Raw genomic sequence first — 288,358 nt, 5'->3', positions numbered from 1 at the left:
AGTGGAGCGTGGAATTGACATTTCCTTGTTATTACCCCACAAATCATCACATTTGTGAGCGTGTGTGTGTGTAGATGATTTACAGGGGCTAAAAGGGTGTCAGAAGTCATTGTTTTGTGGGCAGAAAACACACACGGACATCCAAACATGCACAGAAGCATACACAAAAGTACACAAATAAATTATGTTGCTCTTTGTTGTTTGCTTTCTCTTCTGTTTTTTTTCTCCATACAGGTGATCCAGGTGTTTTGTTTGTTTTTGTTTTTCTTTCTTCCCCCCCTTCTCACCGTCTCTTCTCCCCTTTGGTTTTCTTTCTCTCCCTCTCTTTCTTTCATTATTTCTCCCTGTCCTATCCCCCAGTCATGTCTGTCCCGTTTGTAGCAACCGAAAATAAAATAAATTCATAATTATAATAAAGGTCAATCAAATGGACCAATATGGCAAGGCCATGATGATCCACTTGGTAAAATAAATCTGCTTGGCATCTTTCTTGGCCGGCTAAAGATCCAAACGGGACACAAAAAAACAAAACAAAACAAAAAAAAAGTACACAGATAAGAGGAGCTAAAATGACGCAGGGACAAAACCTCAGTGTCATTCAGACATTTGTTGTTCTTCCTCATGTATGTATATATATATATATATATATATATATATATATATATATATATATATATATATATATATATATGGGCGTGCTGGGTGTTTTTTTTATATATATATATATGTATGTATATGTATGTAGTATCATATATGCAAGGATGGAAGTGTTTCACCTGTATGCATGCATGTGTGGATTTCAGCATTGTATGCGTGTGTGTATGCGTGGGTGTGTGTTGTGTGTCTTGTGTACATAATGGGCATGTGCAAATAAATGATGCTGACAGTTTTATTCCTTTACCGTTACTGTGTAATCTGCAATTACAGTGTAATGGCCAATCATTTGGAATAGGATCTTAAAATGTGCGACTGTGTGCATCTGTGTGTGTGTGTGTATGCATGTGTGTTGGGGGGGGGGGGGGGGGGGGGTGGGTGCTATGTGATAAGGAGCTAAATGCTAATGAAGACTGTGAATTGCTTTTGCAGTTAGAGCTCAGTTAGGCTGGTTATGATTATTATACTAGTGGCTGTTTCTCATAAAATAGTCTCCACAGTAAATCTGCTGTATTTATCTGCTTCTTTGAATGTGTTTGCTAATGACATACAGAGAGTAACTGCTTGTTAAAAAGTTATTGCAGACCTGAATGTTCTCCATACTGAGATACTCTCCCTTATGATTACAGTGTCTATGCTTGGCCTTGTTAATGTGGCTGTGATTATTTTCTCAAAATAAAATATATCTCCATCCATCCATCCATCTCTATACAGATCATTGCTCCAATGATCTACAAAGTTAGCACGATACACAGTCTAACATCTGCAGCTTGTCTATGTTTTACCTGTAGTATCTTTTGTAAGACTTACATATCTTCTAACATGTGAAAGCTACGATATGGTCCAAATTTGGATCTTGTTAAACCTTTTTACTAAACTTTTACTTTTACTAAAATAAAACAAAAGAACAAAACAGATTTTGTGTCTCTCTTTGTTTACTTTCTATGGATTTTTAACTTGAAGATGCTGAATTATGTCTGTTCTTTGGATGATTGTGTTTTAATAATGATGCAAATGGATAAATACTCCCTTGTAGTACATTCATAAATGATTACACTTGTGATAACAACAACTTTTGATCGATCACAGTCACCGCAGTGTTACAGCCACAGACCAGAGACGGAAATGTCACAGCATCAAGAGGGCAAATTTTGCTGTGTGTATGGTTGCACCACTATGCCTGTGTGACTGCGCTGAGCTGAAATCTCCCCCTTACAGCCAAGAGACATCAAGTCAATGAACTACATTTTTCAGACATAATTTTGAGAGCTATTTGCAGCCAGTCACATGACAATAATAATAAAAGCCTAGTTGTTCTTGATTGCATCATTACTCTCCTGGGCTGGGTGTTCAGGTGTTGTTGTTGTTTACTAATAATAGTTCCACCTATTTTTCTTTCAGAAAATAGGAAACAGTTTGAAAGTTTACAAGATTGGGAAGCAGACCATTCAGTTTTCAGATCCCTCTTCTGTAGAACCAGCTCCTAGCTTGGATTCAGCACATAGACACCATGTGTCACGGTTGGACGGCCCTTTCCGGACGACCCTGCTTGTGTTTATGTTTTCTGTATATGTGTTTGCTTCTCCCTCCCTGGCCCTCGGGGTTGTTTACGGAAGTGCGCGCCGTGGGAGAGGCATGTCCTGGCGACTGTCGTCATTGGGAGTCCCTCTTCGCTGTTGCCGGCCCACCTGCAGCTGATTACCTGACCAGTGGTTGGTAATCATTCCTCCAGGCTAGAAAGGGGTATTTAACCTGGACTCACGGCGACAGTCGACGTGGGATTATTACTCCGAACTGGTATAGTCTGTGCGAGCAGTGTGAGTGTGTTATTCGGCTAGCGTGTGGCTAACGCTGGATTTTCCTTCTTCCTCCAGGAGGGGCGAGCGGAGAAGCGAGTTGGGGAGCACACACACTAAGGGAGTTACTACACGGAACGCACTGGGAGCAAGGGACGAGCACGATTGGAAAATTGCACTTTTGAATGGATTGTTGGACTTGTCTGTTTCACTGTAAATAAACGCACTGTGTTTCTGTGAGCAAGAACCGCGCCTGGGTCCCTCTTCTCCGTGACAGAATAATCCCACCACCATGGACCCAGCGGATTCTGCTTCACGCCAGCTGTCTATCCAAGCGGAGGTTTTGGAGCGACACGAGGAAATGCTGAAGCACGTTTCAAAGGAACAAACCGCGCTTCTGCAAGCCATGACAGAGCTTAAAGGTATGTTGATTTCCTCACCTAATACGGCTCCAACGCAGCCCGCCCCTTCGCTGGAAGCCGCGGCAGCCTGTCCGCTTCCTCCTTCACCTCCACCGCGGCAGCGGGAGTACTCACTCCCCGCACCCGAAAAATTTGACGGCGAGTTGGGGAGGAGCCGGGGTTTTTTGACGCAATGCTCTCTTGTGTTTAGACAGCAACCTTGTGCCTTTGCCTCTGATTCTGCTAAAATCGCTTATTTGGTGCAACTTATGACTGGGCGGGAGCTTCAATGGGCTCAGGCAGTTTTAAATACCCAGCCCTCTGTGTCATATGACGTCTTTCTCAGCAAGTTTCGCTGTGTGTTTGATAAAGGCGCTAGCTCGGATGCTGCAGGTCATCGCATGTTTTCTCTGAAGCAAGGTAGGAGGAGTGTTGCTGACTTTTCCGTGGAGTTCTGGATCCTGGCGGAGGAGTCGGGCTGGGAGGAGAAAGCACTGCGTGGAGCCTTCCTCAACAGCCTTAATGAGAATATTAAGCGTGAGTTAGCAACCAAGGAACTGCCTAAAGCTTTGTCTGCTCTAATCAATATGTGTATTAACTTAGACGACCACATGCGGGAGTTCGGCAGAAGAGCCGGGGATGGTCGGCGGCCTGCTGGGGGCACGGGTACATCTAGGGACCTTCCTACTCTGATGTGGAGAAGTGAGGAGGAGCAACACGGGGATGAAGAGCAACCCATGCAGCTCGGCGGAGCCAAGCTTTCCTCCTCTAGACTGGGGCGCAAACAACGGACTGGTGAGTGCTTTCTTTGTGGAAAAAGAGGACATTTTGTTGACTCCTGCCCAGACCGAGTAAAAGAGTCGGCCCGTCAGTAATTGTGGGGATACTGGCGGGCGCCACAACAAAAGTGTTCCCTCACCTCAGCTGCCCTGCTAAATTAATGTCTCACTCCCTCACTCACTCCTGCTGCGCACTCATTGACTCTGGTTCTGAACAAAATTTCCTAGACGAGGAGTTAGCCAACATCTTAGGCCTGCCCCTACTTCCCCTTCCAGAGGTCCTGAAGGTCTCAGCCTTAAATGGTGGCCATCTAGCCTCCGTCACACATCGCACTCAGGAGGTTACACTCATTATTTCGGGAAATCACTCTGAGAAAATCAGTTTGTTGGTATTCAAAGCCCCCCACACCCCACTGGTACTGGGATTTCCTTGGCTCCAACATCACAACCCCCAAATCGACTGGGCCAAAGGGTGTGTAACTGGCTGGAGCACGCGGTGTCATGAACAATGTTTACTTGCCGCTGTCCCGGACAATCCTGGGACCGCCTCTGCGAAAAGCTCCTCACCCCCCGACCTTTCCTTGGTGCCCGCCGACTACCACGACCTCGGCCAGGTATTCAGCAAAAGTAAGGCGTTGTCTTTGCCTCCACATCGGCCTTACGACTGTGGAATCGACCTACTCCCAGGCGCTCCCCTGCCAGCAAGTCGGCTCTACAGTCTGTCTAAACCGGAACGCGAGGCCATGGAATGCTACATAACGGAGTCTCTGGTCGCAGGTATTATTCGCCCATCTACTTCGCCTTTAGCAGCAGGATTCTTCTTTACAAAGAAGAAAGATAAGAGCCTGCGTCCCTGCATTGACTTTCGAGGGCTGAACAAGATCACTGTTAGGAATAAATATCCACTCCCCCTGCTGGCCTCGGCATTCGAACTATTACAGGGGGCAGTCCTGTTCACCAAACTGGATCTTCGGAGTGTCTATCATCTGGTTCGCATCCGCAAGGGTGACGAGTGGAAGACGGCTTTGAACACCCACCTGGGGCACTTCGAATACTTAGTGATGCCCTTCGGTCTCACTAACGCCCCTGCGGTCTTCCAGGCCCTGATTAATGATGTGCTCAGGGACTTTATTAACCATTTTGTCTTCGTGTATCTGGATGACATTCTGATTTTTTCCAGGTCGCAGACTGAGCACATCAACCATGTACGTCTGGTTCTACGGCGCCTATTGGAGAACCGCCTTTTTGTGAAAGCGGAGAAATGTGAGTTCCATGTGGAAACTGTTTCTTTTCTGGGTTTCATTGTGGAACAGGGGCGTTTGCGAGCTGACCCGGCCAAAGTCAAAGCCGTAGTGGAATGGCCTATTCCCAAGACCCGCAAGGAGGTGCAGAGGTTCCTGGGCTTCGCCAATTTCTACCGCCGCTTTATCAGGGATTTCAGCAAGGTAGCCCTTCCTCTAACCAACCTAACTTCTCCTAAGTTGTCTTTCCAGTGGTCCTCCGCAGCCCAGCAAGCGTTTGATCGGCTCAAGCACCTGTTTTCCTCGGCTCCGGTCCTCGTCCAGGCGGACCTCGGCCGGCCTTTCGTCGTCGAGGTGGACGCGTCCGATTCGGGCGTGGGGGCGGTTCTCTCCCAACGGATCGACGGCAAGTTGCATCCCTGTGCGTTCTTCTCCCGCAGGTTGTCTCAGGCCGAGAGAAATTACGACGTGGGCGACCGGGAGTTGCTCGCCATCAAGTGGGCCCTTGAGGAATGGCGACATTGGCTGGAGGGCACTGAGCAGCCTTTCGTGGTGTGGACGGACCACAAAAATCTGGCGTATCTCCAGGCAGCCAAGCGCCTCAACGCCCGACAAGCCAGGTGGGCCTTATTTTTTACTCGTTTTCACTTCTCCATTACTTACAGGCCCGGTTCTAGGAACACTAAGCCAGACGCGTTGTCGCGCCAGTTCGCACCCGTGACCGATGAGGACGAGAAGGAAAAACCCATCCTGCCCCCCACCTGCATTGTGGGTGCACTAACATGGGAGATTGAAAAGGTGGTCAGGGACGCCCAGCGACAGGAGCCCGACCCTGGCACGGGCCCGAAAGGGAGACTATATGTTCCGGCCACAGCGCGTAGTCAGGTCATTCACTGGGCACATACTGCCAAGTTTTCGTGCCACCCAGGTAAAAATCGCACTGTCTCCTTTCTACGATGTTCGTTTTGGTGGCCCTCTCTTGTTCTCGATGTCCAGAACTATGTTGCGGCATGCCCGGTGTGCGCACGGAACAAAACCACCAACTCGCCTGCTTCTGGCCTCCTGCGACCGTTACCCACTCCAAAACGCCCATGGTCGCACATCGCCCTGGACTTCGTCACCGGCTTGCCTCCCTCTGCAGGTAACACCTCCATTCTAACCATTATTGACCGTTTTTCCAAGGCTGCCCACTTCATTGCTCTGCCCAAGCTCCCTTCTGCCTTGGAGACGGCCCAGTTACTGACGCACCATGTGTTTCGGCTCCACGGCATACCCCAGGACATCGTTTCCGACCGTGGCCCTCAGTTCACCTCGCGGGTTTGGAAGGAGTTCTGTGCAGAATTGGGAGCTCAGGTCAGTTTGTCCTCCGGGTTCCACCCCCAAACTAATGGTCAGACCGAAAGGGCCAATCAGGAGCTGGAGGCCATGTTGCGTTGCGTCGCATCATCGAACCAAGCGACCTGAGAACGGCCGAGCGGAACAAGGCATTGGCGGATCGCCGCCGCACTCCTGCTCCGGATTATCAGGTCGGCCAGCGGGTGTGGCTCTCCAGCAAGCACATCCCTCTTCGGACTGAGTCCAAGAAACTGGCCCCTCGGTCTCTTGGCCCCTTTGCCATCCAGGAGGTCCTGAACCCGGTGACGGTCCGGCTGGCCCTTCCGCCTGCTATGAAGGTACATAACGTCTTCCATGTTTCTCAGGTTAGGCCCGTCCGGACCAGCCCTTTGTGCCCGCCCCCTGGGCCCCCGCCACCCGCCCGGATTATCGACGGCGCCCCGGCGTATTCCATTACTCGCATAATGGATGCCCGGCGCCGCGGTAGGGGCTTTCAGTTTTTGGTGGGTGGGAGGGGTACGGTCCGGAAGAACGTTCTTGGGTGCCGCAGTCTGCCATTCTCGATCATCGCATGGTGAGAGAATTCCGCCGCCGGCATCCGGACAAGTTTGCCAGGTCCCATTAGAGGGGGGGTACTGTCACGGTTGGACGGCCCTTTCCGGACGACCCTGCTTGTGTTTATGTTTTCTGTATATGTGTTTGCTTCTCCCTCCCTGGCCCTCGGGGTTGTTTACGGAAGTGCGCGCCGTGGGAGAGGCGTGTCCTGGCGACTGTCGTCATTGGGAGTCCCTCTTCGCTGTTGCCGGCCCACCTGCAGCTGATTACCTGACCAGTGGTTGGTAATCATTCCTCCAGGCTAGAAAGGGGTATTTAACCTGGACTCACGGCGACAGTCGACGTGGGATTATTACTCCGAACTGGTATAGTCTGTGCGAGCAGTGTGAGTGTGTTATTCGGCTAGCGTGTGGCTAACGCTGGATTTTCCTTCTTCCTCCAGGAGGGGCGAGCGGAGAAGCGAGTTGGGGAGCACACACACTAAGGGAGTTACTACACGGAACGCACTGGGAGCAAGGGACGAGCACGATTGGAAAATTGCACTTTTGAATGGATTGTTGGACTTGTCTGTTTCACTGTAAATAAACGCACTGTGTTTCTGTGAGGAAGAACCGCGCCTGGGTCCCTCTTTTCCGTGACACCATGTCTACTTTTAAGGTTAGGCTTAAAACATTCCCTTTTGATAAAGCTTATAGTTATGGCTGGATCAATTAACCCCGGCCCCTAAGTTAGTTACGCTCCAATAGGCCTAGGATGCTGGGGCTTCCTAGGATGCACTGTGTGTTTCTTCTTCACTCTTTTATCACTCTCTATGTAGTTATACACCACTTTGCATTTAAACATCAGTTATTATTAAACTCTGGCTCTCTTGTGTTTTCTGTTCCCTCGCCCCCAACTGGTCACAGCAGATGGCTGCCCCTCCCTGAGCCTGGTTCTGCTGGAGGTGTCTTCCTGTTAAAAGGGAGTTTTTTCTTCCCTCTGTCACCAAGTACTTGCTCAAGGTGGTTATTGTTGAGGTTTTCTCTTTAAAGTTAAAGATAATATAAATAATATAATGTAATTATCCATTGTATATTATATAAATGTAAAGGGCCTGAGGTGACTGTTGTTGTGATTTACACTGCATTGAATTGAATTAAATTTAATTAGGTACTAATTAAGAAAACGTTGCTTTGTATTTAAAACATTTCTAAATTATAGGTTGAGATCTATATGACATATTCAGCAATCTATATTTTGTCCCAGAAACAAAAACCTACTGGACCTCTTAAGAAAACCTGCACAACTATACGAAGAAAAAGCATATAAAATTCCTCACAGATGGGCCCTGCTTGGGTTTTAACCCAAATGTACAGAGCAAACATTTACTATTGGAAGATTTTTATTTTCTATATGGGTTTAAACCCCAAAATGAGCCTTGCATTAGTTCAGCCAGGCCATCAAGTCAAGCTCTGCCAGAATCCCAGCAGATCTCAATATCAAAGCCAGCCCTGATGGTACAGCTCACAAACTTCTATGTATCCAATTGTTCTTTTCATCAAGAGAATACTTTTCAAGATGCTTTTGTCTGCTGCTTTGCAATTGACTTTCATCCCAGTTCTTCCCTCCGAGCTGTGCTTGACTTGATCATTGCCTGTCGTCTCTAATACTCTTTTCTGTGCTAGCGTGGTTGCTGCTGGTTTCTCCAGAACCAAATATATCACCAAATATAGAGAAATAATATTCTTTTATAGCTATAATGGTTGTAGCTGACTCCCTGTAGCATTTAAATCAGGCTAAAAAGCTTAAATTGACCAGTGTTTTATATGCACAGTTATGATTTTTCACCAGTATGATGCAGCAGTGGGAAATACGTGGTTTGTACTGGGATTCACTCAATGCAATTCTGATATGGTTGTAGGAGATTGAGCACAGAAGATTACCCACTAGGTTGGTTATTGTTAATCCCCAGTGTTTGTAAAGGCACTGCTGAATAATGACACACTTGTCCATAAATCATGAATTGTTTCTCTTAACTTGATCCTGTGCAGAATTGAAAGCATATCCCATACGGAAAAGAAATAGTAAAAACTTATATGTGATTACTCATGAAAGTGGCCACTTTCATGAGTAAATCATATAAGACTTACATGATTTACTCATGAAAGTGGCCACTTTCGCATTACTTTCATACATTGTTTTAGTAAGTATCCAAAACATACAAGTTTCATTATATAATTTTTCAAGGCATCTTATATCTGTTTTCACTCTTATATGCTTTTCATACAAGTTTCACACAAGACAGATACAAACTTTATAAGATTTATATATATCTTTTCCATATGGGATTTGCCATGCTGCATGCAGGCTTTGGTCAAAAGAATGAAATAGAAAAGAGTTTATTGATTGATTATTGTGATCGCAGGTCTTTTTCTGTAATTTAAATTTTAAGATTTAAAGTAGGAGTTGTACATAACTGTCACACTGTTCAGTTACTGTGGAGTTAACATCACTCATTTTCCTCAACTAAAGATCACCTCTCCGCTTGCCTCAGGTCCTCGCAAAACCCAGTCAGGCTCTTTGCTGCCTCTACCGAAGCGAAGACACCATTTAGTAAACTTTAACATTAAACTGATTTAAAGAAGAATTTCCAAGCTTTTCCTGTTTCAGCAAAAGCCAGAATGAAAGAAAGAAAGGAGAAGAGAAGCAACACTGTACAGCATTTGCTCCTTCCTTATCCCCCCTCCTCTTTGGGATGCTCCAGAAGATAACAGGGTCAGGGAGAAAGGGATGCACAGTTGGAGGAAAAGAGAAAGGAAGAGAATGTCAAAGGAAATGAAGCAAAGGTTGACACTCGCACAAGGAAAGAGTTACATTTTCCTGCATGTGAATGCCCAATATTTTGTGTTTGTGTGTGTCTCTTTTGTATATGAATGCATTGCTTTGTGCATGTTTGCCTGCATCCCTGTGTTCTGTGTAACAATATGGCTTTCCTTGGACCATCCTTGTGAGTGTGCAGTTTGACAATATGTGTATGAGTGTGTATGATGAGTATGAGGCTGCTTAGGGAATCACTGTGGTCAGCAGTCTGGAATTTTGTGCGAAATATGTGTGTTTGTAAGAATTTACAGTTGGATTTGATTGTTCAGGGTTCCTCTCTCTTTCTCTCTCTGAGTGTGTACGTCTGTGTGTGCGTGTGTTTTTTTTTCTCTCTCAGGGTTATTTTTAACCTCACATCACATAAAGAACCACAGTTTCACTCCAAGTAGGTCACAAGTGATGATCCCAAATAAGGATAAATAAAAGGCACACAACAATTGGCTAGCAAGTTTGTGTTTGGATATATTTAGTGTTATTATAATCAAATAATAGGAAGAAAGGTTGCAGAGTTCAGGTACACAGAAATGCAGAAATGCACTGAATTCCAACAAATCCAAACCAAAAAAAAAGGAAGTAAAAACCAAGTACGGACAAGTAAAGACAGGCAATGCAAAAACATGAGATGACACTCAGGAAAAGAAGGCTGGGTACACAACTAAATAAGTCTTGGAAGTAAGTAGTCAAAGAGCAAATACAGCAAAACATAGACATAGAGAGATGAAAAAGTTCCAAGAAACAAGTAACACTAAGAAGCAACCTGAATATTGCACTCAGGCTTATTTTTAAAAATCGTAGCCTCTTTGAGTTTTAGCTGAGTGCGGTAAGGTTAACGTGTGCACACAGACATGGACAGAGTTCCAAACTATGGCTGACATTAACATCAGCACCAAACCTTTGCTCTGGGAACTTCATTGCATGACCAGCTCCTGTAATAATGCGACATCTTTAAGAGTTCTAAACAAATGTCTGCCCTCCTCCAGAAAATCTTATGTACACAAACGTGCGTTGCAACTTCTTATCTGGTGCGCGTCTTTTATTTTGACAGCGAATGTGCACCTGCGGAACACTTATGCGCACCCCTGATTATTGGCACATGGACGCTTTAGCTACAATATTTTCTTTTTTTGTGCATCTTCCAGCTGCCTTGTCCCCCACAGCACATGGTGCTCCCATCAGGTCCTGGCAGTCTCCTGATAGGAAGGCATGGCCAGGTGTTGCAGAACAGCTGTGTGGGGCAGCCTCCTCTGACACCACACCCTGAACCCACTGCTCCAGACCTCCCCTGCAGCTGAGCTACAAACCACGCCCCACCACGGAGATGTTTTAACACCACATTTGTCGTATCTTTAAAGGTTGTGGGACTCATCATCTTGTAAGAGGTATTGAGGAAAGGCTGTTGCTCCTTTTCTGGTCTTTGTTGGTGTTTGTCACCAGATGGAAAGTCCTTTGTTTGCATCCTCAGCACTGTGCCAAACTTGTTTCTTGTAACCGGTGTTTGATCCTCTGTTTTTCTGATGTTGTGAGCAGAGCTTTTCCTACTCCACTGGTTTTAATATTGTTGTGTTTGGAACATGTCTGCTACCTTTGGCATTTTGTAGTTTATTATTATTTTTGTTTTGTTTTTATTCTGCAAGTGGTTTTCATTATGTAATTCGAGCTCTGGTTTCTGAGTGTTATTGGATTTTATATATTGTGATTGTGCTTCACTCTAAACTGCAGTGATAACAGATTATTGCTGAAGCACATCTATCTTTTTGCCATTTAAAACAAATAATAAAGTATTTTCTCTGGGAATGCTGGTGTTATCTATCTTTTTTAAACTTAGCAGAAAAAGTAAAGACATTTGTGTTTGGTTGATTATTTCTCTGTTGTAACAATGCCCCCATCTACTCTGCCAATGCCAACCAGGTCATTCTGCTGCTGACTCTTGTTTGGTGTTGTTTATCGGATTGGATAATTGAATAAAGTCTGAAAAAACAGAACGCCCATATTGGCAATTTAACATTTTATTTATTTAACAAATAGTGGCCTACTGAGGCCACATGCTACTAAGCACGTGGAAGGATCATACCAGATAAGTTCAGTTTGGAGACTTCATTAGTTTGGAGAAGCAGACCATCAGAACACTTAGAGATACCTGGGCAGATACCTAGTTTCTGTCATTAGTCTGTAAGAGTCTCTAATTTCTAATAAATTATGTAATTTGTGCCATTCGAAACATCTATTATCTTTTCATGTTTTTTTTCTTTGCTCAGCTTTCTACAGGAAGTGTTTTTGCAGTTTCACAAATCTTATTTATAACATCATCAGCAAAGTGAAGAAACGTTTATATCCTAATGCAATAAATCCAGCGGACACTGATGACTAAAGAAGCAGTTCTAAAGAAATGTTATTGTAATGCTTCCTGCCACAACCTTATGGACTGCTTTGTTATAATCTCAAGGTACACAGCGGGTCCTGAGAAACAAATTTTACTGTACAGCAACGCTTCTATTGCCTTATGAGATTTAGCACAGATGCTGTTTTTACACTAATTTTATATGCCAAGTGCTTTTAAAGCTACTCTATTAGTTTCAACACAGTAAACTGTGTTTCACACTTTGTGACATTTTAGCAGTCACAAAATTAACTTACCAGCTACATGAACTATACCTTATGCATGTTAAATACTTATTCATGTGTCTTACCACTCATTGTTAAGTTGCTACATGTGATATACCGAAAAAATGCTTCTGCGGTTCCCCCATTGGTTACAGCAGTGGCAACAGATGATGGACTTTCCTCCCTTTGTATATTTGTCTGCTGTCACTCTACAGCTACCAGAAAACAGCTTATGCAGTGCACTTCAATGAGGCTTCAAGATAGATAATCTATATTTCAACCTAGGCACACAAAGCCAACAGTGAGGCGTGAGATGTGAACAGGCAGAACACACTGATGCAACATTTAGGCTATGTTGCAATGTTATTTTCTAAAGAAAGCATGCTTTTGAAAGCATTACCATGACAGTCTGCTTGGGAGACTTTTCTGCAAGTGCGGTGCATTATATTCCAGACAGAGTAGCAATCCTGCCTGCTCAACTGAGATCTTGACCCTTTTTTTTATTAAATGCTGTAAAATCACCCACATTTAGGCTGAGTAAGAACTCAACTACACCTACCACAAAGCAGAGGTTATTGCTTTCTCATATATATATATTTGGGTTTTTCCAAGTTTTCATAAAAAGTAAAACCATTTTTAGAAAATCTGTTATGTGAAGGGGATACAAAAAGCATGGTCAAAGTATCACGGTGCTGATGCACTCCTCAGAAAGCAGGATCAGCACCTTTATGCAATTTAAACACTGACAGTACGCACCCAGGCTTTAAAGGCCATCAAGACAAAATAGTTTCCATTCTGGAAAAGACAGGGAATGGAAGTGGAAGAAGGGAAACAAATTATATTTATTCAAATAGTAAACCGGAGGGTAAATAAAATACCTCCTCTTCATGGAGGTAAATTCTGAAACACCTGGCCTTCCTTGTCCCCAGAGACACTTGTTGATGCTTAAGACACAACATTTATAATTTTCTTTTTTCCCTTTCACCTTTGGATGTAGAGAGAATGCCAACAGTGATTTAGTTCCTTTTCCTTATTGTCGCCTGTTTCCTCACCATTCAAAACATAATTTATCACACTTAAACTTTTCTTCTGTATGTGTGTGCGTGTGTGTATGCGTGTGCGTGCGCGTGTGTGTGTGTGTGTTTGAGTGTAAGGAAAATTGCAGAACTGAATAAAACATGAATGTGGTTTGGCCTAAATTAATCTTGCATAGCCAAGTTCACAGAGGTCTAAAGAATTCAAGAAAAATAGTTTGAGAAGAGTGGAGACAGTGATCTGTGGTTACATATTAAACCCCCCAAATTACACCTGAGAGTACTTGTTTGTGCTCAAGCAGAAAGGTGACCTGAGGTGGCATCTCCAGAGGCTAGACTTTTGGCACTCACCTGTCATCTAGATTTAAGAACTAAAGACATAACTGAATTAAAGGGAAGGAAGTTTTTCCTCTCAGTTTTCTCTGCTCAGGAGAGACCAAATTGCATAAACAAGTATAAAGAGACAAAATAACCAGAAAAGATATTTGTGTTGCTTTTTTAATTTTAAATTTGTCGCACACCTGGAAAACACTAACTAACCTTACTTAGGGTGACCGTGGCTCAGGGGGTTGGGAATCGCATCTGTAACCGGAAGGTCGCCGGTTCGATCCCTGGGCTCTCTGTCCTGGTCATTGTGTCCTTGGGCAAGACACTTTACCCTACTTGCCTACTGGTGTTGGCCAGAGGGGCCGATGGCGCGATATGGCAGCCTCGCTTCTGTCAGTCTGCCCCAGGGCAGCTGTGGCTACAACCGTAGCTTGCCTCCACCAGTGTGTGAATGCGAGAGTGAATGAATAGTGGTATTGTAATGCGCTTTGGGTGCCTTGAAAAGCGCTATATAAATCCAATCCATTATTATTATTATTATTTGATAATAAGCACTAGCAATAACTGTTACAAGTATATGAAGTGATTGGCATATACAGATAGATTATCCATCCATCCATTCGCATCCACTTATCCTTTTTCAGGGGGGCGCTGGAGCCTATCCCAGCTGGAGCCTATAGGGCGAGAGGCGGGGTACACCCTGGACAGGTCACCAGTCTGTCGCAGGGCTAATTAGCTAAGCCCCAGCTTACGGCCATACCACCCTGAGCACACCTGATCTTGTCTGATACAGATCAATTACAGAAATAAAATAAATATGGCCATTTCATGTTTGTTTTAAAATACAAATGTTATGTTTACTTCATTAATGAAGGAGATGAATGCTCATATATAGGTATAGATCTTGCGTCTGCTTACCCTTGATAATATCGTGGCAGTCTTGCTCTAGCTCTGTTCTCTCGCTCTTACATCCACCTTCCTCTAGCTCTCAGCTGTCTGTCTTCCAGGTCTGACTCTGTTAAGAAGTCTGTCACAGCTGATTGGTTGTACCTGGGAAGGTCTGTAGCAGTATGTCTCTTTCTTTGTTGCTAAGTCACAGGATGCCTTCCTTGTGGTGATCACCTCAAATAACTTTAAATAAGCGTGGTTTTTTTTTTTTTTTTTGTTATTTCTCTTCATTTTTGTATTTTGTTGGCTTTATACCACTGATTTCTAACATTCCAATATTTCATTATAATGGTGGATTTTCAAATATCTTGAGGTCTGTTGCCTGGTAATACAGAAGTCAAAACAAACAAACAATATTATAGGATATTGAGAGCTGCTCATCCATGGAAACCCATGCCACGAAGCTCCTGATACACAGTCTCTGTGCTGATGTTAATGCCAGGAGAAGTTTGGAACTGGGCAGTTATTGATCAAGCAGAGCGTTGCTGACGTTTATGCACATTTAGCGACCCTGTGCTGTTAACATCTGCTACTTTTGTCATGCTTTTGCAACTCTTTGGACACACACTGCTACTGCTGTATTTGCAGGAAGTTGCTACAGTGGAGGGCTCTGCATATTCAATTTGGCACAGATTTTCACACTGGATGCACTTCTTGACACAGCATTCCCAGGGATTTATGTCTATTCCTGGTACTGAACTGAGGATGTGTCTTCTTGAAGAGGGAGACTACATGTATATGTGCTTCAATTTGTACTCCTGAAGTAACAGGACTGGAAGCACCTGAATTCATAAATCAAGAGGTGTAATATATATAAGAGGTGTAATTTATATATATATATATATATATATATATATATATATATATATATATATATATATATATATATATATATATATACAGTGGGGCAAAAAAGTATTTAGTCAGCCACCGATTGTGCAAGTTCCCCCACTTAAAATGATGAGAGAGGTCAGTAATTTGCACCAGAGGTACACTTCAACTGTCAGAGACAGAATGTGAAAAAAAAATCCATGAATTCACATGGTAGGATTTGTAAAGAATTTATTCGTAAATTAGGGTGGAAAATAAGTATTTGGTCACCTCAAACAAGGAAAATCTCTGGCTCTCACAGACCTGTAACGTCTTCTGTAAGAAGCTTTTCTGTCCCCCACTCGTTACCTGTATGAATGGCACCTGTTTGAACTCATCATCTGTATAAAAGACACCTGTCCACAGCCTCAAACAGTCAGACTCCAAACTCCGCCATGGCCAAGACCAAAGAGCTTTCGAAGGACACCAGGAAAAGTATTGTAGACCTGCACCAGACTGGGAAGAGTGAATCTACAATAGGCAAGCAGCTTGGTGTGAAAAAAATCAACTGTAGGAGCAATCATCAGAAAATGGAAGACATACAAGACCACTGATAATCTCCCTCGATCTGGGGCTCCACGCAAGATCTCATCCCGTGGGGTCAAAATGATCATGAGAACGGTGAGCAAAGATCCCAGAACCACACGGGGGGACCTGGTGAATGACCTGCAGAGAGCTGGGACCAAAGTAACAAAGGTCACCATCAGTAACACACTACAACGGCAGGGAATCAAATCCCGCAGTGCCAGACGTGTCCCGCTGCTGAAGCCAGCGCATGTCCAGGCCTGTCTGAAGTTTGCCAGAGAGCACATGGATGATACAGCAGAGGATTGGGAGAATGTCATGTGGTCAGATGAAACCAAAGTAGAACTTTTTGGTATAAACTCAACTCGTCGTGTTTGGAGGAAGAAGAATACTGAGTCGCATCCCAAGAACACCATACCTACTGTGAAGCATGGGGGTGGAAACATCATGCTATGGGGCTGTTTTTCTGCCAAGGGGACAGGACGACTGATCCGTGTTAAGGACAGAATGAATGGGGCCATGTATCGTGAGATTTTGAGCCAAAACCTCCTTCCATCAGTGAGAACTTTGAAGATGAAACGAGGCTGGGTCTTCCAACATGACAATGATCCAAAACACACCGCCCGGGCAACAAAGGAGTGGCTCCGTAAGAAACATTTGAAAGTCCTGGAGTGGCCTAGCCAGTCTCCAGACCTCAACCCCATAGAAAATCTGTGGCGGGAGTTGAAAGTCCGTGTTGCTCGGCGACAGCCCCAAAACATCACTGCTCTCGAGAAGATCTGCATGGAGGAATGGGCCAAAATACCAGCTACTGTGTGTGCAAACCTGGAAAAGACCTATAGTAAACGTTTGACCTCTGTTATTGCCAACAAAGGTTATGTTACAAAGTATTGAGTTGTATTTTTGTTATTGACCAAATACTTATTTTCCACCCTGATTTACGAATAAATTCTTTACAAATCCTACCATGTGGATTCATGGATTTTTTTTCACATTCTGTCTCTCACAGTTGAAGTGTACCTCTGGTGCAAATTACTGACCTCTGTCATCATTTTAGGTGGGGGAACTTGCACAATCGGTGGCTGACTGAATACTTTTTTGCCCCACTGTATATATATATATATATATATTTTTTTTTTTTATTATTATTATTTTTTATATATATATATATTTTGGGGGGGGGGGGGGGGGTTGTATAAGACACCCTCCTGTTTAGCCTCCAATTTTGATAGGATATTGCACTTATATTTGCTCTGGCACCTGTGTATGTGCATGCATTTGAATTTCAATTTTCAGTTCTTTGAAACTAAAGACAAAGTTATTTTCGACCAGGAATTGAATGTGCTTTTTTGTTTCTTTGTTTCTTTCTTTAAATTTCATTAACCGGTTACGCTATGGGAGTATATGCGAAAAATTTGTTAATTAACAGTATTTTTTAAGCATTTTTTAAATGAAAAAGCTGTTAGGATAGTTGGTGATTGGAGCCCCTAAAAGACATTTATGGTCATTTAGGGACCCTACAGTCTTCATTGCACATAGACATGAGGTGTGCAGTTGAGTCCTTCTCACTGTTAAAGCTCCTATTTTCACTATTGTTTTCTGTTCGTACGATATAAAGTAGGTAAAATAACAGATGGAGCAGAACATATTTTTTCTACCTTTTCCTTGGTGGATGTCACTAAATCTATTTACACATTCTGGGTATGTGTCCTTCCAAAAAGAAGAAAGAATAGTTACATGTATGTTTAAAGTATTGATCAGGCAATTAATGTAAAGCTTGTAATAAAATACAAGTAATGGACTGCCTCATGTGTGTGGTGCAGCGTATGTGTAAGAAGTAAGTTAAACTGTTGGAGACAAAGAGTGACAGGTGTTAAAGCTGGCCATTTTATCACCTTCTTCTGTCTTTCTGTGACAGTGCAACTTTAGCATATTTACCTCCTGGGAATTTGCATAAGTGTATAGTTTAAAATGATGCGTTTTGGTTTATTTTTCCACACAGGTGCATTTGGCTGTTTATGTGAAGTGCTCCTGATCAGGGCTTTGTACATGTTTCTTTTGGTAGAAGGACATACATTCCCTCAGGGTGTGAATTCAAACTGTGACGTTCTCAAATGTAGCCTATTTTGATCTGAACTCACACAAACACACGCACACACATACACATACACAAAGACACACGTAGTATGTCAGAAGTTCACTGCCCTGACAGCGGGACTGACAGAAGAAGAAAACAAGGATGACATAGTGGAAGAGAAAGATGGGAAAGACAAGGAGCTAGAGAGAGAAAACTGAATGAGACGGCTTAAATACAAACACTGAGAACAAAGTCATATTATATAAAATTTTTAAACGCACTTGAAGTCCTATTCATCACAGTCTGAGTGTGAGCTGTTTCCTAGCCACATGGCTCTGAGGTGTATTGACGTTCATTCTTTGCCATTAAACCCATTTAGATGCAAATCTAGCAGCCACTGGCATTCTAAAGAAGAAAAACACAGCAGATGAAAAAAGAGGAAAACTAATGATAACTGAAGTTCAAAGACAGGTTTGCCTGGGATTTATTGCTGAAAAAGAAACAGTAATGTCAGAAAAAGTCATTTAGATTTAAGTATCTCATGAATAACATTCAAGTACTCATTCAGTAACATTCAAAACACTTGCCCTCTTCCTGATTTCTTACTATCTGCATATTCATCACACTTAAATTTTTAGACCAAGCAAATTTTAATATTAGACAAAGATGACCTGTGTAGGCTGCTAGTTTAACTCGCTGTTTGAGCTGATGCCCACATGCCTTACAGCTGAAATGCAGATGTCTATTGTCTCCTGTCTACTCACTGCTGAACTGTCAAATAAAGCCATAAAGCCCATAAAATCAAATCACAGGGGGAAAAGAATAACCTGAGTGAATACAAAATGCAGTTTTAAAATGCTAAGTTCATTTACAGTATAAAAAAAGCTATCCAAACCTACCTGGCCCTGTGTAAGAGTAATTGTCCTCTTGTTAAACTCATGCAAAACTAGGAAATAGGAAAGATGGAAACACTGGGGGGTGAGAATGCACACAGCATGAAGGATGATCGACAAAGGATGAAGGGACAAAGGATAAATGAATGTTAAGGCATCATATGCACACTACGGTAACAAGGGAAGGGGAAACAGGTGGGTGCACAACAAAAGATGACAAGGGAAGTTGAACTGAACATAACATATACGCAACAAGGGACTATCAAAATAGCACAGGAAACACACACTGAGACTGAGACAAATTTAACACAGACAGAAAGGTAAACAAACAGAGACATGACTTTCTTGGAAAACAGAAGAGGGAACAAAACATAAACAGGGAGACATGACTGAACGAGAAACCATGGGTAACAAAGGAGAACAGGAGGACAAGACAAGGGACACAGAGAGACGAAAAACACACATGGATACACTGAGACACTACGGAACACAGGAGAAAACAAAAGGTTACCAAAGTAAAACAGGAAATCAAGACTGAAACGAAGACTTAAAACGAGACCAAAGTTGTAAACAAACATGACTGAACCTGGAAGACACTAGGATAAACACAGAAGACTAGAGTAGAGAAAGGGGATGCTACAGGGAACAAATAAACCACTTCCAAAAACAAAAATCAATTAGGAATTCACAAGTTCAAACATAAACTGTCATGGTCCTGGGTCAGTGAACCGGTGTTTTGTGTTTTCTAGTATTTTTTAGTCTTCTATTCAATAATTATTTATCATTTCTAGTCTTTTGGTTTCTGTTTTCGTGCTATTTCTGTGTCCTGCGTTCTCTGTGTCTCCTCAGTCAGTGTAGTCTCAACGTCAAGTCTGTCTATGTGATTGTCCCTTGTTTCCTGTTTTACTTGCATAGTCTCCTGTGCTATGTTAGTGTTTTCACTTTTGCTTCTTCCTGTGCTTTCCTCCTATGTCTCATTCCCTCATTATCCCTCTGTGTATTTAAGCCCTTTGTCTTCCTCCCTTTGTTGCTGGATCGCCTGCATATCATCCACTGCTAACCTCCCATGTCTCAGGTATTCATGTATTTCCTAGTGTTCCTGGTTTTTGTGCATTTAGTTTTCCCAGTTTAGGTTTTTGTGATTAGTTTCTCATTTATCTGGTTTGCCGTGTTTGGTTCATGTTCTGTTTTTCAGCCTCAATAAAAGGCACGCCTTTTATTATGATACAGTTCAGTTTCCACGTTTTGTTCATCTGCATTTGGGTCCAGTACTTTCCACTCTGCACGGTCTGCCTGCGTGACCATGACACAAACACTGGGTGTGACAGTCTGACAAAGTCAAGTAGGCTGAAAAAAAAGCAACACATCGTGCCACAATCTAAAGAAACAGCTGAGAAACAAAGTCATTGACATCTATTAGTGTGGAAAGTGTTACAAAAACATTTGTAAAGCTTTGGGACTCCAGTGAAGCATGAACCATTATCCACAAACTGAGAAAACCACAGCAACATCTAAAGAACAGCAGGCCTCACTCGACTCGGTTAAGGTCAGAGTTCATGATTACTCAATAAGAAAGAGTCTGGGCAACAAAGGCGTCCATATTAGAGTTCCAAGGAGAATACCACTGCTGACCAAACAGAACACAGAGACTCATCTCACATTTGCCAGAAATGATTGATGATCCCTCAGACATCTGGGAAAATATTCTGTGCACCGGCAAGAAAAAAGTAAAACTTTTCAGGAGGTTTGCATCCTGTTATATCAGAAGTAAAACTATTCATAAAAACAACATGGTGGTGGTGGTGTGATAGTCCGAGGCTGCTTTGCTGCATTAGGACATGGACGACTTGCTGTAATTGATGGAACCATGAATGAACAGTGGGCCAAAATGAAAGACTCATTGCCAGTTATTAAAAACATGTAATGGCATTTATTGCTCCCAAGGGTGCCACGCTAATCAGACTGCCTAATAATAAATAACTTTTTATATAGGACCAGGTCCATTTTGGAATGCTTTTTAAAAAGTGCATTTTATATTTCCTCTGGTTATCTTTTTATTATTAACATTTGTGTGATGATCAGAAGCAGTTAAGTGTGACAAATAGGCTAAAATCTAAAATACTTTTTCACAGCACTATAACTTGTAACTAGTCATCTGAGAGTTTTGCTCGGTTACTGTAATAAACTGTGGTTAAACTCTTTAATCCACTCGTTAATTTAGGGATGTGAACTAAACAGCAAAGGCACTGGACTTAACCGATTAGTAATAAACTGGATATAACACAGACAAAGACACAGACACTGTAAGGTATGAGCACAGTAACTGGGGAGCCATGAAAAATGAACACAATATTACGGTGTAGCACTGGAGTGTAATATTGTGTTCAGGCTCTTTCACAAAGGACTTGATATTTTGCTGTGCTTGCTGCTGGGTTCAGTGCCCTGTTCGAGGGCAGAGCAGATTTTCAAACCAGAGATAGAGAATCCATCAATAAAATATTCAGAATGAAAAACAACGACCTCTTTTCTCCATTACCTAAACTGAGAAACTTTTAAAGCTTTAGAACTTTAGAGCTATTGGCAGGTATACAAAACTTATATTTTGGATTTATGTTCACACATATTTAGATGAAATAAAAAAAAAAACCCAAAAAAAACCTCCACTCCAGAAAATTAAATGTAGGGTAAACATAAACTGAAACTAAACTGGCACTTTTCATGCATTAATATTTGTGATGAAGCTTACTGATCATTACTCACTAGCTTTAATAGGGACAGACTCCAAGACACACCTTAAATTGGAAAAGTGTTTAAAATCATGGATTGATGGATGGATTTGCTATTTTTTTTCTAAAACAGTTGTGAGTAAGTGAAAATGATCAGTGTAGAGGTTACCTTAAAGGGGGTAATAGTAACATAGTTTTTGAGGGCACTGAAAAAAAATACATTGTTTCAACTGTATGTCCTCTTTGGCGATGTCATATTCATGTTTGTTCGGTGGGGATGGATCAAACATTAGAAACACCTCTGAGGTGTATTCAAAAACAATGTTAGGTTCTTAGAATATCTTTATTGGACTGGGGATAGTGGGGGCAGTTTGTGTGTGTGTGTGTGTGTGTGTGTGTGTGTGTCCTTTTATTTTAACTACAATAAAATAAAAGGCACTTTATTAAACCTTAGTGAAGAATATGACAATGGAGAGAGCTGTGGGTCAGAGCAGAGAACCAGCTAAATCCAGTCCCGAGTGAGATAATAATAAAAGACAACAAAAACTTTCTAAAGGAAAATGCAGAGATCACACAAAACACCTCAAAATTTAAAAAAAAGGTAAAAGATATGGTGTTTTAGTTTCCATATAAACTATATAGATATAAACTGATAAAAGCAGTTGTTCTAGCTTCATTTTTGTACTACTCATACGTGTATCTGGGCAAGAACAGTTGTTGCCTGGATGACACGGGAATGTTTCCCCAAGCTCTACATTTTCGGTCCGTACATGTGGGGAAGATGTTTTTTTGCTGGATGGTGGGTGCACCCAGCACCACGTATCGTGCGTCCCCGGGGGAAGGTTGGCTTATGCAACATAAACACTGTGGTTAAAGCAAGGGAAACTTGTCGTCTGGCTTCATGGTGATAAAGAATGCATTCGGTGTCACGCTTCAAGTCACTTTTCAATAATTAAACGAAGACACCATATTTTGTCAGTAACCATTTTCATAATGCCAGTTGTCCGTGTTTTCTCGGAAGATGACAGAACATGTCCTCATTACTTTCATCACACTGGAGATAACATCCTCGCAGTCGAGATCCTTTGCTAATTATTGGAGTACTAGCTGCAAAGAAAAATGTATTAAATACAAACAACATTTAATGAACATCTCAAAAACAACCACCTCCAAAATTTAATTCATAATAGAATAACACAAAGAGGACAGACACAGATAACTATAATAATCACAATAAAATAGATACTAGAAAGACTAACATGATCAAAAATGGGTAGATGAGAAGAAAATCATGGATACGACTGATGGTAAATTACAACTAAGAGATAAATAAACTTATTGTCTTTTTCCTGCCATTTTCTGCTCTTTAAGCTTTTTCCACCTTCAGTTCACATCTACTCCTTGACCCCACGTTACTCTCCGATTTATTTCCCATGCCCTGATCTTGCTTTTCTTTGCTTTATCATCTTTGCTCTCCCTCTGGCTCCACTCCTTTGCCTCTCTCTACCTTCAAGCATTGTTTCCACTGTTGGTCTCTCTTGCTTCGTTCCCCAGTTTTCACGTCTCATCCATTCATTTCTGTTGTTCTTCCAACTTCTAACATCCTCCCCTCCCTCCCTTCCTCCCAGTGGCCAACCATGACATAAACATAAAGTTTTGCCGCAAGTTGAAAAGTTGAGCTGATTGGTCAGACCATCACATGGCCTGATGTGCGCACAGCGTACACACACACACACACACACACACACACACACACACACACACACACACACACACACACACACACACACACCGTGCGTTCTGCTTCAGTTCCCAAAAACAAAAATTGTAGCCAGGGGCTTGAAGCTGAGCCTGATGTTACTTTGATGAAGAACAAACATAATTTTCTTCCTTTTTTTAAAAAAACAAACATTTTTTTGTTCACTCACATCAAGTGTAGTATGATTTATGTAACTTGTTTACAGTTATGTCGAGAAATCCAAGAATTTCAACTGGAAAAAGAAAGAGGATAACATTTTTATATCTATAAACTTTCAGTATTAATGTATCCCTTTATCTGTTTTTGCTACAGAGCACAGGGTCTATACAGGGTCACATTTTGTAAGCATGGAAAATCAATGCAAAGACATGATGACAGCATGAAAAGGATGCCCTGAACTCTGCACTCATCTCCACATGTGTGTTTTTCTTCTTCCTTTTCTCCTTCTCTTTTTCTACCCTAACCCTGATTAGATGCTTTGTGACACTGCCACTGGCTGCTGGTTCCCCAAGCCATCTGCAACACACACGCAAACACACATGTCCATACAGTAGCAACACAAACACTCATATTCACACACTCAGCACAATCAAGAAAAACAACATGAGCAAAACGCCGTCGTTAGCATGCTTTAACAATGCTCAATACCTCGTTTTGCTCCACATGGATCACAGTGTCAGATACTGTAACAGGAAACAGATACATTAACTTCAAGATTTAAAATTTTACCAAAGAAAGCAACAATAAGTCATAAAAACAAGCACAAACTTAACACATCCTACCTGATTCTTTTATTGTTTTACATTTTTGTTGACTTCTGTCAGATGCTGCTGGCATAGCAGAGGTGCACACCAGGTGCTATTGTCTTTCATGCCTTGAAGCACGGGCCAGAACAATACTGAGTTACATAGAGAGAATACTCCTATCTCAAAAGGCATAGAAAGTCCTAAATTGAAGGGTGGTGTGATGGTGATGCAGTAAACAAGTTTATTAGCCAGGAGACAGTGATTTGTGTCCCACTGGGGATTTTGTTTGTCTCTGTTTTGACTTGCTGACATGTTTCATTTTCACATGCTTTTTACTAACAGTTTCACTCGCTGGTGAGGTTTGAGCACTAAAAGCTACTTGATTAGTTAAAAGGAAAGACTTTGGTTTGCATTAAAATGTTCCCCGTCATAATATTACCGCTGCATTTTGAGAAATGCTGGTCGCCTTGTGGATTTAAAAGCTACGCTAATTGTTACCTTTTTGGTCACTGACAAAAAGGACAACAAAGACATGGATCTAAATCATGTAATATAATTGCTTTAGGTCATTTTTTACATCTCTACAAACTACAAAGGACAATATCTGTTCAAGATAGTGGTTGATTGATCAAAAATTGATAAGAAATCCTTAATTTTGTTACAGAATGTTTTCTAATCTTTTCCCACATGTTGCTACCAAAAAGACACTGCCAGAAGCACCGAACCTGCAATTATCATGATATTAGCTCTTTGTTTAAAATACATATAATCACAGACACAAGAAACTCTAAAATCCCAAATAAAATAAAACATCAGACTTCTGTGAGGTTTGTCGGGGAGGTGTTAAACTTTGTTTCCTATGTGCTGTAACGCCATGTTAAATGTTGCTTCTTTTTGTTTATGTGAAAAAAAATAATCTTGCATTGTCTCGACAGCTCCTTTTTCTGGTCATTGTACAGCTCACTAAATGGGATTATACCAGTTCAAAGCTGGTGCTGTGGGTGTCTCATAAGTGGTTCTGCATAAATTATGGCATCTACTGTTTGCAGTTACTTTTTAAATGCAGTTGTGTAGTTGGTTGTCAGTCATTTGTCATGGGTGTAACAAGTTGGGAGCTGGTGAAAACTTGCTAGTGGTGAGCTTTTTATAGAGATGAGCTGCTAACTTTTATCATACATACTGTATTTTTTTTTGCCACTGATTAGTCAAGAGCTGTCAAGGATCAGAGATGATATGTTATTAGTCAAGGCAGCAATCAGCCCGGTGACATCTTAAACACAGCTGTGCCAGTCTTTACAAAATTATAACTGTCAAGTGCTGACAGTGCTGAAAACCCAATTTAGGATAAATCTACCCTCATGAGGCTCATTTTACGCTAAAAGGGTGAAATTTTCACATTTATACCAATTACCCTTTAACATTCTTCTTCTTGTACTATTACTGCACCTACTGGAAGAAAACATTGCATCGTGCTGCCAAAAATTAAAGATAAGGGATCAACTACAACAGAGACATGCATATGTGTCTGTATACGTGTTGTGGTGTATCATGTGAGGCAATGGAGTAACACAAGTGCAGAAGTTGGATGTAAGATACCCTGAAGAACATGTTGTCAGAATGGTAGAATACATTGCTGAAAAACCCATGGATAATTTAACATTTCTGGTGGCTTCAAATGCAGGGTACCTACAGTGGGGCAAAAAAGTATTTAGTCAGCCACCGATTGTGCAAGTTCCCCCACCTAAAATGATGACAGAGGTCAGTAATTTGCACCAGATGTACACTTCAACTGTGAGAGACAGAATGTGAAAAAAAAAAATCCATGAATCCACATGGTAGGATTTGTAAAGAATTTATTCGTAAATCAGGGTGGAAAATAAGTATTTGGTCAATAACAAAAATACAACTCAATACTTTGTAACATAACCTTTGTTGGCAATAACAGAGGTCAAACGTTTACTATAGGTCTTTACCAGGTTTGCACACACAGTAGCTGGTATTTTGGCCCATTCCTCCATGCAGATCTTCTCGAGAGCAGTGATGTTTTGGGGCTGTCGCCGAGCAACACGGACTTTCAACTCCCGCCACAGATTTTCTATGGGGTTGAGGTCTGGAGACTGGCTAGGCCACTCCAGGACTTTCAAATGCTTCTTACGGAGCCACTCCTTTGTTGCCCGGGCGGTGTGTTTTGGATCATTGTCATGTTGGAAGACCCAGCCTCGTTTCATCTTCAAAGTTCTCACTGATGGAAGGAGGTTCTGGCTCAAAATCTCACGATACATGGCCCCATTCATTCTGTCCTTAACACGGATCAGTCGTCCGGTCCCCTTGGCAGAAAAACAGCCCCATAGCATGATGTTTCCACCCCCATGCTTCACAGTAGGTATGGTGTTCTTGGGATGCAATTCAGTATTCTTCTTCCTCCAAACACGACGAGTTGAGTTTATACCAAAAAGTTCTACTTTGGTTTCATCTGACCACATGACATTCTCCCAATCCTCTGCTGTATCATCCATGTGCTTTCTGGCAAACTTCAGACGGGCCTGGACATGCACTGGTTTCAGCAGCGGAACACGTCTGGCACTGCGGGATTTGATTCCCTGCCGTTGTAGTGTGTTACTGATGGTGACCTTTGTTACTTTGGTCCCAGCTCTCTGCAGGTCATTCACCAGGTCCCCCCGTGTGGTTCTGGGATCTTTGCTCACCGTTCTCATGATCATTTTGACCCCACGGGATGAGATCTTGCGTGGAGCCCCAGATCGAGGGAGATTATCAGTGGTCTTGTATGTCTTCCATTTTCTGATGATTGCTCCCACAGTTGATTTTTTTCACACCAAGCTGCTTGCCTATTGTAGATTCACTCTTCCCAGTCTGGTGCAGGTCTACAATACTTTTCCTGGTGTCCTTCGAAAGCTCTTTGGTCTTGGCCATGGCGGAGTTTGGAGTCTGACTGTTTGAGACTGTGGACAGGTGTCTTTTATACAGATGATGAGTTCAAACAGGTGCCATTCATACAGGTAACGAGTGGGGGACAGAAAAGCTTCTTACAGAAGACGTTACAGGTCTGTGAGAGCCAGAGATTTTCCTTGTTTGAGGTGACCAAATACTTATTTTCCACCCTAATTTACGAATAAATTCTTTACAAATCCTACCATGTGAATTCATGGATTTTTTTTCCACATTCTGTCTCTCACAGTTGCAGTGTACCTCTGGTGCAAATTACTGACCTCTGTCATCATTTTAAGTGGGTTAACTTGCACAATCGGTGGCTGACTAAATACTTTTTTGCCCCACTGTATGTCATGTGCTCCAAGGTATCCCCATATTATCACAAATGGTGGCTAATGAACTTAAGATAAGAATAGTCCCTACCATCATTATTCACCTGGAAACAGGTTTGTAGATGCCCAGGTGCTGTGGCTGCAAAACAAGCCCAAATTATCGCCCCTCCATCCCAATGCTTGACAGTCATTTTGAGGTATTTGTGCTGATATTTGTGTTTCAAACGTGGTCCTGTGCATTATTATAGCCAAACATCTGCACTCCGGTCTTGTTTGCCCTTGGGACATGCTCCACAAGTCCCGTGGTTTTTTTCACATGAAACTTTGCAATCCTAACCTAAGTAAATATTTCTCTAGCTACGAAATTTCAGAAAGAAGAAACATAAAAATTTTGAAAACACATAATTTTTCCCTTACCATAATTAAACCTCTTGGCTAAACTACGCTAATAATTCACTTTTGAGAGAGAATGGTTATTTTTAAGGGGGCACATTCATTCAAGTCATTTTTTTATGGAATCGGGACTGCATCTTTTTATAACACATGTACTAAGCAATGGAATTACACAGATAAGTATGCCGATTTCTTCTAAGGGCAGCCATGCACACACAAGTAAAAAGCACACACATTTGGTTAGTAGGCTGAGCTGATTATGCATGACCTCTTGAAATACCAGCAAAATGCCAGCGAGGAGCACAAAGAGACCTGTCTGAATGCACTATGCACAATTAAGGGTTGCATATACAAATATGCTATGGTATACAACTGCATACATGTTACATTTTACGCTTTGCTTCTACTGATTAATCTTTAGGTCTATCTTTGTTATGTTGTGCAATATCTTGTAATCATTATCATAACTTCACTTTAGGCCACGCCACAATGATTTTTGAAACAAACCATAAGAACAAGGGGAATCTTTAAGTATCCTAAATCACATTTCATAATCACTTCGCATTTTCCTAAGTTTTACTTCAGGGGCTCCTGTCTTTTCTCTTTTTCTTTTCTTTCTTTTTTTTCGTGACTCAACTTCCCCCTTAATATACGTGTGAGTGCATATGTGGTATTTGGCTTACTGAGTCACCCCTCTTGTGTCCAAAGAGTGATTCTGCTGACTCCAGTGTTATGTCTTTAATCACGAAGCGGGTGTGGGTGAGAGTGTGTCTACTGAAGGCTTGTGTCTCTCTGTGCACGGTATCCTTGTTTGTATGTCTTTGAGTGCATATTAGTTTGTGTAGATCCAGAATCTGAGTGCGTTTGTGTGGCTGTTCATGTGTTGGCTAATGGGTTTTGTCAGTGTGACTGAACTGAGGTCAACACAGTTGATTAAAGAAGCGAATTCTGCCGCTTCTGCCTACACATTTACACACACAGGGTACCTCTCCATTCTAAGCCTCCACTTTACTGGTGCTCAGATTATAAATTTACTGCTTGCAGTGACAGACACTAAATCCACTGCTTCACATTATTAAAAGTTTGAATGACTGCAGGCAAAATGAACATCTGAACTGGTATTAGTGGATGGAGATGGATGGGTAAAGAGAAAACTCTCAGACTGAGGCTGGGATCAGCTTCCAATTCAGCACAACAGTTAAAACTGAACAGTTCTCTTTCAGCTTCCTTTTGACACGGCGTTTTATTGTGGATGTACTCACAGCTGATTTTCCTTTAAAATCACAACAGATAACTCATAATTCAATAATTCAAATCCAATATCAGTAGTTTTCTCTTTGTTCTTAGCTATTAAACAAAAATATATTTGGGATTTGTGGTGTTGGGCAAATAAGTGAAGGATTTAAAATCATAGCTATGCATTAGGAAATTGTGATGCTACACTAGTTTGCAGCTATGCATCCACCACACTTTCATCTCTTTGAGCAGAACATGAAACCCATGGGCTACATCAGCTTCATGTTTAGAATTTTAAGAAGTCAGCTCCTTTTCTCAGCTTTCAAATTGTCTGATGTAGACTTCGGCTCAAGCTCATATGCTATGTAAATCCTAATATATATATTAAAAAAAATAGCACTGCAACTTTATGTTGGTTCTTCAGCTTAGCATAACCAGGGTTGGCTTTTGTTGTTCTTGTTGCTTTATCCCCTTAACATTTTTCTCCACTAAACTATAGGATTAGAAGAAATTCAACAGTTACATATATTTTGCCCAGCTTGTTCAAATGAAATATTTTACATTTTAGTATCTATTTTTCAGTTTCATTGTTTCTGAATAACATTTAGTTATAAACCTGTACTGAATAATAAACCAGTAGATACACAGAAAAGCTCAATTCTAATAGCTAAATAATAATATTCTGAAACTTACAAGTTGTGGTGCAGTATCACAGACAAACAGGATACTGAGAAGTTGCAGAAGGCTATATCCTTTCTGAAGCCAGCTACTGATTTAACCAATGAGAAGCTGGCACTGGTGGCTGACAGGCCAGCGGTGGGAAATGAGAAGCTGATTACCCTGTGGATGAGCTTGGCTGACTTGGCGGGATGCTAGCATTCAGGGGATGGTGACTAGCATGCTGAAGCTGGCAACCTATTTACTTGGCTCGTCATTAGCACCATGAGGCTGACATTAGCTAAAAACTGACTTGTACTCTTCTTCTTTTGTATTCTTTTTGGCAAATTAGAGCAAAATGTGGTGATTACTGCCACCAGGTGTCCCTTGCATGTCCATGCATTCCCATAGCAATATCAAAAAGTGTTTATGTGCACCCTCCCAATCTATGCAGCCATGCCAATGAGTGAAGGAAAGGAAAAGGAATACGCTGGCTGAAATAGAGGAGAAAGAAAAAAATAGAAGAATTTAGCTTTCAAGTGTACATTTCTCGCTATGTGCATTTTACATACAATGAAATTATTGTACTCTTGGACACAAGGGACACCTGGCTCAGACGAGACAATTTAGACAAGACTCTAAAGCTGACAAAGGTTTAACACACAAACACCAGGTAGTAGGAGGAAGCAAGAACATTATCATCAGTGTTTTATATGTAGAAATTAAATTAGTGCAGGATACTTCAACACCACACTAAGAAAAATATGATTAAAAAGATATAAATTTATCTTACAGTAAGAAAACAGGGTTTTAAAAATAGTGCAAAAAATAGTTCACATAAATACTCCATGTACTACCAAACTCTCAGAGCTTTTAGGCCTCCTTGCTTGTCTGAGCTTCCTACTCTCATCAGGGTGAGTAGAGTTGGCACCTGACCGCTCACACTACACTACATACATTAATCACAGAACCCTATGTGTGTGACACATACACACACATATACAGTACATAACTATGAGTTTATGCCTGAGAGCACTTACTGACATCTTAATCATGCATTCCATTTCCTGTTTCATGCCTTTAATGTACTTCCTCTATTCATGCGTGTGTATGATTTTAATCTATTGCCGTACTGGGTTGTTTGTGCTTTCATAAACAGCCCAGTTTTCATTGTGTCGTACAGTGAGCAAGTTGACATTTCATAATTTGTTCACTGTCTGCTTTGCAGTCCCCCCTGTTGGTATTGCTGGTGTTTACATGTTTGTTAATGGATTTGGGTTCTTTCAATCCACATTTTCAAAGTACAAATTTAAAGTTCAGTGACAGAAATCTACCACACTCGTGTTTTTCTCTAAAGGCTTAGAAAGGATGTTTTTATTCATTTCAGGGTGATTGAAAATTAGTTTATACTGGAAAGCTCTCCAGCTACTACTTGAATATGAGCTTTTAATTTTAGTGGTTCACAATTTTTTCTTTTACAATATTATATCCAAACTACGAAAAAATTAAGATCCTGCAACCCTTAAATACATGGAATGAGTCTGACTATACTGAAGAAAATATAGAAAATAGTGCTGTCAGCATTAGTCTCGTTAAAATGACGTTAACGTCATAACTGCACGGCATCAATGCGTTAATGAGCTAACTGCGCTAACGCGTTGACACCATGCAGCCCCATGCACGAGGCGATCTGCAGTAACTCGTTAATAGAGATTTGCCGCGTTAGTGCAGTTATGACGTTCACGTCATTTTAACAAGATTAACGCTGACAGCACTAATAAAAAATGTTGAATTTGTAGCAAATAAATTATGCAATTATAATATGAGATTAATGAATCTGCTACGAGTTACTTTACAAGCAAATTTAAACTGAAAATTGTGCATGAGCGTGAATAAAAGTGCCCAATGAGGCTTTCACACAACTGTGGTAACTCATTTTTATTCTTGAGTAAAATGCAGCAGAGCCCTCATCAAACCAGAAGTGCCCTGCCTCATGTCACTGCCTCTGCATATGTCACAGGGTTTTCATGGTTTTATCATAGCTCACAGAGCACACATCAAAACAGCTGGAAAATCAGAGTGGTCAAACCGTTTAAAGTTTTTCTTTAGTTTTTAAGAGGTTGTATTTTTTCTGCCCTAGCAGTCCCCAACGTTACCCTCTGTTTAACTTTTTAAAGATTTTTTTTTCTTCATTGCGTCATTGAGGGAGATAACAACTGACAGTTCACACAAAACCATGAGTTGTCAGCAAAAGTAAAATGTCAACACACACAGAGAAAAAAGAAAATAAAAGAACACCCAAAACACAACAGTCACCTACACACACAGCTGTGTGACAGTAACAGAGAGTGTGGAATTCAAGGCAGTTAGTTAAGCAGTGTGGTTGATGTAGTTGCTCGGTCATGCCTACTCTATGAACTCAAATACATTGCATTTATTCTGCATAACTAATTTCACTCTTACACAAACACACAGGCGGAATCGCACACTTAATTTCACACAGTGCGCAAAACTTTTCCTTTGTTTTCTATTCCACTCTCACTGTTTTAGAAGCATTCACTGATGACTGAACTAAAAACTTCGACATACCATCTGATACAGACCAACACATTCTCGAAAGCACACACACGCACACATACACCTACACAGAGAGAGAGAGAGAGAGAGGCTGTATTGAAGTTGTCCTGCACGCAATGGAGGACATAAATCAGTGTGATTTGTTGGGGGCAGACTGAGTACAGCAGCCAAGCTTTTTGTCCTGCTGGGATGCCACTACAAGTAGACCAACTCTAATGGCATACTAATACTTTTTGACAAAGGAAACTGCATGAGATTCGCTAGGTTTAAGTAGCTAAAGAAAGGTGATTTGAATTTTGATGTGATTTGAAGAGACAAAGACAGATGGATTCACATGTCCCCAAGACTTGTAATTTTTAAAGTGGTCTTGAGCAGTAGCAATGAGTATTTTTTATTTTTTATTTGGGGGGTGTCAGAGGATGTCGTCAGGAGAGAGGTATAATATTGGGTGTCCACAGCATCTTTAAAATGCAATAAGAACATACCCTAAGCACAAGATCCAACAAGCTAGCACAGCCGAGAGGACAAGCGCCCTAGAGACTATCTACCACAGCAGGACGTAAGATGCAAGTTGGGACTACATACACTGAAAGGGACAACCAAGTGGCTATAGTAGTATGCAGGAAAATCTGTGCCACATGGGGATTAGAACGTCCCAATTCCTGATGGGAGACACCACTGAAGGTAGTTCAGAACAACAGGCCAAAGGTCCTGTGGGATTTCGAGTTCCAGAAAGATGGGCACCTGCTTGCCAACCTACCAAATACAGTAGTGGTTGACAAAGAGCAGAAGCCCACAATTATGACAGATGTGGCGGTTACAGCAAACAGCAACATCAGGAAGAAGAACAAGAAAACAGAGAAGGACCAGAGACTGAGGGAACAGCTGATGCATATGTGTATGGTAAATTCCAAGTGGTCTCAGTGGTAATAGGAGCTTTAGGAGCCGTAACTCTGACACTGGAAGAGTGGCTCCAAGTAGATTTCAGCCACAACCTCAGAAGTCCAAGCCCAGCTTGATGTTGACCATGGAGACAGCCACTCGCCTGGTATGGTACTCCATCATGGGTCAGAGGATCAGTTAAGGCCTGTTACACAAATGGCTAACAAGCTTGTCATATACTTTTGTACTCTTTTTCTAATTCCTCAAGTTCTACAGAGGATCAGAGAGGGTGATTGCACAGTTCTGCTGCTCACTTCACACTAGTTAGCAAGACTGTGGTTTGGAGACTTAATTCAGCTCATTCAGGGTCACCCATGGCAACTACCATCCCAGGTGGTTCTTTCGACACATTTAGATGGGAAGACTTGGCATCCAAACCCACTTCCTCGTGCCTGTGGCAGACCCACAGGCACAAGGAAGCGGGTTTGGATGCCAAGTTGGTTGGTACCTTTAGTTATGCTTATGCTAAATTGAGAGTCCCAGTTCTTTCCAGGAGTATGGGTTCACATAACCAGATTAGCTGGACTGTAAAGTCTCAAGAAGGCAGAATAAATTCTTTCAGCCTATTTAGGCTGTAAAGATAAGTATTTGGTGTCACAGATCCATAGTTACATTCATAACCTATTTTATGCACTGCACCATGCTCCCACATTTACAAACCTAAACCTGACAAACACTTGCATGACAAGACTTGAGGGGCTATTTTGAGTGTCCTACTTAGGCTGTGAGGCAGCTAAATTCCATACATCCTCATGTGGCTGTGAGGCATACATACATATGCACAAATGCATCATATACATACAGCTTTCTGAAACGATTCCCTGTTTTGAGTGTGCATTTCTGAGCAATTTCAGTATATTCTTTTCTTTTTCTTTTTTTTGTAGTTAAATCATGTTTTAATGATGACATTACTGATATCGTTGACCCTCCTTTGCATGAAAGATTTGCACAATGCTGTATTGTTGTGGTACCTGTCTTCTTTTAGTCTTCATGGTGAGAGAGGAGACATTTATCACCAAGAAGAAAGGTTTGGAAAAGTCCTTTTTAAAAGATTCATGAAGATCAAAGGGGAAATAAACACATGTGCGCGCACGCACGCACGCACGCACACGCACACACACACACACACACACACACACACACACACACACACACACACACACACACACTTTTATAAACACAAGTTAGAGCTATGATGGTTGAGAACATGAATGCTAAGTTACAAATAGGACTGAACAAATGCTAGACATTATGAAGCTAAAATTATTAATGTAGACTGTAGTCCATCAAAAAACAAAAAAACAAACATGCCCTCACAAAATTTAACACCACGCGCACACTTACTGCTGCAGGGTCTGAACTTAATTTGAACTTAAAACACTATGGTGACCTTTACATAAGAGAAAAGAGCGAGTGAGAGACAGGCAGAGAGAGAAAGCAGAGAGGGAGCAGACAAACAGAACAGAAAAAGAATGGCAAATAGAAACAGGCAGAGATTTCTCACTTCATCCCTCAGAATAATACAGAGAGGCAGGCAGTTAGGTAAACTTACTTGGAAAACCACTGGACAAGAAAAGGAGGAGGAAGATAAGGGGGTTGGGTGACTGGGGTTTGGAAAGGGGATGAGAAGAAATAGAAAAAGGATGGATGGAGAGGGTATATGTTGCTCCCGGATGAAAACAAGCAAATGACAAGAGATTGGAGGAGGCAGTTTCTGCAGGAAAATGACAAAAAGAAAACAAAGAGGTGCACAGGAGTGAATCTCTGGATTAGGGAGAGGGGGTAGAGGTTGAGATGAAATGGAGAAAATAAGCAGATAAAAACATGGAGAAAAAGTTAAAATAAGAGGGTTGCAGAGAGGTAACAAACATGATTAATGAAAATGTATGAATCGATTCGTGCAACCATAAAAAATAAATGAAAACTATGTTTCAGGTCAGTTTTCAGTGCATTCCTGTATGCAAAATTCCATAACCTTTTGTGCTCGGACATCACTGTTGGATCTCTCTGTATGTCTGTGTCCCATAGTGTGTGCATGTGTGTGTTTGTGTGTGTGTTTCTGATGGCCTAGAACAGTAATGTATGCCTTCTCCTCAGCCGGGTTGATCTCATTGTGTCAAACTCAGGGCTTTGACTAATCACTCTCAAATAAGAGGACTCAGCGAACAGTCGCAACCACACTTACATGAACACACACGCACATTTACACAGAGTAACGCAAACCATCTCTGTATTTTTCCGCTGTCCACACCCCCATCTCCGCTGCTGTCTGTCATACATTCAACACATCCATCTTCGCTGCTGTGCCTCCGCATTTGCCATCTGTCTCTGAACAATATATTCTTTTAGCCTTTATTGTACTCTCTGTAGGTTAGTCGCATGTCTCCCCCTTTGCAGTTTGCTCTCTCTTTAGTTAAAATAGGTTTTGTTGCATTTTACTTTTAGATGGTTGACGGTGTTGAACACAGGAAAGCTGGAAAGGTTTTTGGACTAGATTTAAAGATATAATTTTACCTGTTTTGTCTTCACTGTTTGCTTTTTTTAGTTGTAGATTCAGTAGGATGAAATCTGGAAAGTGGAATGTGTTGTCTGCTACTGCAGTGAGGACAGGTGGGTGTTTGTCGTGTGGCAGTTGGGTAGATCTACAAATCAAAAAGGTTAATCTTAAAAAAGAGCTATAATTAAAAATGTGTTCCTGTGCTCAGTGATAACATACCACTCTTATATTGTAAAGTTTACAGAGCTATAGAAAGCTTAGTTAGCTGTTAGCTTAGTTTAACTTTAACCCACTTAAGTTTGCACAAAAGATAGACTGCTTCACTGTGCGATATAAAGTACTATATATTCACTATATAGCACTTTGAATTCACCAGAAGTGCATCAAGTGTAGAGAAATGGTCAAATTTTTCATTATTATTCTATATAAATGTATTTTGTCCCGCATGCTAGTATTCATAGTTATGTTTCTAATATATTCTGTGGAGCAGGTGCATGTCTGTGTGATTGTGTGTGAGTGTGCATTTGTTTCTTATGAGTGATTGCAGTTCGACCTTTCCTTCTGGCAACCTCTCCTGGATTGCGTTCAGATCAAGATGGCAAGTACTCCAAATCTGTGAGAGCGTGTGCGTTAACATGCATGCATGTGTGTGTGCGTGGTTTGATGGATGCCACAGATCATGGCTGTTGGATTGCATTGTGGAGAGCCAGCTCAGCCAAGTCATATCACATTAACAGACACGCATGTGTGCGTGCGCACACACACACAAACACACACACACAAACACAAAAAAACACACCTCCTCTCATGAATGGATGAACGAATGAAGGCCAAGATGATGAAAGATGATTGGAAAGCAGTCTGTGGAGGGTAATTTCATTCCTCCATCACAGTTTGTGTGCAAGTATGTGTGTAGGCACGTGTGCCAATCTTGCTACGTAGATGCAGACAAAGTTTCTATCCATCCATCCTTCCTTCCTTACCATCTCTTATACGTATTTCTGTTTCTGTCTTTTATACATCATTATTGTGAGGAGTTCTCATGCATGCCATACATTGCGTCATCTCACAGCGGAGAAGTCACGAGTGCTGCTCCTGCTGTTGCTGCAGCAGCTGGCCTTGTCAGACTTAGATGCATTACTCACTGCAGCCTATTGGAGGCACTGTGAGCTATACATTATGTGCTGATCTTAAAGTAGAACAGCAGAAAGAGCAGCAGTGTAACAGCTGGCTTTTTTCAGGACTGTGTGTGTGTGTTTGTGTGTGTTTCTAGGTTGGGTGTGTTCAGCGTGGCATGGCTGAGAAAAGAAAAGAAAAAACCCAAAGAGATACAGTGTGATCAGGGTATCCTTTACTTGTATCCTATTGCTGCTAACTATTCGCTTTTCAGATGTTAAGAATCCACACTGCAGTTTCATGTGTATGCTTTTATCATGTATTATTAAAATCCCATTGTTTATATTAATAAGCAGTAATTCCCCACTGTGCTAATTTGTTAATGTAAAACAGTACGCACCATACCTTTAAGACAATATTTGAGGTAGTGTGCATGATAGTGCACGGCTTTTATTTGGATCTCTTTGTTCTAAACATATCAGAGAACTGTGCGTGTATTCTTTATTAGGGGCCACAAACATGCTCAAATAATTGGCATGAAACACTCCTTTAATTTCAAATGAGGCAAAACTCATGAACATACATTTAATTAATCATTATTTGTTTTGGCGAATATGCTGTCATCTCTCTTTAATGAATCTGATAGGAAAGTGATTACATACATGTGGTGGACGGTCAAAGAAGCAGTCATATAATTGTGAACACTACACAACATAAATCTCTGTATTCATTTAGAAAATCAGACCAAACTAAGAGGATCTTTGGGGTCCAAGCTTGACAGCTTGCTTGATTTAGAAGTAATAAATCTCCATGGATCCATGTCACGGGGTCCCCTTCCAGACCTCTCCCGGACAAACACAGGCGTAGTCGGTAAGGTATTAGTGTGGATACTTTATTTGAAACGGCCTCCCCAGTGCATAAAAAGATGGTTGCAAAGACATAAAACTGAGAGCCACGCTACACAGCCTGTATGTTACAACACACACCCCCCTTCATATCCGGCTCGCCGTCTCTTATATCCCGTAACCCCTCCCCCTTGGCGTCACCACCAATTCTTTATTCTAACTTTAATCCCCGTCTCCCTCCCCCAGAATTTCTTTTTCATTATACACTCACAAAACATATACATTGATACAGGCTCTCAACTATTTCCCGGAAGTCTACCCGACTTCATATACACATTAACGGCCCACGTAATGAGGCCATTCTCATGACGGTCCAGACACACGTGAACTCATTATTTAAACCCCACACCCCCATACCATCGGCTTGCGTCACCCTGCACGATTGGCGATCCCCCGCACGTCCCCCCGACCGACGCCCTTAACAAGTAAGTGGGAACCAAAATCTAGCCTCCCCCGATGCGGCTCACAACTTGCTCCTCACCCCTTTTATTCCTCTACTCGGTCGTCAGAAAGATACGCCGCCCCGGGTGCCAAATCGAACTAATGGTGGTGATCTAATGGTGGCGGTGCCATACTCAGCGGACTCTGCCTTGAGACGGGTCACTCCGTCACATCATCCCCTTCCCCCCGGAGGTTGGCGATGTGCGGCAACCTAGAGAGGTAATCCGCCACCACATTGAGTGTACCTGGTCTGTGCCGGATGGCGAACCTGAAAGGTTGCAGTGAGAGGTACCAGCGTGTAAGTCGGCTATTATGATCCTTCATGGACTGGATCCAGGTAAGCGCCCGATGATCAGTCTCCAACACAAACTCTCTTCCCAGTAAGTAATACCGGAGTTTCTCCAGCGCCCACTTAATCGCCAGAGCCTCCTTCTCCACCGTCGAGTAATTGGTCTCCCGCGGCAGCAGCTTGCGGCTCAGATATAGGATCGGGTGCTCCTCGCCCGGGTCCCCTTGAACCAACACGGCTCCCAGGCCGCTCTTGGAGGCATCCACCTGGACCAAAAACTGCTTCTTAAAGTCCGGACTCCAGAGCACGGGGGTCGAACACAGGCAAGTTTTCAGTCCCTGGAACGCCTGTTCACATGCTGCGGTCCATATGACCGGATTTCGTTGGTTCTTCCCCAGTAATGTCGTCAGCGGCGCCGCCATTGTTGCAAACTGGGGCACAAACCTTCGGTACCAACCCACCAGTCCCAGGAAAGCCCGCACCTCCTTCTTGGTGCGAGGCCGAGGACAATTCTGGATAGCTTCCACCTTATCCAGCTGCGGTCGCACCTCTCCTCGTCCCACCTGGTAGCCCAAGTAGCGAGTCTCCTGCCGCGCCCATTCACACTTCGAGGGGTTCAGAGTCAGCCCGGCCTTATGAATTCTTCCCAAGACCTCCGACAAATGCTGCATATGCTCCTCCCACGTGTGGCTGAAGATGACGACATCATCCAGGTAGGCGGCGCTATAACCGTCACAGCCCTGTAACAACTTGTCCATCAGCCTTTGGAAGGTAGCCGGTGCCCCATGTAGGCCAAAGGGCATCACGGTAAACTGGAAGAGCCCGGCAGGGGTCCTGAAAGCAGTGTACGGCCTCGACGTCTCCTCCAGTGGCACCTGCCAGTAGCCTTTGCACAAGTCCAAAGTGGTGATATACTGGGCAGCCCCAATCTTCTCCAGTAAATCCTCAATTCGCGGCATGGGGTACGCATCAAACTCGGAGATGGCATTTAGCTTTCGAAAGTCGATGCAGATGCGTAAAGAGCCATCCTTTTTGAAGATAATGACCACCGGGCTGCACCATTCGGAGCAGGACGGCTCGATCACTCCAAGCTCCAGCATCTTCTCCACCTCCTGTCGCAGCTTCTCCACCAAGTGTTGCGGAACCCGATAGGGCCGTTGCCGGATGGGCTGTCCCTCTTTTAGCCGGATCACGTGTTCAACCAAGGTAGTCCGACCTGGGTTAACGGAACACAGCGAAGGCGTCTCCTGCAGAATTTTCAGTAGCTCCGCAGCCTGCTGTGAGGTCAGATGAGTCAATACCGGAGACCTTGGATTCGTAGCCTGCTCAGGTTCACTCTGTCCTCCTCCTTGCACCACCCTGGCCATCAGTGCCTCCCTCGGAGCCGGACGGGGCTGCTCCACCCATTCCTTCAGGAGGTTCACATGGTAGGTTTGTTTCGGTTTCTTTTTTCCCGGATGATGGATCTCATACGTCACTGGTCCCATTCGGCGAAGCACGATATAGGGCCCTTGCCATTTCGCCAGCAGTTTACTGTTGGAAGAAGGGAGAAGTAACAGCACCTTTTGTCCGGGCTGAAACTCACGTTGCCGGGCCTGTTGGTCATACCAGATCTTCTGGCTTCGTTGAGCATCCCGCAGATTGGCTTCGGCCTCGGCCTGGTACCGCTCCAACCGCTCTCTCATCTCCAGCACAAACTGCACCACCCCTTTCTCATTTGGAGCCACGGTCGAAGACTCCCACCCCTTTCGAACGAGATCAAGCGGCCCCTGTACCTCCCACCCATACAGTAACTCAAAGGGGGAGAACCCCGTGGACGCCTGTGGAACCTCTCTATACGCGAACAAAAGAAAAGGTAACCACTGGTCCCAATCTTTTCCCGTGTCTGACACAAACTTCTGTAACATCCGTTTGAGAGTCTGATTAAACCTCTCCACCAACCCATCTGTCTGTGGATGGTACGGTGACGTCTTGATGGCCGAAACGCCTAACTGAGTGTGGAAGAGCTGCATTAACTTCGACGTAAAGTTAGTCCCTTGGTCGGTCAAAATCTCATCAGGTATCCCCACCCGAGAAAACAACTGTATCAGTGCGCGCAGAACATTAGGGGCTGTGATCGCTCGCAACGGAAACGCCTCTGGGAAACGGGTCGCGTAATCACACACCACCAATATGTACTGATAACCCCGACCACTTTTTACTAACGGACCCACAATGTCCATAGCTACCCTACGGAAGGGGATAGAGATGACCGGCAAGGGTTGTAGCAGAGCCCGATCCGATTTGCGCGCTGGGCAAGTTTTCTGACACACAGGGCATGCACGACAGTACTTCTGTACATCCGTATACATTGACGGCCAAAAGAAACGCGTACTAACCCGTACATAGGTTTTTTGGCGACCCAAATGGCCTGCCCAGGGGAGGGTATGAGCTAAATGCAGAATGAGAGGTCTACAACTAGCAGGGATCACAAGCCGCTGGTGGTCCCCATCAACTGCATACAACACATTTTTCTCAACCACAAACTTCTCTTTTCCTCCCCATTTCCCTGTTCCCCCTTCAGGCACATTAGCAAACAACACTTCCAACGTCTCATCCTCCCTTTGCAACACAGAAATATTTTCAGGTACATCCCATTTCATGTTCTTATTGCCCGGTCCCTGGGACCATAGCTGCTTCTCAAAGCGGCGTTGGCGACGAGATTTTCTCGGCCCTTTCGTGCCACCCTCGCACAGACTACTGTCCAAGTCTGGCAGGGGTTGGCATCCCGCCTTCGCCTGGGCCCTAGTGACCACTGGGCCTAACACCTTCATTTGAACATTCCCCGATTCCCTCCCTTTTGTCTCTGTGTCCCGCTCTTCTTTTTCTTGCAACAAATCCATAAGCACAGGCACATCCATCCCCAGAATAACCTCTACCGGCAAATTCTGTACCACCCCAACAGACAATAAATATGGCTGGTCATTAATAGTCACTGTTATTTCCACCTTTGGGTAGGGATGTTTGTCACCATGCACACATAACACTTCTTCTTGTCGACTATAGTCCACACAGTTCACTGGTACCAAGCTTTGCTTAATTAATGACATAAAACTACCAGTGTCCAGCAAAGCAGTAACCTGCTGCCCATTTACCCTTACAGTTTTATAGCGTTGCCCCTCAGCTGGCTGGACCTTTGTTGGTTCCGCCTCCAGCCGAGGTGCATAGCAGGCCCCAGTGACTTTGGCCTTCCGGATGGGGCACACCGAGGCTTTATGGCCTGGCTGCTGGCAGTAATAACAAAGAAAGTCCTTACCCGCTCCTCGTAGAGTGGATACCTTGGGGGCCCCGGATGGCTCGGGGTTACTCTCCCGCTTCGGCAGACCCGCGGATTGCGGGGACGATCGCTGTGGCGTCCCAGCTGAGCGGACCGGGGCCGCTCCTCTCCGCGCATTGAAATACTGCGTCACCAACTTGGCTGCGGCCAGTCCGTCCGCGGGCTCATGCTCCCTCACCCAGGTCCTCACCTCCCCTGGAAGAACTCGAATTAGCTGCTCCAAAATAATCGCTTCTCCCATCTCGTCCTTCGTATGCTGCTCTGGTCGAAGCCAGCGCCGGTACAGTCCTTTCAGCCGGTAGTACGTCTCGGTGGGGCTCTCCCCAGGTGGAATAATATTAGAGCGAAACCGCTGCCGATACGTCTCCGGGGAAATGTCAAATTTAACTAACAAGGCAGCTTTTAAATCCTCATAACAGTGGGCTCTTTCTTCATCCATTGCGGTATAGGCCTCCAACGCCTTCCCCGCTAGCAACGGAACTAGCCGACAGGCCCATTCATTCTCCGGCCATCTCCAGGTTCTGGCCACTCGCTCAAAGCGCAACAAATAGTTCTCAATATCTTCCCCCATCTGGTACGGTGGAATCTTTGGCCCCTCCGATCGCCTCCACTCTCCGCCCGTCTGGTCGAGGCTGCTTGTCGTTGCCAGGGACTGGCGAGCCGGTTCCTCCAGTAACGACGGCCGGGATTCTCGCTGCCGGGCCGGGGTAGGCAGCACCATCCTGGGGCTACTCGCTGTTACCGTGCTCGGTGTAGCCGTAGCGGCCGTAGTGCTAGCTCCCGCTAACACTTGCCCTGAGCTCTGCTGACTAGCAGCATCCGCCGGCAACAGCGCATTAGGAGAGGGAACGGTCCTCAGCCCCCTGAGTTCTGCCAATAACACCGTCTCTCTCCTTTGCTGTCCCGCCAGGAAGTCCCTCATCATCGCAATCAGTTCTCCATCACGTGCTGCGGTCGAGGTTGTAGGCAACTCCGGACCAATCCTGCCGGAAATCTCCTCCTCCTCTGCTGAAGAAGATGACGCCGGCACTGTGTCCCACGCCAGCTCCTCTGCTGTCTTCTCCCCCGGAAGCTCATGCTGCTGGGACCGCAGCCCTGTGCGCTTCGCTGGGAGGCGCGTTTTCCTCTTCCGACTAGCCATCCCACTGCTGCCACCATATGTCACGGGGTCCCCTTCCAGACCTCTCCCGGACAAACACAGGCGTAGTCGGTAAGGTATTAGTGTGGATACTTTATTTGGAACGGCCTCCCCAGTGCATAAAAAGATGGTTGCAAAGACATAAAACTGAGAGCCACGCTACACAGCCTGTATGTTACAACACACACCCCCCTTCATATCCGGCTCGCCGTCTCTTATATCCCGTAACCCCTCCCCCTTGGCGTCACCACCAATTCTTTATTCTAACTTTAATCCCCGTCTCCCTCCCCCAGAATTTCTTTTTCATTATACACTCACAAAACATATACATTGATACAGGCTCTCAACTATTTCCCGGAAGTCTACCCGACTTCATATACACATTAACGGCCCACGTAATGAGGCCATTCTCATGACGGTCCAGACACACGTGAACTCATTATTTAAACCCCACACCCCCATACCATCGGCTTGCGTCACCCTGCACGATTGGCGATCCCCCGCACGTCCCCCCGACCGACGCCCTTAACAAGTAAGTGGGAACCAAAATCTAGCCTCCCCCGATGCGGCTCACAACTTGCTCCTCACCCCTTTTATTCCTCTACTCGGTCGTCAGAAAGATACGCCGCCCCGGGTGCCAAATCGAACTAATGGTGGTGATCTAATGGTGGCGGTGCCATACTCAGCGGACTCTGCCTTGAGACGGGTCACTCCGTCACAATCCACCTTATGAAGTAGGAATCAGAGTAAAAGATGATAAATAAGTGTTAATGGACCACAGTGTAGATAGCAGTGTGTGTTTGTGTAGATAACTGAAGGAATTTGCACCAAACAGAGTAGAATAGGTCTCTACTGAGACTAAGCAGGCCATGGTAATTCAATAGGCTTGATAAAAGTGTTCCAGTTCTTGTACATGTGTATAATTACGGGCCAGTGTGTATGGCTGAAAGTGCCTCACTCTTTATCTTCATTTACATGAATGTCTGTGTGTCTCTGAGTGTGTTGTGTGTTATTTGAACACAGGGCTTGGATTCAGCATCAAAGGACCATTCACTGTGAAGTGGCAGAGGCAGCCTCTCTGCCTGCCACCAGCTCTAATTAGTCATTCACCCTGGTTATCGCCAATCAGCATCATCTTTTAGCTCTCGAGAGCTAACGCCACACAAACACACACGCGCAGACACACTCCCACAAATATACACATACAAACAAACATGCACAAACTCTCAGAAGAACGCCTGCATCCTCCCTTCATAAAAAGCAAAGATCGCTACAGACGTAGAGTGTATATCACAACAAACAAAGCTAGCATAATAGGGTCTGAAGCATGTCCCAACATGAAGGCATTCAAGAATAGAGCATAACAGACAGTGTATACGTGGAAATGAAATTGACAGGAAGACGAGAAGCAGAAAATGATGGCTGAAGCTCATGATGTGTTTTTCCTACATGACTGAGACAGAAGAGATGGATGCACATTGTTTAGGCACAAATTCGATTTCTATTTTATTTCCCCAATCCAAAAATGGCAAAGCTCTTAAGGACTCGTATTTAATTTGTCCAATAGGATGACACATCAACAAATGAACTGTCTTTATTAAATGTTACCAATAGTGTTTGAAGGGTTTCTCAAATATAAATGGATTACTGGCCTTTTACAAATCTTGCATTGTTTAGTTGTTTTTTCCATTTCTTAATTTAGCTAGTGTTTTGATCTACTCCTGCTTTCAAGTTTTTCCTTCTGCATATTCCTTCTTTATCAGACATAACTTCTACAGGCCACAATCACCATTGTTTAGGACTAGTTCAATGTACAGGCTAAATGTTGCAAATGGGTAAATTTTATTACATGTTTACCAAACCCTAATCAAACAGAACCAACCAGCAGGTGAAAGCAATCCTTGTGTAAAAGAAATCTTAAAAAAGATGTGAAAATACCTTTTTACTTCCAAACTGCCTTAATTCTTCATGGCTTAGTCTCAATAGGGTGCTGAAAACATTCCTAAGAGATTGTGGTTCGTGTTGACATGACAGCATCAGATGGTTGATGTGGAATTGCTGGCTCCACAGCCAAGATATGAATGTCCCATTCCATCATATCCCAAAGCTACTCTCATACCTCATTGTCATATTTAAAAAAACAGTTTGATATGACCTTTGTGCATGACATGTTATTCTGCTGGAAGCAGCCAGAAGAGGGGTACACTGTGGCTATAAAGGGATAGGCATGGTCAGCAAAAACAATCAAGTAAGCTGTGGTGATCACGCAATGCTCTGTAAGGCCCAAAGCCGGCTAACAAAATAGACCCCACACCATAACACCACCATCAGCGGTGGTGGTGTGAACTGTTAATATAATGCAGGATGGATCTATGCTTTCAGGTTATTTACAGCAAACTGTGACCCTCCCATCTGAGTGTCACAACAAAAGACTCATCACACCAATTTATTTTTGCAATTTTCTGTTGTCCTTCAGTCTAGAATTGAAGCCTCGGTTTTCTGTTGGGAATGCTATTATGCATAACTTATTTCAGTGACTGTCACCTTCCTGGTTGTGCTGGAAAATCCCAGTGGATCTGCATTTTCTGAAATACTCAAAGTCACTTAAATCACCTTTCTTCTTCTTTCTTATGCTCAGTTTGAACTTTGGCAGGTTTTCTTGATCATCACTGCGTTGCTGCAACATTATTTGTATTAATGAGCAGTTTAACAGGTGTACTTAATATAGTACCTCCTTATATTGATTGCTTGCTCTTAACAGTACTATTTCATCTCAGGATCTAAAAAATCTAATTTACTGATGCCTACTATCTCAGCAAGGCCTTAAACATCGAGTGATCGATCTATATCATATGAGAGTTAACAGTTCAAAAGTAAAAGATTTATCAAAGTTTTTGACAAGCCTCTGTTTCTAAGCAGTGTCCCCATCCTCATTTCTCGAATGTTCGTCAACTGTCTCATAGTCCTGATCATACAGTATAATGTTCAGTCCCCCTTTCCTGGGAGACTGTTTCCTCCAATCCATCTTCACTGACAGTTCCATCTGTGTATATTCATGTGTGGACAAGAATCTGATTGTGGAATCTCTCAATTTAATGAATGGAACTTATTTCAAAGGTCTTTAGTTGTAAAATGTTCCTTTTAACTTCAATTTGATTCCGATGGCTTTTTTTTTTAAATCATGAATATAAAGTGTCAAAACTTTAATTAAGTCTTGTGGAAAAGGTGGACTTTCTAATTTTTTTCAGTCTCCATTATTTCTGTGTGGAGAATATAAAAACTCTTGTAACAACCAGACAAAATAATTCACATTTTTCAAGTCATAAGAAAAAACTGTCCATCCATCCATCTTCATCCGCCTTATCCGGGGCCGGGTCGCGGGGGCAGCAGCCTAAGCAGAGAAGCCCAGACCTCCCTCTCCCCAGCCACCTCCTCCAAGCTGGAGAAAAAAAACGTTTGAGACAAAGAAAACACTTTAGTTTAGTGCTTCCACCAAATATTAGGTAAATATTGCTAATTATTTCATTGTAAGGAGAAAAGAAGAAGTAAAAATAAACTTCAGGTGTTAAAATGTGAGGTATATTCATTATATTTTTGAGTAAACTTCCTTAGTAATGGCATCTTCATCACCATTTTGTGATGAATGCTCGAGGTACTCAGCTTCCACGACCAAAACAGAACAAACAGGCATAAAAAACATACCAAAATGGAGGGAAAAAAGCAGCATGAGTGCAGCCACTGGCAAACAAGCAATCACTAGAGGCAAACCACAGTCCCGCTCTTTCATACTAATGATTTTTTTTCTACTCACCAATCCCTTTCTTCCTTCTCCACATTTCTAACCTATTCTTTCTGTGATAATCAGCCATCTGTGCGAGGCCATTGCTAGAGAGGTATGGACAGAGTTTGTGTGTGATACAAACTCACATGAAACTTGCAACAGCCTGGAGAGAGAACCGGGGGGGGGGGGGGGGGGGGGGGGAGAGAAAGACACGAGAAAGACAGAAACATATGTTTTATGTTTACTGTCAGGTGCTCATTGTGGTCCATCACGGGGCTACAAAGAATCACATTCATACTTAATGGAAAGACGGAGTGTTGGATTTTTATCTGGAAAAACAAGCCTTGCAGTAGAACTATATATATTTTTAAAAAAAAGAAAAGAAAAGAAAGAAAACACAGAAAACATGCGTGCATACACTTGCATCATTCAGAGTACTCAGCTGGGAGTTAAAGCCTGGTCAGACTGATCATGTTTTCCAGGTCAGTGTTCCCACTAGCAGCCAATGATGGGACATCATCTGTGAACATATATCCCTGCATCCATGATGTGAAAAGACTGCACTGAACACCAAGCTTTAGACATTATCTCTCTCTCTCTCTCTGTCTCTCTCTTTTTGTCCTTCTTTAGCGATTTGCAATCTTCCGCTCTCCTAAGTTGTGACCTTGATTTTTTTTCCCCCTTTATTTCACTTTTCACCTCCATTCACCGTCACTGGCCTTGATTCATTCCTAACACCTACAATCCTAGTTTTTTTTATATCACCAAACACTGAGAACAGTCATATTAGTTAGCTAAGAGAGAGATGGGAGAGGCAGAGAGTGCTGACCTTCCTAAAGACAAAGGCTTTCTGCATCTTAAGCAGCAAATGTTTCGAAAAAGCTGAAGCTTGCAGATGGTTACTCCCCTGCTTATACAGAAAGCTATTATCGTGTTAGGGCCCACTGTCATTGCTGTCAGTACTCATCACACACACACACCCACACTCACACAAATGAATTTCAAAATGGTGATGAGGAGAAGCATTTTAATAGAGAGGGGCATTTGAAAAACATCACACCTTGTAAAAGGAACACTCAGTAAATAGTTTGGGGAGAAGAATACAGAATAATGGTTCACTTCTGCACATCATTGTGTTTTAATATGCTCGTGTTTGTGCTTAACATTATTGTAACTGTCTCACTGCGTCTCTCGGTAATGCCCACCACCACTGAGTCTACTGCTGTCTCGCTCATCACTGTTCCCTTGTGTCTTGTCTAGCAACCTCTCTGCTTCTTTGTGACTATAATGAGTAATACTTCAATGATGCCATGTCTCAGCAACATCTCCACTGCTGCAGGTCAGCCGGTTACCAGTGGGAGTCCTCTGGTTCCCACAGCCCATCTTGTCAGCTTTGAACACAAATTAGATTCTGACACCACTGTCAGCAGAGAGTTCACCAGGTAATCAAAATCTTTATTAACCATTTTATTAACCACCATATGCACTTTTACAACACCATTACATTCCTTTTGAAAATTATATTTGTGATGGGACAGCCATGATTGATGGGCCTAAAGCTGCGGTCCCCAACCTTTTTTGCACCACCGACCGGTTGTAGACATGGAGTGGTGGATAAATACAACAAAATAAAACCAGTACCGTTACAAAAAAAAAAAAAAAAAAGATTTATTCATAACACATGGGAAAAGACCCAGGGAAACTGAATTAAAGATAAAAATGATTTAAAAAAAATAACGCTAAAAAGCAATAAAAACCATAAAAACCAAAAATTTCACACCCGAGCCTCGACTCTCGTGTCCCAGTACTAAACGACTCACTGACCGGTACCGGTCCCTGGCCCGCGTGTTGGGGGCCGCTGGCCTAAAGTATATATATTGTTTATTACCCCAGCTAAGTAAACAAACTAAAAATAAACAAATAAATAATAAAGACATTCATAAATCCAAATTTACATTGAGGTGTTTACACTGTTTTAATAATAACACCAAACAAACCAAATTATTCAGTGCACTTTTATGTTTTGAGGTCAAGCATAAATGCAGCATTTCCAATATTCTTGTGCGTATTCCCCATTGTTATAGCTGAAGCTGTTCTGTTTCTGCACAGATTAAAAACATTTACTGCAGATTGTGAAGGTTAAATTTCTTGGTCTTCGTCCTCCAAATTGCAAAAAGCCTTATGGTGTGTTTATAGCGGCAGGATCACAGCAGTGGAAACAACTTCATAAAATACCTCCATAAAGTCCCCCCTTCCCTAAAAATCCCTACTTTTATGTACAGCTGATGTTTGGAGTGTAAACCAAGTAAATCAAGAGAAACATCATCCTACTATTTGGAATTATACCCACAGGCTGATAAACTAACAGGATAACAAGTAGTTTTACTTTTACTGTCTGACTCTGTTATAAGAACAAATATGACGAGACCTGAAGCTCCCAGGCTGCCTATGGAATATTCGTTTGCATACAGGCTGTGTTGTGGCGTGTACAAGAAGTCTCAAGGGCAGTGAGTGTACACAAGAGCTGCTGTCAGCACCAGCTGAGTCGAATCAGGCCTGCATTTGTATGGGTTTTCTTAATTGACCTGGAGATGTCTCAGCAGGAGAGCAGCGGGCGCATATAGCCATGGAAAGCCCAGCCTTCTGTTGGTGCTTCTCCAAAGTTTGCTTTTAATTAGGCCTCTAACCTTAGAATGAAATTAGAATAGAATAGAATTCAACTTTATTGTCATTGCACATGCACAGGTACAGGGCAACGAAATGCAGTTTGCATCCATTGCAGCGACAAATAACACAAGTATTCCAGTCAGTATTTGAATGTCTCAATACATGACCACGGCTTCAGATTCTTGTCAGCTGTTTCACAGCAAAGATAAAATTTTAGCCAGCTCTACTTGGCATTCTGTTTTAGGTAACATCAGTTTATGTATCAGCACAAGTGTTAGAGGAATATCACAAACTGTGACTGTGGGGATGCTGTTCTTTGGGTCATGCTCAGCATTTCTCTTCCTCCAAACGCAGAGAGTCTAGTTGATGCCAAAGACCTTGATTTTGGTTTTATCTGACCACAGCACTTTCTCCCAAACCTTCTCTGAATCATTTAGATGTTCACTAGCAAACTTATGACAGACCTGTACATGTCCTTTGCTGAGCAGTAGACCCTCCAGTATAGTTTGGTCTAATCTATCACCTTGCTCATCATCCTCACCCCATTAAGCAGATCCAACGGGAAGCATAGACTGAGTGTGATCATTTATTATATCTTCTATTTCTAAATAATCAGACCAACAGTTGTTACCTTCTCACCAAGCTTCTTGGTTATGGTCTTGTAGCTCATTCCAGCTTTGTACAGGGCTACAATCCTGCCCCTCGTGTCCTTTGGCAGCTCTTTAGTTTTCCATGTGCGTGCAGAAAGGTTGGAAAGGAACAAATTGAGTCTGAAACTGCTACATGTTTAAATTTATTGAGACAAACACCCATCGATGCTTTGCTTACCATTGTGAAATATGGTTTATATGTTTATATCTCTAGAGAGAGTGCAGCTGATGAACCCCAGCCAACATTGGTGTCCTCTTTCGGCATTCCTGATACCTTGGAGCTTTGATGTCGGAACTCAAGAATGATATCACTCCTGAATTAGCGCATTCCAGAAAAAGAGATTTTGTTCTGAGTCAGGTAAAGTTACTTGAGTATCACTTACTAACTGGGTTGCTGGTGCTGCTCTGACTATCCAACTGGGTAATTCAAGTTAAGGGAGTGGCCGAGATTCAGTTTCTTACTCGGAACTGGGAAATTCGAACTTCTGACTTATTCAAGAATGTATCATAGATCAGCAGTGTTTGTGTAAATGGCTACTGATTACTCCCCCCCCCCCCCCCCCCCCCCAAGTAATCCCGTTACTTTACTGATGACTTATTTTCAAAAGTAATTAGTTAGGTACCTGAATAGGTAATAAAGGAATAGATCTTTCAGCCCAATTCTACTTTTCTGTATAATCCATCATACAAAATGTAATCAAATGAAAAAGTCTCTTTTTAAAACTTGTTTTATTAGTTTTAATCTTTTAACTTTATGCATCAAGCAAAAATTTTATTATATGCAACATTCTCTAACTGGAAGAAATTTGTTTAACATTTAAACCTATTTTCTGGACATTCCAGCACATAAATTAAAATAGTTTTTTGTGTTAACACTCACTCTTTCAAATAGATGCAAGTAAAACACAGCAGAAAATAACTAAAATCAAAGACTCAGCGGTCCTGTTGCTCTATTTTCACCTGTATAGCAGGAGTTGGGCAGGCGGAGGTTTGCCCTGGTGCAGGTGTGCCGCAGCGGTCAGTGGAAGAATTCGTGAGTTTCTCTGTGAATTTCACATTCCAGTGGTAGCGTACTTGGTGCTGGCTCGGAAGTTTAGGGGTTTTTTTTCGCTGTAAAAAGAAGTTTTCTTCCCACGCAGTGAACAGTGAACGCTAATTTTTTTGTCACTTTTTACGGAATCAAACTCAAAGTAAGGTCAGTACTTCCACGCTTTAAACGCTGCACGCTCGTACTCTCCCCTGCACTCGATATATTATCCATTGTTGATCTGCACACAGCTGTTGCCACGAACGTCGCACTCGCTTACGTCACTGTCATGAGACACAAAAAATCCCGGTTTTAGTAATGCAGCGTCCTTACGGGAAAGTAACAGTAATCTAATGACCTTTTTTTGCAATAGTAATCCCTTACTTTAGTCGTTACTTGAAAAAAGTAATCGGATAACAGTAACGCCACGTTAGTGTAACTGTTACTTGTAACACGTTATTGCCCATCTCTGGTCCTAGGAGGTTAAAATGAAGCTACCATATGAAATAGTGACTGTTCATTTCTTTGGAAGTGAGCAAACTTACAAATTCAGCAAAGAATCAAATAATTATTCCAGTAACTCTAAAATAAAAACGATGTGCCCATGAGAAGTAAATCCTCTCTAAATAGTATGTTTAGAAAGTAACTTTTTGTTTGCTTTGGCAATGCTGTACTTGACCAACATAAAAGGAGATATCTTTGGATTTTATTCTTTTCCTTTAATTCCTCTTTGGAGGTGGAATCACTCCAGTTTTGCTCTGCAACAGATAGTAACAACAACTTATAAATCCCCGTCCAATAAAACATACTTTACATAATAAATTTGCCACATACTTAAGAGTATAATCATTTTTAGTTCCTGCTACACTTTCAAGAAATTTCTTTTTTATTAGTTTATTTACTTTTAATAAATTTCTAAATAAAATTAAATGAATTTCTCAAATCAAGGATAAATAAAGTATGTGTTACTTCCCTTGTAAACTTTCCATAAAGGATTTCCGCAAAGCTCTGTTTTCTACTTTCAGAAGTAAGAGAAATCAATTTAAAAGTACTGATAGTTAAAAGCTGCAGCAGCATTATACTATTTAGAAATTACATTAAAAGCAAGAGAAGTAAATTGCATTATTCTTCTTTTTACAATGTAATGCTGTGCTGGGAAAATCTGTATCCTGGCATTAATGTAGATGTAACATTGAAATGCAGCACCCAGACAAGCAGACCGAGAACCCCAGCTGCCCTCCCTACCCCTCTGCCACCCACTCACTGCTGATGGGAAGAGCACTCACTGATGACAGTGACTTCACATGTGCCAGACAAGCCCGGTCAACAAATGCTCCACCCTACAATTTGCAAAAACCCAAAGGGTCCCCTGTCAAAGTACTGGTGCCAGACAGGATAAGGGACCTACTCAAGATAAGGTTTAAATATTTAGCCTCAATTAATATCTTTGCTAACTACAAAATCACTAATTCCACGAGGCCACAAAATCTCATGAATGCAGTGTATTCTGAATGTGGGATACATTCATATTTTGGATTAACAATTCATATGAATCAGAAACACTATTTTTCCTCATGTATATATTTGAATTTCCTGGTTAAATCGAAGGTATTGAAGTGAAATTCAATCAAAAGAGGATTCGACAGTAAACAAGATAAAATCTCTCTCTTTTTGTCTCAAACAATTAAAAAAAAAAGTTTAAAAAAAAGTAGCAGTGTTTATCGACCCCATTTCCACATGTACACAAATAACAGCACAGAGTATAAAGAGCTTGGGATGTGATGTTTGCAAACACCAACTAACTTCACCGCTAAATGTGAAATTTCTCTTTAAACATTGTGAAAATCCAGGATGCAGGGAGCTATATAGAGAGCTCCCTCTCTGTCACCATAGTTTTTTTCTCTGTCTCACATTTTGAATCTTTAATGCTTTTTTTCCTCTTCTCTTAACATCTCCCTCTCTCAGTCTACTCTCCGTTTCTGTCCATCCCACCATGTCTCCCCGTGTCTCTCCTTTTATTCCAGCCTTTGTCTGAACAATTGTGTTTCCGGTGCTGTCAGAACCAATTTCAAACTAAAACACAACATAAATGCAAAATGTTGTGGATGGATTGGGGGTGGGTGGTGGTGGGTGGGGGAGTGAAACATATCACAAGGAGGTAGGAGACAAACAGTAGGGGTTAGAGGGAAGCAGCGGTGGGTCAGGCTGCCTTGAGCAGAGCTTACTCTAGTTGTTTTTCTGCTTTGATTGGTCTTGTTTTGGTTTCCCCTCTTTATTATTTCAGTGCGCCAAGTATTTTCGCTGCAGTTTGAAGAAACAGACTCATCATTTTGCCCTGCAGGGGAGAATTGCAGATGGCAAGATGCTCCACTCCTCTCTCTCATCCCTCACTCTCCCACTCATTTTTTCTCTCCTCTTCCCCATTCCTAATGAATCAAGAGAATTAATTAGAAAAATGTAAAATTAGATGACTGGGGGATAGAGAAAGAGAGAAGGGGGACAGGAAGAAGGACACAAATAAATCCTATACTGTTCTTTTTTGGGAATGTAATTACTTATTTGAACATGTGGACATTCTGCCCGGGCATATGAAACAGTGGAGCTGTGATTGTGTGCGTTGGGTAGATATGAGGAATTTGGCAAATGGGATATTTTTCCTCTACATAATATAGTTCATGTTAAGCTAGCAAATTTTATAAAAAGCTGCTTGTGTTTGTATAAAGCTCACCATCCACAGAGAAATACTGTATGTCCAAAAGTGCAATAAATCTATGTTTCTTCCTTTTTATGTTTGACATAATTCAAACATAATAGAAGGGATGTCAAGGGATGAATGAGTGTTGTGTATATACCTAAAAACAATTTAGCTATTTTAAATTTGACCTTTTGGCACTTTGTTGATAGCACCTATCACCAAAAAATAAAACACATAGCTTCCATTTCTTAAGCTGAATTTATGAAAAATACCAAAGATGTATATTTTTCAGCAATGAGGTGATTCCTAAAGAGCTATTAGCTATTAACTAAATAGCTATTAGCTATTAGCTAAAAACTTGGCATATCTTGGAGTGGTTTACAGTGTGTGCTTAAAAGAAATTAAGGAAACTGAACAAATGGAAGAAATGACTTGAAGACCTGAACTACAGAAGATGAACAGTATCTGAAAGTCATGCACTTAAGAAATAGGAAAATGTCCAGCAAAGACCTGGCACAGGACCTGAGACATGCATCTGGCCAAAACCATATTACAAATGGTCTCAGTGGAAGGTGGCTGTCAAGAAGCCATTAGTAAAGAAAGGAAACAGGAAGAAAGGATGAGATATGCCAGTTAACACAAGAAATGGATTGCAAATCCGTGGCACAGATTGGATATGCAGCGCTAAATTCAAATTTGAAATTTTTCATTCAAACTGTCGTCACTTGGTATAGAGGAGGAGGTCTGGAGAGAGGTATAACAACGAATGTCTAACATTGTCTGTAGCATGGGGGATTCTCTGTCATGGTATTACCTATTGATGCTGGGATCTTGTCACAATTGATGATGCAGAAAAGTTCCAGATTTCAGATTTTGGTCCATCGTCCAGTACCATCTGGAAAAGCGTCTGATTGCCAACAGCTTAATTTTTTAGCATGACAGTGATCCCAAACACAATGTAGTAAAATATTACCTGAATTTAAAAATACACACACACACACGCACACACACACACAATGGAAGATCTTAATAGAGAGCAAAACAAAAGGCAGACAGAGCTTTGAATCTCCTTCAAGAAGAGTTCAGGCTGTGTTGAAGAATGAAGGTGGTCATACCAAATATCTGTATTTAATGTATTTCGTTACCCTGTATTTATACATGTGTAATGACAATTAAGTTGAATCCTAATCCTAATATCGACATTCAAGCTCAGTAGAATTGTACAAATTACGGGTGGTTCAAGACCTCTCCATAATAAAAATGTAGTTTTTGATTACATTAAACATCAGGAGAATCACATCAGCATTGGAAAACTGAAATTCATTCAAATCTGACTTAATCTTTTGTCTGGAAAGCACACATCCATCTGTTTAAACACACAATCATGCATCTTTTATCATACACACACATACATACACAAATGATACATTGGTGTATATGTTAATGGTGTTGCCAGGACTCGGACTACCTGGTTGTTTGTTGGTAGTCGCCGATGTCTTTTGAGCTACAGCAACTGCTGTCACACACCATCTTATCTGCCTAACTACTTTCATTTTAAAGATTAACTAAATACATTTCTCTTTTAAAAAGTTGGACTGACATTTTTGCTTCAGATGCCATCTTTTGATGTCAAACACACCAGTTTGCCTGACCAAGTGTGGACAAAATTCAAAAAGCAAAGAAAGACAAAGCTCACAGTGGACACACATGCATAGTCAAATCCATTTGACCAACAATGTGAGGGTATGAGAGGAAGCAGCACAGTGGGGATGTTGTACAAAGCCAACATGACTAAGCCTCACCTCTTAGGTTGAGTCTCTCTTTCTCTGTTTTTGGTGACATTTACTTTGCTTCTGCTTTGAATCTCCCATTTTCTCTTTTTTCCTCTACCTATTCTACTGAATTTTTTATCTTTTCTCCTTTTTTCACTATCTCTCATCCTTTCTTTAAAACATCTGTGTTATTTTATTTTCTTTCTTTCCCTCAACTCCTTTTACAAGCATCTTGCTTTCATTTTGTGTTTTCATCTCTGCATCTGTTCTTCCTTCTTCTTTTCAGCTCTCATTTTGTTGTTCCTTTCTTCCTTTCTTTGTGTGTCTGCTGCTGCCAGTCTACTGCTGTCTGCCTCGGTCCCTGGGGGGATACAGTACAAGTGTTTTTGATTTTGAGCCAGGGTAAAGATGCATCAGACAGTGACTGGTGTGTTATACCAGCACAGACACACACACACCTAGATGTGCAACATGCAAAGGCATGCATGCATGCATTCAGTAGACAGGTACAGTGAAAATGTTCACAGTGGGAGTGAATGGCATGCAGGAAATGAAACCAGAGAAAAGAGATCATTTTATCAGGGACAATTTAGAAGGGTAGTGAGTTACTTTACGCTCTGCTTAAATAAAGTGCAGAGATGGCTAGAAGTGGGTCTCGGAAGTAATATAGAAGTTGCTTTGTAAAAGGGAAAGGGAGTGTCCATCAACTGTGGTGTAATACTGTGTATGTGGTGTTTAGTCACTTATAGCAACATCTTGCAAAGTGATGCTGAAAAACTAGTCCATGCATTTATTCCTGCTAGGCTTGAAATCTATATTTATTTTTGTTTTAAATTGTTGTAATAGATCCCTCAAAAGCAGAAACACTATCAACAACTTTTTTTCTGATAATATCTCTCACCATTATGTGTGAAAGAAAAGTCAAATAAAGTTTTAAATACCCCTTTTTATGTGAGCATAAACAGAAGCATACGGTTTGTTAAGTGATCTCTTCGCTCCGTTAAATATTTCATATGTATCGGCATGATCCCCTGCTAGTCAGGGTGTGTGGATACTTTCACTTGCTTGGCCATGCCACACGACTTACCTATAAAGCAGATGTGCTGGTATTAATTTAATCAGAACATATCTCTAGGTGTTTTTAATCTTGAAACATCATTTTTCACTCAGAGAACCAAAGTTACCAAGTAACCATACGTTCGCTATTATGTCAGGAGGGGGTAACTCTTTAGCATACCCCAAGAGGAGACAGTACGCCCTAATATCCCAGTACACCACAGTGCAAACAAACAACCCAGACAGCTGCTTTTGCTGAAGTAGAAGCTCACACGGTTTTCCATTGAAGAGCTGGTGATCCTTGGGATTGGCTCACAGAAGAGAGGAGAAGCTAGCCCAACCCTGCTTGATTGTAAACTGCTGTAACTGTGTTGTCTGTCCTCTTTCTGAGAGTGAGGAGAACACTTCTCCTCTCAAGCACATTTATGTGCTGAGCTGTCCAGCGGGCAACCCAATAGCCACTGCGTTCTCTCTCATATTGCGAGGTTTTTTACTGTATAACCTAAAGTGCCTTTTCCAAAACTGAATCGAAGTGAACTTTTATTGACTAGTAAAGACATCACATTGACAGAGATGCCATTTTACTGATACCCTGCTGAAAGGCAAATAAATACAGCTTCAAGGACTTTATAAAATAAAGTCCATTACATATATCTGTCTCGGCTATCTCTTAGAGCTTTGTTACCTTACAGCTGCCTAGCAACATCTTTTCACCTGGCGTGTGTCCTTTATTAGGATTCAGAGTTTATATTTCCTGTCCAAAGAAGATTTATTAGTTGTTTGAATGACTAGAATATTTTCTCTGTTAAATACACTAAAAGATTGATCATGGTAATATTTATTAGTGGGATGTTCTGTTGGCTAGTGAAGTGTGCAGATATATGTAAGATCATGTAGAATTTGCATTTACTGTTAGAATGCAATATTTACAAGCTATTTTTTTTCATTGGGGGGAATCTTTATGTCTTAAGAATACTGATTAACACATCTTTTGAAAAGCTGTATTAAAACTAAAGCTGTAGGTTAAAAAAAGCAATCATGGCCTTGAGGTAGAGAAACACAGAGGATGTGATTCAGTAAAGCTTATTGAACACTCTGTTCCTGAGAAGCCATTATGAGTTGCAAGGATTTAGGTGCCGTCATGCACACTGGCTGTTGAATCTCCACTGACAGATGATTTTTCTCTCCGACCCTGTTCAGCCCCTAGTCTTTATTCTAACATTAAAGTTGCAAATTGGTTTAAAGATTTTTTTGTTTTGTTTTTTTAACAAAGAGGAGTTGTTGGTCATTATGGATTTTCCTTAAACAACTAAAAAGGCAATCCTTCGTGAGGATTTTGGACATTCAAAAAGCATCACATGGCTAATATACATAAAACTCAGTGTATCCCATGCTTATTGTCTCTAGTATCGGTAGCTTTACCACCAAAAACTATTTTTGTGACTATCTTGTTCCACCTAAACAGTGCATACTGGGGGATTATTCTTGAGGTTCAAGGAACTGAAAGTTTTCAAAGCACTTTGTATACTCACTGAGCAAGAGGAACAAGAGACACTGCTGCACAGAACAGAAAAAACTAGTGAGGGGGAGGATTTGATGAAGAGTTAAATGCCCAGTGGGATCAGTGAGGGGACTGAAAAGATTAATGAATGGGAATCCAAATGCAGTTACAGACACTGTCAGTCAACAATGATAATCTGCAACATTTAAACAGAATTCTATTACACTATGTGGTTTGGATATCAGAACACTAAAAACTGAAAAAATTAATAAATATATTTTTAAAAAACCTGGGGAATCGATTAAAAAAACAGAACTAGCAACGAGCACAAGCAAAATAAAATACAACTTACCTGCTTCCTAACTCTCCACCACCCCAGATCTCTGGATTTACCTTGGTTCCCTTCCTCACTTGCAAATTAAGGAAAGACTCAAAATTATAAGGAAATAATTCTTTAAATAAGAATAATTCCAGTATTTTCACCATCAGCACCACCGCTTTGCTTTAAACACCTTTTAAATCCAGGTTGGCTCGGGCAGGTGTGAACCCGCCTCAGGCTGGAGTCTTCCACTCTTTGTCCAGACGATCAGTTTCTCATTAGTCTCATCAGCTGCCTGTACTTTGCCAACCAGTGTCCACCAGATTGTCTGCAGTATTTGAACGATAATCAGGGGCTCTTATCGCTCTTCTACATTCCTTTAGAACTTTGATGTTAATGTCCTTGTCTCCCTGTTTACAGTGTTGTCCTATGTGGCAAAAGAGTGGATCCATTACCAGCCCCTAACTACTGTCGAGCAGGTAGGTTTCTGTCTTGATATTCAACTTGCAACCACTTCTGCTTGTCAACCCTCCTTCAATCTCAGCCAGTAAAGCAAATTAGTGACTCCTCTCAGAAAGTTCTACACAGCGCTTTAAAAAAACTAGCTAGCTCATATAAACCTGGTTCTGCTAGCGTTTTCTTAATGTTTAAAGGGAGTTTTTCCTCCCCACTGTCACCAAGCGCTTCCTCAAAGGGCCATGGGTGGTTGTTAGGGCTTCCTTTGAATAGCGCAGGGTCTTTACCTTACAATATAAAGTGCCTTTAAATGACTATTTTTGTAAACTGGAATCACCAATTAACCTATCTCCACTAACTGCAAGTATTTGGACTGTGGGAGGAAGCCGGAGTACCCAGAGAGTAATAATGCTTCCTGTAATTCAAAATGCCAAAACTGGCAAAACAAAGAATAGAGTGGAGGAAAAAGGATGAAGCAAAAGAAAAAGAGGAAAATGTGAATTAAGTAATAATAAGTAGAAAGAAGTAATAATATTAACACAGATTAACATACTTCAATTCAGAATTTAAGAGGTCTATTACCAGTTAATTTCACTAAACACATTTAAATTCAGACAGAATAGCAGAGTTGATAACTTAATTAAAGACTCCAGGGTGGGGGTGAAAAAAAAGAGGAAACCAATTGAGTCAATGAAAAGAGAAAGGAAGGAAAGTAAGCAAGAGGGGTATATTCTACTGACAGAGAAATCATGTTTTCAGTGCAGGTCTATGGAGCTTGTTCATTCAAACTTGCATGAAGTCTCTGATGTTCTTTAGAGACTTGAGGTTCTTTTCCTGTATTCACAAAGGCAGGAGTGAGCAATTTCAGTTTTCCCCATGCACAAATCTGTCTTTATGTGTCTGCTCGTGTTTGGTAATGTCCCGGCACCAAACCAGCATATTTGTGCCAAGATTTGAGGGAAGTTATATCTGAGTCGCTGTTTATTCTGAGTGGTTCTTAATTAAGTGTTTGGACTTAATCCTGCCCAGACCACCCTTTGTAAGGATTGCTCAAGAGGAACTTTATGAATTTTTTTAAATCAGCTGACATGGCAACAAGACATGTTGGAAACTAACAAGAAACAATGCTCTGTTTTTTCTTAATTCTACACTAGAAAGCTATTTCCATCCATCCATTTTCTTCTGCTCAACTTGTTTTCGCTTGAATAGAAGGCAATCTCAAATCACAAAATAATAAAATCATTTGGGCGTATTAACTGTCATCAAGATTATGCCTGAGGTCAGGCATCTTTCTAATATTTATTCTAAATACAAAAAGGCCCAAATTAGACTTTAAATACGGTGTTATATTTTGATGGATCATATCTGAAACTTTCATCAGCTCAGGCTCCTGATTTTAACATTTTATTACTTATCTCATCCAGCAGCACCGTAGTCCAGTGTACCAAACAGGTATTCTTGGGCACTGTGGTGTCCAAGAATACCTGAAGTCTACATGTGCTTGTGGAGCTTTTGGAGGCTTGAGAAGAAAGCAAGTTGCGGGAGTGATGGTTTCAAAGACAAAACGATAGAACAGCAATGAGCTTCAAAGAATGTGAAACATACACTGATTGGTTCAGATAAAGCAGGCAAGAAGATTCTTGGATCACAATGATGACAAAACTGAGTTTGACGGGGTGGAAAAGCAGATATGACAAACAGGATAAAAGTGGAGGACTCAGCCAAATTTCATAAATGAAAGCAGATGTGAGAGGACAGATTTTCCTTACATAAAGACTTAAACAACTGAAAGATTAAAGTATACAAATGCAGGGCAGGGACCTCTAAAATCTATAGAATGACACATTTGCATGAATACTGCATTTGTTTTCAACTTTTCTTTACTGCTTGTGCAAGTCACTTCTTTAAAAATGAAATTACTGTGATGGAGGACCTTAGTTGGTGCTGATGTAGCTGCACAAGATGTAACAATGTGAACGGTCTGGACTGCAGACAGACCATTTCCCCACCTGGACTCTTCTACTGTGAGGCTATGTTGTTGTAATAGCTGTAATATAGGATTACAAGGCCGTCCTTGAAAATTATATCTGGATGGGAACATATGTTGCTCTACAAAGTGTACATTCTGTTCAGCACTGGTGGTGGTTTTCCAGATGTGCAGCGCCAATTCTATACGCACTAATGAACCCCACACTATGAGAGCAGGATTGCTCTCCCCCCGCTTCAGGACACCTACACCAGGAGATGCCGGACTAGAGCAGCGCAGATACTGAAGGACCATGTCACGGTGCGGCATGGCACACCGTGGAAGGAGTGGGGAAGGAGGACCCAGGCGCGGTGCTCTATGTATAGGCAGTGTTTATTTACAAGGTGAAAAACAACGTAACAATAACTCCCCGTATTCTCCCAGACTCCCGTGTCGTGTCTCCCGTGAATAGTCCGTGTGCTCTCTGCTCCCGTGTCAGCACCCCCCGGTGCTCGCTGCTCTCCGTGCCCTCCACGCTCTTCCTGCGGGAAACAATAACGGCAGCTGTCAGGACACTCAGAATGGCAGGCATACACTTTCAGACTTAGCTTAGACAGGGTGACTAACGTGGAGTCTCATGCAATGATCCCGCGTCGGTGGGAGCTCCAAGACTCTCCTAAGTAGCTCCCCCGACGAGCCCTGATCAGCGGCAGGTGTGTGGCTTCGGGTGTGGCCAGTCCTTCCGCAGGGCCACACCCCTCAGGCCTGCAGGTGGCTGAGCTCCATCCTCCAAGCATCCCCGCAGACATAAACACACACACTCACATCTACAATCATGGAGGAGAGCAGCAGCAATACCAAAATACATATAATAATAATAATAATAATAATATAATACATGACTGCTCAGGGATCCTGGGTCGCCCAGTCCCAGGACCCTGACAGTACCCCCCCTCTAAGGGTCGGCTCCCGACGACCCCAAAACCAAAACAAAAAACAGCACAACCAACCCAGGGCGGGCGGCGGGGGGAACCAGGACGGAGGGCCAGAACCAAAACAAGCAAAAACAACAAAACAACAAACCGACCCAGTCCACAGTCTCAGAGTCAGACCGCGCATCCCGCAGCGGTGCAAAAAGAAAACGAAAAGACGCCACAAACAGTCACAGGCGGCCCATCAACACAACAAGAGAGTTCAGGGGGCCTACCTCGAGTCCAACGGCGGCGACGTAGCAGCTCCGGCGGGCGGCCACGGGTCCGGCAGCCGTGGAGGAACGGTTCTGGTGGCCTGCCACGGGTCCGGTGGCGGCGGCGCTGCTCCTCTGGCGGCCTGCCACGGGTCCGGCGTCGGCAGAACGGTTCTGGTGGCCTGCCACGGGTCCGGTGGCGGCGGCGCTGCTCCACCGGCGGCCTGCCACGGGTCCGGTGGCGGCGGAACGGTTCTGGTGGCCTGCCACGGGTCCGATGGCAACGTCGCTGCTCCGTTGAGCAACAGCGAGGCGTGGCACCAGGTCCATGACGCGCCGATCTCTGACGTGGACGCACCGGACGTGGACGGCGTGGAGGCCGCGCTAGACGTGGAGGTCCCTCGGGTCCGCTGACCTCCGGCTGAGCGGGACCCTCCTCGGCCGGCAGCGAGAGCTCCTCCTCGGCCGGCAGCGAGAGCCCCTCCTCCGGCTCGCTGAGCTCCTCAGCTGGCGGTGCGGGCTCCTCCGGCTCGCTGAGCTCCTGCTCGGGCATGCTGAGCTCCTCCGGCTCGCTGAGCTCCTCAGCTGGCGGTGCGGGCTCCTCCGGCTCGCTGAGCTCCTGCTCGGGCATGCTGAGCTCCTCCGGCTCGCTGAGCTCCTCAGCTGGCGGTGCGGGCTCCTCCGGCTCGCTGAGCTCCCGCTCGGGCTCGCTGAGCTCCTCCTGCTGCTGGACGAAGTCTGTGGCTTCCCGAGCTTGCACTACCCCCCGGGCTTTACGCAGGGTGCAAAGGAAGGCGGAAACTCCCTTAAGCTGGCCGAGGTAAGGATTTCCCTCCAGGATTGCCTCGATGGCATTTAACCCCTCCACTCTTGCCCTTGCGTCGGTGGTGTGAGTTACCCAGTCCATCAGACGTTGGACGCGTGTGAGGTCGCTCTCTCCGGACAAGGCGGCTGGAGTGGGTAGTGAAACGGAGGCTGCTGCCGGTGGAGAAGATGGCTGAGCATGTGATGTGGATGGTGAACAGGATGAAACGGTAAGCGGTGAGGTAGATGTCGCGGGGGATGATTCAGCAGGTGACGGCTGGATCACTAGCCGGGCGATTGGCTGAGGTACAGCGACCAGCTGGGCCGCGGGCTGCGCTTTGGCGACCGGCTGGGCAGCTGACCGTATAAACATAGCCCCAGAGTAAACAGTTGAGGTGAGTGACGATGAATTGTCCATATGACTCACCACAGCCGGCTGTTGAGATGTCTGTGGATTTAGCTGCGGTGAGGAACGCTGGCGGCGCGAACGTCGTTTCCGTGTTGGCGTCGGGGCCGGCATCTCAGGCAGTGAATCCACCAGCTGTCCGAGCTGGTGGGCAGCCTGAGGAGGAGAGTGGAGGTGGAGGGTGGAAAGTAGGAAGTCCAGGACCACCGCATTAAGGGAGTCCACCAGCCAGGGGAATCTAAAAAGCATCTCCTGCAGCCGCCTCTCCACGGCGTGACGCAAACCTTCCGCAGGCTTCTCCCACCATAATTCACACATGCGGTACACTTTGTCCATAATTTCCCTCCTGAGCCTCTCCTCGGAGACCGCTGGGTCCATAAGTGGCGGGATCATTCTGTCACGGTGCGGCATGGCACACGAGCTTCTCGTGTTCCTTCTTCCTGATGTTGCTGTCATTCGGAACCGCTACATCGATCACTACGGCCGTCTTCTTCTGTTTGTCTACCACCACTATGTCCGGTTGGTTAGCCACCACCATTTTGTCCGTCTGTATCTGGAAGTCCCACAGGATCTTAGCTCGGTCATTCTCCACCACCCTTGGGGGCATCTCCCATTTTGACCTCGGGACTTCCAGGTTATACTCGGCACAGATGTTCCTGTACACTACGCCGGCCACTTGGTTATGGCGTTCCATGTATGCCTTGCCTGCTAGCATCTTGCACCCTGCTGTTATGTGCTGGATTGTCTCTGGGGCATCTTTACACACCCTGCACCTGGGGTCTTGCCTGGTGTGATAGACCCCAGCCTCTATGGATCTTGTACTCAGAGCTTGTTCTTGTGCTGCCATGATTAGTGCCTCTGTGCTGTCTTTCAGTCCAGCTTTGTCCAGCCACTGGTAGGATTTCTGGATATCAGCCACCTCCTCTATCTGCCGGTGGTACATACCGTGCAGGGGCCTGTCCTTCCATGATGGTTCCTCGTCTCCCTCCTCTTTCTTGGGTTTCTGCTGCCTGAGGTATTCACTGAGCACTCGGTCAGTTGGGGCCATCTTCCCAATGTATTCTTGGATGTTCGTTGTCTCATCCTGGACTGTGGTGCTGACACTCACCAGTCCCCGGCCCCCTTCCTTCCGCTTAGCGTACAGCCTCAGGGTGCAGGACTTGGGGTGAAACCCTCCATGCATGGTAAGGAGCTTTCTTGTCTTTATGTCAGTGGCTTCTATCTCCTCCTTTGGCCAGCCTATTACCCCAGCAGGGTACCTGATCACGGGCAGGGCGTACGTGTTGATGGCCCGGATCTTGTTCTTACCATTCAGCTGACTCCTCAGGACTTGCCTGACCCTCTGCAGGTACTTGGTGGTTGCAGCCTTTCTAGCGGCCTCTTCATGGTTCCCATTTGCCTGCGGGATCCCCAGGTACTTGTAACTGTCCTCTATGTCTGCAATGTTGCCTTCTGGTAGTTCAATCCCCTCAGTTCTGACTACCTTCCCTCTCTTTGTTACCATCCGACTACACTTCTCCAGTCCGAACAACATTCCAATCTCATTGCTGTATAGCCTGGTAGTGTGGATCAGTGAATCGATGTCTCGTTCACTCTTGGTGGCTGACAACTGCTCCGTTCCGTAGTCGGTATCCGTATCCAGTCTTGTTAATGATCTCACTGAGGGGGTTCAGGCCTATGCAGAACAGCAGTGGTGACAGAGCATCTCCTTGGTAGATCCCGCACTTGATGGTGACTTGTGCTATATATATATATATATATATATATATATATATATAGCACATATATAGTGTCAGGCTACATTTCACTGTGTGTTATACTTGTATAACTATGCATGTGACAAATAAAGAACCTTGAACCTTGAACCTATCAGAGATGTAGCCTTTTAAACTTAGCTCTAATAGAAAGCCAGATAGTCCTTATTTTTAGCACAAGGAATGCGGTGTCCATGTTTTCCAAAAATAACTTAATATTGAAATTTTTTAACTTTGCCGCTGCCCATTTTAACCCTTCCACGCATAGTGGTCACTACAGTGGACAGCTATTCAAAGGCTGTTTTCTTGTATTTGTGTCAGTGTTGATAGTATACTTGCACATAAACCACTACATTGGACACTGATGTGTCACCCCATACACTGCCACCCAGTCAAAACATTGTCCACCTAAGTGGACATGTAAAAAAACTCTTGAAGTTCTTTTTTTTTTTCATACCTAAAGATGTTAAGAAAAAAAAATGCAGATTGAGGTTGTCATAATTCATGCATGAAAGGGTTAAATGCTTAGGATCAGAGGCAACAGCAGAGTTTCTGGATCATCTTCTTCTTCTTGGCATGATAGAACAATCTGTATTTGTGTATGAGGTATCCCATATTGATTTTCAACCTTGTCACTTGTGCACAGAGATTTCTCCAGATGTTCTGAATCTTCTGATGGTATCATGTCCTGTAGATGATGATACATTCACAAATGTACATTGACAAATGTACATTGAGGAACATTAATCTGAAATTGTTCCACAATTTGTTGACAGTGTTTTCCAGATTGGTGAACCTTTTGAGAAAATCTGCCTTTCTAGGATGTTTTTTTTGTATCATGCTAGTGAACTGTTACCAAATGTTCCTCTCGCTGTTTCATTTTAGTACCACTTACTTCTCCTGTTGTTGCCACCGTCAACATTCAAAATAAGCAAACATTTTTCAAGAAAGACTAAAATGTCTCAGTTTAAACATTTAATATGTTTACTTCATTCTATTCTGAATACAATTGGTGTTTATAAATCTATATAAATTCGTGTTTATGCTAATCATTTCATTCTGTTTTTAGTTTACATTTTACACAGCTTCACATCTTGTTTGGAGTTGGGGTTGCACTAACATGGGTAATTCATTTCTCTCACTCTCTATTATGTTTTTTCTTCCTCCGTTGAAGAGATTAGGAAGTATTCTAAATGTCAAAAGAAAAATCTACCAGACATGTCGGTGTGCACAAGAAAGACACGTACACACCTTAACAATTCAGAAATTGCTTGAAAAACAATAAAGAACAGTGAGCTCTTGCCACCAAATTGCTACACTAAATGTAGAAGAAGCACATTAAACGGTGCAGATCTTTTATAAATTGCTTTTTTACTCGACTGAGATACAGGAGACCACTGCCCAATATGAATGAGAAGATCCTTTTACTGCTGAAATGACTGTGATGTGTTACCTGCATTTTCCTCTAGCTATGCATGGGTAGGAAAGAAAATGTGTCACCATGTGCCTATTGCTAGCTAGCTGTGAAATTTGTTATATCAGAACTAAAGAGAACTCCACTGCCTTTCCTTTTTTTATTTTAACCATACACATTCATGCATATTCTTATTCTTTCTCTAAGGTTCTGTTTATAGCAAGCTCCACATTGTTTTTTTTTTTATATATCTCCCTGATTTTCTCCTTCTAGTTGCTGATTCCTGATTTCTGCTCCTTTTTTGTGGAAGCATGCTTTCAAGTTGCTATTTAGGGTACACTTCATAGACAGAAACTGAGAGCTGAGAGAGAGAGAGGGGGGGGGGGGGGATAGTTCATTGCCTCTGATTTAGGACAGTGAGGAGAATGAATTGCTACTATCTATCCTTCAAAGATGCAGTCTGACTGGGCATTATGCCGACCCGTACCGCCCATGTAGACACACACACACACACACACACTAGCTAGATAGATTTAGAGGGTAGTAAAATGGCCAGTGCTACTCTGCAATCTGGTAAATGACCTGGCTGTTAAAGTTTCCCTCGTTCACCACCACTGAGCTCCGGGAGGGAGCAGATGAAGACAAAACTATAACTTTAAAATCCTGCCATCGTGGATTTAAGATAGAGTTTTATAAACTAGAAATGTGTTATGTGCGCACTCTTCAATTCTATGTTCAAACCGTAAATACTGGAAACAAAGTTCTGTTTCAGTGCCTTCAACATATGTATGTTACTGGAGCAGGTGCTGAAATGGATCTCCAGATGTATAAAATTATGTTAAAAATAAAATCAAAGTCACAAATTGTGATGTAACAAAATCGTGTTCATACCGTTGAAAATGGCTTTTTTCTTTACATTTTGTATATAATGTATATAATACGATACAAGAGCCATAACAGAACCATATTTTGACAGACAGCAAATTATCCATCCAAACTACACTCACTGGCCACTTCATTAGATTCAAATGATCTCATATAGTACCAGGCTGGACCTCCTTTTGCCTTCAGAACTGCTTTATCAAATCAAAATCAAATCACTTTTATTGTCACATCACATGTGCAGGTACATTGGTACAGCACATGTGAGTGAAATTATTGTGTGCGAGCTTCACAAGCAACAGAGTTGTGCAAAATACAATAATGTAAACAAGCAAAATACAAGAATGGCTACATCTGAAACTAATAAATATATGTACAATATATAATAGTATATGCATTTCTGGATGTGTATACTAAATATTTTTCTACGTGTGTGTGTGTGTGTGTGTGTACACATATTTTACAAATTAAATAGAGTAAACAATAAATAAAATATATAAAATAAAATATACAGAGTGAGACATGTGCAAAACAGTGGCATTACTGTACAGTATGGAGTGCATAATGTTAAAGTTCCAGTAGTGAAGCTGAGGTGTCTATGAAGTGTTCAGCAGTCTGATGGCCTGATGGAAAAAGCTGTCTCTCAGTCTGCTGGTACGGGACCGGATGCTGCAGAACCTCCTTCCTGATGGAAGCAGTCTGAACAGTTTATGGCTGGGGTGACTGGAGTCCTTGATGATCCTCCCCGCTTTCCTCAGGCACCGCTTCCTGTAGATGTCTTGGAGGGAGGGAAGCTCACCTCCAATTATCCGTTCAGAGCACCGCACTACTCGCTGGAGAGCTTTGCAGTTGTAGGCGGTGCTGTTGCCATACCAGGTGGTGATGCATCCAGTGAGGATGCTCTCAATGGCACAGTGATAGAAGGTCCTGAGGATGCGGGGGCTCATGCCGAATCTTTTCAGTCTCCTGAGAAAGAAGAGGCACTGCTGCGCCTTCTTCACTGTTTTGTTTGTGTGTACTGACCACGTAAGATCCTCAGCCAGATGTACACCAAGGAACCGGAAGCTGCTCACTCTCTCCACAGCAGCGCCGTTGATGGTGATGGGGGTGTGTACTTCTCTGCACCTCCGGAAGTCCACTATCAACTCCTTTGTCTTTGCGACGTTGAGGGTGAGATGGTTGTCTTGACACCAGTGGGTCAGGGCGCTGACCTCCTCCCTGTAGGCCGTCTCATCACTGTTGGTGATAAGACCCACCACTGTAGTGTCGTCCGCAAACTTCACAATGATGTTGCAGTTGTTAGTGGCCGTGCAGTCGTAGGTGTAGAGTGAGTATAGGAGAGGGCTCAGTACACACCCCTGTGGAGCACCAGTGTTCAGTGTGACGGGGGATGAGGTGATGCTGCCCAGTCTGACCACTTGGCGTCTGTCAGACAGGAAGCTAAGGATCCAGCTGCAGAGGGAGCTGCTCAGTCCTAGATCCTGCAGTTTCCTGTCCAGCTTCGAGGGAACTATGGTATTGAATGCTGAGCTGTAATCTACAAACAGCATTCTCACATACGTGTCTCTCTTCTCCAGGTGTGACAGGGCAGTGTGTAGTGTCAGGGCTATGGCATCATCAGTGGACCTGTTGTGGCGGTATGCGAACTGTAGAGGGTCCAGTGAGTCGGGTAGTGCAGAGCAGATGAAGTCCCTGACCAGCTTCTCGAAGCATTTGCTTACGATGGGGGTCAGGGCTACAGGTCGCCAGTCGTTCAATGAGGAGGTGGTGGAGGATTTGGGTACAGGGACGATGGTAGCCATTTTGAAGCAGGCTGGGACTACAGACAGAGAGAGGGAAAGGTTGAAGATGTGTGTGAACACTCCAGCCAGCTGAGCCGCGCATGACTTGAGGACGCGGCCGGGAATCCCGTCCGGACCAGTAGCTTTGCGTGCGTTCACCTTCCTGAAGCACCTCCGCACATCCTCCACAGACACAGTGTGCGCACTGACGTCATCCGCGGTGCGCACACTGTCCGGTCTCATGGTGTTCGCTGTGTCGAATCTAGCGTAGAATACGTTTAGATCCTCACACAGAGAGGCCGTGGTCTGCGGTGTGCTGGTTTTCCCTCTAAAGTCTGTGATCGTGTTTAGTCCCTGCCACATACTCCGCGGGTTGTCAAACTGTTGCTCCACCCTGTCCCTGTACTCACGTTTGGCTGCTTTGATTGTCTTCCGGAGTTGGTAATGTGCGTGTTTGTAGTCCGATGTGTTCGCGGAGGCAAAGGCGGTGCTCCGTGCCGCGCGAACATCTCCGTTAATCCAGGGTTTTTGATTTGGGAAGGATTTAACTTTAGTTCTTTGTGGCAGGTGCTGGAAACATTCAGAAGCTATTTTGGTCCATATTGTCATGTTCAATAAAGACACTTTAGCACATCTGCACATTTGCACATCCAGAATGTGATTATCTTGAAATCTGTGACTGTATAGACCTTTTAAATACAGGGAGCTCATTGTCATGCCAAGATGTTCAGGTTTGGGACACGATGCATTTTCCTGCCGTCAGAAAATGGTTACACTGTTGTTATAATGGGATTCTTACTCAAATAAGAAGTAGTAAGAAGTACCTCTGCACTAAGAGTCTTGTGATTACACTGCATATCCCAACAAACTGTAAAACTGCTGCTTAGTTCAAAATGTTGGACCAGCATATGTGACAAAACTCACTCATGTCAGAAAGCATTAATATGATCGTGTTTTACTGTTGTATGAGAATATTTAAGCGTGTGCATGTCTCCACAGTTGCAGTAGAGCGCAGCATGTGAGAGTGTTCTGCACTGTCTGTGCCTTTAGACGCATCAATAAAACATTCAAATTCTCTTCATATAAAACACAGGTCAATGCACTGCCAAAATAAAGCACTTTAAAAAAAATGTTTCTCAGTTCATACACGGGCTGCACAGTGGTTGCCTCACAGCAAGAAGACACTCGGTTTATATCCACCAGTCGGCCAGGGTCTTCCTGTTCCTTTCTGTGGAGGTTGCATGTTCTCCCTGTGCCTGTATAAGTTCTCTCTGGGTGCTCCTGTTTACTCCCACAGTCCAAAAACATGTATGTTAGGTTAACCTGTGATTCTAAACTGGCTGCCGGTGTGAATGTGAGTGAAAATGCTTGCCTGTCGCTCTGTACAGTTGAAGGAGGACCTCGAAGCGGCTCATCCCTCTTAAAAGACATGTTTAGGAGTGATGACCTTTATTTCATTTGAGATCTTGAGTTGTTCCCTTAATTCATAAAAAAAATAACCGAGTCATGCAAAATTAACTGTATGTGTGTATCTGTGCGATTTTTAATTTATGCTTTAAATGTGCGTGAACATCTATACCCTTCTCTGTTTTTATTATATGCAGAGTGTGTGATGTAATTGCCAGTGACACATTAGGCTGTGGGGAACTGGCAGAGTCATGATGTGCAACCTCATTTAATATGGAGGTGATGTGACAGATCTCAGTGCATAAACACCATGCCACACACACACACACACACACACACACACACACAAAAGACACACACATATAGATGCCCACACTACAATGTGTCAGAAGATTGTCATAATATCCTGCTTAGATGTGCATCTCCAGCACTGCTTCGCCATTGAGTGAATCTCTATATTTAGATCCTGTTGATTGTTTTCCACAAAGTCTTTAGACTGTGGAGGATGTGAGAGGTGACGTCTGCAGGTAGACTCAGTTAGGTAATTCTACAAAAATTGATAAATTCCTTTGTTTTGCATATAATTAAATGCTGTATGTAAATAATGTTAACAAATAATAACCAAGATGCTCTTGGTTGAACTGAGATTATAGTTCAACCAAGAGCATCTTGTATGTGCTTGCATGTGTTACCCAACTATCAAGGTTACATTCTGCATCATTATTGCTTTCAAGTCCTTTCGTCTTTCCTCCATGAACGCTTACACTAACACTTTAAACTTGCTTGTCCGTGAGCTGGACTCCAATCAGTCTGCTGGATGCCGTTACAGTCTTTTTAATCTGTGCAAGTGAAGAAGAAAGATAATTGGAAACAATTGAGAAGAAAGTAAAAGGCACTGAGGCGAATACAGTTAGGCGACATCGGTGTAGGAAAATGTTGGCTTTTTATCGCTGGGAGACAAAAGAGTGATATCAAACATAATGATGTGCACAACTGCTGTCACACACCTTCGCAAGCAGATACACACTAAGACACATACCAATACCGGTGATGATTATGCAGCTTATCAGTTTGCTGTTTTTTTTTTTTTTTTCTTTTCTTTTTTTTCAGAGAAGGCAATAACAAAGCCCGAGCAATAATTAAGCCATTAGAAATCAAACTGTCAGATTCTGGCACACTCACTTTATCCCACCTTCTTTTTTTTCTATCCCTAACACTCTATCAATTATACACACCCTTTTTTTCTTTGTTAGCTGCTTCTGTGATGTAATGCAATTCACCTTCACCAACTTATCTAAATGCCAAACCCAGTTAAAATTAAGTTTTAACTCTTAAACAACCTTTCAAATAGTCTGCGTCAGGGAATTCCCCAGATTGTTTAATTGTTCAGAAATGTCCTTATGGCTGTGACTCAGGAGGTAGACTGCCAAATTTGAGCATTGGAGGGGTTTGATCCCTGCAAGTGACTCTGGGCAATAAACTGAGCTGCGTATCACACAGAACAGGATGAGCCTAGAGTGCATAGAATAAGGTCAGTAACATTAGAAAAATGCACTGCATTATTCATCTGCAAAACTAACACCAGAATATGAAAGATCCAAAAATTACTTTTTAAGCTCTCCTGCTGTCTTATCATTGATTGTTCTGTTCTCAGTTCACTTGCTAATGTATGCAATGCCATGTTTTTAGTGACACTTTTGGGTCTTTTGTTGTGTTTATGTGCTGCATTTCTAATAGATCACTTGTCAATAAGCTTTTTAAAAATGGCAAACCAAAAGCTGGCATAGCAGGGGCAATAGAACAATTCATTTCCAGAGTGGGAGAGCACATGATATAATAAATGTTTTGGGTATTAGAAGTCATTTAGCTGAGACTAGGAAAAAAATATGAATTTCAGTGATCATGTAATTGATTAAAAGTATTGTGTGTTAAAATTACCTTGTCATTCTGCTTATGTGATAGTAAAACTCATCTCACTGCTTGTTTGAGCATAGATAACCTTGTGCATACCTGCCTGTCTTCTCCTTCAAAAGAAACCTGTTGGAAGGCTTCACTCATACAATCCTGCATCTGCCTGATCATCCCCCTCCCTTGGTGAAGCAGCTTACCTGCTTGGGTACTGGAACCCAAGCTCTACAGAAAGAGAGGGGACTGTTTATTTATGTGTGGTTACTTACTGAGGTAGTCGTTTCCCACCTGAAAGACTTCCTCCAGACGCTGACCTGATCAGAATCCCAGCTTGAATTACTTACCTGTGAACATTGTTTGACATTCATCCTGACTGTGTCCTGTGTTTGAGCCATTTCACCCAATGAAATCTTGTTACTCACAACCTATTTTAATTAACTTTTTCTAATTTTGTGGAGACAAAATCTGGATAACACATATGTGCACTAAATGCATCCTTTTTTTCAACAGCATGAGTGAATGTTGATCCTAATACCTACCATTTACCTCTGAAATGATAATGACTCTAAAAGCCTTCAGTTTATCCAGACTGCTGCTGTGAAAGTGCTCGCGGGGACTAGAAAGAGAGAATACATTTGGCTTCTCTTCATTGGCTCTCTTTAAATCCAGAATTGAATTTAAAATCCTTGTCATCACACACACAGTCTTGAATAATTGGGTCCCATCTTACCATATAGACCTCATAGTACCCTATCACCAATAAGGCACTTCACTCTCAGTCTGCAGGCTTACTTTTGGTTCTTATGTATGTGAAGTACAGCCTTCAGTTTTCAGGCCCCTCTTCTGTGGAACCAGCTCCCAGTTTGGATTCAGGAAACAGACACCCTCTCTACTTTCAATATTAGGCTTAAAACTTTCCTTTTTGATAAAGCTCAGAGTTAGGGCTGCATTAGGTGATCCTAAATCTTCCCTTAGTTACACTCCACCAACTGCTGGGCCTCCTCACAACACACTGAGTATCACCTCTTTGCACTTACTGTGTTTATACACCACTCTGCATTTTTTTATTGCTTATTATTCATGTCTGGCTTTCTTCCACAGTGTGTTTTTGGACCTGTATCCCTCTCTTCACGCCCTTGAACCTGGTTCTGCTGGTGGTTCCTCCTGTTAAAAGGGAGTTTTCCTTTCCCACTTTTCTCAAGTGCTTGCTCATAAGGAGTGATCTAATTATCAGTGTTTTTCCTCTATTATGTCTCCACCTCATATTAAAAAACACCTTCAGGTGACTGTTGTTGTGATTTGGCATTATATAAATAAAACTGAAGTGAATAAAAAAAAAATACAGTTAAAAAAACATTAATTCTTACACCAGCTGGTAGCAAATCTTATTCAGACTGATGTAAATGGTTTATTTGTTTTAAATTATTTTCCTCTGCTGATTAATGCTCTTTCTGCACACTGGTGAGCTTCTACAGCAGAGGCACAGTGTGTGTGGAATTGACTTAGAATAAACAAAAGGACCCATGCTCATTGTAATTAAGGAACATGTCTCCCACTGCAACACTGCAGCACGCTAATGTTTTTTTAGACAGCAATTGAACACCATCAGAAAATATCCGTTGTTTTCATTCTTGGTTTTGGCTTTGGCAGCTTTTACAGTTAAAAAATAAAATAAACACAGCATCATTAGCTTCATCGTTTAAACCTTACAGGATTTTGTGGAGTTCAAAATCTCAGTGAAAGAATAAAAAGTACATCATTAGTCACATTTCAAATAGGCAAAACCTTTAGGGCATGGCTGACCTCTTGTCAATGTTCTCTGTCACTTTCTCAATTTCTCCACTTCTTTGCTCTCTTACTTCCCTCCTTTCCCCCACCTCTCATTTCCACTCTATATATCCCTTGTGTAGTCCAGTAATTGCACTGATTATTGCTGCTGTTACAAGTAAAGGATCTTAGTGTCTGTGGATTAAAAAGCGAGGGCTCTGCTCCGTTCCTCTGCCTTCCCACAGAGGATTTACTATATATGTGTGTTTGCAGATTTATTCATGAACACACCACAAAGGCATCTCATGCAAAAGGGCGTGTTGTTTTTTGTTTGTTTGTTTTAAACATCTGACTTTTAACCTGTCTGTAACTTACATTAATTTGTTTTCACAGGATAAAACATGGACAAAATGTTTGATCTTGTGGCAGCAGAGGATTACTCAGGCTGTGCATGAGCGTCCTTGCCAAGGTCTCAGCGGACTTGGTATTGAAAGGGAGCTAAGCACAGCTTGAAAGGAAACAAGAGACAATAAGTAAGTGATAGAAAAGAAAAGAGATGTAGAAGGAGAGGACTGTGAAAGAGTCTGAAAGCTGTTTGATGCATTTGCAAAGGTCACTCAGGTCTAACCAATTATTATTCAGTATGGTTTGCCTGCAGAAGAGATGTAAATGATGTCAAAAGCATAGGGGAAGAAGGGAATGTACATCCATCCATCTGTCCATGCATCTATTTTCTTCCAATTATCCAGGTCATGGGGCAGCAGCCTAAACAGAGAAACCTCCTCCAACTTGTCCGGGGAACACCAATGCGTTCCCAGGCCAGCCGAGAGATATAATCTTCTCCAGCATGTCTTGGGTCTGCCCCGGGGCCTCCTCCCAGTGTGACATGCCCAGAACACCTCACCCAGAAGTTGCCCAGGAGGCATCCATTTGTAGATGCCCAAACCACCTCAGTAGGCTCCTTTTGATGTGGAGGAGTAGCCCCTTCCAGATGGCCCAACTCCTCACCCTATCTCTGCGAGGCCAGCCACCCTTTAGAGAAAGCTCATTTTCAGCGCTTGTATCTGCAATCTTTCTTTCAGTCACTACCCACAGCTAATGACCATAGGTGAGGGTAGGGACGTAGACTGACCAGTAAATCGAGAGCTTCGCTTTTATGCTCAGCTCTATCTTCACCATCACAGGCCTGTACAGCGTCTGCATCACTGCAACCCCCTGCAGTGATCGACCTGCACCCTAAGCTGTCCTCGTGCCATGTGCACTTATGGACATGGTGTTTGTTATGGACAATCTGTGGTTTGCACACAAGTAACAGAACACTGCTCGGGTTCAGATTTGGCAGGCCATCCTCCCAATCACACCCCTCCAGGGATCACTGTCGCTGCCTACATGAGCGTTGAAGTCTCTCAGTAAGATGACAGAGTCCCCAGGTGGAGCACCCTCATGCACCCCACCCAGGGACTCCAAGAAGACTGGACACTCGAAACTGTCATTGGACGCCTAGGCACAGATGACAGTCAGGACCCATTCCCTGACCAGAAGGTGCAGGGTCCAAACCCTGTAGTCCACTGGGATAAACTCCAACGTACAGACAGCAAGCAGGGGGGATACTAAGATACTCACCAAAGACAACTCCAGCCTCTTCCCAGGAGACAAGAGGCTTGGTACCTCGCAAGCTTGCGCACTGGCTCAGGCTCCTTCCCCGCCAGAGAGGTGACTTTCCATGTCCCAATCACTAGTCTCGGAAGGTGGGGTTAGGTCCAAAAGGTCTCTGCCTCTGGCCGCCGCCCAGCATATGGTACAACTGACCCCTACGGCGCCTCCTGGAGGAGATGGGCAACCAACAGGACGGCAGAGGATGTAACCCGATTAATATTTCGAAAACACACTGGTATTATTGAAGTTGTGTGTGTGTGTTTATGTGTTTGTATGTAAGGTTTAATTTAGTAGTAATGGCATTTTAAGTTATGTTGTGATTGTTTAAAATAAAAATAATGAACTGACACTTGTGAGTAGTGGTGCAACAGATCAAAAATCTCACGGTTCGGATCGGATCACGGTTTTAAGTCACGGATTGGATCAATTTTCGGATCAGCAAAAAAAGAAAAAAGACAAAAACATTTACATATTCACTTATTGAAGTATTTTTTTGCCTGTTAAAAACATTCAACTCAAGACTTATTCCACACAATTATTAAAAAAAAGAAATTATGGTTCAATATAGGGCAGTATAGGGCTTTGTACCACTCAATTCAATTCAATTTTATTTATAAAGCGCCAAATCACAACAACAGTCGCCTCAATGCGCTTTATATTGTAAGGTAGACCCTACAATAATACACACAGCTCATTATATCGCTCTTCGCTGTGATATAATGAGCTGTCACGTAGCTTTCCGTTGCCCTGGAGGTCCACACATTTGTAGTAGTTAGGGCAACAGAAGATGCCTGGGACAGTTCAGCCATAACTTTAAACTTTTCCTGCTCATACATGCTTGGAACGATCTTGCCACTAAAGTGGACGCGCAATGGGATATCATAGCGTGGCTCAAGCATGTTCATCATAGTTTAAACCCCTTGTTTTGCACAACGGAATACGGCCTCCCGTCTGCAGCTAAACACCCCAATAGCTTTTGTAATAGCTTTAGCCCAGTCGGACTGGCCAGCAAAAGGCTGCTTAAATACCACAAACCCCTCTGCTCCTCCACTCTGCTCCTCCACTAGCCATAACTATCGCTTGACAGACCCACCACGCGCACCATACACATACTTTTTTTTCTTCTTTTTCGAATCTTCGGATCATGTGCGTGCCAAACCGTGGAGTGGGATCGGTTCGGATTACGGCTCAACTGTGATCCGTTGCACCACTACTTGTGAGCCCAAAATTTAAAACATGGGTCAAAATAGACAAAAAAGTGTTCAAACATAAAAATTGCAGGGTAACAAACTAGGACATTGTTGCAAATGTTGACTGCAGAGAGTAAAAGGAATGGATTATTGGTTACAAGTGAGGCAGAGAAATGTGAGAGAAACATAATAAAAGTGAACTACAATAAAACTAAATTAGTGTAATAATTCAAATTCAAGTAGTTTCACAGATTGCACATTCATGATGATGGTACTAGCCTGTTGCCAGTACCACCCAACTTATGAATAAGTGTAAGTGTAGCACGTCTGGAGTCGTTACAGTACACTAGGGCCAGTTAGGTTCAACTACTAGAGTAGTAATGCGTGTAGCGTGTAATAAAGACCACAGACCAGAAAATAAGTTTAAATTGCCAGCTTGTTATTTTGTAAAAACAGAGAATAGACAGTTGACACACATTACATAGAACATTCCACACACATTTAAGGAAAACAAGATATTTTCTTTCCCTTTTTAGTTCAGTAATTTCTGTTAATTTATCCTATTTATTTCAAAACCTTTTATTTGGCTTTAAAAGGATGTTATTTTCAACCTAGGTTATTGTTTTATTGATTTCAAGTTCTAAGTTCGAGTTCATCCTGTAATCTATTTGAGTAACACTGTGTTATTGTAAATCAAGTTTAGTTCTTTTAGGCCAAAGATTTAATTTAATCTTGGTCTAGGTTCACCTTTAAATTTCAACCAGTTCTTATTTTGTTTTAACCCAACAAAATTATTTACATTTCCACTAACACCATTACAGCATTAAAATGTAAGGCTGACCAAAATAAATTACAAAAAACAAAAAAATGTAAAAACTGAAAACAATTCAGCTAAAGGCTGAATAATCCCTTAAACAAACAAACAAACAAAAGAAAAGTTGTCTCTGTGTCCTTTAACTTTTAACCCTGGAATTGCTCTGAAAGCCTATCCAGTGCTTTGAGAGTCCACTGTTCTTTTGTAGAGGTGTATGGATTAGAGCAGGGCGATGTGGCCAAAAATATTTATCACGATATATATTTGAAAATTTGCGATAACGATATAACTGATGATATAATTGATGCGAGACAAAATACAACTCCACAACTTTACTAGCGCAAAATAAAACCCATTCATGTATTTTCACTTAAACAAGCAGCTGTTTTTATGTGCATTAAAGCTGTATAAAAATTTAACAGTGCAAATGCAAATTCCTTGCTGAAAGTTTAACCAAAAGGTATTTCCAGTAGAAATGGGCTGACATATCCTGAGCATAACCATGTATAATATCCACTGAAATTAAAAAGAGGTGCTTTGCAACATGAAACCACAGTGTGCCAAATAAAAAAGTCAAATACGTATTTTTCAGACCATAAGGTGCATGGGATTATAAGGCACATTAAGCGAAACAAAGCAGTCAGATAAATCAAACTTTATTCAACTCATACTTCTTGCTTCTTCCACTTCTGTACCTTTGATTCATTAATGCTGTATTCTATCACAGCTGCTCTATTCCCTTGTTGTTGCAGTATATTATTGACTAACCTTGTATTGTGGATGGATTGTCTCAGTTGTTCTTCTGACTGAAGTTTGGTTCGTTTACACCATCCTGCCATGCGATTGCATAGCTGTGTCGCTAGCGATCACGTAGCACATCATTATAAACCAGCTAGCCCAACTTCAGTAACCTTACAAATATCACTGCTGTTTAGTTTCCTGTCTTCATTTATGTTGGAAGTGATAGCAGAGCTGTATGTTTGAACTTTTTCAGAAATCTCTCAGTCAGAACATGCAATATCATACTTAGGTAACTAGCGAAACTAGCGAGCTAACTTCCGCTTCTAACTCCGTTAAGTGTAATAAATTCTGTTATGGGTGCCTGGATGTTAAACTTCATAGTTACAGCGGGTAAAGCAGCAATGCTGATCGTTTTATTAAAGATGAAAGAATTTAGACAGTTTTTTAACTCTCAGTGATGCTGCAGTGTTTGTTTGACTTTGGGACCTGGAGCGGACGGAGTTTAGGACCCAGATTACTCCCAGATTTATGAGCGCCTTAGTCTGACAAATACGGCAATAACAACGGCCGCTTGCATGTTCTAGAAAAAAATGTGCTTTGTGGTGTATCTGACGGACAAACACCAAACCAGTTCCACATCACTGAAGTGGCACCATTTTTACAAACTAATTCTGGTTCATCCCCTTCACTCAACGATCCGCTTTCTCCCTTCTCATTCTCCGTTGCCGCCATGCTTTTTGGCCATGTGCGTATGAAAACAAAGGCGCGTTTTACCCATATTCTATCGCGATATTTCATTTTCTTATCGTTGCCTAACATTGTACCGGTATTTACCGTGAACGGTATAATATGGCCCAGCCCTAGTATGGATTATTCCTACCATTTTTTTCAGCGAAACAGCTCAACATCCAGCAGGGGGCGTTTTTCCCCTTTTCCTGCTCAGTACAGTTCAATGGGTCCGTGGGTGGCTCGCCTTCTTGTTTCTCGCTCAGCTAATCAAACTCTGATTCTAGCTCAGCATTTTCTGAACCAAACCTTAATGGCCTACCATAACAACAAAATAATATGCATAAACATTTGAAAATAACACACGGGTAGCCCTTAAATAACAGTAAAAGTCTGTTTTTTCCAGCTTATTTAGTCCTAAATGAGGTGATGCCAATATGGCGCGCTGAACACAACGTCAAAGGCCTTTGAACTACAGCCTGTGTGCCGGTTAAGCACCAATCCACCGTTTTTAACATAAAACAACATTAATCTGTTACCTAGACTTTCCATTTGCATGAAATTAACAATATAATACAACAAAACATTTCTTGCATGAAATAAAATACAATTTCTGAACTCACCAAGTCCCGTTCAGTTATGTTCACAACGTCACCAAGGCAAGGACAGTTCGGAAAAAGAAAAATATATTCTCCAGAGTACAAAAATGGCTTTATGTAGACTTCTGGCTTGTTCTTTAATGTATTTTTTTTCACTTGTTTAGGCAGCAGCTCTGCAAGGACTGTCTGCATTTCTCCCCCTCCAGCATCAAAAAGAAGGAACGATTAGTGATGTGCGGATCGATCCTGAAATATCAATTCCTCCGATACCAATCATTTATGTTCTAGAATCGATTCTCACATTAAAATATCGATATTTTAGTAATTTAGGGTAAATTTGTAGTTTATCATTAACCCTTTAAGACCTACCATAGAACCAAGTCCGCCAGAGCTTATATTATATTTTTACATGCTGTGGAGCCATTTTTGGGAGCATTTCAAGTTGCTATACATCAATACAACCATTATAGCCCAAACTTTAATAATATGTCTGCATTAGGTGCATAGTAATTACATAAATTGCAAAAAAGTGCAATAAACTACAAAAAAATTGAAAATCGTTTTTGTTTTTTTAACATATATTTCTAGTTAGAGAAATTTAAGAGGCTCATCCCTCAAAACTGTAAATACAAAAAAGTTGCACAAACTAGTTTCCCACCACAGGAAATTTATTTTGAGTGTCTTCATAGTTTTATTTTTGAAATACACCAATTTTTATACACTGCAGGAAAAACGAAAATAAATATTATAGTACAAATTTGCAAAATAACAGCATATGCATCAAAATAAACTATTTCCAGCAGTGCAATATGAGTCCTAAGCATCCCAGAAACGACACAGAAAGTCATAAACTCAAACATAACTTTTTAAAACACAAGTATAGGCTCATAAGGCCCCGATCGTAAAAAAACTACATTTCCGCAAAATGACGTCACTTCCGGTTTCGGGCAGGTCATGCGGTCATGTGATAGTTCGCGCTGATGGACGTAGGAAGTGTTACAAACAGCTGATCGGATCGGCGAAGCGTGTTTCTGGAATATCATGTTTTTGTTGCTGCAAGTGATTTTTATGCAGTTTTTGCAAAGCTATATGTGGAAGGAAACTGTGACCTAGGACAAGCTGATGGCATAAGATGTAAGTACAACTCCTCCGGTTTCATATGCAAAAAAAATTATTGCGCTAGCTTACGTGGTTGCAGAGCTACCGGGATTTAAAAATAGTTACGCAAAATGGAGCGTGCCCGCTCCGATCGGCTGTAAAGGGTTAACAGGAACACAGTGGAAAGAAACTATAACCTTTGGATTGTCTACATTCAAAGGAACTACTTCCTCTTCCGCCTTTCATAGTCATGTGCGAAATACGGCTGTATAAAAGTCTCGCAGCCCCTTGGCGTGCGCACTCACAACAATGGCTGAGCGTAATTGGAGTCACGTGCGGACGTATTCTACCTCCACAAACACCCGAGACGTGGTTTGCGATACATGTGGCAAAAAAGTGAGGTGTTGTGGCCATACTTGCCAACCTTGAGACCTCAGAATTAGGGAGACATTCAAAATACATTTTACAGTGTTTATTTATCGGGTAAAATACGTTAAATGTCACCGTTATTATTGGCCGGCCTGGAAACAGCGGGGGTGTCCAAATTCAGAGGCTGCTTCCACCGGGTAGTACGTCATGAGCTCCCTTGGTGGAGTGAAACTCTGCCGTCTGCTCTTTGCTAACTAAAATATAACCGGGCGCTGGCGTAAACTCTCGACCGTCTCACACTTTGTTTAATTAGTTTTCTGTTTGACGTTTATTCAGCTGTGTGAAAACCCCGGAGGAACCCTCCCGAGGGATTAATAAAGTTAAATTTAATTTAATCTTTTTTTTTTTTTTTTTTAAATGACATCAGAAACAGCAGTATGCGACATTACGTGATGGCAGAGCTTCAGTTCATCCTTTGTCATTTTTTTTTTTTTTTTTTTTTTTTTTTAATAAATAGGACAGGGGGAATGAATGAGAGAAAGAGGGGGAGAGAAAGAAAGAAAACCAAAGGGGAGAAGAGACGGTGAGAAGGGGGGGGAAGAGAGAGAAAAAAAAAAAGAACTCCTGGGTCACCTGTATGGAGAAAAAAAAAACAAACAAAAAAAAACAAACAGAGGAGACAGCAAACAACAAAGAGCAACATAATAATAGAGAAAACAAAGCACCATCACAATAAACTAGCTAGTCATAGATATCAATATTTACTAAATAATAAACGATATTGTGCAGCACGCAAGATAGACAGCGCACAGTGTGCTTTGAGGCAGCAGCCAAGAAAGCTTTAGTCCGCGTCTGTGAATACCCATGTGTGCATACCTGTGTGGATCAGCATGCTTGCATTCCAAAGGTTTCTCCATGTAATGATCTGCTAGGGAGTGTGGGGGGGCCACAGCCCCGTCCTCCAGGGTGTGAAGCGGGTATGGAGGAGATCAAAACTCCAGACATCCAGAGGCCCCCAGAACACAAGAGACCATGGAAGACCAACAGAGGGGCAGCCGCGCCACTGTTCCAGTAAGAGCTGAGGAGAGTCCCAGATGAGGGCTCACTCAGCAGCCGCGGAGCAGAAGTCAGGGGGAGTTGCAGTGACGCGCCCGTGAGCTCCGCCGGCCCCCAGCTGTGCCTGAGTGACCGAGCCCCAGGCCGAGAGGCCGGGGGCACCCCACCTCCAAATTTAATTTAATCTAATCTAATAACTTTAATCTCAGCCAAACCGATTTACTCACGAACAAATAAAACACTGAAAAAGCCAAACAATAACATTTTTAAGTTATCAAAGTGACTAATATATCATGTTTAACCCGAGTAGTGAAAGACCGGGGGGGATTGAAAACGATGTGTGGATCGGCTCAGATATTTGAAGTTCACACAGCTACATTCTCACCTGAAAATATGTTAAAAGTTTTTTTGCAACCCAGAAAGAGAAATAAGAGTGATATTAAAACTAAGTAGCTGCCGCCATTGTTGGAAACTGGAATTGGCTGGGCCGCGCTATGAATTCTGCAACATGGTTTTTCAATTTTGTTGTCCGGGTGGAAAATCGGGAGAAATTCGAGAGAATGGTGGCTCCGGGAGATTTTCGGGAGGGGCAATGAAATTTGGGATTCTCCCGGAAAAATCAGCAGGGTTGGCATGTATGGTTGTGGCAACATCACTAACCTTGTCAAACACCTCAGAGTAAATCATATCACAGAATATGACGAGCGTATGTTGAGGCGAACTGAGGAGGAGGAGAGGGACAGGTGCTGCTAGGGCGAGACAGACGTCTCTCACGGAGTCCTTTAGTGCTGCAGGCAGGCAAGGTGTTCAAAAAGCGCACAACTTCAGTTTTTTTATTTCTATATGATGAACTCTGCATTATGAAGTGATAAGAACAAGTAATCTGATGTCCGCGCGATATGGCAGCCTCGCTTCTGTCAGTCTGCCTCAGGTTGCAGCTGTTGCTACAACCGTAGCTTGCCTCCGCCACTGTGTGAATGCGAGAGTGAATGAATAGTGGCATTGTAAAGCGCTTTGGGTGCCCTGAAAAATGCTATATAAATCCAATCCATTATTATTATTATAATTTGAGATACAATAACTAAAATAAGTTCTTGTACAAAGTATTGTATCGGATCAGTATCGTCGATACCACCCTGAATATTGGTATCGGATCGGAAAGGAAATCAGTGGTATCGCACATCACTAGGAACAATCCGATTGGGTGTGGCTGGTCACAGGAGTCACGCTGCAGTGTGCCCTTTCACAGTAAGAGTCTGAACACATATTTTAGCCATTTTACCTGAATTAATATAAAAACACCATGAAGCAAGTTTTTTAACCTTTTAACATGTTTTTAAACAAATGAAATCCTATACCGGGCACGGTGGTTAGCACTGTTGCCGCACAGCAAGAAGGTCCTGAGTTCAATTCCACCATCAGGCCGGGGTCTTTCTGTGTGGAGTTTGCATGTTCTCCCCGTGTTTGTGTGGGTTCCCTCCGGGTACTCCGGCTTCCTCCCACCGTCCAAAGACATGCAGCTTGTGGGGATAGGTTAATTGGATAATCCAAATTGCCACTAGGTGTGAATGTGCGAGTGAATGTGAGTGCGAATGGTTGTCTGTCCCTGTGTGTTGGCCCTGCGACAGACTGGCGACCTGTCCAGGGTGTACCCCGCCTCTCGCCCTATGACAGCTGGGATAGGCTCCAGCGCCCCCCGTGACCCTGAAAAGGATAAGCAGAAGCAAATGGATGGATGGATGGAAATCCTATACCATGAATTATATCATTGCTGATGTTTTTTAATGAATGTTTTAACCATTATGATTTATTTATTGACTGTTTGTCACTTGTAATATATTTCTTATGACTGTTTTTACTAACAGGCTTTTATTTATTGACAGCTATGTTAACCGGGGTTTCATAAGCAAATGCATTGATGGGGTTAGTGAGTTTTTCTAATGAACTGTCTTTTAAACTGGCTGTATTATATCACCCATAGCATTTGCTAGGGAATTTGAAAGAGCCAATCCCCAAGGAATCTTGCAGGCAGGGAACTGAAGGAGAGAAGGAAGAGAAATGGATGCTCTTGTGACAAATGCACCCATCAAGAGGAAAATGGAGAAGTGAAAGCCCTAGAAGTACCAGCAGTGCTTGGAGGAGAGCTACACCATGCTCAAGGTTCAGGTGAGGACCTGGTGTCAGTTATGGCTTTCTTTTCCCTTCCACTCAGCATGTACCATAAGATGAGAATTACACTACCATTTCCATTTTCAGCTCTGTCTTCTTGCAAGAGCAAATCTGTCTCTCAGAACAATTTTTTCTCTCGTTGCCACTCTAGTGCAGATACAGGAAAAAACTCTATCATGAAAACATTAAACAACTGCCAGTGATGTGTACACATCTGTAGTTCCTAACTTTAATTAGCATAAAGAAAAATCACTACCACCAGTAAAAGCACGGTGATACAGGATATCATGAATACAAATAAATTCACAGTGACAACCTTATGGTGACAAAATAGTTTGACTGGTTTCGTTCCAGTCTGTTTTCTTATAATGTTTAAAATGTTTCAAAGCCAGAAGTTTATTTGCTGTTGGTTCTTCAAGGTGTTGTTTCACACAAGTGCTTTGGGAACACTTTAGGTGATGAGAGCTTATTGCTTTGTTATCACAGTCTGGTACTCACCTAAAACACTGACTAGACGAAGCTCTGTGAGACAGAGATAGTTAAAAAGTTGTGGCCCAAAGCCTAATTTTACCAGTGGCGGTGGTCTCAGCATGCATATTAAACTACTTTAATACATTATAAGCATAAAAGAAATAGATGCTCCACATTGATTTTACTGTTTTTCAAAATCAGGTCAGTATTCCACAAGATTGTTTAGATTCTGTGAAGTCGTATATAGCACTGGCTGAGGGAAGATGCAAAATCATTAGTTCTAACACCAATACAACAGTGACTAATAGGACTGCAACTGTATTAGCAGGTAGAGTTAACTGGCCAGGTGTTAAATAAAAGTAGTTAAAACATGAATGTCTGTGCTATTTTTTTTTTATCTCGATCGATACTGTAGTCTCGAAGATATTCAATGTTTCGGCTCCTCATGCAGAGCAAGCATGACGAGCGTTTACCACATGATCTTACATTTAGTAGGGGTGGCTGTAGCTCAGGTGGCAGAGCAGGTTAGCCACTAATCAGAAGGTCGGTGGTTCGATCCCAGGCTGCCTCCTAGCTGCATGCCAAATATCCTTGGGCAAGATACTAACTCCATGTTTGCCTACTGGTGGTGGTCAGGGGGCCCGGTGGCGCCAGTGTCCGGCAGCCTCGCCTCTGTCAGTGCGCCCCAGGGCAGCTGTGGCTACAATGTAGCTTGCCATTGCCAGTGTGTGAATGGATGAATGACTGAATGTAGTGTGAAGCGCTTTGGGGTCCTTAAGGACTAGAAAACTACACCTCCAGGACAGCAAGTAAGACATAAGGACAATTATTCTGACTTGACCCAAAAACAGAAAGCAACACATTCAAATGCATGTGTACATGTATGCAAACATGGGGACGATTTACATCTATTTCTGCACACATGCTTACAATATACACACACACTAGCTGGCTTTTGTTCTCTGAAAGACGCCTTCCTTAATTTAAGCAGCCTTATCATGCCATCACTGACTTTGATATGGTAAGCAGGCCACCACTACAAAAGCCCAGCTTTGTCAGATGAAACGCACACCACCATTACAGGCAAAACACAGGAGACAGCCAAGCAGGGAAGGGCAGGAAGTATGGTGAAGAGGAAAATAAAACTTGACAGGGTAAGAGAGAGTAGCAAAGAGAGCAGGGAAGTACAGAAGGCAGGGAGGCCTGGAGGTATGCAAGGAAGGAAGGTGATGATAGAGAGACATAAGAGTGAGGGCGGGAAAAATGGAAAGCAAGACAGGGGAGCAGAAGTATCTCTTAAAATACCTGGTTAGGGTTAGAGAGGAAGAAGGCAAAAGAGAGAGTCTATGGTACCAAGACTGAAGCCTGATTTGTATTCAATAAAATTATTGCATTAATTTAAAAAATAGCTAAGTTGCTAAATTGATTTGACATTATACATAATATTTAAAAGGTGATATAAAAAAGTACAGAAAACTCTTTTGAATAATCACTTTAAGTAATACTGAACCCCTGATTAAGCCTATTGTTTGCTTGTCTGTAAAATTGGTTGTTATATGAATCATATTATCTATGTGTGTATGTATTGTAATTAAAATATTGTTTTAAAGCTGTTTAACGTGATATTTAGAAAAATGTAAAACTTTGTTTCAGTTCACTTCATTTTTTAGTGGTTACATCTAAAAAAAAGATGTCTGTGAGAAAAGGTCCCTTGTTTGTTATGGAAAAAAACTTTCACATGCTACTTTGTCTACGATTTTGAAAATTAACAAGGTGATGCGGCAAAATTTTCTGCAATGTTGTTTCAACCAGTTGGAGGGACCCTTGCACTGTTTCCAAAAGTGAGGTACACCATGATAATGCAATTTCCCAGGTGGGAAATATGGAAAGATAAAGAATAATGAAAAGAGGGAACAAGCAAGCGGAGCAGGCGGAAGTGGCAATATCTGTAGCCAAAGAGATTAACAGAGGAGCAGTATGGAGAGAGCAATGAAGGGATGAAAGAGAGAGGGTTCAGTAGGTATGTGACCATGAGATACAACATGGCCTGGCTATCTTCTAAACCACCTGGTAAAGAGGCATAAATATTGTAAAGCTGACAGCACGGAATATAAATTGGACTTTTTTGGACAAGTATGTGTGTGTGAGGGGGTGTGGGTCTCAGAAGATTTTTAAAAAGTTTGGAACCAAATCACTATTGATTCAGTAGTTACATTAAATTGCCCCATTTCAGTTCTGTTTAAAGACAACCTGGCATTTACACAGCTGATGTGAGAATCTTATACGCTGCTCGTCTTTTGAGTCATATCCTCACAATTCACAGAAGCCATATGAAAAACAATTCTTTATTTACCTTTTTGGTACAGGTGTGTTTTGCAGAATCCCTTCTTAATTGGCCTCTCAAGAGCGCTATAAAGATAATTTAGATCATTTTTAGACTGCATACATTATATAAGCATCAAGGTAATAAAAACAATTTAAAAACATTAAAAGGAAGGAAAATCCAGCATTGTTTGTGTGTATGTGTGTGTAACAATGATAATTTAATTTCAATAAACATAAACGCCCTTATATTTACAAATCAAAAATGGAAAATCTGCATTTTAGTCATCTCTCTGCCTAGCACACAAAAAATAAATAAATAAATAAAAATATTTTAGAAAAAAGGTAAATCTCTTAAGAAGGGTCATTATCCAAAACATAGTACTCTTTGAAAAATGTAATGTTCACTAGTTGTCAGCCACTGGGAAGACAGAACTTCATTGGAAAATAACTGCCGGAGTGAAGTGGACATCACAAATTTATGCTGCTAAAACATTAACTAGGTAGTTAGTTTTGCACTTCTGTGAAGTTAAGGGACCCGACAAGACACAGATTTACAAAAATAAATGACGGTGATGCAGAGCAAAACCATCCATCTGTCAAAGTTTAGTCCCATTTGACTACTTAATTGCATGAGTTCATAAAAAATACAGTCCTGTGACTCCTAAAATAAAACTTGCTAGCACCATTATTTTCTCATTGTGCGTCTTTGACTTTCAAATGCATGACGACGATTTGTCTTTGTTTCTTTGTTTTTTAATCTCAATGAAAAGATTAAGTTTTGAGCTGAGCTTGTGTCTGTTCTCCATAAGTTGATCAAAGATCAGCTCGTTGACTCAGGATCAGTTGGTCCCAATTACGCTCATGTGGTTTGGTTTATTCTTGATGAGGCAATCTAGATACAGGCATCCAAGATGACAAATGGCACATTCTCATAGAAATACACTCACCATCCAATTTATTATTTATAGTTTCCCAGCACTGTCTTGGACTGTCTTGATCCGTATTCACATGATAGTATCACACAGTTGCTGCAGATTCATCGGCTGCACATTCATGATTTGAATCTCCTGTTCTACCACATCCCAAAGGTGCTCTATCTGGAGACCGTGGAGGCCGTTTGACTACAGTGTGTAGTAGAGTACTCACTGTCATGTTCAAGAAACCAGTTAGAGATGATTTGAGCTTTGTGAAACTGAGCATTATTCCAGATGGGCACACTGTGGTCATAAAGGGATGGACAGAGTCAGCAAATCTACTTAGGTAGGCTGTGGTATATAATAATAAGGGACCAGAAAGATGCCAAGAAAACATACCCCACATCACCACAATGCTTTGGAATGTAAGTGTTACAGCATAAATTGAAGATCTTCAAACAAGGGATCATGAACTGTGAATTGTAGCCTCAGTTTCCCGTTCTTAGCTGATAGTAGGAGTACCTGATGCGGTCTTATGCTGCTCTATCCCATCTTTTTCAGACGAGATAGAGCAATATCTCTGACAGAGCAACATCTCTGTCAGAGATATTATATGTTCAAAGATGCTCTTCTGCATACTGTGGTTGTTATGATCAGTTATTTGAGTTATCGTTGGCTTCCTATCTGCTCAAAGCAATTTGGAAATGTTTCTCTGATATCTGCTTTTCAACAAGACATTTTTGTTCCCACTGCTCCTGAGTGGATATTTTTTCTTCTCATATGCTGTAAAGTTATGAAGTCTGAGTAGATCCACAGTTTGTAAAATACGCAGACAAGTGCCTCTCACACCAACAACCAGGCCAAGTTCAAAGTCATTTACAGTAAGTTATCTCAGTTTGAACTTTAGTAAGCTGTCTTAATCATGTCTCCATGCCTAAATGCTTTGGGCCGTGGCCATATGATTGGCTCATTAGATATTTGTTTTAACAAGTGGTAAAGTTAACAAGCAGCAGAACCAAGAAAGGAGAGGTGCCAAACAGTGGACACCAAGGACATGAGAACAAGAACAGAAAGCTGTTTTCAGTCCATTATGGAGGATTTACTTCAATCCTATTATAAACCAGACCTTAATGTTCTCTTTCTGTTCTTTTAAACCAAAGAGAAAAAGGGCAGAATACAAAACAGACAAAAGAAACACCCTGACACCCAAATCCATTGAAAATATTAATCATGACATTTTAGAGAGTGATAAAGGGGGGATCTCCTGGGGGGAGGACAGGCAAGGTGCAACCTTTGTGACTTTATTTTAGGTAAAGTAAATTTGTTGGACATTCCAGTTGTGTGCGTTCTGTCACAGACCCTAATGTCATTCCATTATTTATGTGGGTATGTGTGACGCAAATGCATTATGTGAATTAGGATTTTAGCTAAAGAGGTGCCTGTTTAAGTAATAGACTATAGTAATTATTTCCATTTGAAAGGATCTTATCAATCAAACAGTTAAAACTCACACGACCTCAAGTCAAGAGCAGCTGAGGCTGGACTTATGTCCTGGAACTATGTTGTTAAAGCCAGTCATCTAACCTTGTTTGCGTTACAAAAACATGCACACAAGTAAATTTAAGGATATGTTGCCTAGACAACCATGGCCATGAAGAAACAATAAATATGTGCACATTAATCCAAGTAAGGTGAATGTGTGACTGAACCAAAGAGGATGTAATAAAAACACAGGCTGCTTTAACTTCTAGGCCTGAGCAAGCACACCCTGAGCGACGCTGTCATCTTTGTTACATTATACGTAATTCTAATATTGTTTTCAGATATTATTGCCCTTTCATTCTGAACCCAAACAGTAGTTTAACACTGCAAAATGTGATTCAGCATTCTGTGTGATGGAGGGTGAAATATGTGAAACACTAAGTGCACAGAAATCTATAATGAATCATCAGAGAGCGAACCATCAGAGAGGAAAGAGGCTGCAAGAGAGAAGGCAGCGCAGGGCGAAGCGGAGAGGGAGGCGGCAGGGGGCACGTGCGAAGATGGGGCAGTGACACAGAGTTAGAAACTAAAGAAGAGTGTGGAAGTGTAAATTAAAGAAGGGGAAAAGAAGACTAAAAGAGAACATATGGGTAGAAAGAAAGGGGGATATGCATAAAACAGGTGGCGCAGAGCAGGGCTGCAGCTAGCACAATCGCAGATACCAGTAGTCAGGTCATCTGTCTGTTCTTGTTCTTGTTACAGACACAAACAAACAGAGAACATGTTCTAGTTTTAACCCCCCCCCCCCACACACACACACACACACACACACACACCCAACCCACCCCCAGCTCACATAATTCTTTACAGGTTAAAGAGAGACAGTTTAAAATGATGATATAAATCTGTAACACCTAATATTTGCTAATTTACACCCATCCTTTCCTCAGGTTTCTCTCTTGCTGAGCAGACAGATAGAGGCTGTGGTGGTTCAGTTGTTCCCAGGCAGACATGGCTAATTGAATTCAGAATCAACACTTCTCCGCACTGCTTACACGCTACACATGCTAAGTACCTCCATTAGAGAGAGCAAGCGAATTGAAGGCATAGACACAGTAAAAGGAGAGGGAAACAAAAAAGGTCGTCACTGCATTTCGCCGTGCACACTTTTGAACGCGTGTGCGAGTTCATTATTTCCTCCAAAAACAAGAAAAAAAAGAGAAGAAAAATAAAACATCAAACCTTTTAGGCTGTCACTTTTAGGGAACCTTTCTCAGCTACTCAAATAATACTTAATCAGTTGGTTGTGACTCAGTACTCGCAGTGCTCGCAATATCATCGCACTAATTTAATCATTACGCACTGATGTACTGAGTGTTGACGTACATCATTTTTTATTACATTTTCTCTGTAGATTTGCACTTCCAGGCTACCTTAACAGCTTGCTGTTTCTGAATTTGACACACAGCCTATGTTTCGCTTATAAAATGATACATGCTAAATAAAATGATTAAATTTGAGATACTTCGCAGATACATACACTGAAGGGATTGGTCATCTCTTGGATTTATGTAAGGATCTTGTTTAAAGTTAAGTGTAACTATATAGTGTAGAACCTACATGATATGCAGAGAGGGTATATTAAATTGTTCATGTTCGAGTGAAGTAAGTCAATAATATAGCAATGTTAAATCTCGCTATATGTACACTGAAAAAAAGGCCATGTTGGATTTATTCGATTCAATAGTGGACACTGATTGCACACAAATGTTTTGCTTTGGCAGAAACTTAAACAACTGAGTTAAATCAACACAACTTTTTCATATTCAGTAAACCTGTGCATTTTGTGTTCATAAAACGTGATTGAAACATGTTCAGATGAAGTAAGTTGAGCTCTTGGAATATTTTAATCCTTCACAATTTTGTCATTTTATTTAAACACTATTCAATAACTTTTATCCCAATACTACTTGGTCACTTAAATACTACATGCTGTCTTCATATTACATAATGTTCAACAAAGTCTAGATCCTGGTTACCATAAAAATTGAATAGGTCTTCAACAACTACCATCCTTCTTTATCCTGGTTGCAGGAGGGCTGTGAAATAACCCTGAAGTGATAGGTTACGAGACAGGGTACACCCTGGACAGCTAACCAGTCTATCACATAGAAACAAATAACCATTTACACTTACATTCACAGGTAATTTAGAATCACCAGTTAACCCTAACTCTAATAACTGCATGACTTTTAACTGCGGGAGGAAACCAGAATACCCAGAGAGAAACCTGTAAACTAGCCAGAATGTGGATTTGAACACAGGACCTTCTTATTGTGAAGCAACAGCGCTAACCACCATGCCTACAATCCAGGAAATGAAGGAAAGCTATGATTTCCTGTATTTGATGCAGAATTTTTTTGTTTTTGTAATAATCCACAATAAATAGGAATAGCATGCACGTGGTGTGTGTGTAGTTCTCTGCCTCTTATAACTCCACTGATTTTCCTGCAGTTTGAAATCTTGTGCGATCTTGTGAATTTCATGAGTTCAGCAACTAACCACTCTTACTAGATTGTATCAGGTCGTCTCAACAAGAACAAATTAAGTTTTTGAATTCCATGCAAATCCTACATGATTTAATTACGTTCATAGAAACATGAAATTATTGTGTTCAAATTACAAGTTAGACTTTTTTAATGTAACAACCACCCAATTTACTTTTTTTGGTATACCAAAAAAAGTAGAGGTGGCTGCTCGACTTGACTGAGATGGATGCCTTCCTGAAACCACGATCTAAAGAGCGTGAGTCTGAAACCCGTGCAGTGTCGCGGGATTTAACATTGATATATTATTGACTTACTTCACTTGAACATGATATGAACAATTTAATCTACCCTCTCTGCATATCATGTAGTTTCTACACTATATAGTTACACTTAACTTTAAAGCATAAGGCAATTGTGTTAAATACATGCAAGATGCTTATGTAAATCCAAGAGCTGGCCAATCCCTTTTTTTTCAGTGAATACTTTTGCGACCATGTATGGAGTCACTGCAGCACTGCTGATGTGGCTGCAGAGCGGGCACATGAAACTCCGCTCTTTCTAACACTACATGTTTTAAACATTACCTGTGAATGGCTGTGGAATTAAAGCACTTTGAAATCAGATGATTCCTTTTGTTACAGCCTGTATATCAAATGCTAAAAAAGCTGAGTATTTACTAGTGGTAAGTTCTGTGTGCCAGCTCGTAAGAAAAACAGCTTGGCCTATTTGGATGGCAAGATGCACGGTTCTCCTCTCCAGCCTCTTTGTTCATTTTCCTTCTCTGCCACTCTGTACTGTGCAGGTGTGTAGTCGAGTTCTGCTAGGCCTTTTTGAGCTGCTGTAATTTAAAATGAGCTGGCACTGTCATGGTTTGTTTGGCAAAACAATAAGCTAAAAACTTTATCGAGCTGTGGGGCATGGTGTTGATTTTCAGCGGGACTGTCAGTTCTCACATTTCTTTGTTTTGTTTTTGTTTTTTTTTCATATTTCACATTACCATAAGTCTTTGATCCAGTAATTTATCGCCTTATTATAGAGTAGCAATTCAGGACGCATCATGCGTGGGATTGTGGACTCCTGAAATAGCAATAAAGTTAATGCCTTGCGATGCCATTTTTAAAAGAGTTAACAATGTTTAGGATCTTAAGGCTGAACCATAGAGGCAGAGATCTCTGCCTCTATGGTTTATTGTAATTTAGTGAGCACTCTTTCAGGGACTTAAATGCAGAATTAAAAACACACGCTGAAGTGTGCATATTATTTGCTGGATCTTCTGACTCTATTAGTGTATGCATGGTCATTTGTCTTTGAGCATGATGACACATTTATACAGGATGAGTCATGAATATGCACATTATGTAATTATGTATCATGTAATCAATAACATGTTTATTGATCTCACGAACATAAATAAAGTCTCTTTTTTGGCCTCAATTTTCTTATTAAACGTACTATACAGTGTGTCCTGCAATTTTCATGGCTGTTTTTTTAATGTGGTTTCTTCTCCTTTATCTTTTCTGCAATTTTCTGATTTTAACCTATTCAGTTGTTGCTTTGTTCTCTCTGTCTTGCTACAATTTCAGCCCACTACTTTATTTTTCCTTTTCATCTTAGCGAATAATTTCAGCAATTTGAGGATATGCTATTAGAGGGCAACTTAAACAGCTTTCTTTCATATTTCTCTTAGAAACTCAGTGTTCTCCAGCTCTTCTCTATGACTATTCAAAAAAAGTGAAAATGTCATACATTTGCACAATGCTTTCGAATTGCTTCCATTTTGCAAACATCAACAAAAACAAAAAGACAGTTACTGCAGAACATAAAGACTTTTCCAAAACTTATGTTGTTTTTTACTGTCAGTTACACCCTAAAATAATCCCTGAATTCATGTGCCCCGACTCACTGAATATTCACAATCCTCTGTACGCATATAAAAACCATTTAGGATGTGTTCAATTATCATCACAGGAAGAAGAGAAAGTGAAATGCAGGTAATCCCTCTCCTTCCCTCTTGAAAACTGTTTTTTTTCCCTGCCAAACAGAGCCATAGACCACCCCTGTAGGATTAGAGGAATGTAGGCAAGGGCAAAATGAGAAAATTATGTGTGAAAATCTGGCAGTCACACCATTTCAACCATCTTGTGAAGCTTGAATGTCATTGAGGAAAAAAAAACACAAGAAAATGTGAATGCTAACACACACGCATGAAGATGACTGCGTCCCTCTGTCGCCGCTGCTTTCCCATACAGACGGCACACAAGGAGGTGAACTGGTTCAAAGCACGCTCAAGCTACGGCAACTGGAGCATGCTGATAAGAGCGTGCAGCTCAATGAGAGAGAGGCTGAAGAATGCATACTTCTGCAAAGGTGAACCGAGTCAGTTCTGAGATGGGTCACTTGACTATGTCTGAGATCATCAATGACATGGGGTTACAAAGAGCTGTCGAGATGTCGGGAAGAAAAGAATAGCGCTTAAAGACATTACTTTTGCTTTTAATTTGTTTTTAACAACTTATCTGCACTAACATGATTAAATAAAACAACAACATGAATAGAATAGAATTCAACTTTATTGTCATTGCACATGTCACAAGTACAAGGCAACGAAATGCAGTTTGCATCCATCCAGAAGTGCTTTAGCCATGATATAGATATATTACAAAATATATATTAGCAATAATATAGGTATATTGATATATTACAAAAATGGGTCTATTCTGGGTATGTCACAATGTACACGGTATGCAGGTATGTTATGAATATGCTATATGTATGTACAGGCTGTAGTGGGTATACAAGCTATGTACAGGCTATGAACAGGATATAAATATAAAGCTATACAGAAATTTGCAAGTTATAAACAGTTATAAACAGTTGTAAACAGTTGTATAATTATAATTATCATATTGTACAGAATGATTGTTTATACAGAATCATACAGTAGTGCAGTTAAGATAAGTGAAATACGTGGCTACTTTCTACAGAGGCTGTATAAAGTGCTAGTGGTTGTGGGTGTGTGTATGTTCAGTCCATTATTTTAACGTGGGTCAGATGTCAGGAGGCAGAGTTCAGGAGCCTGACAGCTGTAGGGAAGAAGCTGTTCCGGTACCTGGTGGTCTTAGTCCGGAGGCTCCTGTAGCGCCTCCCAGAGGGCAGGAGGGTGAAGAGTCCATGTGAGGGGTGACTGGGGTCTTTGATGATTTTCCCAGCCCTTTTCAGACACCGCTTCCTGTAGATGTCATTTATACCAGGAAGTGGTGCTCCGGCGATGCGTTGGGCAGTTTTCACGACAATGCCTTCTGGTCCGAGGCAGAACAGTTCCCGTACCAGACTGTTATACAGTTGGTCAGGATGCTCTCGATGGTGCAGCGATAGAAGTTCACCAGGATGTCTGAGGACAGGTGGTTCTTCCTCAGAGTCCTCAAGAAGAAGAGGCGCTGGTGAGCCTTCTTGACCAGCTTGGAGCAGTTGGTTGTCCAGATGAGATCCTCGGAGATGTGGACTCCCAGGAACTTGAAGCTGCTCACACGCTCCACAGCCGTCCCCTTAATGTGGATGGGTGGATGTGGGTCAGCATTCCTCCTGTAGTCCACGATGAGCTCCTTGGTCTTCTTCAGCAGGTTGTTTGTGTCGCACCACTCAGCCAGACGATCCACCTCCTCCCTGTAGGCGGCCTCATCGTTGTCATTGATGAGGCCAATCACCGTGGTGTCATCGGCAAACTTAATGCTGGTGTTGGAACCATCAGCAGGTCTGCAGTCGTGGGTGAAGAGGGAGTAGAGGAAAGGGCTCATCACACAGCCTTGTGGTACACCGGTGTTCATTGTGATGGTAGATGAGCAGTGGTTATCCAGCCGGACATGTTGGGGGCGGTTGGTCAGGAAGTCCAGTAACCATTTGCAGATGCGGGAACTGATGCCCAGGTCTGTCAGTTTCCTGATGAGTTGAGAGGGGAGGATTGTATTGAACGCTGAACTGAAGTCTATAAACAGCATTCTGGCGTAGGTGTTGTTATTGTCCAGGTGTGAGAGGACAGAGTGCAGTGCGATGGAGACTGCATCCTCTGTGCTCCTGTTCTGACGGTATGCGAATTGGTGGGGGTCCGGGGGGGGGGGGGGGGGGGAGACAGGATTTGAAGTGTGCTAGGACCAGCTGCTCTAAGCATTTTGTGATGATGGGGGTGAGTGCTACTGGGCGGTAGTCGCTGAGGCTTGATGGGTTGGAAATTTTGGGTATCGGGACGATGGAGGTGGATTTGAAGCAGGCTAGTACCACAGCGTGGGCCAAGGACAGGTTGAATATGTCTGTCAGCACTCCTGCAATGAACACATGATCTGTACTGCCAGCAGTAAAACTAGAGTGATTCTCTACATGATACACACAGATGTCACTGAGCTGGGGCTCTGGGAGAGATGTCACCACATTCAGGGATTTAAATAAAGCTGCCGGAGCAGAATATGGATCACAAGCAACCAAAATTCATAGTTTCTCTGAGACAGGTGAAAAAACACACACAAAACCAACAACAACTTTATACATGCTGCCCTTAAATAACCATACCAACTTTTATTTTTGCTACTGCCTCTCTTACTGGCACTGCAACGTGAACACGAAACAGCCTGTGAAATAGAATTGCTGCAACTGGTTTAAAAAAAAAAGCCCCTCTTTCAAATGATAATGCCTATCGTCCAGAGCATTTGGGCACTTTCTGTAAGCAAAAAAAAAAAAAAAAAATGTAGCAAGCGTAAGAAAGCAGCTGAGTGCAGATGTGAGATTTGATGAGAGAGAGAGAGGCAATGACAATCAGGCTACAAGGAGTCTAGAGTGAAAACTGGAGAGAGGATGGAGAGCTTAAGGGGAAAAAACAAAGAAGAAAAAAGGGTGAAGGGTTAAGAAGAGGGAAGGATGAAGGTTAGAGAACAGAATGGGAAAACAGAGAGAAGAGGAAAAGGGAATCTGGGAGAACGGGATTACCAAACCCTGCTTGCAATTTACAAGCTCACGAGAGAGCTCAACTAAAGAAACATAAGCACACAAACAGAAAACATGCTGACATTCACTCTTACTAAACATACACTCACCCACAACAAATGGTAGAAAAAATATTAATAAATAACTAAATATCATCTCTGGACAATATACTTCATATTTATCTGTACCAAACCAAGTTGCTCTCAAGTAAGTCTTTTTTCCTAAAAAAAAGACTTACTATAATGTTATTTTTTCTTCTCTTCTCTGAGGGTAATTAACATGCTATACTATAATATCCAATAAGGCAATCTAATATGCAGCGTTTGGAGAGGAAGAACCCAAGTTGCAGACAACGGCAGTGATGCGAGTGATGTTTATTGATGACGGGTGACAGTGACACAGAGCGGTGATGAAAATTACAAAGTAAACTGCACTGGGAAAGCTAGTAAGCTGACCTGAAACATAACACAAAGGGGGGATACGAGGCGAGGAGCAGAGAGACATGGAAAAACACAAAATAACATAGACAACCCCACAAGGAACACAGGCAGGCACACACTATAAATACACACAAGATAATGAGGGAATGACACACCAGAGGGGAACACAGCTGAAACTAATGGGCATAACGACACACAGACCTTCAAAGTAAAACAGGAAATTCACAGACTGTTTTACAAACACAAACTCAGAGACACGAACAGAACACCGGGAGAGGACACAGGTAGGGTTAACAGAAACAGTAAACTCAAAACACAAACCTTAAGAACCAATACAAAAACAGACCCAGCGACCCAGGACCATGATAAATTATCACCAACTGGTTAACATATCATTATGTGTGTGAATGTGTGTGTGAATGGGTGGATGACTGGATATGTAAAGCGCTTTGGGGTCCTTAGGGACTAGTAAAGCGCTATATAAATACAGGCCATTTACCATTTACCATTATCATTTCATTGCTTGGCAACTATTCATTTTGTTTTGGTAAAAAAAAAAATGAATAGTCAAATAACCATTTATTATGAATGGCTGCTTTAGTGCCACAGTGTTACTGGGTGTCAGTAAATTGCTGATTGCATTCAACAGAGTTCTGTTTTCCTCCCAATGCACAGAAGTGCATAATTCTAGTTACAGTGGCCACTCTGGGACAAAGAACTCTGGCCGTCAAACATCTCTAATGAGTGTAGACTTCCACAAACATGCATATTTTTTGCAGATTACTTCTGTTTTTAGAATGTGTCATTTTGTAGGAAGATGTAAGTACACACCAATTAATATTTATAATAATACAATATCACATTTTTTATAATAAATTACCTGAAAAAAATTGAAATTACTGACAGAAACACAAAATATGTTGGTTTTGCTACAGAAAAGGAAAAGAAAACTTACTTTACTATAACATTTAAACACCAGAAATTTAAAAAGAAGCATAACATTTTGGCGAAGATACAGGTGACATCATATTAATAAAACGGGCACACGCCCAAAACCTGCTCATACACATGCACCCTCAGGCCTCACTCTGTGATGTTTTACATGCTCAATAAAAGGATTGGACTTGATTTGATTATTAAGTCAATAACGCGTGTGCTTATGAGAGCGAGTGTGTGAGCTGTCAGTGCCTAAAGCAGTCAGTCATCAGGCATGCTAAGCTTGATAAAAGCTGTATGTGTGGTTGTGTCAGTGATTATTTACATCACTGAAAATGTAGTGGGCATGAGTCGTGCTGTTTGTAGATGTTCGTGTACCTGCACATGCTGTAATGATTTATTAATGACTTTGTTTGTCTTTTATGAGTGCATTAGGTTGTGGAGGTTGATAAGGCGGACTAATGGCCAGGCATTTTATTCTTATAGGTGCGCAACCACAGTCATTTTCCCAGAATGTTTAAAACCTTGTCTTTTAAATTTTAGGATGCTTTGTAAAATAAGAGTAGAATGAAAATATTTACTTGTTACCGGTGGAGTTTTTGTGCTGATGTTAATGCCAGAGGAGAATTGGAATTGTGTAGTTACAGATTCAGCAGAGCGTTGGCGACTTTCACTCACTCAGTGACTCAATGAGCAAGCACTTTGGCCACAGTGGGAAGGAAAAACTCCCTTTTATTAACAGGAAAAAACCTCAGGCAGAATCAGGCTCAGGGAGGGGCGGCCATGTGGGCATACTTTTGTCCACTTAGTGTTTCACAAACTCATCTTATCAAATGTTGAAATGACAAACAAATGCTCTATTTTTAAAAAAATCTATAAAAATACAATTTAAGTCAGTAAAAAAAAGACCTAAGACTTGTTGTTGTTAGGGGTTTTTTTTAAGTTATTTTCAGAATTCACATCGTCTTAACCTGGGCTAACGAATATTTTTAGATGAGAAGGGCACAGAAATCAAACCCCAGCATCATTGATGGTATTGAGCAGTTAGTCCACACGGGTTGGTGCCCACCTGTGCAGGGACAGTTAATACTGAGGGATGCATACAGGTTTTGGAGCAACATAAGCTGCCATTCAGACATCTATTTTCATGCCAACCCACAATCTGCACATATTACAGTAGTTCCAAATTGACCTACCTGCAGTCTGGACTGAAAGCATCTGGCACATTATGAAACTAAAAAATACAACTGCAGCCCTTAATTGTTTATAAAGAAAGAACGGGGAAAATATTTAGGTTTCAAAATGAAAAATAATCTCAATTTTAAGGTTCTTCTTAAGAACTGTGTTCTCAATTTTGCATGTTTCTGCATAACTGATATCATTATTAGTACAGCAGTATTTTTTTAATGCTAGATGAATTTTATGCAAACATCTCGATGTGACTGATAAAGTCCAGATCTACTGATGACTGATAAGGATCAAGATGGACAACTCATTCATTGACAGTGCGATACTTACATGGTCTCCTATCAATTCAAAGCAGCCTGTACACACACAAACGCACACACATAATATAATGCTCAGATGTGTATATGATGTGTATGTGACTACATACCCTTTAAATAGAAGGGTGGGGATAGGTCCACTAAATAAATTTTCTGTAAAAGGTATTCATTTATTTTTACTCCAACTGTATACGAGTGTGTGGCCAGCCATGGAGCCATAACTAATGCCAGTCATGGAGACTTATAATCCAGGCCCACATCCTATATGAGCCTTAACACACATCAGTTTCAGTCTTTAAATCTGACCCTTTGTCCCACAGCACAGCAAATAACCCATGGAGAGAACCAATAAAAATAGAGGAGAAGCAGGCTTGTTCTCGTCTCACTGAAATCACAGTGAAGAAAGAAAAAAATCAGGGTCAGTTAAAAAAGATAAACAACACAAAAGAAAAGAAAAAATAAACTGTGGCACTGTGTATGCATGAGAGTGTGTCTCCTGTAGGCACGGTTTATCCAATCACTTGTCATCAGGGTTTCTGTCAGTCTGCCAAGAAGAGCTCTCAGTGGTGTAATTGTCTTTATAGCCATCCAAATACAGACAGACAGACAGACAGGCAGAGATACACACATAAAACTTCAGCCAATTTATGAAAAGAAAGGACAGTCGCTGCAAATGCATGATCAAACACAGAGATGTTAACACACAATCACAGCTTATGTGACAATGTAGAGGTTGTTGTGATTGTGCATTTACACCCTGTGCTCAAGTGTCCTACATTTCAGGGACAGCGTCGGAGAAGTGTTTTCATACAAAACGTGTATAAAACAGAGCTGGAAGCAGCCATGAGGGTGCCAAACAGCACACAGTTGCCATGCCAACTTAATTTCATCTTTTTTTTAAACCTGGCTATAAGAAGTGATTGGACAAAGTATTTTTGTTTATTGTGTCCCCCAATTTCCAGCTTTTCTACCACCACAGAGGGCCGCGTGCTGCCGTCACTGATTTTGATTCCCAGTCCTGGACAAAAAGCTTTAAAAGACTAAAATGTTTCTGATAACTTTCAGGAGGATTGGCATAAGCATCATCTGTGCCAGTTTTGGTGAGTGTAGAATGGCAGAAGTGTACATCACAGGGTAATCTTATCACAAGCTCTATTGATGGATGTAAGCCGTAGGTTTCTTTGTACTTGTCATGTGTAAAACATGCTCATGGAGGGAAGAAATTGGCTTCTTTCTCTCGATTTGCCAGTGCATGTCTCTCTCTCCTCACTGTAATAGTCTCCTAGATGCATGTTGTTCTGTATGTGGGAAACATGTAGTGAAAATTTTGTCTCAGTCCTTCTATTTGCATACTTAGAGGCTGAACATACTGAAGCCATCTTGCCACATGCAGACAACAATGTATTACAAGAAATAACACAGAAATGGGGTAAATCACAGGACCAGATCCACATAAAGTCCACAAAATGTTACACCAGATGCCAGAAAAATAGAGCATTGTGCCAAGTGCTAGCTGGCACAGCTTATGTCAATCCAAACAAATTAGAAACTAGGAAGTAGGAGGGACTACTGCACCTCCAGACCTGTTAGTGACATTTAATTACAGCCCACACTTGTACAACAGCACCTGTATATTGACTTTATGAGCACAAATTCCCTCCTTTGTTTAATTAGCTGTCCATGTGCATTAGACAGGATAAACATTATAACACAGTAAAAAAAAATTCCTTACACTCACTGTAGGGTAGTTTATTGTTAGACCTTCCTTTGAAGGTCTAACAATATCACTTCCTCTTTATAAAAGGAATTACACTTAACTCACCACAGCTAATCTAAAAACTGTATGAAGTAGTTTAAGAGCTCTTGGAATAACCTGGAGTTCTGTTGTGATTATTCATAAAATGTGGTCTTGTCTTTATTTAATGCAAGACATAGGGCCACCTAAATATTGCACATGTAGAAGCCATGCCATTAATCTCTCAGTGCAGTTTTTGTGCTGATGTTGATGCAACAAGATGTTTGGATCTCTGAAGGTACTGAGCATGCACCAGCCTTTCTTTTTCTGTGACTTTCTGATGTCTGTTGGATTGTATCTCAGTTTTTGTTTTCCTAAATGCTTCCACTTTGCAATAATACAAAGATGTTTCACAGACTGGTTAGTTGCAACAGTGGCATGCTGTTACAGTACCACAGTTGAATTCAGTGAGCCCTTTCACAAACGTTTGTAAAGGGAGAATGCATGGCTAGGTGCTTGATTTTATACACTCGGGGCAATGGTACGGTAGCCCTGAGTGGTCAAACACAATGCATCTTACAAAAACACCTGCACATAGAAAAATGCTGCAAAAAGGATACAAAACAGTGGAATAAAACACAATGGAAAAAGGAAAAACAGCACAAACTCAGAATTTTAAAAAAAACTTCTGAGGAGATAATAATATCACAGGACAGCTGCCAAAGTCACAAGCTAACAGTAAACTGCTAATACCAGTTATATGTATCTACAATTCAATTCAGATCAATTCAGTGAATTCAGTACGATTCAGCACCAAATAATAGTTGTTTTAAAGCACTTTATATTTTAAGTTAAGACGATAATATACAATAATACAGATATGAATATAAATACATGAGTCAAAATACATATTAGCTTGCATCTTTTTTGACCTCTAATATCTTTCTCTTCTTTATGTGCAGTCCTTTGCATGTTTTGGTTTTCTGGTGCTTCTGCAGCTCTTCCATCACATTAACGTCTCCCCACAAACACTTCCATGGACTCACTGTATTTTTTGCTGCATCTGTTTCAGCACATCAAATGTAGAGAAATATTATACTTTTTCAATATAATTTTTAAAACAAAGCCAAAAATATTAACGATTGAGAGGTGTGGCTGAATACTTCTTTAGTGTAATGTATATATAAACACAACCTGACTAAAATGATGAAGTTTGGTGAAGATGAATGAAGTTTCGTGTCTTTATAATATACAGAAATTGTCACCGACAGTAAAGACTGAAAAAACAAAATGAGCTCTTCAATTTACTAACTTGTGGGACTTCTGTCTGCAGCAGTAACATCCTCCACAAGGAAGAATCTGGGATCATTTGTTGCTGTAAGAGTGTGTCAGTGAATCAGCATTTCAAGGGTGTCCCTCAGATCTTTGTTTAAAGTTAGGACACTCAGTCATTAGAGACTTTAAATTTCCATCTACCCTGTGCTTGATTTGGCTCTTGTCTTTGGGTGATGTCATGTCTGTTATTGTCTTTATCGTTTCAAGGTCTGGCTGCAGACAATTTGTCACCCAGATAAGTAATCTCTTTGACCCTGAATCAATACTTCAGTTTGTTCAGCCTCAGCTTAGATTTTTCTGCTTTTGTCACCCTCGGTCTTTCATCATGCTCTGTCTATCACTCAGACGAAGATCTTTTCATACTTTAGAACAGTTACTGTACTGCCCTATGAAAAAGTGAAGGCATTGCAAAGGGGATATATAGAATGGCTCAGTTCTGAGCTTTTCTCATCCAGCTCAATTTGGTGAAGCCCTAAGTATGCATCCAGTTTGAAAAAAAAAAGGATCTGGCTGCCATTGAGCTTGTAATGTCTGAGTTTGTTTGCAGTTTGAAGTTCTCTCTTTTGATCTGTTTGTTTGAATGTGTCAGATTGATGCGCAGTCTCAGCTCTCCATTCTTTTTCTGCATTTATGACTCTGCTCCTGAATTCATAGACACTTATGCTTCATTTTTCCTTGTTATAGTCATCAAGTTTGCCTAGTACTACACGAAACATGTCATTTTCATCCTGCAAAAAAATTAAGACGCAGCCAGCCATAGTTAGAGGCTCAGCCATCTTCTGAAAATGATCTCTTTCATCTTGTCCCTCTAGCCGACTGCTCTTCACTTCTTGTAGACATCGGCTGCTAACTTTGATGAATATTATTCAACATGAAATCATTTTTCCTGGATATCCTTCTTGTAGTGTGTATTATCACCATTCTGTAGAGAGACATGTTTATTGTGTCACATCCACATACACTGCGGTGTGTTGAATAAAAATGTATCATCTGTTTATACATTTTTAAATTTGGGTGAGGATCTGTGTTTGTTTAACTTCCCTGTTATTTAGTCACAGGTGGGGAGAGGAGGTTAGCATCAGGTGTCTGATCAGCGTGTGGGCGGAGTCCCCGGGCTGGTTCACCTTTTCCACACCTGTACAAGATCACCTCATAGTGTGGAGGGTATTTAAAGTCCTTGACGTTTCCTCAGTTCTAGATCAAGTTGTCCTGTTCACAGTGGTGATGTTAGGGGTAACCCTGATGCCTGTGTAGGGATGGGTATTGATAAGATTTTCACGATTCCGAATCCATTTTTGATTCTGTTTAACGATTCGATTCTTTATCGATTCTCTTATCGATTCTTTTTAAAAAAAGGAGAACACTAAGGTCGATTAGCTTAGAACTTTGTTTTATATCTTCTCTTTGAACAAGATAGAAATTTAGGAGTAACATGGCCTTACAAACCCAGCAGTGAGATCTTAAGAGATCCAGCCTACGGCTCTTCAATGGGGTGTCACAGGGTCCCCAGGAAAAAAAATTGTAAATGTAAAATAATAAAATAAATATTCTTCTGTAGCAATAACAAAGTATAACATAAATTATTCTGTAGCAATTACACAAGAATATCCAGTAAACACATTCATTTACCGAAAATCGGGGCATCTGCTGTGGAAAATGGGTTCAAGCCTTTTACCACAAACTTAGTCACTGTGACGTCATTTTCGCGGAAATGTAGTCTTTTTTACCATCAGGGCCTCAGGGCCTATACTGGTCTTTTTAAAAGTTATGTTTGACTTTATGACTTTCTGTGTCGTTTCTGGGATGCTTAGGGCTCATATTGCACTGCTGGAAATAGTTTATTTTGATGCAGATGCTGCTTTTTTGCACATTTGCAGTATAATATTTATTTTTCGTTTTTCCTGCAGTGTATAAAAATTGGTGTATTTCAAAAATAAAACTATGAAGACACTCAAAATAAATTTCCTGTGGTAGGAAACTATTTTGTGCAACTTTTTTGTATTTACAGTTTTGAGGGATAAGCCTCTTGAATTTCTCTAACTAGAAATATATGTTAAAAAAGCAAAAACGATTTTCAATTTTTTTGTAGTTTATTGCACTTTTTTGCAATTTATGTAATTACTATGCACTTAATGAACACATATTATTAAAATCTGGGCGATAATTGTTGTATTGATGTATAGCAACTTGAAATGCTCCCAAAAATGGCACCACACCATGTAAAAATATAATATAAGCTCTGGTGGACTTGGTTCTATGGTAGGTCTTAAAGGGTTAACTGACCGCGGCACACCTGCACCAGGGTAAACCTCCGCCTACCCTGCTCCTGCTTTACAGGTGAAAATAGAGCAACAGGATCACTGAGTCTTTGACTTTATTTATTTTCTGCTGTGTTTTACTTGCATCTATTTGAAAGAGTGAGTGTAAACACAAAAAATATTTTATTTTATGTGCTGGAATGTGTAGAAAATAGGTTTAAATGTTAAACTAATTTATTCAAGTCAGAGAATGGTGCATATAATTAAATTTTTGCTTGATGCAGCTTGATGCATAAAGTTAAAAGATCAAAACTGATAAAACAAGTTAAAAAAAGAGACTTTTCCATTTGATTACATTTTGTATGATGGATTATGTAGAAAAAGTAGAATTGGGCTGAAAGATCTATCGCTTTATCACCTATTCAGGTTGCAAATCGTGCTTTTAAAAAGTAACTAAGTAACTAAGTAATTAATTACTTTTGAAAATAAGTAATCAGTAAAGTAACGGGATTACTTTTTTGGGGAAGTAATCAGTAATTATTTACTGATTACTTTTTTCAAGTAACTTGACCAACACTGCCGGTAGACTGCAGTGAGAACTGCCAGCATCTGAGCCAGCCAGACTGTCTCTCTCATCATGGTCACCTAAATGCACAGTAAAGGCAGATTTTGTAATAAGGCAGATCGCGCTAACATAATATGTAATGTTAGTTGATGATTTACCTGCCGCATTAACGGGAGAGGACGTGCAAACGTTACCGCTGCTGCTGGGTTGAGATTCACGAGTCCGGAGCGGAATTAAAAACACGACATTCATTTAAGGTCATCGCGTGTTTTGTGAGCAAATGCTTTTGCATATTCGTAGTGTTTCCTCCCTTAAATAAAATATCTACTTTGCTAGTATTGCAAGTTATCATCCGTTCTCGTAAAGTATAACCAAACTTTTGAGCGTTTGAGCCTGCCAGGTTTACCTGCCAGGTAAATGACGCTCCGCAACGTGGTGACGTCATTCGGGGCGACTGGAATCGATAAGGGAATCGTTTGCAAAAATGGCAGACAATTCCAAGGAATTGAAACAGTGGGAACCGGTTCTCAACAAGAACCGGGTTTCGATACCCATCCTTATGCCTGTGATTAGGACTTCTGCTCACCAGCTCAAGAAATTAGCTAGACAACTGTTGCCATTGTGTAAGCGTTTTAAAATCACATGATTAATTAGTGCCTAATGAACTGAAGTTTTACTATAATGTTTACCATATGTACTGCATTTAACTCCTTCTAAATATTTTGACTTTACACTGTAAATATTTGCAATAAATACTCCACAAAGTGTTTGATTTTAGCAGATATCAGGTATTTGCCAACCTTTCTGTATCGGCATTTATAACAGCAGATAATTAAAATGTATTCAAATGTAAAAAGTAAACAAGAGGGAGGAGAAACACACTTCAACCATGTTGTTAATGCTGATATTGATAATGTGACTGCCAGAGGACCCTGTGATAATTACCTGTTGGCAACACATGTTCAGAACACCACAAACAACGTCCAGCTGCTCTGAGCAGATCATAAACAAGTGAATAAATGACAACATACAATAAATATAAGAGAAAATCTGTTTATTTTTCATGGGTGTGGAAGGAAAAGAAATTGGCAAATATATTGCAGTATTGGATTTTCTAATGCACAGTATCAGAATGGGTGAACTGTACTCCAATGGATTTGGATGGACGACTTCTCAAACTACTGCAAAACTGTAGCAAGAGCTTGGCTCCCATCCGTCGTGCCTGGTTGGCGCTGGTCTTCACCAAGCATGCCCTCTGCTACTAATTCTGTTCAGATTTATGAAATATAGGTATCTCACACACACACGTGTGTGTGTGTGTGTATGTGTGTGTGTATATATATATATATATATATATATATATATATATATATATATATATATATATATATATATATATATATATATATTTATTTATTTATTTTTTTTTAAATTTATTTATTTATTTATTTATTTTTTTAGTGTTCTTTACATTTGACAGTCATTTAGATTGTGCACACATTGCAAGTTCTTAGTTGATGCTGCTCTCATTCACTCCTTTTCTTCCTTTGTTTCCTTATTATGATTTATCGGCTCCATTTTTCTTTCTTCTCTCTTTCTTCTTCCTTTATGAATTATTACTCTGATTCTCTTCTCCTTCTGTCTCTGCTGATGGATCATTATTTACTTTTTCAAATCTTTCTTCCCTTTCTCTCAGTCTTTATTAATGACTCAGTCAGTTCCTCGTATGTACATTTCAGTGTCTCCTTCTCTTTTGTGATGTCTTAATCCCTCGTTTTGCCTTTTTGCAGCGCTTTTCACCTTAAATGTAATTTGTAAATGATGAAATACCAGTTGTGCAACCTACAATTTACCCCCCGTCTTTTCCTCCATGTCAGGGCTCTGTGTGCGGGCAGGCAGAGATGAGGATCCAAATGCAGGACTCGAACACAGAATTGAAACTCAATAAAACCTCAGCTTTATTGCTGGCAGAAAAACAAACATGGAGTGAGGATGGAACACTGAGACCAAGGACACACAGGCATAATTCTGAGGGTACGACGCGACACTGAGCATGGGAAAACACAGGGCTTAATTACACAGGGTAGTAACGGGGAATCGGCAACAGGAGGGAGACACAGCTGGGAGAGATCAGGGCTAACGAGACGGGGGAGCTAAGCTGCACACACTAACATAAGACAAAGACTTTCACAATAAAACAGTAAACATGAATTACTAAACAAGCATGCAGACTTTACACTGAGAGACAGACAGAATGACACATGGAATCTGAACTAAACTAAACGTGAGATATAACTGAGAACAAATCCTTAAGCACGGATAAACAGAAACAAGAAATAATAATCATCATCATCATCACTACGAGAAGAAAACAATCCATGAAGCAGAAATAAACCAAAACATAATAAACTCAAAATACTGGGTCCAACGGACCCAGAACCGTGACACTCCAGATACGAACATTTTATGATTAATTCACCTTTTTTATCTTACCCTTTCTTGTGAAGTGTATTTTATCAGCAGATAGCGTAGATTGATGGATCTGTGTCAAAGATTGTGATTTTGCAATGCTGGGTTTGTACGCAAACATTGCAAGCATAACAAGTGAAAACAGATGAGAACATGATGAAAGAGGGTAGATTAAAAAGAGGTGAAAAGAGAGGTTGGAGGGAAGAAAATAGAGGAAAAATAATAAGGTGGGGGAACAGATAAAGGAAATGGGAAGGGTGTGTAAAGCATGGATGAATGCTTGAGAAGAGTAATAAAGAATAGGAAAATAGACAGATAGCATGATTGATAGAGGAGGAAGGAAGAAGCTAAGGAGAAACAAAAACAGTGACTGGCAACTTGTAACTATATTGTTGCCGACTATGGTGACTATTCTGCTGCTGCATTAATTGTAAGTCACTCTGGATTAGCTAAAAGGCTGTGAATGTAAATTATGAAGCGTGAAACAGGAAGACAGAGAAGCATGGCAGTGACTGCGAAGAAACTGCGAAGCATGGCAGTAAATGAAAATAGCCATGCGAGATGGGGAGAAAGCTGAAGGGAGACTTAATGCAGCACAAACCAGTTGAGAAACCAGTTGAGTGTTAATATGTATTAAAAAACACATTTTACATCATTTGAATGATCATTGTAAATCAAGTTTCTAACTACACTTCTATGTGCATCTGTCCCTGATGTACCTGATTTCTATTATTTTGCATGCTAAATGATCACCCTATGCCTTAAAACACAATCTGAGAGCAAGAGATTTAATCATTTACTTACTACTACTTGTCTTGTTTCTAAATTCCAAACCTCCTCTGGCACTAACATCACTACAAAAGAAATGTGCGAGGAGCTTCATGGCATGGGCTTCCATGGCTGAGCAGCTCCTGTAGGTGCAATGTCATTCTTCATTCTGAGCTGACTGCAGGTTCACCAACCTGATAAATAGTTCATTTTCATAATGACTGAAACTAGCACCACTGACTAACAATGGGAAGTGAGCTCAGTTTCAAGATCAATATGCATTCGAGCAGGGGGCTTAGGGGTACATCTTTCACCATCTCACAATGCTGTGATTGCAGCCATTCTCTAACTCTCAGTGGTTCGTACTCATGGCCAATGATCAATGGTCATGACAATAACTATATAATAAATAAGCTGTTAATATTCCATCTGCACTAAACAACCTGCAGCATTATTGGATAACCACATTGTTGCAGATGAGCTGAGGAAAATAAGAAAAGAATTTGCCTGCATCACCCCGCAAACACAAACCATGTGTTTGATAGCCATGATGTCAAAGTAGAAAAATAAGACCACCTAGCATGCACCTGTGTGTATTTGTGGGTTTATCTGCATGTAAAAATTGGAAAACATTGTTGATCTGAAGTAGCTCTTCAGCGCAGCTCTGAATAATGCCTAAGGATGCATTTAGACGTCCTTGGTGAGAAAACCCTGTTGGCTGTTTAAATGTGTGCAGTGCAGATTTCTTTCTTTGTATACGAGCATGTGAAGCATGTGACTTATTGTCAGTCAACAGCATTGTACATTGTTGTGAAAGTGCAGGTTAACTACTTTTCACAGGAATTTGGAGGCACCACAGTGAACCCTCACTTCATTGTGCCACACTATTTGTTTTAATGTTTACAACTGTGAGGCAGATTGTAGCAGAAGATGAAATGGTCTTGGTCATTGTGACTGATGTTTGATGATTGTGATGCCCCATCTTTGAGTGTGAGAAGTAGGTGCCAGGAGGCAACAAATTTGTTAGTTGTTTTTTAAAAGGGCTCGGTGCTAACCCTTTTCTCTCTTCTCTGAGCTGATATGTGCTTGAGTTTGGTTTAGTTTGCTTTTTGTTTGTTTCTTGCACAGACCACCAACTAACTGTATACCCACATTTACCACCCTACTGATATCAATGTTCCACTTTTGGGGAAATCTAATTAAATTAAATAACCTTTAGTGTGGTATCCCTGTTCTTGCAGACTCCAGAGGTGCATTGTTGTAATTTCTCATGTTTTTTGTTTGATTTAAAAAAAGAGAGAAAAGAAAAGCCTCATTGTTTTCGCTTTCTACTTTGACCATTTCTATTTAAAAATACAAATCTCCTCTAAGGAGTTTTGTTAAGTAGAACTATTTATTCAGTCAGTGTTTTTCATGGTTCCTGAATTTTCGTATCACATTATACTAAGTTTGGTAGGAACGCCAATACTGTTGCTGCATTAATCATCTGGAGGACAACTTCCCAAACTACATGTTATCAGAATGTTGGCTATGTTGTCAGATGTACCTCAGACAGCTTAGGGCATTAGCATTTTTATGGAGTGAATTTGTGGGTGCAGGTTTAGCAGGTATCTGGTTTGAAGGTCTCAGGGTCACCTCTCTGGATTTTACACATGATGTAGTTTTTTCAGTTTCATTAGTGACCTCCAGCTTGCACTAGGTTGGTTTTCAACTAAAATTAACACCTCCAATTACCACCTCAGCTGGAAAAGGGTGGAGTGCCCACTCTGGGTTGGGAATGAGTTGGAGCTTGTAATGGAAGAGTTTAAATTATGGGGGTTGATTTACGGAAGATCTACATTCCCATCCTCACCTATGGTCAAGAGCTCTAGGTAGTGACCACTGAAAGACTAAAAGGCTAAGACAGCAACCAGAAGAAATGAGACTCTCTAGAAGAGTGAGGAGTTCAGTCATTCGGGATGGTCTGAAAGTAGAGCCATAACTCCTTCACAGAGAGAATGGCCAGTCGAGGTGATATGAACAGCTGACCAGGATGTCTCCTTGACACCTCATAGCTGAGGTGTGTGTGTGTATTGGGGTCAAAAGCCACTTTTCCATTAGTACCTACTCAGATTGACATGCCACAGTCAATCCTGGTACCAGGTACTAAAATAGTACCTGCTTGGGGTTCCAACACATTCTGAGCAGGTACTAAAATATAACGTCATCAGGCTGTATGCCACCAATTGTCTGGTCATTCATGAAAATCAACACAACCCTTTTTGATGCCCAGCAAGGAGGGAAATGGCTACAAAAAACCTGGTGCTGGTCCTGGTGTCTTAAGAAAAGCCACAGACCGAGCAGCAGGTATATCGTCACCTCGTCACCTTTGTCGTAGCATTCATGTTTCATACAAATTATATCCCAGGATGTTCAGCCACGTTGCTATAATGACAAGCATGCACATTAGGTGGTACTCGATTGTAAAGGAAAAGCAGTCAATTTGAGTCAAGTCGTGGTGAGCCATGGTGAGTGGAACTGAAAAGGTACTAATGGGAAAGGGGCTAAAATGACCACTGGCAGTGTGTTTAGGATCACGTCATTCTTAAACAATAAAAAAATTACCAATCAAATAGTATTTTATGTTGCTTGAGAGAGTCACGGGTCAGTACTAAGTAAAGAAAAAAAAACATTCATCTGAAAATGATACAGGGACTGAAACGAAGCAAAACTCCAAAGAAAAACTTCAGAAAGCCTGGAGAACTGTTGTTCAAGGCAACTGTAAAAATAACAAGAAACACAGTACAGTACTGTGTTTCTTGTCATTTTTACAGTATCAAAGCCTGTTTTTCTTGGTGGTTTCTTCCAGTGTCTCCATTTCAACTGTATTAGCTATGCGCACCTCTGCCAGACCGCTGTTGTAGCAGTCACTGGAGATTTGTTTCCTACAAATTCTGTTAACTGCCAAAGATCAGTGAGCTTTGGGGTCATTCGCTAAGCTAAAAATCCATTCCATTTATTCAGTCATGTGTGCGCAGACGCCTGTGTGCTTGTAAATGTATAACGCAGTCAATACTCACAGTCTTCTGGGGCTAATATCAGAGTGAAGTCTGATTCATGTGAGGACAAACATAATTGCTGATTTAGCAATGGGAGCTCAGAACAGAAGCTTTCACAATAGTGCAAAGATTAAATTATAAAATAAGTTTAAAATAAAGATTAGAATTTGCTGGGCCACTGAACTTTGAACCGGACTTAACACTGAAAGGATTAAAAAGCACCGATCATCTCATTCTGCCTTGAATTCAGGCAGATCCAACTTTAACACGTATCACTCACCTAAACATTGCTATATATGCTGTTTAGACTGTGCTGTTTCTGTATGTAAACTATACACATACTGTATTTATGGACACTTTAGCTAAGAAAAACAGCTGTCTTATGATTTTAGCATCTCCATCGGTCACTCTCAACATTTCTTTTCTTAGTAACGATGGAATCGTCTCCTGCGTCCCTCTACTTACCATCTGCTCCACCTCTTGAGTGCTTTCAATCGTTTCTTCCATTTTCCTCTTACACCTCTCCTTTCCTATCCTTTTTACCCTATGCAAGTTTTTCCTGTCTCTTTCCTTTTAGTGCCCTTCCCCCTTGCCTCCTACTCTCTCTCTCTTTTTCTCTCTCCGTCTCAATTTGACCTAATTTCTATAGCCGCAGCCAGTACAGACATCTGGGCTTTGGCTCACATGCCAGAGAAGGCATGACACCCCTTCTGGGGGGGAGGGAGAATAAGATGGGAGCAATGCAGAGAAAATGAAAAGAGAGAGATGTAAATAAGGGGTAAAGCGAGATATGATTATAGGAGGGGGGGAAATTAGGGAAACAAGATAGGAGGGATGAGAGAGGGATGAAAGAAAACATGTGGTGGGAAGATTTAGGGTGGCAAGAAGTGCTTTCTAGGGAGTGAAGACACATAAATTCAGACTTGCACAGTTTGAGGCAGGCAGGAAGCTACTGTGTATTAGCTATTAGAGTTAGCATGGCTTAGCAGGGTCACAGTGGCAAAGCAGGCTAAGTCGCTGTGTAATCTCTGTGTTAACCAGAGATCATGTCATGTGCATGCAGATCATCCATCCGCACACTGCATCCTAGACAGTGAAGCACACCGCCGCACAGACAGACACGCACACATACACGCCTCACACTTTCATCTGTCCCTTTGTCCATTTGTTTTATAGTTGCTGCTGTCACTGAGACATAATCTGAACCAGTTTATGTAAAAGTGTTTCTCTTGCAGTAAATTTGTGGATGAGATTTTTCTTTAAATCTCATCTGTCAATTGTCTTGTGGGGACTTATCTGCGATGAGCCAGTGCTAGAAACTGCAAATGTAAACACGTACTGGCAGACTGTTTATTATTTGGTTGGAGATAGATTAGAGGTGGTGCAATGGAATCCTTTGACATAATTCATTTGACACGAAAACAAATTATCACTGCTGCTGGAAGACCTTGATTCAATGTTCAACATTGCTGCCTTGATGGGATTTCTTTCTCTTCATCTCTCTGCTTATCCTCCACTTGAGAATGACCCTTAAGTTCCTTCTATCCCTCTTTGCAGTTGGTCAGTCTCAAACAGGCAGGCTTGATGAAAAAAAAAAGCAAACATACAAGTGTATGTTCAAATATACACACAGCCACATGCAGGTTTCTCAGAAGTATTCTTTTATTTGGTTCAGGTTTGAGCTCTCGATGGACCATTCCAGGACTTCGGGGAATCATATCTTATCTTTTAAGAACTGCTGGAGTGTTTTTTGCCTTTCTCTCCCCCCCATCAGTAAATAGAAGACAATTCCCACTATACCAATGCTGTCTACAATCTATGGCAATCTCTGGTGTTACTCAGCCATGCCTGTGTGTTAATGAGTAGTTAATTGTAAGATGGTTTGATAATCAGCGCCTTCTGGTGACAGGGGCCTGTTGCTCCCTGAGCATAAATCTAGGCTCTGTTGCTCATTCTCTCTGGCTTTCTCCCTGCATGTACCTCCTTAGCCCCCGATCTCTCAGGCAATGTGTCTAGTGTTTCCTCGTGATGTCAATAATTTAAAAAAGTTTAATTTAAAAAAGATATTAACCCTCTCAAGGCAGGCGTTGCCGATTTGCAACAGTTAAAAACTAACAACCTGATTACCCCACATCCATATTTTATGAGTTTTTTTTACTCAGAAGTACCACTGAAGGACTTGGTTGTGCATTAGCAACAAAAGGTTAAATTTGAGCCTGAGAGGGTTGAAAAAAATTTGAAATGATAATTATTTTTATACAATATAAACGTAATTTCTAAGAGGGTAAAAGAAGGGGGGAGGAAAGGTGTTAGCTAAATATTGATTGAAATAAAAAATTAACTTGTTGGACCGATTCGAAAACCTTATTGTAATGGAGGTAATGAAGCAAACACATGACCCCAGGAACTGTGTGTTTGGGGCTATGCTGCCCTTGGTAGGGTTTCCCAAGGGATATTGGTCCTGACTGAGGGGCCAGATTTATAGTAAATTAGAAAAAAAATACCCTGTGATGATGGAGAAATCAAGGCACATGGTTACCTGGAGCAGCGGTCCCCAACCTTTTTTGCGCCACGGACCGGTTTATGCCCGACAATATTTTCACGGACCGGCCTTTAAGGTGTCGAGGATAAATACAACAACATAAAACTAGTACCGGTACCGAAAAAAAGAAGATTTATTCATAACACACGTGAAAATACCCAGGAAAACCGAGTTAACGATAAAAACGATAAAAACGATAACAAAATAACGCTGAAAACCGATAAAAACCCTGAAAACCATACATTTGACACCTGAGCCTCAACTCTCGTGGCCCGGTACCAAACGACTCACGGACTGGTACCTGTCCAAGGCCCGGGGGTTGGGGACCGCTGACCTGGAGCACATAAACAGGAACCAGTGAACCAGGAACCTTGAGAGGCTGGGCCTTAGCCCATGAGGCAAAGAACAACCCAAAAACAATACATGTGGGCCACAGAGGGGAGTACGAGAGAGATTGTGCTTATGTGTCAAATGATAGCTCAGTGTACCCAACCTTCTTGGAGTCCCCAGCTAGCGTGGTTGAAGGTGCCCATGTTAGAGAATCCAGCGTTCCACTCATGTGGGCAAAAACACTGACCGAAAGGATTCAGAACCTCCCCGATCTGAGTGATTTTTTTGTCATTGGACTTCTGTGATAACCACAGTTTGTACAGAACAAACACCCTGTTCGAGGACAAGGGTGCACTTATGGACACTTTGGATGATTTGGATCATGTGGTGCTGAGGATGCTGAACATAAAAATATAAGAAATGAAATGGCTTAAGACCTTTGCGCAGTCGTGTATGTGCTTCTTACACTGAGGTCAGACAGCGTTACGGAAAATATGGACGGACACATGACGAGGGCTTGTTAATGCATTCATATCTGTGTTTGTTCGTGGTAGTCAGAGAGCATGAGGTAGAGCGTATAATTGGAAGAGAAAAATACAGGCGGGCAGATTCCCATCTGGTCCTGTTGAAATTGGTTAAAACTAAATGCAGATGGTTGTTTGTTAAAGGAGCGTAATCTGCTCATGTGAATTTGTATGTGGAATTTACGGACTCTGCTGATGCAAGTCAGTTCTTTAAGCTGTAATCAGTGGCTGCTGTTTAAACCTTTTTCCTTTGACGCCAAGTTGCTCAGTTACATTTAAAAGGTGTAATACTGAACATTCATAAGTACTGGATGCTGCACTGTAACATCAACCTCTCCTACCAAAACAAACAGGACTGTCAGCCAAATCTCCTCTCTTATCCACTCCTCATGTTCAGATTTGTTATATAACCAAAAACACTATCTCCTGAAGTGCCAAAAAATAATAAAAGCCACAACTATTCACCTGCACTTGTACAATATAAATTTATAGAGAATTATTGTTTGCGACATTGAAACCTCCTTGAAAATGAAGATTACTCTGGATACGATACATTTCTCAGGCTGCTTTTCCTTTGCTCACAGTGAATCAGAGAGCAGGTAACATAACAGAGTGATGCTGAAGAACTATTCACCGTCTCTTTCTGGCTTCCTGCTGAGTGATCACTTCTTCTCTGCTCCCCCTTGTTTTCCTTTTCCCGTCAGCTACCCATATATGTTGCAGCAGGTGGCGGCCTCACCTGAGTCTAGCTCTACCTGAGGTTTCTTCCTGTTTCTTCCTACTGTCATCGTGGGAATTTCTGACAGTTGGGCTTTCCCTCTAATATTGCAGGATCTTTATGTTACAATATAAAGCACCAGGAGCTGACTGTTGTTGTGAATCAGTGCATATGAAAAAATGGAACTAAATTGATGCCGATAAATATAATTAGCTGAGATGTTTTACAAGGTGTTGTATTTATTTTTGTTATTATTGATTTTCAGATTGCATCAGTCTTTTTTTTTATCACATTTTACACGGCATCATTTTTTAATGTTTTATAATATGTCTTTGCTACCTCTAAAACTTTTAACCCAGCCTATTTATTACTGCTCTTATTTCCACAGGACACTATTGTAAGAGTAAGAGAAGAAGATGAAATGACACCACAGGTGGGCAAAGAAGAACAGCAGTCTCTACAATGAAGTCTGAAGCACTGCACCAAAACACACCAGTACCTAAATTTAAAAAAAAAAAATGTAATATGAATCACAATTGTGATGACAGGAAGACGGCAGAATATGAAGAGAATGCACTGCAGAGGCCAGACAAGTAAAAAGATTTGTAGAACAGACACAAGTTATGAGATTTATCCTTCACACGCCGACAAACATTGGTTTATAGCCTAAGGGTGTTTTCACTCCTGCGGTGTTCAGTCCATTGAAATAAAATTCTGGTTCGTTTTCCCACTTGGTGCGGTTCATTTGTACAGTTGTGAACAGAGTAATCACACTTGGGTCTGGACCGAAACAACCCCACCGAGACCCTTTGTAGGAGGTGGTCTCTAAACAAACTCCAGAACAGTTCATTTATGGTGTGAACAGGATCTGACCTGATTCAAACCAACTACCAGGTGTATGTTACAAGTTTGAGCTAAAAAAATAAATAAAAAAAACCTCCTCTAGCCACACATGCTTTGTAATCTCAGTGGAAGAAGGTACTATACTATAGATGTGCAAAGGTCTGTACAGATTAGCAACTAGCTGTGAAATAATAGTAAATTCTCCATGTCCTCCTATAGTCTAGATCACACCACCATCTTCATGTATTTACTTTTGTTGCTCCCGCCCCAGACGTATCTGGCCAATGAGTGAGCTGAATATGCCACATGTGGATCGGATTTTGCTGTTAGCTTTTTTGTTAAGTTTGCCTGTGGGCCTGCAATTTGGGTCCACATTTTCCACTAACTATGACACAAAATTAGTTACAGCACATAGAAATTTTGTCACCTGCTTGACTAACAATTCCTGAGTCAACATCAGGTGTGTGTGTGCGTGTATGCACACACATTTTCATATTTTTCAGTTACACAAGGTGCCCTTGATAGAGTGATCATTTTGTATCATCGTTGTGTGTGTGTGTGTGTGTGTGTGTGTGTGTGTGTGTGTGTGTGTACTTTTCCCCTGCTATTACCATCTGTCTCTACTGGCTGATGATCATCTATTCCCTATTAACTGCCAGTCATTCTGTTCCCTGTTGACATCTCACTATCTGAGCTGCAAAGCTACATCACTGCACCGTCTGGGTGAGTGTAGATGTGGGTGGTTAAAATATTGAATACCTGTAGCATGTATAATGTCTGCATGTGTGTGTGTTTTATTATACAAAAGTATAATAAAACACACATTTCGCAAATGCCAAAAAATTAGAAGATTTCATGACTTGAGGAGCAGCATGCAAACCGTTGTACGTGCAACAAGGAAACGCGTCACACCTTGAGCATTTTAAATGACTGCAGAGGCATTTATAAGAGCGCCATGTCAGTCAGCAATAAAGCTCCCTTGCGGCATCTTTGCTTAAAAGCTGTTCTCTTACTGTTCACTCTGAACCCTGAAGAAAATCAGCTTTACGGGAAATACAAACAACACACTGATGTTTCCAAGAGACTGGCGGCACAGTTATTTTAGATTGTCACTTTTGAGTGCAATTTTGGACAAAACAATAACAGCCTACAGTTGTTCATAACTGTATTATTCATAACTTATTGTCCATCTTCACAGCTCTGTAAATCTGTTAGATTTACAAGCTAAGCTATGTGGCAGCACATACGATTCTGCAATAACAAGATGTGATTGTGTTTAATTATCACTCAGTTTTACTCTCACGCTTTTATTTTGAATACTCATATCCCTGTTTTATTTGCTGCCTTGGTTTATTTCCCCACCGTTTTTTTTTCTTCAGAAAAATTACATTTGGGTCTTCTGAAAAATTTATGTCTCTGTTATAACGCTACAACCATGAATCATACACCTGAAAGGAAAAAAACCAACACTGGGAGAAAGAAATAAGGCAAAGGGGAGTGTAAACAAGGGAAAGGAAAGGAACGAAATGGATCTAAATACAACAATGCAATGTGGAGCAAGGGTATGTCAGGGGTTCAGGAGGAGGAGGTGGTGTACGCAGGAACCACAGAGTCTTTGTGAGGAGCCCGAGGTCCAAAGAGCAGAGTGAGAACAAGAGAAAAGAAAGTGGTGGAGGGATATGAAGATAAAAACAAAAGCAGATGAAGCAGGAGAAGTGAGGAAAATGTCATACAAAGCTTTGAGTGTACAGTTTAAGAGTAAAGGTTACTTTATCAAAAAGCCAATTTATCAAGAGGTGAAATTAGTGCATATTGTAACAATGCACTCAAACTTGTATTCTTTTGAACCACCACTGTTAAAAATCTCATTCATGTGACATGCTACTCCCATCTGATTTCATGCTGCAACAGCACACTAAAGCTGATTATCCTGCTGCGAAGTGAGAGGTGTGCAGCCTGTCGCTCTTCATCTAACAGCTCACTGTGGCTGCTCCCTTGTGGTCTCTTTACACCCCACACACACTGCCATCTAAATGCCACGAAGCAGCAGCAGCAGGAAATTTTCTGTTCTCAACCTAAAATGTCCTGCAGCTCAGAAGTCCACTTCTGCTGCTGCATGACATGCTTCCCTCACTGTAACAAATATGAAGTATACCCTTTTAATCATGCCGGTGTACTTAAGCTGTCAGCTTTCCTCATTCTTTTGCAGCGTTACCCACTTACCCACTCGATGGTTATGATGCTGCTGGCTGCCACTGCCGCTGACAGAATTTCATGGGGTGAGGGGTTTTTCTTGGGCATTTCCTTGATTTTTCCACCATACTCCTCATTCCAGTTACCCTACCTAACCCACCAGTGTGGAAGCGTAAACCCCACTTAACTTTGAGGCTAGGGTTCATTTTTATGTGAAAAAGTCTAATGTTAAGTGGTAGCTTCAAGTAAAACTACATACATACAGAATATATTTGGAGCACATAAAATCACGTTTCTTTCATGTGAATAAGCAGCTCATGTAGTCAAGTATGGTGTTAGCAATAGCTTTAAGCTCTGGGTGCTGGTTTAGCTTGCAAGCCACGAGGCTAATGCAGAGGCCCTGGGGTCGAATCTACCCTGAAGTCCCCGCTTTCTTGTGTTCTCCCCACTGTCCAACTAAAATGAAGACTTAACAAATTTCAGAAAGGCATGGCAGTGCCCCATATCATCCTCTAAGTTCGGTTTTGACTTTGCTAAGTAAGAAGTGCTACTGTTGTTTTTAGCATACAATAATAAAGCAATCCCTTTAGCGCTGACATCATGAGATTTTCTTATACAGACACAGAATGTCAAGAATTAAAGATAATACACACTCATACTTGACAAGCATGCGTGTGAGCACATATTGCTTTGGCTTATGTTAAGTGTATATCCAGCATGCCAAACATTAGCAGAAAGTGTGAGCCAGCATTTTCTGTTTCCAGAGAAAATTTGTTGCTGATAAAGAATTCAGCACAGGAGCAGAGTGTTGGCTAAGTGACAGGGAAACAAGATTCAGTTGGCGCAAGTATCCCTCAAGTGTTACAAAAGACCTTCGTAAGCTCTTCCGAGACAGAGAGAGGAGGGAGGAAGCGCAGCAGAGAAGAGAGAAGGCCAGGTAAAATAGGGTCAGTGCTCATCTTCCACTGAACCTTATGAGAGATGATTATCTGCAGCCCTCACCCACACACATGGGTCGTGCCTGCAGAGTCTTCCTCCGTGTATGTATGTATGTTTCCCTCTCTGTCTTCCCGTATGGTGTTATTAATGCTGACATGCTGTAGCTCCTGGCTATGTGCTTACCCTGTCCTCTTTCCAACTCTTAAGGCAGATCACAGACACTACTAACAAACACACGCACACACACACATGCATAACCAATATTAAACATATCTGTCCCAAGAGCAAGGTTAACGGCAAAATATCTTTGAATAGAGATTGTTTCACATGCAAATGGTATTTACTGTGAATGCACTGGAGCAAGTCTGCTTCAGCTAAGCTTTTGGTTTCTGGAGCATGAGCATGTGCAGCTTGCTTGTTCTTTAGGGTAAATAACAGGGTTTGTAACAAAGTCTGTCTGCATCAACTTAGTATTTTGAGCTGTATGCTATAAAAGAAAAAGGATAAAATTAAAGAAGATTTATAAGGTTTACTTGTTTAGCATCTAACAAGTTATAGGTGTTTTTCCCAGATTACATCTCAAGCTTTCTTTTACAGCAATTTATTTAAAAACACTCAAATGAGAGTGCACATATTAAAAAAGTAGCTCTACATTTTAGAGAACGCCTTTCACTGAAGTAAGTCCTGCACACGGCTCCAGTCAAATGCAATGACTGTGCTTGATTAATGCATTTTCCTTCTCTCATCTTCTTTCTTTCTTTCTTTATTTATTTATTTTTTACATCTCCTGCCTTTTTTACTGGACTCCATTTCTGAATACAATATGATCAACTGCATCTAATATATAAAATATTGCCAAGTGCATGGTAACAGTTTGAGTGCATTACAGTCTTATAAAAAAGTAATATCACTGAAGGTTTTATTGATGGTCTCCATGCTGCTTACGCTGCTCAAAACTTTTGTTACTCGGTTGCGATGACAGAAGTAAAAGTTGGTAGGACTGTCCCAGCAGAGAGCCCAATCCACTTCTAATTACCCTGTTTCTTCTTTCAACAAATTGCTCTCACGTGGAGGAGCAGAGGGGCCTTTTTTCTGTATGTCTGAAAGTCACTTATGAGAAGAGAGGGACAGAGAGAAGGATGTGCTAAAGTGGAACAGATTCTAGCTGAGAAAGCTAAGACTTCATGAAAGATAGTCCCATGTGGTTCCAGTTATTCAGTCAGTTGAAAAGTCTTTCAGCAGACCCTGAAAATCACACTTTTTTAGCACTAAAATGAGACAAACCATCCTTCCATTTTATATATTTTTACCAAGGACTATTTTGGGAGTTTTGAGGTGATTTCTTTTACTTTTTTCCCACCAGATTTTAAATACTCACTTGAAAAGTATTTGTAAGTTTATCTGACCATACTTGACAGTAGTGAGATACACACTGTTCAACATTAGCAAGTGGTTAATTCATCATTTATATATTAATACTCCTCCTTAGCATTCCATTTATAAATACAGATACATTACTGTGACTATGATTATGATTATTATTAGCAGTGATGTAGTAGCAGTAATAGCTGTACGTGGTGTAACAGTAATAATTCAATTCAATTTTATTTATATAGCACCAAATCACAACAAAAGTCGCCTCAAGGCGCTTCATAGGTACAGAAAAAAACCCAACAATCATATGATTCCTATGAGCAAGCACTTTGGCGACAGTGGGAAGGAAAAACTCCCTTTTAACAGGAAGAAACCTCGGCAGAACCAGGCTCAGGGAGGGGCGGGGCCATCTGCTGCGACCGGTTGGGGTGAGAGAAGGAAGACAGGATAAAAGACATGCTGTGGAAGAGAGACAGAGGTTAATAACAGATATGATTCAATGCAGAGAGGTCTATTAACACATAGTGAGGGAGAAAGGTGACTGGAAAGGAAAAACTTAATGCATCATGGGAATCCCAGGAAGCCTACGTCTATTGCAGCATAACTAAGGGAGGATTCAGGGTCACCTGGTCCAGTTCTAACTATATGCTTTAGCAAAAAGGAAAGTTTTAAGCCTAATCTTGAAAGTAGAGATAGTGTCTGTCTCCTGAATCCAAACTGGAAGCTGGTTCCACAGAAGAGGGGCCTGAAAACGGAAGGCTCTGCCTCCCATTCTACTTTTAAATACTCTAGGAACAACAAGTAGGCCTGCAGAGCGAGAGCGAAGTGCTCTAATAGGGTGATATGGTACTACAAGGTCATTAAGATAAGATGGGGCCTGGTTATTTAAGACCTTATATGTGAGGAGCAGGATTTTGAATTCAATTCTGGATTTAACAGGAAGCCAATGAAGGGAAGCCAAAACAGGAGAAATATGCTCTCTCTTTCTAGTCCCTGTCAGGACTCTTGCTGCAGCATTTTGGATTAGCTGAAGGCTTTTCAGTGAGTTTTTAGGACATCCTGATAATAATGAATTACAGTAGTCCAGCCTGGAAGTAATAAATGCATGAACTAGTTTTTCAGCGTCACTCTGAGACAGGATATTTCTAATTTTAGAGATGTTGCGCAAATGGAAGAACGCAGTCTTACATATTTGTTTAATATGCTGTCCAAGATAAAGACAATGTTGGATAACACCTCCCACCCACTCCATGACATGTTGGTCAGTCACAGGAGCTCGTTCAGTGAGAGACTGAGATTACCGAAAAGCACCACTGAACGACACAGGAAATCATTCCTGCCTGTGGCCATCTCCCTGTACAATGCATCCACTTAACACACTGTTTGCTGCTACAACTACACATGTTTCTTTTCCAAATATTTATTTATAAGTGACTTATGTATGTATGTATGTATATATATGTATATATTGTACTATTCTTAGTTAGCGTATTGTCTGTCTTGTCTTAATGTTGGTTTAAAATGGAGCACTGTAACAAAAAATAATTTCCCCCAGGGATCAATAAAGTATTCTGATTCTGATTCTGATTCTGATTCTGAATATGTGCGTTGAAGGACATGTCCTGGTCAAAAATGACTCACAGCGTTACTGGAGGCCAAGGTAATGCCATCCAGAGTAAGAATCTGGTTAGATACCATATTTCTAAACTTTTCAGGGCCGAGTACAATAACCTCTGTTTTATCTGAATTAAGAAGCAGAAAATTAGCGGCCATCCAGGTCTTTATGTCTTTAACACATTCCTGCAGTTTAACTAATTGGTGTGTGTTATCTGGCTTCATGGACAGATAGAGCTGGGTTTCATCTGCATAGCAGTGAAAATTTATGTTATGTCTTATACATGCCTAAGGGAAGCATGTATAATGTAAACAGAATTGGTCCTGCACCGAACCCTGTGGAAGTCCATAATTGACCTTAGTATGAAGAGGACTCTCCATTTACATGTACAAATTGGAGTCTATTAGATAGATATGATACAAACCACTGCAGTGCAGTACCTGTAATACCTACAGCATGTTCTAATCGCTCTAATAGGATATTATGGTCGACAGTATCAAATGCTGCACTAAGGTCTAGCAGGACAAGCACAGAGATGAGTCCACTGTCAGAGGCCATAAGAAGATCATTTGTGACCTTCACTAAAGCTGTTTCTGTGCTGTGATGAGCTCTGAAACCTGACTGAAATGCCCCAAATAAGCCATTCCTCTGAATTGATGAATTACTGTATTATCTGTATTAATAAATGACATACTAAGGAGCAATGATACAATGTCAGCAATGTCACACTATTAAGCATCAATAAAGGGGTATATTCACTGAATTCCTGAATAAAAAATATAAAACGTGCATAGTCTGTAAAAGTCGCCAATTCTCTGCTGATTCAATGGCTCCAAACCTCCTGTCATTAACATCAGAACAAAAGCTGTATGCAACTTCTGGGCATGGGTTTCCATGGTGGGTCTAAGAGGACCTCTCCTAGCCCCTTGGAACAATTTATTGCACTGAAACCAAGACTGTTCCCTCTCTTTTACATCGCTGAGACCAGACCTGGAGTCTGTGTGTTACCTCTTTTTTAGTGGAAGCATCTGCTACACTTGTTTCATGTATTCTTTAGATGGTTTATTGTTTTAAAAAAATGCGGATGAACACACATTTTGCTCAATTTACGTAATGTAATGAAGGAACAGTCTGTCAGTATGAATGACCCATGTGACATTTGGAAGGATATCAATGATAACTTCGGTTCAAGGGTTTTATTATGTTATATTTATTATGATGCTGTTGCCTGGATTTTGCATGGAAGATGCTGACTTGCTGACTACTCACCAAGGGATTGTGAAACTTGAAAAAGTGTGACACAAGTTAGAAACTTTGTCACAGCTTCACTACTATTTGACCCGCTGTTAGATTGTGTTTGCAGAGAAGTCACAGACTTCCATTCAAACTACAGGTGAGCGATGGAGTCTGCAAGCAACCAAACCAAAAGGATTTTCAGTGCAGCATGGTATACCTCTTTGTGACCTCTAGAAACCACCTGCCACACAGCTGGGGAGGACATATTGCATGAGTTCACTGACCAGTCTCTAGGCCTGACTGGGGCTGTAGCAATCGAATGCAGTCATGGCAGTTTCTAGGAATCAATCACCAACTGGTTGGATGCCAGGGATTCATCAACTGGTCAGACTAGGTCTGTGTGATGGGGGGCCTGAAATTTGGCATCTCCTCAAACATTCCTACTGGCCAATGAATATGTCCCAATACATCCATCCATCCATCCATCTGTCCGTCCATCCGTCCGTCCGTCCGTCCGTCCATCCATCCATCCAGCCAGCCAGCCATCCATCCATTCATCCATCAGGGTCATTGGCTATGAATTTCATTCAAAACTTTTGAGTTTTGAATGAAGACACCTGTAAATGTCATAAAGTGAACAGTCTGACACTCTAAAATGCCAACAACACATAGTTTTTACTAGTATGTCAAGGAAATCAGTGTCATGAGATATTATATTATATGTTTTTTGGACAGTTTTTCCAAAAGAAATCTTGTAGCAGAGCCCAGGAAATCTTCTTCCAGGCAGATAATGTCTTTGTGTATCTTGTCATTGCATCATTGCCCCATCTTTGTAAGATGATAAAAATTAAGCGCCCATGAACGCCATTAGCTAGAAGAATTTAGAAATGTATTACTAATGACATTCTTAAAAACTGCTTTTTAAATCATTCCAGATCAGAGGCTGACAAACACTGTAAACAGAAACAGTGAAAAAAGGTTGGAAGATGTGTGATGATACATATGTAACATCAATCTGTGGAGACACAATGAGAGAAAGTGATTATTAAGATCCACCACTCACACAATGACATAAACAACTTTACTGAGCACACAAAAGGCTTCTTGAAAAGCAAACACATGGAGAGCAAAATTAAGGGTGCACACAACATAATAGATGATTCGATTTCTCCCCGCCAGAGTCCCGTTCTTTCCCTCGTGCTTCTGCATTTAAAAAAAATAGAGGCGGAAGTATGGGACGGTCAAAAAACAGATGTGTCATCCATGGTAAAAACGCCGAAGGGAATCTGTAATGAAACTCATCTCACTGGCAGGATTTGCAGTGACTGCTCAAATCAGATTTTTCCACTTGCATGACACAGACCTTATCTCTTCATTGCTATTTAAACAGTGAGAAATCAGATTGGGTTCCTTTTAAATCCCCCTGTAAAGACGATGAGGCAACAAATTAGATTTTTAACAGGTAGTGAAGATTCATTCCTGCCTACCTTCGTAGTCATTACAGAGGATTCCCATTTATTCTGTATTAACTCCTTATATACTTATAACAGCTGCCGATGTCCCTCCATCACTCTTGTAGTGCTCTTTAATGATTTTCCAAAGCTCCACTGAGACGAAGAAGACATAAAAGAAGACAAAGGTGGCTACATGAAACTCATTTCACTTTCACAACTTGTTTTGCTCTCTCATTCTCTCCCTCTGTGTCCCTTTCTTACTGTGTGTCAGATGGAATTCCTGTACCTGATCTATTTATGCACTTAGACACATCCTGCAGGCGGGGACCCTGTTTAAAAAACAGATAGACCTACACACATGTAGCGTGCAACCACACGCACATACTCACATTGTCATGCAAGTTCATGCTTTTGTGCATTTTTAAGAGTTTTGCAGATATTGTGTGTGGCATAACTGGTTCATCCTCCTCACTCAAATCCACTTTCTCTAAAAACAGGCTTTTAGGAATTAAGTGAGAAAATGTTTTTGTATTGTGAAACATGCATATTTTACGCAGTGCAGTAGTTCTGAAAAGCATATGTACAACTTGGCAATTTGCTTGATGATGGGACTCTCTGTTGACGCTCAGAGGGAATTTGTATGTTTACTTTCTCGTTCGTAGTGGAAGTGAGAGGTCAGCATAAGTTACAGAACGCTGCCTCGAGCTGTAATAAAGAAGAGTATTTTGATAAGGGTCACTTCAGCTGGATGGATGTTGTTTCCACTATAGCTTTCTTTAAGTAATATTCAGTATCACCAGATGCTTGGTCTTTGGATGTGTAGCCCAGCTTCACCTAAAGTGTTTGCAAAATGGAAAATGTAGTTTTTGCTAACAGATATGTATATACTGTATACAAGAAGGACAATAGCAAAACACACGAGAAACAAATGCAGCAAGAGTAGTCACACAAAAACTGGCTGTTACACACAGGGAGCAAAGTTACACAGTTGGCAATATCACTGCGTGGACACACACAAACCTACAAACACACAGACACAGAGGCATGTTTGTACATACACAGACAAATCCACATCTAGGGGTGCTATCACTGTGAGGCAAGCCTGAGTTAGGGCAATGCACTGGTGTTATATAACAGGCTGACCAGGCACGGCTAAGCATTTTTCTATGTGGGCTAACAACAACTCTATTTGGAGTGCAATATGTGTATGTGTGTGTGAAAAAGAAGAAGAGAAAGGGGTGTTATGAAATTAGCTACATGGGGGAAAAACTGGAATTTTTAGTTAAGCGAAACATGAGCACGAAGGAAGATGACACAGGCTGAGAGAAAACCAAAAACAGTGCTGCACCAGAACATTTAGCGTGTGCATGTAAAATACTCTGCTGCTATAAAGGCTGGATGGCAAAGGTTCATGTCTGTCTGCACTCGAATCAATTGCGTTTTAAAATAGTTTGTTAGGCATGTATGTGGTATGTTGTTTTTAGTATAAAACAGTACTGAGTAAACTTTTAACATAATGAGTAAATAAATTCACATCCATCTGAACTGTATTACACAGCAAAGTGATTCTGGGTTTGTTCAGCATGCAGGCAAATCAGATTTGCTGTTCAATTCAGATCATTAGGAGAGATCGTGTGCATTAGCATCTGCAAGTGATGAGATCAGATTTGTGTTTCTAGACATCCTCAATTTCCTCAACTGCAAAATTCTGTGAGCAGCAGGTCTTATGTGCTACATGTGGTTCCAATACAGGGTGCTCCTAAACTGAATTCTGACTTGAACATTTATTTTAATTCATTTTGGAATAATGCTGTAACATAACAAAATGTGGAACAAGTGCACCGCTGTACATGACTTACTGCCTTTCCGTGCTTTCAGCGTCTGTCCATGGAGTGTTGTCCTCCAAAGCAGTTTAGTTTTTTCAGCATGGGTTCCTCTGCAGGATGCAACACCTCTGTTTGTCTGGATTTGTAGTTGTTACTGGCTGTTACTTTGTGAGCAATGCAGAAGACACTTTGAAATCAAATTTCAATATGCTGAACTGTGATCACTTAGATAAGGGATGAAATGCATCAACCTTCTCATTTCAAACTACAGCATACATATCCATCTTTCTTCTGAATGGGGCAGGGGTGGAGCCTATCCCAGCTGTCTTAGGGCGAGAGGCGGGGTACACGCTGGACAGGTCGCCAGTGTCTCGTAAGGCTAACAGCCTTTACATGTCAACAAAATTTGAGTTTTAGCTCATTGGAAAATCTGTGACATTTGGGTATTTGACTGTCTCTTCTGTCAGAAAGCTACAAAATGGTCAGAGCTGATTAATTATTTATACAGAAAACAGGCAGGAGATATGTCTGGTAGTACCACTGGAGATTTGACTCTACCCAGATGGTCCTTGTTTATCATGTAACATTGCAGAGATATTGGAGAAGAGTAAAAAACACAGATGAGAAGATAAGAGGAGAAAGGATGGAGTAGAGATGATAAGAAAGAAGAGTTTTGAGGTGGAGTGGTCAATATGGAGCCCAACTCGCAGTACTGTGGGATGATGATACTGGCTGTATAATGTATAAATGTATAATTTCTTGAGGGATATTATAAAAATCAAGTCTAGATATCGACAGTGTAGTTTTCCCATGCTCCATAATACATAATTGATTTTAAAAAAAATTCACAGAGCTATAATGTTTAAATGGAAGTCAAGCTTATGGCCTGTTGGTGATGCAATATCATTCATTCTGTCATGAAGGATAAGCCACGCTTTGTTGGAAAATTATACTGAAGACTGAAATGGTATGGGGATGTGGGGTCATTTCAGGGGCAGCATGTCACACCAGTGGATTTCACAGTACTAGTCATTTACATACACATAAAAATAAATCAATACGTCAAATATGTCAGGAACAGTTTCCTGATAGCAAAAATCCAATACAGTTATGTTTGGTTTGTATGTTAACAGACATCAGAAATTGGCTGAAGTGCTCCAAATGGCATACTGCTTGTATCAAATCAAAATTGTACAGTACCATTTTGGACAGACTCCAAAGAGTTGACTGGTACTGTAAAATTCTGCAGGGGTTATACAAGCTGACACACTGTGCTATTGGACACTGGGTCTCTTTGCTGTTTTTAGAGGTAGCAAGCTACAATGTCACTTTATTGTGATAATGCTACTTTTTCAAATGTGTGTAGTCATGCTGTGTTTGAACGCTTAGCATAGTTCAATGATTCTTCTAATTAAATGTACATATGTGTCCTCAAAATACTGAGCGGTTTTGGGGGCGCTGGTTTAGCTCAGTGCATTGAGTGGGCAACCACATGCCATACTGCTGAGAGCGGCCGGTTCGAGTCTGGCCCACAGCCCTTTGCCGCATGTCGGCCCCTTCTCTCTCTGCCGCTGTTCTCCTGTCCTTTCTTCACTGTGCCAGTCAAGTAAGGCTGAAAAATTGTTAAAATGAACATTTTGCCTAAGTTTACCTATTTATTTCAATGTCTCCCTATAAATGTTCCAAAAAGTTTCTTCAAAGAATTAAATAAACTTATAACCTCCTTCATATGGCAAAAGAAAAACCCAAGAGTTAAACTCTCCTCATTACAGGCCCCTTATTCAAGGGGAGGACTCAACCTACCAAACTTTAGGAATTATTATCTGGCCTCCCAATATCGATCAATATTGATCTGGTTATATGCAGAGAGGAGTGAGGTTCGATGGGTTCCAATAGAACAATATGAGGTGAATCCCATATCATTAAAAGACGTCCCATTTCTAGGTACGAAAAAATGTTTATCTAAGCTCACAAATAATTCGATAATATTAAACACCTTCCGTGCCTGGCAGGAATCCCACTCACTTCTAAAAATAAATATTTCTTTTCTTAGAAGGACACCCCTATGGGGCAATCCTGATCTCTCCCATCATATTTCCGACTCCATATTGCGGGGATGGAAGGATAGAAATATTCGAACTGTTGCCGATCTATATAATAATGATACATTTATTGACTTCCAACAACTAAAGGAAAAATTTAAACTTCCAGACCAAAATTTTTTTAAATTTCTACAAATAAGAGACTGGATCAAAGAAAAAACTAAAGGAACATTCCCTGAGATTCCTAAAGAAAGTCCTTTTGAAACGCATCTTTGCACCAAACCATGGAAGTCAATAAAAGGAATAGTATCTTCAATATACACTATTATTAATGAAAAATTACCTGACTACAACAAAACGTCACTGAAAAGAAAATGGGAGGCAGATCTGGGCTATGTTTATGAAGAGGTAGAATGGTACCATCTAATGGAACAGGCACAGACCATGTTAATTTCTACAAATCATAGACAAATGCAATTTAATATATTCCACAGGACATATTATACACCTTACAGATTACATAAAATTGATATTAATTACTCTCCCAAATGTTTGAGATGTAAGGTGATAGATGGTGATCTTCTTCATATGCTGTGGAATTGCCCAGTAATAGAGGAGTTCTGGAGACGGACTACTGAAATAATTTCAAGGGTAATTGGGATCCAAGTCGAAATGGACCCAAAACTATGGATTTTAGGTGATATAGATTCTATAAATGTGGATTACCACAAGAAATATTTTATTTTACTTGCGAGTACTGCAGTTAAAAAATGTATTCTGACACGTTGGAAATCTGAAAATTCTCCAATATTGAGATATTGGATTAATGAGTTAGCATCCTACTGTACACCTGAGAAGATATCGCATAGTGTAAAAGGGAAATACGGAACCTTTAAAAAAATTTGGGGACCATTTCTTTCAGTATTACCGTCTTTGGACTTGACAGAATATAGAGATGATGTAAATTCCTCTGGGTTTACCCTGAATTGATCCTTGGTTAGGCCCTTCTGATTAGAATTCTTGAATGTTGTGCTGATTCTTGTGTATAGACGGGTGTAAATATGGGCTGTTTGTATACACGAATGTGATGAAGTTGAGAGCCATACAGGGGTAAAGGGGTGGGGGGATGGTGGGAGGGGTTCACACGATATGTTTTTCTTTTTTTTTTTTTTCTTTTTTTTTCTTTTCTTTGTTTCCTTTGTTTTTTTTTTTTTTTTTTGTTTTTTTTTGTTTTCTTTTTTCTGTAATTACCAATACTGTTACTATTATAATTATTATTTTTCATTATTATTATTAATACGCCCGTATTTTCTGTGTTCGGTCCTCAGAGGGTGGAGGCTATGTTTGAAAGATAAAGATACTAGAGTGTGTTCCTGAGAATTTTTTTTTTTTTTTTTTGGTCATAATGGCCAGTCAAGCTTTGGCTAGTTGATGATACCTACTCTGTCCCATAACTGTAAATGTCTTTTATTTTTTGTTTCTGTTTGTTTGTTGTTCGTTTTCAATTTAAAAAATGAAAATAAAAAGTAAAAAAAAAAAAAAAAAGTAAGGCTGAAAAAGCCCAAAAATAAAAAGAGTTTTCACTACCTACTAAACATTGGACATAGGATAGATGTGCCTATCATGCCTTTTTTTGGGTCAATGACAAATTCTGGAGATCTAAACAATGTCCAAACTCGTTCCACGATTTGGACGTCAATATGACCTTGGACTGGATAGCTCTTTGGGACATCATGTGGACATTACAAAGGTAATATTTTTTACTTTACACATATTAATATTGTTTTTATCAACATACATACATATGAATATGGACTATGTATAAACAAACATGATTTAGCACAACAGCCCGCGTCGTCTTAAAGATGTCCGCTGATCACACTGCATTCTTTTTTTTTTTTTGCACAGCTATGGTACCACTGGAAAGGGTGGACCCCACAACAGTACAAAAATAAATTGGGCCCCACAATAGTTGAAAAATGAGTATGTGCGTTTGTGTGCAAAGTAAGACATCTGAATTGCTGTCCCACATACCCAAATAAGTCCCATCACATAATTCTACATTACAATCGCTTTAGGGAGCAGGGATGAGGTGCACATACACGGGCCTGATAATCTCAGCTTCCTCATCTGCCACTTTCATATTGACACACACACACACACACACACACTACCAAAGAAAGATAACTATCTGAATCCATCCACACATTAGGAAGTTAAAGATCACAGTATTTAATAAGATTTCCAGATTTTTGTTTTATGTTTGTGTTATTTGTGTGTGCTGGCATCGCTTATGCTGTCAGGGTAAATTGAGTCACAACAGGCGTTCTTTTATTGTATTATTTAACTGCTGCAATTCTTGATGTACAAACATTTCAAACACACACACATTACACACGTAAACATGCACACATGTAGACACAGGCAATTAACACCTCAGTCTCCCTCTGGTATTCTACAATCAAGCTTCATATTTTTAATCAAACACGAGTGCTCACATAGCTGCACACCTGTACCCATTTAAAACTGAAGGACGCACGCGCACACACACACACACACACACACACACACACACACACACACACACACACACACACACACACACACAGAGAGAGAGCGAGAGAGAGTTTCAGGGTTCCTAAGTCATATGAGCTAGTTTAACAATAAGTAATTAGCCTGTGTTAGTGATTAGCCTGATACACAATTAGCTTCCAGCAATAGCATGCTTGTTTATCACCATTTGAAAGGGCAGTGTGATGCGATAGGAGCACTAAGTTAGGTATAATTATGGGTGAATTTAGACAAGGACACCTGCTCTCTGTTAATTGCATTTTAGAGTCTAACTGAGTCGCTTAAAGATACAGATGAAACTTATGCTTGGCAGTCAAATGCACAGTAACAACTTGTGCATTTTGATGCCGACAGAGAGATAAAGTCTCCAGCTGTTCCATTATGGCTTCTGTAACTCACTGCAGCCTCTCATTTAGCATTTCATTCAACAAGAAAAAAGTCAATTTGATTAGCTTACTTTCAGTATAGTCTAGGACTGCACTTGTACAGTGTAACTATGACTCCTGTGAAAACATGACACTGCAGCGAGTGTCTCAGTTGGGAGAATTGATCACTGATTTGGATGGTTATTAATAACATTTTACCTTCATTTTCATTAGTTACAAAGTAAGAAAATAAAACTGTTACTAAAGAAAAGTTTGATTTTGATTTTAGTCCTGTACAAGAGTAACAACGTTAACCCTGCGCCCTGAAAATATTCCCAATTACCCAGAGAGGAATAGGAATTTTGCAGGAGAGAATGGAGAGCTTTTTCCTACTCTACATTTTATGTCCTGTGGGGATGATAACGTATCCCCTCCTCTGACTTTTAGTACAGCATCTTCAAGCGCTCAACAATGCAAACATGATAATCTTTTCTTCATGCAAATGTTACATCACTACTGTTTCAAAGTGAAAACTACTCCTTACTAAATAAAAGAGAAATAAAAAGGATTCAGAACATCAGATTTTCCAGGAGGCTCACAAAAAGCAAATCATATGCATTTTTGTACTGAATGCCAACCACTTGTCTGATCATTCACATCAGAATCCCTACTTCTTATTTTAACTTGTGGGACTGAAGTTATGAGGCAGAGCTGCTTTCTGCAACAGCTTGCAGTTGCAAACTTTTGCTGCAAAGGGCATCTCTGAAGAAATGTTGCACACACGGTATTTTGGGTTTTCACCTGACAGAGCAGCAGCTGTAGCTTATCAGCATTTACTGCTTCATTCACAGTTAGAATCTGTGGTCATTGACTCTCAAAATGCGAACGTCTGCTGTCGATCTTAGTAAAGAAACAGGGTTTCCCTCTTTTCTGTACAGAGATTTATCAATGTGGGGAAAAAGAGGGTGTCACCCTGCATATGACACACAGCAGGAAAGCAGAAAAAGGCTCTCATCAAAGCAAACTGTTTTCTTAGGAATATTGTCAAGTGGTAGATTTTTTTAACTGTTACTGTAGAGCATCTTGAACTGAAAGCATTTTGACATTTCATATCAAATATTGCAGTTATGTGGCACAGCTGGCCAAACGGGGCTAAGTTAATTCTGTCATCTTAAAGCACTATATTGTAATGAGAACGGCGTGCTCTTTATTACTGTGATTTCAGACAAGTTTGAACCTCATCCTGCTTTTTTTATTTGTGATATTTGACCAGAATCCTTAAAGATGAATTATAAATGTAAGATTTTTTAATTGCTTTCAGAAACAAACTAATTAAAGAGATACCAGATAAAAGAGACAAAAACAGCAATAGAATAGAAAGACAAAACAAAAACCAATGCAAGTTTTTACTCTCTCATCCCTGGCCACTCAGCTCAAGCCTGGCTGACAAACCAAAGCAATTAATTACCTGCAGGCCTACAGACCCCTGATTTATGAAGTCTTTCATGGTGATGCACAGCACTGATAAGTCACATTAGGAATATAAAGGAGGAACAGGGCAAAATCATGCATCAACACTAAAGACAGCTCACTTAAAAGAAATAAGGACATTTTTACTTAGCGTTAGACACAGCTGCAGTTCATCTCCCACAAAATCTGCATTAAAAGTACTCACACACACACAGATGCTAGCCTACATTGGGCTGTATTTGCATGTTTTGTTGCTTGTGCCCATGGGCTCTTTTCTCCCTCTGTTCTTTTCATCAGAGAGAAAGAGAGGAAAAAACTCATCTTCATTATTTTCATGTTGCACAGAATGTCACTTTATCTATTATGCCTGCGTGAGAGATTTCATCTGTCAAACAGTGTAAGTGCAAAAAAAAAAAAGTTCAAATACATGTATTCATTTGGCTTGTACAAGAAAACTGGAGCAAGCATCGTTGCTTCTATGTGCTGCTGAAGGACACATAAAGTGGGACAGCGGGCTGCTTGTGAAAACAGAGGATCCTGGAGTACAAGCTTTCTTCTGTCAGCCAATACACGCTTCCCTGGGCTGATATCATCCTGCCAGCCATGATATTAGGGAGTATTTCTCATGTAGTCCATATAAAATTTATTGACTACTTGAAAAAAAAATTGTGGTCCATATAACAACATTTCAGCTTTTAGGTTTTAGTTGATGTAAGTTTAATAAAAATAAAAAAGTTGAAATCTGAGCACAAGGCAAACTGTTCCAGGCTTATATAAGAGAATTATATAAGCTTACAATCTTGAAAATTAAGGATTTGTACCAATGTGTTCCATTTTTTTTATCTAAGGAAAGTGCTTGAATTACATAAATTCAATATGATATAAATATACACTGTGTGTTTCCAGCTTTAAAAAGAAAATTGCACAAAATTGCACAAAATAAATCTCTTGGTTTCAGGTTTTTATAAGGCTAAACTGTTTCAATTATATATATATATATATATATATATATATATATATATATTAAGGGTGCAACGATACACAAAATTCACGGTTCGGTTCGGTTCGATACTTTGGTGTCACAGTTCGATATTTTTTCGATACAAAAAATTTTTCATGCTTTTTTAATTTGTCATTTATTAAAATTATAAATATATATTTTAACTCAAACTTACAGTTTTTAAATTTAATGTTACTGAAACAACAAAGGGATAAAATAATAAATCTATCTGATCAAGAAATCACTCATCTTTGGAAAAGAGAGTTTATTACAGAGAAATGGCTCTTTCCAAAATAAAAGCTATACTATACGCTTCTTCTGGGCTATATTCTCAGCAGCATATTAAACATATCAGGTCCCCATAAGGAGAATCATGTGCTAACGGCTGTCTAAATGACTCAGGTAAAGTTTGTAGCATGCGTGCTTGTTGTTTTTGTCTGCTTCCACTTGTCTTTGCACTAGGATGATGTCAGCGTAAATGTGCAGTCATATTCATTGTGTTCCCACTAGTGCTGTCAGCGTTAATCTGAAATGACGTTAATGCAACAACACGGCAAATTTCCGTTAACGAGCTACCGCAGATTGCCCCGCGCGTGGGGCTGGACAGCGTCAACACGTTAACAAGCAAACTGCACTAACGCAGTAGTTCCCACCCTTGTAATTGAGCATTGCGTGGCACATCCAACATACTGTTTTACTTTTGTCCATGACGCGCTTACCATCAGGGTCATACGTCACATGAAAACCAAAATAGTTCCAAAGGCCAGGGCCCTGTTTCAGAAAGCCGGTTTAGTGCAAACTCTGAGTAAGTATACCCTTAGTTAACGAAAACTCTGGGTTTTCGGTTTCACAAAGCGAGTTTAGATTAATTCTGAGTGAGTTACTATGACGACACACTCCGTGAAGCTAACCTGCCCCCTAGCAGGTTTACTTCAACTAACCCTGATGTTCTCCGCCTCTTTGTCGGAAACCTGACTGTAGGAAGTGTCAGACATGGCGTGCCCCTTCCTTGAAGAGCCAGTAGATGTTGAAGCCCAAATTCTCCGCAGAGCTCTCCGCCGGGAGAGAGTGATTAGAGCGCGTTCGGACATTTTATCATTTCCTGATGATTTCCTGTGTGAACGTTACCGTTTTTCAGCACAATCTATAAGTTATTTGAATAACATCCTCAGGCCTAATATTGCTCATGTGACACATCGCGGACATCCTCTCAGTTCTGTACATATTATTTGTATCGCACTTCGGTTTTTTGCAAACGGGAGCTTTCTGTATAATATTGGTGACGCTGAGCACGTTTCCAAGGCTACCGTCCGTCGGGCAGTCGGGAATGTTACAGTTGCACTGAAACGTCTCCTGTACTCGTTTGTGGTGTTCCCCGGTCACAGACCCACAAGATTTATCAAAGAGGGATTCCACAAAATTGCAGGTATCAGGATGAACAAAACTTAATACATGATGTGGTGATACTTGAACTACTACTTAAATTTTACATTTATTTTCAGGGTTCCCAGGCGTGATTCAATTCAATTCAATTTTATTTATATAGCGCCAAATCACAACATAAGTCGCCTCAAGGCGCTTCATAGATGATTGGCTGTATAGATGGCACTCACATTCCAATCATTGCTCCTTCAGTAAATGAAGGAGACTATGTGAACAGGAAGTCTTTCCACAGCATTAATGTACAGGTACATAGTTCCCTGTAGCATTTCAAACTAACAAATTATTTCATTACAGTAATGGATGCTAATTTATGTTCTCTGCACTGTGATATATATGTGATGCTGCCAACATTATCACAAATGTGGAAGCCAACTGCTCAGCCTCTGTGAGTGGTGGTGGTGGAGGACCCCCACCTGTTTTTCGGGCCTCCGCTTTTTTTTCTGTTGGCTATAACGGGTCGCATTTGAGCATACAGAGTAAGCAAATATGTACTTGTAATGTGCTCAGATAATTTCAATAAGTGCTTACAGAAAGAAAATTAATGTAGCCTCTAACTGCAATTGATTTACATCGGACAAACAGACCAAGCACTATGGCTCATAATACAATTACACCTTACCTGTTTGGACTATATTTTTATATTTCATTTTTACTTGCTGCCAGGAACGTTTGGGGCCTGTTGGGTTGCACCTGCGCTCACATCACGTCACAAAATAAAATGTATAAAATAAAAAAGAAAATATAATATAATAAAATAACGTGTTAAATGGGTGGAAATCCCTAGATCAATGTTTAAATTAACACTCACGCATTGACTCTGTCGGCTTTGTTTTGCCATGCATGCTCACTTTCTTTTGCAGCTGAGGCTGTGTTACTTTTTTTCCGCGGAATTTGCATGTTGTCGGCATATGCTGCCATCAGAATTTCGGCCTCAAGCGCTGTAAAATACATTGACCGCGCCTTCTTTCCCTCCGTCTCCATAGTGACTCGCTTAATCTGTGCTCCACTAATCAGGGCTTTATGTATCCTCGTGCGCGCGCTTAACTTGGGGTTAAGGCAAGGCAAGGCAAGGCAAGTTTATTTGTATAGCACAATTCAACAACAAGGTGATTCAAAGCAACTCCGCGTTGACTGAACTAATTGTTATCAGCCTTTCTGAAACCAAATATTCCGAGTTGGACAGTTCGGGGTTACTCAACCCTGAGTATCATTTTTCACTCTGAGTTTTCTAAACCGGCTTCCTGAAATAGGGCCCAGATCTGAATGAGGTTCAATTTGCCATGTTGCAACGAGCTTAGCTTCTGTCTTGCTAGCTTGCGCTGTGCTCAGTGGATCTGCGCTCGACAGTGCAGCCTAGGCGGAGTAGTCGAACGCAGATCCACTGAGCTCTCAACACAGACAGCATCGTCAGAAGAAAAGTTGATCAAATAAATTAAAAATTTTGTATTGTTCGATACATATGCATACTGAACCGAAAGCACTGTATCGAACGGTTCAATATCGATACGCGTATCGTTGCAGCCCTAATATATATTAGGGCTGCACGATTTTGCATAAAATGAGAATCACGATTTTTTGGCTTAGAATTGAGATCACGATTCTCTCACGATTTTCTTTTCCAGTATAAATATTTATTGCACTTATTAACTGCACATCAACTTCGTAACAGTTGAGACTGAACATAAAAACAAAAACAGTGTTGATGGGTCAGGTGATAAGTGATAGCCTCCTTAATTTATTTGTGCCTGCGGGAGTTCGACGTGTATAGGGAAGCGCTGTATAAGGTTCCCATTATTGATGTTTGGGTGATTGACCGGAACGGATTTTCTCCTGTCACTTTCTCATCATCCCTGACGTGCTCTCCGTTGTTTTTTCCCTGCTAATTTTAGCATCACACGGCACAGCTTCTGTATCACGTGGTATAAGGCTCCGCCCTTGTCATTTGCTGAGCAGGAAGAGTGAGCGCTTGTTTTCATGCAGATTACGTCCCGGATCAAAATGCGGTACAATCGTCGTTGTCTTTTTTTTTCTTTTTTTTAAATCGTTGTCATTTGGAAATGAGATCGCACATAAGTATGAATCGAGATCGCGATATTCTAACGATTAATCGTGCAGCCCTAATATATATATATATATATATATATATATATATATATATATATATATATATATATATGTGTGTGTGTGTGTGTGTGTGTGTGTATCGTTCCTGATTCTAAACTGCATACATTTAAAGCCCCTACTCTAACCCTTCTAAGGTTCCAAGGCAGTCATAACAAACAAATCTCATCATATCATGTTCTCAAAGTGCACGAGACGTTACTTTACAACATTTTTTTTCTAGACACAAAGTTAACATCAAATTAACGTTACATAAAGTGGGGTTGTGTTGGTTTTTATCGCTTTTTTAATGATATATTGGTACAAAAGCTCAGAGATGAACAAAGTCAAATGTTGCAACAGTTTTAAAAATTCAAATTTTTGAAAAATCTTTGACAAAACAATTTCTTTCTTTGATTTTGGTTTTGACTTCTTTTCTTCCTATACTAGCGCTGATGTGGAGGTTTTGTCTGAGTGGCGACACCTATTGTTCCGGAGAATACTGCAGCACCAACCTGCACCTTAATGGTAAGCATAAAGTGGCCATGTAATGAACTTACTGGAGGCACACGATGCAACCATTACAGCAATTATGCTCAGGTAGTGCAACACACTTTGCCACTGATTTCACCCAGAAACATCCAGCGAATTGTGGCCTTTGCAATCAACACAAAGCAAATAGAATCATTTAGTGATAAATTTTTTTTAAGGAATAAGCCTCTACTGCCCACTACCCACCCTAAAAATCGTATTTCTCCATGTCTCCATCATCCATATTATCAGCTAAGTTAGTCTAATATTTAAGAAAAGTTCAAAACTCTTAGATGTTGGTGCTTCATAAATCCAACATCTTGGCTAGAAAGATATGAAGATTTCAAATTGATTGATTGAATTTGCACATAAACATTCGCCGTCCCAATAAAGATAAATCACAAACTAAGCTTTTTCTTTCCTTCTCAATCAAGATTCCCCCTGAGATGAATACAAGTCTCAGCATTAACAAACCAGCCGACATCACACAAAAGTACAAGTCAAACTGTTATGTGCAGTGGAGACCAAAGGTCCAATTAACTTTATTACTAAATTTAAAGCCCGAGACAGCGTGAAGACATATTACACAACACACACACACACACACACACACACACACGCACATTTTCAGAGGTCATTACAAATATGAAACATTAGCTCAGACGTGCTCACACAAAAGCATTTCTTCATCAGTTGCAGCACCCAAGCCACGCATTAAGTACATGCTGATATTCACTTTATAATCAGACTTGCTTCTAATTGTCTGTGTTGCTCTTAATCAGATTCGGACTGACAAAGTCCAAGCAATCAGTGGTCATCATAACCACCCACCCTACTCAATGACCCCATACCATCTACGTACTACAGCAGTACCTCAAACTGTGGCAGTACCTTAAAAATGGCTTTATAGTTAGTGATACTCTGACACTTTAGAAAAGAGCTTTTTTATATAATCATTTCAATAACATTTTTATGATATGTGCAAATATTTCCCAGGGCTGTCATGTTAGTATGCGAAGCTTTACATGCCAGAAATTATAATTGAAATTGGAGAAAATCCCCACATGAAAACAGCATGTTGGGGCATTTCTTTTTTCTTTTTTTTTTTTTTTTTGTCCAAACATATGTTCTAAAGCATTTTTCTGGAGTAAAGTGCATGTGAGTAAAATCACATTAAAAATAACCTGATGATACAATATGCCAGGGGTAGGCAACTCCAGGCCTCGAGTGCAGGTTTTAGATCGCACCCTGGGTTAACACACCTGAATCAAATGATTAGTTCATTACCAGGCCTCTGGAGAACTTCAAGAAATGCTGAGGAGTCATTTAGCCCTTTAAATCAGCTGAGATGGATCATGGACACATCTAAAACCTCCAGGACACTGGCACTCGAGGCCTGGAGTTGCCTACCCCTGCAATATGCAGTACCAAATCATTCTTGTGGGTTTTACTTCGATGATATTTGCCATAAAAGGTTAAGATAACCCTAAAACTGAGCTATGAAAGAACTTAATCTTGCTGCACAGACACTAGGTGCACCTAAAGGAGGGCAGCATTGGCTTAATAAGTATGTTACAACATTATTATATGCTTAACTTGAATTCTTTTGCCCCATTTTTTTCCCATTTCAACCAGACAGCAGTTGCTACCAGCTGAGAAACACAGTTACACTCCAGTACGTACCAGATTGAATTTGCCTTTCTTTCCTTCTATCTTTGAAGCTATGAGAACCATGCACGTTATCGAGTAAAATATAGTGCTAGTAAAATGTAGCACTAGTAAAATGTAAAAGTAATACAACAGTAAAACAATAAATGTTTGCATCTGACAGTTAAAATGTAAACATTAGCAAGATAACAATTTTATTTTTCCTAAAAAATGAAAAAAACAAACTGCATTCCTTGCACATAGTTTTGCTTCTTGTTAGAGGTACCTACTTCATTTTGGTAGCTGTTAACTATCCACATAGTATATACGCGTGTATGCAGAGATCATTATAGATAGATGGATAGAAGGCCTAAAAATATCTACAGCAAATGAAACGAATCTAGAAGTCATGTCCTTAAGAAATAGGAGAAAATTCAGGAAAAACCTGACACAGGTCTCAGTGGAAGGGTGGCTGTCAGGCAGCCATGCTTAAGGAAGAGAAACACTGCGAAAAGGCTGAGGTATGCCAAATCATACAAGAGCTGGACTGAAAATCTGTCCATCATAAAGGAAAGGCATATCGTAGCATTATCTCGACAGAGAGGCAAACAAAGTGCAGCGAACATCTAAAGAAGAGATTTGAATATCCTTCATCAAGCCTGGAGAACTATTCCTGAAGCCTATTTAAAGAAATCACAAGACAGCTTGAATAAGAGAGCTCAGGCTGTGTTGGAGAACCAAATATTGACTTTTTGAGTTGTGGTCTGTTTTCAGTGTATGTTTGCACATATTTCAATAAAATCCTTCACCTATTTGACTATCCTCTGAGTACTGCAAAATTTAGCATCTTTCAAAGTATGCATTTCTCACATGCTGAAGTAATATGCCATTAAAAAAATCTAAAGAATCATTCATTCTTCAAAGGCTGCCCTTAGCATGAATCCCTTTGTGTGAATGGCTGAGTGATGGGAAGGTATAGTTACTTAAACCATAGTACTCGGATCCCTTTTACCTCTGAGCTATTTCACCCTTTTGTTGCCGCGAGGGAACTTTAATGGGAGAGTATGCATATATTTGTAGAGGTAATAAGACAGATTCCTACTGGATGTACAGTATATGGCACAGAAGAGCTTTGAAAAAAAAAACAGTGGACACACACATGGTGAGGATGAGAGTTCCACGTCACGCCAATTGTTTGTCTCCCTAAATCAAACGGGAGGTGATTTTCTGAGCACCAAGGGGGAGAATAGAAAATGACAAAATAAACGAGTGCACTTTTCTCTCTCTTCTCTTTCTTTCATCTGCCCTTCCGCCAAAGAAGAATGATGCGCCACGGTCTTTTTGTTGTGCTGGCTGACACAACCACTCACACACACATATACTCCCTCTCAGACATCCTCTGCAGCACTCTTTGGACCACACTGTGGCTGCCTCTGTGCGATCTGATGAATGACACCCCCATTTCAATTACTGCCCCTCCTCTGTGCTTCTGGCTGTCTTTGAGGCTGCCTCTCACATGTTCCTCATCTTCAAACCAGCCTCTTGAACCAAATCTAGTGAAGTGTCCATGCTTGTGACAGGCAGGCAATGTCGCTGCACTAAAACCTCAGTAAAATGCCAAAGACTGAGCTCTACTTTTTAGTCTTACAAGAGAGAACGTATGGACGAGGTCAGATGAGGACTGCAAAGAGAAACGTGAGTTCTAGGTCTTCACTAATCACTTAATATAACTGATATCAATATCAGACTTGTGTAATTGAATATTTGAGCAGCTGTCTTTGGGATCATCTTTGACACAAATTCGAAAATCATCTTATTTTGAAAGGGCTATGCATGCTTTTAGAGCATCTGGTCTGGACTACTGTAGTACCATGTATACTGAATGACTGAGATCATTTTTATGATCTTGTGACTCACCATGCAATAGAGATTCTAGCATAGAGTGGCACCAGTTCCAATGACAGCCTGAAATTGTGGTAGACATGCTGTGTCCATACACTCCCTCAGATTATTAAGATCTGCTTCATAAGAGGTCCATCCAGCAGTTGAAGCCTATTTAGGAACTTTTAGGAATCCTTTTATTTTTTTATTTATCTTTTCTCTTAAGCACTGTGGTTCTAAATCTCCTATACAAATAAAATGTACTTACTTTTGTTGATTTTTTTTAATAAGTCTTTGTATGTTTTTTTTGTTATCTTTTAATGTAATCATTTTAAAACTTAATACAAAGTGAGCTGTTAAAGGGTTATATTCTAAGTATAAGTGTATTAGACACACACTCCAGTTCAACAAAAATTCTGTACACTGTAAAGGGATGGTTTTCAGCATGAATTTCCCTAGTGGTAAGAACACAACTGAATTATCTTGCTTTGAGTTTCCAACTTTGGAGATTTGCTTCAAAATAAACTGATGTTATTTACTTTACATTTTTTATTTTAGGGCTACAGTATCTGCTGAAGCTCTTTGGGATATCTAAAAGCATTATGCAATTTGCGAATACACAAGGATTTATTTAAGATGTGAGCAATGATTGTGTTCTGGATATAGATGATATGATCTGTGTAGTTTTGTGTATTATTTATCATCTGCATGTCAGTGATGGGAATAACGGCGTTACAAGTAACAGTGTTACTAACGGCGTTACTTTTTCAGTAACGAGTAATCTAACTAATTGCTATTTCTATCGTTACAACACTGTTACCGTTACTAATGACAATTGCCTGGTCATTAAATGTACACAATTGACAAAATAGTGGAAATGTTTAAAGACTGTTAGTCTGGTTTAACTAGTAAAGCAGCAATTCAGATAAGATAATCTTTTTATGGAAAACAAATAACTAGTATAACTATTTTATTGAAATCAATCTGGGTGAATCTGCAGACTTTCAGTGACTTTGTGGTTACAGTTTTAAGACATTTACTCACACTTGTGACAAAAACACGAAATTCCAAATTTTTTGGATGCAAACTTTTAGCGTAGCATGTCAATTTCATCCTAACAAAAATCAAGTCAACATCGAGCATTGATGAGCTTATCCTGATCTTTCTAAACAAGAAAAGGAAGAAACTGAGATTTTGGGTTCATCCAAAGAAGACAGCAGCGGGGAGAGTTTCATGGTTTGATCCAGGAGCTGAAGCTGTATCACGTCTGCTTTCGTGCATATTTCAGGATGTCAATGAGGCAGTTTGAGCTTTTATTGGCAGAGCTGGGACATCATCTGAGGAGGCAGAGAAATCATTTCAGATTGACCCGAAGCAGCATCTAGCTACGGGTCTGAGGTAAATAGTATTATTATTTTCATATCATTGTGTATTTAATACCTGTGCAGCTTCTCAGCTATGAGCTCATCTGTTGCCAACAGACATCTAAATGGTCAGCTCTATTTATTCCCGTAAAAATCTGAAAAGCTTGGTTTTGGGGAGTCCAAAGAATATTTTTTACGCGCATAACTTTTGCATTGATATCTGGGCAAAAACTTCCTCTTCTGTCCACTGGTCATTGATAATGAATGCAGATATTATAAAACGATGCTGTTGTCAGACAGTAGCCAGTGCTTCTGACACTGGATTTTGGAAAATACAATGGTTTTACTCACCCTAAGAACAGTTTATATGTTTATATGGATGCAATGAATGTCTGCTTAACCATGACTGGTCAGTAGTAACTGGAAGCTGTACTAAACTCTTATCTCATGTTTGCACAATTGTTTGCAAACACCATCTTACAGAGATTACATAGAAATTAGCATGCTGTCATTTGTATACTCAAATTTTAGGCCTTTTAGTATTAGCGCAAATTGCTACCGGTATTCTTTATTAACCGATAAGTGAAACTACTGCTAAAAATCAAGAATTACGAAATGAATACGAGACTTTCTAAAGATGTAAAAACACAGGTGGCAGGTGCACAGAGGAAGTAATTAATGATGGATATTGTAGGCAGCAACCCTTATTCCTGACATTCTTGATGAAAAAAATAAAAATAATCATATATTTGTAACCCAGCATGCACCGCTTTTGTTTATCTAACAGAAGTAGAGGTAATACCATTAGCTGTGAAAGGAATGGCTTTCGTGTAGAATCAGCTGTTATCTTCAACTGACAAAAGAGGTTACTTCCATATAAGGTGAGGAAGACGCAAAGCCTGTTGTGCTTACCGGGAATTTTGACAGGACAACAAACCTTGTGAATGGTGAAATTTTATTCTAGCCGCTCTACAGAGAGAGAGAGAGAGAGAGAGAGAGAGAGAGAGAGAGAAAGAAAGAGAGAGATAAACAGTGCCACTGTACAGAAGAGCTCTTGTGAAATTCACACAAAAAATATTGTTTTTACTCTTTATCATTTATAATTCTCCATGATGATGTATTTCAGTATGAATTTACAAGCGATGTATACAGGTGTCATTTCTAAATATATTCAAAATAGTTCCCTAAAAGTCTTTGAGGAAGTATGTTTTTTTTTCTTTAAAAAAAAATGAAAGAAAAGAAAGAAAAGCTATATTCTTACAGCAAACCATAAAGAAAGAGGTCTTGTATCTTTGGAGGGATAGCAGACTCAAAGTTGAGGGTTGCTTTTTTTTTTTTTCTTCTTCTTCTATCTTCATTACAGTTGAAATCCTGACTACACATGAAGGAGAGGGAAGAGAGAAGCAGAGCTGGTGATACAGTAATTCTCACCTGCCATTGGAGGAAGAGCACAGATGTCCCACCAAAATAAGCCAAGCCCTGACCGGTGACCAACCACTCTACTAGCCAAAAACATGGCCTGATAATGACCAGCCAGCCAATGAGAAAGTTGCACTGGGATCAGGTCTTTAACCTCTCCCCCAAAACAGCAGCAGCATCTTCATTGTGTTAAACACAGATAATTTTTTTTTCCTCTCAAATATGTATATACTCATCACACCTGGTTACAACGCATTAGTGATCATAACATCATAACAAAAATATCAAACGAAGAAAAGAAACAAAACATTAAAGTTGTTACATCTGGGGTTGCATGCCATCACCTCATTAGTTATCATTAAATGTAATTAAAATACATTTTTGCCATTAAAAAATAGCAGGGTTGTCATCACAAGAGTGTGTCTGAGTGTGTGTGTGTGTGTGCGTGTGTGTGTGTGCGTGTTTCTTTGTGTATGTTTGAACAGAAAACATCATCAGTTTACATGACAGTTCTGTAAAAGTAGAACAAACGAACAAATTGCGATGAGTTCATAAAACGCAAGGGTGCCATTTGATATTTTTCTTTTTTTTTTACATGTGCATATTGTTCACTTGTCAGCTCACACAAGCAGCATGTGGAGATAAATATGATAGTAATAAATATGTAGATAAGATGCAAAAAAAAAAGAGAGAGAGAAAAGGACAAATCTTGCTCTTCAGTCAACACTGGGTAAGCTGATTGGGAAGCTAGGGGGAGATTCACTGCGGTATTCCAAGAGTACAAAAAGGGCGATATGACAGTGGTTAAAAATGGAGCTTCAATCGAAACACAGTGGCTAATGCAGTCAACTGCCATTCAAAGTCATGGAGAGGAGGAACTATAAGGGTAGCATTTCAGATTTTGGATGTTTAAGAATCATCCTTCGTTCTGTGAAGGGTGCTCAGCTTAGTGTGAAGTGGAGCTGCATACAGCACATCCCACACACTGGGAAAACAATCTAAGCCCCCCTCTCACCCCACCCCTACCGCTGTCCCTTCACTCCCTCCTTCGTTTCCTCTTCTATCTTTGCTTGGGTTGCATGAGCTCAGGCAGAGAGCTGAACTGGAAGACCTTGGACTGGTAAACATCAAAAAGAGAAAAGTTTGATTCTGCCTTATGGCCGCTTCTTCTTCGTCTTTTTTTTTCCCCTTCTTTTTTTTTCCTACAAAAAAACAAAACAAAAAGAAATTCTGCGGCACATCCTACAGCTCTTGCTACTGTTATTAACGCCCCCCTAAAACATACAGAATCATCCTGAGGTATATTATTTGAAGCAATTTTGGCTTTTGTAAATCTAATCAATCAAGCAAATCAGTCAGTTAAGATCGTTACATGACATTTTTCTTTAGACAGTACATTTTATAAAGCATGATGCTACCAAGGAAAAAAAAATCTATGCGTGTGCAAGTCTTTTTCAGTTTAGTGTTGTCAAAGAAAAAAAAGGAATGAACGAAAAAAAAAAAATACACAATCAGATTAAGAACCAAATGTTCTGGTTAAAAAGTTCAAGCTTACCCAAGTTCTGCCATGCGCGCACACACGACTTATTCCATGCCAATGGATGGATACGTAATTGATGACCACATAACACCCATCCCATCCCGCATCCCTCCCAAACAACGCTTCGAAGGTAAACAAGGGATCCATCCCAAGCAGTCTTCACATCCTCAAAAGCCCTGGTTTGTTGTAGATCAACAGTTCCACACAAAGTTAAATCATCGAAAATTCTGAACGTAATCCCAAGCTAAACTGCAGAGGCTGGACGAACCAACCAAAGTTCAATTTTTAGTACAGAAAATGATTCAGATTAGCTCTATAGACATCAAACACTCCAGCGATGTCATATTGATGGAGAAAGGGAAGAAGGAAAGATGAAAGAAGGAAGGAATCATTGGTGTTTTTCATAGCTAATACCCTGTTTCTCAGTGGCGTGGATAATAAAATAATAATTAATAAAAAAAACTCACACATTATTGCCCACCAAAAACAAAATGATGGTGGTGGAAACAGCTGCGCTTAACCTTTTTTATTTTGTTTATCTCATCTTTGCTCTCTTCCCTTCCACCTTTACGTCAATCATGACAGATTTAAGAGGGTAGAGGATCACCACGTGATGGTGCACACAGCCACCCACCACATCCGGCAAGACGCAGCTACTTTTAGAAAAATGTAAAATATGTCTTAGAGTGTATATGTGTATTTTCTCTTCTCCGACACAAAATGAAATCAACACATGCAAAATAATCTGCTACTCATGAAGGTATTTTTCAGTAAGCTTTGTTGTTTTTTCTTTTAGGTTTTTTTTTTTTTCAAAAGCAAATGTGGGAGGTTTAAACTAATGGCTATTGTGCTACCAAATAAGCAAACACTAAAATCCTACATAGGGGGATCCGGATGCCAGAATCCCTAAGAAATCTTATAGTTCAAGAGAATAAAAGCAATACTTCGCAATTATTGTTTGTTTTTTTGTGCAGAGCCACAAATGAAATGCCCATCAAGTGCCTTAGGTTTCCCTGCTCGTCTGTCCTTTTCTATCAGTCATTTTGTCAGCATGCCTTTTATCTGTCAGTCTGTAAACAATATTCATTAAAAGCACCTGCATCGCTCTCAGCTTCTCATCACTGTCGCGTCCCTCAGCGTGGGCTGAACATACAAAGTTGTATTCTGAACAAGAACACGCTATCAAACAGCCACAAACTATTTGATGCTCCACTATGTGCCAGTTAGCCAATCACTTCCTTCCTCACTCTCTCTCTCCTCTTCCACTGCCAGGTGTCTTAGTGCCCATATTTGTCAGCATAACAAGCAGCAGACCGTTGGACTAGCTCTCTGTGACGCCCCTGCCCTCCTGGGATGCCTCCATGTCTGGCCTGCCCATCTGGTCTTTCTGTCAAGCCTTTTCTCTTCAGCTGGTGAGCTCTAAGGTTGACAGTGAAGGTGGAAAGGAACACGGTGAGAAGGAAGGTGGACAGTGGCTAAAGAGCTTCCTCTCGCTTCCTTTAATTCCACTGTCATATAATTCCTCTCATCCTCCTCACCACCTCCTCGCACATTTGAATGCCAAATCAACTGATTCCTTTCTGAAAGCTATTGCAGGGAGCCCTGTGTTACTCTAACGTATACGGTACCATATTGGTTCCACTTATGGGGCTATGTCGTTTTCTACTCCTAAAAACCTAGGGATTAATGATTACCCTCCTCTTTACACAAGGATACCTTATGGCAGAGTGCTGGCCCTATAGCTGTCTCACTGGTACATGGGAGAGAATGGATAGAAATGGTGATATCAAGAGAGTAGTAGTAATACCGTCATACCCAAGTGGGCACAAGTTCGTTTGGATTACAATGTTGAAGAGAAGAAATCGTAGTGTGGCTATGGCATCCCTTATTGGATAACATAGTTGATAAATTATAATACAAACCCAGAGAGGAGTAAGAAGGAGAGAACACATTATTTCTTATATCAACTAAACATCTGACTCCAGACTGGGAATTTTTTTATACACCCGTCTATTGCTGAACTGGGCTGAGTTTAGGACGCCACGTGGGGCTGGGTATGCACTAGTCTTATTGGCTGAGTAAGGCATCGCATGCTCTTTATTGTACATGTCATTAGCTATCCGCCCGTCCCGTGAGCAAAATGAAGTGGTGGATTTAACAGAAGAGCGGAGATTGTTCGCATCGTTGCGTGTATTGATGGGAGCCACTGAAAGCTGTTGGTAAATATCAGAGGAGCTACGCCCATGGACCAGTCTGCTGCTGGTGTCATCCCTCAGCGAATGACTGAGAAAAGGGTTTTCCGAGCCATGGGCTGGGTACAGGGACTTGCTCCTCTTGCTCTCCTCTAGGTTGTGGTTAAACAGCGTAGACTTGGACCCAGTGCCAAAGAGTCTGCCAGAGTAGGGACGCATACCAAAGAGGTTCGCATAGTGCGAGTCAGACGTGGAGTCCAAGAAGCGATCCTTCTCTTTGAGGCTGACACTGCGTGCCGGTCGGCCCAGATCTACATCTTTGGGCTTTTCAAGCATGATGTTGTCAAAGGAGTGCTGACGACTCAGCCTCAAGCGATTTCTTTTTTGGACATGCGGGCCATCTGTCTGTGGCCAGTACAGACCAAACATTTCATCCGGTTGCTGCTGCTGTTGGTGATGCATGGTAGGGCTGACCAAAGGGTCTGCAAGGAGCTGGTCCTCACTAATGTCATACAGGTTGGCCGTGTGGAGGCACGCTTCACACCGATTATAAGGTGAACGTGTGCCCGAAGCTGAGGCAGAACCAGTAGAGGAGTACGGCCCTGCAGGTGGGTAGCTAGCAGTCACTTTGGATAAGCAGGAACGGCAGTGTGTCTGTTTGTAGCGATCAATGGATTCATGCGGGGACAGGTTTTTCTCTTTTAGGTTGTAGTGTTTTGAGTAGGCTGGATCTGGTAGAAGATCTGAGTCTGTATGATGCAAAGGCGAGGAGTTCAGATGAATTATGGGCTGCTCACACTTCCTATAGTTGTCACTGTGGTCGGAGTAGATTTCGGGGTATTCCAAATCGTCCGCAGCAAGACCGTGGCTCTCACGGTAGTGAATGGGGTCTGAGTGGAGGCTCAGCTCCCGGTCTGAGTCGATAGTGTAGATTTTCTCTCCTCCTCCTCCTCTCCCAGTTTGGTTGGTTCCGCCGCTGACCTGCTTAGTCTTTAAGTAGGACAGCTCCACCTCACTGCAATCCCTTGGGTATTTTGGAGTCACCGATCTTTTTTTTAAGTTGTCCTTGGGCTTCAGATGCTTGTTGTTTTCTGGGTCCTTGTAGGAGGCTGCTCTACTAGAACAGTCTGAGATGTCAGAATGGGCTGCATCTTCAGGGAGGTACCGCTGAGTCTTCATTGACATTCGTGGGTCTGGCATCAGCATGTCAGGCATCGGCGAGGGCCCGGGTGGTACTGAGCGAACCGTGTCCACCGACTTCTTCCACAGCGTGCGTTGCGGTTTTGCGTTAGTCTGGACTGCGTCAGCACTTACTGCTACCTCCACTGTGTTGGGATTGGCATCATTCAGGGTCAAAGGATGCTGACCTCCCTGGAAGATATAGTTGTTAAGATGATCTTTGTGGCGGTTAGCGAGATAGGACTGCAGGTCGCCAGCATCCCCGTAGATCATATCTTTGGGGGCATAGCTTCGGTTGTCAGCGTAGATGAAGTTCCCCTTCTCTGCCATCATGTCCATGATCATAGGACCAGCCGAGTGCATGAACTCTCGTTTGGGCGAGTTCATGCGGGAGCCACCCAGGTTAGACATGTTGGTCATCTGTTTGGCCGACTTAATGAGCTTCAGCATTTTGTCCTGGGGGCTAAAGTCCAGGTCTGACTTTTTCTTCATGTCAATGTGAACTCCATGGATGCAACTCCAGATTCCCTGCATTTACATACATGGATGAAGACGAAGGAAGGGAGAGGTGAAAAAGGAAGGAGAAATGAAAAGGGCGGGAGAGATTCAATGGAATGAGATGCACAGAATCCAATGCAAAATTAGTCACCCACTGTAACCATGTAATTGTAATGCAAGTACAGTTTGAAAGCATATTCCGTTTATCTTTCTTTCATTATAAAACACATTTGGGGTTTTCTCTAAAATAAAAAATTAGAAATATTACATTAAAAATTCTCTAATAGCATCTGTCAACAATAAGGGGAAACACACATTCACAAATTCTTTAACTCTCAGCAGTTCAAATCAGCAAGATGCTGAAAATTTATTAATGAGGTTAGATTTCTAATATCTCCAGAATCTCTCTTAGAAGTATTCACAATGTGACATAAGCCTCATGTAAGCAAAGCAGTAAGCAAAGCAGTAAACAACAAAAACTACCATCAGTTTGACTTTTGAACCTTAAGACAAACTATTGAATGAGCAAGTATTGAGTAAACAACAGCTGACAGTTAAATGTCTAAAACAGCCAAAGAGCTGTTTATAAAAGAACAAAAAATCCTTTCACCACTGTGACAACTTACTAGTTCACAAATTAATTCCCAGAAAACATTTATCATGTCCCGAAATCAAACAACCTTTTGGTTCAATACAAACTTTGCAAAGCTTATCGTGACAAAACGGGCAATTAAGGTTGTATTTTGTTTTAAATTATTATTGAGAATGGCTTTGAAGTAACTAGTGCACGAACATCACTTTTAACTTTCACATACACAGCTTTAAAATGAGAGCAAAGAAACTTGCTGCTTTTAGAGACACACGTCTCCATTGTATGTTCATATACACAATACGGGACAATGCTGACCTTTTAGAAAAATGAGAGAAAATACATTGATTTGGCATGAGCTGCCATCATTTTACCCCCCAAAAAACATGTTGCAATTAGGATCTATTAGGATCTATCTTGTCGATATTCAGGTCCGCCTCGTGATCCCTCCCCCCCGCGCTCCTGCCTCTCATCCTCCTTTGTATTGCTGTCCCGCCTTTCCCTTGTTTAACTCAGTTTCTTAGCTTATCAGCAGTTTTCTTTCCCTGCCCGTATGTGTGCATGTTTGCTCTTTTCTTTTATTCTGCTGACAGAAAATAGAACTAAGAGAGAGCTGTCTAACCCCAATAATACATTATTAGCCCACGAGTCTAGCTGCAATCTTCACTGCAGCTCATCGCCTTGGACACATCCGCTGTTAACCCTCTAAGCTGCTACTTTTTCACCAAAAGCATCTCTTTCGTCTGTTTGTTTTTCAAGCAACTTAAACTAAAGATCACATGAAACAGCAAAAGCTGTTTTTAACCCTATGGTGCGCAGCTATAGAACAAACCACCATGCTAGTAGATGGCTGTAATGCAGAAGTATGTAAAGTGAGAGATGGACGACACAGTAACAGTAGTGATCATGAAGTTCATTCAAGTTGTGCGTCGGCTGAAAGTGGATGGCTGTTTTGCAATTAGGGTTAGTGAATCAGCAGCAGTAATATATCAGAGTCAAAATCATCGCTTCAGTAGAGGGACTTTTTGGGGGATAAAATGATTTAACCAAAAATTTACTTTCCAGTTGACTCCTGCAGTGGAAATGCAAAAAGCTCCTCAACGATTCATAGAGAATTTCATTTTTATGCAACCTAAATACTTACAAAAATGGGTGCTTACCCGACTGATGCTGAAAAGAAGACCCGGCTTGCCGGAGCAGACCCCAGTGAAGCAGTATCTAAGCCTCCAGTAGAAGAGATGCTCAGAGACAAAGGTAATGAGGGAAAGCCCCATGGCTGTGGCCAGCATGTAGAAGACCCCTGCCATGTTGTCAATATCCAGCTGACTGGACATCACCTCATTCTTCTCATTGTGGCAAATTCCTGTGAGCCACTGGGCTTCTAGTTCCTCCATTTCACCTGAAAGGAAAACAACAAATCCTTTACCAAATAGCTCAAAAACATAATGGCATACAGGATTTCCATGTTTAGACAAGTCAGAAATTTACTGTTAACTTAAAAGCTGCTGCAAATTTATTTTAGGCCAATGGTGAGATCCTTGATACAGACAGAAACTGAGGATTGTACGGCGTGCAGTATTGCCATGCTCTGCAAACCGCTTTGCAGCCCACTACTTCAACAACTGCACTTTCCTATTCTGTGTTGCACATAATCAATGTCATACTTGGTGTTCTGCGCTGGGACCTCACTGTAGCCCACACTCCTAATTTTCCTTCAACAGAGTCACAGAGTACAGCCAAATATAAATTCTTGCAGTTAAAAATAATCATTTTCTTTTGACTAGTGGTCCTGAATGAACTCTAATTGAGTATAAAGAATGTAAATACTGCATTTCTACCCTAGAAAGGCAATCTATAAATTCAATGGCTGGTAGCACCTTTATATTCTGTCACTTGTCACTGGGCTTACCGTCTCCTCTATGTTGGCCAACAGGGCAAATATATGTTTCTTAAATGTGGATAAAAAAAGGTACAAAGGAATAAAGACCTTATCTTTCCTCATTTCTTACTCTATGTTCCTTTCCCTCTGTTCCCCCTCTTTTTCCGGCTTCCTCTGTGACATTTGGCGCGTGGCTAATCCAATCGGTGTCATTCAGGGCCGGATAACTAAGGCTGCTAGTGGGAAAGACAAATATCATGGTGGTGTTCAGCTAGATGTCTTTGGGGTGCAGACTCAATAAGACATCATTAGCCTGTTGGTACAATTGAAGAACATTTATCTCATGTCAGACTTGCAAATACATGACTAGACGTAGCCATGCTACCTTTTAAATGAAATTATGGCATGCCGAGAACTGGCTTCAAAAGCAAATTAAGGTGAATGACATTGTTATCAACATGTGACTTTGTCTCCACTTTTTGTTTAATCTATTCAAGGGAAAGGCTGCTGCTCATGCTGTTGCTTTTTCTCCAGAGGGGAAACTATTGCTGAAATTCAGATTTTGTTCTCGTTTCAGTAGTCACACGGCTCAAGCTATAGTCTGGTGTTCAGTCGGTTGGAACACAGGAACACAAGTCCCTACAAGTCGGGTTTAAAAAACATGTAGCATGGAGCAGCTCAGACTTTATGTGTCAGTCCAGTTCAGCAGATTCCTTCAAAATTTGTATCTATGTTTTACAATAAGCCTACCTCATAAATCAAAATTAAACCATTCCCAAACGTGACTTGATGATATGAAATGCAATGAGAAATGCATATGTTCAGCACTGTGCTTTATGTAGAATGGGAAAAAAAATGGTAAGAGCACAAGTGTGGAGAACTTGCCAAACAGGTGCTGCTAAGACAACAGGACGTTACAGTTTTCTAATTATATGTATTTTATGTGAACATTTGTTGTTGTTTTTAAAAACCACTACACGAAGTGTGGCACTGGCTTCCAGGCCACCTCCTTTTTTGTCTCTTTTCCTTCTTCACCTCCCTTCCCTCTCTACTTTTCTCCAGATTAATCTTCTCTTTGTCTCTTCCTTGCCCATGAAATGCCATATGCTTTCCGCCCACATTCTGTCTATCTGATCATGTAGCATCTGCCGAGACAACAAGTCACTGTCATCTATCAAGTACCTGCCCTTCTGTCACTTCCCATCTCTACCAGACACACTTGCTTTCCTTGTCTTGCTCTTGTCCCATGCCCTGTGCCTCATCCTCTTTTCTTTTTTTACCTCTCTCTGACCTCCGTGCACGCTGCCTCTTTTCTGACGCTGTCATCACTATTTCATTCATTTCTCCTTCCTCTTGCTACACAAACTTTCTTTTTAGGTCTTTGTCTCGTGCCATTTCCTTTTATCCCTCTCACTTGCTCTGTTCACCTTTATCTTTATCTTTTTGGCATTTGTCTTTCTCTTTGTGTGTGTGTTTGTGGGTGGGTGGGGGTGCACGACAACTAGTTTATACCAGAAGCTATAACACATGGTGCAAAGAAGTATGAAGAGATTGGACTGCAAAGAAGTATTAATTATCAGGAGAAGATAAGGCAAAACAAAAACACAGAGCCTGATTCCTATCAAAATTATCCAGCTATGGAAACATGATGGAGTGTGGCCTGCATGCTCAGAAGCCCTGATAAGATTCAGTTAGAGGGGATTATTGTGACACCAATGTTCATTTAATCAACTTCAGTGCACTTACTGTGAGTGGCTGTGAACGCTCGCATCAGCAAAACGCTTTCGATGTAAAATGTAAATGAATCTTGTCACTAAGAGCTCTGGCTGTCTCGTGTTCGCGCTGTTTTGCAGTAAGAAATTTGTTTAAGTAAAAACTTTTGAGGCAACTGTAATAAAGGAATCTGGTAATTCAGATAGAGTACATACACGCACACACATCTGGTGCTGCAGAGAGGAATACATTAGAATAACTTACACACTCTGCCCTCTGTTTAGAGCAGCCTTTGTCTCCAGAATAACATCAAAGGACTATTTATACTTCACTGCCTTCCCTTTGTGTTGTCAGGCACAGACAAGGCAGCAGAGATGTTTGCATGTGAGTGTGTGGCGGGTGAATTACAGGACTGGCAGTGTAACCTTTTGCCTTTGTGGGTAGTGTCATGCACTTTGAATTTGTATGAGAGTGCTGTGTATGTGTTTCTCACCATCGCCGATAATTGCTAGGATAGCCAGGTCCACCTGTCGTTTCCAGTAGGAACCTTTTTGTAGAGCAATCCCATACCCGGTGGTAGCAAAGATGTACCTGAAATACACATGCACACATACACAAATATAGCATATAGCGTAACTCTAATTACGAATGTCTTCAATAACATACAGTGCTGTGCAACCCCTCATTTTGCTAGTAAAATGGGAAATGGGTGCAGCAATTATTGAAACAGGGCAAAAAAGAGTTTGTACAATTCTAATAATCTTCAAAGTCAACATTTGGTACGACCACCTTTATTCTTCAACACAGCCTGACCTCTCTTAGGCAACTTTCTTGCTATTTCTTTAAGTTGTCTTCAGGAATAGTTCTTCAGGCTTCTTGAAGGTCAAAGTTCCTCTTTGGATGTTGACTTTCTTTTCTTCTGTTCTCTGTCAGCATGATCCCACATTATGTTCCACTGTTTTCTCCTCCCCGTCTGCTTTACTGCATTGGTAGTGTCTTTGGGATCATTCTCACGTTGCATAACATGGAAAGTGAGGTCATACTTTCCAACAAGATCAACAAAATTTTGCACTCCCCTCTAAAGACAATTATTTGTGTACATGTTTAATTGTGATACCACTCTATTAAGCTACAAAGAAAGTTTTTTAAATTAAGAGACAGAGGATAGAGTCAGCCACTACCGCTAATGTTTAGCTTAAGCTAATACGAAGCTTCAGTTTAGTAAGTAACATGCTTTTAATGAGTAATCATGATTACTCATTGAAGGATTACTCTACAAATAACTGAATTATAGGGATAGTTACCCGCTACCAATGGTCACCAGCTTACATCCCTCATCTCTACCGGCCATGTAGTTCAGCACTGCAGCGTCATAGATGAAGGCATCCAGCTTGCTGTGGGGCGAGAGAGAGAAAACAAAACAAAACAAAAACAAAAAAACAGGCAAAAAACAGACAAATAAAGGGAAATGGTAAGATGTTTAGCCTTTTTTTAAAGCGAGTCAGTGAGAAGTGAAGAGATGAAAAAGAAAACAGAAGATGGGCTTTTTTGTTTTTTTTAAAGAACGTGTTGCTTGCAGATCAATTTTAAAGTGTTAAATCATCTCCAATAGGACTGCAACCCAAGCATAACCAAACACACAGAGGACACAGTGGGGAGTGGTGGCGGTTCAATACACCACGCTTCACTGATGATAGGACCTTGGAGGCGCCTGGACGACCTAAACAAACTTTAGACAGACTCAAACATTTACACTGTCTCGCTTTTCACACTCGCACACAGAAGGACTCATAAATAAGTGGGCTGCAAAGTGGAAAGTTGAAGCTCCCGCACTTCAACTGACATTTTCAATGTAACAGATGCCGTTAGTATCCACTGCTCTGTTACCATCTCATTGCCTGTAAATGCTCTCTCTCTCTCACACACACACACACACACACACACACACACACACACACACACACACACACACACACACACACACACACATATAGAGCCCCGCTAATAGTGCAGTGACTGGTTGGCATTTACTGAATGTCACATGCAGTCCTCTAACGGAGACTCACAGCCGATAGTTTAGCTGTGTAATTAGCTTAACCCAGCACTGGCTCCATCCACAGGCAAGCTGTGTATCCAAACGTGGGGGAACCAGGAGTGTGTGTCAGCAAGTGTGTGCGATTGAACAGATGAAAGTGTGCACTGGTGCATTTCTGTAAGCAGGGATTTGTTTGTGCATGTTTGCAGATGCTAGCCAGACACGCTGTAGCTCACGTGAATTGGACGGGAATTCAACCACCACTTATCTGCCACACGTTCATGACGGTGAAAGATTGTAAAACATTTTCTTGCCAGATTACATCTACACCTTTAAATGAACACTGAGTGTCACTCTGAGTTTTCCTTTACTATTGCAGGACATCTCTCTGCAGTGTAGCCTACATAACATAAGGTGTTTAAACTATCATAAAACAACAAAGACAAGTATCATTAGCTGAATTCACACCATAAATGCTAAGAATCTGGCAAACCGTGAAATGTTAATGATTAACAACATCACTGTGAAACCTAAGTGGCTGTTTTATTGTGGCCCAAAGGGGGGTTTTAACCTTTGAATAATCAGCTGTAATAATTTGCCAAAAAATTCCATTTGTCAAAAGTCTAAAGAGTTTTTGAGTCACATAAAATATTGTTATTGGCATTCTCTCCTGGTTTTCCTAGAGTTCTTTATATTATTTCTTGTTGTCTTCATTTGTTTTTGTCCACTATGGCAGTATTTCCCAACCAGGTGTGCTGTGGAAGACTATCTGGTTCCACCTGGGGTCCGTTCTTCGTACCTCGCTTACTACATCCAAGATCAAATCATCGCGCTAACTTTGAGCTCGCTATTCCGGTTCTCCGAACACACCTGTTGTTGACGATTAGTATAGCTGGATGAAGTAATGTGAGATCACTGGGTGTCCTAAAAGGGGCTACGCATCGATAGTAGAAACATTGATCGGCAACCCTTTGATTGGTCGGCGAAAATGTCGAAGGAGCGCGCTCAGTATTTTACGGCAGCAGAGCAAGAACTCTTGATTGAGGGATTTCAGGAGTTTCAGAGTTTAATTAAAATGCAAGGGAACACTGCAAAGGCTGCAAAAGCAAGGAGAGAGGGCTGGCAGAAAGTTGCTGACACATTAAACTAGTAAGTAATTTAATAATAATAATAATAATAATGGATTGGATTTATATAGCGCTTTTCAAGGCACCCAAAGCGCTTTACAATGCCACTATTCATTCACTCTCACATTCACACACTGGTGGAAGCAGCTACGGTTGTAGCCACAGCTGCCCTGGGGCAGACTGACAGAAGCGAGGCTGCCATATCGCGCCATCGGCCCCTCTGGCCAACACCAGTAGGCAGTAGGGTAAATTTATTATATTATATTACATTATATCATATTATATTATATTACATTATATCCTCTTTCACATTAGAGCCACGACAGGACCCACTAGAACATGGGAACAAGTAAAAGTGAAATATAAGAATATTCTACAGAATGGTAATATTTATCACTTATATTGCTTTTAGTCTCTTGAAAAGAGAGCCTGAAATAATCTGTTTGTTTGTTCATAACAGCAACCAAGAAAAGGGCAAAGCAAAAAAAGACAGGTGGTGGTCCTGCACCCCCTCGTCAACAATTTGGTTAAGTAAATAATACCCTCACGGGAATATCGATATCTCTCTATGAGCACACTGTCGCGCTGAGCTAAAGGATCCTGTCTGTCCCGCAATATACGCTGAATTCTGAAAACTCTCCTTATCAATCTTGCACCTTCCGCAATGGGTGGCTCGCGTATACGGACAGAACATGGCTGCAACAGACTTCCCAAATCCACCTTCGCTTTTATAGCCGTGGTCTCTCATCTTGCTTACATGAAGTAATTTACTATTACTACTCTAAAATATGAATTACATCTGAAATAATCAAATACATGAAATAGAATGATTAATAATAGTACATTTACCTTTTTTTAGGAAATGTACTGTATTTCATGTATCTGTATGAAATCAATAAAATAATCAAATACTGCATTATCTTTAGTTACATTGATAATATTTATTTATGGTAAAACAGTGGTAAAATATCGCTGTTGCTTTCATATAAATGAAGCGGACATACCTGAGTGGCCGCGATCTAATCCTGTTTACATAAAGTAAGCCTGCTCCCGAGCAGGTTTACGCTTACGGACCTGTTGCTATGACAGCAAGTCCTGGATGAGCTTCGGGGCACCGAACGATCCAGGATCACGCGAAATCGTCAACAATCAAATCCAGCTAACTTACTTATCGAGGTACGAAGAACGGACCCCTGACCTGGGTCCTGGAGAAAATTCCAACCCAGATGAAGGCCCCAGCATGAGTACAGGTCAGAAGAAAGCAAAAAAGGTATACTGGGGACAAACCAAGCTAATTCCACTAGGCCTGCTGCGAGGGGAAAAATTATCAATATGCTGTTTGTGACAGTTTTACAGAAGAGGATTAGGGCCACTGAAAAAAAAGTGGGAACATCTTTTTTTTTTTAATTCTGAGAAAAAAGTCAGAATTCTGAACAAAAAAAGGCAATTCTGACTTTTTTCTCAGAATAAAAAAAAAAAAAAGATGTTCCCACTTTTTTTTTTCCCAGTGGCCCTAATCCTCTTCTGTACATTTTTGTTTGGTGGTGTGCCGTGTAATTTTTCTAATGTGAAATATGTGCCGTGGCTCCAAAAGGTTGGGAAACACTGCACTATTGCAATCAAAATATCTTTGCATTAATTTTTTAATATTTAAAAACTCCCAAAATAGTTGATTTTCATAATTCTATTATATTCAAATTATTTAAAAAATATATTCTCTAAAAAATTTGTGTCTGAAAACCAATCAATATATAAATTGCTTGAATTGCTCCCACAACTATGTAAGCTACAGAAAAGGATGTCACATACAGTTACTGACAAAATCTTAAGCACATGGAGATATGTTTACTGGGTTTTTTGCATTTAATGCCAAACTTGTCACTATAATAGCATTATACCATGATGAAAACACCAATAATTATTGATCAGATAGGGATTTTAACCATGATTTGATTTGTGCCATGTGCTTTTAGCATTTATTCTAGCAATTAATTGTCCACTCTGTTACTGTCAGACTTTGTTACCAATGTAGAGAAACTGTATGATTCATCATAATAGATGGGTGTTTTTTTCTGAAAAAAGTGGGGAAAAAGTTGCTAACTTGAATTTGGCAATCATCAACTTCTTAAGACTGAAGATGTTTTCAATACTGGAGAATCGAGTGTGTTACAGTGCGACGCTGATGCGGTGGTTCAAGCATTATAAACTTCCAAACTCCTCTGAAACACATGTATTAACACAACATTTTAATACCCTTTAAATTAACCATAACCATTAAAACAGTTGAACTTTGCTTATTTTTAAAGAGTAACAATAATTAAATCAAATCAATTTCGCTCCCCTGTGAATATTCTTGGTTCCTGTGGCTGTGACAGATTTTGTGTGTGTCTTTGTGTGTAAAGCCTCTCAGCATTATGTGTGATCACAGTTAATCCAGCCATCGAGCCCCAAATAGCTGAATGGTGCAGTGCTGCTCAACTGCTTATGCCACAGAGCCGAAATATCAATGACTGCATTACTGACTGCAGACACCTTCAGCAGGTGGAGTCCACAGATACACAGATAAGCTTGTTTTTTTGTATACTTATAAGCTGTTGTGCACAAAGCATTAGTTTACTTCAACACATGTATATATGTTGCATGTGAATAAAACAACAGAAGCCAGAGTGCCTAACAGTACCATAGATGCTGTGTTTACATCCAGCTTTCTTATACTGTAACTTGTGGATGGAAGATAAGGAGCTGAGAGGATCTATTGTTTCTCTATTTAATTTCTCCCTGGGGGCAGCCTGTTGTCTGAGCTATAGAACCTCTAATTGGATCCCACCCCATTGCCAGTGACCAATTAAAAATATCCTCTTGTCATCTCAACGACCGATTGTCATTTAACGTTCTCATTTTCCCTCCCGTCTCTCTTATCCTTGATGCTCCATACTTCCTTTCCTGTCCCTTTTCTCTGCCCTTCTTTATCCTCTCCTTGCCTCACTTTTCTTTTCCAGTGCACTCTCTATGTTCTTATTCTCTAGTCTCTTGGCCCATTTGTGCTTCATTTTCTGCAATTAAACATTTGGCACTTGGGTTTCAACTCTTACCCTCTTCCTCTTGACTCTGGTCCTCACTTTTCTTTCCCCCCATCTTTACCTTTATTTTTTCATCCACACACTCTTTAGATCTCTCCTTGGTTAGACTGATAACCGCCCCACTCCTCACCCCCTTTACACACTATCAGTCCCACTATAGAGTCCAGCGCTAAAAATAACCCTTGCTGTTCCCAATGAGGAAGCCCATTCATCCACAGTCTCACAGGACCTGTCACCACAGACACACACACACAAGCGTGGATACATTCAGGCATGAAAGAAGTACACTTCACAGGCCTAGGTTTTCACAAAAAACTACACACATATGAATGATGTAAAAGTGCACTTACCAACAAACTCACAAAAACCCATGCACACAAAGTGTCTCTTTACCCCGTTTTGAGGCTGACGAGTGCATCCTGGACTCCAGTTTGGTGATACTTCACCATATACTGGTGCATGGCGGGATAGTTCTTCCTGATGTTTCTTTCAGTGGAACCATTTGGAACGGTCCCAAAGCGGAACGGAGGCGAGTAAGCATATGGGTTCTGAAACTGTGATGAGAAGAACAATGGAGAAGGAAAAGGAAAAGCTGAGGTTACACATCTTCATTTGAATTTCTAAAAAAAAAAACCCCCACAACACTTCAAGAGCAACCCTTACTGAAGGAACCACTGGTGCCGTAGTTTCCCATCCACTCGCTGATTTTCTTTTCTTTTTAAATTCTCCCATCATTTCTCTCTGCCTCCTCCACAAACCCCCTCTCAGGTATAATCAGTGTATCAGAGTACAGGTCAAGAGTTTTGTCCAAGCGTGCTTGTAGCTGAGGTAAAAACCAACCCTCCAGCACTGTGGTAACAATCTGCCCTCGGTGCCAGAAGCAGACAAACCCTATCAATTACAAGTGTGTATTTATGAGCCTCACTCTAACCACATGCTGTGCTAGTTTGTGCGCCGACGGTTTCAGTCCATATTATTAAAGCGGTTCTCAGAAACATAACACTGCATGTCATCTCAAACGCTTACAGGCTTACTTTACTTTGCTTTAACGTATTCATACAACACATGATTGACTCCACTTGTAGGCTGCTACTGGAGGATTTCATTAGCAGATTATTAGCATTCCTGTTGTTTTCTCTGTCTGTTCAACATACACAAAACTCATCTGCTTGATTGTTTGCAAAAACGATGCACTGTTTGCTTGCATCAAAAACGAATCTGCATAATATATTTGAGCATATTTCTAAGCGTTTATACATGCTGCATCTGACGGCACATATATGTGTCTCTGCTGTGTAATCAGGTCAGGGTGAGTGTGAGCGCGTGTCGACAAGTCAAACTGCGCTGTGCATACGAGTGCGCATTCATATGTTAGTGGAGATGTCACACAGTGTGTTTGTCAGCATGACAAGCAACAGCCCTTAGGAGACATTCTCTCCTCCCACAGTCCTTGCTATTGTTTACTTCTCCTTCTTCATCTTTTCTTCATTTGTGCCTTTCTTAAGGTTAAATAGAAGCTTTTAGGTCAGGAGAGGGTAAATGTCCCAGGAGGAGTGAGAGGGGGGTGACAGGGGCTGGTTGGGGTGTGGTGGAGTGGCGGGTTGGGATTCAGACTTGAAAAGCACTCTTCTCTTGCTTGATAATTACCAGTGAAGGGCTTTTAAGAACTGCACCAGCTGCTGCTAACGAAAGCTTAATGCAGAGCTGACGACAAAATGAAGGAGCGGAGGCAGGAGAGGATTTGAGGCTAAGATAGGTGTAGATAAAAGAACTCACCGTCCTGCAACATAGCCACAACCAGATCGTGGGGATTGTTGTCCGTCAAGGCTTTCTGGCAAGATTTCCGGACGATTTTCTGATGCAGGGTTTCCAAAGACTATTTTAAAAAAGCACGTATTCTCAACTTTCAAATACTGCCATGCTGTCAGAAACCTCCAGGTCTTACCAAATTATCCATAAGATGTACTTTAGCGTCTTTTCCTTGATACAGCAGTATACTTTTACTTGCAGGTTAGCTGCCAAAATCTGTTTGATTAGCTTTAGAAAGAGATCACAGTTTGGATCAAATATATGCAGGGTTGCGCAAACCCTGCACATTAAACTGCATTTCAATACAATGCCATGGGGAAAGGAGAGCATCAGTAAGAGGTGAGCTTTGAGTGAAGTGAGTCATCTGGCCTAAATCTGGTAATGTGTGTAATGACTGTAATAATCACTAATCTAATTAAAATATGAAGGTTTCTCACAGGACAAAATCCAGTTACCTGGGTAAAAGACTCAAAACCCAGAGGAGAAATTTCTCTCAGTAGCCTGAGAACACTTTTCTCCTTATGTACTGTAAGTGCATGTAGGGTGTATAGGTGCTAATAATAGGTATTAAAATCAAAGTGATATGTAAAGGTATCACACAAATTATTCTTATTAACTAAGCTCAATGTCAAACGCCAACATCAAAAGCCTTAAATAATCTGTAATAAAACTGTGAACATATACAGTCAGGTCCATAAATTTTTGGACAGAGACCTTTTTTTTCTAATATTTGTTTTCTGTTCCACAATGAATTTTAAAAGAAACAACTCTGGTGCAGTTGAAGTGCAAACTTTAAGCTTTAATTCAGTGGGTTGAACAAAAAGACTGTATAAAAATGTAAGGAAGTAAAGCATTTTTTTAACACAATCTCTTCATTTCAGATGTTTTATTTTCTGTTTTTGCAGCTTAGTGATGGCTTGTTTCACCTGCATGGAGACCTCCTTTAACCACATATTGTCTGTTCACAGCAAAATCTTCCTTTTATCTGTTGAATTGGTAATGACATAATGAAAGAATTGCCCACACCTGCCCATGAAACAGCCTTCGAGTCAATTGTCCAATTACTTTTGCTCATTTAAAAAAAAGGATGTCACATGAGCTAAAACTCTTAAACCCTTCATCCAATTTGAATGTGGATACTCTCAAATGAAAACTGAGAGTCTACACATTATGTCCATGTACGTTACATAACTATAATTGGAATATGTTTTATTAAATAGGTAAAAACTTTCACCTTAAACAAGGCACAGGTTACATGTTTACAGACACTGGATGGCAATGTGAGTATCAGTTGACTCCACAAACCACAGAAAGGAGCAAACCTACAAACCTACGCAAGCTAAATGGAATAAAAACAAATAAAATAAAACACAATAAAATTATAGTAACTCTGTGCAACATATAAATATATTGCTTACAAATGTCTGTGGTTATCATGAAACCTTGATCGATCTCATTGTTTTTGCCATGTTTATTAACTCACCCTACTCCTTTATTTTCTTCTATTTTGTCCTGCAGGTCTTCTTTGGTCTGTTCTGCTTCTGCTTTCCCGTCCATCTCCTAATCACTATAAACTGACTGGTTCTTGTATAACGGTTTGTTACTTTACCTGAGCACTCAAAGGAGTTTATGCAACATGCTTCCTTCACTCATTCACAATTTTCTATGCTTAAGTGGTTCCTGCCGAACAGTCGGAGACATTCACACTCTGATGGATGTATTGGAGAGCAACTTGGGGTTAGTATCTTGCCCGAGGATATTTGGCATGCAGACGGATACATGTCTTACTATGTTTTTTTATTCTCTGTGTGTGTAAATATTATGCTATAAAACAGTGGAGATCACGACATGAACAAAATTATTCAGACTATTTGCAATGAACTTGCAACCTCGCTGCCTTTAAAATGGTTGAAGAGCAGATCTGCGATCACACCAGTCTTCAAAGCGACTTTGGTGCATCAAAATGCCAATAAATGGAATGACTTCAATTAACTGAGATAAACTGGCAAAAATCACAAATCTGTTGCAATGTCCACAGAAATTCATGTCAAACAAAAATTTACATTAACAACTTACATTTGTTGTCTACTCAGAACCTCGTAGATTTGAAACAAAATGTTTGAATTATAGCAGGCACTGTGCAACCTTGCTTTTACGTAGAGTGAGGCACATTGCAGAAGAGTTGCACTCATTTATGAACTAGACTGCAATTATTTGCAAACCTTCACTAGTCTGTCTGAAAGTGACTGCAGTCAGACAGTCAATGTTTGGACGAAGGCTGCCTCCCACCAGGTGACCTCTGTAATTGCCATGCGATCAAAAGTGGTCGTATTGTGCCATCCTATTTTTAGTGACTGAGTCATTGGGGGTCTCCACGCTACATTTTCATGTCCCATCGCTTCCCAGAATTTGTCTGCATGTCTACAAATCTACATGTTTTGCTCATATGTGACTGTTTTTTTTTAACATTATTTAGATGTTTTAAATCTCTTCTAAGTAGATGCATGTGGAAAGTGCCAGAACCTAGTTATTTCTTTCATCATAATGCCGCTGAAAGCTACTACAGCTCCAACAACAGCAGCAGATTGTTTACATTTGAACTTTGAAGTCTGTAGGCTTCACAAAAAGCAATTTTATAATGCTGAGAAACCGAAACAAAACCGAAAAGCAGAGAAAGAGCAGCCAGATTTGCAAAGACAAATCCCCATGCACCATAAAACACCAAAGACCTGTTAACTGACTGCTCTCCACTTGTGCATGAAGCAGGCTGCTTAGAGAACAAGTTTAACAGCTCAGTAAACATCCATTGCTTTCTCTTCATCAATTATTAAAACAAATAAAAACAGCTCTTCCTGTCACCATTGACTGAAATGGACCCAATGCACAAATACTGCAGCTTTAAGAAAGTTACATGTAAAATACACTTTTTTAAAAACAAAAACAAAACGTTTTTTTGAAGGCTTCAGTTAGTAGGAATTTAAAATTAAAACAATGTGACACAGCGATCGACCAGTCGTGCAGTTAATGTATAATTTTAGGAGAAACACTTATTTACCAGTAATTTGTTCTATTGTACTTCCCCACAGGTGTCTCACAGACCATTCTAAGAATTCTGTTAGTAACTAATGTAATCAACTTAAATTTATACTTGCATACAATTCTTAAAGCTCTCTATTCCTAGATTTGGCACAAACATCCACCAAATGTAATCTACAAAGTCTGTAAAATAATGCCTGTGTAACTTAGTATGATCTTTGAGCAATGCCAACAGCGATGCTAAAACGATCACTAGTTAAACTAGCTTCTACACTAGGGGTGGGTTTTGATTATCGATTTATCGATTAAAATCGATTCTAGCTTGGATAACGTGATATTGACTCAATAAAATCCAGAATCGATTTTTAAATATGAATGTATTTTGCACGAAACGCCAGAATCTCAGGTTAAACCTCACAAACTTTCAACAACCACCAAACACCTAAAACAGTAAATGAGAGCAGGTACACGGATTCTGCACAAAGACGTAAAAGCAAAGCGTGGACCCGCCGACGGATCAGAATCAGTGAGATGTCGCTTTTCTCACCCGACGGCACGGACACAGGCGGGGCTGAAAGCCGACAGCTCGCTGATTCTGATGTTTCTGTGGGTCTGCGCTTTGTGTTTACGCCCTTTTTGAGCTGATTCTGAAGCTGCAGGTTTTTATCTCTCTCCAAAAATATTGACCGAACCAGCAGCAAAAGAAGATCCAAACTTTGCTTCACATAAACATCGTCATGAATTCCCTCTGACCTTTCCTGTTTTGCTTCCACCACGATAAAATCACACTTCATGCAGACCTCTCTGTCTCTGTACTTCAAGAACAGTTTCCAATCTAAAAATCTCTGTTTTCTGCATTATTCACTTGCTTTTTACGCACAAGACTGCCGTTGTTTACAGCGCTGTTTTTTTCCTTTTAATTACTTCCGAAAAGAAAGCCTCATTTCTGCTGTTCAATACTGAACAAATTTAAACTTTTCACTTTTTAAAATTATGCAAAATTGCAAAATGCTTGGCTGTGTCTCTAATAAAACCTCTGTAACTTTGCTCTGCTTCACTTCAGCAGCATCAGGTAATGTTCATATGTTGATTAATGGTTTTCTTTCATTTTTGATCTACTGCAGAATATTTTTAAGGTCATCTGCTATAAAATCCCAGGCCAGGAAAATCTTCTTTCTTTTTATAGATAGAAAAATCAAAACGATTCTAGAAATCAGTGACGATACCCAGCCTATTCTACACTGCTGCCACTTTTCATTAGAAAGTGCAAAATCTTGTCCACTGCACATAGTTTGTGAGCACCATAAGTATATGGTAGAGATGAGCCTGTACATATATCACTACTATCAGTACTAACATTTCAGACTGAGTGGTAGTAAACTATTTGCTGCCTTTAAAGATCTGTCATCATCATTAGCTTAAATACATATTAGCTGTAACCACACCTACACGCACTGATATAACAAGACAGCGAAGGGGAGCTATCTGATTCACACCGCTGTCCATTACTAATATTCAACAGGAATGTATGCTATCACAGCTACAGCAAGCTAGCCAGAAAGCTAAAGGTAAAGCACCAAACTTAGGGATGGTAACTAACAACGGCAAAAGCCTGCTTTGGAAACTATGCCTATATTTCCCAAATGCATTGAGGGCAGTGATGCAATCTTAAACTTCATCTCGTTGAGCACTGATGCACCAGAGTGTTGTGTGTATGTGTGTGCACTTTTGTGAAGCATTTTGGTCCTGCAACTTTTGGAAGAAAAAAATGTTACTTTTAGAAAAAAATGTGTTTGCCTCATCATATAAAATGATTATAATTGCATATTAAAGGAAATGGTTGTACCAAAGTATAAGAATTTACACTAGTGGTGTAACATCCTTCCCTCAGGTTGATAGGTACAGTAGAGTGCATCTGTTTGTGCCTGCTAACAGTCTAAACCCACCTTAAGTAAACTACACAAAACATGGCCCCGCACGAGGAATGCTTTTCATCATTTTGTCGGTCGCATTTGGCTCGATGGCCAGCCTCTCTCAGCATAACTGTCTAAACGGCCATTTGCCCTTCTTGTCTGTTTCCTTTCGTTCCCAACCCTCCCTGTCTTTCCACATATTCTATTTTCTCCCTCCTAATGCCTTTCTTCCCTTACCTCAGCCTTCAAACTGGCCCATATCTGTCTGCCTGTTGTCTTGTACCATCTTGTGTGTCTTGGCCTTTTGCTAGTCCTCAGTCTCTCTCCTGCCAATTGATGTACCTCTTACACCATCCCTCCCTCCCTCTCTCCGTCTGTTTGTTGTCAAAACCCTCTATGTCAGCCTTCTCTTGATAGTATCGCCTCTAATACATCTGTATTTCTGTCCTTGGAAGCACTCTGCTCTTTTGTCTAGCCTTCTCCAACCCTCCAATCTGTTTCACTACATTTGGCTTGACCTTTTCTTTTAATATCCCAGTCTTTCTGTTTGTTGCTGCATTTTTCTATATGCATGTCATTTTGATTCTGAGTGCATAAAACAGAGCCCATGTTAATTCATTCTGGAGCAACAGAACACAATTTCCAGCTGGATTTAAAACGGTAAAACTTGTACATTTGAATTCAGGTGACTGGAACTTTGTGAGAGGAACGGTAGTGCCACACGCAACAAAAACTAGTACTATGCTTCATTTTCCCCTTCATCCTATGATGATTTTCTAATCCTGTTGTATGATATAAAACTGAAGGCCTGCAAAAAACATATCATAAAATTACCTCATTCGTTCTTCGTTACCTTGTTGTCTGAAAGCCCGGTGACTTGGTCGACAAACTCCTCCTGAATCATGAAGGCGGCCAAGTTGGCAGTGTAGGAGGCCAAGAAGATGACAGCAAAGAAGGCCCATACTGACACTATGAACTTGCTGGTGGTTCCTTTTGGGTTTTGCACCGGCACAGAGTTGTTGAAGACCAGACCCCACAGCAACCACACTGCCTTGCCCATGGTGAAGGAAGGGCCGTGAGGGTCTGAAAACGAGGAAAGAGAGTGTGTGTGGGAAAGCGAGATGGATGGTATAAAATTAGAAAGAAAGAAAACAAATATTTCAAAATCTATTTGTAGAACAAGTGACATGCAATTTAAACTACCCAATATTAGAGCAGTGGACTTGTGCTTCTGTGTTAAATTTATGTCGTAGGTATATTGTAACCCTCCTGAAACCCTACGGCATAACTTGACGTGTACCTCCTTAGAAATGTGACGCAGCAGCACCACAGCAACACAGGCATAAATGTTGGCATAGGCTAGAATCAGTGCAGAAGTCTAAATTAAGCTTTAGTGTCCGTACTCACCTTTTCCCTGTGCCAAGTTTCTGTTGAAGCCAAGAGGACTGATGTATTCGAACATGAAGACAGCCATTGCAGTCACCAGCAGGAGCATCACAAACATCATCACCCACACTGATGCACTGAATGGCTCTGTGAAAGAAAGAGAGAAAGTCAAGAGAACAGAGGTCGTGCTAATGCTTAGCTAATACTGCACTTTTTATAGCTTATCCGTCACTTTTTCTTATCATTTGCACACTCCTCGTCTTTCCACAAACTGAAGGAATAAACAGGTCAGAAATACCGTATGCACACACACACACATACTGAGGGAAGAACTCCATGTCCAAGCAGACCGTTCTAAGTTCAGAAGCCCTACAGATCTCACCCCACCCACCTACCCCAAACCACTTGCATATATACTGGCGTTCCTCCTATTTGGCTGTGGAATAAGGGGTACAGTATAGAAAGCCCTGGTGTCAGCACTCCTGTCCTCCCTCTGAGCCCTTAACATTACTGCAGAGATTAAACTCTGCTCTAATGTATGGGAGAGCACTGCTGGCATAGGGCCGCACACCGGGATGTGTGCATTTGAGTGTGCATGTGCAGAGTGGCAAGCAGCCATTATGAGGTTTTCCTGCTAAGCCCTTATAATTTCCATTTTCACACCACTAACTGCATGCTTCCACGCATGTCAGCATGTGTACTTGCGTGTGCGTCCTTGCTGTGTGTGTTAGAGTTTGTCTTTTTCGTGGAAATTCCTGCAGCCAATTTGCATGTAAGCTTGTGTGTGCATTGGGTCAGTGGCATCGCGAACTGTTGTGGATGTCAATGTTAAAGCACTCTGCATCAAATGAACGTGACTGAGGAACCATAACGGGGATATCCGTGGTCTCTTAGGTTAAAATCCTGCGGTTAAGTGCCTCTCAGGTAAGTGAGAGTCGCTGTGGCAGGAAGCGGGCATTCAGCTAAATCCCTCAGATGAAAGAGCAAGTATTGACAGCTGTGTAACAGAAGTGAATTATGTTGTCAGTGCTGTATCTGAGGGAACACACACACACACTCAAAACAAACACTGTTCTATACTAACACAAACCAGAGAAGCAAACAAGACAGGTTTTCTTCTTGTTCTCTCCTCAGTCTAACAAGAGAAGAGCAGCTATTTGGTGACAATTACCAAGGAAGGCTGATGGGGACACAGTTCCATTGCTACGGGACACCATGACACTGATCCCAGTTTCCACGAACGGGACGGAGAAATCGATGACCTCAGAACGCTCCTCATTGATCGTCAGAGATCCGACGGCCATGACGGCTTTCTTATAGACCACCTTTTCAGGGTAGGGGGAGGAGGAGGGAGGAGAGCAGGGACATAAGAGGAATGATTGGGGAGAAAGGAAGAGAAAGTTACAATCTACTCATCCGTTCATCCATCTGGATCCATTTCCACCCCAGCTGTCACAGGGTCAAAAGGTGGAGTACACCCTCGATAGCTATCACAGAGTAGAACAAATGTCTTCATTAGGCTAACTACATGTTGTCTCTTCCACCCAAAGTAAATGTTGACAAATCTGTGCACAAGAATGTAAAGATTACTGATTGCACATAAATAAAGTTTTTAATCTCATACTGAAATTTAATCAATGTAGCCAATATGTAAGCAGTAGTGCAAAATAGGATTAAAACAAATACAAATAACATTCAACCCATAAAATGAATTAATTAAGCATTAAAAAATGCAAAGTTTATAGTCTTAAAATTAACTCTGGAACTTGGGTCTTCAGGTCTGAGTTGCTATGGTAACAGTTGTTTTTTGTTTTTGTTTTTTACACTCTGTGAACATTTGCTCTGGCGATATTTAAATTTATTTTGAAACGTAAAAAAATTGGAAAAACTAAATGATCATTCTAACAGTCTGCTTTAAAAAAAAGCACATTTTAAATTGTTGGTCACCTTTTTTAGTTAAATCTGCCTTTGATTACAGATTACTTAAGATCAAACTTTCCAGTGGGCATCAGTTCTGAGGTTTGGTTGCTCACACATTTGTTGCCCTGCAATATTTACCTCCTGATCACATATAGGGGTCATTGTTGGCGAATCGCTAGTTCAGGGGCTTGCATGTTTAAATGTTGTGTTAGATTTAACGGGACTCAAACTCAAAAAAGTTCATCTGATCAGCAAGATATTTTTTGCAAATGTGAGATTCAAGAACTTTATTTACACCAGTTACACGCCAACGGATGCATCAGGGCAACTCATGGCTCAGTATCTTGCCCAAGAATAAGTTGACACGCCAACTGGAGATCGATCCAATTACGTTTTCACACAGTTACGTTTTCACACAGGGCCAGGTAGGTTTGGATAGCTGTTTTCACTTCATTCAAATCATCATTAATCATCAATCTGCCTTTTGGATTTACTCGGGTTATCTTTGTCTAATTGAAATTTGTTTGATGATCTGCAACATCCAACATGCAACAAGTAACTGAAAGGAAATTTGGAATAAAAGAATGAAACACCTGTATGATATCATAAAAGGTATACCTGTGGGGTCAGCAGGTACCCCACTTAGAAGAACGAGGATGAACTTTAACCTTAATACATGTTTTCATCTGAAATGTATCACTTTGTATTAGCAAAGTGCTGCTCCATCAAAGCACATCTCCACAATGTGTGATGATCTTAGTTTCCAACAAGATGAGTAATACGGTAGTTGAATAACACAGGCACACTTATATATACACACACAAAAAGGCTCTTTTTACCTCTCCCACCATCCCATTCCAGACGTTGTTGATCTTCTTGCCATGCTTGCCATTGGTAACCAGGTACAGGTCATAGGTGAACTTCACATACTTGGCTATCTTTTTCAGAATGTCGATGCAGAAACCTTTACAGCACTTCTTGATATACGTCCCACCAGCCTCAGTCGTGTTGCTGCAGAAGCACAAAACACAAAGACCATCAGCAGATGATTAGTCTTTCGCTCGGTGTCAGCGGTGGGAAAAAAACAAATGGCATCAACGCAATGATTGAACACTGAAGTAAACATTGACAGAACAAATACCAGCTCTTTGCATAGCCTGCAAATCCATTTTTACATCCACGTTTAGGTAGGGAACCCTCATTCATTCATTCATTAAAAAACAAAAGGAACATTGTTTGCTTCATTTTTTCCATCATGTTTGTTAAATTTGTGATTGCACCAGTGAACAAATATCACCCTGGGTCTTTTTCACCTTTAAGTTCAGGTCAATCTATTCAGGAATGACTGAAGATTAGAAAAATATGCTCCCTTTTCTCCCAACGCCTCTCTGGAGAAGGAAATTTTGACGGCGCTGCATCTGCAAGCCTTGTACCATCTGTGTATATGAATTTGAGAGCAGAAGAGTTCACACACAAGAGCACATCAACTTTGAGCCACCTGGGAGTCTCATTTAACTTTTAGATGTGTGCTAATTAGAAGACGATAACCTCGTCCTTTAGCGTAACAACAACCTGGGCAAAAACTTGATGGAAAGTAAGGAGGGGACCCCCGCGCATCAGGCTGTGACTCTGCAGTACCCTTCAGAGATGAAACTTTGTCACTTTTAAGTTATTCTGCAGCACCAGGAAAAAAGAGATAACATTTGCCAGTTTTTCGCAAACTCCCTCACTAGTCGCCATCAATCTGTCAAACAAATGTCTCCCCAAGTGGAATTCTTTCCTGTCTTTGAACTGGAAAGGCATTTACTTTCACAGTCTAACAGTTTCACACAAGAAAGGGGAAAAAAGAGCCAAGTGCCGATATGTCAGCAGTTATGAATGTCATTCTATGAAACCTGCAACTTTTGAACACCACACTGAAACACTAAACAACCTTTAATCCATCACAGAAGAAATAAAATAATGGGCTTGACTCCTTTTTAGTGTAAAATAATGTCTTTTCCTAATTGCATTTGCAGCTCTGTCGAATGCAATGTAACTTTTTATTTTGCTTTCCTGATCCACACATTTCAACAGTAGCTCAACAGTTTGGACACCAGTGGCAATGGAATAAAATCACAGAGTGGATGGACGGAGAAAAAGAGATACTGGCTTGAGGTTCTGTGGGTAATGTGGTATGAGCTTAGAAGCGCTAATTAACTTAGTCTTCTCCACAGAAGAGGTCACACTAGGCAGCGGCTGCGCTGTACTCTTTGATATGTAAATTTCTTGTCTTTATTCCAAGCATGGCCGCTTTAAGCACAATATGCAATATATTCTTGTGATGTTGAAGTAAGAATGAAATTGTGGTAAATGTAATGCAACTACAAGGAACAGGTTGATGTTAGCCGAAACAAGGACAAATAACCCAAGTTTCTGGCAGATTCAGCTGGTGGGTAATGGTGGGAGCTGACAGAGTAAGCATATAGGCCAGAACTTAGCTGCATTCACGAACACGGCGTTCCCATTTAGGCAGGCCACTGTACAGATCAGGCAGTAAGAGCATGTGATGTTATGGAGGCTGTTTGTGAACTTGGCAGGCCAACTTGATATAGAAACACTACAGGGCCCGAGGGGTCTCCAGGGAGGAAAGTGTGGGTCTGTGTATGACTATGAGAGCGTTAGTGTAAGTATGGCTTGCTCTTAAGCCAGGCCTGGATGAGTGAATTTCTGGTTCTGCATGCATGGGTACTCCTTCAACCCCAATCCAACCCCCGTTCACCACTCCTGGTCTGCCTCTCTCCTTCCCTCCATCTATCCCACTTTCTCCAAATGGGCGCTTCGGATGCTTGAGTGGGAATTGCGCTGTGGGAGGCTGAAAAGCAGCATTGGCCTGTGAGTGAGTGGACATGTGGCCACAGAGAGCGTACGAGCTCGTAAATGTGTGTTTGTGTTCCTCCTTGGAGATGCTTTGCTCTCTGCCCCACTTCACAGTGTTTTCTGGATGTAAATCACTGTCAGCCACTTCCCTAAAACTATCGCCGCTTAATCAACTCTGTTTGTGTGACGCAAAAAGAGCTGCAGACAGACGCGTTACGCATTGAACGAGTGACATAAAGTGTGTAGACCTTTTTTTTCACACATACATTAAAGCCCTGAACTGTTCTAGACTCTGTGTGACATGTGACATCGCAGATCTGTTTCCTTTGCCCAAATTGATCCAGTATTTAGCAACAAGAACATTGCTGATTGCTACATGTGAGAAAGGGCAACTCTGAAAAATGCCCAGACTTGATCTCCTAACATTTTCTGGTATTTCCATGTGGAAAAAATGAATATCTATAATAAATATCCATGAAAATGTACGTGATCCAGACGTCATTTATTATTACGCTGATTCAGCACCACTCAAGTCACTCTGTGACATACACCCACAGTGTGTGTTTGCGCTCCAGGAATATAATATAACAAGGGGCTAGAGGTATTTTGGCGTTAGTGAAAAAAAAGAAGAAGGAAGAAATGGTATGGAAGGAAGTAAAATGCTGAGTTCAGCAGCCACCTCCATTTTCAGGAGGAAAGAAGCTGCTGCAAAGCCTGCACACTGCATCGCTTTCCGTGTTCGTGAGAGAAAGGGGAGAGCGAGACAGCATGCACTGACAGAGGAGCGCAGAGACGGCGCTGTGGAAAATGAAATACGGATGATGTAAATTTATTACCTTCTGATTATCCAATACACTCTTATGAAACTTTCTTTTATGCGGTCCTTAGTTTTTCTTCTCATACAACAACATTACGTGTAAATCAGTTAGACTGCGAGTAGAGTGTATTTCAGACCATTTCACTGTGTTGTGCTTTTCCACAAGACAAGGTAAGGAGGAAGAGAGTGGGTGAGATGACTTAAGTGCAGCTTATTGTGTTGCAATAATAAGCATGTGTGCCATTACAGGACCGCGTTGTTAGATTAAGACTAGCTGTAACACACACTTACATTTTTGTGCCTTAGGTTTAGATGATTTTAATGGATGCATTTTCTTTTAACTTTCTTATATACTTGAATATATATCATTGACATAGGCGGTAATACTGTATCTCGTTCTCATTTCCTTGTTTTGCTTATTACGGCTGCATTTACACTTGCATGATGGATGTGTCCCTAGTAGGAGCAGGTATCGAGTTTTTTGAGGTGTGATATATACTGTAGGTATAACATACCTCAAAAACTAGATGTTCAGAGTGGCCACTTGTTGATGAGACCCAAATTTTTTGTATTTTGTAAGTTAGGACCATAAATTTGAAGACAATGACTAATTTCTTTGGTGTAGTTTTGCTTCTGTGCACCAAAATAGTGGATTTTAAATCAAAAGATCAAGACGTGACTGAAGTGCAGACTTTCTGCTTTCATTCAAGGGATTTAAGGGATTTAACAAAAGCAGTACATTAACTGTTTGGGATATTTTTTATACATAATGCCCTATTTCCAGAGGCTCAAAAATAATTGGACAATTGACTGACAGGCAGTTCCATTGCCAAGTGAGGCCTGTTCCCTCATTATTCCATGACAGCTGAGGTAGATATTCCAAGTGTTTAACTTGCGTTTTGGTTAGCTGATTGTTGGAATGCTTAATAAGAGTTCTTAAAATGAAACAACACCAATACTCCTGGGCGACTATGGAGGACAACTAAGGTGAATGACTGCAGAATGTTTTTCTTTAGTTATAAAATCTGAACTTTAACAAATTAAAAAAAACACACAATCAAACTAAGTCACAGATCCAAAAAACTACACAAACTGTATCCTTGTACAGATATTTGTGAACATAACTGCATTTCAGATGTTTGTTCATTCTGTTAAAACAAAATGTAATCAAACATTTTTACACCAGTAATATTTGGTGATTCGCAGTGAAGCAGCTTTACTGCATTTGCTTACTTAGCTATCTAGCTAACACTGCAGCATGATAGATGGACAGATATCCCACTTACTCTTTGATATGCTTCCTACACGGCACAGAGTTCCTCATGCAGGTACCAGTGAGTCTTTCCACGTCCTCCACAATGACAAAGGGTTTCTCCTCTAAGGTGACGATGGACAGGTGGTTGTCATCAAGCTCAGCGTCACCAAAGGAGTTGAAACGTGGCCACACGGGGTACTTCAGTGTCAGACTACGATTGTCCAGTTTCCCCATCTGGTGAGAGAAGAGGAAAGTAGGAAACAAGATATAATAACTGGTGGCTAAAAATAGAACACCTGGCACATTTCCAATGGGCTACAATGTATTGCTTTTCAATTACTGAGTAGGCTGGAAGTCAATAGACTGATTGTTGTTTGGGTCACACTCATGGCCTCACATTTACCTCCCGGGAGTCTAAACTATCACGCTGTTCTGTTGGAGATGGTTATAAGTACAAATGAAGTGAAAGCAGTGAAGAAATTGCAGTTGCGATTTAGTGACCATTATATACTTAACTTTCCTAATAACATACAGCAGAAATGAGAAAAAACAAAATAAAACAAAGGATTTTGTGGAAAAGCTGCAGCCAGCATATACTGTATGTTGCTCTTTGGCCACAGTAAATGCCTGTTTGAATGTAAGGTAAAGCACGGCATATTAAATGCATGGCCTGCAGGGTTGGATCACAAAATGCACACAGTGATATTGCTATGCATGCAAACCCATACAGAAACAGAGATTTAGTGTGACAGTATGACAGTTGGGACTCTGTTGATAATTCAAAAAGTTTTCAGAGCTGTGATGTCACAGTTTCCCCTATGGGCTATTTTTATCTTTACCTACTGACATCTCTCTGTAGATCTATGTGTGTGTGTGTGTGTGTGTGTTCGTACATAAAGTATACATATATATATATATATATATATATATATATATATATATATATGCATGTTTATGTCAGGGAAGGCAGAGTGGAATATCATAAACAGCAACAGGCATCGGGGCAGAAAATGGCAAAACACTGCACTAACTCTTTTCCTCCATCTAAGAAATCTTTCTGACATCTTGTGTGTTTCCATCTATCCTAGTACTGCACACATGCAGACAGAGGTATTGATATATTTTCATTCGTAGACGTTAGTGACAAGATTGCGAGCAGGGTTGCAAAAGGTTAAGCTAAACATAGTTTCTTTGTTTTAGGTGTGTGGGGGAAAAAAAACCCTAATATCTTAACGCAGTTGCACCCGACACACATATCATAGCAATGCTAATATGTCAGCCACTTGACCTCGAAGTCATGAGACAGTGTTTGTTATCCGCACACAACCACACGCACACACACACATGTTGTTGGTTCGCCTGCACGCCTGGCTAAGTCATTAACAGCCGAGCAGAGAGGAGGAAGTGAAATTAGCATTTTAATTGTTTTGCTTTGAGTGGTTTTCTATCCTCTGACAGGGATTAGAGTCTCTTCTCCACTCTTAGTCGGCACCGCTGTCAACAGCTCACTCTGCTGTCGGCTACATTCCTCAAACTGTGCGTGTGTGTGTGCATGTGTGTGTGTGTTTGTGTTTGCGTAGGCATATGTGTTGAGGAAAGCAAAGCCGGACGGTACGCTGAGGTGGCACCCATGCTTCTTGCGTGTAATCGTTAGTCTCAAGGGATCGGCCACATTTTCCTGTCTGTCTTAGCCCAGCTGTTTTGCATTTCTCAATCGAGTGAGTGCATGTGTATGCGCCCATCCACATATGTGCGTTTGTGTCTGTGTGAGTGTTTATGCATTAAAGGGGTGGAGATAATAGAACATTTTAATGGGAAAGGAAAAATGTAATTCCTGTATCATAATTATGATCAGACAATAAAGACTGGTTGTCGACCTCAGTCATTCGGTTGGATGTTAGAGTAGAGCCACTGCTCCTCATCATCAAATGAGTCAGTTGAGGTAGTTCAAGCATTTGACCAGGATGCCTCCTGGGCACCTCCTAGGTGGGGTGTTCTGTGCATGTCCCACCAAGAAGTGGCCTTGGGGCCGACCCAGGACACCCTGGATGGATTAAATCTCTTGGTGGGTTTGGGAGCACCTTCATGTCCTGCCAGAAGAGTTGAAGTAGGTGGTCCTGATTTGAAAGGGGAGGTTTAGGCATTTCTGCTTCGACTACTGCCTACTGCTAACGTCTTGAGGCAACTGTTGTTGTGATTTGGCACTACAAAAATAAAATTGAAATGCATTGAATTACTAGAACATGGGCCCAGATGGATAGATGGTTGGATGGATGGATGGAGATCCCTCCTACCGAGTTCATTTTCTTATCCTCTCTCCTGTTTGTACAACTAAATCCTGTTTGACCCGTACGGCCATTAATATCATCTTTGAAGAGTAGTCCTGATTTGGTTGGATGAGTCAATAAACTAAGAAGCGTGATAAATGCACTGCTCAGAAAATAAGAGGGAAAGGAGGAGGAGGAGGGAAAGAAGAAGCTGACTTCAGCAACTCCTCTGATTTCCTGTCCTGCTGTTCTCCTCTTCCCTCTTCCTCCCAATCGCTCTTTCTTTCCAATTAAAGAAAGAGGGGCTATAAATTAATTCCCATAGAGGTAGGAAGATACTCTCTATCGACTGGTCAGAGAACAAAATGCTGAATCTACCCACATCTAATACCAAATATTGTGCACATGCTGTTCATGGAAAGCAGTGCACATGTTTGTGTATGTGTGTGGTTACAATCTTAAAGTCTGTGGGATTACAGCATTATAACAATCCACGCCGGCAATCCTATCGCATCATCACTCTGAAATAGATTTAGAGCCACTTGGTGGCGGGATGACACTCTGTCCCTGAAGTGCGGTGTATACTTCTTTGTATACTTTTTCTTAAAGCACTTGTTTCATCTACCACTCCTTCTTTTGTCATTTCACACTTGTTCCGCTTTGTTGTTCTTTCTATTCCATCATCATCTTTCTTTATCTTTGTTTCTTTAAAGGTCTTGCTCTTTGTACCAACATGTCTTTTTCTTCATTTCATTCATTTCATATTTGTCTCTTTGTATTACACTTTTTCTGCCCACGCAAACCTACACACACACACACACACACACACACACACACATATTCAAGGGCTATAATAAACCAGTACCTGGATGAATAACAGATAGAGTATGATAAAAGAATAAAGTAAAACCGGGGTCATGGCTTTTACACCAAGCACATTCTCTGTGCCAGTCTCACGGGGAGAGTTATCGTTGTGGCAAGTTGCATTATGGGAGAATGAGTTCCTAATAGCATGGAGAAACCCATTCAGTCATAAAATAGTATCTGTCACTCCTGTCAGACAAAATTATGTCAGGAAAATGGATTCTGCTCTCCCTCTCCTACACCCTACGCTTGCTCCGAATGTGTGCATGCGTGCGGGTGCACGTGCACGCCGCCGTTTGTGCGCGAAAAATGAGGGCATAGAGAAAGAGGATGAAAGAGTGGAAAATCGAAAAGAAACGGAATCCATTAATTTAGACATATTTCTTTAAAGTGAAGCTCTTTCACAAAGGCTCAGAGAATAGCGACGCCTGAATCGAAGACGCATGTGCGTGTTTGTGTGTCGACTTGCATGCACGTGGGCTTTTCTGTGCGTCTGCTCTCCATATTGTGATTCTCCAAGCACAAATCCCATGCTGTCTGTAATAATTATTTTGTGAACTGGCTGCTAACGCCACAGCAGTTCCTGAAGCAGTTTACGCACTCCATCGACTCAGCAGGAATAAAATATAACATCCTGGTTCTGATCGGTAAATACACTTTTCTCGTGCTGTTGATGAAGTCATGCTTTAATGCAGCAAACAATTACAATGCTGTAGACTTTCATAAATAAGAAAAGGGCAATATACAAACAGAAAATGTAATATATTTTGATCAAATAAGAGGTTCATGGATCTAGATTTGGATATGTAGTAAGTAAGGATTATGTTTCCTTGTACATTTGTTGCATCTGTTGAATAAACAGTAGTTTGAAGCAGTTAATATTTTTAGACTTTGATTGTTTCAAAATTAAACAATTAGGAAAAAATGTAACTAGTAAATGGTAACTTTAATTATTTAAATGTTCTATTTACTGTGATTTTAGCTAATTTGTGATGAATGCCTAGTTTTATTTGATCAAATCGCATCAGGCAGAACATGAAAAAGTGAAAGTCATTCACAAAGAACCTGCTTAGCAAGAGTAATAAGGTTATAAATTCAGATTCATATTTGTAGAATGAAATGTAAAATATCTCTTTATAGATGTTGTGTTTTAGACATTTTTTCAAATTCATATTAAGTGAAATAAATATTTTAACACCCTGTGATGAATCGCGTTACTTATATGTGTTAAACTAGTTATGAAGCAATTATAAAGTTATACACTAGTATTCAAGGGGCCAGACATTCTGGACATTTTTAAAGTGCTCTACACCAACAGTTCTCCAGACTTTTTCCACTCATTTTCAGTCCAGACTTTTTACTTGACCATTTTCAGAACAATGTGCTTTTGTTTTTGCCCTATGAATTATTCAAGTAAAGGCACCTAACTCCAGGGATGAACCAATTTTGTGTCTACATTAAGAATTTTACATTTTAGCTTTAAGCACTTTGTTACTTGTAGCCTGTCACGAAAGCAAATAATTTGTCATTTATTTAGTTGAGTCCATGAATGTCAAAGATAACACAGGTTGACGGGCATTAAGTAGTATTTTTACACCAACAAGGTGATTCTTAAAGAACAATTAGTGTAACTTGTTCTTAAAAAATAAAAATTAAAAAATTCAATAAATAAATAAAATTGGAGGAAACTGGAGAAGTGGAGAACAACAGTGACAGGCACAAAACACTGAGTATCTACAGCCATCTATAAAGCATAGTGGAGGTCGTGTCATCATTTGGGGCTTCATTTCAGCCAGTGGTGTTTGGGATATGCAGAAGAATATGCAGAAAATACCTCCTCAGAGACAGGACATCAACATTATTGAAGCAGTGTGGGATCATCTAAAGAAGAGCTTTGAGTGTCCTTTAATAGGCCTGGAGGACCATTCCTGAAGGCTACTTAAAGAAATTACAAGACAGTTGCCTAAGAGTTCAAACTATGAGGAAGAATAAATGTGCTGATACCAAATAATGACATATAAGCTCTTTAAACACAGCTCTCATTCATCCCTTGAATTAGGTGGCTTTTCATGCTTGAATTATTCATAAATCAACAAAAACACTAACACACAACTCCTCTCAAATTGATCAGGTACTGGACTGAAAATGAGAGAAGAAACAGCAAATGTCCAAATAATGTCCATGTACCCATTCAAATCTTTTTTTAGCCTCAGAGTGATTCTTTTCTGTCCCATTCAAATATTTGTCGCCTGGCAAACTGTTCGCTGATGGGCTGTAGTTACATCGTAGGGTTTTAAAAACCTTAAAGAGCTTTGAATAGTCGTAATAAAAACCCAGAGAGGCAATAAGTGATCACTGACTATTTTTAGGGGCTCGTTTAGATTAAATAGAAAAAGATACAAAGCATTAAAACGTGCTAAAATGACAACAGCATTAATTAACGCAGCATAGTTTGGACCTTGAAGCAGGGTTAATACATCATCACTTAACAACTGAATTGTTCGAGATCACATGATCCGAGTCTGGCTCCTTGGAAGCAAAATGAGGGGTGACACAAGACAGTACTGCACAAACTGTACTACTGTATATGAATATGGCAAGTCCTTTCTGGTTGGTCCCAAGTTTGCTGATATAATTTCAAACTAAAAGAACCAGTTTAAGATTACTTAATATGCAGAAAACACTAGCTTTTATATTTTACTTGTAATTAATTTAGCCTAATATTGCTAGTGGGTAAACTGCACTGAGTACACTTTTTTAATTATTTTTTTTCCCCTTAGGACAAACTGATTAGTTGAAAAATTGGAACCATTTTAGTCAACCAAGACTTTGTTTTTTCTTTGTCTAAAGCTCTGACGCAAATCCCCCCCAAAAACTCCATATAAGCTCCATCCTCATTATCTAGGCAAATATACCCCCATGACTTCCTGCAAAATGTGCTTCATTTGAATTAGTTACATAACCCTTAGTAAATAAATAAACCCAAACACCACACGCACATCTAACCACACAAGTGCAATGACTTTAAAGGTAGCTCTTCTCAAAACTTAAAGAAAAAAAAGGAAAAGACACATCATCTAACCAATGTGGCTGTGCGCTGCAGCGAGGAGCAGGTGTGCTCAAAAAAAGGGAACTCATACACATGCTGGTGGCTCATTTATACCTTTCCTTTCCTCCTTTTGCTTCTTTCCTTTTCTCTTTCTCTCTCTTTGGGTCTCCATTTCTTGCAATCATTTGCTCTCAATATTCCCTCCCATCTGTCTCTGTCTCTTGTTCGTCTTGATACCGTTCCATACAGCACTCCTCTCCCTGTCTCTCCTGTGCCTCAGGGGGACACATTTTATATTTTTAGTGCATATCCATATTTTAGTGCAGTTACTGAATTTTTACCTCTTGATCATCGCAGGTCTCTCTCTGTGTGCCGCTGCTTTCTGGCGCATGGGTGGGACAGCAGCACCAGAGAGAGAAAGTGTGTGTGTGTGTGTGTGTGTGTGAGAAAGAGAGGGAGACAGAAAGAGAAAGAAAGAGAGAAGCTCCCAATTATGTTTCCACTTTGGGTCTCGGTGTGTCTCTTGCTTTCTGTTGCTTTCTCTGAACCACAGTACCATGTGGTCCTGATCAATTTCCCAGGCTCTGTATTAAAAACACCACACTCTGCCTCTCCTCTGCACATCAACAAAAGGTATTTTGCATGCATGCCTCTGTGTTTGTGTGTGTGTAGATATGAAATATGAAACAGCTAGTCTCAAAGATCGGGTGGAGACTCTGCAGATTGCGGCAAACTGAACTGCAAACTGTAAGTCACAGACACACACATATACGCATGGGTCTGACTTGAATAACAATTGCATTCGTTGCTGCACAAGTCTCCCGAAAAGTGTTTCTGTCAGTAGCCAGTGTTGACGAGTCAAATTACACACGTGCATGCACGTGAACCCGCGCCACCCTCCGGTATCAGAGGTCTCAGCTGTGTTTTGAGGCCCTATCAGAGGGGAGAAAAACAACACCAGAGTCTACAAATGATCTGAACTGGTGATGAAAGGAAAGGAGGGGAGGTAAGAGAAGATGGAAGAGGACAGATGAGGTAAAGAAGAAGGGAAAGAAGATCAAAGGTGGCAAACAGCCGTAAAGAGGAGAATGAAGAGTGTGAGGAGACACATGCACAGGGAGTGACAAAATCAAATCAATGCAAAGAAAAGAAAATGACCATAAAACTCAAAATTATCCATCTTCCCTTTACAATTCCCTCCAATTCCTCTCTTGTTTCCCCGTCCTTCTCCCAAACTTGTCCTCTCAGTCTCACCCATTCTAACGTATGAGCTATGGGGGCATTAAATATGAGGTATTTAAGTAAGTGCCAGGGAGTCAGATGTAGGTATAAAGATACATGACTGCCATTTAAAGTCCATTAAAATGGCACGAATGCTCACCCTTTCATAGTGGCCATTCTTTATAGAAGCCACCTAACATTAACCAGTTACAGCAATCCATAACCTCCTCAGTAAATGAGCTCATTGATCAACTGAGTGCTGTATGATGACACATAGGTGGCATTTTCAATACTGTGCTCGTGCCTGGTTTTGTTTTTGTGTTGCATGTCTCAGCGGTGACCTCTAAGTCAAAGATGGTGGTTGAATGTCATTTTCTTTCATTTTGATTTAAGTCCTACTGAGTGACTTTAGTCAAGCAATTAACATGTTTGCCAAAGATCCCGAGTTTGAGACCCGAAACAGGTACAAATTCTTAGAAGGACTCTGATCCAATATTTAGATCCATCCACTGTTGTGACCCTCCCACAAACAGGGGAGCAACAAAAACAAGCTTTTTCTTCTTTTAATAATGACCTTTTAAGCTTTTAGTCAAGGAGAAAATAAGGACAATTGGAAATGCATATTTATTGAACATGTGGAACAAATCATTATAAATCAAGCCTACCTGTTTTCAGCAACCATGACAATCTGATGGCGCACCGTTTTACCTAATGCAAGTTTATCATATTGAAATGCTCAGCAAAGCTGAAAACTATGGTGGTCATTAAATAAGGAATCGGGCTGGCTGCCTGGCATCTGGAGCACCGCTAAAATGTCCCTAGAGACATTTTTTTCCCTCCAAACTCATATTCTTTTTCAAAGAAGTGAAAGCTTTTCAGTGCAGGATTCTTAAGATATAGATCCTACCTTCTCCCACTCTCTCTCCTTGTTAAGAACAATGACCACCAGCTTTGGGTTTTCCTGGTAGCCGTCTTCTGTGAAGGACAAGTCTCTGCCATCCCACGTCACATTCATCATGTATCTGAGAATGAAAGGAGCAGAGGATGAGATATAGTGGGGCAAAGGGTGGTCAAAGAGATGGGGGTGGGGGGGGGGGAGGGGGGGTTATGGGAAAAGCCAGTGAATAACAAAAGAAATGAAATGAGTGATTTTGTGAGAAAAAGAGAAAAGGAAATTGAATTACATTAGCATGTGAAATATTCCATTTGCAATCTACTATTATTATTACCTTTCTGCAATATTCAGGCTCTTGTAGTGAAAGTTATAAAGTCACATTTGATCATTATGGACTGGATTATGATTGTATTTTAGAACTAAAGAAACTGAACAGTCGAAGCATAAATGAGAACCATATGTCATACACACACACACACACACACACACACACACACACACACACACACACACACACACATATATATATATATATATATATATATATATATATATATATATATATACATATATATATATATATATATATATATATATATATATATATATATATATATATATATACATATATGTATGGCGGGACGGTATGTGTGCGTGTTCCTCAAACTTGGTGTCCTGGGAATTTGAGGGTTGTGTGCTTTTCCCAGGACTGCACTCTTTTAAATAGAGATCCCTGATGTTGTGCCTGGAATCTGCTGAAGCCACTCTCTGGTTTACAGCTCCTAAAGCTCCACTTTTGACCTCCACTTTTGCTCCAGTTGTTCCCTCAGCCCCTGGCCCTTCTCTATTTCCTTGTGCTCCTTCTCTGTGATGTTGCTGTCTGCCGGGGCTGCTACATCTTCTGCTCCTTTTCAACCACCACTATGTCTGGTTGGTTGGCCAGCAGCTGCTTGTCTTTCTGGAACTCAAAATCCCACGGGACCTTAGCCTTGTTGTTCTCAACTATCTTCAGTGGTGTCTCCCATCGGGAATTGGGCAGTTCTAATCCATATGTGGCCCAGATGTTCCTGTATGCTATCCCAGCCACTTGGTAGTGTCTCTCGGTTTATGTTGTTCCATCTTCCATCTTGGTACTATATACTGGACTGTCTCCAAGGCATCTTTGCAAAGCCTCCAATAAAGTCTCTTTCTCCACATTGGGATGTTATTCCAGTTCATTTAACAGCCTGATGTCCTCACTGTAGAGCCTGGTGAGGTGCATCAATGAAGTCTCGCTCTCTCCCAGCATATACCTTAATATCATCCATGTAAGAGAGGGGGCTGTGTCTGGGAGATTGCTGTGGTCTGCTCTTAGGTGCACCATCCACTTGGTGTTGGTGCTCTGTGCCATCTCATTCTCTAAGATTGTCTTCCAGGATTGCTCAGTGTCTGCCATCATAGTATGGTTCCTTTGCAGCTAAGAATACACCCTAGAGAGCTCTTGTCTGTCTCTCACAAAACCTTCTGGACTTTTGTTAGTGCCCAAACATCATTCCAGATCTCCCTAATTTCCGTTACAGCCTTCTTTTCCACACGGGGGGGGGGGGCTTTCTCTATATGTATTTGTCATTTTTGGACCCAAGTATTTCTGTGGCAGTGGCATATACGAGATTATTGCTTTTATTGATACTGGTAGTGGGGATGTTGAGTACGGGTGTGTTCACATTTGCAAGCATTTCCTGTGGTGAGAAAAGAGAAGTCGTGCACTCGGTTGTGTGGCTGCCTTGAGTTTGGCCACAATCATCTTCCTCAGCTAAGTAGATGCATCTATTAGTGCAGATGGCTGGGCATTATTTAGTTCAGCTACAAACAGTTTAGTTACTCTCTTCTACCAGGATTGGCTCAGTTAATACATATATACACATATATATATATATAGTCGGTCCATTCTAACACACCACACACGTACACATACACTGTAATGAGTGACCTATATGGCAGGTCACATTAGCTAAGATGGAGGGCAGTGGGAAGATATTCTTGGGTCCACACAGCCTCTACATTAATCATGGCTGTCCTTCCTCACTCTGTCTCCCTCACTCCTTCTGTCAGCGCTCTGGTACAACACGACAGAGATGGCTGCTCTTTTCTTTCACCTTTATTCCATTCTGGGGGGCCAGGCGGGTGAAAGAACTCCTAAATGGAGCACGGACCCACTTGATGTGTCGTTGAAAACTCACAGTGGATTGCTGCAGGTGAGCTCTTTCAAGCTGTGTAGGGCATTGTGCAGTGATGTGCTGAAGGGTAAAAACGGCCAGAAAACTATTAAAACAAGTATTTGTGTGAGTTGGACCAAAAAATAAATAAATGAAGAAATCTTTTTAACAACCTGCATGTGTAAAACTGTTTATTTTACAATCTTTTATTGGAAAATGATTGTTTATTTATTTAGGTTCAACTGAATTGTTGGATTAGCTACAGATTTGCAATAGTATCGACACCAGCGGTGACATATTTGCTCCATCCGGTTAACACACAACTCCACACAACACCTTTGCAGATAGGGAGTGTAACACACAGATGCAGCTTCTGGATCAGAAAAATGAAGCCAATCCAGAAGTGCCTAAAAACCTGCATTACAACCTCTGAAGGCCCCAAGATGATATGAGGTGTCATTGCAAAAAAGACTTCCTATGGGCTCGGTCACTAATTTTGGGTTGTAGTACCAGCATTTGTAACAAATATTAAATTGTCTGAGGGGCATGTTAACATTAGCCACTGAAATATAGGCAGCATGGCGGCGCAATGGTTAGCATTGTTGTGTTGACTGTTGTCAATCTCAGATCTGTTCGGATAAATGGAAGATAGGTTAATGGATGGGTGTTAACAATTATCTGACAGCTAAATTACCTGTCTATTATGTTACCAATAATGTAGGAGGTATGTTAATAATAAAATAATTTAAGTTAATGTTGTTGCTAGGCAACAAATATGATCAGTCCTATTCATCTGTAACATTAGTAGACGGCTAGAGTAGAATAGAATAGAATAGAATAGAATAGAATAGAATTCAACTTTATTGTCATTGCACATGTCACAGGTACAGGGCAACGAAATGCACAGTTTATCAAATTTTAATCTCATCCATCCAGTTCACTAAGACACACCTGAAACCACCAAAACAATCACCAAAGACTGTTTCCAGTACACAGTGCCTGTATGTTTGCCCAGGAAGTCCCAGGATGAAGTGGGAATCTATCTTACCAACTCCTGTCAAAATATAGGGTAAAGTATTGTCCTTTTTTTTGTCTTTATAAAAAATAAAAAAGAATAATACATTTCAATTTTTTTCCATTAGCTCAAAAATGGCACTTATTTTCTGAGTTTAAAATTCTAGTATTAAACAATGTCTTTCTTTATTTACATAAAATCTTGTGTCATTAATGTTGTGCAATACCTATTTTATGTAAAACAAAAAACAAAAAACAAACAAAAAAACAAAAGAAAAAAGAAAAGCATTTATTACTTTATGGACTAGTAGACATCAGCTATCAGGGGAGTAACATATGTGGGGAAGAAGCAAGAAGACGGTTTAGCAAGCCAGTAATTGAACCAGGGACTTGCTGCTCAAGACATCTAAGCTCATGTAGTATCAGGAGGCCTCCACCATGCAGCTTTCATGCTGCAGATAACAGCAACCACCACATAATCTGCCAGATATGACTGTGACTGCCAATTTACAGCTTAGCTTTTAGTTAATTAAATAGATTTTTATTATTTATGTACTCACTACTATACTAATCTATTTCAGAGGCTAGCAACTAAGAAAAAAAATCAATACGTCACAAGGATGACAAAAGTAATTGTTAAGAGGTAGTTTAATATCTGTGCTTTGGTGGTGACATTTCCTGATACCAACATGCCCCCTTAAATTGCTGCTGATGACACACACACACACACACGCATGCACGCACGCACACAAACACAACTCAATGCCCAGATGAAATCAGCCAGAGATAAGGGGATTGAGTGGGCTTTGTGATTAAAATTATCTGATTGGCCTGCAAGCAACCAGGTGAGTAGTATTAAGCCATTTGATTGGACACACAGCGCTGCGCTCGACCCAATTATGCGCGACTACCAGGAGAGAATGAGGTGCTGGGAGCAATACCAGAGCCCAGGCTGCTTTTTTTAGATACCAGTCCATTCTACACTTTGAAACCATCTGTGTGAAAAAAGGAAGCACTCTCACGTGTTTAAAGAATGGCTCCTCTACCCCGGCTAAACTTTCTCTTAAAGGTGAAGCTAAAATGAAGCTCGTTTTTGTGATTCTCACAAAAGCTTTTTACTGGGAATCTTGTAGGCTGTTTTCAACGTGATGTGTCAGCACTTCATCATAACTCTGAACCTCTAATGATAGCAATTTAAAAAAGCAAGACACAACAGCTGTGTGTGTGGCTCTGCTGTAAGAGTCATATGTAAAATTAGCCAAGCTGTTATGTTATATATAGACAAATGTGAACATGCTAAACAGGATGAAAAGAAGGAAGGATGGGATTGTGTGTGTATGTTTGCAAGTATATTTGGGCTGACGGCCATCGAACAGGTGGACCTGATAGTGCGTTGCTAGGATACGGACACAGACTTGTGTATGCTGCAAAATGACCCTCAACAACCCCCCCTCCCCCAGAGTAAACATCCCTGCAGACACTCAGGAACACAGGCAATTACCTGGCCAAAGGGGGCAGAATAGGGCGAGGAAGTGGAGAAACAGCAGGGATGATGCAATCCCCCCCAACTCCCACTCCTCAAAACAAAGAAGACTTTAAATATGAGACTGAGGGAAATCATTATCAGAGAACTAAGAGAGAGGAAGAGGAGTAACCCTTGATAGACTCTCATGAAAAATGTATAGAGTTACTTTTAAGCTTTTTTTGGAATGGAGGGGTGTTGTCATGAGTGGAGGTGAGGGTGTTTTTTTTCTGCTGTTACTGCAGCAGAGTTAACAAGACTACAAGTACTCTGCAAGAGAAAAATAAGAGCACACACTGCATTAAAGCTGCAAGTGTTTAATATTCTCAACACTCCTACTGCTGTTTTTCTTAACCGTTTGGTTAATCAGGGAGAAAAAGAACATTAATTGTGTCACCATTAACAACAACAACGACGACGTTCTAAGTAAAATGGTAACATTGTTCCAAGCCCACCGTCCAGGTCGTCTGGATTTTCCGATGACAGCACTGTGCCCTGAACTGCCAAAGTTCTCTTGACAAGGACTAAAACACTCAAAAACAAATGTCTTTTGAGTGGTTCTGGATTGTCTCCCGTGTGATAAGACATTAACTTTTATCTATTTTAGCTTTAATACTGGAACGAGTAGGCTATACAAAGATGGTATGATGAACTATAAAACACTGAACGTGTTCAAGATAGAGACAGGGACCAGTCAGAGCAAGGATGTATACTGTCAGGGTACTTGTGACCTGTGAAGTGCACACACAAGAGATATGCCCTGTGAGAGACAGCGGAGGAAATCTGAAAAAAAGATAAGGGCTGATGATTGAGGGCTTTTAAAAGGACCCAAGGGTGGGTAGTCATTTGAAAACACACACTCAGCCTCAGGTGGCAGGTGTTAAGTCTGACATGAAGAATAGCTACAGGAGGGGAAGTACATGCTATTTAGCATCCACTCCCTTGTGCCAAGATGGGTTTGTATGTGTGTGAATTTCGGCTGCATGAGTTTAGGTGGCATAAAATAATATTATAATGTAAACAATAATACCTGCATCATGAAATGGTTTCTTTTGCTCCGCAAAACAAAATATACGTGTTCATATACTAGCAACATCCGCTGTAGCTGCTGCTTCAAAGTTTCGTGTGCTGTGCATTTAGAGATGCTCTTCTGCATCCTTGGTTGTGACACGTGATTATTTAAGTTACTTTTTTGTTATGTGAGTTGCTCTTTGTCAGCTCAAGGCTCCTCACCTCTGACCTCTGAATACAGTAAGGCAAGGCAAGGCAAGTTTATTTGTATAGCACAATTCAACAACAAGGTGATTCAAAGTGCTTTACAGAGACATTAGAAACAAGAACAAATAAAAAGCATGATTTAAAATTGATTAAAACAAGCAAATAAACTAACTAACTAATTAACAAACAAACAAACAAACAAAAAACAGTATATAAAATCAAAACAGATAAAATCAGAACAGTAGATAAAATCAGTAGTTAAATGTAAGTTTTGAAATTTAAGCTTAAAGTGTGGATTTGGTGCTTTATTCAAATGCAGCTGAGAACAGGTGAGTCTTCAACCTGGATTTAAATAAACTGAGTGTTTCAGCTGATCTGAGGCTTTCTGGGAGTTTGTTCCAGATATAAGGAGCATAAAAGCTGAATGCAGCTTCTCCGTGTCTGGTTCTGACTCTGGGAACTGATAAAAGACCGGATCCAGATGACCTGAGGGATCTGGATGGTTCATACTGGGTCAGGAGGTCATTGATGTATTTTGGTCCTAAACCATTCAGAGCTTTATAGGCCAGCATCAGAACTTTAAAGTCTATCCTCTGACGGACAGGCAGCCAGTGTAAAGACCTCAGAGCTGGACTGATGTGGTCCACTTTTTTGGTCTTAGTGAGGACTCGAGCAGCAGAGTTCTGAATGAGCTGTAGTTGTCTGACTGATTTTTTAGGTAGACCTGTAAAGATGCTGTTACAGTAATCAAGCCTACTAAAGATGAATGCATGGACTAGTTTTTCCAGGTCCTGTTGAGACATCAGATCTTTTATCCTTGATATATTCTTGAGGTGATAGTAAGCTGACTTTGTTATTGTCTTAATGTGTTTTTCTAAGTTTAGGTCTGCATCCATCACTACACCCAAATTTCTCGCCTGGTTTGTGGTTTTTAGATGTATAGATTGAAGTTCTCTGGTGACCTGTAATCGTTTTTCTTTGGCGCCAAAGACTATTACCTCAGTTTTGTTTTTGTTTAGCTGGAGAAAATTGTGGCACAACCAGTCATTGATTTCCTCAATGCATTTACCAAGAGCCTGTACAGGGCCTCGGGCTCCTGGTGACATTGTGATATATATTTGTGTGTCATCTGCATAGCTGTGATAGTTTATTTTGTTGTTGTTTATAATCTGTGCCAGTGGGAGCATGTAAATGTTAAACAGAGGGGGTCCCAAGATGGAACCTTGGGGAACTCCACATGTGATACTTGTCTGCTCAGATGTGAAGTTACCTATTGATACAAAGTATTTCCTGTTTTCTAAGTATGTTTTGAACCAGTTTAGTACAGTTCCTGAAAGACCTGTCCAGTTCTCCAGTCGTTTGAGTAATATGTTGTGGTCAACTGTATCAAATGCTGCACTGAGATCCAGTAAAACTAGGACTGACATTTTTCCACTGTCTGTATTCAGACATATGTCATTAAACACTTTGGTCAGAGCAGTTTCAGTGCTGTGGTTCTGTCTAAAACCTGACTGGAAGGCATCGTAGCAATTATTCTGTTTTAAGAAGTAACTGAGCTGTTGAGAAACTGCTTTTTCAATGATCTTACTTAAAAACGGGAGATTTGAGATCGGCCTGTAGTTGTTCATTTGTGTCTTGTCAAGATTGTCCTTTTTCAGTATAGGTTTGATTACAGCAGTTTTTAGTGATTCTGGAAACACACCTGATAATAAAGAAAAGTTGACGATCTGTAACAGGTCTGACTCTAAAGTCTTTGAGACCTTTTTGAAAAAACTTGTTGGCAGGACATCTAAACAGCAGGAGGAGGAGTTCAGTTGACCTAAGATGTCCTCCAGGTCTTTGCTGTTAATAGGTTGAAACTGTTTCATGGTGTTTAAACAGTTTTTTGGTGGACACAGTACATATCCTGGATCTGCTGTTGATGTACCAACTGCTTGTCTAATTTTTTGGATTTTTTCAGTGAAGAATTTGGCAAAGTCATTGCAGGCCATGGTCAAATGAAGTTCAGCTGCCACTGACACAGGAGGGTTTGTTAGCCTGTCAACTGTAGAAAATAAAGTATTTGTACTTGGTTTCTTCCCATTGCTGTCAACAACCAAGCCACATTCAGATCCTTAAATTACCTTTCTTCCCCATTCTGATGCTCGGGTTAAACTTCAGCAGGTCATCTTGACAATGTCTACATGCTTAAATGCAACAAGCTGCCACGTGATTGGCTGAGAGTTGTGTGAATGAGCAACGGAAAAACATGGGTAGTAAGTAAAACTGATTTTGTTCCTTGTGTCAAACAACTGTTCTGCTCTACAAAGAAGAAGCCAGATGTCCTGTTAAAATATGTGAAAACATCTAAAACATTTTAAAAATTCAGTGCCAAGGAAACATTTATATTTCTTAGAGCAACAAACGACAGGGCAGTCGTTTAGCTGAAGCTAAGTCGATTAGCCTTTCAGTTAAAAGTTAAACTTAAAACCTCTTTTATGTCCTCAGCTTTAAGTACTTCTTTAATGTTGAAAGTTGAGACGACTATACTGTTCGCTTTAATTCTCCAAAACAAAAACAGAAAAAGATGATAACTATCTGAGCTCCACGATCAGCCTGTTGGAAAGCTGATTTTCTCACAGCTCGTTTGAAGTGCACACCCACCGCTGCTTAATGAACACTTCATTTGAAGTATCAGGCACTCGACCTACAATCAGTCTGTTGTTTTAGATCGAAATGGAGAGACGCTTCATAGTCACCTCACACCATCAATGTTTAAGCCATAACCACTGTACTCACACACAGACACACATCTTCTACCTTTGTGTGAAGGTTTATTTGCCTATTTGAAAGCTGATAACAGTGGTGCGAGGCCTAAAACAGCCGTTTTTGTGAATGTGAAAATGCTTAATTATACCTATAAATCATCCACATGTAAATGTAGTAACAACAGCTTTTTTGAGGAACAAATTCAACTACATTCATTTTTTTTACATAGTGTGAAGTCACTAGAATAGCTGACTAAATAAAAGAGGTTTCTTTTTTTAATGTTTTGCCTGCTTATACAGTAATAGTATAAGAGCAGTTTCATTATAGAATCAAATCCACTGTACTGTTTTACTCATTGTTTAGGAATCTTACCCCTAAATACATGATTAGTTCTGAGATCACTTGGTGCATTTCACATCCCACAAGGGACCTGCAAACATTTACATTTACATTTATTAATACACAAACGCCCATAGGTGTCGTTAGCAAGTGATTATGCGGTAATGTATTATGTATGAGCTGTGGATTGACGGGCATGTTGAGACTCTGGGGCATGACGGTCTCCATTCTCTAAAAAGACAAAAAAACATGGCAGATCTCTAATGCTCTAAAATGATAAATACACTAAACGGTTTTGTACAGCACGCATGAAGAAGAACTACAGGCAAAACCATTTTTTCTGTTGCCATTTGTTCCATGCACACTGACGTTATTTTAAAATAGTTCTCCTAGTGGACATTTATTAAAATTAGTGCAAATATGAAGCTAAATCCTAAAAAATCTAAATAAATAGATTTAAGTTAATCAGTGATGTTGCATTTTTTGCATGTAAAAAAAAAAAAAGAAAAACCCAAGAATATCTGAAGGACATAAATTTATTTGTTTGTTCCTGAATTTAAATGTCTGGAAAATGTTTTTTAAAAATGTTGTTTGTTTGTTTTTTTGTTTTATTTTGGAATATGTATAGAGTGATTAAGAAATATTCAATATTCAAAACCTTTTAAACACTTTAAACTTTTAAACCAGTTTTTATCCAGTTCTCAGATTTATAATTATGAAAATGTACATATTTTAAGAAAAAATGCCTCATTTTATGTGTCTGTAAGTGTCGTGCAGAAAAATGCCAGAAAGGACAGGTTACAAAAAATCGCATTGTGTAGCGCTGTTGAGCAAGCGTTTGTCTTTGCACCACTGAAATGACAGCTGCCCCAGGACTAAGTTTGTGTGTGTAATGTGCATCTACGAAAAAAAAAAAGTGTTTTCTGAATTTTGACCCCCATATATCACGGCTAGAGCCCGAAATTACCTGTCAGAACAAACTACCGGCACCACGCCTTTTCCACACACACACACACACACACACACACACACACACACACACACACACACACACACACACTAACACACTGATAAATAAGTGCTAAAGTCTTTTAAGGCACACTGTTCTCTACAGGAAGGTGAGCAGCACACTGTAAATCTGTCATGACAGAACATTCTCTTAAGGGGGGATATTTCTCTTGTTTCTAACATGCGCGCGCACGCGCACGAGCACAGGTCCACGCGCTGCATTTTATATGGAGTACAGGTTGTCACTCGGTCTGATTGCTGCACTGGCCAGCGCTCTTAGTTGGTCATTTGTCTCCTGTTTTTATTTAATTTTATTTTTTATTACTTGGCACACCATATTCATCTTGGATATGTCACTGTGGATTTATCATCACAGCTGACACGAGCAAAGTGACTGAGGTAAAACTTCACTAAAGGCCCGAAGCTATAGTAGTATAGTATAGTAGCTATAGTAGTAGCCATTGAGTGAAGGATTTATTTATTTATTTTTTTTTTTGTAAATTCAGCAATAACTATTAATAATATTCCCATCAAAACAAGTTACTTTCAATTATGAAATGGTTTCTGGCACACTTAGGGCTGGAAGGAGCATCTGCTTTAAATCTAATTGTTGTGACAAACCACAGTGGAGTCTGAGAGGTGCTCAAGCAAACAAACAATAAATCTCAAGTTGAACACTAGCCAGATGCTCATAAGATAATAATACCATTATTGACATCTTGCTTACAAAAACACACCTCCTGAAAGACTGGGATAAATACTGTGCCTAAAGGAAAATACTGCAATATGTCCCACATACTGTATATTTGCACTTACATCCCATCTGCTCACCTCTCTGTGCGTGCATCTGTGTACTTGCATGTCTGTGAGCTGACCGTGTCTTCATGTCTTCCCTGACAGCTGATGATGGTCCAACAACCCACACTTGCCATTGCCCTGACCTACCTTTAACCAATCGTGTTTTCTCTTGTTCTGGCCTCAGAGCCCTATTGGCTGAGTTCTCTCACCCACTACAGTGCCATCTGTGGACACTGATCACCTGGGTAACAACCTTAGGCAGCAGAGCACGCTGGGAACAACGTCAGCTGGCTCTTGATGTTTGGTGATTCTGTTTGATGCGTCTGTGTTTCCAGACAAAATGAGACATAGATCAGGTTGTAAGTTAAGATGCAATCCGTCCTACTTTAATGACTCCTTCTGCAAATGACCGCTGTTTTGAGCGGAAGCTCGCTAATTGGTGCCAGTCAGCACCAGTAACTACCCTGTTACCTCTGTGACTTTGGGGTTGTTATGGCTCCAGATGAAATTCGGGGTGGCATTTGGAAGGTGTGGGAAGATTCAGACAGAAACATCATCAATAATGATGAAAAGCTGGTAGAGATGTAGGTGCGCAGAGAAGAAAGCTCTGCTGTGACCTAGCCACAAAGAGCCAATTAAAATGCATCATATGGCAGAGTGAACTGACCAAAGGGAATAAAAAAAATCTCAGACTTCAAACTCAAAGCACTAAACCAGTATTATCCCAGCAGAGAAAGAAAATTGGAACTTTAATTCTAAAAGCTGATGTTACACGAAGGGAAAAAACCCATCACCGTGTTACAGCTGAGCAGCTGCTGGGCTCTTTTCCTCATTCTGTTTTTGCACTAAGCCATGCAACCTTCTCTGAGATTCTGTCAAAGCCAAATATTCAAACTTTTGCTCCAATGCCATCATCAGCACATAAGGACATGATGGTTAAATCAGCTGTTTCAAAAAATTCTTATTCTTGTTGGGTTTTAAGAATTCATCCAAGATAAAGAGCAGCGGCGTGATTTCTGTGTCGACTCAAACGCTGGATCACTTACATCAGATGAAATATTATATTGATTTACTGTGTTTGGCAAAATGTTCTGCACACTGCTAAATATCAAACACATCCATATGGCTTCATGTGTAGCTAAATTGTTTCTAAATCGCTCCCCAGACTAACCGTTTTAGTTGCAAGATAAGTAACAGTAGACACAGAGAGGCGAGATTTTTCCTCCCTGGAAATACGTCGTAGAATCAAGTTTTACCCTTTAGACATGCAAATTTTAATTTCACACATCATTATCTTAAAAAAAATTTACAATATTGGGATGTAAACACAGGTTGCACAACTGTGTGTGTCCCTCCTTCCTCTGCCAGATGGAAAGCCAGACAGAGCTGGCAAGACCTGCACCATCTCCCACTGGCTGCTGCAGGGTTGAGCTCATGAGAAGGGGGAGTAGAAGAGAGTGAATGAGAGATGGTGGAATAAATGAGAAAAGAACAGAAGGACTCATCAAGGAGCTCTTCAATTTTGGAGAGCACTCATTTGTAGCGGCCTCCCGCTGTTCCCCCCAGTCTCGATTTCTTGCCTGCCCCTGTTTTTTCACTGCCTACATCACAAGCTCCCCTCTCGACTTCCATTCACCTGTTTTTCCTCTCTGTTTTTAACTCCTACACTTCCTCCATGCTTCTTCCTCTATCTCTCCATCCCTTGCTCTCGTATCCAATAATTGCATCTTTTCTCGAATGGAAATCTTCAGCAGCAACTCGGTGAAAGCTTCTCTCTAATTAGCGAGGATAAGGGTGAAAACAGAAGTTGGAGGGAAAGAGTCATCCATAAAAAAATCGCGCATGCTAACTCGGGGACTTTTCAGATGCTTTTAAATTACACAAATCAAAAAAACACCAATATTATTATGCTCCTCTTTCTGTTCTATTAGTGCTCCTCAGACTCACACGTACTTTATTTGTTAATAATCATTAGAGACAAAAGAACAACAACAAAGAAATAAACTCTTTGCTTACTTATGAAGTGCACTGGGAGGCAGCTTGGTTGTCTTCTCCATCTGGCCGTAACAGGACGTCTTGGCTTCAGGGATGTCGCCGTACTCGTCCAACATGGCTGCCGCCGCTGACGTTATGATGCCTATACCGTCGCGAACACGGGCCTCCAGCGGGTAGTCCCAGTCATCGTACGACACCGAGATCATTCCCGACGGGAACGCGTCTGGCGTTATTTCTGGGTTGCCGGTGGTGAGGGATGGCACAATCCAGATGTATCCGAATCCGGTGAGGCCCAGAGAGCGAGCCTCATCCAGGATGTACACCGCCTCATCTTTGGAGCAGTACAGCAGGACCACTGGAGACTGGACTTTCTTCAGCATGATCTGAGAACGGCTGTCTTCCTCCACGGCATCCAGAGTGATGATATTCTGCAGGTCCCAACCCACAAAACTAAAGCAAGGATAACAAGAAGAGGAGTGAAATGTTAATATTTAACTAATAGACTATTAACTTTGCTCAGGTGCTGGCAAGGGCAGTTACAATTATCCATTATAATTAATATCACTGTTAAGTGCGACGTGAATTCTAATAGATGTAAAGTGCTTATTGTCAAAGGGAGAGCACATTAAGCACAATAAATTGAATGAAGCTGGTCCAGTAATGATTCTCAGCTGGTTCCAGCCTACACACAGTTAAAGGACAAGGTGAAAAAACACCGCCCTGATAATAAATATCCAAAGCAACGCCTGTGGCCATTGGGCTAATTGGTGACACTGGTGATAACATAACAGAGAAGTGATCAAAACATAATGCAGCTTCTGTCACCTTTTACACAAAAAAGGGTAATACGTATTGATTTCCCACAGCGCAATCATGGGGCTGCTACTTTATAGTGTCGAAACTGCAGCAAAGGAAAGCAATCATGTAAAATTTCCAAAGATTTTTTTTTTCCTTGTAATTCAGTAGCCAGTTAGCTAAAGTGGTCAGAGTGAGAAATAGCAAGTGCTCATTAAAAAAGATTATGAATTTATAGAGCATCTCTCTCATCCAGTGGGACTGGCTGCTCTTTTTCATAATGTCACGAGTAATAATAATCAGAAGGTCCCAGTACATGCGGCTAAAGACCCGCAGAAACAGAGGGAAACGGCACTTATGATCGCAATTAAAGAACATAATTGTGCGATAAACTGGCGATTTTCTGCGGTATCACAAGTTGACAGCAGTTATGAACAGGCAGAGTGAGGATTAGGGAGTGATGCTCGCATTCACACACACACACACATGCACAAAAACACACAGATACACAAGAGAGAGTGAGGAATACAAAGTGTGACACACGATAGGGCAAAGATGGCAGTTAACCATTGTGTAGGACCCTTCAGCGGACAGGTGGTGTAACATGAGAGTGATTTGGGACTTCCTGGCCTCTTCTTGCTTTTCAAAGTGATGACAGGTTACTTGTCCCAGATGACAAAGCTAATAGAGAGAAAATGATCCACATGCAGACAAGTACACACATACACGCCCAAGGAAAAAGACACAGTACATGCTGCTGAATGCTATATTATAAGTAAACAGTAAATAGAAGTTGATAGTCACATCTAATGTTGGGGGGGGTTCTTCAGGATGCTCTTTAATTATGCATCGGTCTCCTTAATTGAAATAGATAACACCATATTCTGTGTTTGAGATGATGGAGAACACACCGGTCTCTATTGGTCCAGCTCATTTACATTCCCATCCAAAAACTCAATGCAAACTCCTTTAATCTGCAGATTACACAGAGAGACCACCTGCCCACCTGCACTCAGCTGAGATGAGAAAATACACGCCCTGGTTTCAACTGTTTAACACTTTGAAAAAAGTAAAAAGAGGCAAAAGAGGTTGTTTTAAAGATAAACATGGGGTTTGTTTAAATTAAAATGTGTTTATATCTTCTGTGTGTATGATTAAGGGACCACGTCTACTATCCATGGTCAAAATAACTGTGATACACCACTCATCTGTTCACTTCCATCAAACATATAATGAAAAAATGGTATATACATGTTTTTAAAACTGAATATAGATCTACGTAGTAAAAGATCACCTAATAACTGAACTTCCATTCTGATTACACCTTCATATGTCTCATTGTTTAATCTTAATAAAATGGACCTGATAAAAGTGCATAAAATGAATTTTATAGCCTGGACTAAATCAAATGGCTTCAAAGCCCCTTGCCTTTAAGCATGCTTATCCAGTCATTTATCCAACATTAAACTGTTAATATAGACCCTAAATACATTAAACCTGATGTCATAAGTTAAGGTGTCAAATGATTTAATGTAATATTGATAGTATAAACATTTGGTGATCTCAGCAGTCAATATTTGCTAAATTAGATGTTGTTATCATGAAGTTAAAATGATACAACGCTCTTGTAATATGTTACGTGTCCTCATTTAACCTGTTGGTAGGTTGCTGCTAAGCAGCACGATGACATCATCATCTCTGTTGAAGATAAAAACCTTCTGAGCTCTGAAATGTACCTGTATGCCAAGTTAGCTTGCCTAACTCCTGATCATGTAGGAGGAATTTGGAGACAACCAAACAGACAGGTTTTGTGTAATATAGCTGTAGACATGGGATGGTGTCAAAAAAGGGCATTTGGCATAAAACTCTGCCAAATCAAACGTGTAGAGCTACTTGCTGTGGTGACCCCTTGTGACAAGGGGGCAGCTAAAAGTAGCACTGAAGTCAAGATCACTTCTTAAAGGCACAAATACAGACACTGGGATTTTAAGTTTCCTTTCTCTCCATATGAATGTATTAAACATGTCTGTCACCTGCTGCCTGTAATTAAACTGCTTTAGTTATCATCAACAAAGCATAGAGTAGGAGAAGCTGTTGAATCCCTGCTGCGTCTGACATTAAGAGTAACTGCTGATGAGAAAGACCTCAGGTGAGCTTGAATATATCACAGGTACAGGCACCAGTCCTTGCCTACATCTCCACAGTGCTGAACATGTATCATTAATATGACCATTTTTGCCCAAAATTATGGCGTGCTGTACTTTCCTCTTTCTCTCCGCTGAAACAAGCACCATCAGTCAGAATGACCTAAAGGTGTGGCAAACAGCCAACCTGCACGCGCAGTAAACCTACTTATCATCCCCATTCACTGAAAGGATGCTTACGAAATTCTTTTAGGCTGGATATTTTTGAAGAGCACAATGGATGTACTTCAATTCATCTAGTCTTCTACTGGTGTAATGTAATTTTGATGTTGTTAATTTTAATACATTGAAAGTGTTTCTAGTTAAAAGACTGAGTTGGCAGGGTTGGTTAATGCTTTGATAATCCTGTAACATGCTGTGTGAGGATTGGGGACACTTAAATGATTAGCAGTGGAAACCCACCTGCTCACTCTTTTAGAGAGAAACAGGTTGAAAAAACGGTCAGGTATTTTTTTTTAATGCCCTGCATTCTGGTAGCACTGCAGTGTGTTGTGTTCTGAGGGAATGCACACTGAGTGGTTGGCTTCTAAACAGCATAAAGTTAAAGTCTAGGCTACTTTATTGCAAATGAGGGGCTTCTGGGTCAACTCAACACCTCCGGAAACTCCCCCGAAAAACATTTAATCAAGTTACTGATCTAAAATGCAATCAAAATCAGAAACTGCATCACTTCTTTTAACAAATGTTTTTAGAAAAACATTGTGTATGCGTGAGAGAAAGTTTGCATCCACTATTATCATAAAATTAGAAATCATAATTATCGCTATGATTATCATCGTGAGTTCCACTTCTGAAACTTTAATTTAATTAATACCTGCAAACCTTAATGTCATTTAATATTTTGTGTTATGTAACACACTTAACAGCGTTACAAAAACTAAATGGTTGGATAATTGCCACATATCAAAACAAACAGCATAACTGATTTAATGAGCCATTTGATGTTTCAGTGCACTGCCTGCATTCTTTAATCTTTGAGACAAGCAAATGGTCCTGTTATGATAAACCAGGTAGCCCAATAGGCAGCTGACTAGCCAGAAAATACCCAGGTCGGATGTGTGCACTGTGGGCTACTAATCCTGTGAGCCTTCAATAACCATAAATACAGAGTGGCAGTGGCAGACTGGTCCCACAGCCAGTTGTAGGGGGATAACTAACCCTGAGGGTGGGAGGCATTTCCTGTACTATACCCAGCAGCAGCAGTGGAGTTAACAGCCCCAGTTCATGGTGAAAGGATTAAAAACATATAGGGAAAAACAATGCAAGCTCGAAGAACAGGCCACTCATCTGTGGAACCAGCTTCCAGTTGTGATTCAGGAGATTGACACGCTCTTTACTTTTAAGATCAGGCTTAAAACTATCATTTTTGCTAGAGCATATAGGGCTGGATCACGTGACCCTGAATCCTCCCTTAGTTACACTGCAATAGGTGTAGGCTGCCCCAACCTGAGCCTGGTTTGCTGGAGGTTTCTTCCTGTTAAAAGGGAGTTTTTCCTACTATCGCCAAAGCGCTTGCTCATAGGGGGTCATATGATTGCTGGGGCTTTCTCTGTTGATTAATTGTGGGGTCTATCTAACAATATGTGATTTGGCGCTGTATAAATAAAATAAAATTGAATTGAATTGAATTGAACTGAGAACACACCACAGTATTGTTCTAACCTGTTGTCCACAGTAGTTTTCAAGATGTTGATGAATTCCTGGTAGCCTGGGAACTTTGATGTGACAATGGAAAAGATGTGCCAGTCATACTCCTCCATGATGTTCAGCATGAGCAGAGCCTCCTGTTGGATGGAGGCACCAAACTGGAAGAACGTTGACTTCACATCCTAGGAACAAAGAGAAACACAGAGACACAAGATTAGCTGAATATTCATTAGACTATCTGTACTGGGGGTTTTTGTTTTGTTATTTTGGGGGGGCGGTTGCACTTTTCAGATTAGTCCACCACCTATTCGAACTTGGAATAGGTGATGCATCTCGGAAACATCAATCAGCAACAAGGCATTTAAATCTTGGCACAATATGAGTAGACAGACTCTCTCAGTTGCTCACCCACACACATACACACTCAAACATGCATACAGAGATTGAGAGTAATAAGTTTCTTGCAGAGGAAATATATGGATGAGGGCCTCAGAACAATTCAATTAAGACCAGATTGGATTGGTGCGGTACAGACCAGGCTGCAGAACTCTGTGGGCATGGTTCTGAGGAACAAGGGTTGCATTCACTCCAAGTCGCTCATATTCACTCCATTAAACCTGACTGAGAATCATTTGCCATTTAATTCAGCCAAACTCAGACATTAGCTTGGACAGCGCAGACAAGCACAATTATAGATGGACAAATTACTTCTATTCATTTATGCTGTATTTATGACTCATTATAGTGGACTATTAAATGATGTGAAATTAGAGAAAGCAGCGAAGAATTAAAAAGAGTGTAGCATTGCAAAAAGTGTGGACGAGCAAATGTGTTACCTTGTCTTTGGCTGAGTATTGCACGATCTTCGTGCTTTTCTGTTACCTTGAAATGTCAGAGAGTTCACACATACCTTATCTTGACACCACTTGTTCTGTGTCACTTGGTTCTCTTATTATGATTGAGGCAGGGTTGTGTGGAGGTCTCCTCTGTCTGTGTGTGTGTTTGTAAAGCTGCAACCTGACAGCTTGGGGAAAAAAAACAACCTAAAAACCATAAAGGCTAAGAAACAGAACAAAACACTGGGCTCACACCTCAAAATTAATAAATGCGCTGCACACGGTTACACAAACTGACACATAAAGGCACACTTTGCTAGTACACACTGCCCGCGGCCTGCTTCTACCGTAATTTATCCACAGTGTGGCTAAAGTTGAAAAAAAAAAGAAAGTGAAACAGCAACCATAATGCTCTGAGTCACTGCATATTGTAATAGGGCCGAACATTAGCCTCAATCCCATATGCTGCAACAGTCAAGTCTAATCAGTTTTGAAGAGACCTTTAGAGAGACCTAAAAAAGGTCAAAAATCATTCCAAACCCTGCACCCATAAAAAACGATATACGGATGGGCAATTTGCTGTGCCCAAAGAGGTGACTATCATTACAACATGTAATTATCATTTTAACTAAACAAACTGCCATTATTGTTATTATTACTGGGTTTATGGTGGCCTTTGGTAGTGATGATGGCTCAATCGGGTTCTACCATACTCAAGCAGAAGCTGTTGAGTAACTTCTTCAGACGCTGTACTGTTATTCCATTTCATTACTCCCAAATGCATTGTGAATGGAAAACTTATGGTGGCCCTGAGAAGTCAAACTGAACCGCAACATAAGAAAACACCAGCAAAAGAAAAATGCTGCAAAAGCACATGAAAAAAAAAGTTAATTAAAACACAAAGGAAGTAGAAAAAAAATCTGAAAAAACGTGTTTTCGGGGGAGACAATATTGTGACGGACAAGATGTGGAAGTGACAGAAAACCAAACTATTAATATAAGTACTGCACTGAGACAGGCTTAATAGAAGCAGAGGATTCATCTGTGTTGTTAGGGAGAAAAAAATGCAGGTAATGTGTGTTTTAATTGCATAATTCATATAACACTGTAAACATATGTTTGCTATTAGCCACTTGCTGTTAGCTTGTCACTTTGGCAACTCTTCCAACATGTTGTTGTCCCCCAAAAATACTTCTGTTGCATTTTGTACGTTTTGGGTTTTTTTCCCCTTAGTTTTGGAGTGAGTTTGACCCCTCAGGGCCACCGTAAAACTCACTTAGATGCTTATGCTACTCACTAGCTTACCATAAAATTTCTCTATATTCTCAGGTTGGGACACTGATTACTGTGGCACCGCACCACTTATCTTATTCTGTATTTCAGCCATGACATGTATGAAAGGGTAATGTAAAGGTCCAAATTTCATTTTGTGCTGTTACTAGAAATCCATCACAGTCAGATCTACACTTTGTTCAACCTGATCTCGACTCACTTTGTGTTTTGCTACAATGAGTGAAAATACACAGCTGTGGAAAGTACTCACACACTACTGTACACTTTTCTGGCTCAGATATACACTACACAGCCATATTCATATTCATATATTCACCATTATAATATTTATTTTAACAAATAGCATCCACCTGTAGGCTCTGATCACACTTTCCCAAGAATAAGTATACTACATTTGGCTTCATTTAATAATATTTAAAAGGGTCAAGTAGTCAGACACTTTAACTACAATGACTGATAAGCTGCAGCAGGTTTAGATGTAATTAGTACTCACGTTTTTTCCCCCCTATCAGGAACACGGATTGATTATGTGAGATTTTAATAACTAAATGTATGGAACTAGTCAGCTGCATCAATTAAACATATCAAGTACTTTCTATTCCTATAAGCCTCTCTTCTATTAGGTTACAGGGTATTGGCGTATCACCAATTTCCTGCAGGTAAAGTTGCATTTCTCTACAGGGTAGGTTTTGTACAATATATTGAAAACGCATTGTGAGAATAAAAAGAGACACCAGCAGAAAGCACTGGATGGCTTTTGTAACCATATCGAGCACTGCATGTAATTTCATCGCCTCTGCACAATCTATCGTTTTCTTTTCTACTGTCTTGATAGCCTCCAAATAATGCGGGAATTCACTGTTTGCATTATTTGGGTCAGTGTTGGAGAATGAGAAAACGAGTGAGACTCTTCTCCCTATATCGAGACGCTTGAGTGCTTTTTAATGGTATTGTATCTGTATGTGGGGCTGGCTCACTATACTCAGATTTGAGTGTTCTTCAGAGACTCTCTGTGCAGCTCGGCGCTCTATTGTATGTTCTAATGGGGTAGAAACTGAAGCGATGCTTGAGCATGGTGGGACAGGAGGGAGATCATGCTATAAGACTTGTCACTCCCTGTCTTCATCACGGCAGCAGCCGATGCTCCCACGCTTTCCTGCATTATACAAAAGGATGTAAACACATACTGGTAGTTATGTGTTGGTGAATATGGATAAATTAGATAAGGAACAGTGTTTTTGCTTTTGTGACTTGTTTTGGCTTAGACATACAACTAGTGGAAACCATCTGTCAACATATTTGCCGGCAGTGTGTTTTTGAGCTACTGTGCCATACACTGCTAATGGTAATCATGCTGCTCTCATACTTTTTGTTCCACAGTAACTTTTGTTGAGGACAATGCATTTTTCAGCATAATAGATTTCCAGGAACTTTCTCACCCATAAAGGAGCAATTTAACTCCTTGGAAAAACATCAAATTTCAAAATGCATTTTTTTTCTAGACAGGAAAAGTATAATGATGCCAAAGGCGACATTTATGCAAAATTAATTTGGCAAAAGCTAACACTGGTTATGAATAATCTCCCAAGACCTCTGATCCACTGATATGTTGTGTATACATGCGTGTCTGCACTTTAAGAGTGTGCTTTTTTTTTTTGCTTGTTTCTGCCCATCTGAAGGAATTCAAGCTTTAAGGCTTCCCAGGAGAGGAAAGTACCCAAAAATCTCCCTTTTCCCTAAAATAATTACTCCTTGCTGGTGTCAAGTGAGGCTTGTGCCTGTATTCATTCATGTAAGCCAAATCGTGTCTCTTTAATTTCCCTGAATCTCATAATAGCAGATTCAGGGAAATGATATTTTACAATCCCAGCAGAAGCCAACTGCACATAGGAACTGACTGGGTTTAGGCTGGGCTTCATATCATTTTACGAGCATAAACAGAAACAAGTGCAATGAGAACATTGCGAACCAGACTTTGGTAGTCTTAAAAATTGGTATTTTAATAAAAGAGATCTTGAAGAAAAAGAAAGTTTATGTTTAAAGCACCAATGGAGACTGCAGGCAGAAAAACTCCCACATACATGAAATCAGTCAGACACAAACAGAAAGAAAAGCTAGAGGGCAGAGAGAAGAATACACTACAGAGGGAATGGGCAGAGCAGTGGAGAGAAGGCTGTTGAAGTGAATAAGCAGTGTATGACTGTTTCTAATTAGGACAGCTCACAATCCGTGACATCAGAAAACAGCCAATCATTTCCTCTCATTTCACCCTTGTCAAGTGTGACATGTCTTTGCTTTCCACTCAAACCTTGAGCTTGTGGTGTCCGCACACACAAAAACACCCGTGCGTGCACGCAAATTAACGCACAGGCTGTCACTCACAGCTCGTTCCCTTTCGCCCCTGTCTGCCACATTCCTGGTCTCCATCCTCTCTTAAATTTCGCACTCTGTTGCATGCACTCAAACACGACAACAGCGATGCACACAACAAACATGCACCTACCCCACGGGGCAGGACAGTGTGTCTATTGAGACTGAGAGGGGAGTTATAAATAGTAGTCCTCATATCCTCTACTGCTGATAGCATCTTGCACTGTCTAGTCTTATGACATACACACATACACACATACAGATACATATAACGCTCAGAAATGCACACACAGAGATAAGTGTGTATTGTGAGTTGAGATTGTGAGGCTCACCTAGACAAAAGGCCTGATAACGTAGAAAACAAGCACACCAAAATCTGCATTTATCATAAAGGGGGTGTCATACCTGTCTTTATATCACATATTCACCATAGATAGCCAGCTATCTGCTGGGTTCATGGGAGGAGAAACACACTGATATGACAAAAATTCCTCAGTGGCCACTTGCTAAATATAAACAGGCACAAAAATAGCTGTCGAAAAACAAAGGAGGAAAAACTGAGCAGGCAGCGCTGACCACTGACCGCTTGAACATTCACAAACAGTATATACCATCACTTTATTAAGAACAGAGTATATCTGATTATTGCATAAATGTAAATGTAAGTCTTTTACCAGCCTGTCTGTAAACAACAGCAATAACGCCACAGGGCTATAGTAATGTCTAACTGTATGCTTTAAAAGTAATATGGAGTCCAATGTTATAGAATTTAAGCCATTTAGGAGACTGTAGTACCTGCTTAATACATCTCACCCAATTACAGATGCTTTTCCCTAACAAGATCATCAAGGTCCGTCTGTCCACCTGCTAATGGTTTTTAAATTGTTTTCTTTCTTTGATATTAAGGCATTGCCAAAGGTTAAACTTACACCCACTAGTCACTTTGTTAGTTACACCTGTTCAACTGCTTGTTAATTCAAATCTAATCAGAGAATGACAGCAACTCAAAGCATGTAGGTAGACACTGATAAAACAAAGTAATAAAGTTCAAATTGAGCATCTAAATGGGGATGAAAGGTGATTTAAGTGACCGTGAACCTCGTGTGGTTGTTGATGCCAGATGGCCTGGTTTGATCTGCTGGAATTTTTACACACATCCATCTCTAGGGTTTACAGAGAACGGTCTGAAAAAGAAAAATATCCATTGAGCAGCAAGTCAATGGGTGAAAATGCTTTGTTGATGTCAGAGAAGAATGGCTAGACTGCTTCAAGTTTGTAAGAAAGCAACAGTAAATCAAATAACCACTTATTGCAACCAAGGCATGGAGAAAAATGTCGCTGAATGCACAACAAGTCGAACCTTGAAAGAGACCAGGTGCAACTCCTGTCATTTGAAACAGAAAACTGAGGGTTTAATGCACATGAGTTCACAAAAATTGGACAATTGTACCCACTAGTAATCGCTGGTTTCAGCTGGGTAATCCTCCATGTCAAAAAAGCTCAGCTCACTTGGAAATGATTTCTTGAACAGTTTGAAGTCCTCTCAAATGTCCTCTCCAGTCACCAGATCTCTCCAACAGATCACTCTTGGGATCTGGTTATGTCATGTCAATGTAAACCAAAATCTCTGAGAAATATTTCCACCACTTTGTTGAATCTGTGCCAAAAAGAATTAAATACGTTCTGAAGGCAAAAGGGGTTCAACCTGTTACTAGCAATGTGTAACTAACAAAGTGGCTGCTGAATGTACAGCCATTACAGATGATATTTTAAAAAAGTTCTTTAGTAGAATCAAAGCTGCACATAAACCTATATGAGATTCTACAAAGTAAGACTCTTCAGGGTTTCCTTATAGTCTCAAATTGAACATTGAACTTTAGAAATGTCTTTCTACACACGGCACATTGTTCTACCGAAACTGGCTAACAAATATGCAAACGTTTCTTTGGGATTTACACGATCACAGTATTTTAAAACAATAAGCAGATCTCTGAGAGGCACTCTGAATAAGAAAGTACACTTTTAAAGGCTGTTGATGTGCTGTGGTGTGACCGAGTGGGGGGAGGCATACATCCTTTGTTTGTGTTGGATAATAATTGTAGGGAAACAGTAGCCTTCAACTGCAATAGCGGCTACACACACAGACAGAGAGCGAGGCTGTATTTGACGTCACAGAGGAATATTTTTGGCTTGAATGCAGTCCGGTTTAGCAGATAACACACACACACACACACACACACACACACACACACACACACACACACACACACACACACACACACACAGACATGCACACAGAGGGGAAACAGAGACCTACTGGAAGTTTAACACACAGGAACACTGCCCGTGTGCACGCGTGTATGTTTGTGTACGTGTGTATTATTGCTGTGGTTCCTCTGTCAGGACTTTTTAACAAGCAATCGAGTCCCCACGGGGAAACACTGACAAAATAACATCATCCCTCCCATCCTCTCTCTCCCCATCCTCTCTCTCCCTTCCTCTTTCTCTTTCCATTTGTCTCCCTGTGCTTGCCCTCTTCTCCCACTCACTCTCTTCTCTAATAAGTCCAATATCTTCCTCTCTATGTCTTCCTTTCTTTTTCGTTAGCGCTCCATCCAGAGGCCCTGTCTGTTCTCACCTCCCTCTATCCATCTTGCCCTCTCCCACTCACTCCCTATCTCTTCTAATAAAGCCAATATGCTGCTACCCTCCTCTGGGAACCAAATCTTACACCTAAGCAGAAACAGCCATCCTCAATTCTTGGAGGGTAATTTAACATTTTACCTTAAAAATCCTCGTATTAAAAATGAACAGCCGCATAAGATGTCACTGAAAAAGAAAAGCCTTGTTATTTCTGTAAACTTTTTTTTGGACCTTGCTGAGTGTCCTTAAAATAAGGCATAAAAGAAAAAGTCTGATGTGACAGATGTTTGCAAGTGGGGAGAGGAATCACGCAAAAATGTAGTAATCTGATTACAGTGGCATCTTCCCCCACCATAGCCCGGCTTGTTATTTATCTCAGCACTATCATCTCTGCTCTCACTCTGCTTTGACAGACTGTGCATTTTCACACCTGCCACACAGACAGAAAATGTGGAGATCATTATGAAAATTATCATCACTATCGAAAATTGCCAAAATCAGCAGCCATAACCATCATAATTAGTCCCGGTATTTTTGCTGTGTACCTAGTTGCCTAATTTCCGTCTTTCCCTCCATTATTTTCTTACTATTTTAGGTTTTCGTTTTCTTCTTCTCCTTCCTAGTTTTGCACCCTTCAGTTATGTTTTTCTTTTTTTTAAATAAATCCTTAGTTTCTTGGCTTACGTCTTACCTCGTTCTTTTAAATGAAAACAAACATAACACCAAAAAATTCCCACCACATGAGCTGTGGTGCTAATCACAATAAAATAGGAATTTTGAATTAGGAAGTCGCTGCATGCCCTTATTGAACACATAAGTAATATTTTGACAAGAAACCTCTTTGTAAGGATTACTTATTGAAACATGTTTTCTTTCCAAGTACTGAATAAAGTAATCCTGTGTGGAAGCACTTAGTGTGCAGTCGCCTTAAAGAGTTTTAAAGAACGGGAAGCGTTTAACACGAGAGTTTGGTACAATGCAAAGAAAATAAAAAAGAGGGAGATATAAAACTGTAAAGTTTAAGAGCTGTTTATTAGGAAATTGTAATGCACAATAAAGCTGCACGCAAACACATAACTCACAAATGGCACACATTATGTGGTCGCATTACGATGTTTGTGCACGCAAGCATGCGCGTCTTGCACACCATCTACTCAAGGTAAGGAGATAAGTCTTGTTTGTGTGTGCGTGTATCTGTGCCAGAGGGCTGTGTATCATGCTGAGTTTATTCCAAAGACACAAACAACATAATATAAACCTCAGCTCAAACAGAATGGAAGAACACCCACTACCCAGGAAAAACAAGGAAATCAAAGGCCTCAAAGGCCAGATTTACACAGGAACAAAACACCCTAGACCTACATTTATGGAGTCGTAAAACAGCCCAGAAGAAAGGCTGAGATGACTTGGGGGAGCATGAATACGTAACTGGTGTGAAATCATTTTTAGTTTAATGGCATGTTTTCAGGAACAGCATTAGGATACCTCAGATTTACCTTTAGGTATATAACAGAAAGTTTGATCTTTCAGCTGGAGTTGAAGAAATGCAAGCTCGGATAAATAGGGACAAATCAGCCAGTGCAAATTAGCATAGCCGGCTCAAAATGGATAGCCTAAGACTGTCTAAACCAATACCTAAAAATTTGGATTAGGATGTTTTTTACCCACAGTTCATTGGTAGCTGAATCCAATTGCATCTCTTCCAACACTTGTTTTAATGTGTGCAGATATTTTTTTTACATTCAAGTGAGGCAAGTCATAAAGAGCATAGTCGTGCAGCTGTTAAATGGAACTGATCACATTCTGTATACTGTAACTTACATTTGGTGGTAAATCTCACAGATTAAATCTCGTGTTTTTTGCTTTCTGGTTGAGGGTTTTATGAAAGCAGCCACCTCCAGGGCTGAGAAATGAAGAAAATGTGCCCCAAACAGCAATTTCTTGCACAGCCACTTGGGACTGACTCCAAAAATATGTCACTCCTCACAGATTCATATACTGAAATGATCAAAATTAGAGCAGAAATTTAAAAACGTTCATTCATAACAACTGTGTTATAAAAATTATTCACATTTTTAAGTTCTATAAAGGCTTAGTTGCTGAAGTTTTGGTACTTTGGACATACTTTAATCTATACTATTGTTTTCAGGATACTTGAATTTCAAACTCATTACTACTTTCAATACCACATTAGATTAGAACGGTCCAAAAAGTAATATTTATGACAACATAATTTTAGGTTCTCTAATGTAGTGCAAAAAAGCTAAAAACCAAAAAAGCCAATAATATTTTTATGCTGGCTGGGGTCATTCTGTGCTTCTCCATCTGATTTTCATTGATTCCATCAGATGGAATTGTTTTTTCAGTCTGCCACTGTTTCTGTTTAGTTAATGCTAGCATTTTCTCTGCTTAAATCTGGGATTTTAAGAGAATCATAACACATTTTAGACACAAATATTTGCGTTATTCTGTTAAAGTGATAATGTAGTGACAATATTTGCCGCCTAGCAACATTAACATTATCGTTTCATCATTAGCCTTAGCCACTAGCCACTATCCAAATAACTTAAAAGATGGCTAATGAGACTATTGGGTACTTGCTAATAATTAAATGACTATCTATATGGGATTGTTATTTGTGTTGTTAGAAAAAAAACACACACATTCTGAAAGCATCTGCTGTAATCTGATGTGCATCTTGCTAGATATTGTAACTACACACTAGAGACACAGTGTGTAGCTACAACAGCGACACAAGTATAAATGGTGCTTAAAAGAAAATTAATGTGTGAAAAATTGATCTACACAAAATCGCCATCATCATCATTAGATTAGATTAGATTAGATTAGATAGAACTTTATTAATCCCTCGGGTGGGTTCCTCTGGGAAATTCGATTTCCAAAAAAGCACAGCAACGACCGAAGTTACAGAGTTATAGAATATTATATATATATATATATATATATATATATATATATATATATATATATATATATATATATATATATATATATAATACACACACACACACACACACACACACACACACACACACACACACATATATATATAAATACAGAGACAATATAAATAAAATATACGAAGGGGATAAATAGAATAAATAGGAATAAAAATAAAAATACAAGTGAATTGCACATTTAAAGTATTGAGTCTATTGCACCGTTGACTATTTACAAAAAGTATTGCACAAGGTATTGTACAGTGAGGTGAAGAGGCACTACAGCTTAGTTGGTCCCCCCTCCTTTGTCCTCCTGTCTCCCCTCCCTCTCCCCTCCAGAGAGGAGTTAAACAGTTTGATGGCGTGTGGGACAAAGGAGTTTTTAAGTCTGTTAGTTCTTGTCTTTGGGAGAAGCAACCTGTCACTGAACAGACTCTTCTGGTTGTTAATGGCCGTGTGCAGAGGATGTCTGGCATTGTCCATAATGTCCATCAGTTTCTTTAATGTCCTTTTCTCTGCCACTGTCACCAGAGTGTCCAGCTTCATGCCGACCACAGAGCTAGCCCTCCTGATCAGTTTCTCCAGCCTGGATGAGTCCTTCTTTGCTGTGCTGCTCCCCCAGCACACCACAGCATAGAAAAGTACTCCAGCAACCACCGACTGGTAAAACATCCTCAGGAGCTTCCTGCAGATGTTAAAAGACCTCAGCCTCCTGAGGAAGTACAGTCGGCTTTGGGCTTTTTTATACAGGTGCTCTGTGTTGCATGACCAGTCTAGTTTATTGTCCACCCACAGCCCGAGGTACTTGTACTTGTTGACCACCTCCACCTCCTCCCCCTCTATCTGAACCGGCAGTGGACCTGCTCTAGACCTCCCGAAGTCATCATCATTTATAAAAGATTTTCTCACACTTTAATCACAAAACCTATATGCTAAAACATAAGATAGTGAAAAAGAGCATGCCTCATCCCCCATCACATAACCTCCTCCTACTCTGACATACAACTATATGGAGGCAAATCAATACCGCATAATGTGCTGATAGTTTCCCCCACAGAGATGCATCAGTCAGCTGCCATGGTCACTGCTAACTATGCTGGCAGTATCAGTGATTCATCACCGCTGCCACCGACAGCTACTGACACCAAGAGACCTACTTTGAAGAGGATGACACAGAGCAGGGAGGGCAGGAAGAATGGATGGAATGAGTGGCAGAAAGACAGATGAGGGGAAGGCAGCAACAATGGCAGAGAGCAAGAGGGGGAAAAAAGAGAAAACAAGCAGAAAAATTAAAAGGTGATGATGAAGTAAGAAAGATAATGGGATGAAGCAGGGAGACATATATATAGACATAGTTCTATATACAGTGTTGAAGGTGGTACAGTGACAGTTAGGCATTGAATGTTTTTCTCTGTTATTTCTTCCGAGTGAGATGAAATATCTACATCAGTCACTTGTATGTGTTCTAATGACACAGCGGTGTTTGATCTAATGAAAGGAAGCAGCAGGAACAGCTACTATCAGATCTAAAATATAGTAATCAACAAGTTTTCTAGACCATATACCAAGAGAAATAGAGATGATAATTTGTTATGACAGCCATTAAAGTTATATTGCTCCCCTCATCCCAATACAAAAAAAAAGAGCTTTTTCAGAAATGTTGATCATCGTCCTTAATCACATCCTGTCATTGACCAGCCAGGAAAAACTTGGTTTGCAATGAAGGAAATGTTTCTCTTTCATCTTTCACAGGAGCACTGTTCAACTCCTCTTCCACCCACACATTTGTCTTTAAAGTAGAGATATGTTTTTTCTTATTTTCTCTCACATATACATATGGATCCATATCGTGCATGTGACCGAAGTTTTGAATAATGAGCTCGTGGCTATGTTTGATGTCACAGAGAGAAGAGCACTTTAATATGGTTTCCATCAATATGATCTCAGGTAGGACCCAACGCTACTCTGAGCAGCACAATACACAGTAAATGCAGCTTCCTGTCCCACAAATAACACCAAATGGATTTTAACTAGTTTTGGTGAAGAAAACGGGCAACGTAGCTAAGATGTTCTTTATCATTCTATCTACTGTTGCAAGCCATTTTACAAACAGGGGAAACAGTCCAGAAAACTTGGCAGTCGTAAAATCTTCAACATTATTTTTTTTTAACATGGCCAACATGGGAGTGTATGGAAGCCCATTTCCGCCACAAAATATCTATAACTTGAAATTTCGAGTTATCTTTCACAATATTTTGAGTTATATTCTTAACACACACAGTTATTCTTATTAACTCAAAATTTTGACAAAAACAACTCGGAATTTTGACTTATTAACTCAAAATTTTGACAAAAACAACTCGGAATTTTGACTTATTAACTCAAAATTTTGAGAAAAGTAACTCTTAGCATTGCCAGTCTGTGATCTACATGAATGACTTGATTTTCTTGTTATCCGGAAGGATTTGGCTCAGAGGAATGCTCACTTAAAACCGTATCATAAGCTACCAATGTATAGCAACAAATTGGCCCTTTCGAGAGTGCGTTTGCCGATAGTAACGCCATGATTCAGCTAATAACACAAGGATTTCATCATTTGTGAAGCCACGCTGAAAATACTCAGCAATGTGTGCATTCACAACTGTAGCTTAGCTGTATCATTTGTAGCTGAGGACTTCAGCTTCCTGGTAACAAGGAAATGATGTCATTCACGAAGATTACTGATTGGCAGTGCTAACTCAAAATTTAGAATTTACTTTTCTCAAAATCTTGAGTAATCTACATCAAAATTTCAAGAAATAGAACTCAAAATTTTGAGTTATGGATATCGTTTTTTTGTGGCGGAAATGGGTTTCCATAGAAGTGCCTTAAATGTGCACTTTTTAATGTATTTTTTATGCAACATAGCTGGCTGCAAAAAGACTTCTACTTATATTAAACACTGTCAGACACTGGCCCGTTTTGAATAAAGACAGATCTAAGTAAAAGCCTTCCTGATAAATTTATGGGCTCATTCACACTTTTTAGGCCTCATGCTCTTCATACCTGGTTTCAGAACACCAAAAGCCTTTCCTTCACTTCCTGTAGCTTTGTTAACAAGGCGTGTTTCACACAGCTTGTATTAGTAAGGCTAAATCCCTGATTACATGTACGTCCCACAATAAGCAGGCAGTTTACCAAATAAACCTTGTGCTCCAGCATGTGTGGTGTTTGTTCTTATACTGTGTGGACTGGATTTCAGAATATGCCATTTCCAATTAAGAATGAGAAATGATAGGTTTATGGTTTGTTTTTAGAAGCTCCACAATGACAAGTGAAGGAGGCAGTGCTTCTGTTTGGGAGAAAATAGACAGATCTTGGCTTAAAGGAAGGAAGGTCTTAAAGCAACCGTGTCACGGTACTGGGTCGTGTGACCCAGTGTTTGAGTTTTATGTATTTTTGCATTCATTTTCGATCTAGTTAATTTCTAGGTTGCTGTTTAGTCCTTATTTCTTAGTTGTTTCTGTCATCTCCCCCTGTACTCAGTCTCCCTGGTTCCTTCCTGCGTCTACGTTTCGCATCTATGCAGTTATGTTAAGTTCATGTCATGTTTTATCTCCATGTCTATGTCTCTGTGTTTCCTGTTTTATTTTGGAAGAGTCTGGTGTTCTTTGTTCATTGTAGTTAGTGTTACTCTCCCCTGTATTGTCATTATGTTTCATTCTAGTCAACTGTGTTCTCATGTGTCTCCACTTCCCCTGATCACCTCATGTGTGTATTTAAGTCCTCAGTCTTCCTTTGTTCGTCGTCGTGTTGTCTGTGTACCTCCCCTCTGGTCAAGTTAAGTGTTTTTCAGGATTCTGTGCAGTTCATGTTTGCCATTTGGTTTATGTTGTTTTTCATGCAGCCGCACGATGAGGTTCGGTGCAGATCATGTTCATGTCTGTTTTGTCACGCCATTTGGTTCATAGTTTCCATGCATCTGCACAGCATTCTGTTCACAGTAATCATAGTTATTCCTTTCAGTCAGGTTAGTGTTTTTCCAGTTTAGGTTTTTGGTTAGTTGCAGTCTCTGTCCCTGTTATGTTTTGTCCACTCCCCTCTGCATCAGCCCAAATAAAGGCTCGCTTTCAGTTTAAGTTCACTCCCGTCTCCTTGCCTGTGTTCGCGCCTGGGTCCACCAAACACACTCTCCACACGGTGTGCCCCCGCTGGCCGTGACAAACAGTAGCCAAAACCCTGTCTCAGACAGGGGCAAATTGATAAGCTTTAAATCCAACAATAATAACATGGAGCCATATATGAGTACAATGCGTCCACCATCAAAGAAGTAGGAAAGAGAATAGTGAGAGACTGTAGGGTACGTTATCTCCAATAAATACATGCATTTTCATTCAGACACTTCCTTTTATGTTAGCAAAGTACTATATAAGCGCTATGCCCCGAACCCTATTGTCATCACTAAGCTGTCCTATTTCTGTTTGATTGGCTGCCAGCGAGGCCTGCAGCGTAATTGGCTTCATTTCATTGGCCAAGCAGATGGACAGCACTCCTGGGAGGACTCCATCAGGCGATATCTGTTAACAACATGCACAGAGTTTCACACAAACACACACACAGACATACACATGAACAGGGCTAGAGGGGAACTCCCTAATGCCTAATGTACCTTTTACCATCACAGATGGGTCACTTACATTTCTGGGCACAAGAGAAATGAGACTGGACAAAAAAAGTGGAGTGTGAAAGATTGGAGTGGAGGGGTCAGCTGAAAAGGCACAGAGTATATCAATTTTGTGATTTTCTTTTAACTTCAGTTTTTTTTCAATAAGCAGAAGAGATAAATATTACAGCGTTAAACAGTTTTCACTTTTGTACAAAGTTAAACTTACAATGGTGTGAAAATGTCTGGCTAATTAATTATGTTTGTCTTTCTGATAATCATTAGTTTTGCACCAATTAGTCAGTTAGTCATTTATACATCTTTAATCAACATGAAAACAACAACAAAAGTTCAGATTGGAATTTTGGGCAAAAAACACCAAATATTTGCTTTAATGTTCTCAAAATTGAGGATCCACTGCCTCAAAATTGTCTCATATAAAAGCAAACCAAATATTTGGAGGTTGTGAAGCATCTAAGGAGCTAAGGTTGCATTGTGATGATCTTTTTTTTTGTTGGTCAACCCAATCTAGGGGTGTCAAACATAAAGCCTGGGGGCCAGAATAGGAATTGGACTTTTAACAGCATTTTTTTTTTATACAGTTTTACAGCTTTTCATAATGATCAGACCTTACCCTTTGGGCGACCGTGGCTCAGGGGGTTGGGAAGCGTATCTGTAACCGGAAGGTCGCCGGTTCGATCCCCGGGCTCTCTGTCCTGGTCGTTGTGTCCTTGGGTAAGACACTTTACCTACCGCCTGCTGGTGTTGGCCAGAGGGGCCGATGGCGCGATATGGCAGCCTCGCTTCTGTCAGTCTGCCCCAGGGCAGCTGTGGCTACAACTGTAGCTTGCCTCCACCAGTGTGTGAATGTGAGAGTGAATGAATAGTGGCATTGTAAAGCGCTTTGGGTGCCTTGAAAAGCGCTATATAAATCCAATCCATTATTATTACCCAAACCCATTCATACTACACCAAAGAAGTTAAGCAACAGATACGGAGAAGTCTAGGCAGCGAGCTACCAGAACTTTTTCTGTAATTTTACACATTTATCATGTAGAAAAACTGAGCTGCACTGATGAAATTGCACTTCTTTGTCTTATATTGTGACCCCTCAGGGATTAAATGTGGGGTTAAACATCTTTACACTGACAGAAAGAGAAGTTTCTCTCATAAGGCCCATTTAAAATCAAAGTGGGCTGCATGTGGCTCTCAGTGTAAAATTAATTTGACATCTCTGGTGTCATCTTTCAGAGGCTTTTGTTAGGTTTTAGTTTGTGCATATGGCTTCATACCTCTAACTTTACATACTTTCAGTACATATAGCTGTTGCAAAAGATGTTGCAAAATTTGTGTGAGCAATTTAAACCACGTTGATTGACACATTGATGTGGTATCAAACTAACATAAAAAAAGATATTATAGATCTGTTTCCACACAGTTTTCTCCAGATCAAGAAAAAATGAAACTAAAACATATGAAGCATTCACTTATTTGTAGAGAACATACGGGAAGTGCCAAAGACCGTGTGCGCTAGTTAAAAGCCACGTGTGATAGAAAACAAAAATGAGTCATCTGTGATGCTGGTTAGGGGCTGAACATCTTGAAGAACATCAGGGTCGTCCTCACGCGGCCTCGCTGTGATCTCTCGTATGAGGACTGAGGACAGTAATGCTATCCGACTCGAGTCGTGAGTGGAGGGGAGCATCTGTGGATCAGTGCTCGCACAACAGAGGGGGAGAGACTCAACTGGGTCACAAACACGTTTGTACAGCAAGGTTTGAGCAACACGCGTTTTCAAAGGCAGCAGACATCGAACTCTTCCCGCAACCACTCCCCAAACACACACACACACCCAAAAAACACAAGGACTCGGTATTTCTCTCGATTTTTCTTTTCTTCTGGTTGGTGCGGTGTTTAAAACAGGACTCTGACCGACGCAGATGCTCCTGAATTTACCCCTGAAAGTCATGTGCGTTTTATGTGAAGTTGCAGTGGGAGAGAAGAGTGGAAGGTAGAGGAGACGAGGGGGGGGGGGGGGGGGGGGGGAGGAGAAGAGAGGAGAGGGGGAGGAGATTAGATGAGAGGAGAGGAGAGGAGACAAAGTTGCTGACCCACTTTGTAGCTCTCAAAGTTTCAAATCCTCTTTAAAGAGAGACTGAGTTGTGGCCAAGAATTTGGCAAGACACACACACACATGCACGCATCATATATCATGCATTAATTCACACTCACAAACGTGAAAAGACACAAACATAATTGTCAGGCCCTTGACCTTAGACACCTTGAATAATGAAGGAAGTGCTGCTTTTATTTGACAGCGCATTAGCTCTTTACATCACCTAATAATGGCAGCACTGAACCACACTAACACACACTTGCACACAGTTCTGGTAGTGCTCGATACGGTTTGTTAGTTTTCTCATTTGACTTGGTCTATTTTAGTCTTGCAAAACCCTCTTTCTCATTCCTCCTCTCTCTGATCCTCCTTCCATTGTCTCTCTCTTTTATCTTCGCTTTGCTTTTTCTTCTTCTTCGGTGCTTTTTCGTGTCCCTCCTCTCCCTCTCCTCACGCCTCTGTTGGTACATCTCCTCCGTTCACCTCTCTCTCTCTCTCTCTTTCTCTCTCTCTCTCTCTCTCTCTCTCTCAGAGCATTTTGTTGATGTCACTGATAAGATCTGCATGTGATTGGCTGGGCCAGATAACAGATAAGAGTGTGATTTGTTTAGGGAGCTTTTTCTCTTCCTATCACACCCCTGCCGACTGCAGTCAAATTAATGAACATTCACACATCTACATGCACACAGGCGCACACTTTACATGTGGGAATACAGTGGGAGAGATTGAGGAATAGAGATCTAGAGTAAGAGAGATCAGAGAAAGAAACAGAAAGCTAAGAAAAAAAAGAGGGAGATAGATGGGGTACAGTGGTGGGGGGGGGGAAACAGTTGCCCTAATTTGCAAATCATTATGAGTCACATATTTATAGCCAAATCAGCCAAAGGGGAAAATATTTCTCTCCTCTTCCTCCTCTTTTTTTTTGCTTCACTTTCATTCCCCCCTTTTCACGCCTGACTTGCTTGTTTGTAAAAGATTCTTCTAAAGATGAAGAAGTGTTATCTCTTGCTAAGCTCACCAATTATTTTCATCCCATCTTTCAATGCTCACTGATGCATCTTCTATAGCAGTTTTTATTCAAAAAATAAACAAAAAACTCCGTCTTTATTCTGAGCGTCCATCTATTTCAAATTTGGAGAGGAATTGAGAAAAGAAACAAAAGAAACTTCAAAGGTTTGGAAAATTTGAAATCAGTAAACGGAAAGCAAATTTAAACCTTAACTTCTGACATATCAGGTTTCCTTTCTTTTGATTGCCATACTAATTTCAAAGAAGACTAGCATGGTCTGGAATCCGACCAGTTTTGAAGACTGATATCGGTACCGGTATATGTGATTTAAAAATCTGATATATTGATATGTCTATTTATTTATGATTGCTTACTAAGACGAGCTAAAAAAAACTGTATTGATTTAATGTCAAAGTCACAGATTACTCTTTGCGCTCTGCCAGACTCTGCTCGGATCAAGCACAACAACTAATAGGGAAGTTGCAGAGTGCCAACACTCATAACGTGGTTGACAGATGTTTCTTCTGCCTCTTCTTTAGTTTTAAAATGTTCACTTACTGACTGTTATCAAATAGCTAATAATGGTTTGCCTAATTTTAGCTAACATTGTCCCCAACAATATATCTCTGACCTGTACTATTAACCCTTGTATGGTGTTCGGGTCTGTGAGACCCGTGTTCAGTTTTTGTCAAAAGAAAAATTAAACAATTAATTATTTTTTCACGTGTAAATGTGTTGTGTCTTTCCACTCACTCCACTTGATTATAACTGATTTATTTATAACATGTTATATAAAAGAAAAACGAGAAGCACATTAATTCATAAATGTGATCTAACAAAGGTAAAGGGAAAAAATTAACCATGTTTGCTGTTCATATGTCTTGTAATTGGGATGAAGTAAACATCTGTTGAGTAATTTAACATAAAATTGTTTGATAGTGTTAATTTGGAAAGCCAAAACTCTAGCGGGTCCACCAGACCCATGAACACTGGCTGAGTAACAAAAATACGAACACCACACAAGGGTTAAAAGCCAAAAACTGTGTGTGTGTGTGTGTGTGTGTGTGTGTGTGTGTGTGTGTGTGTGTGTGTGTGTGTGTGTGTGTGTGTGTGTGAGGATTTTCCTTTATATTGGAGGCAAAGATCAAGTCTCCATGAGGTAAATCATACATTTGTTAGGAAAAACATATATAATCGTGCAGTATTAGTTATGTTCAGTGTATAAATGCTTGTATGTTAATGTTAGACCATCTGAGGTGTTTGCATGTGGGTCCGTGTGATCTCTCACATGTAAAAAAGAAAAAGAAAAAAAAGGCAGAGGGAAAAGACAGGTGAAATGGAAACAACAGACCCTTTGCATCCTCCCTAAGGCCATCACCCAGATACACATACAGTACATTCATCCCATTGTGCCTATTCTAGCCAATTACACAAGGCTTCAATTTTAGCATTACTGCATCCAGATCTCTGTTTGTATGGATGCATGCACAGCATCCACTCAGCCTCTTGTCTGGAGGCTGCGCATGCAATCGTAATGAGGAATGAGGCTCACATGCTAGAGAAAGACTATTTACAGGATAAATGACACTGTGTAAACAATAGTGTATTTCTTGTTTTGTAAAATCTTCCAATTCAAATGTGGAAGTGTTGAAGCTTTGCAAAGAAAGGAAGTACTTTTTGCGCACAGTGAGTTATCATCTGTGGGCAAACGGAGCCAAAGAAAAAGCGTGCTGTTTCAGCTCTATCCACACTATCTACTGTGGAGAGTTCAGATTATAATGGCGTCCTAGAGTCAGCCAGTAATTCTGAAAAATCGACACTTGGAAGGGACATTTGAGCTCTTGAGAGTCGTGATATTTCAGAACCCTGCAAGTGACTGACAGTTGCAGGAACTTCTAAAGTGCCCCAGAGGAAGAGCTGTTAACCTCGGCGTACACAATATCTAGCTGCTCAGATGGACGAGCACTGGAAGTTGAAAACCTAATCTGGTGGAGCTTGCGCTGAATTGCTAAAAGGATTGGCAGGTAACACAGAGAAACTGTCCAATCTGCAGCGAGAAAATTCAGATGTGTGCCAAAACTGAGGTTTGTGTACAGCGTGTTGTGCTGTGGAATCCAGTGCATCGAACAAAAGTGTCACTCAACATCCCGTCACAAATATTTGGGGACATAGTGTTACACACTCACCGAGCAGTGCTTCATTTTTCTCCATTTAAAAAAAAAAATACTGCACTCTCCACACTGACTCTCTACCTTGACAATCCAGTGAAATCTTACAGCATCTTCTCTACAGGGAAAACTCAGAGCATCCTCAAACTACTGAGGTGGCAAATTCACTGATCATTGAAGTGTTAAAATCTGGTTACACAACCAATAATTGAATCTTGACTGATTTTGTTTATACTGTCTCATTCTCCCTTTTCCTCTTTTTTTAAATTTCTCTTTCTCCCTCCCCTTCGGTGTTCCTACACTGGCCCCCCCTCTCGTCCTCCCTCTGCAGTACAGTCTTTATCCTATTACAGCCTCCTGCTTCTGTGTAGCAGTTTCACTTGTAGACACAATGAAAACTGGCAGGATACATTACTTAGCACCATACTCCTCCCACCCTTTGTGGTTCTCTCTTCCTACCCATCACCACCACCCCCAGCACCCCTCACCTCCTTTTCATCACTCTAGCTTTCAACAATGAATACATTTTTTCATCATGCTGTTATTTTCCCCCCTCCTTTGGATTTCTCTCATTTTATCTTGCTTCAATTTGTTTAGTTTTCTGTGTGCAGCTTCACTTCCTTTTCGTACTACAGCATGCACCTCCCTGCTAATGAATGAGCTGTTGCTGTCATGCTTTTCTCTCGCTACCAAAACCGAAGATTACAAACCATTTTTGACATTATTCTGTCTTCGACACGTAGAAAAATGCTTTTGCAGAGGAAAACACAGTCGGATTGTAACTGATGAGCTCAAGTTAAGAAAAATGGAAACAAAGAAGAGGCGCTGTAAAGGTGGAATTGCTGGAGATAAGATTTTCAAGCACAGCAAAACTCCATCTGAATGAGTAAAAGTGGCTCTTTAGCCTCTTTTAACATCTGAGAGAGATGAAAGGGTCACAGGTGGATGCACTGTGCTTACAGTAATATAAGCTTATAGTCAGCAACTGCAAAAGCTGAGTATTGAAGTTGCTCTAATAGCAGGTAGGTATGCTCATGGGCGGCCTGAAACAATAATTCATCCAGTCTGATGTCACCCCAGGCCGCTGTAGTCACATAAATTAGCAGACCACTCATTCTGTAGGCTAACTCTGTGTGTTGATGTAACTGACAGCCTGATCATTATACACTTGAACCTTTATGTATTATATATACATTTATAAGTCTGCAAAAAGCATGTTTCTTTTTTTTTTAAATTTCATCATTTACGAACAACAATTTATATCACATAATGTTCAACTGTGTGGTTTTTTTACTTTTTCCAGTGAAACAAGCAAAAGTTTCCTGACTGTCAGCAAAACATATCGGTTTCTTTCAAATAAACTAACAGTGGTTTTGGCAATTAGAATTTCCAGACTTATAAAACAAATATTTGATGTCTTTTTTTACTGATCACGCCTTCTTTTATGCTTCAGACGATAAACTAAAATGGAGCTGATAGATGTATACTGCTTCTACATTTATATCATCAATGCATTCCAACCCGCTAGCTTGGCAGGATGGGATCCCTGCTGATGGGAAGGGCTTTGAATGAAGCAGCGGTTTTATTTGACAAGCCCTGCATGGAGACCTGATGGCCGACTGGAATGCTCCCAGGGAGACGGAGCTGATCTCTTTATCTGTCCGTCCTGTATCCTATTAGAGTATCACCTCCCATCACACCCTCTATTCAAAGGATGAGAACAGCTTTTACTAAGCTGCACACTCCGTCTAGCCCTCTCTTTACCTTACTTACTGTCTCTGTCCCCTCTTCACCCCCCGTTGCTGCCCCCCTCCACACATTGCCACACATTTTCACTCACCATGTCCGCTTGTCAGTGTCTCTCACACAACTGATTTTCCTTATGTGAACAACAAAATGAGGCGTGGGTGATTTTTTTCCAAAATGACTCATGTGACAATTTTGTAGCATGGTCAAGTACGACTGTTAAAATAGGTTTTACAAAACTGATGCCAAGCTACTTGGTTAAGATTGCGTAATTGTTGCTTACATGACTAAATGATGCCAGCACCGACTTGCACCCTTTGTACATCAAACTGGCGCCTATTACCTCCTCTAACAGAAACTTTTGCAGTGCTTTGGCAGCAGCACTTTCCCACTTTTGCTTCTGGAAGACAACTGTTATAATTCAGAAGGTCACAAAAAAAACAATTTCTCTGGTACAAGGAAACAAATTGTATTTCATTTAAGATATCTGATACTGTAATTTTGCCAGAAAGTGCAGTTTTGTTTTTGCTTTCTCTCTCAGCTCTATTCTTCTGTCATTTCCCTTTAATCCCTTTCTTTCTGTCTTTCTTTTCTCTTTTTTTTTTGTCCACTTGTTTTCAAAGCACCAACTGCTGGCCAGAGAACTGCTGAGGCAGCACCGGGTTCAATTTCTGAAGCACCACACGGACCCCATCAAACAAGCGATACCCAAAACACAGTGGCAGCAGAGCGAGCAAGCGAGCGAGGCAGAGAGAGAGAAACGAGGCGGGTGGGGGCGAGGGCAGTTGCTGTTGCCCGGGACTGCCTGCCAAGAATCGATGAGGGATAGACCGATGACTGTTGAACAACCCCGCTGGTACAACCAACTGCAAACCGCATACACACAACACGAGCCACCCCAGAGACAGTCCTGACTTGCTAAAGAAAAAGCAATAGATTTTTGTTTTCCTGTTATATATATAGTAAAAACATAAATTTCTTTGATGTGTGCTATGCTATAGTCTCCCCACACCAACTGATAAGCAATCATAAGACACATTTTGTTGCCAAATTGTTCTTTGATTCAACCTATTTATGTATAACACAGAGTTAAACGGCATATCTATCAGTGTTCCTTTATATGTGCGTGTGCAGTAGCCAGATTGACACCATTATGTCTTTTCTCCCTCCCTCCACTCTATAAGCCAATTCGCCCTCGTCACTATGCTATTAAGCAGCTTTGCAGGAGTATCGCTACAGCTATGGCTGTAACTGTGGGAATATGTGTTGCGATGGTTTTGTGTGTGCATTCGTATGTGGAAAAGACAGCGGGATGACTGCAGAATAACCCCCAAAGAGTGCTTTGCCACCAAACGCGTCCTCTCCTCTCTCCAATATCTCCAGTACATTACCCTTGTTTCACCCTATTGCACTTCCTCACACACTCCCTCTGCTTTTGTCACAGTAATCTGTTCAGGCGACCCAGCCTTGAACTTTTAATAATGTTAAAACAATAAAGTAAAGCAACAGACGTGTGAATCCCATTCTATCAATCAATCAATCAATCTTTATTTATAAAGCACTTTTCATACAGAGAAAATGTAGCACAAAGTGCTTTACATAGTTAAAAGCAGCCCACCCCACCCTCCAACTCACTCCCCACACTCTCAATACACATATATCCCCCCACCCACACACACACACATACACACACGCGCACACTTAAAGAGTAAAAATTGGGCTGGGCTTGCATGAGCCAAGTGAGGAAACACTATAACAGGGAGCCGTCTGCACCGGGAGCCGGTCACAGACCGCAGCCTCCAGGCTGGGCACACAGCAGGAGGGAGGCAAAGGAGCCCCCCAGCCAGTCTGAGAGGACCCCAGAGACCCAGCAGCCACGGTCAATAACAGCCCCGGTGCAGAGAGCGCCCTCCGAGGAAACACTGGAGATATGACGCAATACAATATATACAGGGTAAAATGATAAAATAAATAAGAACAGGATACAATATAAATATAAATAGAATAAGAAGATTAAAAAACGAATAAGAATAAAATCAAACAAATATTAGGTAAATCCTAAATTAATAATAGAATAACAGGATAGAATAAATAAGCATAAAATAAATAAACGCTAAGTAAAAGCTAAATTAAAAAGGTGGGTCTTGAGCCTGTTCTTAAAAACATGTACGTTCTCTGCGGCCCTGAGCTCCTCCGGCAGGCTGTTCCACAGACGAGGACCATACCACTGAAAAGCTGCCTCTCCGTGAGTATGTGTCCTGACTTTAGGGACAATCAAAAGGTCAGTACCAGAGGACCTCAGGGTCCGCGAGGGTTCGTATGGTAAAAGCAGATCTGAGAGATAAGAAGGCCCAAGACCATTAAGACATTTAAAAACCAATAAAAGAACTTTAAAATCGATCCTGAAACACACGGGGAGCCAGTGCAGCGATTCTAAAACCGGTGTAATGTGGGCCCGCCCTCTGGTCTTCGTCAGCACACGAGCTGCCGAGTTTTGCAAGAGTTGTAAAGTTGAAATATTCTTCTTAGGAAGACCAGAGAGCAGGGCATTACAGTAATCAATGCGACTGGTAATAAAAGCATGCATCAGCATCTCCGTGTTGGCCCGAGAGAGAATAGGGCGGACTCTGGCTATATTTTTTAGATGATAAAATCCAATTTTAGTTACATGTTTAATATGTGGGATAAAACCAAGCTCAGAGTCAAAAATAACACCCAGGTTTTTCACTTGTAGCGAAGGACATAGTGAAAATGCCTCTAATTTAGGCAAGAGTTTCTCTCTCTGAGCCTCAGGACCGACAATTAAAACTTCAGTTTTGTCCTGGTTAAGTTGTAAAAAGTTTTCTGCCATCCAAGATCTTATATCCAAGATACAGTTAAAAAGGGCATCCATTTGTCTGGTGTCATCAGGAGACACGGAGATGTACAGCTGCGTGTCATCAGCGTAACTGTGGAAGTTCACTCCATGCCTCCTGATGACACCGCCGAGAGGGAGCATATACAAATTAAAAAGTACAGGGCCTAGAACCGACCCTTGAGGCACACCACATGTCATTTTATGGATCTTAGAGGAGCATGTATCCATACTCACCATAAAAGTTCTGTCAGAGAGATAGGAAGTGAACCAGCTGTGTACAGCACCAGAGAGGCCCACCATGTGTTTCAGTCTGTTTAAAAGAATAGCGTGGTCTACTGTATCAAAGGCTGCGCTTAGATCCAGTAGCACCAGGACTGAGAGCTTTTGGGAGTCCCAGTTACATCTAAGATCATTTAAAACCTTTAGGAGAGCCGTCTCTGTGCTGTGGTTCACCCTAAATCCAGACTGGAATATCTCCAGGATCTGTCTATCATTGAGAAAATCAGTAATCTGAGTAAAAACAAGTTTTTCTAAGACTTTACTTAAAAATGGTAAGTTGGATACAGGTCTGTAGTTATTAAAATCATTACAATCCAAATTGCTCTTCTTCAGAAGGGGCCTCACCACCGCCGTTTTAAAGGCAGCAGGGAAGACACCCAACTGAAGAGAGCAATTCATCATGCATAAAAGCTCAGCCTCAAAAAATCCATAAAGTGTTTTAAAGAGTGAAGAGGGGATTGGATCTAAAAGACATGTGGTGGGTCTCACTGTGGAGAAAACCTTCTGAAAGTTCTCAGCATTAACCAGGACAAAGCTGTCCAGTGTCTCCTCAGGTACAATCGAGCCCTCAGATGTGTTTACAATCATATCGCGATTAGATAAAATATCAGATCTGATGGCGCTGATCTTTCCCCTGAAGTGGTCTGCAAACTGCTCACAGAGCGAGTCTGTGGGGGTTCTTTGGGAGCTGTTAAAATCAGGGTTAAATAAATGATCTATGGTGGAAAAGAGGACCTTGGGATTATTTTTGTTAATACTGATTATTTTGGCGAAGTATGAATTTCTTGACTTCCTTAATGTATTATTGTACACTTTAAGTTGCTCGCAAAATATTTGATGGTTGATAGTATTTTTATTTTTCCTCCATCTCCTTTCTGCTGCCCTGCAATTTCTTTTGAGTTTTTTGACTTCTTCGTTTCTCCAGGGTGATGCATGTTTTACGTTAATCTTTTTGGTGGTGAGTGGAGCAACGGAGTCAAGGCTTTTCTTCAGTTTGCTGTTGAAATAACTAAAAATCAAATCGCAGGATGCAGGTAAAATCACAGGGGGGCATTCGTCTAAAACCCTGGTAAAATTTGCAGCCACTTCAGAGGTTAGATAGCGCCTCCTCACAGTTCGCACCGAGGTCTCCCGCTGAATAAAACCGGTGATGTTAAAAAACACACAGTAGTGGTCAGAGACAGCCAAGTCAACAACAGAGGACACGCTGGTGGACAGCCCATGGGTGATGACCAGGTCCAGAGTGTGTCCTCTGTTGTGAGTCGGCTGCGTGACATGCTGGGTAAAATCCAAACAGTGAAGGATGTTTAAGAATTCTTTTGTTGCAGGGTCAGAAGGATTATCTATGTGCAGGTTAAAATCACCGGTTAAAATTATCATGTTATATTTTGAATGTATGTTTGTTAAAAATTCTGAGAATTCCTTGATAAAAGCAGCGCTGTCTTTAGGTGGTCTATAAACTGTGACAGATAAAACTGGAGGGCTGCTGAAAACAATAGCATGGAATTCAAAAGTGGTAAAATGATCAAATAAAATTTGTTTGGTGGTGAGTGTTTTGTTGGCTAAAGATGCAGTCCCACCACCTCTCTTACCACTTCTAATAGAAAAAGAGAAATTAAAATTTGGTGGGGAGGCCTCAGTGAGAACAACTGGTGCATCCGAACCCAGCCATGTTTCAGTTAAAAATAAACAGTCAAGTTTATTATCTATAATTAAATCATTAATAATAAAAGACTTGTTCGACAGAGAGCGTACATTTAAAAGTGCCATACTGATTGAGACTGGTGGATTTTTGACAATAGAGTTGGATGGATGTTGATATTTTTGAAGAGGCCGGAGGTTATTAATATTTTTGGAGTTACTGGATTTATGATAATTCTGTTGCTCTCTGTTTGTGATTATGACGGGTATTGTGTTGACTGTGGGAGAGAAAGGTCCTAGTCCAGAGTTTTGTGTATTACTGTTAAAAGTGGAACAAATATAGGAGCTGGGACCAGGGGAACATCAGTCAGTGGCAGACGGATCAGCAGGTAATGTCAGTTTGGGGTAGTGACAGGGCGATGTGCGGGAGTGCTGTACGCCAAATGCCAAATTGGCGGACAGCAAACGGCGTCCCCAGGCGTTGAGGTGGAGCCCGTCTGCCCCAAAAAGATGCCTCCTCTCCCAGAAGGCATCAAAGTTGTTAATAAAACCCACGCCGTGGGAGACACAGGCGGAGGAAAGCCAGGTGTTAAGGCTGAGCAGCCGGCTGAAGCGGCCTATCCCTCTGCCACAGGTGGGGGTGGGCCCAGAGATAAAAGCACTCACCTGCAGCTGACCAAGGAGGCTGAAGAGTTCGAGGAAGTCCAACTTCAGCAGCTCAGATTGCTGTAGACAATTCTAGACAATTGTTCAGTAATGTTTTTTTGTTTTTTGTACTTTAAATGAATTTCTAAATGTTATTTATTCACTGGTGAGGGTTGATATTCCAATTATTCCAATTACAATACAGCTGATTCTTTTCAGTACAAGATAGCTATGAGAACAGTTGTTACAAGTTTTTTCCTGTAATTCGAAATACATTAAATTGATGAGAAATGATTACTGTCTACTTTGCATCAAAGTTTTTAATAAACCTCTCATTGATCATTATTATAAACCTCCTTTACTAATTTCTACATTGTCCTCCTTTCTTTTTTATTTTCTTGCCCCCTTCGTTATGTCCATTCCACAGTCCTTCCCACCCACTGCAGTGATGTCTGCACACAGGACTGTGTGTGTGTGTGTGTGTGTGTGTGTGCATTTTGTGTGTCTGTGCATGGGCTGTCAGGTTCACTAGACGCTCAGTGGCAATCAATAAGTATTTGGGCAACAGCTCAACATCATTATAGAGGGATACTGAGACTCGCCCTGGGTGGACAATGTGTGAGTGTGTGTGGATAACAGCTACCTGAAAATGGCCAGGCTGTAGTAACTAGAACACAAAACTTTTCTCCTTATGTATAACTTGTCCTGCTTGTGGCAAGTTTGGTCTGCAACTTAAACTATTCTGACACAATTTGTTACACAACGTGCAAACATACTTTCCTCCTTATTCACCTGATTGTTTTGGTGTGATTTTATTTAACTGGCGCACTGTCTTTAAGACACTGTGAGTGTTTTGTTTCCAATGTAAATGTATTTTTAGAGAATAACGGTTGTAGGAGTATTTTTTCAGCTACTCGTTCTTAATAGATATAAGATGCTAAAAATGATGACACCTTCAAATATCTGCTGTATTAACTTAACAAAGGTACAGTGCAGCATTATGGACAAAAAACGATACTACTGAGAAGTCTGAGGAGACTTTGACCAATGAGAAGCACTGGTAACTGATGGGCTAGGAAGCCGGAGCTGACAAACTATTGACTTCACTCATCATTAGCATGAAGAGGCTAAATTGAATTAGCTAAAAAGTGACTGTTTCTGTTCTTTGTTTGCATTCCACTGGCACATTAAAGCCAAAGACAGCATATTACTGCCGGCAGCTATCACTTGTGTTTCCAGAACAAATAAAGATCTCTGAATTTTTAATTGTACCCTCACAATTTTAGCAGATAAGCCAAAGAGTCAGGGAAGGAAAGAAATTATGCTAGCTGAAACAGAGAAGAAAGAGAGAAATAGAAGAATTATGTTTTTAAATTAAACTCTCTGTTATGGGGTCCTTACATTACAATATAAAGCACCTTGAGGTGACTGTTGTTGGGATGTTGTAAACTGAATTGACCTTTTTTAGGTAGTGTAATTAGCCTTTCCATGCTATTGACAAGCCAAGAATAGCCAGCTCTGTAGACAGTATAAAGGTGGACACAGCTACCATGACGTCCGCTATAGGGTCGTTTTGAAGTCTCACGTTGAGCATTTCACCATCTCGGTTGCAAAAAAACAAAACAAAACAGATTTGCGGAGGAGAAGAGGCTCTGATTGTGAAACCACAAAGTCAATGGCTAACAACGTATGACTACCTACCTCCATATTTTACACAGTGTGGAGCCAAGTTGCTATCTTATGCATACAAATCACTAGCTTCGACATGCTAACGTCCAGCTACCTCAATCCAGCTCTCTCCTCATTTCCCACCACCAGTCTGCCAGTTGCTGGCTTCAACAAAAATACAGCCACTTCTCACTTCTCAGTAGTATACTTTTATTTCCACAATGCTAAGCCATAGAAGCAATTTTGACCACATGTAAACCTATTTTCCAAGCTTTTCTCTCAAAGGTCATCCAGAATACACTATATAGACAACAATATTGGGTTTTACTTGGGCTATATCTCTGAATTCAGATCGTTTCAGCCACATTCAGTCACAGGTGATAAAATCCAGGATGCCGCTATCTTCAGTTAGTCAATAAATTTCTTCCCTCCTAGATATTCCACTGTATGTGGTGTCATTACAAACTGGAAATGTTTAGGAGCCACAGCAACTCAGCCGGTAAGTTTCAGACCACGTAATATTACAAAGCCGAGTCGAGAGCCGAGGCGCACAGTGCGTAAAAGTCACCAACGCTCTGCTGACTCAATAACTGCAGAGTTCAAAACCTCCTCTGGCATTAACAAAAGCATAAAACAGCATCGTGGCACGAGTTACTATGGCCTAGCAGTTCATGTAGGACTAAGGAATGATTGGAAAAAAGCTGAGGAATGAAATAAAAATAGAAAAAAAGTCAAAGACATTAAGAATTACAGGCCAAGTAAGCAGAAGTGGGTTATTGGGCTACTGATAAAGCTTACTTTTAATGAAATATCTATAAACAGTATAAGTGATAATCATTCTTATTATTACTAACCTGCCCTTTCACTGCTATGATGAATATCAATTTTGGGTGTCAAAATTATGGTAATGTGTAGCCTATCACACAATAAAAAGGAATATGTGTAGAGGAGTAATTACTGCATTAAAGCCCCGCATAAATGCAACAAACACACAGCAGCAGCATGTGGCACGCATGTTTGGAAGTGGGATTTTGATGACAGTTACATCTGTGTTTGACAAGGCCCTCAGGCACAGAGTAGCAGTGATATGACTGCAGTACATCACAGGCATGATGATGTTTTCTGAGGACGTAGGAGTGTTTTAGATGGAGCATCAAAGTCAAGTGGCTGGCTTAAGGCAGATGCGTAAGAAGGGGGTTTTATGAAAGAAAACTGGTAGCGCGCGCTCTCTGTGAATTCACATTAGGTGACTAGTGAGATAAGTGAGAGGGACAAATACACTCATATGTAGAATGTCAAACTGCCCTGTGACGTACTTACATTGAAAGACTGCTGACTGATTCCCATAGTACAGGGAAGGCCTGCAGATCTGAGTCTCGATGCGCAGAACGCACATGCACGCTCGCAGACAGACGCACACACTTGTTCAACTGCAAGAGATATTCTGAAGCTGCTTCCATCTTGATCACCCATCCTTGTGTTTGCTTGTGTATGTGAGAATCTATGTGCATGTGTTAAAGAGACAAAAAAAGGGAAGCTGAGAAAATCAGGTCATTCTGCTGCAAAGTCCCATGGGATGACAATCACAGGGTATTTCAGGAAGTCTTTTACAAGCGTACTCACCGGGGACCCAGGTGTGTGTGTGTGTGTGTTGATATGCATGTGTATGACAGAGAGATGGAGAAAGAGCAAAAAGGTGTGCAGGCTCAGGAAATCTTTGAACTCCAACACATTCCCAGTTTTATTTGCACCCAGAGTATGACATTCAAAACTTTACTAGAAAGTCAAGAGGCCGGGAAGATAAGAAAATGGCTAATTCTTCACGGATAAATAAGAGTCCTTCTACCAATATAAAGCAGCTTTTGTAGCTTAATAAAACATTTAGTGTTGTTTGGTTGGCAACTAAGGCATTGCTTCAAAGACGATATAACAGCCCCAAGTAATAAAAGTCACAATTTAACAGCTGTAGAAACAGGGAAAAGAGCTTATGTCTACAGCAATGACAAGAGAACACAAAGAGCATACATCAAGTGGCATGTGTCCCATGATGCAGCAGCATGCAAAACTCTTGAGCCAACAGTCATGTCTTTTATGTTGTTTCCAGGGAGCCAGACTTTCCTGTAATTCTTTTTACTATTGATCTTGAGCAATAGTTCTTTTTTCAAGGTCTTTCAGAGTGTTTCTTTGTTCATTGGTTGCTTTTTCACTCAGTTTTGTCAGTCCAGTCCTTTCAGAGGAATACTTTTTGTTTGCTTACTGACTTATGAATCATATCGCATAAAAATGTACAAAAGTCAAGGGATGACCAGTGTTGTGTGTGCAGGCGACTGTTAAATTGTGTAAGTAGCAGCCTCTCAAAAGTATTAAAATATCGCTTATTGATTAATATTTTATTGGTGGCTCCAGACTTCAAAGTGACTTCTACCCAATGTTACAATTCCTACTCATAAAAGGGATGCCTCTAAAGTCAAACTCTGGATCTCCATTAACTCTAGAAGTTAAGCACCATATAGTGATTAAGAGTACATTATTTTAAACCTGCACTGAGCAGAATTTTCATCTTTATATATCTTAGATTCTAAATATAAACCGGGATTAAGGCTTGGATGATACCCCCAACCCTCCCTGTGAAGAATGTTAAAAGTGACACTTCCCTCCCAAATCCTTCCCCCTCTCCCCTCCTTTTACTCTCTTTCTCTTGCTCTCTCTCCCACTTTAAATCCTTTCTTATCTCATCCTGTCCTTCCCTCCAGCTTCTTCTCATCATTCCACTTAAACTCTTTCACTAATGAGTTCCTCCTCTTCCTCTTCACCGTCTTCACCCCTCCCTTCCCGGCACCCACTTCCTTTGCCTTTTGTTTCAGTATTATATTCTTCTGGGGAAAAAAGTCACAGACACAGACTGCAGCAGATATGTATGTTACTAATTCTATCTGTGTCGTGGACAATTATTTCCTGCTCATGACTAAATGTTTGACTTTTGGTGGGAGGTGAGCAGAAGGGCTGAACTGAATAATCAGTCTAGACTTGCAGACACTAATGAGGTGAGTTCTTTCAAAGGGGGACATCATGGTCAGCATCTAAAAATGAAATGTGTCTTTCTCAGAAAAAAAAACATATATAAGAACACAAACACCAAATAAGAACAAGTCTAATGCCTGTGTGCACGAGATGATGTCAAACACACTCATTATTCAAAAAAGAGAAGGAAAATAAAATAAAAATATGTTACACATATTACTATTTTTGAATGATAGATACAGTACGCTAGTTTTTAACTCCATTGAGAAATTTACACTACTTTTGCAATAATGTGTAACATAGGCTTAAATCTATTGTTTGTGTCTATGTCACAAAACTACCAATAGTAAAACTTAAGTTACAGGCTGCACACAAATGCCTATCCTAATGAGGACACACACAAGGTCTTTCTGTTAGTGTTTAAGTTTGAACACAAAGTCAAACAGATTAAATCCAACCCAAAGAGTCTTCAGGCGATCTCCATTGCAATTCTACTGGGGAAAGAGGTGCAAGTAGAAACTAAAGCTACACTGTTACAAGCCTGACTGCTCATCATTGCCTAAACAGCTGCTGCAGATCAGGCTCTGGCTGCTGAGCTGGGGTCAGCATACACTCCAAATCAGTATCAGAGCAAAGCATATAACAGACCACCGGTCCACTGTGTCCATTTCAAGGTTTGGAGAGCTAAAGCGTGAAATGGACACACATGCATAAGCTGCGGTACCAACAGAGGGAGATATTTTATTTGAAGCCATGAAAATAATCACAGGAAAGCTGTTGAACAGACTTTCACATTAAATACATATTAGCCACCTAGCTTGATCATTTTCGGCATCAAAAGACCTTCGAATGTACTTCATACCTTCCTTGCTCGCTAGCGACTTCTTGGCTTTAAATATGTGATCTCACCCTGCTGGTACTGCAACTTCTGCATGTGTATCCATTTTACGCTTTGCCTCTCCAAAGTGTGAAGAGGACACAGTGGACCGGCATGTCTATTGCACGCTTTGTCTTGAGATTGGGTTGCACACTGAGCTGCATCATCACTCTGGGATCTTGGCTAGCTTTGTGTTAGCATGCTGTATGTACAGATGCTTTCAAAGAGGTGATGTCGTGTTAGCAGTACAATGCAGTTTTTGATTCCTTGATGCAGTTTGCACGCTGTTTGCACCTTCATGCTTTGGACTTTCCATACAATGAAAATAAAAGTAATTTTTTGTATCCCCTCAAAGTTTGTAGACCGCTGTACTGTTTCTTTCTTCTCACACTTGACTCTTATTCAGACGTGTTTGTGTTGTCTAACTTGTTTCAGGTGTGCTCATTCTTCAAAACCTTTGGTGACTGTTCCTTGTCTATATAAATAAACTTTACTCACTTACCTACTTTTCCTGAACTGAAGAGGAAACTGCAGAAATGCTGTCTTCCCTGATTTATGATGACAGAGTTATAGTGGCCTCAAGAAGAGAGAGCCACTTTCTTTCCAAAATTCACCATAACCTGAATGCAATTTTGAAGTCCAATATCTTTATATGGTCATGTCACTTTTTGGTGTCTTGTATATTTGATCCTCTGGCTACATTTTTCTTTTTTCGCAAAATCAAGTTACAGATGCCTTTAAATAGTTTTAGAAATTCAAAGGAAAATTTGCAGTGACTTTGCAAAAGAAGAATTTGTTATGCTGAACTTCAGTTGCTGTGCGATAAAATCATCAGGGGAGACGAGTTTCACATCCACTCGCACGAAGCTGAGCCAGAAAGGACCAGATTCATGTTTGAGTCATATTGAACACAGTGGAGCACATCCTGTCCTTCCATTCCTTCTTCACTCGCCTTTTCTGCATCCTTATCTCTAGTTCCCATCCCATCGCTTTGCCATTCCAGCCAAGAGAAGGCCAATGACCCTGCAGTCCCTCCATGTGTGTGTCTCTATGTTAAGGGTAATAGTTGCACAACAACCTTCCTTTCTGACACCAATAACACTTCCGTGCAACTACAAGAAGTACAGAGCAGTACCATGTTTTATACATCTTCTTATAGAAGTCTTGGTATATTTTATATTTATACTTTCAGTAAAATTACATTTCTGTGAAATAGTACTTGCTCCCTTCCCGATTTCCTAGTTTTTTGCATTTTTGTCACACTTGAATCTTTGGAATAGTCAAACAGGTTATGCTGGAAGACCATACAATATGCTTTTGTGAAGTGATGACTTCTTTTATTAAGGCAGAAAAAAAATCCCACTAACATGAATTAACTGTGATTAACCACATTTTTTGGAAATCTGAGTGCAATTTCATCTTGTGCACTCAGGCTTGATTACTGCCAGAACTGTTGGAACAAGAAATCACTTAAATAGAAACGTCTGACTAAGTGAAGTAGGCTTAAAGACGTCAAAATGCAACACATTATGATACAATCTAAAGTAATAGCTGATAAAAAAAACTGATTATCAGTCTGAAAAGGCTTACAAAGCCATTTTTAATGCTTTGAGAATCCAGTGAACCATGGTGAGAGCCATTATCCACAAATGGAGAAAACAGGGGTGAACTTTCCCAGGAGTGGCCGGCCTACCAAAATTCCTCTAAGAGCGCATCAACGACTCATCCAGGAAGTCACAAAAGAACCCAGAACAGCATTTAAAGAACTGCAGGTCTCAATTGTCTCAGTTTTTTATGATTCAATAAAAAGAGACTAGGCAAAAATGGCAGCCGTGGAAGAGCTTCAAGGAGGAAGCCACCGTTGACCAAAAAAACCCCAAAGGGTCATTTCACAACCGCCAAAAAACATCCCGATGATCCCCAAGGATTCTGGGAAAATATTCTTTGGACTGACAAGACAAAAGCTGAACTTTCTGGAAGGTATGAGTCCAGTTACATCTGGCATAAAACTAAGACAGCATTTCATTTTATTCATGTACAACTTGCTGTAATTTCAAAGGCTTTGCAAAAACAACTCCAAAAGTTATCATGGTCTTATCAAAGTATGAAATTAAATCAGATTCAGATGCTTTGGAATAACCTTAAACAGGTTGTTCATGCTCAAATACCCTCCACCATGTCTGAATAACAACAATCCTACAAAGAAGCCTCAAGACATCACTTGCAATAAGAAATCACCTTCACATTTAAAAGAGGAGTAGTACATTAATTTCAGGTTAGTATCTTAAATTAGATTTAAAGTTGTAAGAATTAAAAGTTGTTGTTTTTTTTATTATTTACATCAACTGTGGCTAAATGCAATGCTTACTTTTTACTTTTAATATTCATATGAAGTGTTCTCCATACTTGTCACAGCAGAACCCATTCAGCAGCCTGTCTATCCATCTCTTCCTCAGTGTTAAAGCTTTGTGTATCTATATCCCCTGTTTTTTGAGGCAAAGGCACAACTGGGACTGATCGGATGAATGGCCAAATCTTATTTCATGCTTGTTACACACATACACACACACACACACACACACACACACACACACACACACACACACACAAACACTATCATCCGTTCATTAGCTGCAACAGGCTAATTGGGCTCGGGGAGCCTGGAGCACGAGGACGAGAATAGGGAGAGAGTAAGGATGCGAGGAGGAAGAGGAGGCCATCAATATACACATGGCGGACGTAAAGGTTAGTGTTACCGAATCTTGATGCCCCGCTTCGTCCCTCCCTGAGTGATGTAAAAGATGAAGATGGTATATGGAGATGGTATATGGAGGGAAAGAATGAGGTGTGGGAGAAAAAGGGGGAAAAAAAGATGAGCGTCAGACCCAGAAACCACTTAAAGGAGAGGGAGAGATGTGATAATGCAGATTTCTGTATGTGTGTGAAATTTGTGCATATGTGTGTGCCATAGGTTAAATCTTTGTGTGTGCCTCATCACCGAGGTCAGGGTGCCCGTAGGCAGTTCATTCTAGTTGGCACTGCTGAACACAGCTGCAGAAAAATCCTCCTTTTTCTCTGCTTTGCTATCATGCTGCACTCCCCTATTGCCTTTTTTCTTTGCTTCTCCTAATGTTCTTTTTCTCCCTTTGTTTCATTCCCCTTTTCTCCCTTTACAGATTTCAATCTAATTTTCCGTTGTTAGAGTCCCTTCCCTTCTCTTTGTCCCATCACACTTTCTTTTCTTTTTCTCACTGCAGGCACTCAAAAGGGGCTCTATGAAGACAGTAATCTCCCAATACCAACAATCTGCTTTGATTCATTCCTTTCTTTCCTATCTCGCCAAGCACTTTTGTACTTAAGGTTTCTTATTCTGTCTCCACCTGCTTCTCTATCAGCCTCAGTCATCTATCTCTCAAGTGCATCCGCAGCCAAGCCAAAGAGATGCCCATAATTTCCTCATGCTTTCATGTTTAAGCAAACATATATACATGGAGGTTACAATTCACACCGGCTCACCAAAAAATATAGAAGAATGCTAATTTCTGTGGTGATATTGGGTCAGAATTTGATGTCAGATCTCAGAGAAATGTTTCCTGAAAAATACCTTTATGAAGGCGATGTAAGCATGATTCTATTAAACATCTTTTTCAAATGAAATAAAATATCTGTGCACATGAGAGCAGTATTTTGAATTTTTTTTCCTGTTCTTCAACCCTTCAGTTTGCAAAGGGGCTAAAACTACTTGGTTCAGTTAGTAAATAAATTGAAAGGCTAGACTCAGTGTAAGATGAAAAATGACAAGTCTGAATTGCAAAACACATACATTGACTTTAGTAGAAGAACTAAAATATGGAGCTGGAAATAGGTCATACCGGTAGGTATACTGTATTTATCCCAAGTGATCCAAACAGTGAAACTACAAAACAAAAAAAAAACTGTTGTGTTAACTCCAGAGAATCTAAATGTTTTATTAATGACGACTTTTATTAACGAAGACTTTGTTCAATCAAATTTACTAATTCATTTTGTAATTTTTCGAGACAGACTGCTTTAAAATATCCCCATAAAAAAAAGTCAACAGGCTGTAAAACTATGAGTAAAACTGTCCTCACGGGAGAATTTAATTAAATCATGTCTCATTTTGACACCTTAATAGGTGCAGAACTTTCACATCAGCCCATTACTTTTACCTCAAAGGTCTCCATTTTCCCAGAAGATAGTGCGTCATTGTTAGGTATGTTAGGTGGGATACGGCGGGCATGTAAAGCAGCTAAGCTTACGCTTGACATGAAAATGCAAAAATCTGAGAGAAAAAAAGGAACGAGAGGTGAGAGAGATATCAGTGTGTATATTTAGTATTGATTTTTTTCTCGCTCCTCAAAATCAATAGTTCACAAAAAGATGCAGGTATTGTAATATCAATATTTACATTAGCGCGCACCCATCATTAGCGCGCACCCATCATTAGCACGCGAATATCAGTCAGAGTGAAAAGTGCGCTGCCGAACACAAGCACACACACACACATAGCCTCTGCTGTGTGTGAGAAACAAAAGAGGCAGGCTTTATTGTCTGAATAATTACTTTACACGCCACGCTCACTCTGAAAGTAACCACAAGACACACAGCAAAATACAACACACTCTGGAACCGTCTAAACAAACACCCGTGGAGTGGATTACACATCCTTCTCTGGTCGATACCGAACACCGTCATGCTGCTTTTGCTACCAAGATAAAAACCTGCCTCTGTGTGTGTGCGCGTGTGCAAAGGTTCTTTTCTTTTTACGGCTTCAACTGAGGTGTTCCTCCATTCACCCCATGTTCAAATACGACTTTGACACACATGCAGCACATGTACGCTTGCAGGCGGCTCTACCACACAGACTGTGATCCTCAGTAAGGCTGGCTTGCGGGATGCAGGCGACTGTCACTGTTGGCGGTGTGTTGCTATGACGCTGTCTCAACTGCTGGACAATTTCCTTTTGTTTTGTGATAAGCATGTACGCAAATGCAGAAACAACCACACGTACACTGCTTAATATGCAAAAGAGAAAAAAAGCCTGCTTGAGTAAGTCCCATAGGTGTAAACTGATTGAATTAATAATCCAATAAAGACTCAATACTCAGAGGGCTCCTTCTTTTTTCCCGCAAGTGACACAGTTGATGCATCCCACACGCACAGAAGCCCATCAGACACATATGAACTAAAAGGAACGGTTGGAAAAATTATTGTCTGGATTGCAGGTCCCTCGGGTGGATGACGAGGCGATGTGAAGAAAAGGTAATTCTACTGCGGCGATGGTGGTGAATCTCTGTGTGAGCACCATGAAATAGAGTAGGGGCAGAATCTGATCGAGACACTTCCCTGTGAAGGTATTACAGGCACATACAACTGGAAGGAGACCCCGGGGCAGACCCGGAATTCACTGAGGGGATTACGTGTCCCTTGTAATCTGGAAGCACCTTCAGGTGAGCTAAGAGGAGCTGGAAAACAGGGTTTAGGGGATAGGAGAAGGGTGCTGAGGCTACGAGCCCTGAGTATTTACTAGAAAACAAATTAATAAATGAGTGCATCGCTACTTGTTATTTTTTATAATTTGTCTGCTACACATTCTAGATGTGTTTGTCCTTAAAGTAAGAAAACAAGCAGGCAGAGGCTTGATAGAGGGTCATTGATCTTATCTTCCTGGGGAGTCCGTAGAAGGCTGCTAACCCGACCCATCTATCACTTTACCAGGTATATGCTGAATACTGAAGAGCTCCCGGTGCTGTCTCTGCCATCTGAGCAGTCATGAACACAGTGGATCCCAAGTGTTGCACGGCTCCAGCACAGTATACTTATTATGAAATGGAAATGCATTGGAGTGCGTCTTAAAGAAGTTCTTATTTAATCAAATTCACTGAGCAGTGAAATAAGTAGTATTAGAATCAGTACTTTGGGTTTTGGTTTTCCACACAGATGCCACAAATTTTAGTTCATCCACCTGTTTGACAAAAAAAAAGAAAAATAGATCAAATAGAACTCTCTTTGGTTAAAGATTGTGCTGATCTATGGAAATCCTCTTGAAAAGCTGAGTTCTAGCAACCTTGTGTGAAATACCTACTAAAGTAGTCTCTGATCTTGATCCTCGCTGCGTGCATGTTATGCATGGTTCTCCATGTTACAGTCTTATTCATCTCTGATCCTTTTATACCCTCACCAGTCAAAATGTCATATTCCTGACAATTCCGCCCAGAACACCTTATCTTCTGTTCAATCAGGGCTCATTATCCCATCTAATAAAATCATCACCACATACCCATGGCTCCGTGTGACCACAGCCAGATGTTCACTGACAATACTTCAGCACAGCTATCATAGGGCAAAAATCTTCATTAGTGCGTTATTTTCGGTGTTTACATCACCAAATAATGTGGTCAGATTTCATTATCAGGGACCCGGCTCTGCTCAGCAGAGGGACAGATGCTGCCAACACAGAGACAGCTTTGCAGCGCTAGCCTTCGCTTTCTGGCATGGACATATGTGGGTTGCCGGGGGCTGCGGCTGTCACAGGCTGTAGCTCTTCTCCGAGCTAGCTGATGCGAGTGGATGGGGTCGATGTGATTGGTTGATAAGAACAGAGCGATTTTGTATGTGTGTGTGTGTGTGTGTGTGTGTGTGAGAGAGAGAGACAGACAGAGAGAGATGATGGGTTGGGTGGCTGGTCGCAGGCCGGCGTGCTTTTATTGCTGAATTATAAACATCTGTAAACAGACAGTGTAAACCAATATATCTGAGGTGAACTCTCAACTCACGCAGGCACTGGCAGCACAGACTGTGAAAAAGCTTTCAAAAACAGTGACAAGGCAGACGACAGGCGAAAAAAAGGTGATTTCATCACACGGCCACAGAGAATGGACAGCAGAATAAAGGCAAAAGAGAGGTGTGAAGGAAAAATTTAAGAAGAGATGAAAAGACTTAAAAGAAAAAAAAGCTGTGGGAAAACAGGGCAAACAGAAAGGAACCCAGGAAAGGAGGCACGAGAAGAAGAGGAAGAAGAAGAAGGAAGGGAAAGAGGGAGGGAGGGAAGAGAGGTTAGCTGGATAAGTGGGGCAGTGCTGCAGCGTGACACATCAGCATTCTGAGCACAGCGGCAGAGAGCAGCGCAACAAACGCAGTCGCACCCAGTCCTTCTCTCTCTCTCTCTCTCTCTCTCTCTCTCTCTCACACACACACACACACACACACACACACACACACACACTGCAGACATGTATAAAACACACCCGCACAAGCATCAAACATGTACAGCACTGAAAGGCAGAGCGTGCATCAAACACAAGCGCAGACAAACAAGCTTCTGAATGCTCCGATAAAAGCGCAAACTGCCAGGTCGCATAATTTCCTCTTAAAACACATACAGTAAGTCGAACGCAACTATAAACATGCGCGCTACAACAGATGACAGCTGATTTGAGACTGCCTTAGCCACTGCAGAGCTACAGATCCTGGGTGTTCCCTGAAGTGGCAGACTACACCGAGAGGATGATGCTGTGACTAAAGCATGCTCAGTGTTGAATCCACTCACTTCACTCTACAAAACGAGCTGTTCAGGATTCATTAAGTGGATGCTTGATTAATATTGATTGCAGGACTGACTGAAGTTTGCCTGATTGATTGAAAACAAATTGTAAAGAGTGTTTTTCTTTCATTTTTTTAAAGTATAAGTAGGCCCTGATTGAAACTGGTGGAAATAACTGCTGTCTGGTAAAGTATATAAAATTAAAATAAAAAAATAAATAAAGGCTTAAAAAGCACAGAAAATTAGAAGAGTTAGGAATGGATGCACAATACGGGCACAGAAATGTATAACAGCACACCCCTCTCCTTGCCCAGATCTAACCCAGAGGCACAGAGATAAACATGGCAAAAGCAACAGACGAGCCTGGAAGGTCATACAATTCTACAAGTCCATTCTTCTTCACCCGGGCAGCAAATATCTACACCTTAAAAAAAGAAAACACTTTTTAAAAAGATGCTTTCACGTCTGAGCTTCTGTACGGAAAATGTGACAACATCCGTGACCCAGGGGTTTAATGGTTCTGCAAGGCAAAAATGAAACTTGTAATTCAGGTGAGTGGATTCAGGTAAGCGCTGGTAGTATTCACATCTTGAGAGCAAGACAGGTGGGGTAAAGGTCGCCCCACATTCACTTGAGATCTCTGTTCACTGACAAAATTTCAAACGCGCTATGAAAGAGCCAAGTTTCAAAGACATGGATTAAGTTAAACCCGAGGAATCAAAGAGGGGCTGCGTATGATTTGACTCCAAAGACTGAAGGATCACTGAGAGCTACTGTGCGTGCTGCATTCGAGTACTTAGGGAAAAAGTTTGGCAGACAACAGAGCTCTTCCTTTAATTCCATTCCAGTCTCTTAAGGGAGGTAATATAAACCTCAAATGTGAACCTTTTGCAGGAGAGAGGCTTTTTTTCTATATAGCCATTACAATAATTGGGAACTTCAATCATTAGTGAATGAATGCCATTGATTTCTATTGGAGTCTGATTTAACTCAACGTGACTTCTTTCTGGCCTTGCAACACAGAAAAACTCACGATAAGGTCGAAACCACAGTGAAGTTAGGACTTTTACTTCATCACTATAAGTGTCAATGTTGGATTTTATATTTTAACAAAAACTCATGTCACAGTAATCTATAGAAAATATATTAAAAAAGCATGGTGTGAGGAATTATATTGGAAAAACTGTTTTAATCTCTGAAAAAAAAGATTACTGGATGAAAAGATCAGGGTTTTTTTCATCTCCTACCTCATCATATGTCTGCACACCTTTTATATCCGGTTTAAAGTCAATTTGTGTACAGTTCAGCTGAACTTCTGCATCATGAGTCAATGTGAAGCTAAACATTGAGAAGCTCAGAGGAGCTTCCTATACTGCGTTACTCTTCAGCAGTGTGCAACACACGCCAGAGTGAAATAGCCCCAACAGTGGTTTATATGTGAGTAATAGGGAGCCTCTAGTGGTCAAAAGTGGTGCCTACACCCATTATTGTACACCTGTATCTATAATAACTTTCTTATAACCAAAGTAGTACTTTTAAAGTTTAATGTGATGGGTTATCACAGCTGTATTCTTCCATACAAAGCATACTTTCACCATTTGCTGTTTTGCTTTCAGCAAAAATGTGCACACACTGATGTGTATGCATGTGTAAACACACTCGCAAACACACACATACATGCACAGAATCATTCCATCCATAATGTATGCATCATCTTATTATTGTCCAGGAAAAATTCAGACCGCACGCTGATAAGTGTATGTTTGTGTGGAAAGTCTAGCATCTGTCCTGCTGAAGTGTCCTGCTGTGAATCTCCACCACCTGCAGGCTGCTCCATTGTACCTGACCTTATGATGCAAGGCAGAGGTGAAGTCAACTCTCTTTTCAGGATGAGTGGGAGCGTTACTTTAGCACTTTAACGAAACAATCCCAAACTGTAAAGAGAGAAGAAATAGGGCGGTGCCACAGCAGCAGACATCTGTGCCACCTTACATCTTACTCTATTATAATCTCATGTAGTTCACAGCTGTAGTTCATCATAGTACCTGTACAATGATGGACTACTTAGATGCCTGATTACCGCTTCACACTCACCACTTTGTTAAGTACACCTGTTCAGCTGCTCGTTAATGCAAATGTCTAATTGTTCAATTGCAGCAAGTTAATGTAATTTATGCATTGAGTTAGGGTGAAGATGACCTGCTGAAGTTCAAGCCGAGCATCAGAATGTTGAAGAAATGTGATTTAGGTGACTCTGAACTTCTTATGGTTGTGGGTGCTAAATGGTCTGGTCTGACTTTTTCAGGAGCTGTTGATCTAATGGGATTTTCCCACACAACCACCTCTTGGTCTGAAAAAGAGAAAATATCCATTAAACTGCAGTTTTGTGAGGGATTAAAGGAGAATATCCAGACTGCTTCAGGAAGACAACAGCAACTCAAATAACCACTTGTTAAAACTGAGGTATGCAAAAGAGCATCTTTGAATGCACAAGATAGCAAACCTTGAAGCAGTGGGGCTACCATGGCAGAAGACCATCCTGCTTGGTGTCAATGGTTCAGGGTGTTGGTGATGGTGTAATGATGTGGGGATGTATTCTTGGTACATTCTGAGCCAACTGAGCACCGTCACAGCCTACCTGAGTATTGGTTCTGACCATGTCCACCCCGTTATGATCATGGTATGTACATCTTCGGATAGATGCTTTCAGGAGGATAACACACTGTCAAAAAGCTCAAATCATCCTCAACTGGCCTCCACAGTCCCGAATAAATCCAACAGAACACCAACAGACAACCTTTGGGATGTGGTCAAACTAGAGATTCCTATAATGGATGCGCTGCCAGCAAATGTGCAGGAACTATGTGATGCTATTGTGTTAACGTGGACCGATATTTCAAAAAGAATATAGGCAGTAGTTAAGGAAAAGAGGAATCAAACTATGTACTAAAAAGTTGTATTCAATCTTACAGTCAACCTTTTACATAAGACCAGGGTTTTATACCACAGAGAAAACCTGGCCTTGTCTACAGTAATGCCCTCTACCAATGGGCTGGTTTGTTTTGATTTGGGATACTTGTGCTTGTATTTAAATTTTTTAACATTCAGTGGTTCTGAATTTTAATTATTGGACCTTTAAAATACCAATACATAATAATTTTATGTCATAGCTTATTAAAATTCCTTGTGGCAGCATCAAATTCTCAGATAAACACATTCAGCAGAGCCAAATATCAGCTTAATAAATAAAGTTCCTGGTATGACTGCATATGTTATACTGTTCCAGACATTTGAAGGGGTTGGTATTGTAAGAAATTATTTTAAGATTATGACAAGTTTGTAAGAACATTACGACCTTGTTCACTGAGTAGCCTTCACGATGCACAAGAGCTTGGACATTTGTTCATGTACAATGACACAACCTTTTCAATCTATTTCTATCTGGCACACAAAACAGTCATGTCTTCAAAACTCAACTATAACATTTAACCTCCTAGGACCTGTCGTCCACATATGTGGACATCACATTTTGGGTTATTTAGACCAAGAGTTTGGGTCTTAGGAGGTTAAAGGACAGCTCTTGGTTATGCATGAATGACTATTTTCCTCCACTTGCCAAACAGTTTCACACGTTCGCATATGGCAGATCTTTCAGCACAAACTCAACAGTCATCACAGAGGCAAGGGGACAGTGACAGACGCTAACATTCCTTGTGCAGATTTTCCCAGTCAGTCCATGGTGTCCAACTGGCGACCTTCCCAGCACAAGACCATTTTGCCTACTTTTTTGTCACTGCCACTCATGAAAAGGGGGTTTTTCAATAACAATGTTCTAGAGGAGATGAGGCTTCACTATAGTTGATCCTTCATCTGCAAAACTGAGAAGAGGAGCGCCCAAAGAAGGATGTGGGAGGAGAAGGCTGAGGCAGTCTAAATCTACTTTATCCGACAGTATTAAAGGTACTTTGTGTGTATTTGTGGAAGGAGAAAGATGATGACCTACTTAATTGTGTTCTCATCTTTAGAACCGCACCCACTATAGCTCTTTTTAGACTTAATTAGCAATAACACAGATGCACACATAATGTATACACTGCCATATGTAAGCAGATAATTGCCTAACAAAAAACATTAGGAATATGGAAAGCATGAAGCCTGAGTCTCTCCGTATGTGTACAAATGCCAAATCGAGCATAAATACTTGGCTGTGCATACTGATAATTCATAATTAACACCTGAATCTTGAAGGGGAATTATAGTAGAAAAATGTGTCTACCTCCGTGAAAGTTGTGCAGAACCAGAAGTGAACAAATATGGAATTTTAGCTAATCGAGTATGTTAAAGAAAAAAGTAATCTAACATGTAGCTTCTGTACATTTATGTATATCTTGGTTTTCTGTGTAAGTTAGTTTTATTTTCAACCAGAAGAACCACTGCCCTTATAAGAGCTTTATAAGGGACAGTGGGAGACCACGAGATTTCAAATTTTCATTTTATTTCTCTTCCTACGTGTGATAAAGATGGATAATGTTTGCCACAGGGGACCATGTCAAATGATATGTCATGTGTGAGTGGAACTCTAAGTAAAATTCAAAATATTAAACCACTTTTGCATTGACATTAACATGTTTCAGGAAGAAAGAAAAAAATCAAACCATCAGCACAATTATTCTGGTTCACTCCCCTGGCATGTTGTATGATAGGCACATAATAATGAAGACATGTGCTAAGACTTACATTTTCCCTTCTTTTATGGCGATTCTCACTAATACCAACCTCCTTCTCCTTGGTTACTTCTTCTTGTTTCCCTGCTGTCATCCCTCCCACTCTCCCCCAATTTGTAGCCCCCCAAGAGGGCGAGACAGATGGCCATCAGGTAAATAAGGTGAAGAGAAGTGGAAGAAAGACATGTGGTGGGGGGTGTAAGGAAAGAGGTTACGATATGCTAGGGGAAACTGCTTGATGGAAAAGAGGTGAGACAGCTTTTGAGTGCAGAGATGATCCAATGATGTGGGGAAGATGCTAGAAAGGAGGTGAAAGGAAGAGCAGGGAGTGGGGAGGGAAATTCATTGCAAGTGTGGGACTATGCACGGAGCTATGTACTAATAAGTGTACCTTAGATCCACTGTGTTGTATCTTCGATTATATGCCCTGTGTAAGCATAAAGGTGCTAACAATCTCAAAGCAGACATTTTAGCAGTTGCACATCTTTGCTGTGAGTATGACTTCTTTGCAAATATTTTCTGTATATAACAATCCACACACAAACACACTTTGACACAACGTGCTGTAAAGGTATAGGCTGGACCTACTGATGCATGTGAAATAGGTTGTCAGCCTACTTACTCATTCACGGGTATGTGAATGTCATGCCTTCCCGTGCAAATGCCCACACTTAAACCATCGGACCCTAACATAATATTATGAAGCATGAACCCCCCCCCCCGATGCATGTGTGAAATAAATGGCAGATTTATCACAAGTTGCTCTCTGCTTTTTGTCTTTCTTTGTATAACACATGCTTTGGTGAAGGTGAAGGCATTTTTCCAAATACTGATGCATTAGAAAGATAAGGTTTCTACATATCTTTTGGAAGGGTCTCAAAAAGATTTACAGCCACCAATAAAATCCACTCATCATGTTGCAGAGTTGAGTCCCTAGAAGTCCTTTGGGATCTTTATAATTAAAACAGACAAGGCTCATGTAAAATGCCTTTAAGGCACAAAGAACAACTGCTGTTTTTAATTGTTGTGAACTATATTATTGACCTGATTAGATAGCATTCGATTCCAGATGATTACACCAAAGTTGGAACAATATTAAACTGAGAGAAATTGTGGAAGAACATGGTACTTTTCATAAAATATCCTGCTTATCTTTCATTATACATTCTTTCTCTTACTTTCTGCTACTACTCCACTTCTTATATCTCTTCCCAAGTACCGTACTCCCGACATGCGATAACAGCCTCGCCTTACTGTATGCTAGTATGCGTCAGAGGATCAGGCCGGGACTGACAGCGTGGCTGGTTTGTCAATGCAAACACCTATTGATTACACTCTCACTGATTTCTGCTTCACTGGGAATGGCTCAGTCAGGTTGCTCAATGATGGGCCTGACAATACAACAACACTTGTACATCTGTCATTCGCTGATCTTTTACTCATTGTGTCCCATGTGACGTGCCACAATTACCCACCAGCAAAATCATCAGAGGCTCTAAATGTTAGGTTTGGGCAAATAATAGGACAAGATAATCATACTACAGTTTCATGATCGTAGCATATATATCTATGTCTGTTCTCTAAATTCTCCTGGACACATTAAACAATTTGGACTACATAAGCTGTCAAGGATTATCAACATCTTTGTAGGTTTTGACAATTACTTTTAATACATTCAAATCCTTACAAAGGACACATATCACGTGTAGAAGCTAAGCTCAAAAGAAAGGCAACACTGCATCTGCAAAATGATTATGTTACGTTTAAATTGCTCACTTTACACTCACATCTACATTACTTTGTAAATAAGTATAGCTAAACAATTTTAAGCGCAATGGCACTTTGTGGTCACTTTGTGTTTTATGCATTTCTTTAAATAAGGGTTCATTAAACAGTGATGCTAATAGCATCTGTAAGGGATTACTTTCTATTAAATGAAGAATATCAGTAAATGTGTGTTTGTATGTGTATGTGTGTTATAGGTTTATGAAGGCACTGAACATGATTTTTGCTATAATAGAGCAGCGCTAGTAAATAGTAAAAGTCTGTTCAGACAAATGTATGTGTTAGCATACATATAAACAAGATGTCTCACACACACACGAGGATACGAGGTTGGAGACCGAATGGATAAACACACCCTTTGAAACCACCCTGCTCAGCATATAAACTGTACTTAATCCTCAAAACCTTATTTCACCCTGATATGAACATTGCACCATCCATAATCCACTCAACTATCATACCATGAGTGACACTCTCACCCCTAGAGGCAGCTTCAGTGTAGGCCTGTATCACCACTAAGAAAGTGCTATTAGATTGGTTCTCCCCTCTGGGGTTGTGAAGACTCTGGTGTTAATTATGCTAAAATAATTAAATTCATTTCAACTTTAATAACTGCAGTTTTTAACAGACAGTCGAAGTGGAAGTATTTGAGCCAGAATTACTCCAAAAATACATGAATGAAGCACCCGGGTGGTACTTGGACTTTTCCGCTTTACTGTAGTGTACCATTGCTGTCCCTTTACAGTATTACACTGAGTAATGCTGTGGCCAGGCAGGAGTTAAAAGCTCATTTGGCGAAAGAGACAAAAAGTCAAGCGAGCAAGCGCAAAAATCGATGGAGCTAATGTGATTTAATAAGAAGCTCTCTTTACTCCTGTGATGCTGGTGAGCCTTGATAGATATCTTATGCTGCTGCTGTGGCAATTTCATTTGGATCTTGTTCAGGTTCTTGCAGTGGTTTTAACAACCATTAAGGTGGGAGGGTGTGAGGAAGAGCGTGAGGAACTCAGAGAAATTCAGTGAGTCAGAAAAGTTACTAAAAAGAAGGTTTAAGTTACAATACCAGTTCTTTCAAAGGGGATTTTATTGCTTCACATTGAATGCATACACGTGCCCTAATTAGATGCACATATTCAACTGCAAATATGTGGTCAGCCAATCATATGGCAGCAACTCGATGCATTCAAGAAGAGCATCAGAATGGGGAAGAAAGGTGATTTAAGTAACTTTGAACATGGCATCATCCCAGACAGACTAGCCTGAGTATTTCAGAAACTGTTAATCTGCTGAGATTATCCCACACAAACATGTAGGGTTTACAGAGAATGGTGCAAAAGAGAGAAGCATATCATTTGCAATTCTACCTTAAAGATTGCAGTACACGAGCTGGTTTTGGTTATAGTAACTATAATTGTGTTACTTAATTTGAAAAGTTAACTAACTACATTATTTTTTCCCACTAAAAGTGTCATCTCAGCAGTACATATGATGTCGATGTTTGTCAGTATTACATATGGTTATTGACATAGCACAAAGGATTTTAGTATCACTTGTAAACTGTACACCAATAAGTATTTAGCTCCTCACAAAGTTACTGGGCCTGATGAAATTCTCCATAACACCATCAGCTATTACTATTTAAGTTTAAATTTTGCCTTCTTTTTGTGAATTAAAGAAACAGGACACAGTATAAAATGTTAATCAGTGAGCTTCAGACGTGCTGATTGGCTGATTTCTTTTTGTTTTGGTTTTCAACATGACTTGCTGATTTCGCTATTTTTTATGCTAAGTTACGCTAACAAAACTCTGGATGCATATGATAATTAGCGTGGAGATATGATGAATACTAATGCAAAAAAAAAAAACAAGTCAAAATTGGAGTATGCATGGAAACGAAACAATCTACAAATTGTGTCTCTGAACTGAATTTCACATACACGAGAGTTTCATGCATAGAAATGACTCCATGGGGTAATTAACTCGCAATGAAGATAAACAGGGAATGAAGGAGGCGGGGTGGGGATGGGACGATTGATGTACTGAGAAACTAGTAAACTGTCATGCATTGTATGCCAGGTAATGAAAACTCCCAATTGTCCCATTTTCCAAAGGGAAATGGAAAGGAGGGTAGCTCAGCGTTCATGTGTGCATGTATTTAAGCGCATGTATCGTCCCCCTGTTGTTGTTGTGGGAGTGTGCATGTCTGTTTGTGTCAGACAGTAAGGCTATGTGTGGGCATGTGGAACACATGCAAGTGAATGATAATGCACTGTGCGTGTGTGCGCGTGTGTGTGTGTGTGTGTGAGAGAGAGAGAGAGAGAGAGAGAGAGAGAGAGAGTGATCAGATCACGATGTCTGTGGTGAATTATTCAACAGTAGAGATATGGTAATAATGGCAGAGTCAGCAGAAAACTACAGAGCCTCTGTCTGCCAGCTTTGTGTGTGTATGTGTGTATAAGTGTGTATGACAGATAACGTGGAGATTGCTGAAGGAAGAATTGATAGTGTAAAAAAGAAGGTTAGAGTTATACAAAAAATGAGAACACGTAGAATGAAAACAGCTTTGATTTTGCACATTCATTAACAAAAACTGCTTTTTTCTATATCTTAACTACGCAATTTGTTCATATTTATTAGAGTAGTGTTATTATTTTAACTCATATTACACGCCAATAAGAAGAGAACAGAGAGAGTTTCCTCAGTTCCCTGAGCCTGGTTACGCTGGAGGTTTCTTCCTGTTAAAAGGGATTCTGTCCTTCTCACAATCAAAAAAGTGTTTGCTCCGAGGGGGTCGCCTGATTGTTGGGGATTTCTCCGTATTTTTGAAAAGTCTTTACCTTACACCATAAAGTGCCTTGAAGTGACAGTTGTTGTGATTGTAGCCTCTTAAACTCTCACTCCAACAGGTAGATTTTCAAGGTTAACAGAAAATATCCTGGAGAATGTGCAACAGTGATCCCGGTACATTTAGACTCTCTCACGTGTTTCTGTCCCTCAATGTATTCCCAGTCCTGCCAGTTCTACTGAAGAATACAAGACTAGTGAGAGATCAAACAATAAGCCTGTTAAAAAGTCTTTACACAAATCTTCTAGAATTTGCATTGATTGTAAAAGTATTTTATTAGTCTGATGCCTGTGGTTTTACTCTACACTAACTATTTGAAATGCTTTGAATTTATGAACCACAGATTCTTGGGCTCTGATTATTTTAGTTTAGAACTTCATGTTTTTATTGCTTAGTTCTGTTTATACTGTGATCTGGCAATTTGTGCAATGTCTTATGTATTTTTTATTTGTTAAATGTCTTTTCCTTTAATTTTGTTTAGCCATTTTCTGTCAACTTTCTTATTTATATTGTTCTATTTTCAAATTAACTCTTCTTAACTGGTTCTTTATTTTAAAATGTACAAGTCAGCTTATCAGACTGGATGCAATGACTCATAACATCTGTTGCATAATCACCCTGCTGGTGTTACTTAAAGGATGGGAATCTGAAGACATGAAGTAAAGTGCAAAATATTTTCATAATGCTTCATCAGTATGTACTGTATACTATATAAAAATACAAGAAAAGTACTCCCCTTTCCGAATCTGTAATTCTGTTTATACAAGAGGAAAGATTATAAAAGAGGAAAGAACAAAACACTGTGAACACTACTGATTGGATATATTGCTACATAAAATGTGAAGTAAAGTAACAATATGTACCAGCAATATCTTAGTCATTCAAACAGCATCCTGGGCATATTTTTTCCTTTCCAGATTCTAAACAGAGCTGCAGAAACACTGCTTCAAGCAGGTAGGGCAATAAGGAAATTCTGCAATGGCTGCGTTTAGATGGAAGTGCAGAGAGAAACTGAGAAATTAGGCCAGAGAATGAGAGAGAGGGTGGGGGCTTATAAAATGGGAAGCAGGGGAAAAACGTAAACAGAGACACAAACCTACTGACAAAGAGGAGGAGAACAAGACTGATAATGCAAGTGAAACAGAAAAAAAATAGACGCAGAGACAGCTGGAGAATGATAGTGAGAGCCAAATGAAGCTGAAAATATGTATCAAGCTGTTCCAGCACCAGGCAGAAGGGACATTAACAATTAAAACCAAGAGATGCATAACAGGTACTGTGTAAATTGGTAATCAGTTAAGAATTAGTATTGAACATCCATTATTATCAACTGTTTGTTGTGCTTTCGTCTTTCATGCCAATGAAGCAATTTCAGGTTTCGATGCGAAGACGACAGCGCGAAAAGCAGACAAGCAGAGGTGTGTCTCCAGCTGTGGTTTTAATGGCGTGTGTGAGCGCAGCAGATGGAGTCGTTAGCTCCCTGGGCATTAGCCCAGTCACTTTCTCAACCATACACTGACAAACCCCCAAACTTACCTTAGCATTTACCTCTACCTTTCTTAACAGTACGTTCAAAACACTGTTAAATCATAACTCAGTGTTTCTTAACCTCCACCAATTACATCTTTGAGGAATTGTTGTGAACCTTTAGTCAATATGCTTTTCCTAGTATTATATTAATGACAATGAAAATTATCATTATTATAACAATGCAGCATTATGCGTTTTTAAACAAAATTATGAGTTTGTCCAGTAAATTAATGCAGCCCCTAAATTAATCCGATCTGACTTCTACACCTTGTGTGTCGATATTCACATGTTACATGTTACACTGTAGGCATTCAAAATTCCTCATTATCTTGTGGTATTATTAAATTAATAATTGTAAATCCATTGCAGATTGGACTACTAAAGCTATCTGTGGAAGGGAAATACCTCAGGCCGAGGGACTAGTCGGTGATGCCCAGCCGACCTTCAGTCAAAACAAAAAAATGTGTAATCCCCAACCAGTTGGAGAATGATTGCAGGAGGCTGCTGGCCATTGCAAATGAAAATCAGTTACACCAAAGAATCTTAAACCAAAAACTTTCTTGTGATATCTTCTTGATAGCAGATTGCCATGGTCGCCTGTAGTTGCCTGGAAAGCACGGACTTGTCTGCAAACACTTGCCAACTACTTGCCAAGCGGTAATGAAATTGGAAAAAGGTGAGACTCAAATGTGACGTGACGTTTTGACGTGTTTGTTGCAGCAGTTTGCCACTACTGGGTGAACGATTTCTGTTGGTGCCATGAGTCACTTGGTTTTGTCACTAGTAAGATGCGTCCACTGACCACCACCATCAGAAATGTACTATAAGCATTTTTAACATGCAAGGATAATATTGTGAGGTGTGAGAGCAAAAGTTGAAAGGGTGTGAAAAGTGACTAACACAAAGCTTCAAAACATGACTCAATCCGATGTCTCCTGGATGACATAATGAGTCTTCCACAGCCACCCCTCCAATCTGCCAGTATGGACTTTTGAATCACCTTTTTTAAACATTATCTCTTGGCATCCAATGTGTCCTTTGGCATCAGTGCTGACACGAAACGCCAGCAGCATCTGACAGAGCTGCAGTATTTGATTCCCTGTGATAGGATCATGTTGTACGTTCACACTCAAAGCAACATTTGGCGACAGCTGGTTGAGCTGGAACTAGTTTCATAAAATATTTTGGCCACACTTAAAATAGTTTATGTTTAATAACAACGCATGGAAAATCAGACTCTACCAAGTGTAGCTGGCAGATAAATAAATGTGGGGTAATAAGAAGTAGAAGATTTTGATTATATATAAATAGCGTAATAGATACATAAAGTGAAACTATGCCAAAATTGGTAACACTACAAGCTGAGATATACTTATCAGATTTTATTTACCAAAAGTAGTTTAGCCTGAACTACTTTTGGTAAATTTAGGTTTCTCAAAATCTATCTTCGATTCCTGGCTGTCTTTCAAGAGGCCTTTTTGGGAGCAAAGTTCATAAAAAGTTCATAAAAAGGGCAATACCCACAATACTCTGATTGGCTGGTGGTTATAACAATGAAAAATATTCATACTACTTCTGTATTCTAAATTCTGTCTGTCAAAGTAAGGGACAAACCCGTTTCTCCTCAGGATGTTTCCAAATGGATGATACTTACATTTCCCAACAACTCCAAAACTGGATTTCAGCTAATCTTAACATAAAATTGCAATCTTAAAGACTGCTATTTTGATTACTTTTCAGCATCTAAAAAAATAGCTTTAGCTCATTTTCCAATATTCTGATTTCAAACTACAATAAAAATCCTGTCTACACACACTGCTACCCACCCAGTGCAGCAATGGGAGCGTATCTGCATGTGCAGGGGCGTAATTTCCAGGGGGGTTAAGGGGGTTATGAACCCCACCCCCAATAATATTATGAATTATCTTGCATAAATAGGCTGTTGATTTTCTTTACTCATTTCAGGTATTACCAACAAAATAGTTGCATGTTTAATCATCTGGGAATTTACCCATATTTATTTATTTATTTAGACAGAGATCTTGACCCCTCCAATGCTCAGCACAAATTTACACCAATGTGCACGTGCTAAAGTTTCTGAAGCGCTCCCAGAGTTTCAAACAGCTCAGTAGGGCAGAGGACAAAGAATTTAGTTTTATGAGTTTGGTTGAGGAGGGACCCCACTATCATCAGATAATTGATTTTCTGTCTTTTAGATCAAAAGTTAGTTCAGGCAGCTTCCGTTTGCCTCACTGGTTGGAATGTTTCCACCCACCAGGAAGTAGGTCAGTGACATCGCAAGTATTTTCACACTGTACTCATCGTATGGCCAAATTCTATAGGGGTTACCACAAGTTGCATCATAGCCTGAGAAGGATTTCTGACACTGGCCGACGGCAATGGTACTCACCAAATGCACCGTGACAGCAGTACAGTAGCACTGCTTTGTTCACAGGTGCCACGTGAAATAAATAAATAAAAAAAATTTAAAAAAAGGAAATCAAATGAGCGTATTGGCAAGGCCATTCAGAGCAGTCTAATGGTTCCAAAGACACTGATGGAGGACCCATTTAGCTATAGAGCAAAACAGCCAGGGAGGCAGAGAAGAGATGGAGAGTAAAAGAATAGAAAATGACAGAAATGTAGCCAGGGAAAAGAGGGAAGACGAGGGGAGGGAAAAGACAAGGGAGGATGGAGGATGGAGGAGAAAGCAAGCGGGGGAGAGAGGTAAGTAAAACTCCTTTGTTTCCCTCAGAAACCCAAGAGGGAGGTATTTGAAAAAGAGAGAGGGAGACAGAAAAAGAGAGAGAGAGAGCCTGCGCTTTACACTGCACTGCGCCATGCTCTTTCCCACATTAGGAGTCTTTCTCCAACCTCTTTCAAGTCTCTTTTCACCAGCATACACACCCAAACGCTCGCAAGCACAGACTTATACACAGGCGCGTGCTCAGTAGTGAGTCAAAGAGATAGATAGCCCCCTAACCATCTCTACAGTGGGACTGGCAGAATCAATTATGGATAGATTTCAAAGGGAAGAGTGCATATGTCTATGAATTATAGACTCATAGCCACACACTGCACACATCACACCAGAGCGGCAGAGCAAAGCACAGCACATGTAAGAGAAGGCCAGCAACATACTGCAAGTCTGCACAGCAAGCATGTTGCTCATATGTAAAACGGTACACTTATAAAGCTATAGTCACTCTATATGCAAGCTGCCTGTTCCATGGCAATGCTTCCCCAAGTAATAATTAGACTATTGCATATTTGTTGTTAGCTCCCAGCCTCGTTCATTGCAGTGGGAGGTTTATGTATATAGCATTCGTATTCTATTTTTATCTTATTGTATATTTTTATTCTATTTTATTCTACTGTATATAGTATATTATTTTATTCTATTCTGTACAGCTGTGTACTGTATTTATTCTTATTGTATTCAAATTTTTGCGTCATAACTTTTGCACTGTCCACTTCCTGCTGTGACAAAACAAATTTCCCACGTGTGGGACTAATAAAGGTTATCTTATCTTATCTTATCTTATGAAACCGTTCCAACTGTATCTGTATCATAATGAGTAAATGGTGCAGTTTAAATAGATAGACTCCTATCAAAGTGCCTGTTATCCGCTGTTGTTGTCTTTGTATCTCCTTGTGTTAATAGGTCTACACCAGCAACAGTTCCTGCACAGTGCCTTCCTCCCGCACAGCTTCTCCAGTGCAAACCACGATCTTCGTTCACAGCTAAAGATGGCATTTTATTGCTGGCAGGCAAACTCTCTCACACTGACAAAATGGGTGCAGCCAACTTATCCTGCTCAACATTAAAGCTGAATAAATAAAAAGGAAGGCTCATTCCCCCCCTCCTTTCCTTCAAATTGGCTGCAGTTGTAATGTAACACACCATCTCATCCCAACTCAGCCTCAGCCAAGTAAACCAGACACCGGCACAGCTGTACAAGAGTAAAAGATATCATAGTAAATTATAAATTGGGTAGGCAATCCAATTGGTCAAAGAAGCAATCCAAGTTTGCTGACAACTCCCAAAACACTAGCTGCATTTCACTAGTTGCTATGACAACTTCTAAGTACCGCTAGTTAGTGACCTTTTTCTCTGAAATGTCTCTTGATTGTCAGCTTTCTATACACTGATTGCAACAAAGAGAGCACAAGCTTTAGCAACCACAGCACAAACCCTTATGTTCTTTTCTTAATACTCGTTACAATCATCATGCCTCTGTGAACTGCTTTCTTTATTATTTCAGCACAGTGCTTTGCCTGGTTTGACACCTCACATTAAACCTATATAAGCTGCTTCTCAGAGGTTTTTGCATTGCAGCTGTAAATGGCCCCAACAGGAGCACAGTTCAACTCATAAAGTCTACTATGTATATAAAAGATGGTCATAGCCACCATGAAGTGAATCACTGGGTTGTGTAGTCGTTTGAAAGCCTCAACTTGAGTGTTTGGCCATTGACAACTTGTTTTATTGAAACCGCACATGGCAAGAAAAGGCTGGTTCTGACTATGAAACTGAGGCGACGCTGTGAGCCCACATGGTAGTGACTTATCATTCAGAAGGCAGGGCTTCCCTAAGGCATGCTATTTAATCTAAAAGACATAATGATTTATAAAATAACTGAGACCATAAATTCACCTGGAAATAGTTTACTGAGGTCACAGAGACCATGGAAAGCAATGTTGTTTTACCATAAACTTCTATGCGCTGTAAAATCAGAGCCATTTGAAAGAATGTAACTTCAATGCGCCTTAGAAAGGGAAAAATAGTTTTTCGGAAAGCAACTTATACTAAAAATTACCATCAGTTTAGATACAGCAAAGAGTATTAATACCAACATTACCCTCTTTGCCTCCTACCACACGCTGACACAGAACTTCAAACAGCATCACTGCAGGCAGGTAGGCACATAGCCCCTTCCCTCACTAGCAGCTCACCACATGAACAGTGGAGGATCTTAAAGACCATCACCCCAGTCTTTATCAAGACTTTCCTGAGGTCAGTAAAGCTCCTGTTTCAACACCATTGAAGAACAGTTATCATGAATGAAACTTTAGCCCTTTAGTTATTAGCAATTAACCATACTAACCATCTGTTAGGTTATCATTAAGAACACAGCTAGCGGCTATGGCTAATTATAAAGTGATAACGTCAATGTGGGAAATAGGCAGCAAATGCTTTCAGTCCTGTGCGTCTGTAACATTAATAGACACTGTTAATTTCACACGATAATACAGTTATTTGTATATAAAAAGTGTTATGGTTGTGTTAAAGTCCAAGATTGAAGCTGAGGAAAGTCCATCAGCGAACAGACAGAACCATTTTTTCTGATACCATATTTTCATATGATCAGCAATGGAAATATAGTATGAGATAAACAGATAATTAGAGGGGCTGTAGCTTAATACATTGCACTGACCAGTATTGTTGTAATCTTTACAACAGAGTGTCTGCTAATTTACCAAAATCAACATTGAATACTAAAGCTTTAATTTGTAAATGTTAAATGTACAAGAGAGGAGGAAGGACTGAAAGAGAGGGTCTGGCGGTTGGTGGTTTATCTAATTGATAGCTGTGAGCGTGGACATGTCGACGCCATAAACTTGAAGAATGGAGAGGGGAGACGGAGGAGGAAGAAGAGAAGGGTGACTGAGGGGTGGGGGGGGTTGACCTTTGTTTGATAAATCACTCCAAACTCACTCTCACATTTTGATTCAATTTGTAGATATTATTTTGGAAAATTGGAAAAATCCCCATCCGCTCCCACAGCTGCTGACCTCATACAATCATTCGGTGTATTCCGAGAAATGCTATTAAACTGACAAATTTAACCTCAGACCTCTGTGATTTTTCGGCAAAACACCAGTCTGTATGTTGTATCCACATAAAGCACATATTTTGGTAAAAGTAGGTCCATTTTTTTCTGTCATGCTTGTATATGGTGTAAGGCCAAATTCATTGCAACTGTAAAAGCTATTCTGTTGCACTGCCTTCTGTAGTTTTCTGTATCATTTTATTCAGAACTCATATAAGCGCCTTCATGGGAATTGTCGATCAGGCTGATTACATTTGGGAAAGCCCGTGTAACTGCACCCAGTGAGTCATAGCTTTCACTACAGCACCATACCCTGTTTATGTTTTCCAGTTCAGCATGCCAGCCAAATGTGATCGAAACCCGGTAACAAGAAATACTCCAGTCAGGCAAATTTTGTTAGGGAAAGCAAATTGGAAGAACATCTCATTTCAAGTTAATCTGATCGTTCTGTGTGAAATAGAACACAAATTAATACACTGACTATAAAAGCTATTAGTGTTACAAAAGTGTTGCATTAATAGCTCTCAGTGAATTACCAGAGTATTGTACTGTAATGCGCGATGTGAACATATTGTATCACCAGCTGGTCATGTGTCACGAGCATATGCATCGGGGACAGTACATTCACTTTAAGTTCAGTTTATTTTTATAGATGTGCTCTAAGTAATAATATATCTCACTTATTTATTCAGTGTGGCATCAAAGTCATTAAATATATACAGTTTTCCAGTTAATTTATTAAGCACATATCTGCACACAGATTACATCAAAATGACAAACGGGTTGCAGGCTAGTAATGTTGCACAAAAATATCTCAGAGTTGAAATGCTGTGAATGTCGTTTGTGGTGGTTAGGAAAGGGTTTAACTATGTTGATGTGTTTGTTCGAAGCAGTCTGCATGCCTAGGTGCTTGATTTTACACACCTGTGTCCACAGAAGCGATTGGAGCACCTGAATTCAATGATTTAAATGGCAATATAATGTGTGCATGTGCTATGTTGTCACTGTCTGTTTCTTTTTTGTGGTTTGAGCTCGAGCAGTGGGTTATATTTCACCCGGCCAGCCCATGAAGGGATTTAAATTGGTTAGTGTGCTAAATCAGCAATGTGCCAAAGTGTTTAAAGTCAAGCCAATCATATATTATGACTGTTCTTGTCAAGTCCAGTGAAGTCAAGTCTGTTTTAATGTAGAATTTCATGCACCTCATATCTGATGTGATCTAATTTCGGTCCCGGCTGCGATGTTCCTCGTTGACTCCTTCCTCTCATTGCAAATTAACATCACATCTCCTCGTCCTCCCCACTTAAGGGTGCTGTTGAACAGGTTAAGCAGCAGAAAATTCGCTGTTCCCATTTATAATTTGCTCATAATTCTTAGCCTTCATTTTGCTGGCTCTTTACGACATTGTTTTGTCTCCTTTTAATAATCCTCTCTTATCCCATTCCTCCATCGCTGCCATCGCCTCTCTCTTCTGCTCTCATTTCATTCTGTCTGACACCATTATTTTCGATTTAATCACCCTGCATCTCTGCCTACCTCTCTCTCTCTCTCTCTCTCTCCTTCTGACAGAGACGGCTGCATCTCCTGTTCTCTTGCCTCCTATCCATTTCTTTTCCCCCTCTCCCTCATTTCTTGTCTCGATCACACCCCCCACCCCTCTCCTTTTAATTGTGCCCTTGTCTCTTTCTCACTCCCGCTGATCTAAATTGACGAAAGTGTTCACATTGTTATTCCCCAGCCTCAACGGCATTCATACCCTAACACGCAGGCACACACAAACACACACATCATCCTACCGTTGCCTTCACACCCCTGCTGACATCATGGCCAGCAGTGTTTTTCTCAGTGAATCCATTAGCACCAACAGCAGCACTGCCATCACACACACACACATGCACGAACAGACATTTACAGTGAACACAGAACAAAACCAGACGCTTAAACACATCCAACAACAACAAACACAGAAGCCCAGACAGCACCCACATTTCACAGTGTCCAAATACTCCCCTACAGCTATGGTGGACCTTTGAGAATCACACATATAGGAGCAAGGTAAAACTAAATTAGCATGCAACATGGCACTGCTGAAAAAAGAGACACGAGCTAAACATAGGCAGAAACACTGGTGTTTTTAAATTTTTTTCCATTAATGTACATCATCTTTTGGTTTAAGCCTGGATTTGTTCGTTGACTGTTTTCTGTCCTTACACACTGAATTCCAATCATGTGTAGAGATTACATATCTATATTTCTCCCTCATAGATCATTGTGCTATGGAGAAAACTCCAAAACATATTTTGACCTTTAAAAGATGCAAAATAATAGTTTCTTAAATTACTCCATAAGAGATAATAAGTGTTCAGTGTTCATTAAACTGCTCTTTGATTTTGATACGATGCAAACTGTCTCTGGTTGGTTTCTTTCCTCCAGATGTCAATCACAATTACAAACTGCATTTTAACTTTGATGTGGAAAATGTGATTTAGTTGGTTCATAACTATTACAGGCAACTTCAACTGTCTTTTTCTTTTAGCTCTTATCTTACATCACCTTGCGATGGCAGTAACTCAGTGCATTTATGCATGTAGACATGGTCAAGATCAATTTTTGAAGTTCAAACCGAGAGTCAGAATGAGTACGTAAAGTGATTTAAGTGACTTTGAACATGGAGCGGTTGTTGGTGTAAGACACGCTGCTGATCAACTGGGATTTTCCCACACAACCATCTACTGTAGAAAAAGAGAAACTATCCACTGAGCAGCAGTTCTCTCGCTGATAAATGAGGTCAGAGGAGAATAGCCAAACTGTTTCAGGCTGATAGGAATGGATGCAACAGAAAACCAACGAAGCACTAAATGCAACCCGCGTATGCAGAGGAGCATCTATGAATGCAATAAGTTGAATAACAAACCGTGCCTTCTGGTCTCATGATTCTTGATTTTTGCTGTGACATTTGAATAGCAGGATCAGATACAAACAACATGAAGGCATGGATCCTGCTTTGTATCAACAGTTTCGGTTGGTGCTAGTGTTATGATGTGGCACACCTTGGGCCCCTTAGTACCAGTTGAACATTATTCTAACACCACAGACTACCTGCGTATTTTTGCTGATCATACCCATCCCTTTATGACCCCAGTGTACCCACCTTCTGACGGCCAGGATAACACACCATGCTACAAAGATCAAACATCTTGAACATGACAGTGACCTTGCTGTATTTAAATGGCCTCCTCAGTCAATAGATCTCAATGCAACAGAGCACTGGGATGTGGTGGAACTGGAGATTCAGACCATGGATGTCCAACTGACAAATATGCAGCAACTGTGTGATGCTATCATGTCATGTTTCCAACACCTTGTTGAATCTATTTCAAGATGAATTAATGCACTACTGAAGGCAAAAAGCATCCAACCCACTGCTAGAAGGATCTGGCCAAATATATTTTTAGACCACCTGTATCAGACCAGTAGACTAATAATACCACATTCATGACATGGCATGCTAACTTTTAACAAGACTCACAGGCTAGCTCTTTAACTGCAAGGCCAAGCTAATTTTAGGTATGAAGAATGAAGGTACACTGCATATCGTTGCCTGTTTCTTAGGCAGAACGGCCTGTCCTTGTTGCCTGAAAAGATTCCCAAAGCTCCAGAGCCTTTAGAGCCGATTGCTGAGTTGGGTCCCCAGACAGTCTTTGGCCATCATTGTTCCAGCCTATAATGATTAGCCATTAGGCTCCTGTGCCATGACATGCCGTTGAGGCCCTGTTTCCACTGCACTAATTTTAACAGGGGATAAAAATGAAGAAAAAGATGAGAAGAAGAGCATGAAAAAAGAAGGATTAGCAAGGAGAGGAAGCACTTTCCCTCCCTGTCTCTCTCAGGTCCCCAACCAACACTTGTTCAAACATAAAGAGTTTTATTCTCTACTGTGCCCTTCCTTAATATCTCACACTTCAAAATGTATACATACCCCATGCCAGTTTCTCTTACTTTCTCTCTTTCTTCCCTCCCTCTATCTCTACGGGGTTAGAAGACTTAGCTGGCTCTCAGAGAGCTGTTGATTTAGCATTAAGTGTTTTAATGCAGGAGGCCAGGAGGGGAGCGGTGCTGACTCCAATACACTTTCAATCCACCATATGCCAATAGATAGGATGGCACCTGGACCTCTAGGTGGGACAATCTGATGAATAAATTAAGTGGCTCTCATCTCTATATCGATCTAAACAAACCTGCAGCATGTTTGCGCGATAATGTGTGTAGTGAAGAGCGATGGGCAAGGTGGACTGTAAGTGTGGGAAGCTGGAAAGACTTGTCCTGCAGAAAGGTGAGGGATTTAGGCTAGTGTTTAGTGTGAGTTTAAGTGTGTGTGTGTGTGTCCTCTCCGTCCAGGCCAATTTTTCCATCCATTGATCGTCAGTTCAATACCGGTATGGAAGCTGTGATAGCATCTTTAAGGCTATTAGCCTTTCACGCAGAAGGTCATACAGTATACATACACCTACACACAGGGCAATTTTTTTGTCCAACTAACTTTAGATTAGTGGGACTTTCAGACACAATGCATGCACTGCGTGTCCCGGGCGCTGCACAGAGAAGTATTGAAGGATAAAGGAAATTACGCAGTTTTTAAAGCTTCCCGCAGGACTGCATCATTATGACAGTAAAACATATAGGATGGCTCTTTATACCTTTTGTTGAATGGAAAACAAATAAGCCTGTAGAGCTTTTAAGAGAAAACACATCACAAGCTTAAACTGTGTTTAAAAATGACTGGGAAAAAAAATCTGAAACACGTACTTGGATGTAAACCTGTTTTTGGGAATTGTCTTAGTACTGAGGTGAAAGTGAAGGCCAAATGATGATAAGATAAACTTCAACTGCACAAGTTCTGTAATCACTCATCTGCTTGCCTTCCTGGGTGTTCGGCTACTTTCTGTTCTTTACATGAATACTGCTTTCCCATGCTGTTAGTGTGAATGCTGACATCATTACTCTTGTCCAATCATCTTCTTGCCCGCTTTCTTTTAGTTCCGCACTGTTTAAATCTGCGATCTCGGTCATTATCCCTTTCAGACTCTCTTTTGTGTAACCTACCTCCTCCCCATCTCCACCTCAGACACCTCAGTCAGAGATCACTTCAAGCCTCAGTCTTCATCTTCACCTCCACCAGCATCTAGACTCCAAGGGGTCCTGTACTAAATCCTGTCACCTGTGATTCCGTTCTGCCATGATGGGTCATCGGCATCTAATTGCCAAATACATCAATTTTTCTATCCCAATAATCATGTTCATTTGTTCCAAGCAATTGTTTATCATTACAATGTTCAATTTGCCAACAAAGCGTTCTCCAAAATGACTTAAGGACATTACACAGCGAATACTTTTACAAAAAAAACCAACATGAAATCCAGAAAATTTCAGATTTGAGCTTGCTGTATAACATATACACACTGAACATGTTGTGTTTTTGCAGAAAAAATGCAAAAAAATTAGGTCTACATCAAACTATACTGAGTTTGTCCTCATGTTAACAAATACATGTCACAAATTTGTCCAGCAAAATTACTCGGAGTAGCAGCAGAACAGCTGCTATGTTCATGAGGTCAGCTCATAAACACAAAATAATCATTTTGAGTGAAATTCAGCTGAATTATATAAAATCAATTTTTTATGTATTAAAATAATTGTTAGTTAATGAAAATATTTTTGGCATAAACCGTATGCCTACCAATCACCCAAATTTAACATTCTATATGTCCTTATGTAACAAAATCACATCGCTTAAATTTAGCATTATGGGCATACAATTTTTTTTCAGTTTACACGACCGGCTTTTCAAAATGGTCAAACCAGCCAACGGTCCTAAAACTCATACAAAAGAACTTCCCTAAGTATCTAATGCTGCACTGCTGTATAATTGGGGAACTTGCAAGAGACAGACTTCAAAAGCAGAAAAAAAAAATCATAATTAAATCAAAAGAATCCAAAAAGCTAAAATCAATACAGCAAATGCTGCACTTTCCTCACTTTCTGTCTCTAGTAATGGATGAGGTAAGCCCCAAAAATGCTGCATCCCACATTTCCCATAATGTAACTTAGCAGCATTTTGTACACCCTCCCTCTCTTGTAAATGTTCACATTTATCAAACTCCGCTGCTCCAGTTTGCAATGCTTTCCATTATGATAAATGGACACATAAGGGAATTGAGCATCCCCCCCCCCCCCCCCAATAATTAAATGGTTAAGTAATGGTTAGACATGCTATGCACTTGCTAGAAGTTTCTGCTGGCATAAAGCACTGCAGAGAGGCTGGACAGAGCAGCTTCTGAGTACACACAAAGCAAACTGTTTCTGTCATTCCCATGCACAAAACCCTCTGCATCCCACAGGATCAGAGTATTTAATATGATCATATGTATATCATCAAGATTAAAATACATACATAAGAAGGAACTGTTCCATATCAGTTATCTGCGCTGTTCATGCTATGGTCACCGTGAGATTCAGCTTCTGATACTCTCATGGAGTAGAAGCTAGCCAGAGGTGCAAATAAGTCTGTAAATGAAATCAAAACATTGAATTGTTAAAGTTCTGTTAAAAAATGTGCAGAGTTCTTCTTTCAGATTGGATTGTGCTTGCCTTATCTCTTGAACTCTTGCAGCCCTTTTCTGAGCAGTTTCTGCCATATTTCAGACAAATGGTCTCTGCCTATGCAGCTACCCTTGGAAAAACCCAAAAACTATTCTAATGGTTGTCAAACCACATATTAAGGATATATACTAAAGTGTCAAAACTCACTGTTAAGGTGAGGTTGTCAAATGGCATCTTTATGGGGGAAAGAGTTATGTAGTAGATGTGAATTTGTCACCCAGCAATTGGCTGTTTCTTGCCAAAGATATTGCAGCTGTCATATTTAAATATACATTAAACTAATTGTTCTCAGACCCTTCCCAACTTGTTTGGAATATAGAAACAGAAGGACAAGATTTTACTTTGCTGACCACATACATGAAGAAAAAAAACACACACATATACGAAAAAAGAGTGTACTGTACTTGTAAACACAATCCATTTTAAAAATGCTCGCGAATTGTTGCAGAACTGCCAGGCAGATGTTAAAGCCGTGACCTCTGAACTGAACGTGAAAGGAAAGCTTTGGAAGCTAACACATTTGAAAATATCATCTGTCACCTCCGCTCCCCTGGGGCTTTCTGACAGACCACTGGTTTGTCGGCCTGAAAAAAAAAAAAAGCAGTGGTCCAACACTTCAGATGGACAGCTCCACTTCTTCGTGCAGTCGTTGCAATTTGCGCGACAGAGATCGGACTCATGTGAATCATCCTATTCAGTGCATTTAGCTCACTTTTCATCTCAGCACAATGAGCCTTAATACAGCCCTAAAAATAGAAACCGCCTCCAAAATGGCACAGAAACTGTCTGAGCTTCACAATCACTGTCTCAATGCAAGAGGGGAAAAAAAGGAAGAAGAACGAAAAAAGAAAACAAGCAGACACATAAAAGAGAGAAAGCAAGAGTGGTGTAACACGCAATTCATCATCCTCTGTCAATGTCCCGCAAGATCTCTTTACCTCTCTGCTGTATTTTCTCATTGGATCTCTCTGGTTTTCCTCAACCTTCCCTCATTTTTCCTCAGCTAGTCAGGCTCTGACTTCATGCTGTTCTGTTTGCATGAATTACACATCAGTGTGCACAAACACGCACACACACACACAGATGCGTACCGTGCGTGCGCTTGTCTGGGGAAAACGAACCATGTGATTTGCTTCTGTGACGGTGAAAACAACCCAATAATCACGCAGTAACTATTGATGCATTGTGTATGATGTTAATAAAAGAGAAGATTAAAACTGCTTGTGTGTACGTGTAGGTGTGAGTGTGACAATAAACCCAATTCCTCGTCTTCCCCTTGATTGGATTTGTTGTTGTAAAACTCGCCCATTCTCTGGAAAGTCCTGTGTGTCTCTGTGTGTGTTTTGGTGTGTGTGTGTGTGTGTGTATGTGTGTGTCTGATGACGTAATACAGCCTACATTTTCCTTCCTTTCCCTGTGACTGCTTTTGTGCGTATGTGTGTTTTACAGCCTCCGAGAGCTTATGCAGTGTGTCATCGGGATGACTCAAGCGGATGTACAGTAGTTGTGTGTGTAGGTATGTGTGTGTATTTTCTCTCTGGAAGTGAGGAAAAACAACACTGTGGTAAATGTGCGCATTTTCCTCTTGTGTTTCGAAGTAGGCGCTTGTGTGTGTTTGTGTGTGTTTCCTGAGGTAAGGCCACAGGCTGGCGATGACCTGCTTTGCTAGCTGACTGCATGTTACACACGCGCTTGCTCGCGTTCTTTACGTTAAACTGGAATTTACATAAGTTCTCTTCGTGCATATTTCACTGTTCTTTTATTACTATATTAACAGATAAGAATCACAGCCCGTATCTGCAGCTCTAAGCAGCTTTCTGCTAATTGTTTTGGTTTGCTGGTGTGCACCGGTTGAGTGATACACAAGCTTATTAAACGCACCCTTAAACGTCTCGCCAGGAATCGCTGAGAATTAGACAAGAATACACGGAGTTGTTATCAAAGTGCTGTTATGTTTACATAAAGTCTGAGGATTATTAAAACAAGAGCAGTTCAAGTCAAAGCAGCAGAGGCTGAGATGTTCCACATTTTTGTTGTTGTTTATTTTCTACTTTTTGTCCCCAGAATGTCTCCATTTTCAGTTTGGGGGCCTAATCTTAGATAACAATTTAGTTAAAGCTATCTTCACAGTAAGGGTGGGTGATTTCGTCTTATATGTTATATATGATACTTTGAGAACATTTGCGATAATAATACTTGTGTCTCTTTGTCCTTTCTCTCTCTCCTGACCCCCAACCACTCGCGACAGATGGCCGCCCCTCCCTGAGCCTAACTTTACCTGGTTTCTTCCTGTTAAAAGGGAGTTTTTCCTTCCCACTGTCACCAAGTCCTGTTGACTGTTGTTGTGATTTAGCGCTATATAAATAGAGCTGAATTGAATTTAACTTTATTTACTAATGACAAAACAAAACGCTGAACATGTTATCAATGATTACAGATTACAGACAGCAGCATTTTTAAGTGTGAGGAAAATTTTCCATCCTTCTTTTACAATAAACTACTGTCACTGATGACACACTTCCCTTTGAAGTGTCAATCTATTGCTGCAACGTACCAGCTGCATCACATTGCCACAACACAAGTCAGATATCAGCAAAACAACCTAGCCTAGTTTGTGTTTTTTTGGAAACTTTAAAGGTATAACTTGACTGTTTAACAATCAATAAAGTGTTAACCCTTAACTCTCCAGGAGCTCCACAGTTCTGTCTTAAAACATAACTGAGTAATATTCTCACTACCTGGGACGTTCTATCTTGGGTACAGCTTTTTTAACCAGTTAAAACCATGCTTTTCAACCATGTGACCACATCAGTAATTTCTACCCACCGTTTACTCTTCCTGTCATTTGGACTGCAGCTGGCGAGCGCTGCAGCGATGCTCAGTTGAGTCATTTCTTTACTTTCGGGCTGCACATTGCAAGCTGCTGGTATCTCTTCCTTGCAGGTCTCCATAGTCTGGTTGATCTCGATGGTGTGTTTTTACCTAATTAGTGAAGCAAGTTTGTTGCCTCCACTTTTAACAGTTTTCTTGTGCTTTGTTAAGGGTTGGTGAAGTAGCTTCTTTTTCAGGCATTGTCTTCGGAGGCTGACTGTGCTCTTGCTCTCTGACGTGCGTGAGTTTGTCTCGGTGTTATGCACCCTATGGATCGAGAACTCATGGATTTGCAACATGACACTTTTATATTACGCAAAAATTTACACTGTAGGTATTATAACGGACAGTATTTAAAGGTATAGATATAAAGGGAGTAAAGGTGTATTGCACATGTTGCCTCAGTGTGATATATCAGCTAGTTGTCACACTTTTTCTACTGGAGCTTCAAAGCTATCACCACGCTGCAGTGGGCATTTCCTTAATAATAATCTGAAAAATGTATTTAAGAGACGTCCTGCTGATAAACTCTGACCGCTTTACTCTTCAAACCTAGTGTGACACACTAATGTGTGGCCACATCAGGAGTAGTACTTGTTAAAAGAAAGAGAGATTTGTCACCGAAGAGAACTATGTGTAATGAGGTAGTTGCACCCCCCAGCCTCCGGGTGGCGCATTGTTCAGTGAGACAGAATAGCGAGGTCATAGGTCCTCCTCTCTAATATGGCAGAAGCGAGGCAAAGAGAAACTTCACCAGTCGTCTCTGTCTCATCATTTCCCTGTTTTGCAGGTTTGTAACCGGTAAAACTATATTAAAACGGTTCTAAAATATTGATAAGAAACATAGCTAAATGTGGGGGTATAAATCAGCGGGTAAACGCTGTTATTGGTTACGTTTTATGAAGTAGAAGGACTGAAAAAAATGCCAAAAACCCAGCCAGCCGCGGGCGCCATTTTGGTTTCCTTTCTTCACTTATTTCGGGTCGTTTAGCTGAATAAGCTCCTTGTTGTGTCCTGATATTGTGAATATGAATGTTAACCTGCTGTTGGCAGTGAAAAACGACTGTTTACTGGTTCTGAAAAGTGATTTTGAGAATGTTAAAGCTAAGCCTGTCGACATACACATGACTCTTTCATGTATTTGTGAGCCACTAAGCTAAAGTGGTTTAAGACCAAGCACTGGTATGTTGGTTAAAACAATCAGAATACATAGGTATTTGGGTTAAGAGTTAAAGAGAGGTAAAATGTATTTGAACATGCATTTCATATTGTTTTGAATTGTCATTCAGAGAGAATAACCGAGTAAATGATTTGAAGGTCACTACACGAGAAGTATTCTTGTTTCCCATGTAAAGATCGTGGTATTGCAGCTTGAACACACAGACGGTTTTACTGTTATTTCTGTTGTATATAGAGAATGGTGATGCTGCAAATTAAAAATACATGTGATTATATAAATAAATATGGCAGAAGCGAGGCAAAGAGAAACTTCACCAGTCGTCTCTGTCTCATCATTTCCCTGTTTTGCAGGGACATTTAATCTGTTTTACCGGCCCAAACTCTGGGTCGGTTACACTAGCCTATGTTTGCTTTCATGTCTGCTTCCTTTTGTGTGTGTTACTTGTTTTACCAACTTCCTTTTTTTGTTTTATTTTTTTTACTTCTCTGAGCAGACTCATCGCTGTCCCTCGCTCTCCCTTAGCGACAAAATGAGCCCCAGTCACCAGTTGAAATGCAGTGTGACATAACACTCCTGGTCACACAGGCTTAGTCAGAGAAAGCAGCCACCTAAATCCTGTCTCACAAACAACCAAACACATTCAAATAGGTACACACTGACACACACACGCACGAAGTGGAGAGGAGTGAGAGAGATTAGGAATCCCAAGTATTTATGAGATTTTTTTTTATTCATTTACCTATCCCCACACACACACACACACACACACACACACACACACACAGACTAACATTTTGCACCCCTTTAAGCAACTGTATTTACAATGACGAGTCAGCAGTTAGTAATAGGCTGGCATGCAGGGTTATGTACAGGCTGACGCACACACACATACACACTTACGGGCCAGCACTGCGGCTTCTTTTGTCATCTTATTCACTTTCTCTGACTAACTCCTGCCTCAGACAGAGGTGTGGTCATCCCCCAGCTCTTTAGTTTGGGCTTGAGGAAAGAGCTCATTGTATGAAAACATTGTAGTGAGAGAAGGTGACCCAGTTCTGCTTAAGAAATGCATTCATTTTTGAGGTGTGAAGCCCTTATAACTAATTCATTCATAGACAATGTATTTACAATGGGAGAAATAATTATGTGATCCCCTGCTGAGATTATAAGTTTGTTCACATCCAAAGAAATGAATGGTGGTTTCATTTTAAACTAAATATTTACCCAAGATCCAGAAAAATACACTACATAAAAATGATTTGCACATCAGTGAGTGAATAATATTTGATTCCAAGGCAAATCATGACCTAGGGGGAAACCCTTGTTGGCAAGCAGCAGTTGGTCAGCGGGTTTGTGTAAATCTCAGGAGGGATTTGGGCCCACAGAGTTACAGAAACTCTCTAAATTATTTTTGGTTGTTTGGCTGCTGCTTGACAACTTGAAGCTTCAGGAAGAAAGTTGTATTGGTGAACAGAATCATAAAACATAATGTTTCAACCTCCGTGCTTGACTGTGGGGTGCTGTTCTTTGGCTCATTTCTCTTCCTCCAAACACAGCAGCTCAAGTTGGTGGTGCTACCTTTCAGTGCCTGGGCTGCTCCATCACCTTTCTTGTGCTTATCATCACCCATGAAGAAAGATCTTCTATGGAGCTCCAGATTGAGGGTGAATGCATCAACAGTGTCACCTTCTTACAAAGCTTCTTGCTGATGGTCTTGTAGCCCATTCCAGTCTTATGCAAGTCCGTCTTGTCCCGGATGTCCTCTTACAGCTGTTTGATCTTGCTCATGGTGGTGGAGAGGTTGGAATAGAAGAAACTTAATCTGTGTACAGATGTGCTTTATACACATAATGAGCTGAGTTCAAGAGTGTCTCTAATAGACTGATATATAGAAACCTTATGGGAGCCAGAGTTCTGGCTGGGTTCTAGGGGATCAAACACTTATTTCACTCAGTTACATGCAATCCATTTTCTGGATTTCTGGTTGACATTTTCTCTCTTCATTAAAAATGAAACTATCATTTAAAAAAGTGTCCATTTCTTTGTAAATGATCAGAATTACAAATTAAACATGAGATCAAATAATTATTTCCTACACTGAAAGTGCTCAGTTCAGTTTTCTTTTTTTTTATCCTGTAAATCAAACTATTCCTGCATAAGATAAACTTTGTTTGGGCTACAGCATGACACATAGCAAACAATTACACCAAAATCACATTGCAATTAAAACTAATATGTTGCCCCATTAAACAACTTTCTATCCCCAGCTGTGTGGAGGTACGCCCTAGTCGGCTAGGTTGCAATGATTGATTGCTTTTTTTAGTGTGTATAGCATGTCAGTGAAGCACAGATGCTTGGAAAGTTAAAGGCTTCTTTTCTATGGTAGAAAATCAAGGAGAGTACAGAAGGTAAAGAAGCTTTTCATTTAAGTGAAAAGATGATGGTATTCGCATCAAATAAAGGAGCAAAACTACATCAAGTGGCATGATCATAAGGATTTGAGAATTTTTTCAATTGATGGAAGTATCCTACAATATTACCCTGACATAGATCACCTCAGATAAGACAACACTATTTTTGTTGTGTATTTGCATCAAAAAATGAGTAAGCTACAGGAATCATCAACAGATTTCTGTAGTACCGTTTAACACACTTGCATCTTTATCAACTATGTTTATGGACAAATACATTTTAATGTAGGATTATTCAGTTTTGCACCTTTGTAGCATTATTTTTTTCACATGACAAAAGTTTAGATCACTGCTGATTGTTTATGTAGTCAAAAATCTCAAGAAATAACTGAAGTACTGTAATTTTGTAGAGCTGGCAGTTTGTCTATTTGAAGCAGTATAACTGGATTAATTAGCCAACCAGAATCCAATAATGTCCTCGGTTTTGTTCAGTAAGTTCTCATAATGGCCCACTTTTATCCTGACACACAATGTGCTGTGACACAAATTTGAAAATGAGCATTTAAAGGACAATTACGAAAAACTGCAAAAAAAAAAGCTGAAAGCCACAGCATTTGAAATAGTTAAAGATATGAATTAATCACCACTTGAAATGGCCGAGTCCCCAAACAATCCTTTTAAAATCGAGACAGGCTTGTGATTTATTAAGATGAATGCTGGCCACAAATGAATAAGCACGCATCGAAATCACGTACACACAAGAGATTAAGGGTGGGAGAGGTAACGAGAAGAGGGTAAGAGGGTTAATGACTGTCTTCAAAACAAGACGGGCGGGATCGCACTTGTTAGTGCGTGTGCAAACACACGAGCGCGCGCGCGCTCACACAAACGCGTTTACGGGTCAGCCTGATGAAAACGCACGCGATAGATTGATGGGCCCGCTGACAATACACCTCTTGTCTTTTCGCTTTCTATTTATGTCATACATGCCTGCATGTCACAAAGTGAGAAAGGTGGAGAGCAGAAGGAAAAGGAATATAAAACAAAGGACGTGTGAGATTGAGGTGAGGAGAGCATTACAAGGGGGGGAGAGAGCGAGAGAGAGAGCGAAAAAAGAGAGTGATAGTGTTTGAGCCAAGAGGGTTGCTCTTTGTCTTCCTAATGGAGCCATTACCTCAAGGTGTGTGACCCTAAGGGGTCAGTTTCACACAAACACACACATACACACACTCTAAGAGGAAAATATAGATTGTGGTATGAGTAGAACTGCCAAGAGCTGAAGGACAAGCTGAAACGCTGTGTAATTTGTATTTTATCATCAGATGTTGCTGCCTCGCTCCCAAATTCTGCCTGATAGCACTCCTCCTTTTTTAAAGTGGTCTTAAGCAACAGTTCTCCAGACACTGGCTGCTTTTTCACTATTTTGCACTGCATAAGAACTGGACTGAAAATCAGTGAAACAGGTGATGAAGGAGCAATGTAAAATATTTGGTTCAAGTTGTCATCAGTATGATTAGAGGAGGTCAGGACAGGAGCACAACAATGAGTCATCTGTAAAACAGCGGTGGAGGCTCTGTCATGGTTTGGGGTTACACTTCAGCCAGTGGTGTTGGGGATGGGTACCGGTATCTGGTGCCATTATGGCATAAACGGTAGTAACCAGATCGAAAAGCAGTGCACATTTCGGTGCTTTATTTCGGTGCTTTTTTTTCCCTGAGATGTCACACACTTTGAATTCTAGCCAATCATTTTACCTTTGCAAGCGTAGTAGGCGGGCCCAGGTACGTACGTTCTCTTAGAGCAGAGCTACAGATTAAAAATGCCCAAAGCGAAGCGGTCAAAGTCTGGCTGTACTTCACAGCAAAATATGCAAACTCAGCAGCCTGCAACAAGTGCTTTAAGGTGATACTGTGATACTGTGCAAAGGTGGTAACTCCTCAAATCTGATGAAACACCTGGCAACACATAGCGGTGTTTTTTTAAAGCCGAGAAATGCACCGTATTTGATAGCTTGCTGCAAGAGCTCACACCGAGCACATCTACTGCGGGTGTGGTGCCTGTTATCGACCCAGAGTTAGCAACATCCCCCAAGAACCCAAAGAGGAGAGTCAGTGTAGCAGAAATGATGACGGATGATGATGGCAGCAGCAGCCATTCTTCTCTGGGTGAGTCACTTAATGTTGTTCGTGTGTAATTTATGTCGAGTAGGCTAACCACGTTATTACATTAATGCATGTAAGGTGAACTAGCAAACACCGTCGTAGTTACATGCGGCTGTCTTCTTGTTTGATGGCAGATACTCCCTTCACCCTGGCCAAAAGGGCTAAAATGACCAAAGAAAAAGAGGGAAACAGCTAAAAACATGAGAGGTTTTTGGACAAAGTTGGTGTTTTTTGGTGTTTTTTTTCCATTGTTTAAGCACTGCTTCCAGCCAAGAGTGATACCATATATGCCCTATAGCTGCAGAAAAGGCTAACATTGTTATCTTTTTACAAAAACACAGCTGAACATGAGAGGTTTTTGGACAAAGTGTGTGTTCTTCATTCTTTAAGCACCGGTTAGAGCACCGTTTAAGCACCGGCACCGTTTCAAAAGTACCGGTTTGGTACTGGTATCGGATAAAACCTAAACGATACCCACCCCTACTTATGAATGCCTTAAAGCACCATCAGATTTTGATTCACCATGCAGTTCCATCATCTGACCGGCAACAGCTTCATTTTCCAGTGTGATAATAATCCCAGAGACACTACCAATGCAGTGAAAGCATACCCCAGTAAGACACACAACAGTCATGGATGGGCCTCCCCAGAGCCCACACCTCAATATAATTAAAGTAGTGTGGTATCATGTTGAGAAAGTACAGAGCAAAAGTTAGAAACATCCAAAGAAGAGCTTTGAATGTCCTTCAAGATGCTGGACAACTATTCCTGAAGACTACTTAAATAAATGAAAACAAACCCTGGCTAAGAAGACGGAGGTAAGATGGTCAGAATTGTACAAACTCTGGATGTTTGCAGATGTCTGAATAAATCGCTGCACCTATTTCCAATTTTTCTAGCAAACTAAAAGTAAACTTCACAGCAGCAAAAATGGACATACAACCTCAAACAAACAAAATGAGGGGCGGCTCAAGACTTTTGCACAGCATTGAATTGTCTGTTTTTCGTATATCTATGTTTAGACCCCTCCAAAGGTACTGATCTCTCTCCCCACCCACATTACCTCTTCTGTCACTCACTGCTTTTCCTCCACTCTTGCCTTGTGTCCCGCATTAGTCTTTCCCTTCATTGCCATCCATTTCCTGCTCACTGCACTGAACTCTACCTAATTTAAAGTGAAAGTCACCTTTTTGTGCAAAGAGTTGCTGTCACACACCAACAGTATGCATGGACACATACGCACATGTCCAAGGTACTGATATCCCATGTGCGTGTTTATCTACAACAGGACATGAAATGCAATTACATTTGTCCTTGGGAACATTTCAGTCGCTCTCTGTCCGCTTGAGGCAAATTACCTATTCAGCAGTATCACACATGAACTGCAAAATATGAGTGCGGGTATGTGTTTCTGCTCTGTGCTGCAATTACATTCTTATGGGAACATTACAAAGTAACATACATTAAGCTGTAGGACATACAAATTACAAATGTGAAAATCACATTCATGACGTACACTGTGTGACTTGAAGGTGGTGCTTAAACATGAAGAAAAGACAAAAAAATACCACCAACATATTTAAAAGAACATTTTTTTTAGAGTTATACAGCATCCTTTTATACATCAGATATAAAGTAAGAACAAAGTAACCAGATCTGATGAAGATCTGCTACTCTCGCACAGGCAACCAGTTAAAATGCCCCCCACCCCCATCCATGTATCTCTCTCTTATTGTCAGCCCTCTGACAGAGTGTAATTGAAGAAAATAAAAACCCCAGAGAAGAGGATCAATTACTCGGTGTACAAGACCGGAGCGATGTTTTCATATTAGAATGATAAAGTGTTGCCCAGAGTTGTGCGCTTTGAGAGGAGAGAGCGAGAGAGGGGAGGCAAAACAGAAGGAGAAAAAGATGAATGGGGAGAAAAGAAGAAAAGACACAGATGGGAGAGGTGAGAGACAGATGTAGTTTTAATAGCGTTTACTAATGCAACGGTATTGTATGTGTTAGAAAAGTCTATTACTTTTTTTCCAATGTGTGTGCGTGTACATCACAGGAGATTTTGAGTGTCTGAGAGTGAACTGATCTGTATTAAGTTGTAAATTGGAAGGGTGTGATTGCGCCTGCTGCTGTGAGACTCGGTTATCTTTCAGACTCATCACTGCCAGCGGTCTCTGTGCTCGCTCGGAGATAACGCAGGAAACAATGGCAGGCCTAATTCAACTGTTTCCATATACCTTCAATAAGAGTGAGAAGGTAAGAGGAGGGGGAGCAGGGGGACACAAGTGGCCGAGGGACACAGGAGGGCAGGAGACGGTGAAAAGGAGTGAAGGGATGAAAGTTTTTTAATGAAGACTGGAGGAGTGCAAGTGGGAGCCTCGCAGCTCTGAGTGACTTCAATAGCCTTTCCTCCCTTCCTCAGCCCATTGATGCCACTCAATTAAATTCTAATCAATGGAAAAGCCTCATTATCCCCGCTGCCTACAATGCCGCGGAATTGATCTCAGTCCCCGAGGTCCATCCATACAATGCAAAATTACAAAGTTTTGGTCTGCAGGGCTGGTGTTAGTGGCTGCAGGACATCTACATTCTGATAAGACAGCATATACGCACAACCTTTGCAGAGAATTCAAATCAATTACCCAAGTCTCTACTTAACGGAGATCCATGAGTTTGACTTGAAACTGCACGTTGGCTCCTCACTGAACAAACCTACAATCTCAGGTGGGGTTGCTGTGCTGAAAATTTCAATTTCAATTCTGAAGATGCCACAAATCACCGCGTAAGCGCACATGCAGATGCATACACAATTGAAAGTTAAGGGAGAAAGATGTGGCTACTTTCAGCCAGAGACGAGGACAAAGGGTGTGCGGGGGGGAGATCTGCTTGGAAAGCACCTGCCGATGACCCCAGGGAAGCAGACAGATGATTCGCCACAGAGTCAGAGACAGCCTGACAGCTCTCAAACACATATACCACACACACACACACACACACACACAAACACACAGCAACCCAAAGACTATATGAGTACAAGCTGAGTAGGTGACTTGAAAGCAATTTACCCCATCTACGAATTACCCACACACAAACGTTTTCCCTTTGTTTTTGTCTCAAAGACACGCGCGCACACTGAGAAACGCAGTAGTAAGCAGAAACAGGGAAATTGAAAGGGGCAGGGGGAGCGGGTGTCATCCTATCATAAATGCTCTGGGCCATCTTTTGCATTTTTTTGTGATTCATACATGTTGTGCATCTGCTAGATAAAAAAAAAGAAAAGCAGTCCGAGAGCCTGACCGTCCCATACCATCACTTCACGTCTTTAAATCTTTGAATTTCAGCCCAGAAACACATATCCAGTATTGTGGGAGGGGAACTATTACACTAACTGCTCAATCATTAAATTCTCATTTGCAATCTTTCCTCATTTATGAGATAAAGAGGTAACCGAGAACACAATTTCTGTTGTTGTTATCGCACCTGGATTATTTGTCAGTTTATGACGGGTACAAAGTTGCTAATTAAATGCTGGGAAAGTCTCCAGCTGGAATGAGTGTTTCTGTAAAGCCATGTGCAGAATTATTCTGCTTATGAATGACCAATTTCCTCATTGCCGTGACTTTTTGTCCAGACCTCAGGCATCTCTATTGTAATCATTTCCTGGGTAGAACGTGCTATTTAAATGGTCTCCGGTGAAAAGAAATGACAGTCATGCACTCTAAATCCACTAAAAGAGATGGAAGAGAATAAAACACCATAAAAAATTATATCAATGTAATTTTCAGATTATGCTTCCATGCTGATGTTGCAATCCCATACATAATACCCGAGCACGTGGCACTGCCGCTTTCCACTGTCACATAACAAAGACCTGCTGGAGTCGTGACAAGAAATCTATAGGGAAATTTCAGAACACCAAGGATGGCAGGTGTATGATATATCTCACTCCTACCCCCAAAAAGCCAATCTTCTTCCTAACAGCCGAACCATGAAACACATCCAACCGGCTGTGGTGTTGTTCTGATGCAAACGCCTGAGGAGAAATACAAACAGCTGCCTAAAATACACGCCTGAGGGTGTTACCAAGGCAGCATCAAAGTGAAAGATTTGCAAGGAAGCACCAAGCACAGGGACAGATAATCTGATGCTTCCTACTAACACATTTTAATCACATCATAGTTAACCAGTTGAACATCATAAGGATTTCGATTTTGCAACTCAGACAGCCATTAATGTAACCTTTGAAGAATATTTGTGCATGTCAGCTAAACAAGGTGACAACTTAAAACATATAATCACAGTTATGTTGTTTTTTTGTTTGTTTGGGTTTTTTTGGGGGGGGGGGGGTTGTTTGTTTGTTTTTACCAAATTTCCCCTTGTGGGACAATTAAATGGTTATTCTATTGTTTTTTGGTTTATTTATGACATGCAACATGCAAAATCCCCACCACAGAGCAATATTTAGCCAGCTGTGGCATTTAATATTAATATTTAATGAAATGGGATCAAATTTCAGCAGCACAAATTAAATGAAAACATAAATAATGCACACAGTGCTCAACAAATGTATTTGACCAGCTGTCATAAAAACAAGAAAACATCAACTTTTTGTAAATCTCTATAAAATTAGTTGAAAACTAGAAATTGTGTTGTTATACAACAGATATACCAAACTGAAGTCACATTTGTATACCCAAACTCCACTCGGCACACTGGACTCCTCAAAGAAGTCAGAAATTAATTAAACATGACGTTCAACCAAAAAAATGAATTTATCTTTCCATAGTATATTTAACCGTTTCACGCATTGTGATCACTACAGTGCACAGCTGTTCAAAGGCTGTTTTCTTGTGTTTGTGTCAGTGTTGATGGTATACTTGCACATAAACCACTACATTAGACACTGATGTGTCACTCCATACCAAATTCAAAGTCAACACGTATGTTGTCCACCTAAGCAGACATATAAAAAAACTCAGTGAAAAGTACATGTTTAAAAAAATGAAGTTCAGAAATCTTTGTTTCATGCCTAAAGATGAATAAAAAACTTAAGAAAAAAATCCGGATTGAGGTTTTCATAATCCATGCATGAAAGGGTTAAATCGTTGTAATTTGGCATCTTTATAAGGAAATAAAAATATTATTATACTTTTTTCACCTTTTTTTTATAAAAAAGCAAATTTGAAAATTCATGGATAACAACATTGTTTATATTCAAGATTAAAAATATCATTTTGATTAAAGAGCTTCTGCAAACTGGTGGATTACAGAAATGTAAGAACACTGCATGGTCTCCTTAAATATTCCACTACAGTAGATTCCTACATAGTGCACTTAGAAAAACACTCCGCGTTGATGACTCTTTTACCAACATCCAGTTCATTCCTGTTTCATTTAGTAAAACAGTAGTTTTTCACCCTGAAACTTGAACTGAATCTGAATCTGTTGTTACAGGCTCATGAGCACTGAAGGTACAATTCAGTTTTAATGTTTGACGGCTCTGAAGGTTAGCAAAGGTGGAGAAACCCATCCTATCCACCATAACAATATATATTCTAAAAATACAGAAACATATTTAAGTATTCATAATTTTAGATGATGAAATTAAAACTTAAATTAATGTTCCTAGCTGCTTTTACTTCTTCATCTACATCAGTTTTCTAAACCACTGAATACATATTGATTTTTGGAGGCAAATCTCGCCTTTGGTGATATATATACTGAGAGAGAGTAAACAAACACAAGAGAACACTGTAAGCAGCGCTTCTGGGCTGTTGGAGAAAAATGCTAAACAAAACAGCTTTAGCTGGCCTTGCTGTGAAGTGACAGCACTGCAAAGCCATCACTTATGGCTGCGTGCTTGTGTCTGGAAACGGCAATAAATTACAGGTAATATACTGCAAGGATACACAGTTAAATGAGGGCTCACTTAGTTTTTATCTGTAGCTAGATGTGTAAAATCGTGTGTATGAGGCTATCGTCGCGGATGCATTTCAACAATGAAGACCCGTGATCAAATGTAACAGGCAGATATATAAACACATGCAGCTAATATGACTTAAGAGGAAACTGGCTCACATTGATTGAAATTCATCAAGACTTCCTAAAACCTAACTCTGCATAACTCTGAACCTTAACCTAAGCCTTACATTACCGTGACCGTGAAATATGATTTCTTATATTTACTTAAATTCCCTTCCAGAATAATTATCTAAACAGAAGTAAAAGATCTTTTGAGACTAGCTTCAATTACTGTTTCTGTTAACAGGCATATTTCAGTTCTGTGTAACCGTGTGTGTGTGTGTGTGTGTGTGTGTGTGTGTGTGTGTGTGTGTGTGTGTGTGTGTGTGTGTGTGTGTGTGTGTGGGTGCACTGTTCTTTTTCTCTTCACTGTCACGGCACATTTCTCAGTGGGTGTGCACTAACAATGCCCTCTCCTCCTTGTCAAGGTTGAACTAAGCTAACATCTCAAACACACACACACACACACACACACACAAGCTTTCTCGCATTGCAACTAACATGCTCAAAAAAAAAAAAAGCTGCGCACGCAAACATGCGCAAAAACTCGCCTCATCCTGACTTCTTATCAAACCTCTGAAATGAGCTATTGAAAAGTCAGTGATTTCAATTCAATTCAGCCCATTAATAACAAACCTCAGTCTCCATTCATTCGGGATCTTCAGTATTCAGGCACAAAAAAAACAGGGTCAGGCAGGCAGCGCGTGGGTTTACTGCAGTGAAGGGAATAAAGGACCACTTCTTTCAAGGACAGCTTACCTGAGCTATCACAGAGTGGTGGTTTACCTGGAGATAGTGTTAAGAAGAAGTTTATTGTATAAAGACCTACAGAGAAACATCACCTCAATTTTTAAAAAAGAAAAAAAACTGCCTTTGCTGGTACACCCAGCCTTGGTTTAGAGCTACATGTGGTCCATTAAAGGTAATGGAAAAATAGTGGTGGTTAGGCAAATTACACTATAAAACCACTGTGTTGATTTTACACCGCCACTAGCTTCTGTATATGTGAATGCAACCCCCTGCCCCGTAACTTTAAATAACAGTGAGGCTAATACCCCATTCTCAGCACAAATACAATGGCCTCACTCTCCCTGTCTTTATATCTCTTTCACTCTCTTTCATTCCCTCCCTTTCTCTCTCAGGTGTTTCAGCAGGTAAAAACCCCATTTCCCTGTTCCCCTTAGGGAGCGCTGACCTAACTGCCGGTACTCCCGGGAGCCCCAGCTAACTCTGCAGACCCATTTGTCAACGTTGACCCTGAAACACTCCCTCTTTTCATACCCTCTATATCTGTCTTCCCTCCCTACCCATTTTCTCCTCTTCTGGTTCTTCGGCTATTTTTAAGTCTTCCCCACATGTCTCGCTGTACGCTTGTCCTCCCAAAAAGGCTATAGAAACATCAAAGGCTGGATAAGAAAGACAGAAAAAGAGAGCATGAGAGGAAAGGACAGAAAAAGGCAGAAATATTACTGAAGTGAGAAGCTTTTAGGCACTGATGCTAAAATACTGTACATCAAAACTGTGAGCTCATCCTTAACAGTGACTCAGATGTGTAATGTGAAAGGTGTCGCTCATAGCAAGAACCCACAAAGACTCATCGACTGACTCTGCAGTTAACCTCAGCTTTATGGAGCATTTTAGTGTCTTGCAGCTCATTATTTCACTTTCAAAGCCGAAAGACTTCATTGTTTTGCTTTAGTCTCACGACTCCCATCAACCTAATTTCCGGCTTCAACAGGCAAATGCACTCGGCTGAAAAGTTCTAATAAACCCACTGTACACTTACAGCACCGAGAGCAGACAGCATTATCAGCTCCAGGACGGTGCAAAAGTCTTGATCTACCACACATTTCAATATATTTTGCTTAGAAGAAGCCAGGCTTTACTGTAATTTCTTAAAGTGGTTTTGAGCAATGGCTCTCCAGGCTTTCTGGAGGCCTTTCAAACCTTTTTCTTAGGCACTTTTTTACCAGCAGCCTGTTGCAAGAACACATAATTTATACTATTTTATTTGATCTACGAAAAATAACACAGTTTGATGGGAATAAAATAGTATTTTACCACCAACAAGGTCATTCACAAAAAGGTACTGGCAAAAAATTCATATATATATATATATATATATATATATATATATATATACTCACACTGCATATCTCACCGTGCAGTGTCATTAGAAAATGTAATGAAACTAGACAAGTTAGAAACAAAAGAAGAATGGTCAGATGGAAAGTACCTGAGGCTTTAAGGAAAACATCCAGCAAATACTTGACACAGGACCTAAGAGATGGACTCCTACTGTTCACTGAAGCCTTGTTATTGTCTCTTGTTATTGCTGTCAGAAAGCCATTCTTAAGGAAGCAACACAGGGAGAAGTATATTGAATTACACAAGAACTGGACTGAAAATCAGCAGCAACTAGTTTTTGTGAATGTTGAATCCAAATTTGAAATCTTTGGTCATCAACAATTGCTGCAAAGGAGGTCGAGAGAGAGGTACAACAGCAGCTCATCTGTACAACATGAAAACCATGACAGGGTTTGGGGCTACATTTCAGCCAGTGGTGTTGGGACCGTAATCCAAACTGATGGATGAACGATGAACGCACTAAAGTACCATCAGATTTTGATCCACCATGCAATGCCATCATCTGATTGGCAACATTCATTTCCCAGTTTGGTAATAATCCCAAACATACTGCAGTAAAAGCATACCATAGAAAAACACACAACAGTCATGGATTGGCCTCCCCAGAGCCCAAACCTCAACATTATTGAAGCAGTGTGGGATCATCTTATGAGAGAACAGAACTTGTTAGATTTCTACAAGCTGTATTTGCCTTATACGTGTAAACTTTCCATGTATGTTTGCATATGTGTCAATACATTTCTGCACCTATTTCCCATTTTCCTAATAAAATGTAATCCATGAATGTGTACATCACAAAAAAACAGACTACTAACAGGTTAATAAAAAACAGATTCATTTTGAGTACCCGAGGCATGAACTTAACAGGTCACACAGAGCTAATATTCACAGAGGTCATGTACAGTAATTACAATATGCAAGGGGGAAGTTAATAGGACGCACACTGACTTCCTCAGCAAAATCCTTATCTCTAATAACCACACTATCAACTTAATTAAAGACTTCTTTTTTAAAAAGCCCCTCAGCCTTGCTCAGGTTTTTCTCTGTGCTTCTTATTCTATCTTTAACGCTCTCATTTGTGCCCATTTTGTCTTTTTCTGGCTGCTGCTTTGTCAACGTGAAAGCTGTTGAGTCACTCTTTCCTCGTCTCCATTGTCTTCCCCCTATCTTTGAAGTCACCCGAATTCCGCAACACCGCGGTGTCGAAGCGCAGAGCCCACTGCACCGTGTCAATTACATGATGCGACGCGACACTTTAAGGACTACATATTAAGGACTCTCCAGTTAAAAGAACCAAGAGCGCTGAGACAAGTTGCAAGTGACCTGAAAACTAAAAATAGTTCCTCCCAAAAAACTCGTCTTTCACTGCAGCATTTAAAATTAGCAAGACAAAAATGCAGTCGCTGAAACCTACATCAGAAGCCCCCTGCAACTCATGTAGCTATCGTTCTATCTTATAGCAAACCGTTCTGCACGACATAGATAACATGCTTCATGTCTGAACAGATAAAATGTCAGTCTGGACTCCCATGCATAACACTATTGAGTGTATTATTCTGTTACTTCAGTTCCAGAGGGTCAAAAATTTGTTGTGTTGCTGATGTGAAGCCTGTGTAGCTTTCAGTAGACTGTCAGACACAAGGACACTCAGGTTCCTTTTTAGCCTCTACAAGACCTCTTAAGTTGTCTTTCATGTTAATGGATGCAATGCAGCATCCTTTTTCTTTCTTTTCTTTTTTTCTTAGAGCTGAAGTTTTAAGAGCAAAGTGCTGGCTCTACATTACGAAAAACGCGAGAGCGAGGAAGAGAGGCAGGCAAAGACAAATAAACTGAGCATGCCAATAAAACATGAATAATTCCATTTTCCTGAGAGCCCCCCACGGTGCTCACAGCTTGTTCAGCGCCTGTCATACAGGGACCTTCTTACAAGTCGTGGTTCTTTTTCCCTCTCCCATCCATCCATCCGTCCTTCCTGACGGTCTTGCCTGCAACTTCAGAACAATTAAGGTTGACTTCATGCTCCAAGGGGCTTTTGGTCATAATGGAGAGAGGAATGAAACAAGGGAGAGGCTCGTCGAAGGGATATTTAATTCATGTCACTCTTACTGCCTGCATCTCTACATTCCCTGTCTTTTAGCACAGCTCACTGCCCCCAACATGGTGCAGTGCTGGGCAAGGATACACTATGCTAACACGAAGGCAGAGGCTATGGCCCATTTTGTGTTGCCATGCTGGAGGAGCTAAGAACGAAGCGGGCAGGGGAGGGAAACAAGCCAGCCTTATTCACTGCAGATTAATGCAGCGACAGCAACTTTGCATGACAGTCCATGTGTTGCATGTATACTTGGGTACATATGTGCTCCTTTAAGTCAGAAACAGGTGAAGCAAAAATGGGAAAGAAGTGGGTGGGGGGGAGACAGAAAAAGCAATTCCATTAAAGAAGAGGGACTCTCAAAAGCATGGGACACACTTAGCTACGATAAGTGCTGTGTGTTCATTGTGTGTGTGTGTGTGTGTGTGTGTGTGCGTGTGTGTGTGTGCATGAGCGCAATATAGAGGGCAGGCAGAGTGGGGTGAAGTTGTTGCCAACTTCTTTCGGCATGGCTTCGACACAAGGAGAAATCTCTCTGTATAATCTTCAAACACTTAACAACTGATATGATGGGGAAAGAAGGAGAGAGGGAAGGACAGACAGACTTTCAAGATTAGATGAGAAATGCAGATGAAAAGAAGAGATGAGGATGCGGGAGGAAGGAGACTACAGTGGACTGATAGAAGAAAACACAAGGCCAACAAATATTCTGGTCTCAAAAGATTTAACAGGACGGCCAGCGCTACATTATAAACCAGTAACTTTTTTTGTTTGGAAAATGATGAAATTCCTGTTCATACTGTAGCTTGATCTTTAGCATGTTACAAGTGGATTTTACTTTTGTTTAACAAATAGAAAGAAAGAAAAAACAACAAAATGTCTTCCATACCATTCATTAAATGCCCTTTTCCCAATTTTCTTCCATCTGAGGTCTGAGGAGTGGGAGGTCTGTTTTTCCGCTGCTCTTCTAATTAGATCAAACTTAAAGTAAGTGACTGTTGTCTGACCTCCCAGCACGGTGGAGTTTAACTCAAATCCCAAAGCAGCTAGAAGGGAAGATAACAGTGTGTGGCATAAAAAACTGCACAAACAAGCCTAGAGAACTGACTATACCAAAATCCATGGAGAAAAAAAGGGAATATACTGTATGAGAGAAAGAGCTACAGAAACTCACCGTGGATTTGAGATAAAGATGTGCACAACTTGTTAACCTAACAAGTTGTGAAGAAAGCTATGTAATTTAACACTTTAGTAAAAGGCTCATCCTCAGTTCACATCCTTGATTTTTACAACTAAATAAAGTGTTTTAAATAATACATCCATCCATCTTCCTAACCACTTGAGGGTCCTAAGGTACATCTTAGACCTCTAAAGGTTCTTGTCTACATCGGATATTATGACATCAAATTTTTGCCAAGCAACCACCTACTAACAGGCCGAAAAGACCCATATATAGCATGTATGCACCTAAAACACTACACTCAATTTCACAATTAGATAGATAGATAGATAGATAGATAGATAGATAGATAGATAGATAGATAGATAGATAGATAGATAGATAGATAGATAGATAGATAGATAGATAGATAGATAGATAGATAGATAGATAGATAGATAGATAGATAGATAGATAGGAACCCATGATAGCGCCATTTAAATGTCATAGGCAGTTTAATGCACATTAATATTAAGTCAGTTAATTTTTCATGTGTTTCTTCCACATGATGCTTTTAAGATACTCACAAGTCACCACCTGCACGTTCGACATATCTTTATTTTCCTTCTTCTCATCTCATCCCTGTCATGCAGATGTCAATAAAAATGTGAATGTGATACTTCAGCATCTAGCTAGCCCTGCAGCAGAGGAGCGAGGATAAATGAGCAGAGTGTTTTTGCAGCAGCAGGTAATTTCAGGTTCACTGTTTGAAACAGGTTAAAACAATTATGATAAAACTTACTCTTTCTGTGCAGTTTGGCACACAATTTGGTGCAGTAGTTACAGACACAATGTCTTTTTTCCCTTTATCTTTAATTAAACACTCTGAACATGTTAGAAAGAGGCTCAAGAGCTGGAGATCAAACATGTTTTTCAAGGTAAGGACTGCTCAGCAAGAGGCGGCCGATAAAGAGGAAATTTAAAGTGTGCGTTATCCTAATTATCTGTACATGCTGCGTTACTGATGGAATCTGATTTTTTTTATTTTTTTGCTTTGTTTGTTTTTTTATTGCTATGAAATATCTGAAAAAATTAAATATTTATGAGTTAGTTTGAAATGAGTCCATTGCATCGCTGCATCAGGTTCTCCCACCTGCTCAGCCCCACTTCACCACTTGGACCCAGTGTGTCTCAGCATTAATTCTAAGTTCATTGCTCTTCATCGCTGCTGATATTGCAGTTTCTGTGCTTACTTAACAATTTTGAAACATGCGTTGGAGTCATTATCCTGCTGAAATGATAAAGTCCACTTTAAGTCCAACTTCAGCTTTGACGTAGCCTTAATCATCTTCAAGTGCTCGGTGATAAAATGCAAAACTCAAAGTTACATCAGTGACTGCAAGCTGGCAGTGATACAGCCACAAACTCTAACATTTTAATTACCATGCTTCCTAGCTGGTCTGAGTTTTCTGGAAGAGCCCAATATTACATATCAGCTGTATAGCAGCTGATGAAAATTAAAATAACAAATAATAGAAATACCCTTCAAACAATGTTAAACACAAACAACCAGGTGATCTAAGCAGAGTGTAAACAAATAAATAAATAACTATTACACATAAAAGTTCTTTGAGAAATCAGTTTTTGTTTCATACGTTGTATATCGGTTAATGTCGGAGTATCGGATTTTATATAGTATCAGTCTTAAAAGTCCGATATTGATCAAGCTCAATTCTCTTGTCTGCCCACACTCATTTAATGATACTGTGACTAAACAACTCTATCTTTAAAATGCATCAAAAACCAGTGTTGATTAATCATATAAATAGGGCAATTGGCTTGTCATCCACAGCACATGACTGGGATATTTATGACTCTATAAATGCAGTCATAAATATCAAGGAGGCTGTAGCTGCAGACTTATAAGGGCGGTAACTTTGTAACTCCTACTGCTACCTGAAAAACTTTGTCAACTCCTTAACAAGCTGTCAATCTGGATCCCCATGCCATTGTCAGCGTGGGTGAAATCAATAGAGTGATGTGTTTACCGTTACAAAGCGCATATTCACATCATCATAAATTTGCTGCCATGTCAGCATCCCTGAGGGCAAAGATATTTGATATTTACTCATCCGTATGTATCTGAGGAGGTGTGAGCGACAGCGCATGGTAATAATGCACTCTGAAAAATCAACCCTTCGCTCAAGTCTCTCTCTCTCTCCAAACTGTATTTATGATTGACACGTTCTCCTGAAAGATGCTTCGGCTTGATAAGC

General features: G+C 40.7%; 1 protein-coding gene across 1 annotated transcript; it reads right to left on the bottom strand.

Annotated features, from left to right (window-relative positions):
* Window positions 1–145,236: 145,236 nt before the first annotated feature.
* Window positions 145,237–268,285, bottom strand: grin2aa (glutamate receptor, ionotropic, N-methyl D-aspartate 2A, a). The gene is made up of 14 exons (XM_026165463.1): window positions 266,977–268,285; window positions 202,341–202,507; window positions 197,701–198,129; window positions 184,855–184,969; window positions 176,578–176,780; window positions 172,455–172,626; window positions 170,867–171,020; window positions 169,717–169,842; window positions 169,163–169,392; window positions 161,945–162,105; window positions 156,614–156,703; window positions 155,803–155,900; window positions 152,878–153,116; window positions 145,237–151,158 (listed from the first exon to the last, which is right to left on the bottom strand). Exons 1-14 carry the CDS (start codon window positions 266,995–266,997, stop codon window positions 149,227–149,229), a joined length of 4,137 nt encoding a protein of 1,378 aa, XP_026021248.1. The 5' UTR covers window positions 266,998–268,285; the 3' UTR covers window positions 145,237–149,226.
* Window positions 268,286–288,358: the final 20,073 nt, after the last annotated feature.

The sequence above is a fragment of the Astatotilapia calliptera genome, chromosome 4, assembly GCF_900246225.1.
Source record: "Astatotilapia calliptera chromosome 4, fAstCal1.2, whole genome shotgun sequence".
NCBI classification, from domain to species: Eukaryota; Metazoa; Chordata; class Actinopteri; order Cichliformes; family Cichlidae; genus Astatotilapia; species Astatotilapia calliptera.
Note: the sequence above shows the minus strand (reverse complement) of the source record. Positions and strands in the feature narration are given on the sequence as shown.

Coding starts and splice junctions, on each gene's coding strand:
- grin2aa (XM_026165463.1), bottom strand. CDS start 266,997: ATGAGAAAATACAGCAGAGAG. Junction 202,508..266,976: donor TGAGAAAATACAGCAGAGAG/GTAAAGAGATCT, acceptor CTTTGTTCCTAG/GATGTGAAGTCAACGTTCTT. Junction 153,117..155,802: donor CCTAGCAATTATCGGCGATG/GTGAGAAACACA, acceptor TTTTCCTTTCAG/GTGAAATGGAGGAACTAGAA.